The sequence below is a fragment of the Mytilus galloprovincialis genome, chromosome 6 (assembly GCF_965363235.1).
Source record: "Mytilus galloprovincialis chromosome 6, xbMytGall1.hap1.1, whole genome shotgun sequence".
Taxonomy (NCBI): domain Eukaryota; kingdom Metazoa; phylum Mollusca; class Bivalvia; order Mytilida; family Mytilidae; genus Mytilus; species Mytilus galloprovincialis.
In genome coordinates this window covers 89,382,080-89,657,445 of record NC_134843.1, presented here as the reverse complement: position 1 = coordinate 89,657,445, position 275,366 = coordinate 89,382,080, and the positions used below count along the sequence as shown (strand labels likewise).

General features: G+C 32.4%; 6 protein-coding genes and 2 long non-coding RNA genes across 38 annotated transcripts; 7 read left to right on the top strand and 1 right to left on the bottom strand.

Annotated features, from left to right (window-relative positions):
- The first annotated feature begins 30,211 nt into the window (after window positions 1-30,211).
- Window positions 30,212-54,494, top strand: LOC143080656 (uncharacterized). The gene is made up of 7 exons (XM_076256625.1): window positions 30,212-30,350; window positions 32,138-32,521; window positions 46,177-46,284; window positions 47,539-47,688; window positions 48,420-48,566; window positions 51,561-51,653; window positions 54,111-54,494. The coding sequence occupies exons 1-7, from the start codon at window positions 30,278-30,280 to the stop codon at window positions 54,236-54,238; spliced, it is 1,083 nt and encodes a 360-aa protein (XP_076112740.1). The 5' UTR covers window positions 30,212-30,277; the 3' UTR covers window positions 54,239-54,494.
- A 15,175-nt stretch (window positions 54,495-69,669) lies between these two features.
- LOC143080654 (perlucin-like protein) lies at window positions 69,670-134,584 on the top strand. 3 transcript variants are annotated; one of them, XM_076256624.1, is made up of 6 exons: window positions 106,265-106,401; window positions 109,232-109,287; window positions 130,522-130,607; window positions 130,998-131,091; window positions 133,089-133,296; window positions 134,487-134,584. In XM_076256624.1, exons 2-6 carry the CDS (start codon window positions 109,233-109,235, stop codon window positions 134,506-134,508), a joined length of 465 nt encoding a protein of 154 aa, XP_076112739.1. In that variant the 5' UTR covers window positions 106,265-106,401; window position 109,232; the 3' UTR covers window positions 134,509-134,584. The 3 variants fall into 3 exon arrangements, 1 of the variants encoding a protein (XP_076112739.1); XR_012979760.1 differs by lacking the exons at window positions 106,265-106,401; window positions 130,522-130,607; window positions 130,998-131,091; window positions 133,089-133,296; window positions 134,487-134,584 and adding exons at window positions 69,670-69,745; window positions 110,177-110,737; window positions 112,485-112,778; XR_012979759.1 differs by lacking the exons at window positions 130,522-130,607; window positions 130,998-131,091; window positions 133,089-133,296; window positions 134,487-134,584 and adding exons at window positions 110,177-110,737; window positions 112,485-112,778 and having other exon boundaries at window positions 106,299-106,401.
- A 16,113-nt stretch (window positions 134,585-150,697) lies between these two features.
- Window positions 150,698-153,866, top strand: LOC143080655 (uncharacterized). The gene is made up of 3 exons (XR_012979761.1): window positions 150,698-150,850; window positions 152,412-152,467; window positions 153,355-153,866. It is a non-coding gene; the product is annotated as an uncharacterized LOC143080655 (long non-coding RNA).
- Window positions 153,867-161,198: 7,332 nt separating this feature from the next.
- Window positions 161,199-164,616, bottom strand: LOC143081062 (uncharacterized). Its single transcript, XM_076257297.1, has 4 exons — window positions 164,489-164,616; window positions 163,648-163,796; window positions 161,858-161,960; window positions 161,199-161,311 (listed from the first exon to the last, which is right to left on the bottom strand). The coding sequence occupies exons 1-4, from the start codon at window positions 164,607-164,609 to the stop codon at window positions 161,199-161,201; spliced, it is 486 nt and encodes a 161-aa protein (XP_076113412.1). The 5' UTR covers window positions 164,610-164,616.
- A 5,748-nt stretch (window positions 164,617-170,364) lies between these two features.
- LOC143080653 (uncharacterized) lies at window positions 170,365-172,923 on the top strand. Its single transcript, XR_012979758.1, has 3 exons — window positions 170,365-170,436; window positions 172,347-172,402; window positions 172,760-172,923. It is a non-coding gene; the product is annotated as an uncharacterized LOC143080653 (long non-coding RNA).
- A 9,315-nt stretch (window positions 172,924-182,238) lies between these two features.
- On the top strand, window positions 182,239-196,644 carry LOC143080652 (uncharacterized). Of its 4 annotated transcripts, none has more exons than XR_012979756.1 (11): window positions 182,239-182,557; window positions 183,657-183,864; window positions 184,495-184,613; window positions 185,160-185,362; window positions 185,981-186,149; window positions 186,365-186,533; window positions 186,834-186,931; window positions 188,016-188,160; window positions 188,977-189,059; window positions 192,829-193,076; window positions 196,348-196,644. XR_012979756.1 is itself a non-coding variant. In XM_076256622.1 (11 exons), the coding sequence occupies exons 1-11, from the start codon at window positions 182,357-182,359 to the stop codon at window positions 196,470-196,472; spliced, it is 1,650 nt and encodes a 549-aa protein (XP_076112737.1). In that variant the 5' UTR covers window positions 182,242-182,356; the 3' UTR covers window positions 196,473-196,644. The 4 variants fall into 4 exon arrangements, 2 of the variants coding, with proteins under 2 accessions (XP_076112737.1, XP_076112736.1); XR_012979757.1 differs by having other exon boundaries at window positions 182,240-182,557; window positions 192,897-193,076; XM_076256622.1 differs by having other exon boundaries at window positions 182,242-182,557; window positions 192,947-193,076.
- Window positions 196,645-203,856: 7,212 nt separating this feature from the next.
- Window positions 203,857-210,721, top strand: LOC143080651 (heat shock 70 kDa protein 12B-like). Its single transcript, XM_076256620.1, has 5 exons — window positions 203,857-203,905; window positions 204,925-205,244; window positions 208,032-208,250; window positions 208,950-209,103; window positions 209,415-210,721. The coding sequence occupies exons 2-5, from the start codon at window positions 204,936-204,938 to the stop codon at window positions 210,464-210,466; spliced, it is 1,734 nt and encodes a 577-aa protein (XP_076112735.1). The 5' UTR covers window positions 203,857-203,905; window positions 204,925-204,935; the 3' UTR covers window positions 210,467-210,721.
- A 22,535-nt stretch (window positions 210,722-233,256) lies between these two features.
- Window positions 233,257-254,404, top strand: LOC143080650 (uncharacterized). Of its 26 annotated transcripts, none has more exons than XM_076256612.1 (12): window positions 233,257-233,396; window positions 234,194-234,283; window positions 236,404-236,515; window positions 238,118-238,263; window positions 242,706-243,203; window positions 244,353-244,466; window positions 247,490-247,543; window positions 248,166-248,240; window positions 249,725-249,933; window positions 250,859-250,955; window positions 251,447-251,584; window positions 253,827-253,931. In XM_076256612.1, exons 2-11 carry the CDS (start codon window positions 234,233-234,235, stop codon window positions 251,570-251,572), a joined length of 1,482 nt encoding a protein of 493 aa, XP_076112727.1. In that variant the 5' UTR covers window positions 233,257-233,396; window positions 234,194-234,232; the 3' UTR covers window positions 251,573-251,584; window positions 253,827-253,931. The 26 variants fall into 26 exon arrangements, 20 of the variants coding, with proteins under 20 accessions (XP_076112727.1, XP_076112714.1, XP_076112728.1 ...); XM_076256599.1 differs by lacking the exon at window positions 242,706-243,203 and adding an exon at window positions 240,581-242,023; XM_076256613.1 differs by lacking the exon at window positions 233,257-233,396 and adding an exon at window positions 233,742-233,993 and having other exon boundaries at window positions 242,706-242,843.
- The last annotated feature ends 20,962 nt before the right edge of the window (window positions 254,405-275,366 follow it).

Sequence of the window (275,366 nt, the reverse complement as noted above, 5' to 3'; positions counted from 1 at the left end):
CTTCCATAATACAATTAAATTTCCAATATATGACAGAAGCAGGTCATTAACAAAATTAGATAAAGCATACAGACAAATAAATAGTCTGGTGGTATCTCGTAACAAGAGATCTAATTGTATCTCGGACAATTGAATTACTTCATAGTAGTTCATTAAGATTTGTTTAAAGGACTTTTACTGTATAAAGGAAGCTTTTCAGGGAAAATGTTTACATTTTTCTAACTTCATTCACTTATAAATGGAAACGTTCAAATTACAGTCAATGGCTATGATATTAGACGCTGTTATTAGCAATGATGCAGATCTATACAAACATAGCTAAAAAGCATAAATAAAAGGAGGAATATAATGTATACGTATTACATATGAACAACCCACAGACAAGGATAAATAACATCTATCTATATACCAACAGCCTTCAACAATATACAGTTTTAATATTATTAGACAGCTTTCACTGTTGTTATATCATCAACAAAATGGACATAACCGGAGGTTCATGTTTTTTTTATATTGTCAATTTCATTTCGGATGACATTATTTTGATACAATGATTTGCTTTAGATGAGGAAATCTTTAGGAAATTCAAAATTTGAACATGAAACTTGCATTAACTTATGAGTTCTTGAAAATTATGACAGATAGATAGGAACTTTGAATGCCAAAAAGCATGCATTAGACAAGATCTGATAACAAATCCAAAGGTCAAATCATCATTCGACTCCTTTGTAGGAATTCTTGACCTCAATGAGAATTTAAACAAATAAATAGCATTATTGGCCTTTTATTTTCAAAACTTACTGTAATACGAGATAAGATAAACGACGAAAAAAGCAAAAATTATCAGTAGGACTAGATCAACATAGCTAAAATTGTCAGTCGACACCTTGTATGAGTTATTGCCTTTGAGGATAAAAACAGCATCTTCTGAGCAGCAAATCAAGATCTACAATTAGGTCAACAGAGCCAAAATTATCAAACAATACTGGAGTTATTGCCGTTTAAAACGATATTTACTTGTTTTGCGTTTTGGAAGGAAAAAAATAAGCAGTTAAATCAACCTTAGCCTGTATTTGGCAAAACTTTTAGGAATTTTGGTCCTCAAATTCTCTTTTGCTTCGTAGGTTATTTGGCCTTTTAACTGATGAGTCTTTTGTAGACGAAACGCGCGTCTGGCGTAAATACAAAATTTAATGCTGATATATATGATGAGTTTATCTGCAGACACTACCAAAATTTAGGTCTATAAAATCTGAGAAAATTGTGATAGGAGCTATTGCCCCTGAATGATGATCTGTACCCATTTTTAGCTCACCTGGCCCGAAAGGCCAAGTGAGCTTTTCTCATCACTTTGCGCCCGTCGTCGTCGTCGTCGTCCGACGTCGTCTGATAACTTTTACAAAAATCTTCTCCTCTGAAACTACAGGGTCAAGTTAAACTAAACTTGGCCACAATCATTATTGGGGTATCTAGTTTAAAAAATGTGTCCGGTGACCCGGCCAACCAACCAAGATAGCCGCCATGGCTAAAAATAGAACATAGAGGTAAAGTGCAGTTTTTGGCTTATAACTCAAACACCAAAGCATTTAGAGCAAAACTGACATGGGGGTAAAATTGTTTATCAGGTCAAGATCTATCTTCCCTGAAATTTTCAGATGAATCGGACAACCTGTTGGTTTGCTACCCCTGAATTGGTAATTTTAAGGAAATTTTGCTGTTTTTGGTTATCATCTTGAATATTATTATAGATAGAGATAAACTGTAAGTAAGCTGCAATAGTTTAGCAAAGTAAGATTTACAAATAAGTCGAAATGACCGAAATGGTCAGTTGACCCCTTTAGGAATTATTGCCCTTTATAGTAAATTTTTAACCATTTTTCATGAGTCTTAGTTATCTTTTACAAAAATCTTCTCCTCTGAAACTACTGGGCCAAATTAATCCAAACTTGGCCACAATCATCTTTGGGGTATCTAGTTTAAAAAAATGCGTCTGGTAACCCGCCCATTCAACCAAGATGACTGCCACGGCTAAAAATAGAACATAGGGGTGAAATGCAGTTTTTTGGCTTATAACTCAAAAACCAAAGCATTTAGAGCATATCTGACGGGGTTTAATTGTTTATCAGGTCAAGATCTATCTGCCCTGAAATTTTCAGATGGATTGGACAACCGGTTGTTGGGTTGCTGCCCCTGAATTGGTAATTTTAAGGAAATTTTGCCGTTTTTTTATTATCTTGAATATTTTTATAGATAAAGACAAACTGTAAACAGCAATAATGTACAGCAAAGTAAGACCCAAAATTAAGTCAACTGACCAAAATGGTCAATTGACCCCCTAAGGAGTTATTGTCCTTTATAGTCAATTTTTAACAATTTTCATAAAATTTGTAAATTTTTACTAACATTTTCCACTGAAACTACTGGGCCAAGTTCATCATAGATAGAGATAATTGTAAGCAGTAAGAATGTTCAGTAAAGTAAGATGTAAAAACACATCTACATCACCAAAACACAATTTTGTCATGAACCCACCTGCTTCCTTTGTTTAATATTCACATAGACCAAGGTGAGCAACACAGGCTCTTTAGAGCCTCTAGTTGTGTTTTTGCAAAACGAAAGTATATAAAGAAAAATCTTAAACATAAAAAACATTATCAAAAATACAAGATTAAAACAATTAGGTAAGTTATGAATTGTATTCTGGTGTACACTGTTGGAAAGTTGTAATTGTTGAAAACGCACATTAATTCAGGTGAGCCTCCAGTTGAGCTAGTGATTTACTCTTTTGTGGTTGTTTTTCTTTTCTGCCTAACATTTGTTACCTATGGGGAAACTCATGATGACCATTCTTCCAGGCATATCAATTACAATATATTCTGTTTTGAAAAAAAAATCAAAACATTCTCCAATGTCATTTCCAATCGATATTTGCTATTCTCACACGCAGCATGCCAAATTAAAAGCAGGTTTTGGCCAATGTTTGCAGTGAGTGAAATCGTTTAGACTATTATGTTCTTTATACTTCTCTTAAAATTTACCACTGTATTTAGAGTGCCTGTCCCGAACATGCATGGGCGCAGAATTGTCTGCTAGGCATTTACATAACATTATCAAAACTAAAGGCCACTAGAAATTGTATTTGCTAGTGCAGAAGTGAGACTAGTTTCTGTGTATAAATCAAGATATAATCTTATTACCATTGCAAAAACAAGATGTTACTCTGAATTGTGGTTCTAAATTAATAATTGTAACCTTACAGCTTTTACAATACGAAATATTTGAATTGAATTTTGTTACTAATTTCCATAAAGCAATTATATTTTCAATATATAATGCAATAGAGAAATCACTAATCTAGGATATTTTAAAATAAGATAAAGTATACAGTCCAATAAATGAATCTAAGTGTGTCTTGTTACAAGAGATATAATTGCAGATCATTAAGATTTTGCCAAAAGGCCTTTCACTGTAAGGACATTTTTCAACGAAACTGTATTATGATTTATTTATACCAGACACAAATAAATGCTATTATAAAGACATCATTTGTACTTTTCCTTTAATATAGGAATTCAAAAGCTTCTTTGATTTAATAAAACTCTTAGTTTCAATCCTTAAATTGTTTACAACATAAAGATCAAAGTCGAATGATAGGAATTTAGAACAAGATATGTGTATGTCCATGACACACGTAAACCTTAGTGCGTGAATATTAATAAAATTTGTAAGGGTTCCGCGGAACCCAGTGTCTCACCTACTATTGCTGTTAATCACAGGCTTAACAAAAATCAGGAAATTTTTTTAAAAAATATTCCTCTCGATACTACGGAAGCCGATAAGGGCCATTCAAAAAAAAAAATTATGTCGTTATAACGACATAGCATGTCGTAATTTCGACATAACATGTCGTTATTACGACATCGCTATGTCGTAATTTCGACATAACATGCCGTTATAACGACATCGCTATGTCGTAATTTCGACATATCATGTCGTAATAACGACATCACTATGTCGTTATAACGACATAGCTATGTACTAATAACGACATCGCTATATTTAAAAGAATATGTATTGTGATTGGCAAGTGACTTAATGACAAAGAAATTAACAATTATACGTCATCATAATGTCCCCGATAATTATAAAAGCCCCCGCATGGTCAGCTATAAAAGAGGGAAGAAAGCTACCAGAGGGAGAGTCCCCGAAATGCTGTGTGGCAGACCGTAGTTTTATTCAATTATTAGCTCCCTTGGTAAATATACATTTTGTTCCTCTCATTATAAGCTTTCGAATGAGGTATAAAGTTAATCTATAATTAGGGGCTAAAGGGTCGCCGCAGTCCATTCCATTATTCAAAATATCCATTTCATTATTCAAAATTGGCTATTTTTTTAACTTTTACGCGTATTTCGACATTTTAGTCCTGTAATATGCGTTGCGGAACATGTTGACTATATACATTTTGTTCCTCTTGTTATAAGCTTTCGAATGAGGTATAAAGTTTATCTATAATTAGGGACTAAAGGGTCGCAGCAGTCCATTCCATTATTCAAAATATCCATTTCATTATTCAAAATTGGCTACTTCTTTACTTTCACGCGTAATTCGACATTTAAGTCCTGTAATATGCGTTGCGGAACATGTTGACTATATACATTTTGTTCCTCTCGTTATAAGCTTTCGAATGAGGAATAAGGTTTATCTATAATTAGGGGATAAAAGGTCGCGGCAGTCCATTCCATTATTCAAAATATCCATTTCATTATTCAAAATTGGCTATTTCTTTATTTTCACGCGTATTTCGACATTTAAGTCCTCTAATATGCGTTGCGGAACATGTTGACAATATACCTTTTGTTCCTCTCGTTATAAGCTTTCGAATTAGGTATAAAGTTTATCTATAATTAGGGGCTAAAGGGTCGCAGCAGTCCATTCCATTATTCAAAATATCAATTTCATTATTCAAAATTGACTGTTTCTTATCTTTCACGCGTATTTCGACATTTAAGTCCTCTAATATGTGTTGCGGAACATGTTGACTACATACATTTTGTTCCTCTCGTTATAAGCTGTCGAATGAGGTATAACGTTTGTCTATAATAAGGGGCTAAAAAGTTGCAGCAGTCCATTCCATTATTCAAAATATCCATTTCATTATTCAAAATTGACTATTTCTTAATTTTCACGCGTATTTCGACATTTAAGTCCTCTAATATGCGTTGCGGAACATGTTGACCATAAACATTTCGTTCCACTCGTTATAAGCTTTCGAATGAGGTATGAAGTTTATCTATAATTAGAGGCTAAAGGGTCGCAGCAGTCCATTCCATTATTCAAAATATCCATTTCATTATTCAAAATTGGCTATTTCTTTACTTTCACGCGTAATTCGAAATTTAAGTCCTGTAATATGCATTGCGGAACATGTTGACTTTATACATTTTGTTCCTATCGTTATAAGCTTATGAATGAGGTATAAGGTTTTTCTATAATAAGGGGCTAAAAGGTCGCGGCAGTCCATTCCATTATTCAAAATATCCATTTCATTATTTAAAATTGGCTATTTCTTTATTTTCACGCGTATTTCGACATTTAAGTCCTCTAATATGCGTTGCGGAACATGTTGACTATATACCTTTTGTTCCTCTCGTTATAAGCTTTCGAATTAGGTATAAAGTTAATCTATAATTATCCAGGTGAACATCTACCACGAGATCACCTAGGACGTTCGCGCACTGCTACTGGAGATCAAATCTACAATCTGTCGCACTCAAGGTGAACATCTACCACGAGATCACCTAGGACGTTTGTCATCATCGCGGAAAATATGGGGCAATTGATAAGTGAACATTTCAATGGTCATTTTGTTTTATAACGGTTAACCATATCATGGTGTTGTCCGTAAACCTTAAAAGTTTCCAAGGACTCATATTAAATCTTCCATTTGAAAATCTTGTCCTGGTAAACATCAACTTATATCATAGCACTTTCAAGACCAATTTTGGTTATATTTTATATATTAGCATTCATCGATAAAAAAAAAACAACATTAAACACTGATTATTTTTTTAAAATGCTGGGATTATACTTTTTGCTGGTCTTAACCGTTCTTGACTGAATGGTTTTACACTAGTAATTTTTTGGGGCCCTTTATAGACCGGGCTGAAGTACGTCCATTATTCATATTTCATTATTCATTATTCAATAATGAATAATGAAATAGTTCATTATTCACTATTCAATATTGAAAAATGAATAATGAATAATGAAATGGTTTATGTTTCATTATTCAAATTGAAGCGGTGAATAGTGAAAAAAATATAAAAAAATTTGACCGTGATACTATAGCTATATTTTGATTCGCAATGACCATTAGAGGATTTACGGACGACCTAAATGCCACAATATGCATAAAAATGAGGAAATATAAAAAAGAAGATGTGATATTATTGTCAATGAGACAAACATCCTTAAAAGACCAAAATGACACAGACATTAACATTTATAGCTCACCGTACAGCCTACAACAATGAGCAAAGCCCATACCGCACAGTCAGCTATAAAAGGCCCCAATAAGACAATGTAAAACAATTTAAACAAGACAACTAACGGCCTTATTTATTTTAAAAAATGAACGAAAAACAAATATGTAACACATAGACAAACGACAACCACTAAATTACAGACTCCTGAATTGAGACAGACACATACATAAATAATTCGACGGGGTTAAACAGTTTTGAATAATGAAATGAATATTTTGAACAATGGAATGGACTGCTGCGAACCTTTAGCCCCTTCTTATAGATAAACCTTCTATCTCAATCGAAAGCTAATTACGAGAGGAACAAAATTTATATAGTCAACATGTTCCGCAACGCATATTAGAGGACTAAAATGTCGAAATACGCGTGAAAATTACGAAATAGCCAATTTTGAATAATGAAATGGATATTTTGAATAATAAAAAAATGAACTGCTGCGACCCTTTAGCCCCTAATAATAGATAAACCTTATACCTCATTTGAAAGCTAATTTCGAGAGGATCACAATGTATATAGTCAACATGTTCCGCAACGCATATTAGAGGACTTACATGTCGAAATACGCGTCAAAGTTAAGAAATAGCCAATTTTGAATAATGAAATGGATATTTTGAATAATGGAATGGAATGCTGCGACCCTTTAACCCGTAATTATAGATGAACCTTATACCTCATTCGAAAGCTTTTTACAAGAGGATCAAAATGTATATAGTAAACATGTTCCGTAACTCATATTAGAGTACTTAAATGTCGAAATACGCGTGAAAATTAAGAAAAAGCCAATTTTGAATAATGAAATGGATATATTGAATAATGGAATGGACTGCTGCGACCCTTTAGCCCCTGATTGTAGATGAACCTTATACCTCATTCGAAAGCTTATTACGAGAGATACAAAATGTATATAGTCAAAATGTTCCGCAACGCATATTAGAGGACTTAAATGTCGAAATACGCGTGAAAGTTAAGAAATAGCCAATTTTGAATAATGAAATGGATATTTCGAATAATGGAATGGACTGCTGCGACCTTTAAGCCCCTAACTATAGATAAACTTTATACCTCATTCGAAAGCTTATAACAAGAGGAACAAAATGAATATAGACAACATGTTCCGCAACGGATATTAGAGGACTTAAATGTCGAAATACGCGTGAAAATTAAGAAGTAGCCAATTTTGAATAATGAAATGGGTATTTTGAATAATGGAATGGACTGCTGCGATCCTTTAGCCCCTAATTATAGATAAACTTTATACCTCATTCGAAAGCTTATAACGAGAGAAATAAAATGTGTATAGTCAACATGTTCTGCAACGCATATTACAGGACTAAAATGTCGAAATACGTGTGAAAGTTAAGAAATAGCCAATTTTGAATAATGAAATGGATATTTTGAATAATGGAATGCACTGCGGCGACCCTTAAGCCCCTAATTATAGATAAACTTTATACCTCATTCGAAAGCTTATAATGAGCGTAACAACATGTATATAGTCAACATGTTCCGCAACGCATATTAGAGGACTTAAATGTCGAAATACGCCTGAAAATTAAGAAATAGCCATTTTTGAATAATGAAATGGATATTTTGAATAATGGAATGGACTGCTGCGACCCTTTAGCCCCTAATTATAGATTAACTTTATACCTAATTCGAAAGCTTATAAGGAGAGGAACAAAAGGTATATAGTCAACATGTTCCGCAACGCATATTAGAGGACTTAAATGTCGAAATACGCGTGAAAATAAAGAAATAGCCAATTTTAAATAATGAAATGGATATTTTGAATAATGGAATGGACTGCCGCGACCTTTTAGCCCCTTATTATAGATAAACCTTATACCTCATTCATAAGCTTATAACGATAGGAACAAAATGTATAAAGTCAACATGTTCCGCAATGCATATTACAGGACTTAAATTTCGAATTACGCGTGAAAGTAAAGAAATAGCCAATTTTGAATAATGAAATGGATATTTTGAATAATGGAATGGACTGCTGCGACCCTTTAGCCTCTAATTATAGATAAACTTCATACCTCATTCGAAAGCTTATAACGAGTGGAACGAAATGTTTATGGTCAACATGTTCCGCAACGCATATTAGAGGACTTAAATGTCGAAATACGCGTGAAAATTAAGAAATAGTCAATTTTGAATAATTAAATGGATATTTTGAATAATGGAATGGACTGCTGCAACTTTTTAGCCCCTAATTATAGACAAACTTTATACCTCATTCGACAGCTTATAACGAGAGGAACAAAATGTATATAGTCAACATGTTCCGCAACACATATTAGAGGACTTAAATGTCGAAATACGCGTGAAAGATAAGAAACAGTCAATTTTGAATAATGAAATGGATATTTTGAATAATGGAATGGACTGCTGCGACCCTTTAGCCCCTAATTATAGATAAACTTTATACCTAATTCGAAAGCTTATAACGAGAGGAACAAAAGGTATATTGTCAACATGTTCCGCAACGCATATTAGAGGACTTAAATGTCGAAATACGCGTGAAAATAAAGAAATAGCCAATTTTGAATAATGAAATGGATATTTTGAATAATTGAATGGACTGCTGCTACCTTTTAGCCCCTAATTATAGACAAACTGTATACCTCATTCGAAAGCTTATAACGAGAGGAACAAAATGTATATAGTCAACATGTTCCTCAACACATATTAGAGGACTTAAATGTCGAAATACGCGTGAAAGATAAGAAACAGTCAATTTTGAATAATGAAAGGGTTATTTTGAATAATGGAATGGACTGCTGCGACCCTTTAGCCCCTAATTATAGATAAACTTTATACCTCATTCGAAAGCTTATAACGAGAGAAATAAAATGTGTATAGTCAACATGTTCTGCAACGCATATTACAGGACTAAAATGTCGAAATACGTGTGAAAGTTAAGAAATAGCCAATTTTGAATAATGAAATGGATATTTTGAATAATGGAATGGACTAGTGCGACCCTTAAGCCCCTAACTATAGATAAACTTTATACCTCATTCGAAAGCTTATAATGAGCGTAACAACATGTATATAGTCAACATGTTCCGCAACGCATATTTAGAGGACTTAAATGTCGAAATACGCCTGAAAATTAAGAAATAGCCATTTTTGAATAATGAAATGGATATTTTGAATAATGGAATGGACTGCTGCGACCCTTTAGCCCCTAATTATAGATTAACTTTATACCTAATTCGAAAGCTTATAACGAGAGGAACAAAAGGTTTATAGTCAACATGTTCCGCAACGCATATTAGAGGACTTAAATGTCGAAATACGCGTGAAAATAAAGAAATAGCAAATTTTGAATAATGAAATGGATATTTTGAATAATGGAATGGACTGCCGTGACCTTTTAGCCCCTTATTATAGATAAACTTTATACCTCATTCGAAAGCTTATAACAAGAGAAACAAAATGTATATAGTCCAAATTTCATATTTAACGTATTCTATTGTTAAATAATTTACATGAAGGTCAATAAGTAAATATTTGTTAATTGCATAGCTTTTGCTATTTGAATTCATTGGTTAAAGATATTTATTTATATTGTAAAGTTTAATATTTGCATCGTCGCAAAATCTTTGGTTACCTTCTTTGGATACCTTCAGTGAGAAACTTATATATGTTATAGATACCAATTTAGATTAACATGGCTCATAGTGCTAGGCCTGTACAGTCAGACAACGTCGTTTAGATTAACAAGTTACCGGTCGTAGAATAGCTATGCAGTCACACATGTTGGAAGAATGAAATGTGGAATTATTAGAGAACTGAAATTGTACAACCAAGTCAAGCCAAGCTTTCCATCTCCCTTTAAATAAGCGCAAACTACATGGCTTCTTGGTATAAGGGTGTATTGAAGTATTGATAGCTCTTTTTCTACTTTCAAACGTTGGGCACGCGCGATGTTCCTACAACCCCTAGGATTTAAAACAGAATCTTCGAAATTTCATCCGCATAACAAAATAAATATGTTAGAAAACACGAACCAATATCAAAACAAATTCAATATATGTTTTGAATTATGTTTTTACAGCTCTTGATCATCTCCTAAGTAATATCTAGTATATTTGAGGATTAAAAAAAGAAAGCTATGTGAAAAAAACGGATGTCCCCACCCAACGTTACATTTATGAAAAACTGTTTTAACTCTTATGTATAGTGATCCTATTTAAGGAATAACAGTACTGTAGTTGAAGAGTTGCCACCGTCAATTGTAGAATTGACGGTCGCAAATGCAGTTTTACTGGCGACGCGTAGCGGAGACAGTAAAACGGAGATTTGCGACCGTCAAATCAAAATTGACGGTGGCAACTCTTCAACTACAGTACTGTTATTCCGATTCTAATGCATTACAAAAAGAAAAAATACGATAAAACTTGAAAAAATGTCTAAATATGTCAAATAAAAAAAAAATCCGCGAAACTTCATGAATGATTTTGGCACAAAGACGTCATGGCTAAACGTGACGTCATAGAAATGAAAACTTACAAACTGGACGTCATTACGTTACCTGTACGCTTCAAATTCGGATAAAATTACATTAAAACGGCGAATTCGAGGTATGTGTTGTTTTATTTTCGATTATATAGTAGTATTCGAACATTTCTTGATTCATCAATTCAAAATGGCGGGTCCCTCCTTAGTTACGCCAGGTCAACTGTGGATTTGACGGCAACTTTTAGCCAATGAAAAAAATTGTTACATCCAAATTGCATTAGAATTCTTATTCTCTGATCTTCTTGACTCTTGACAGGAACAACGACATGTGTCGGTTCTTTGTGGCGTTAAAACCGTTATTTTACCAAATTTCATTTGACTCAACTGCATATTATAGTAGAAAATGAATAAAAATAGTAAGACAATAATAATATCTAACAAAAGTACAAATATTTGCCTCATGTGAGTTCAAATATTGCTGATTCAATAAAATCTTCTCTACACAGTCGTTTTTCAAACGGTAGCCATTTGTCCAAGTTGATATTTCATTTTTCAAAGCAGTTAAGGCGTATTTTTTTCTAATTGATCAAAACAAAAGTTAGATATACGAAGAGTAAAAAATGCCAAGATTCTTTCCTTATTAACTACATATTTGGGTCTTAAAGGAATAAAATGCTTCCATACATTGCAAAACGGTAGCCAATTTTTCCAAATGTCTGAAAACGTCTAAAATCCTAAAGACGCTAATTTCCGACGTTAAATGTGCTAAAGTTTCAATTAAATGTTTATGATAATTAAAACAAATCGTGTTACGAAATTTGGAGAAAGATGTTAATGATTGCTGCCGAAAAAAAATAGTGCATGTTGCTTAAGACTCCGCCCGGGGAAATAGGTTCGACATAGGTTAAATTTTGCAATTTTTATTTATTGTATAGCTTTTAACGATTTATTTAAAAGAATTTGGAAATGGGGGAAAAATCCCATTTTAATAAATAAATTGAAATTTATGTTACGGAAGTACTCCGAAATAGATCATTTAAAGTCGTCACTTCAGTTAGGTGCAATCACCAATATCAAAACACTTAATACCAGTTCACGGAATGTTTTACTTCGCGATTTGTCCTGCTATTTCGTGATGAAAGTAATTCCTGTACTAGCGAAGCCGGAACTTTTCGTCAATATAAACTTGTGCATGAAATGGAGGTACTTAAAAGACGAATCCCAAACAGCAACGAAAACCGTTTCATCGAATTAAAAAAAAAACGGGATTATATTTTTATTTGCCGTTTTCGCGGACCACCCAGGAGTAGATTACTATATTTTAAAATGTATATATCTGAAGATGACTTGGGAAATAATTCTCAAGCCAAGGTTCAAGTAATTGAAGGGGTGTATTTCGACAACTTATGTGTCAGGGAAAATACAATTTTATTCAAATTTACCCAAGGGTAAAAATGTTCGATTTACTTGCAGATTGTCAGATATATTTGTATTGGGAATGAATTAAGATATAGAAATTTTACAATGACAGATGATATGCAACTTGAAAGTTAAACATCCTATGATAAAAAAAATATGCAAAAACGTACACATGTACTTCAATCCCACCTTTCCTTCCTACATTATTCTGCGACAGTACAGCATTTTTAGTTGAAACTACTTAAGGGCAAACATTATTAAATCGATTTCCACAACTCGAGGTAATTTTTGATCACAAAAAGAACAGAACAACCAAAAATATAAAACACTGAATAAAACTTGCAAAAATTAATCAAAACCCTCTACGACGCCGCATTTAATTAGTAGAAAAAGAGCAATCAATACTTCAATTCACCCTAATTACTAGAAGGCATGTATTTTGCGTATTTAAAGAAAGAGGGAATGTTGGGCTTGCAATGTCAGTCCTCATATATTTCCGCATATCAACTTTGTCTGCAGCTCTTCCACGGCCAAATGTTATAACAAACGGCAGTTTTCAACGGCCTTGACTGACTATACAGCCCTTGCACGGTCAATGTTCAACTTAAATGCGATCTATAAAATATATAAGTTTCTTACCAAAGAGGGTAACCAAAGATTTTGCGACCATGCAAATATTAAACTTTACAATATAAATAAATATCTTTAACCAATGAATTCAAATAGCAAAAGTTATGCAATTTTAAAACAAATATATAATTATTCAGCTTCATGTAAATTATTTAACAATGAAATACATTAAATATGAAATTTGGAGTTTAATCAAGGGAGGTAATAAGTAATTAATACCACTGTCTGCCACACAGCATTACGGGGACTCTCCCTCTTGTATATTTCCTACCTCTTTTATAGCTGAATATGCGGGGGCTTTTCTAAATATTGGGGGCATTATGATGACCTATAGTTGGTAATTTCTGTTTCATTTAGTCTCTTGGCAATCATAATACATATTCTTTTATATAAAGCGATGTCGTTATTACGACATATATGTCGAAATAACGACATAGCGATGTCGTTATAAATTTCGACATATATGTCGTAATAACGACATCACCATGTCGAAATTACGACATAGAGATGTCGTTATAACGACATGTTATGTCGTAATAACGACATGTTATGTCGTAATAACGACATGTTATGTCGTAATAACGACATGTTATGTCGAAATTACGACATAAATTATTTTTTTTGAATGGCCCTTATCGGCTTCCGTACGATACTACCTTTTGATTGTAAGAAGCTTCTGTCCAAGTTTGATGTAAACCCAGGATAGTTTATGAATCTAATAAATTATTTAAAAACTTTAACTGCAAACTGTCTTTAATGTTAACTGGAAGAAAAACTAAGTCGGAAAAAATGGATTTTCTTTTAACAAAACTTACTTTTGAATACTATCTTATGATCATAAACAAGCTTCTGTTTAAGTTTGGTAGAAATCCAGGATAGGTTAAGAAAATTATTAAAATTTCAAAAGCTTTAACCACAAAGTGAATATGAACTCTTCAATTCTGTATAAAAAACATTCAAGCAGCGTCTGCATAGAGGGTATATGCCTTCTAGTTGATATTCCAGAGATTGTTTTTCCTAGTTTGATTTCCTTGCAAGAGGGATGCTGCTCACATGGAAGCTATTAAACCAAGACTGGCAAGAGTCGAAGTGAAGTCCAATTCATCCCTTTTTTTTTAATTTGAAGTACGCCATCAAGAGCTCACTGACCGTTATGGAATAATTGTTCCAAAGACCACGAAGCATATGGTCAATTGTTGTAGCTATAATTCCGTTCCGTTTTCCACGAATGTGAACTACCGAATTTGACTTATTACTGGGTTTGACACATGTTGAGAAGGATCTGCATACCCCTCTGGAGCACCCGAGATCACACAAGCTTTTGATGGGGTACTTGTTGCTCAGTCTTTCGTTTTCTTTGTTGTGGTTTGTCTACGGTTTGTCTTTTGGCCTATTTTTGTTTTAGTCATGGCGTTTTCAGTTTATTATCGACTCAGGTTTGTAAATTACAACTCAAGCTTTGACAACTAAACGTTTAGATTTTATGAGCCATAGTGCAATAAAATATCCTAATGAATTTGTTAGATGTTAACGTTTAAAATATAATTTGTTTTTTTTTTAAATCAAGAACATTAAGAATGACTTAAAAAAATAATCACAGAAAAGTACTATTTTTTTTATATCATTTACATTACATTTTATTGTTTCATGTATCTATTGATATTGTTGTTTCTTGTATGGCCTGATGTAAATAAAATATACTTCATGTCGTCTTTCGGTTTATCTAGAATGGCAGTATTAGAAATAGAATCTCAACTCTGACCGGACGAGACTGCATATTCATACATCCTGCGTTACAAAAACCAATTTAGCTCTTGTTCTAATACCGTACGGTTGAAAATAGTTTTTAGGTTTTTATAACACATGACTTCAAGCGAACAAGAAAGTGACATAACTTCAGGAAGTCATGAAAATGGCGAGGATCGTTGGACGTGTTTTGGATAAACCGAAGAAATCTTTGTTTATGTTATTTGACAAAATTAAAATTATACAATAGGATTGTGGTTTATATATACAACTGAGGCCCCTCATGGGGGGTCCTAGTAATCACATAATCACCCTTTTTTTGCCAATATAATCACATAATCATTAAATATTTGCTTATCTTTAGTAATCAAATAATCATAAACTAAAAATACAGTCCTAGGTAATCAAATAATCATGAAATATTTGGCTTAATAATCAAATAATCATTAAAAAAACGGCCAAGTAATCACATAATCAAAAACCCCATGAAGGCCCTCACAACTGACAAATGGTAATATCTTATAAAATCACGTAAAGTCCTTCTTTAGCTCAGAAGGTTAGAGAGCTGACTTGAAACACAGTCGGTCATTGAGGAGGCGTTGTAATTTTCTAATAAAAATATGCTTCCCGGTTACAGTTGTATGAATAAAGTTATTTTTACAATAGTTTATGGAAAGGATTAAGCAACAGGCACAGCCTATAAAATATCAAATACTAACATCTTTTTCCTTCATATGGTGTCCATAAACATCCAACATTCACACAATATCATGTTTTGAAATAAACGGATACACCTACATGTAACATTGTCTGTTCTAGTGTAACCATTTATATTTGTTGTTGGAAAAACGTCCTCAATAAAGACGGAGTTTTATATTATGTAATGGAGTTACCGATTGTCATACAGAATAAATGTATTACTTAAGGAAATGTAACCATCACTATAAAAATCTCTCTTAGAGACTAAACAACATAAAACAGAATTATTCTGAAGGAAAACTGATCATATAAATACCGTAAAGTGCTAATGTTATCAATTTTAGATTATTTTGCGTGAAAGTTGATGCCCACGCTAAATGGGAACCATAATAAACAAGCTTTTTATCCATTTTCTTATTGATTCCTTCCATTCTTATGTACGGATAATATCCTTTCAATTATTCATTTTATTATTTAAGACTGGGAAATCTGCAGTATGTAGATATATTGACCCGTAATCTTATACGTTTGTCTTTTCCATATGTTTGAAAGAATGACAGGAAATGTCTGAAAAATTTAGTAACATTATCTGTTTAATATTGATAGGCCAATGCTATTATTTTTCCTTCATATTCAAGTGTGGACATAATGTTTACTAGATTTTATAATCAGTACAAGGACATCTTTCATAAATATTGATCAACAAGCAGACATCTTATATGTTCACGTATTGCACATCCAATATTTTTTGGTAATATTCTTTACAAAGCACAAAAATGTGGGTATTCACCTCAAAAGCTAACCAAACCTTCAAACAGACTATTCGGAAAGTATATAGTTACGATACTGTTGTCAAGTCATTAGAGATTGCACATTTTGGTATTAATATTGATTCACTCATAGGGTCGTAAATAAACAAATTTATTTCAAAACCAACTAGAACACACCCGTGATATCACGGGTCCGTGACTGATATATAACTATGCGTATGCCTTATTTTAGTATTGGTATTGTCATCTGATAAAGTCATGCCGATTATAACATGTATAAGGTGCACAGTTTTCTCTGCTTTCAAAATCTTTCTGTTTGAACCCGTCGACCTGGAACCTATCAATTATTGGTAATATTAATAATTTGGAAAACAAAAGGGCCTGGAATGGAGTATTTTTTACTCAACAGTATACAGCAAAATTCTAAATACACTGTTTGGTGGTGCGCCTGTCAGATGCGGAACGTACAGATAAGGTAATAGGTAACAGGTGAATATACTATTGGTATCGGTGTCGGACTCGATCCGGAACTTCTTAATTATTGGCAATATTAATTACGTGGAAAACAAACGTGCCTAGAGTGGTGTAATTTTTAATCAACACTATTGTACTATATTAGTTATATATAAAGTTGAATTCTTTGATTCATGGTTTTTACGTGATGACCGCTGACAAATTGGACCTCGTAATTTTAGTATTATAGATATATATAAAGTTGAATTCTTTGATTCATCGTTTTTACGTGATGACGGCTGACAAATTGGACCTCGTAATTTTAGTATTATAGATATATATAAAGTTGAATTCTTTGATTCATCGTTTTTACGTGATGACGGCTGACAAATTGGACCTCGTAATTTTAGTATTATAGATTGTTGGCACGATACGGGTTATGTTCTTCTCGTATATTTTATGATGATACGATACTAATCCCCCAACGGGAGGGGTTGTACTGTTCATATGATGAAGAAATAATATTTCAATCAATTTAAACGAGGCCTGGAGCTTGCATGTCAGTAACTGCTAGTAGTACTTTGTTAATTTATGTATCATTGTCATTTTGCTTAGTTTCTTTTGTTACTCGGACTTATCTTAAACTGGGTTTAAATGTGCGTAGTACTATGAGTTTCTTTATTCTACATTGCCTAAAGGTATAGGGGAGGGTTGAGATCTCTCAAAACATGTTTAACCCCGCCGCATGTTTGCGCCTGTCCCAAATCAGGAGCCTCTGGCATTGATTAAGTCATGTATGTTTTTTTTGTTTCAATTCATTTATATGTTTTTAACTTTTTACTGAACTAGTACACATTTTAATTTAGGTGCCAGCTGAGGACCACCTCTGGAATTTTCTCGTTGAAGACCCATTGGTTACCTTCGACTGATGTCTGCACTTAGGTCGGGTTGTGTTCTCTTTGACATGTTCCCCATTTCCATTATTAATTTCTTTTTTTTTTTATTATAGATAAGATTACACTGAGGATTATATTTCTACATGATAATTATTATCTATATCATACCAAACACAAAATGAAAGTGTTAACGTTCTATTTGACTCAATTATCCGGAGGGGTCCTGATCCCGAAATTCCTTGGCTTAAAAACATTAAAAAGCGATGTCCCGAATGTAAAGAAATTTAAATCCCGACATCCCGAAATTCGAAAAAAGAATTCCCAGATCCCAAAAGGATGAATCCCAAGATATCGGCCTTAAAAACACCCGATCTCGGAGTCCCGATAAAGGTCCCGGACCCCTCCAAACCCTTCCAATATACTTTCACACAGATAACCATTCAAATGCGTCTTGCATATATATATACATTCAAATCATTATTCATCAAAATCAACATTTATCTCAATAGATTTGCAAAATTCTAAAAAGAATTATATAACTAAAATGAAAATGTATATTCCAATGTCATAAGCATGATAAGGTTATTCAAAATTTTTTTTTAAATTAAACGATGCATGTTTGTGATCGGGTTCGGAATGATGTGACTATAAATTTGAAATATTTTTCGCATCTACACTGACTTTGAATTGTTAATAATATTATGACGAATTGAAAGTACGAAGCGTTGTTATTGCGTGATCTTTGTTTATATTCCCGATCATTGACTCATTTTGTAGGTTGAGCCAATCAATCCCTCTTCCTTTATTCAGGAACACTAGTAGATAACTTATCATTAACAATTAGAAGTTCAAAACCCATATAATTTGTTTTCTATAAATACATAAACAGTATTATTTTCATTGAATTTTAAGATATTATTTTGGCAAGATAATGTGTTCGCTTTTCTGTGTACACAGTCTAATACATTGTTTCAAAGGATGTTTTATTCAAAAACTTCCTGTCGTCGTTTCTGATACTAGTATTTGTTTTATATTTGAATAAAAAGTTTTTACGTTGCTCAAATTTAAATCGATACCATCATTTTTTTGTTTCTTTAGATAAAGTCAATTGGACATACTACTCAAGAGTTTATATTCACAGCTGTACTATGTAACTGTCAATGAAATCTACCCATTTACAACTTTTGATCGTTTATACTTTCAAAATCATGGGGCCATAATATTCCAGACATGATTTAATTAGTGATTGAATACCTTTATACTGAAATTAAAATGCCATTCTATAATATTCAAAATAATATAATTTGTGATGGATTTTCCAAATTTTCTATTCATCATGTATAATATGCGAATAACATAATTTTTTGACCTGTATTATTATGTTATTTGTTGTTTATTATAAAATACATTAAAATTTCAAGATCAATTAAGCTATACTTTACTTTAATTCAATGCTTGGCTTGCAATGCTCTTTAAATTTGTGTTTGGGTGAGCTTTCTACTTTTTTATTTCGAGTGTTGAGTCTGGTGTAAAAAGTAAAATCATTAAAGTACTGAACTCTGAGGAAAATTCAACACGGAAAGTCCTATAAATACCTTTTGGTGAAGTTGAAATCATCCCTTCGTAAATTTTACGGACGCCATCACGAGTTGGTTGAACGTTATGGAATAACCGTTTCAAAAATGATATTGGATATGTTCCTTACGTCGTAACTACAATCCCCTTCCCTTTCATGAATGTGACCTACCGAATTAGACTATTTACCGGATTTGTTATCACATAAGCAACACGACGGGTGCCGCATGTGGAGCAGGATCTGCTTATCCTTCCGGAGCACCTGAGATCACCCAATAGTTTTTTGGTGGGGTTCGTGTTGTTTTTTCTTTAGTTTTCTATGTTGTGTCGTGTGTGCTGTTGTTTGTTTGTCTTTTTCATTTTTAGCCATGGCGTTGTCAGTTTGTTTTAGATTTATGAGTTTGACTGTCCCTTTGGTATCTTTCGTCCCTCTTTTATCAAATGGCAAAATCAAAAGCTCAAACACATCAAACAAATGGATAACAACTTTCTGATGTGGTTTTATAGCAAGCGAGACTTATGACAGTTGCATACAATTCCATTATATTAACAACGATGTGTGAACAAACTAAACAGTCACAAAAGGTAAAAGTGCATCAAATTATAAACCTTCAGCCAGTTTCATAAAGCTGTCTTCAAATGTCTTAGGATTTTCTTACGCCATATCTTAGTAGTAAGTGGGTTTCATTTTTCCATATATCCATGTTAGTATTTGAAATTTTTTTGAACTTGTGACAGATCATGGATACTTTTGCCAAGATCATCAGAAGACAGCTACGAGGCGAGGTCTAAGATATGTTCCAACACAGTCATTAGAAAATCATACGACATGTCATATTTAATATCTTATGAGAGGTCTTATGACAGCTTGGTTAAATCAACCACTGGTTTCTTTGATGAGTGTTAAAGATGGATAATTCCGAAAAATTATGGTTTATGGTGGCTATATTTAAATCAGATGTTAAGATTGACTCAAATCCAGATTTTTATATACAGGTTCCTGTCCAGATTTTTGTGTACAAAAAATTCATTTCTGTAGAAATTGACAATCACTCTCTGAGAGTTATTCTAGTCTCTCATAACTCTTTAAAGAGTAGCTCTTGTTGTTAACGTGTGTTTTGAAAATCTGTATATCTTATATGTAACACGTGGTGAGACTTAGATAAAGTATTTGTCTTGTCTTGTCTTGTCTAGATGCCTCAAAAAATCATATACAATGATGAGAAATATTTACCAAAACACCACAAAATATAAAGGTCATACAACACCCAGCTCATTCATGATATTTAAGACGGTAAATGAATAACTTCATACGTAACAAATGTACACTAAAAAATCGTAGAATGACCTCAACACACCGTTAATCGTCGACATAAATATAAGCATGAAGTTAACAGTATATACTTATTTGCAAAGAACCAAATATTTTCTAATAAGTGCAATTATTTACGGATTATGCTTTAGCATAAAACAAACTTTTCGTTCACTTTGCTATACATTTTTCAGATTTATACAGTCCTCTTTCAATCATCGGAGTTTTAATTGAAAAAAAAACATGTATTTGGGGACGACGATTTTGTAATTGTACAACAACTGAACACTTTTAAAGATCAGGAAACAGAAAAGTATTCAATACTTTACCAAGTCTTCAATTTGAAGGTCTTTCGTATTTATATATTATTTATATATTTATTTCTTTACTCTCAGCAGAACTAGGTTGATTGCCGAACTTTGTGGGCCAGCAATAACAAATTGTGCATGTTATTTATTGTAGGATGAATAAAATGTCAGCTTACTTTCTAGTAAATTGCGCAAACGAAATACTTGTCAAAGTTCAAATTACAACTAATGAAGGTCCCCATTTTAAGTCATAGAAAAGCTGATGTAACTTAAAATCAAATATGGTATGTAAAATTATTAAACTGTGTACCCCGTATTTTTTTTATACATTCAGTTTACATTGTATCGCAGATAATTGACACCAATCTACATATGTAAATATATATATACATGTAAGTATAAATAAACAAATACAAAAAGATAATGCATGTACACAAATAAACCATACCCATTGAAATGAAGATCGTAAGTAAGTTTCTATTTATTTAAAGTCATTAAATTGTCTTTTGCTGACCTGTGTTTATGAAATATATCAGGTGACACAATAGTCTTGCAATTTCATATCGATTTCATAATTCCAGACAATTGTATATAATACTTTGAGTACATCAAACACTATATTGGATGGATTGTAAGGATATTCTTTGATTGATTGATGGATTGATTAGTGTTTGCTTTACACTGCATAGTCACCAAAAAGTCGCAGGGAGAGACATGACCAATATTCTTCTTAAAAAAGTCATTTTAAAATCAGACAAATGATCTTATAATATACTAAAACTTTGAACGGGTAACAAAAAAAAACCAAGTAAATTTGCAAAGTCAAAATCGCAAACAATACATGCTGTTTCTATAAAGCATCATGTGGTGGTGTAAGATAATATATTTGATCTTTTACTTTTACTTTTACTAATAAATCTTAAAATTATTTGAATTAGGTACTACATGTAATGAACAAGATAGCTTCATATTCTGTCAGCAGCTTAACCATTTCACAAATGATATCGGATATATTCCATACGTCGTAACTACAATCCCCTTCCCTTTCATGACAGTGTGACAGTGATGAGTAATGCGCAATCAGTTGTGGAATCTGTCAGTCACAAATTGCCTGTTTTTAAATATATTATTTTTTTTTAATAAGTGAAACATCTTATCATAATCGGCACCCATTTCTCCATTACTACTTAACAGAACGATTTTCAATATGATCATTGGGTTGACAACGATGACCTGTGAGGGACAAGCACTTTTGGGATCCGTTGACACTTCGTGTTTGCCGTTACTTCAAACTTTTCAATATGTTGATTTACCTTATTTTTTTCGTCTCACAATCTGCACCACGTTAAACAGAATAACTTCATTTGGCCGTCAGCTTAAGGTGGTGCGTTAATCTCTTTTTGAATCCACATGACAAATTCTCTTTATTTTTCGCTACTTTGAATTACGAGTAGGTGTATTCTTTACACAATAACGCCTTAAATTTCCATTACCGATGATGAAAGAAGCATATAAATATAATTTATATCAAGACATGAGATAAATGACTTATTCCATAATTATATATTGGTATTGGATTACAATAAAACATTGTATTGCGTAAGCAAGATTGATGGCGTCTTTTACTGTATTTAAAAAAAAATATCATGAAACCAATTTTGATGTCGCCACATATAATGCACATAGTGAACGTATGGAAGTAGTCATTATCATCGACACGATCAATCTAAATACCATTAAGTATGATCTTTGTAAAGACCAGACATTTTCATTTCCACTTAATACCATGATTGGCTATTTATAATATTACACATTGACATATATGCATCTGAAACAGAAAAGAACAGATACATAGTTGCTTTTACGTGAATTAGCTTTTCTCTGGGGTCTTAAATCCATTAGTATCGCTATGATCACGAATATTGTTTAAATTATAACTCTCCAGTCTTTAAAACTTGAAATAAAACTCTGATATAAAATTTTCAATACAGTGAATGTCATGTACTTGTTTCTGGATCAAAAGTTTACATTTTTTGGTTTATGTTATGTATTGATTATTTCCATTTGAAATTTGCTGATTATATTTCGAAGAAACATAGTGCAAATCATGTCATTCGAACCCATGAAGTTTTTATATTGGAAAACAAAATATCTTGAAATAGCAGGTTATTCATCAACAAGATCTTAGTACCTTCCGATGAAATTTTGTTTAAGCATTCCCCTGGTTCATAAATTTTCGGCCCATATACTGGTGACGTTTTACAAAGTCTGATTAGCAGCTGCTAGCTCTTGCATACCGAATTAGTTGGGAAATATTTATCCCATATGCAGGTGAAGTTGGTATATTGCTACTAAGGTGGGGCAAATTGATAATTTTAAAATTAAAATCGTCTCGTTTGTCATAGATTCTGGTACTGAGATGACTGTGTATGCCATATTCCAGGTATGTCTAAAAATGAGGCGGTGGAAGTCATGTTTGTTGTTTCCTTAATTTTCTAGTTCTAGGGGATATATTAATGGAACCCAACCAGAAAAGTTTGGATAATTAATTCAAAGAACACCATCAATATTTCTGAAAGTGAAATTAAATAATCTGGCTTCTTTGATCTTCTTTGTTTTAACAAGTGTCTGGAAGAACTCCGATTTATATGAAAATAAGAAGAGGTTGGCTAGGAGAGGCGCACAGTTCGTTCACATAAGAATTGCAAATAAAATCTCAGCTTAATTGCTAGTAAATCGCGCAAACGAAACACTTTTCAAAATACCAATGCCCATTTATGTTAAATTGTTAACTTGTGGACCCAATATTTTTTGAAAATAAGTAAAGTGACCTATCATAGTTTAAAATTCTATATGCATACTTTTTACATTATATCGCAGATAAATGATACCAATCTAAATATGTAAATATATATATATGTAAGTATGAATAAACAAATAAAATAAGATAAAGCATGTAAATAAATAAACCGTACCCTCTGAAATGAAGATCGTATTTTGTCTGCAGCTTGACAATGATGTGTTGTACAAGAAGTCTTGGAATCTACCAATCAAAAACTTCCTGATTTTCATTATATTTTGATAATTTTCGGCAAGTATTTCTTCATTACTACTGAACAGAATGACTTTTAATATGATCATGGGCTTGCAAGAGATGACCTTTAACGGACATGCACTCACCGGATGGATGACACCTACTTCGGGTTTTACATTACTTGAGTTGATGGAATATAATCTCTTCTTGGATCTAGAAATCAAATCAAATATATTTTATTGTCAAGTGAAGACGCCCAGTACAGGCAGAATAATGAAGTGAAATTTGGTACAAATGATTACAATGATTACAATGATTTGAATACAATTAAATCTATGATTACAATGATTACAATGATTTGAATACAATTAAATCTATGATTACAATGATTTGAATACAATTAAATCTATGATTACAATGATTACAATGATTTGAATACAATTAAATCTGTGATTACAATGATTATAATGATTTGAATACAATTAAATCTATTATTACAATGATTTGAATACAATTAAATCTATTATTACAATGATTTGAATACAATCAAATCTATGATTACAATGAAGAGAAAAAAAGACAGACATTAATGTTTATTTATAAAAATTAAATTTACATTGATAAATACAGTGATCCTAAAAATTATAGAAAACTATTCTGGTTTCCCCTTGTTGCTTTTATAAGCCTACAATAACAAGCACACTTATAAATATCTGAATTATGCCTCTGTCTTTTAAGAGTAAAATATAAGTTAGTTTCTAATAGTTGTTTTCGAACAACATTTAAATTATTGATTAAATTGCTCCCTTGATTAAACATGTTACTATCTGTATTGGACATTAGCCAAATAAATTGTGATTAAAAATCTAAATTGTGAAAAGTTTTGTAACTTTTAACTATGTTTGAAATAATGGAAACTCTCTCACTTTCTAAAGATGAACATTTTAGAAGAAAGTGGGGGTTCATTTTCTACTTCCTTTTTATAACGATTACAAATTATATTGCCTAAAGCCCCCTGTATCCACCTCTCTCTATTTCCAGAGTATGTTTACTTATTCTGAATTTTGTCATCTGAATTCTCAGATTCAAATTGCCTATAGACAGATAAGGTTCAAAACTTACATTTTTCTTAAAAAGTCTGTATGTTCTTACTTTATTTTCAAATGACATATTTTTTTTTCTGTCATCTTTTAAAGATGAACACCACAACTTATTCTTCTTAAATTTTATGATGAAATAAATCTTTTCAACTTTGATTTCATGTTAAAAACTTGTGATAAACCTATGTCTAAGTATTTTGCTAATAATTTGTCCTCTGTATTTGTTAAACATGATAAGTATGAAACCATGTTAACTATAACTTCAATAAACAAAGGATATCTCCCTAGCTCACCTATCACTGCCATATTTGTGCTTCTCTTTCATACTCCCAGAGAAAATTTACAGAGTTTTAAATAAACTGATTCAGTTTGCAGTTCTTTGCATAATTTTTCAAAATAACAATCTCCTTTTTCAATTAACTTTTTTGAATCTGAAGTGTTCCAAATTTCACTTCCACAAGATAAAATTGGTTTCACTGTGTGGTCAAATATATGTAGTAAAGTTTTATTTTTGGGTTTATGACCTTTAAATATGAATTTTAAAAAGGGCTTGAGTCCGATTTTATAACGATCATGTTTTGCCTCTGTAAATCTTCCAGAGGTACTGAAGTTTATCCATAAGGATTTATACTGTCTAACTTTATCAATAGGACAATTATGTAATGACACCTTCTCGAATTACGAGTGGGAGTATTCTTAACACGATACTGCCTTAAACTTTTATTACCGAATATGAAAGAAGTATATATAAACTGTATGAGGACATATAGAGAAATGACTTATTTCAGAATTATATATTGGTATTCAATTACAATAAAACATTGTATTGCGTAAGCAATGTTGAAGCTTCTTTAACTGTTATCTTCATTTCTTGCAAATCAAATATCATGAAATCAATTTTGATGTGAACGTGTAGAAATACGTCTTTATCACTGACATGATCAATACCATTAAGTATGATCTTTGTAAAGATCAGACATTTTCATTTTCCACTTAATACCATGATTGGCTATACACATTGACATGTATGCATCTGAAACGGAAAAGAACAAATACATAGTTGCTTTAACGTGCACTAGATTTTCCCTCGATTATTAAATCAATTAATATCAATATGATAAAAAAAATGTTTCATTTATAACTATCCTGTCTTTAAAAACTGAAATACAACTTTAATATACATTTTTCAATATAGCGATTCTCATGTACTTGCCTCTGGCTAAAACGTTTTCATTAATTTGTTAATGTTATGTATTGATTAACTCAGTTGATTATTTGTCGAAAAAACAGAGTTCATTCCATGTCATTCAAAAGCACGCCTTTTTTCAATCGAGGCGTGAAGTCTATAACGAGAAAATGATTATAATATTGGGAAAAAATAGCAGATTCTTGATCAACAGCTATATTGCAAAAACGAAAAATGAAAAACATATTAAAGTCAGAAACATATCGAACATACAGTATCAGATTGCTATTCAACTTTTTTTTATATATACATTTATCGAGAATATTCATTTTACATTTCCGGAAAAAAGATTGACTCACTGTTGATGGCCCGCGACCACAATTAATTCCTCTATCAGTTCTTTATAACGTTTTGTCGCATTAAAAAAATGCCTATTCTTTTTGTCTAATTTTTTGTATGTGTAATGTACAGTTCAGATCCAAACATATGTGCAATTTTCAGACAAATTGCATGTTTACATCATACAAATTTGGCCAATACACATCCTTACCCCTATAGGCAAGTCAAGAGATGTTCCGAAAAGTGTGAATATTACCTTTATGCACCTGGCCGAATCAATCTTTCCTTATCAAAATTAGTTAAAATAAAACAATCCAAAGATTTATTTCAGCTCTCTTCTCTTATTTCCACCCCAGAAAAACTAAGAAATGTATGAGAAAGGGAAAGAAAAAATAAAGAAAAAATACACTATAATTAAAGGGAACTATATTCGTGGACAGCGAAAAACGGGGTCATTAATTGTGATCTTGGGCCTGATGTCCTTTTTATTGGTTTATTCTGTTATTTGATAGCGGTTTCTATTTATTAACTGGTTATTATCAATGAAAGCCATTGCTAAGGTCATTCAGACATCAATCCAATACTACAATAAAAGCACAAAAGGCATTGAGACTCCTGTTGGTACGAATTCAAGGATATGTGCTAATTACGTAAATAAGACAGCAATCTTAAAATGGAAAACAAAATATTTAATGGTCAATATCCAGTCCGAAACAAGAAACTTATAATCATACAAAATGTAAATCTCCTAAAGTGAGAAATATGACAGTTGTTAGCCATTTGTTTGATGTGCGTGAGCTTTAAATTTTGCTATTTGATTAGGGAAAAGTAAAATCACAAAAATACAAAAGAGGGACAAAAGATACCAGAGGGACAGTCAAACTCATAATAGAAAAAAAACTGACAACGCCATGGCTAAAAATAAAAAAGGACAAACAGACAAACAATAGTACACATGACACAACATAGAAAACTAAAGAATAAACAACACGAACCCCACCAAAAACTAGGGGTGATTTCAGGTGCTCCAGAAGGGTAAGCAGATCCTTTACATGTGGGACCCGTCGTGTTGCTCATGTAATAACAAATCCGGTAAATAGTCTAATTCGGTAGGTCACATTCATGAAAGGGAAGGGGATTGTAATTAAACTGTCAATTGTTCTTGAACAATTGAGAGGTCTTTCCTTTTGTAATGTAAAATGCATGTTCCAACAGACGTAGAATGTATCGAAAAGGTCGGGTCAACCTTAAAAAGCTCGAAAACACACTAAAAATCCTTTATATAAGGTTAAAAACACTAATTTCGCTATCTGGGACATGACCTTGACCTTTGACCTTTTGACCTTTGTCAAGGTCATTAGTTCCCAATGCCATTACTGAAGACCCCAAGGGTCTAGGACCTTTGGTTAAATAGTAAAAGCTGATTTTGTCTTTTCAGAAACCTAAAACAGGGGTTATGCCCCTTAAAGAAAGGTCAAATCTCTTTGGTCAAAATGTAACAAAGTTGCGCCGTAATGACCCAAACATTTTCCACTATTTAAAACTTCTGTAAGTATAATGGTTTCTGAGATTATCCCATAACAAGGTGTTAGGTCAAAGGTCAAGGTCAACATACAAATTTGACCTTGAGGTATTTTTTAAAGATACATGAATTGATGATGATTGGTGAAGATCCTAGGTGTCTACGACTTACGGTTTCTGAGTTTTGGTGGCCAACCGACACCGGTTAATTTTCATAGGGGCATAACCCTACCAATGAGTCGTTGAATCTTTTCGATCCAAATGTAACGAAGAACCGGGGTCTGGTCCTGAACAAATTTCACCCTTCATTATTTTTCTACCTATTACGGTTACGGTGTTGGAACGATAACAAGGTTTTGGGGTTTCGGAGGGATTACTCCGAACCGACAAAATATTTCGACTCACAGGGTGAGTTCCGGATAGGTATTTATGACACCGATACAAAGTGTGAACATGAAAGCGACATGGTTTACGGTTACGGAGGGAAATTTTGTCAAAGTTTGGCGGAACAAGAAGAATAATAATCAGAAGAAATACAGTAAGGTCTTTCCCTTTAGTAAAAGGAAAGACCTTAATTACGACGTTAGGAACATATCCGATATCATTTGTGAAACGGTTATTCCATAACGTTCAACCAACTCGTGATGGCGTCCGTTAAATTTACGAAGGGATGATTTCAACTTCACCATTTGGAACTCTTGGTTTGATAGCTGCCTTTTGAGCAGCAACCCTCTATCAAGAAAATCATGATAGGAAATGTAAGCACGGGAATATTCAAAACTCTATACAAAACTGCAACAAAATTCAAAACGAAAAGTCCATAATCAAATGGCAAAATCAAAAACTCAAACACATCAAACAAACAGATAACAACTGTCATTTTCCTGATTTGGAACCTACATTTTATCATGTAGAAAATGGTGGATCAAGCTGTTTTATAGCTTGCTAAACCTCTCATTTGTATGACAGTCGAATAAAATTAGATCTTAATGTGTAAACAAAACAACCAGACATACCACATCTTCTTCTTTATATAATATATGAAATGTCAAAAATATCTTTTATAGTTTATAAGATTTCTCATATAATTTAAGATGATATATCTCGTAAAGAAAATTATATGACATATCTTATAAACTTTATAAATAAAGGCAACAGTTGTATACCGCTGTTCGACAGTCATAAATCGAATGAGAGAAAACAAATCCGGGTTAAAAACTAGAACCGAGCAAAACACATCAACTATAAAAGGAAAACAACGTAACAACAGAAACACTGAAGTACAATAAAAATAATCGACAATGTAACACACAGAAACGAACTATAAGATAACAACTGCCAATTTCCTGACTTTATACCCGACATTTAGAATGGTGGGTTGAACCTGGTTTCGGGGTATTTCATAAGTTTTATTAGATATCTCATAAACTACATAAGATATATCATAAATTATATAAGATATCTCATAAACTATATTAGATATCTTGAAGTTCGAATAAATAGCAAAACGGCTTGCCATATTTATCAGTCATAATGCAAAATAATATATTATTAATGTCAGATGCTATTAGGAAAATCAATTATTGAAATCTGAGAAATGAAAAATGAATAATGCATTTACGTACTTTAGAGTGGTAGGCAAATCTTAATCATTTATTTTTTCAAAAGAAGAAAATAAAGTATGAATCTTAAATGTACAAAATCCGACTCAAAGTTAATGATACAACAAAAGATGTTGAATGAAATTTTCGCGTCAAATCCATTGTAATTTGTTTCTTGTCGTTTTAATTCTGCGGATTTGACATGACTGATGATACTTTATTATAGGTTAGCTATTCCATAATTTTTCTCTGTTTAGTTTTCCCTGGATAAATAATATGTAATAGGTTTGATCAAAAAGATGCTAGAAGCTGTAATTTTATGTATTTTGGTCTGTAACTTTATTTCATACTCCTACACGCAATTATAAATGTTCCTAGTTCGATTTTTTACAGATTGATTGAATTCACTTTCTAGTTTTATTCATTAGAGGTTGTCATTCGTTTATTTACTGTGTCTTAAGTTGATTCAAGAAGTGTATGATAACATGATTTTTCACATCACAAAACGCCTTGTGGTGATTGCATAGGAATAATTTCATTAATTATTGGATGGATTTATCAAAACATATTTTAGATCATTGATATTATTGTGATAACATAGTTGATAAATTGGTATATGACTTCGGGATGGTGACAACGCGTCTTACCAAAATTGAACCAGGTTGAAATGACTAATTCCTTTTCCTTTGTAGTATTCGTAGTAATATTCATTGATGGAGTTTTAAATTTTGATAATAGAGGTAAGTTAGTATTAATGACATTTATTTATTGGATTAAGGCATGTTTGATATTATGCATTTTACAAGAAATTGTTTTCAGGAAGAAAGGAGATAATCAGCGTGACTCACTCGTTGTGCTGCTATGTAATAATCAGCGTGACTCACTCGGTGTGCTGCTATGTAATAATCAGCGTGACTCACTCGGTGTGCTGCTATGTAATAATCAGCGTGACTCACTCGGTGTGCTGCTATGTAATAATCAGCGCGACTCACTCGTTGTGCCGCTATGTAATAATCAGCGTGACTCATTCGATGTGCTGCTTTGTAATAATCAGTGTGACTCACTCGGTGTGCTTCTTTGTAATAATCAGCGTGACTCACTCGTTGTGCTGCTATATAATAATCAGCGTGACTCACTCGGTGTGCTGCTATGTAATAATCAGCGTGACTCATTCGGTGTGCTGCTATGTAATAATCAGCGTGACTCACTCGGAATGCTACGATGTAATAATCAGCGTGACTCACTCGGTGTGCTGCTATGTAATAATCAGCGTGACTCACTCGGTGTGCTGCTATGTAATAATCAGCGCGACTCACTCGTTGTGCTGCTATGTAATAATCAGCGTGACTCACTCGTTGTGCTGCTATGTAATGCACATCGAACAGTGCCATTTCTGATATCATTTTGTTTCTTCTGACACTTTTAGTACACAAATGTACGGTTCATGTCCCGGCCTCTACAATTTATCCAAACGGATGTGTTATTGTTCCTTTAATACACAAATGAACGGTTCATGTCCCGGCCTTTACAATTTATTCAAATGGATGTGTTATTGTTCCTTTAATACACAAATGAACGGTTCATGTCCCGGCTTCTACAATTTATCCAAACGGATGTGTTATTGTTCCTTTAATACACAAATGAACGGTTCATGTCCCGGCCTCTGCAATTTATTCAAACGGATGTGTTATTGTTCCTTTAATACACAAATGAACGGTTCATGTCCCGGCTTTTACAATTTATTCAAACGGATGTGTTATTGTTCCCTTAATACACAAATGAACGGTTCATGTCCCGGCTTTTACAATTTATTCAAACGGATGTGTTATTGTTCCTTTAATACACAAATGAACGGTTCATGTCCCGGCTTTTACAATTTATTCAAACGGATGTGTTATTGTTCCCTTAATACACAAATGAACGGTTCATGTCCCGGCTTTTACAATTTATTCAAACGGATGTGTTATTGTTCCTTTAATACACAAATGAACGGTTCATGTCCCGGCTTTTACAATTTATTCAAACGGATGTGTTATTGTTCCCTTAATACACAAATGAACGGTTCATGTCCCGGCTTTTACAATTTATTCAAACGGATGTGTTATTGTTCCTTTAATACAATAATGAACGGTTCATTCGGAGCCTCTACACTTTATTCAAAAGGATGTGTTATTGTTATTTATTCAACCTTACAATAACTGTATACGCAGGCCCCTATCCATTTATAAAACAAACACAAAGGGACAAGTTTGTCCATTTCTAGACCTCATGTGACGAAAAAGGCATGAAATCACAGATAGCTATCTGTAGAAACTCTTTGAAAACATATATATTGTGTATTAAAGACATTTATTGAAATACAAGGGATCAGCTAACTATTGCATTCAAGCGTGTATTTTGAATTATTAAATGTAGGTTGTTTTATCGAACATTGGCAAATTAAAAACATGACTTCATCAGACAAGAAAAAAATGTGTTGGTGTTAACAGTTTCCCCTACAAACAAGCAATTTTGATTCTGTTTTTAGGAATCTTGAAGTCATGTGATGACCAGGAATTTATAGACGAAGGGAAATTTGTAATTACATTCACATCGGCGACTTTTGATCATGCATCAACAATTTTCACACATCAATTTTCATCTTCCTGCAAGATGTTTATTACATATCCTGGACTGCGTTTGCGAGCAACAATCGTTTATAAACCAACCAAAAGAGGCTGTCAACATGGGTATCTAAGCGTCGGAAATGACAAATATCGTCCAGATAGAGCTTCATTAACTTCATATCAATTTTGTGATCACACAGAGAATGTCGAAATAGTGTCAAGGTCAAACGTGTTATGGGTCATGATCAAAAGACGTTTTGATCAAACAGTTGAAGGTCATATTGAAATACAATCGAGCAAACCAGGTAAGTAAATTCCAATGAAAATAAAAAAAAAGGCGGGAGAGCACCACCAGACGTGTCAATTATTCATTTAATAATTGGCATGTCTTTTTAAAGGCGAACAAGAATATTTATACTAGTTACCATGTTAAGGGACTTAGTAGTGTTCTTTTTCTATTAACATATATGTAATAAACATGTTGTTCAAAAACTTAAAACTTCATAAAGTGTCGATTAAACGTGCAACTCAGACATATTATATAATAAAAAAAAAATGAAAAGCGACAAATAAAATCATTGTAAATAAAAAAAAAGGTAAATACGTTTATTTATTAAATTTACGATAGCTATTTTCACTATCTTGGTTCGAAATCCACAATGAACTTTTTTTTTTTAATTTAAGTCACATTCTTTTAGTTCTGGTTTGCTGCCGTTTGCAATTTGAATACTGTTGAATTGTAAATTATTAACCCAAAACTAAACATTATACATACACTAATTTGAAATATTTTACAACTGTGAGGTATAGATCACAATACGGAAATTTTCAATATTGATCAATTATAAATATTCAGAGACGAAAAACGTTTTCAAAACTATGTGATATAATATTTTTCTTTTAGATTTTTTTAAGGCCCTTTGAGGGCAAGATTACAAACATGACTGTATCATATCGTCGCAATTTAATATTTGTTCCTTTCGATATTTGAGTCCATTAATGTTAAACTTGCAGTTTTGCGCTTTCTCCCTCAACAGTAGTTGAATTCAATAACTGCATAATGTGACAGCGCTTGAAAGCTTTCGATTAACCAGTCTAAATACATACCTATTTATTTGACATAAATCTACGATCATATGTTTATGTATTTTCATATTATAATCGAAAGCATTTTGATTAAAATGGAAGAATCGCCTCCACTTGCAAGTTATAATAATTACTTGGAGTCGTTTTATGCAAAATCCATTTTAAATGCGTATTTCACATTCCCGAAGGACATATTACTTTCAATTTATTTTGCATATACCAGTCGTTTCTGTGGGATTGTTTATATCTTTTATAATCAGAGTGCAGTCAGTACTTGTACCGTGGATGCTAGTTATAATAATTACTTGGAGTCGTTTTATGCAAAATCCATTTTAAATGCGTATTTCACATTCCCGAAGGACATATTTCTTTCAATTTATTTTGCATATACCAGTCGTTTCTCTGGGATTATTTATATCTTTTATAATCAAAGTGCAGTCAGTACTTTTACTGTGGATGCTAGTTATGATAATTACTTGTAGTCGTTTTATGCAAAATCAATTTTAAATGTGTATTTCGCATTCCCAAAGGACATATTACTTTCAATTTATTTTGCATATACCAGTCGTTTCTGTGGGATTGTTTATATCTTTTATAATCAGAGTGCAGTCAGTACTTTTACCGTGGATGCTAGAGGGTCTTGTATAGACAGGCATTAGAAGTAACAAAAAAATTGTATTTCAAGAAATATTTACAATTATATATACGTATACTATTTTAGAATCGTATTGATGACATTCTGATGCCTATAATTTACATCTATTCATGATTTACGGTTTTTTAAAACAGCAATAACTGTTCTTCATATTTACGGAATTCTGAATCGTTGGAAGTTTATGTCGACGCTGCCTTCATGTCCATTGAAAGTTGTTGTTAAGAATTCATGACGGTTCAAGTTAGTGTGTAATGGCAAAACACTTTCTATTCGTTTCGAATCAATGACAGTATGGACTTTTAACAACAAAAATGTCACCAATTTACATTAAAAATAGAACAAAATCGTCCTGTTTGTGGGAACTTTCAGCATGAAGATACCAACGAGATGGATTGATTGATTGATTGTTTGATGTTTGGTGTTTAACATCACTTTCAGTACTTATGACTCTATCTGAGCGGTCAGTTTTTATCAACAGGTAAATTGTCGATCCAAACTAATAAATATTGGCGCCAAATGGACTAAGATATTAGAAAAACAAAGGCTTTGTTTATATCTCGTGTGTACAGCATCCAACAAGTATTGCTACCACAGGAGGAATTCAATGTTTGCATTTTCTGTTATGAATCATTCAAGGTAGAAGTATAATTAACAACAATACTAAACACCGAGGATAGTTCAAAACAGAAAGTTCCTTAACAAATAGCAAAATCAAAAGCTCAAACAAATCAAACAAGTCAAACGACTGGATGACATCCGTCATATTCCTGACTTACTACGGACATATTCTTATGTAGATAAATAAAGACAACAGTAGTATACCGCTATTCAAAATTCATAAATCGATAGAGAAAAAAAAAATCCGGGTAACAAACTAAAACTGAGGGAAACGTATCAAATATAAGAGAACTACGACACAACACCGAAATGTTACACACACAGAAACGAATTATGTAACAATGGCCATTTTCCTGACTTTGTATAGGGCATTTTATGAAAACATGGTAGATCAAACCAAATACAACGAAAAATATCTTTAATAACTTGCAGATTTGTTGGTTTTTAATCGACAAAACTAATATGGCCGCTAATTTTGGGAAATTGTAAGTGCATGAATTTGTTGCCTTTAATGATGCTTCAACTCTCAAAGTAAAAATAGCCAAAAAGTATAAAAGTATGGGAAGATATAATCGAAATAATTATTTCTAAAAACAAACGTACATCAATAACCTTACTAATCGATGACTGACATATTTAGTGTCTGGCTGCACTACTATAACACATAATGTGTGTTATAGTAGTCTCAGCTGCCAGCAACAGAGATTTCGAAATATTTCAAAACAAGTCAACATCTACTTAATTTATTATAGCAGCGATCATCGTCCTTTGCTAGATCATTGAAATAGAGTATATATTTCGGTTATGGTCTTACACAAATTATTGCAAAGTTGACAATCACTATTATTAAGTTATTTTCGCCTTTTCATGTGATTTAGAGCTCGACATTAGGTATGGACTCTTATTAAGTGTTAAACGTATGTCTTTGATATATTATGTCGATGGGTTCTGTAGTAGAGAATTGATAAGAAGTAGTGGATTCGTAAACGATAATCAACGAGCGACTTTAGTCTATATCTATGCTCCAAATTAGATTATCGGTACTAACAAATTCACTGCGCTAAAAAATCAGATTAAAATTTTACGGAAAGTATCCGTTCAGGGCATCACTCATTCAGTTGACAAACGTTCGTTTGATATTTTACTATGTTACCGATCTGTCACTAAAATTATCGACTAATATCTAATCAAATTTTTTCTTGAAAACCGCCTCACTAACTTAAAATAATGAGTATAAGAAACTATGACAATATTGAAAAAACACAATTGAGAGACAATTGACGATCTGCAAAGTAGATAATGGAAAACTAAAGGCTGAGCCACATGAACATCACAAAAACATACTTATAATAACCAGACAATGAATGTACTTGTATTGTCTCTGTTATAATGTAGAAACTTTTTTTTAAACACAGGTCAAATAGCAGCAAATATTTATGTTTAACAGTCTCTACTGCTATACGATTAAAGTTATAATTTTCACAAATATTGTTTATGAAGTTGTAAAATTGAGAAAGAAAATGGGGAATGTGTCAAAGCGACAACAACCCGACCATATAGTAGACAACAGCCGAAGGCCACCAATGGGTCTTCAATGTAGCGAGCAACTCCGGCACCCGGAGGCTTCCTTTAGCTGGCCCCTTAAAAATGTGTCTTCAAATATTTTCTCATGAGGTTAACTATTTTCATAGTTTGACATTATATTTTGAATAGTGGGTCACAGTCATATATGTTACGTAGGTATATACTGCTTTATGCATATTTCAAAGTTGATGTGTATAATATGTAACTTTATAAGAATGCTATAAATGAAATTATGATATTAATTTTTGAGTTCGGTATTTTAGTTCTTTTCACTTTGTTGTCATGGGAAAATCAAAAAAATTATAAACAAAAACAGGACAGTAACGTCTATGAGCATCGAAAACTGCATGGACTCTTGAATAGAAAACATAAGACAAATATTCAAATTTCACAATGCAGAATGATCTATTTGTAAACCAGTAAAATTCTAAACAAAACATAAATTATATAACAAAATAATTAATTCTGTAACACTAAATTTATAAGAAATTGGGTAACTATTTAAGAAAGCAACCCAAGGAAGAGTATCAAATACAGGCAATAAATAGAGAAATTTTATAAAAACTTGATTTTTGTTTATGTTTGAACCATATTCAACATTAATTTAAGGAAGCTGGCTTGTGATGTTTTGGATGTTTTGTCAGATTTTCGGAATCCTCTGGTTTTATCTATTGGAATGCCTTGAAATATTTGCCCGGTGACCCCCATTTTTCTCTTTGTAACTCTTTTACTTGTATTAAAAGTCTTATGAAATTTTAAATATTTTTTAATAGTTTTTGAGAACTAAAACTTGTCAATGATAAAGCTATGAAAAGTCAAGAGAGAATATTTTCCCGCCAAAATTTCATTTGCTAATATCTCGAAAATATCTCGACCTATTAATTTATTTTGCTCTTTGGGTTCCTATTTTATCCCCTATCAATATAACCTAGTGTTTTGAAAAGTTAATTACTTTGAAACTGAGAAGCGAACTCCCTTATATAAAAACCATAGGCAAAATAATTACAAGATTAAAAAGTAGCTGTTATGAACTAAAAAATGAAAGAGGGTGTACTAGCTGAAGACAGAAAGTGTTAGCTATGTTAGAACGCGGTTGAAGGTGAAATACATTTCTTTTTGAATGTCTTCTTCTGAACGACACAAGATCTTAAAGTCTGTCTACTTTAATTTCTAAATTTTAAAATCTGTTCAAAGTTATCTGATAAGATGAAAAAAAAAATGAAAACAACACGTTTAATAGTTCTATGCGTCCGAAGCACTTTTCTGGATTTACCTTTATCAGGAACGCTCAAAGCCAAACATTTGAAATCCGAAGATGTGTAAGTACTGAAACCGTTGAAGAGATATATGTCAAAAATATCTAAAATAAATAGCCAAATTCATCTAAAGCCTAAGGGAGTTGAAACCTTAGTTTCTTAATAATTTCAAAAATTATAAATGGACAATTTTAGTAAAGTTTGTTAAATCATGACAGTACCGAAGTCCTTACTACTGAGCTGATGATACACTCGGGGACTGATAGTCCACCAGCAGAGGTATGCAATGTGCTTGGAAATTTATTTGTTACTTTAAACTTATCTCAATTTATACACTCCCTATTTGAAGAACAAAAGAAACTTCTGGAATATATCAATGTAGTTTGAAAAAGACAAAAACGACAAGGACTTGTCTTCCTTTTGCCTAGGTCTATAAATTTAATAAGAAAACGTATTTTCTCAAGGTCACAGTGGCTTAAAAAAAGATATATCAATGACATTATTTGAATTTGTATACATGCTTTTTTTTATAATATACAATTACTCTTATGCTTACCAACATATTTTCGCGGATACTTTATTTCGCGTATTTCCCTTTTTAGTCCACTACGCAGCTATTTAATTTCGCAATTTTCTAGATTACTTGGTGTGTTTTAATGAGGAAACACCCGAGTTTTACATTTTCGCGACGAAATATTTTCGCATTATTTTTCTACTCGCAAAATTCGCGAAAATAAATTGCTCGCAAAAATAAGTTGGTTTACAGTATCATACTTTACCTTTTTTTGGTAATATTTCATTCTATTGTGTTGCTCAGAGTTGTGGGAACCGTATTGGGTTAATAAATATCGTATCTTATCATGTTCTTACGATTCAAATCACTGATTGCACATTGTTGACATCTTCATCTTAGAATAATCATGCATTGTGTCGAAATATTGATTTTATATGAACAAGGCTTTGTCGTATGGCTATTCTTTACTGCAACGTCTACAACTGTTTCAAATGATTTTTTTTTTTATTTGGAGCCAACGACATGAAATTCCACGAACCTGTACTATTAATGCAGTCATTAATAATACTCTGCGGAAACGCATTGTTTACGTCATAAACTAGGCGATAAACGGTCAGTGACTCTATTTTACAAATGATTATACGGCAAATGCATTAGCTGTAGTATATATATGTCATCATACGGTCATCAAACTGTTTACTTATAAGACTTATTGATATATTGCAGTTGTTCAATTAATGTGTCTGGCATTATTAGAGATAAATAATAATTCGTTAATTCATAGTCTGAAGCTATACTTTAACCGTACCTTTATTTTTTCTATATTCATATTGTAGTCATTGTATATATTTCTGTATTCTTTATTCATTTACTTAAGGAAATCTTCCATGACATACGGAACCGATATTGAGCTTAGAACGTCATAAGGCCTTATCATCAGTTTATTTCTACTGGTTTTCAGTCACTGCGAGCATTCTATACTACTGTAGTATTGTTTGATTTTTTAGTATGTGTTGTTTTATCTGTTATACCATAATTTAGAGCTGATTTCTTTTGCTATACTGTTTTAGTATGTTCTTTTATAATTGTTTTTCATTATCTTCTTCTTCGTCTTCTTCTTTTTACAAATAAAACGTTCCGAATATATACAATTTAAAACTCTTGTTTTCTGAATAAATAGTTTTGTTTTAAGTATTTGGAATTCTTTTTTTTTGTCTTTGAGAATCCATGTTATACAATAAAGCACACTTGCACACTTGGGACAATTAAATGTTACATTATTTTTTTTCTAGATTCTTTATCCGAGGTAGACTTGGTAGTGCCTAGTGTGACGAGTTGCCCCTAATTTTCAATTTATTTCTTATCTGAAAATGATTTTCGTAACATTGATAAGATTGATTTTTTTCTTTTTCTTTAAACATACATGTAAACAAGTATATGATTTTCACCCACAACATAAAATTCATCGTCATTAATGTTGGTTTTAGATACATGATACTGTGCAATTTAGAAATCAACCCTTATCTATATGATTTAGATGTGTATAATTTATATATGTATGTAAACAATTTCAGTGTGTATATCAACAATATGACATCAACTTATTTACTTTTTAAGCTCAACCTGTCTCTGTTGTATGATTCTGAAGATATGTGTAATATAGAAATGAATTATCTCTATAATGAGTGAAAAACTAATAAATTGTCAAGGCTTAGGACAAAAAGAAAAGAGAGAAAGATTAAACCTATGGTGCAAAAACCAAAAGTGTAATATTTTATTCATACAAGAATCACAAGAATGATATAAACAATGAGATAAAAGGGGAACTTTACCATAGTTCCGGAAATTCACAATCAAGAGGCATAACAATTCTTATAAAAGAAAATTATTAATGAAACTAGAGATAATGACGGAAGAATAATACTCATTAATATAGAACTTGGTGGATATATCTTTACACTACTGAACGTATATGCTCCAAACATTCGTCGAAATAGAAACTCATTTTTCAAAAAAGTAAACAATATAATTAATAACAACCGCTTAGGAATATTAATAATGGGGGGTGATATGACACAGTTTAACTTCATTTGATAGAAAAAGTATTAGCCCTAATAATCAAAATAAACATGTTAACAGTTTAAAGGAACTAATAAAAAAAATATAAACTTATTGATATTTGGAGAGAACTAAATCAAAACAGCAGTCAATTTACATGGAGAAGATAAAAAAATAGAAGTGTTGCAAGCAGAATTGATTTTTTTCTAATAGGCCTAGATATAAGACCTCACCTTATATCAGCAGACATAAGACCTGCACTAATATCACATACAGATCATCAAGCAATCTCTTTACAAATAAGACTTAAAGCTCAAAATAAAGGCAAAAAGTAAAATCACAAAATTACTGAACTTAGAGGAACATCAATTCGGAAAGTCCATAATCACATGGCAAAATCAAATAACAAAACGCATAAAAAAAGAATGGACAAGAACTGTCATATTTCTGACTTGGTACAGGCATTTTCAAATGTAGAAAATGGTGGATTAAACCTGGTTTTATAGCGCTAACTCTCTCACTTTGATGACAGTCTTATCAAATTCAGTTATATTTACATTGATGCGTTAACTAAACAGACACAATAAATAAAATAGTGGATTCTTTAAGATAAATAACAGTATACTGAATGACACAAAATACAAAGAAATAATAATTGAAGTAATTGACACTCATAAAGAAAACATACTCACCAAAAATAATGATCCTCGAGTTACTTGGGACATTTTTAAAACTGAAGTAAGGGAGTTCAACCATTGCATACTGCCAACAAAAGGCTTCTGAAAGTAAAAATGAAATTAAACATTTAGAAAATAAGTTAAAATTCTTATATGAAAAATCAAGTAATTCTCAACAGTTTAAAATAGAAATAAATAATGTAGAAAACAATTTACAAAATTGATATATAAAAAAACTAGAGGTGCACAAACCAGATCCCGAGTCAGATGGGTAGAAGAAAGGGGAAAACACACAAAATATTTTTTGGGTCATGAAAAATCAAGACAAACCAAGAAAACTATTTCCGCCCTTAGGTAATATCGTTACAGACGCATCAGATATTCTTATTCTTGGGAAAAACTACTACCAAAATTAGTATAAAAGAACTAAACCGGACCCTTCAGAAATAAAAAAAATATATAAGTCAAACAAAGATAGATCACTCACTATCCAATAATGATAGTGACCTATTGGGCGGCAACCTAACATTAGAATAATGTACAAATGCTATATTTAATATGAAACTGAATAAATCCCCTGGACTAGATGGTCTTAGTGTAGAATTTTATCGTACATATTGGTCATACCTAAAAGAATCTGCAGTGAAAGTATTTAATACATGTTATGAAAAAGAAGAAATGACAACTCTCCAAAAAATAGGTGTTATCTCCTAACTATATTAAAAAAATGATTCATTATCATTAGATAACTACAGGCCAATCACCTTATTAAATGTAGACACTAAGATTATGGCCTATGCCTTAGTGCAAAGATTAAAGGTGGTATTGTCCAAAATTATTCATAGTGATCATAATGGATATACAAAAAAATCGGTACATAGGTTTTAACATTCGCCAGATTCAAGATATAATAGACTACTCAGAAAAAATTAATATAGATGGGGTTTTATTGTTCATAGACTTTTCTAAAGCCTTTGATTCTTTAGAATGGCCCTTCATGTATGAATCTCCACTAAAATTTGGAATACCACATTCCTTCTTAAAATGGGTTAAAACGTTATTTAATGATACTAAAGGATGCCTGTCTAATAACGGCTGGATCTCAGAAACCTATAGTCTTCACCGTGGTATAAAACAAGGATGTCCGTTAAGTTGTCTTATTTTTGTATTAGCAGTTGAAATCCTGGCCTGTAGAGACAAGATTCAAACATTAAAGGGTTTCAAATTAAACTTGATGAAAAAACGCATAGTTTAAAAAATTTCCCAATTGGCTGATGACACAACACTCTTTCTCAGTTCAAAAAATAAAATACACCAAGCATTGAACCTAATAGAAATATTTGGATCACTTTCTGGTTTAAAACTGAATAAATCTTAAACAGAAGGTATATGGTTAGGTAGACTTAAACATTGTAAAGAAAAAATTGAAAATATACACAGGAGCAAAGAACCAAATAAAAGTTTAGGTGTCTACTTTGGATTAAATAAAAGTGAATGTGACAAATTAAATATGGAAAAAAAAACAATGAAAGTCAAAAAAATTAATACTTGATTGGGAAAAAAGAAATTTAACAATGATAGTTCGAATAACAGTTGTTAAATTGCTTATTTTACCTAATCTTACTTTTTTAGCTTCGTTTATTTCAATACCCCAAATGTACATAAAAAATTTAAAAAAACTTATATACAACTACTTTATATGGAATAATAAACAAGAAAAGGTAAAACGTTCAACACTTACCAAATAAAATTGAGAATGGAAATGGGGAATGTGCCAAAGAGACAACAACCCGACCAGAGAGCAGACAACAGCAGAAGGTCACCAACAGGTCTTCAATGCAACGAGAAATTCTCGCACCCGGAGGCGTCCCTCAGCTGGCCCCTAAACAAAAAAATACTGGTTCAGTGATAATGAACACCATACTAAACTCCAAATTGTACACAAGAAACTAAAAGTTAAAATAATACAAGACTAACAAAGGCCAGAGGCTCCTGACTTGGGACAGGCACAAAAATGCGGCGGGGTTAAACATGTTTGAGAGATCTCAACCCTCCCCCTGTACCTCTAGCCAATGCAGAAAAGTAAACGCATAACAAAGATTACACAAATGGAGGTCTGAAAATGACAGACATTGATTACTGCTTAAATGCATTACAAATTTCATGGGTTAAACGATTAACGGCAAAGGAATTTGCTAATTGGAAAGTCATTCCAACATATAATTTCAATAAATTTGGTAAAAACAACCTTATATTTTATATGATGCCAGACAACATATAATCATTACCTAATTTAAGGTGGTACCTAACACTACAGGGAGATAACTCTGTAAAATCAGCTAAACGTTTTAATTACTTTGCTTTGTGAAGGCAATATTAAGCTTCTCAATGATCAAAATTACTATTTGTCAAACTGCTATATAACCAGTATAATTTTTCTGATAAAGCGATTGGTTCAAAAGATTGGAAACTTTCATATTTTTGCCAAAGGGTCAAAGTAAATACTTTGTCAAAATTTCATGAAAATTAAACGAGCCAAATTAATTTTTGTAAAGGTGTTGGGCACCACCTTAAGTAATGTAATACCCTCATTTTACTTGAACATTTAAAGAGCTGTTACAAAGAAAATAATACACCAACAAGTAATACAAACAATCATAAATTTTAGAAATATTAGGCAGCAAATGTTGTGGGGTAATAAAAAATATAAAATTTAAAGGAAAATGTTTAGTTTACCTAAATTAGATAAAAGATGGTATAATTTTCATTAATGATATAATTGATCAAAAAGGGCACATATCACAAAAAGTTATATTGGAGAAACTAACCTCAAAAACTAATTGGATCGCTGAACTTTTAGAATTGAAAAATTGCATTTCGAAAGAATGGGTTTGTACATTAAAATCTGACAAATCTTTGAAAACTTTTGTAAAAACAAAATTAAACTTGTCCTTGACTGTTAACAAAATAACAGAATTAATTGAAAATATGTCATCCAAAGATATATATATATATATAACCATTTAGATAACAAAAATGATGAGAGACCAATAGGATTCTCCAAATGGAAAACCATCTTCAATCTAGGATCAATCACTCCAATAAATAATGTGCTACAATTTACTTTTAGCTATTTAATTAATAACAAATATCAAATGTTAAGATGGAAATTACTCCATTACATCCTTCCATGTAAACAATTATTACTACAATGGCACATACAAGAAACAAGTATGTGTGACTTGTGTGACTTGACTGAAGATTACGAACACTTTTTTCTCAAATGTCAATTCTTTCATGAATTTTGGAAGAAAATATATGTACTTGTAAGCAAATTTAAAATTGGGTCACATATTTTTAATTTTAAAACTTCCGTACTGGGCTATAAAATACATGATCCTATGCTTAATGATATAAATCTCTTCCTAACTGTGTTAATATATTCAATTCAACAAATAATCATATATCAAATTATAAACAAAAAGGCTTAGACGCTTATGCAGTTTTCAGAAATGAATTTTTAAACACATACGAAATTAACAATTACAAATGTATATTAATGCTAAAAACAGCAAATTTTTAAAAAATGTAAAAAGATACATATGATCATGAATAGCTGGATATAATATATTTTCATGTATGGAATTGTTTTAGCCAAAGTTGACAATATATCTGAACACGTGGTAATAAACCAAAACAGCATGCTTCGTGAAAATGTACAGAATTTTGTCTCCAAACACATTATGCACACTTGATCAAATGAATTTTCAATTACAATGTCGAGACTTATACCACATATAATTTTTAACTTAAGTTTAAGTTGTTCGTGAGAATCAATACAACGTATAAATTAATCCGGACAATTGATCAACCAGCTTTAACGGTTCTCCTTTAATAAGGTTAAGGTCATTGATCATAAAGGTTTAATTTTTAGAAACAGAACCGGACAATACTGTATACTTTCCGTAATCATGAAACAATATATTTTGCAAAATGTATGTAATAACCATGAACTGTAAAACTAACAAACTATCTATAAATATGAATTCACTGAATGAATTCTCTGGTTATCAAGTGACTAATACACAGGGATATTCGGCCAACTGCTGTAGCTCGAATAATTTGCCAGAACAGCAACGAAATGTGCAATAAAGATATTATCTAAAAAAAAAATTTAAAAAAAATGATTTGCTCTGGTTTACCGACTTTTTTTTTGCTCTCATAATGGTTCTCCTATGTGTATATTGACAATATACAGTTTTATAATGCGTTGTGTACTTTTTTTAACCTGTGATGTAGATTGATAAAAGGGGGAAGTTGTATTTCCGAGAGAGTAAAGTCTAGTATTTATCAGTTACATTTGTGATTGTGCCAAGTCATAATATTTAGCCGGTTTGTTTTTCATATTGTGTGTTTAATATTTTTTAAATCATTGATTTGACTTTATATGAGCCAGTCCATGCGAAAAGGTACAAAAACGAAAAATTTACGAAATTCTAAAAAGTGTGCATAATTATTGGTAGTAGACTTGTGATTTATAAAACACATTTACTTTCCCTCATATCATCAAGCTGTGAGCTACACGCACCTGCGAGTGTTGAGACCCCCCCCTAGTTTTATCAAGATTTTTAGTGAATTATTTCATATATTTCAATCATTTTCAAAGTACAGTTTAAATGGCTTGATTTGCCAATTGATAACGTTAAACCTGGTAGCAGTGGGGGTAAGGCTCTCGCTTACGATGCGGATATCAATGCAATGAAACCGGGCAACGGTTCGAATCCCGTGCAACTAAGGTTGATTTATATAATATTAAATAACTTAACTTAAAATAACTTACCTTAACTTAACTTGGATATCAATGCAATGAAACCGGGCAACGGTTCGAATCCCGTGCAACTAAGGTTGATTTATATAATATTAAATAACTTAACTTAAAATAACTTAACTTAACTTAACTTAAATTTCAATTTCTAAAACACAAGATGTCATAGTTTTTGCATTTTCCCTCATGTTTTAATGTTGTCTTTCTTTCTTTAAACCTGTAGAACTGACGGAAATTATTGACTTTTGTCTCTGTAGTGTCATAATTTTTTGTAGTTTCTGGTCGGTATAGCATTAGTCCGGGGAACAAATGATTTTACACTTGCTCAAATATAAAAAATTCAGATATTTCTACGTCTTTTTCGGTTTTAGTTGACAAATTCGGGATAGAATTGACAATCTTATGAATGTTTACATTAATGTAATTTTTTTTCGGATAAAATCGTTTTTCAAAAATACTATAACAAACTTTGATAACATGTCCTTTAAAGTTTACCAAAAGGACTTTTTGTACCTTTTCGCATGGACTGGCTCATATGTAAATGATAAAGCACGTTGTTGTTTCCAATGTTTTTGGTTCACAGTTATTAACTTTCACATTAAGTTTTTTTTTCAAATTGAGCTTATTCAACCATGTTACATTTCTATTTATGAATAATTTTTTGAAGAAAAAAAACATTTTTTTCAGCTTTTTGCCATTCTTCTCAGTTTGAGTGTTCTCCGATACAATGTATACCTATGACGTCATTGTGTGACAATGTCAAAGACTGTGATAATGGTAAAGATGAATACTGTGGTAAGTGGTCAAAGTTCAGTCAATGTTATAACAAATCATTTTATTTGTTGACTTCAAATGTCCAGTTTACTTGGCCGTAGAAATTAAAAAAAAAAAAAAAATTATATTCTACTAAAAATAATAATTTCAATAAAAATCTAGTATTATTCTAATAAGAACGGCAGATGTATTGGAGAAAAATGCGAAAGGAAATCACATCTAAATTTCTAAAAGGATTACGTCCCTTAATTAAGATTAACTAAAAGATTTGGGAAACTTAAACATAACAAACTTATGTTAATAAATAATGATCAGAAGTTTTAATTTAATTAAGAATAAGTAGACGCGCGTCTGACTAAACATTTATACGACTGATAGCTTTGATAAGTGATGAGTTTTTAAAAAGCACTTGTTTAACCATTAATTTGTATTTATTTCACAACACTGCATTTTCGTATTTTGTTTTAATCGAATAATGCAAAAACAAATACAACAACAGCAAACGATTTAGGTATGTATTTTCTTATGAGTGAAATCAACAAGGGAATGCACAATGTTGTAACTCTTCATATTCTAATCTGGAATAAATTAAAGTTAGGTTGATAATTGGTAAAATCAATACAGTTTTCAAATGTCAATTTAAACATTTCTAAATGAAGTGAAATGTGTGATTCGTGTTAAATTTGCTTAATGGGATCAAGAAATTCCTCTATGGAGAAATTACAACATCCCACGCTTAAAATGGAGAATTCAAAAGCAACCTATTTTTATGAAATTATTCGTGAATGAATGTTTGTCAAAGAAAGTTTTAGACATTTTTGATTATTTTCGAAACATTTAGCTACATTTATATTGACAAACTGTTTTTCAATAACCTTCGAATACTTTTTAATTTAGTTTAAAAGCTAAGCTCTTAATGGTAGGAAGATTTTAATTAGACTGAAAAGAGTAAAATTTGACACTTTGTCCGTATGTACAAATGCGTTAAAATAAACGTAAGGTTGGAATCATACCGCAAATCCTTATAATCATAAGCATAAAATGTTATTAAACGGTAATTTGTTCAATAAAGAATATTCGTATTTATACTGCATTTTAAATTATTGTCAATAGGTCAAAGTATGTATGTTGTCAAAATGTTTACGAAAAATAAACAAGTCACAACGAGTTTTTGTCAAAGTGTTTGATACCACTTTAAGCATCTTATGAAGTGTTGATTACTTTTTGTTCTCATGCATAACTGTTATAACAAAGATATTTGAAATCTTATTTCAGATTCTGATGACTCAGACAGGTGTTTTCTATGTGAAGACGGGAAATGTATATCCCCAACGTTACCACGATATCACTATAATTGGGGGAAACCGTTTTGGTATATCTGTGATGGGTTTAAACACTGTAAAGACGGTAGTGATGAACAGGAAGGCAAGTATAGTTTTAAATGTATTTAGGGTCAGCGGAAGGCACAAACAATGTTCCAAAAACGTTTTTATGTATATAATACATTTAGCGTTTTATATAAAAATTGAAGCGAAGTAGTTTTGTTGCAAATGAGACAAATATTATTGGAAACCAATGGACAAGTGATTAAATTTTGCTGTGCGGCCTTCATAAAAGCGTCTCTTGGGTAACTGTTAATTAAAATAGGTAATTATTTCAAATTAAGAAATATTTCTCCCTCATGCAAAGCTCTTCTTCCTTCTCGTTTTTGGTTCTACTTTTTTATATATTCCTTTTGGTTTAAAGCTCTTCATCTTTTTAAAAAGCTGCAAATATTTAGCCTCGAACCTCATTGGAGTGACATTGATTTTTGAAATGCGGATCTGATGCAGTATAATTGGTATCGTTCGAGATTGATTAGATTGATAAATAAAATAAACCTTACTCTAAACAAAATTGATTTATATTGAAGTTTTTTGTATTTGTTGTAACAAATCATAATATGTTCATTGTTTAATTGTCATCGGCCTATCAAACAATGTGCAAAAATGAGTTGGTTTAAAAACAAAAATACAAAAGACCCATGCTATTAAGCTCGTATCGGTTAAGTTCGATGTCCTACATTTACGGCAATACATACACTTAAAACGACTAAAATGACTAAAACATTTGATTTCATTGCAATCATGTTATATCAAATCATTGGTTTGATTTAGATCGATGTGAAGAACCATGGAGTTTGGGTTCTGATCTCCATTCGTGTATGACAGATTTTCCAGGAAAGTCATTTCTTACTTGGGATAAACATAAATGTGCTAAGAAAGAAAACTGTTTTCCAGCTGATGATTGTCTTCATAATTCAGGTATTTTTTGTTATGTTATGAGCGTTTTGATAAGATTGCAATTTTATATTAAATGGTTTATTAAAAGACCAATTTGAAATTTTGACCAAAGTATTCTTAGTAACATCAGTTCACAAACATTATCAAATTATTTTTTCAACTCATGCATATCATTTCGGAAATTAATATTACGAACTCAAATGAACAATGTTAATCAACTTTTTCACGACTAAAATCTATCCGAATGATAACAGAGCGACTAATTTATTACATAGCAGTAAACCACGTCATCTTGTGGATATCACTACGATTTGATAGCGTAAGAAGTATTTGTGCCCTTTTTAGGAAACTTGTATTTGAAATAACTTTCATCAATATACTTGAGAGCTCTGGACGGCGGATATATTCAAATTGTTGAAACCCCAATCCCGTCCCCAATGTGATCTACCGAATTAAACATTCCATCAGGTTTGTACTTAATGCCTAGGTCACACATTCACGGATTTGACGCCGGATTAGCTACGGATACGATCCGGCATCATTCGTGGCAATCCAATCTATATTAGTCCTTAGATATCCGTATTGTTGCCGTAGTCATACGTAGCAGTACCTGTATATCCCTGACAATCTTTAAACATGTTCAAAATTTGATAACGGATCAAACGACCGTAGTAACTACTTACTAAACTGTATGAGACCATACTGGTCCGTTTTAGTCCTTATAAAAACCGTATTAATCCGTACATATTCTCAGGCTAGAATGATTTCTACGGCTAGTTTCGGAGAACTACGTACTGGTACGGTTACACCACGTATTAGTAAGGATACAATACGATATTTTACGAATGTGTCATGTAACGGCACGATTTCATTACGTTGCAATACGGATAGCTAGGTTGCAGCCAGGGTTCTGAAAGTCTATTACGGTTTACTACGTTACAACACGACAAAATACGGAATACTGTGGATTCTTTTATTTTAGTTGGTACCAATGTTCGTGGATTGCTGAAAACTTGCATTTTCTTGGATATTTGATTTCATGGTTCTGCCAAAAGTCTGGATACAACTTTATAGTAATTTGTTTTTTTTATTTAATACTTAAATTCGTAATTCACCTGTACCCACAAAACCCACGAAGACCACGCATATGGGTATCCGACCAATAATAATGAATCATCAGTATAACGATGACAAACTGACATAAGGCTTCTGTATAAATATTCCATACTTATAGGGCCCTACTTATTTTGTGTCTTGACGTTGAGGTATATATAATGATTATCCATCATCAATAATCAACAACTGCTGCTTGCAATAAATTGGCTGGAATTAAATATTGATATGGCACATAATGACAGGGCAGGGTCGGTATTCTTGATTACTGACCTGGAGGTGACAGGAGGCAGAGAAAATGGCGGACTAGGGACTGACTTCCCTATCCATGGCCAGTTTGGGTCCCTCAATACTAAATTGTGTGCGGAAAATTAAACTACATTTAAGAACTTTGAAAGAAAAGTCTTAAATATGTTTCAAGAACTGCTACATGTCGTTCAAGGATTACGAATAACACCTCATAGTACATACAGACAGATACATAATTTATTTAACAACAACGAAAAATAATCTACGATTAACTGCCATATAGAAATGACGAATAACAAGTAAATTACAGAAATGTGACGGTTCGTAATATTCCGTTTCAGACTGTTCTCAATCGTAATAACCCTTACTTATACCGTAGCAAACCGTTGTTTATCCGCAGTACATACGTCATGGTACGTGTTGCGTACTAAACTGTGTCATTTCCGTATTATACCGCATCTTACCGTAAGAACCCGTATCACTCATGTCGCCAAAATGAACCCAATCAGTAATTATCCGTAGTAATAACGTCAAAACTCGTAGTCATACCGTTTTCCATCCGTATCGGATTCGTTTCAGACTACGGAAACATCATTTCCGGGATCATCCGTGAGATTAAATCCGTAGTGAAATCCGGCAGTGTATTCCGTAAATGTGTGACGTAGGCATAAACGAAAAATTCGACGGGTGCAACCTTTGAAACAGGATATGCTCCCTAAGCACATGTGTTATTATTTTCGTCGTTTGTTGTTTTTTCTATGCCATTGCTAGTTTGTTTTATGACTCATGAGTTCGGATATCCCTATATATGGGATGTATGATTCAAACCACGTCAATACCGAAGACAGTTAATGTGTTTTATATAAACCACGTCAATACCGAAGACATTTAATGTGTTTTATATAAACCACGTCAATACCGAAGACATTTGCTCGAAGGTCTTCAACTATGTTTGACGGTGGTCTATAAAGGTATCGGTGTACAATGAAACGATATAATCAATAACCTTTGATATTCATAAAATAAAGTATTTACGGACATACCGCCAAGGTAAATTAAAATTATACTTGACTAAATCAAACGATTGCCTATATCAAACAACGGTACCAATATCAACCAAAAGAAATATATACAATACACCTATATACAATACACCTGTCTATAAAGAAAACTGTGACTGAATAAAAGTGTGAAGTAGTGAGCAGTTGTCACTGTAATGTCAAGAGTCATAGTTAAGGAGTCAAAACAATAGAGAGGGGTTAAAACAAAAAAGTAAAATCACAAAAATTATGAACTCCGAGGAAAATTCAAAACGGAAATTCCGTAATCAAATGGCAAAATCAAATGATAAAACACATCATACGAATGGACAACAACTGTCATATTCCTGACTTGGAACATGCATTTTCGAATGTAGAAAATGGTGGATTGAACCTGGTTTTAAAGCGCTAAACCTCTCACTTGTATGACTCACTTAAACTCGTTTACAAAAAAAAAAAAACAACAAAACAACGTATTTTGCTATAAATATATATAGATATGGATCTTATAATTTATCATTTATTGTATTCATTTAATTGTAAACCCAACAACTGATAAATGGTAATTATTAGACAAAATTCAATCTGTATTTCGACAATTGATCTTTTTCAGTTTTACACAGGATTGATAGCACGTCCATTGCCATTGTTGTTTGTGCCTTCTTTGTTGTTTTCGTTTTTGCTATATGCTTCATTGTAAAATCAGGCAAGTAAATAACATAAGTAAACATCCATTGATTATGATATACTTATCGAAAAATAAATAAATAAATAAACAGCCTGCACAACAAAAAAAGACTATAAACATCATGAAACAGGGTGCAGCAATCATTGTTGAACATATTGTGTCAAAATCACCTGATACCCAATGCCCCAGTGTTTGTGTTACCATTAAAAGTTTATCATCAAATGTTTCAAATCTGAAACGAATTTAGCATACGGAACAGTAACTGTCTATAACAGTATGTTAATATTAATATCAGCCAACATGTTTAACGATACTATCGATCGAACCTACATTTAAATTTCACAAAATGGTAACTTTGTACAGTTCTTTATGTATATATATAAAAACGAAGATATGGTATGATTGCCAATGGAAAAATTCTTCACAAGAGACCAAACTGAATTAACAATTATAGGTCAACGTACGGCTTCCAACAATGAGCAAAGCCCATAACGCATAGTCAGCTATAAAAGGCCCCGAAATGACAATGTAAAACAATAAACACTAACGGCCTAATTTATGTATTTAGCTACATATAAAGAGGGTTAATAATTGAATCCATAGTACACGCGGAACACGTATTTTTGAGGTGGCAATTCTTGTCTGAAAAAATATGTCATTGATATGTTCATTTTTCGGTAAAAGCTGCCTGTCGGGAGAATTAGTTTAAAATGTAAGATAGTTCTTATCCTATAAAAAAAGAATATGTGGTATGATTGCCAATGAGACAACTATCCACAAAAGACCAAATAAAGGCAACAGTAGTATACCGCTGTTCAAAACTCATAAATCCAGGGACAAAAAACAAAATCGGGGTAACAAAACTAAAACCGAGGGAAACGCATTAAATATTAGAGGAGAACAACGACATAACACCGAAACGTAACACACACAGAAACGGACCAAGCATCAGACAAAACACCACGAGAATAACAAATATAACATGAAAACCAAATACATGAATTTGGGATAGACAAGTACCGTGCCACGTCTGATCTCAATATCTCAAAAATAAGAGAAAACACAAACGACTCAACGTTAAAATGCAACACACACAGAAACGAACAATAATATAACAATGGCCATCTTCCTGACTTGGTACAGGACACTTTTAAAGGGGAATAAAAGTGGTGGGTTGAACCTGGTTTTGTGGCATGCCAAACCTCGCACTTTAATGGCAAAGTTAAATATAACATTGAAATGACAACATAATATTACAGGACTACAATACAAATAAATAGGAGAACATATTAGACAAAGAAAAACATGATTAATAGATAACAAAAAGCATCAGGTTTAGAACAATTCATGCTATTGCAAACAGTAAATTTTATCAAATGAATATGAAAGAGATATACATAAAGAAACTGAAGTATTAACTAATTACAGAAAACTAAACCCGAATACATAACGCCCAGATATAAAAGATGACAAAATGACACAGACATTAACAATTATAGGTCACCGTACGGCCTTCAACAATGAGCAAAGCCCATACCGCATAGTCAGCTATAAAAGGCCCCGATAAGACAATGCAATATAATTCAAACGAGAAAACTAACGGCCTTATCTATGTAAAGAAAATGATCGAAAAATAAATATGTAACACATACACAAACGACAACCACTGAATTACAGTCTCCTGACTTGGGACAGGCACATACATACATAATGTGGCGGGGTTAAACATGTTAGCGGGATCCCAACCCTCCCCTTAACCTGGGACAGTGGTATAACAGTACAACATAAGAACGAACTATAAAACTCAGTTGAAAAAAGGCTTAACTCATCAGATGGATAAAAGTACAAGTGGACGTGGATTCCCCTTAATATATTTAACACATATGTTTTGGAGCTTATTGCTTTCAATACTCACAAACTTTTAAATTGACTAGGCCTTAAAATGTTTTAAATCCGGGGAATCGTTTGTAGACAAAAAACGTCTTGCGTATACAATTCAGTTATAACACTGATCTATTAGATGAATTTTACTGCATTTTTTGTTACCTCATTTCAAACCTCTCATAAATTCCAACCAAACATGATTGCAATTATTAAGATTTAAATGGTAGTCAACATAGCATTGAGGGACTGCTAGTAAAATGATATAGTCTTCTTATTGAATTCCTCCTGAAAGTAAATTCAGCCATTAAATATGTTTCCTTTATAAACACCGCGTCTGTAATGTATTTCCCACTCTGACCTTTGAAAATCAAATGATTTCTTTTGAGATTAGGTAGATGAAAAGTTTATATTAATTATGATTGCCTCTGATTTTTACGCGTGGGACGTTAAATTGTAGGTTTTCAAAGGAAATGATAATTATACTGATAAATCACTGCTTGATGTTATCTGTTAAATTATCCCAGCTAGTTTGCTCATTATTCGAACTCTTAAACAAAATCTGAATTAATAGTTGTGTCTACTTTTATATAGGTAAAAAAAGGAAACGACGAAAACAACCGTCTGTTCGAATTTCTTCCGGATGTCAGATATACAGAGATAATGCATCAGATAATATTACAAATCAACTACAAACTACGGAAGACGAACAGCAGACTTGAAGAAGAAGGCAGGACGATTTCAATGCCTTAAAGTTGTATTTGCTTCGATATAACGTTTTATCTTTCATTTCAAGAAATATCCATATCAGCTTGTATAACGCAGATCGGGCAACTTTACATTTGTGAGACAAATTATATACGTCATATAAAACAAATAATTGTTTAACACAGATTTTATTGTAATCAAAACATGTAAACCTACATACTAAAAGAAAATAAAGGACTATTTCGTGTTCGTTGAAAAAAACAGTGAAAATAGCGAGTATTATATTCTTTTACTCCCCCCCCCCCCGATCAAACGTCAATTATGTGAACCATCTATTGACATGTTGTAGTGAGGCTTTTCTCATGTATTTGTGAATATCTTTTAATAATTATCATTAATTTTATTCCAAATTATCACCAATTTTACTCGAAAACAATCGACAAATTCATAATCTTTAACGGAAAATTTTGGTATTTAAGGAATTGTAAAACACTTGTTATAAAGACCAGTAAATAGTTGTAACACATGCCCGTACTCGATGGTGTTTTTAATAATAATAAATATTTCAATATTTACTTGATATTCTAAATTTGATTGAAAATTAGTTGGAAAAACAGGATAATGAAAAATATTGACGATTATGGACGCCTTAATCCAGCTTTTCTCTAATCACGAAATTAGGAAACATTCGAGCATGAAAATCAATAATTTAATATACATATTTAACTTTAGTTTACTCACAGACATTATATTGATAAGTCTTTAAATATTCTTTCTTATCAAATATCCATCTTCCAAAGTCTATTTTTGAAGACAAAACAGTGACATTAAGAATAAACCATACGAGTGGACGACACGCTTAAATTGTATCGCCAGCTGTATTGATCGTAACAAAATAACATGTTTAAAGTCTTTCAGATTAGTTCAAACTAAATGTTTAAAGAAATAAATTCTCAAATAGTAGTTTATACAAACATGCTGTAATTGAAAATAAATGTATGTTATGAAAAAAAACATTCTTCACTGTTCATTGAAAATAAAACCAAGGACATAAACTTTTTACAATAATTTCAAATGCTCACTAAAGATTCTTTTTTTTTTAGTATAATGGGTCTGTAGATAAAATTATAGTTTATCTTTTTAACTTAAAATTGCTTAAAAAATCATAATCAAATATCAGTTATATATATATATATGTGTGTATATGAATGAATGTGACTATCGTATATGTATGAATGTATGCATATGTAAGTGTGTATGCATATATGTAGGTAAGTAAGTTATGTAGGTATGTAAGTGAAATATAAAATTAGTATGGAAAGAAAAAAGGGCGTAAATGTATTGTAGAAAAAAAGAAATAATTTTAAGATAATGTAATACATGTTTTTTAAAGTCAACAAAGATTGTACAATGGTACGGAAGCCGATAAGGGCCATACAAAAAAAAATTGTCGTAATTACGACATAACATGTCGTTATATATATAAAAGAATATGTACTATGATTGCCAAGAGACCAAATGACACAGAAATTAACAACTATATGTCCCCAATAATTAGAAAAGCCCCCGCATAGTCAGCTTTAAAAGGGGGACGAAAGATACCAGAGGGAGAGTCCCGAAATGCTGTGTGGCAGACAGTATTATCAATTAATTATTAGCTCCCTTGGTAAAACTCCAAAAGAGTAGAGACATTAAGGCCTAGTTTTTCCCTTCCCTTTCATGAATGTGACCTACCGATTTAGACTATTTACCGGATTTGTTATCACATAAAAAACACGACGGGTGCCACATGTGGAGCAGGATCTTCTTACCCTTCCGGAGCACCTGAGATCACCTCTAGTTTTTTGGTGGGGTTCGTGTTGTTAATTCTTTAGTTTCTATGTTTTGTCGTGTGTGCTGTTGTTTGTTTGTCTTTTTCATTTTTAGCCATGGCGTTGTCAGTTTGTTTTAGATTTATGAGTTTGACTGTCCCTTTGTATCTTTCGTCCCTCCTTTGGCCCAAGAAAATAAAATGTTTGATAACCATTTCAAATTGGCACACACTGTTTAGAAATGCATCGGGTCAAGAAATCTAAATGAAAAACATAAAGATTTTTATCTGATGACGTCACAATTACGTCATAATATGAACTGTTTTCACAAAAATGATGAAAAAATACAGAATTTATGCAGTTTTCTATCTTTATTTCTGTTATTGGCATAGTCTCACTAAATATAAAGTTGTTTCTTTGGTGCGCACATACTTTTTCAATCTAAAATAGACTTAAAATTTGATGAAAAAACAAGGAAAATCACGAACTTTAACATAATATGCAAATTAAGTCATGATTTGTTGCCATGGTAACTTATGTATCACATTTGTTTTATTTTTCTTAGTACCTTATACCGTAACCGTAGTTTTCAGTTATTTAAGAATATGGATGATAACTTCGCCTCCCCCCTTTTCCAATTTCCTGGATCCGCCCCTGCTGTTTCAAGTGGCACATCTTTTGCATTCAAAATTGAATCTGCATATTTACACGTGCTTGGTGTCTCTAGTTCCCACCTGCTATAACCAAGGTACCACATGGTAAATGCAATATGCGGACAACAACCAACCACCCGGGCGCCAACTTTACAGATGCAATACCAACCAGTGACTTCATCTCAACTAAATTTAATCCATAGACTGTACACTCTTGAGGACGAATGTCTGGATGTTAGTTTTACTCGTAATAGATTAGGACGGTCACGGCAAGTCTGGAGCATGTAATTGTCATCAGATACATGGCTTTCTGTATATCTTCGGGCTTGCTTCAGTTGATATACTCCCATTGTAATATCTCTGATTTGTTGGAGAGTAAGTTTAGGAAAATCTAAAACGTTTTCCGTGCCATTTACTTCAGAATAAATAACCTTTTTGCGAATTAAATTATTGTCCTCGACATACTTCTGTACCTGGTTACCAAGCTGTGCTTTATGCATAGTTTGGCCAATCTCTTCATTGCAATAATCATTTATCAGTTAGCCGTCCAAAATTGATATATTATTTTCTACAACTTATTGGAAGAATAGTACGTTGAATTATGTGAGGACTGACATTCAGTCCTATCAAGGCAAGCCAAGTTTTCTACCTCCTTATAAATAAGTGCAAATTACATGCCTTCTTAAAATAAGGGTGAATTGAAGTATTTATTGCTCAATATTTCTACTTTCAAACGTTGGGCACGATGTTCCCTTAAAAAATGCGGCGTCGAACAGGGTTTTTGACTTCGATTAATTTTTGCAAGTTTTATTTGGTTTTTATATAAACAAACAAACAAACAAACAAACAAACAAACAAATATATATGTTGGTTGATTCTGGTTCTGTTCGATTTGTGATGTCATTTTATCATAATTATCTCAAGCTGTATATGTGCTATGAAAGATCTAGATACACAATTACCGATGTATACCCTTTTAAGGAAAATTTACTTTTAATATAATTCGGGAGTTCATCAGATAACGCCTGCCCCACAACACATAATAGTTAAAGACACGTTACTAACCTGCATGATCTGTTACAGCGCAAATACAATTTGTTCGGCTTACCCATAGGAACTAGACGATCTGTTTATACTCAATTTCAATAGTATTAAGATATGGGAAAAAAGTCATATAAAAAAAAATTAAACTCTTCGTCATCGATATATATACACACGAATACATGATGATGCATCGAATTTTTGATGTAGAAATAGAATGACGAAATCATTATCATAATCTGCAAATCTTAGGACAATATTGCATCTAATTACTCATATTTGTAAAAATTAAATAATTATAAAAATGAAACGAATAATGAGACCAATTTCTTTCAGTCTTTGCATGTGCTCTCCACGTGGCGATGAAATATGGTTAAAAAATGACGATCGATAACTTTGAATGAATTCTTTCTAAGATTACTTCTAATAAACATTGGACGCTTGGACGCATAACCATACTAACACTGTCTACTTTAATATTTCAATTTTACAGCTTACGAAATTTAAACAGCTTGCTTGCTGCGATGAAATTCTAAAAAGGATTAAATTACGTCACAGAATATAACGTCACTCGTGTTAGGTAAATCTAAAACATTAAACACAATCCGTCAGTGGCCCCAGCGATAACTAAATTAAGTCTATTTACTTAAATTCCATTATGATGAGTTTTAGTAACAAATAGAAAACGTACTATCATTATAGTTCATAGTAATGTTGTGTATTTTAATGTGTTAAACACAATTTCTTAAAATTTCCCAAATGATAGAAGATCAGTTTTATCATTAATTTACAGAATAAAAAACAATGCTGTTTGTAAACAACGCTCCTTTGTTTTTTATTGACAAATAATATATATCATATGAACACACTTTCTGTATTTGTATAAATTAATTTTGACACGGTGTTGTGCAGCTTTGATCAATTGTTTTCAAATACAACTTATTATGCCTTTCAAATATTTACAATTTGTAGATCCATCGTAAAGCCAGATTAAAACAACACTAAGTTCAATCGACAAGATAAATCAGCAAACATAATTTATGTGTATTGTATGTACAGCTTATCAAGTGGGTTTATTTAAGGAATAACTGTAATATTTTTTCTGTCTATGAAGAAATAATATAAAAAATTTGGTGCACACTGAATAACGCGCGTAGCGGGTTATTCAAGTGTGCACCACATTTTTTTTTTATGTTATTTCGAATAGAAAGAAAACATATTACAGTCATTTCTTATAATTTAATTCTAAATTCCACTTTAAACCGTAGAAAACCATGAAAAAACGTTCATGACGTCACGGTCACATGACTAAATTATGTCTATGGGCTCATAACAAAATAACATCAGCCAATCAGAAGACGCGTTACATCCAAAATTAAATTATACAGTCTTGTCAACAAAATATGTTATATTTAATATGTATATCAATACATTCATATCTGTATAATGCACTTCTTATCAACTGATTCTTTATCTTAATAAATGGTCTATTATCCAGCTTAACAGAACCAGTAAGACCTGACATATACTCAATTATATTAAAAGGTTGAGGCAATATTGCACGTCTTGTTTCAGAAGCTACCGAGTCTTATTTTATGAATTATTTTTGGGCATCAGCAGTACTTAATATAGTATATATTTATCATAGTGGTAAAGTAATCCTCAATGTTAAATCGTAAATATTTGAACTAACCGATGTTAACAAAACCTTAAAAATACTTTAATTCATGTGTTACCACATGTGTACATTTCGAAAAATTGATTTCTCGTCAGTGGTGCTCGAAGGCTAATATTACTGGTAACACATGTATACTTACAACGACTGACTCAATAACACAACTAATGGATGTTTCGTCTTCGAAGGTGACACCATTCATGCTTTAGTAGAAACTAACTATCATAGATATGTTCATTTTCGTAGATGTTAGTGTTTATAATATGTTAAAACATAGATTGTACGTAGACGTACAATGTAGTTTGCACAACTTTTCAGATATTTCAGTTGATGAAGCTCTTAAAGGTACAGAACTACATATGTGAAGCCAGGCCAGTTAGAACATATATGAAAGTAATACATTTTTTAAAATAGCTCCTACGCATAGCTGTATTTTTGTCAATAGGTCAAATACTTGGATAGGTTTGTTATGAACTGAAACTTGTGAAGCCCTTGTAGAAAGTTTGTTATCTATGATAAAAACAATATGCGAAATAAAGACAGGAGGTCATATTTGCCCTGTTGTTCAGATTGGAAGTTCTGGGTGTTTTTATGAACAAACTTTCTAGAACCAGTGCATTCTAAAATGTAATTAAAAGTCTGTTGAATTTTTAAGCACAAGTCAGGATAAGGTATAGTTTTGACATGATGTGATAGTCATTTAATATGAAATTAAGACAAACCCTATAGTATGATGTCCATTATCACTGAACTGGTATAGATATTCGTTTAGGGGCCTGCTGAAGGACGCCTCCGGTTGCGGGAGTTTGTCGCAGCATTGACGACCTATTGGTGACCTTCTTCTGTTGTCTGTTCTATAGCCGGGGTTTTTTTTTTACACGTTCCCCATTTCCATTCTCACTTTTATTTATGAGTGCTTTAAATTGTAGAAATTAACATAGAAGTACTGAAGCTCTGAATTAGTAATTGATTCCTAATAAACTTCGTATTTATTGAATTTTTCCACAGAGTCATCTCCTCTTGTTTAGGGTATTCAAATTTTTGTTTGTTCTATTGTCCCATTGAATAAATACAATGGCTATTGTTCTCTGTATAGTTCAACTGGTTTAGTCTGGCTATTCTTAAATTTTGAATTTTATAGGTAAAATAGTAAAATTTTATGTTGGAATTCAAAGACATTTTTTTTGAAACAATGGGATTATGTAGGATTTTTTTGTAAAAACACTAAACTAATGAACTAATTTAAATCCAGGTAAATCTTCTGGAAAATAAAGAAAACGAATAGTTTATATTGAATAACTATAATTTATTCAATAATTTCATAGCAGATTTTGTGTCAGTTATATAAATATATATTATCAGACTAATATGGATAATATATATTCAGATTTGTGTAATATAATCATTGTCGAAATGAACGCTAAAATTCCAGTTTTCGACACTAGTAGAAGGACAAGTAAACGTTTTAAAGTGGGAAAACCTTATTGGAATGACCATCTTGGGACACTGTGGAATTCAATGCGTAATTAAGAAAAAGGATTTCTTAAATTCAGAGGTAACTTGTCCGTTAAACGTAAACTCCGTGAAGAATTTCATACTGCCCAAAATATATTTGACAGCACTTTAAAGCGATGTGAACGAAAATGACATTCGTTTTGTGTTGAAGATGAAAACATGACAACGTTGAACCCTCGTAAATCCCAGAGAATGCCGATGGAGCTATGTGGCGAAGATGGAACAATTCTCACGGATGATAAAACTATATTGAATAAATGGAAAACGGAATTTCAGAACATATACAATACGGATAATGACGCTTCAAATTTCGACGATGAGTTTTATAGACAAGTGTCAACACACAAATCGTCATTAGAGGACAAAATGCTTGACCCGCTTTATAATGAAAATCAAGAAACAAATACGACTATAACCATAGAAGAAATTAGACGGCTTGTGTACAAAACAAAAAAACGGCAAAAGTTGTGGTATAGATAGTATTCCATACGAATTACTGAAGTATGAACCTATAGTGGCCGTGATTCATTCATTATTCCAACTGATTTTTGAAACCGGTATCATTCCGTCTGTTTGAAGGCAGCTAATACTTTGTCCAATTCTAAATAACAAATCTTCAAATCCACGTGTACCTCTCAATTACCGAGGAATTAATTTACTTTCTTGTATATCAAAACTGTACAGTGCATTCATAAACAGTCGATTATCATCATAAATAGAGTCCAACGATATTTTAGCAGACGAACAAATTGGTTTTCGCTCTGATCGATCGTGTGAGTATTATGTTTTTACTCTTAATGCTGTATCGAGAAACCTTAAGACTTCATTTGCAACTTTTATTGATCTTAAGAAAGCGTTCGATTTTGTTGACCGAGAGTTGCTGTTATATAGGTCATGTTTTTCTCTGGCTGTTTACACTAAATCCTTTGGATGTTGGATGTGTACGGATTGACAGTTTAGTCTTAGTTGCATGATTTTTTTATTAGTTGTTACTGGCTTTGAACTAGCTGTCAGATAACTGCGAGTACTCTCAGATCTGTTCATTGTGTCTTTTTGTGTCGGGATGTATAAGTACCGGGCCACGTCCACTTGTATTTTTGTCCATTTTTCAACTGATTTTTATAGTTCGTTCTTATGTTGTACTGTTATACCACTGTCCCAGGTAAGGGGAGGGTTGGGATCCCGCTAGCACGTTTAACCCCGCCACATTATTTATGTATGTGCCTGTTCCAAGTCAGGAGCCTGTAATTCAGTGGTTGTCGTTTGTTTATGTGTTACATATTTGTTTTTCGTTCATTTTGTTTTTTACATAAATGAGGCCGTTAATTTTCTCTTATGAATTGTTTTACATTGTCTTATCGGGGCCTTTTATAGCTGACGATGCGGTATGGGCTTTGCTCATTGTTGAAAGCCGTATGGTGACCTATAGTTATTAATGTCTGTGTAATTTTGGTCTTTTGTGGATAGTTGTCTCATTGGCAATCATACCACATCTTCTTTTTTATATTTTGTTAAATAACATTGATGAAAAAAATTTACAACTCGATCAAAAACATGTACCCTAGTACTTCTTCATGTGTTCGTGTGAACAACAGACTTTCACAGTGGCTTGTATTCAGTTCTGGGGTTAAACAAGGAGATAATTTATCCCCGACATTATTTTTCATTTTTATCAACGATCTGGTAGAGGAAGTAAACAGTCTCGGACTTGGTGTTAATATTGGCGACTCTACGCTTTCGTTACTTTTATATGTGGACGACATAGTCTTATTGGCATCATCGGAAACTGACATGCAATGTATGCTGGATAAAAATCCATGAGTGGTGCAAGCGAAGGCGTGTTTTGATAAATACAGAGAAATCAAAAGTTATGAATTTTCGTTCGTCTCGATCTAAAAGAAGTGAATTTCTGTTCAAAATTGGTGACAATCTACTTCAAATAACTGACACATACAAATACATCGGTATAACTTTTCACGACCTAAAGGACTTTAAGGATAATGCAAATAGACTATCGGAAGCTGCTGATAGACCTTTAGGAGGCGTTATCTCCAAGATCCATCATCTAAAAGACTTCGGAATTAAAACTTTTGAGAAACGTTTTATATTGTGTGTAGTACCAGTGCTTGACTACAGCTCTTCAATCTGGGGATACAAAGACTTCGCTTGCTTGAATCACATCCAGAACAAAGCAATTCGATATTTTCTTGGCGTTCATAAATTTGAACCGACATTGGCAGTAAACGGTGAAGTTGGTTGGGTGAACGCAAAGAAACGACGATGGTGCAATATGATAAGGTATTGGAACAAACCTATATCAATGGACGACACTCGTATATGTATATGTAAACGAGTCTTCAATTGGGACTACGAAAAATGCACGAACAATTGGTCATTTGAAGTGAAAAACAATATTCCAGTTGTAGGACTAGAGAGAAATTTTATTACAAAAACATGCGATTTATTGATGTGTAAAACATTGCTCAAAGATAAATGCTCCGCAGATTGGCAGAAAGGTTAAACAAACTTTCCGAAACTATAAACATACAGGCTCATAAAATCTGAATACTGCTATTAACAATACATTGAACTTAATCTTAACTGTACTGAAATATCCATTAAACCGCAGCTCAGGTGTGTCATTCTGCCACTCAGGTTAGAAACTGATTGTGTTATAGGTGAAGACGAATGTGACCGTTTGGGTAAAATGTGTAGCGATAACTGTGTGGAAAACGAATTTCATTCATTATCAACTGTAACTTTTATAACAATCTGACACTAGACAATTTATGTATACTATCAAATGAAAAACAGTTTAAATATTTACTATGCCTAGATTGACAAAAGTCATAAAATACATTTAATGCATTTTTGAAATCATTGTACAGGAACATTTTTTAGCAAACAAATCGTGCATATTGCAGATTAGCAATGCAAATAAAGACTTATTAATGATTGATATTTCAATTTTCAATTTCAGTGTGTAATATATGCATAATAAAACGACCATGAATTAATAACATTTGATCTGAAATGTAATACACATAGTTAATTTTCCGGCATTTGATGGCTTTATATCCTCAGATGAAAACAGTCTGTAATTATTTATCTCATTTAAGCCAGTAGTTGTTGCTGAATATGAGCCACATCATGAAGCAAACAAACAGAATTTATATGTGACAAGTTATTATTTCAAGAGGGCGTGTATATCGACTGAAACTAAAAGCTTTGCCCTGTTATTCGAAGCAAAAAAAGCTACATGTAAAAAACTAAATGCAACCTCATTTCTTTACCGAAAATGTGAACGGAAAATAAGTTGATATAAAAAAGAAGACGTGGTATTATTGCCAATGAGACAACTCTCCACAAGAGACCAAAATGACACAGAAATTAACAACTTTAGGTCACCGTACGGCCTTCAATAATGAGCAAAGCCCAAACCGCATAGTCAACAATAAAAGGCCCCGAAAAGATTATGTAAAACAATTCAAACGAGAGCACTAACGGCCTTATTTATGTAATGTTCTCTTTCGTCTGCACCAAGCAGGTCATTTCATAGGTCGCCATATCTTGCATACATAATCATAACATATGGTTTTGGAAGGCGCCGAATTATATTTATGAATTATAGACTTTTGACAAGGTCAACACAATATATATGCGTCTATTCAGATTATATTGACCAAGGACAAAGATATTTTCCCGCCACCTCTTATCTTGTATTTGTTTTTTGAATAACAGGGAGTTTTGGCAAAACTGAGTTCAGAGACCCCTCTTAATCAAACAGCTCATAGAACCAACAAACGCAGCTCCATCATTTTTAAAAATTCTGGTTCCGCCACTGGTCATTGAATGAGAAATCAAAAAGAGAAAAAAAATTAGGTCCGTGTGTTTGTTTATCTACTGATATCTTAATGCAAAACTTCTCTATTCATTTTATCGGATGACCGTTAGGGCATTCATGTGTATTGCTGTCGCCTAAATTTCCATTACGTAACCTTCGTTTTGAGATTGTAACCGATCTATAAACATGATAATGATAAATACGCGGATATAATAAATATTATCGAGTGCAAAATTACATTCCTTATCATTTGTTCTTAATTCATTTCAAATGGATACTCCTAAAAATATATTTTTTTAACATAAATTAATTATATGAAAATGTCTTTAAACTCGTTAGAAACATAAATAAAGTAAACAAATCTTTAATATTTATACACACGTACAAAAAAGTGTGTTACCGCATGCGGAAGAATATCTTAAAAACGTTTGCAATCTCTCATGCAGAGTTATCTGTCTTTGCTCCCCCTCTCTTCGTGGGACATTGAATTTTTGCTGGAAAATATGAATGACCACTAAAATTCAATCTTTCAGAAAAATCGAATTATTAAAGAAGAGTGTCCACCATGCACTTGCACAGCACTATAATTAATATAGTGTAATAGAATGATATACAAATGGATAAAAATTATATATACATGTAACTGTAATTTACAAATATTAAAATAATGTATAACAAAAAAAAACCAGAGTTTTGTATCACTTCTACGATGAGGTTGAATTTACCATCAACGCACAGAAAAAATATATATCTTTACTTTAACGTCACTTTCAGGTAAAGAGATGTGATTTGGTTTTCTGAGACAAGTGCTTGTGACCGTCTACAAGAACTTGCGGTCATCCGTTGTTCAGTACTTCAGTACTTTAATTAATATCTCTAACATTAAGATGTTCTCAAAAATTAATAAAAGCTAAACATAACAAGGGTTTTATATTTTTTACAAATGTCTTATTAACCTTATTTTATCTTGATTCATTTTGAGAACTCAAATCGTATCAATGACATACTGCACATTTAAAGATTTTTGAAAACTGGGAGTTAGCTGGCAATTGTTTCATGGTGCTTTAAACGGATGCACAAGAGGGTTCCGAAATTCCAACAATACAAAACATGACAAGTGAACTTTCTTAATTTATAATCAGTAGCAGGAAAATTACAGAAGAATTTAAGCCTTCCCTTTCGTGTTAAAGTCTGTCACAGTTTTCTTTTCGTTTTTTGGGTGATTTTTTTGACTAAATATGTTATGTCGATTTCAAGGCGAACAAGATTGCATCAATTCAAGATTGTTTCCGCACTTTGAGGATAATTTTGATTGAATCATATGAACTTCATGCCTCGCTAGCTATTAATAATAATAAAAAAAAAAACGTCTCGCTTTAACAGTAGCCGAGAAAAGGGGGACCGATATATCTAAAAATGGCAATATTTAATGGAAACTGTCAAAACATATTTTAGAAGGATAACATTTAGATCCAAAAGAATATATTTGTATGAAATTTTATATTTTTTAAAATAAGATTTCTCAAAACAATGATGTGCAGCAAATCCCTTTTATGAACATTTGGCTAAATTGTGTATTTAGCTATATTTATCGAACTATTCGCTTTCATAACTAAACGCATCGAAGCTTACCGTTTATACCGTATATCCCGCAATGATATTCATTGAATTTATGACTCTCCGTTCGGAAAATAGGTTGATGTTTCTAATTTATACGACGATATTCGTTGAAATATTGAACAAAAAGATAAATTAATATTAACAACTGTGGAATGGTGTATTTATTGATTATAAATGTACTTTGTCGGTAAACGTGAAATTTATTTGTACGAGCTTTAGAAACAGGACGAAAAGCGAGGCTTACCGAATTTTCTTCTGTTTCGCAGCGAGAACTAATACATTTTATATTACTGACAATGTACATATATTGTTTACAATTTACACCTGGTATTTGAGCATAAGTTGTTAAAATCTTAACCATTGTCTTTGATTTTTACAATTATTGAAACACGGACTCGAAGAAAACCCCCAAATGAACTATTACCCAGAAAGAAATATCCATATTACCGATTGATCAACATGGAAACGGGTAGCAGGAAAATTTATTTGTACATGTAAAAACAAAGCAAAAAAAAAGTTGTTTACCTGTTATTTGTATACAATAACTGGCTAATCGCAGGATAAAAGCGAATTACTTAACTGTAACCATTTTTATAAAACTGGTGAAAAATTAAATGGGGTAGAAAAATAAAGATAAGATGACTATGCGGTATGGTTTTTTTTTTTTGTTAAAGGCCATAAGAAGATCTATTGTTATTTATTTCTTTGTCATTTGGTCTATCGTGGAGAATTGTCTCATTGGCATTCATACCACATCTTTTTTATAGATGGTCAGTTTTTTCTGAAATTCAAATGGAAAATTATGTTATGATGACCATTTTAGCAACGAAATTATTTATTTATTCTTATAGACAACAAAATAAACGATATGCATATCACTTATACAAAAAAGTAATAGAAAAAAACAATTACAATTTACTAGAATATGTATTTTTTTGTATCGTTCTTGGTGACACTGTTTGAAAAGTTACCGGACCAAACACGGATAAATGAAAGTTGCGGGATTTAATTTAGAGTATGGCCAGTGAAGGTGAAACAAGGCTGATAACCCTTTCATTCAGAAAAAAAAATATGTGTATGCGTCATTTTTGTGGATTACAGGATAATGCAGTTTTTAATATGAAAAAAAATAGGTTTTTTTGGAGAAATTGCAGCTTTTTGTTACACCCTTCTACCACAGTTTTTTTTAGAAAGGTCAAACTTTTAATTTTCTTCATTTTCAAAATGCATATCATTGATGCGTTTTGTTTTAATCTGTGTCAAAAAAGCGTTTGCCAGAACGTAATAGGTGCTTGCACATAACGTAATAGGTGTTTGAACATAACGTAATAGATGTTTGGACATAATGTAATAGGCATTTGCAAATAACTTACATGGTGTTTGCACATAATGTAAGCGGTATTTGCACATAACGTAATAGTGTTTGCACATAATGATGTAGTTTTTATACATAACTTAACATGTATTTGCACATTGGAAAGCAAGCGTTACCGTCGATCGAATCTGAAAGCAAGCGTTCCGAATATACACCGTGTAAGGTAAACGATGTTTGCACACAGGGTGAACGATGTTTGCACATAAGGTAAACGAGGTTTGCACAAAACATATCCGTTGTTTGCACATAATGTAAAAGGCATTTGCACACGACGTAATGCATGCTCACAGAGAGTATCAATTGTTCGGCAAAACGCATATGAATAATACCATGATGTATTGTGTTTTTCACTGGAGATACATATGTATAACACAACATAACGCCAAAAGACTATAATATCATGAGATTTACATAGAACAAAGGTGTATCAAAACAAAACCTTTAGAACATTTGACATAACAATACCACTTGAGACAGGACACAATTAGAAAAAAGAAGAATAGACACAGCATAGATAAAATACGAGAGAATGTAAAGGTGGTTGATCATAAAGTTTCGAAGTATTCACAGAATATAAAATAGTTACAGCATAATGTAATGCATATTTTACACAACAAAGTTTAGCAATGACATATCATACAATTGTTTGACCAAACAAATTACTAATTTAACATAACAAAGAGATACCGTGTCAGAAAATAAAGGCATCTGCACATAACGTAAAGAAGAAATGATAGGACGTAAAGGCAAATCGACAAAACTCATGAAATATTTAGACTATAAGACAGTTCCGGCGTTCCATAAAAAAACTGCTAAATATCTATTGCAAGCTTTCAGTATTAACAGAAAAAACTTTTTATATGAAAATTTTCGATAAAATTTATTTATTTTTGTTCGTCGTACCATTTAAATTTATGTTTAAAGTGACTTATAGACCCAAAGGGCCATATGCTCTAATTATTGTTTTTATATCTCACTGTATTATATAATATTTTGTGAAAAAGACATGTCACTATAATAAATAGTTTACTTACTTACTTACTATATTCAAAAGCACATTATGAACTGATAGGCATAATGGTATTCACAACCAATTCATTTATCAAGGTGCAAACATTAATATGTACACGTTAATAATATCAATTGAAATATAAATGTTAAATCTTGATAATTATTCTTTGAATCACAGCACTAAATTTAGCTATAATCTATGAGTTTAATTGTCACTCTGGTATCTTTTGCCCCTCTTCCAGTTTTTATTCGTCAAACACACAAAAATCAAATTTCAATAAGAACAATTTTGCAAAATTAAACTCTCTTGAATAGAATTGACATCACATTTAAACATGCAAAATTTAAGGTCTGGGAACCATTATCGTCTTTTGATTTTCGTTGTCTTCAAATATGGTCCCTAGTATAAACAGTCTTTAACAAATTTTGTTAATACACCTTAGAAATTTATTTCTGTATATCTTATGCATAAAGTAGGAAATAAAAAAACATGTAAAATTTCGGGCATGATTTTGTAGGTAAAGTACTAGTGGTTATTTGGTCCAGTTTGAAAAAGGTTAAAAGTTTGTATGTCTTAAGCTGTCAAACTGAATTAAAGAGGTCCGTAACATAAAATTGTCCATATTTTGAGTAAGAGTCGATAGACTTTTCTATAATTTTGATATAATTTGCACCAAAATTAGTACAAATCAATACACTGGCGGAAACAGAGGAAGACTGTTTATCTGTACACGACATGGTCAGGAAAAATAAAAATAAATAACAAGTCATGGGATGCACAATGAACATAAAATTGTTTCCGACTATATTCAAACCGGGAATGTTAGGAAATCCTTTACATGTTTTGAAAATGATAAAGACAAACGTCTTTTCCTGTGCAATGCTTGCATTTTTCATAGGTGATGTTAACTATATAAAATCAACACTTCTCTGTTGGTTTTCATCATTTAATTGAAGCTTTTGAAGCCAATTTAAGGTAACAGTATAGGAATAATTTTATTAGATAACTTAATTTATTGAATTCTTAAAAAAAAATGAAGAAAAAAAAAACATATCAATATATTTTTGACACGAGAGATATGTTAAGTAAAAGCATTTTGAATTTATTTAAAGTGTAACAGAAATAAATGTATAATTGCTTAAAATAATCATTTGAAACATTCATCATTCATAAAAAATGAAAGCAATGCTTTGTTTTGTCATGAGTTGAATTCAATAAAAAAAAAATATTTACAAACAACATATATGAGTTTCTTTTCATCATTTTACTTTCTTTATATCGGATTTCAAAATAGATCAAAAAACATATTTTATTGGGTGATAATGTATACATAAGACAGTCCGTGAAATTAGAGTCTAACAGATCAAAAAAATATATTCTTGCTTACAAAATTGATGAAATAAAAATATATTCTTGCTTACAAAATTGATGAAAAAAAATAAAAAAATATTTATTGGAAAAACATTGTATCGCCTTCTAAGTATACCGAATATCTTCCTTCAATTCAATTTTTTTTTATAATAAGAATAAAATTGAAAAACGTATCATTTCGGGAGTGTGAAGATACAAGTCAACTAATGTAAGATATGAAAATCGACCGATTTTTTAAAAGATATTTCCATATATAGAAAATTATATAATTTTTTGAGATATTTAACGGCAATATAGTATTACAAGTATTTTTTTCCTTAGATTATTGATCTTTAATCTTCATCGCAAAACTTAATAATAACAGTCCAACAGGACTTTTGTGCAAATTGTATGTGTCTGTGGCTTAATTTCACACATTTTCATAGATACCTCAGGAAAAATGTGATAAATTTTCTAATTCTCAACCCAAACAGTTCGTTATTTTTAATTTTTCTATTTGATGGTTCCTGGAACCCCAGAGATTCCATTCACATGTATCGCAAATAAACGTTTTAAAGAAAGAAAAAAAAGGGGGGAGAGAAACGTTCTATGTCAGTGATATTGCGTATCGGCTAAAAGCTCTTTTTGAATGTATGGCAAGTGAAAATGAAAAAAAACAAAATCACAAACAAGTCTTACGCACACCATATAATATAAGAACTATTTAGAAATCAGGTTGTATGTATGTTCTTTCTAATACAACTTTAAATTGTTTTATTTCAATGTTTTTAAGGATGCAGTTCACGTTTTTCGCAGGTTTCTTTGTTTTGGCAGTTTTTGTTACACATGGTAAGTTTTTTCATCATCTTTTTATTACTGTGTTGGTTTTTTTTTGTGTGTATTTTTAATGCTTCTTTTCGTTTTTACAGCTTTATTCAATTAGGAAACAATATCTAATAACATTAACGCTATTAACTTTTAAATTACTGCACAAGATACGCTTTTCGGCAATAGATGGATCTTCGGTGGTGCTCGAGGCAAAAAATTCAATAAAATCTGAATTACAGAAAAATAAAAATAAAACGTCGGGTTTGATTTTTTATATGTTAAAAATCAAATTTATAATACAACGAATGAGAAAGAATACGAAACGACAGACTAACTACAAACAAGCTAAGACAAGAAAATATGTAGAGCTGTTGCGTTCCTGTCTTACGCAAATAAACGTAAGTTTTTATATGTTATGTGAGGAAAATAATATGATGTAAATAATACTTACTTCTTCAATTTTTAGTTTGTTCAATTTCCGCAGATTGGACACTTTATGATGGAAAGTATTACATGTTCGTTAAAAACGCGACAAACTGGAACACTGCTCAGGTAAATAATTTTTGACATAGTACGAAATTTAAGGTACTTTGTGGAAATATAACATAACTTTTTATATATCCTTGTGCAAACCACTTTGGTATTCTTTATTCTTTAATTGTTTTTTTTTTTAATTTATAACAGATGAGTACATTCTATTGCGAGTATTTTTTGGAATAATTATAAAAAAAACTATGAAACGTCGCACGATACTGGTGTTATTTTAGTGATATCGCGGACAAGACACATTGAAGTCATTAATTAATAAACATTAAAAGTGATCTTCTAAAGTGTTATATATCATTTTAAAGCTTTTAAATTCTACTTTCAGAACATTTCAATTTTGTATATGTAACAGACTTTTTCATTAAGTGAAAATCAATTAAACTTTTTATTTGAAACAAGACTGTCTGTCACATGGTGGAAGATTGGCTGAAGTTAATTGCCAGAATGTTGGAGCCTGATTAAAAAGGCAAGCCAGGCAGAGAGGTGGAGGTAAATACAGTTTGTTGTGAACAAGCAATTAGTATATATACGATGGACATTATAGTAATTCAGATAATTATATATAAAGCACATCTATACTATCAAACGAGAAGAACTCATTTTGTGTATCGCTTCTCTTCATTACACAATAAATTAATCAACACGCATCTGTGTCCTAGGTACAGTGCATAGTCGCATTTATCATCCATTCATATGATTATTCAGATTGAGTTATTTTGAAAGAAAAACGAGAAAAAAGGCATCCGGATATTGTCCCGTCATTGGACGAAATTTTAAGTCAGATTAGACTTCCGGTTTGCGTTTTTCTGTATACTTTGAACATACACATACTACGAATAAAGAGTATTTTCAGAATTTTATCTGCTATCATTTTCAAGTTCACTACCCCCGACGGTCACAGAGTTTATTAAATAGAGGAGTCTGTATACTATATCAATGAACACCATGGATCTCTTAGTAAACTTAGAATTGAAAGTAAATACACTTTATTTATATAGTAAGGCCACACCAATTTAATTTCTTGTTCTACGGATTTTTGGACTCCAAAATTTGGGGCGAGCGAGCGATTTGAAAATTTTAATAAAAAAAATATTTAATTTGCAAATTTTTGAGGCGAAGCTTGAAAAGTAAAGGCGAGCGATTATAATATTTTTTTGTAAACATAAAATAGTAGGTTTTGACAATATTAAAACTTGATTTATCACTTGTACTTTGACATTTCTTTAATTTTTGAAGTATTTTTTCCCTGTTCATCATGTTCACCAAGAAATAATTAAATCAGGTCTATGTATGTGTGACTGACAATGAGACATTAATTCTCAATCCAAGTCATAATCAGTTTGGGGGCAACCCCTTAAAGTTATAAATATCCCTTTTACATGTTTTATGAGGGATCGATATAAGTTATAATATATTTGTTTGTACAAAAGGGCTCATATTTTCTCAAAGAACTATATATCTATCTGGTATTAAACGGTCAAAACATGTCCAAGAATTTTGTAATATTCCTGGACTTTAACCATGTTAAATTAACACATTTACTTTAACAGTTTAATATTATTCAAAATAAGTCATGTAAGTGGTGGACCTCTCTTTTAGAAAAAGTTGTTTAAAATATGATGTAACTCTCCTCTTTTTGAGTACAACATTCTAAGTTTTCAAAGGTTTTGTATAGAAGAACTATACAAATCCTTGGTATTTCTAGTTTCTTTTCTACATCAGTAAAATGACCCCTTGTCTGAGGGAGGGTTGTTCTCAACCTGATAATAACAAACACAGGTCAAAGTACAGCCTTTTACACAGGGCTTTGATACAGACCAAACAGCAAGCTATAAAGGACCCTAAAATTATTAGCGTACACAATTCGAAGAGGAAAACCAACGATCTAATTTATATATCCAAACGGGAAAATACCAATGAACAGCATCAACAAACGATTACTGCTGAACGACAGGCCCCTGAATCAATCAGGACAGGTGCATAAACATGCAGCGGCTATGGATAGTTTTGTTTCACCAGCATACAATATAATTGCAGTTGAAGGTTAGGCAAATCCTTCAGAAGTTCTTTGTACTTTATTCTAACAACGAACATTTTTTGATAGGGAATATAAGGAAGGGGGAAAGAAACCAATCTTTTGTTCTTTACAGGTATTTTACGCTGTTATAAATTTAAATCGGAGCACTCCCACTTTGAATGAATAGGTTTCATGCTGAAACAAATATTCTCACCACAGATATTTACACAGTGTGGTGGGGTGCTTTGATGTTTAAAATCGTTATATACAGGTTAATAGACTGTGATTTTAAAAACAAATGTTGATATCTTTTTATAATATTTACAAAAAAAAAACGGTGCGGGAAATGGACATGATTACATTTCCGGATGCGGGAAGCGGGAATATAAAAAAAAATAAAAAAATTCTGATTTGAAAAAAATAGGTGCGGGCGGGTCCGTCGAACAAGGAATCAAATTGGTGTGGCCTAATAAATGTTTATAATATACAGTTAAGCACTTAAATTATTCATGTGAACTTTTGATACCTTTTCTGAAATTCTCCAGTCATTGAATATTTTACAAAATTCATTGATTACAAAAAATAAGAAGATCTGGTATGATTGCCATGTTGAGACAACTCTCCATAAGAGACCAAAATGACACAGTGAGAGATTAACAACTATAGGTCACCGTACGGCCTTCAAAAACGAGCAAAGCCCATACCGCATACTCAGCTTTAAAAGGCCCCGAAATGACAATGTAAAACAATTCAAACGAGAAAATTGGCGGCCTTATTTTTGTACAAAAAATGAACGAAAAACAAATATGTAACACATAAACAAACGATAACCACTGAATTACAGGCTCCTTACTTAAATGTTCATAACATACTAAATGTATGTTCATATTGAAATTGATAGAAAACCAAAAATTGGGAACTTTGGAAGTAAAGGTGGAGGAATGAAAAAAAATTTCCTGTCCCCAATAACCTATGACTTATGATACTTTTGCTGAAATTCTCCAGTCATTCAGTATTTCACAAAACAACACTTTACATACTTTAAACTACGCTCTGAATGCCCACGATTTCGAGGGTGTGTTCTAGTATATATATATAAATCAATGGCTATAGTTTAAACACACAAGGTTTATACGTTTGAGATACATCGTCAGGCGCGGATCCAGGAGGGAGGAGGGTCCGGGGGTTGCAACCCCCTTTTTTGACGATCAATGCATTTGAATGGGGACATGTAGTTAACCCCACCCCTATGTCCTGCGTTAGGCACACCCCCTTTTTAAAATGGCTGGATCCGCCCCTGCATCGTCAAAATTTTTTTGTCAACATAAAAATAGATTCTTCTGTTGTTTTCTCCTCTGTTGAGGCATTTGATAGAAAAATTTATATTTGTGGGTCCGACATCCGTCAACTTTTCACTTTTGAACTTCAACTTGAGAACCACTTAAAAGGATCAATATATTTAACTGTTATTTTTCTTTATTGCTGAAGCATATGATAAATAGATCATAACTTGATATTCTCAGCCCAAGAGCGTTTCTCGTACCAGATGTATTATCAGGCCTCGAGTCTTCGGTTCATGGTATTGAACATTGGGCATATTATACACCATATGAATATAATTTGATAATATTGCAACATTTTGGAATTATAAAAATGTTGCCTCCATCTTTGGAAAATGAATAAATCGTCATCTGTGAGCTGATTCTCAAATTATGTTCCCTTCCTTTATTCTATTCAATTAAATTTGTTGGCCGAATAAAATTCCTGCACCATTGGAACTAATTTTGAGCAGTAAAACATCGCCGTTTTTTTGCTAGATATCATCTACTTTGCTAAGTTATAGCAAATAAAAAAAAAATCTATAAATAACATGTTTTTTCTAGCAAAATAATTTGAAATATCCCTTACGTATACCAATCAGGTTGGTGGTTGGGAGCAACAGATCTGGATCAAGAAGGAACGTGGAAATGGACATCAGGAAATCAGATCGGGTATTCTGACTGGGCATATGGGCAACCAGACAATGGAAACGGTTCTAGCCAAGGCTGCCTCCAGCTATGGGACGATAAATCATATCGCTGGGATGATCTTTGGTGCACATGTCAACGAAATTACATTTGTCAGAGAAAGTCAGTTACGCTTTGTAAAGCACTAATCAATGTGAGAGAGATAAGTGCGAGAGAAAGAAGTGATAATGTTACGAGAACTTTCAGACTCAGGTATTATTTTAGTTTAAACAGTATTTATTAATGAAAAATTATAACAACGAAGTAGTACAATGTTACATGACATTCAAATATTGGATTCGGAAACAAGTTTGGAAAACTTTTATAAATCCGTTACGGCGTTTATGTTTTTGTTTACAGATACTTACTTCATGTTATAAATTTAAAGCAAAACTAATGTACATTTGTTCTAATATCATAAATCTTTAAAAAAAAAAAAGAAATAAATCAGTATATTAACAAACACAAACTAATGTTTTTTTCGAGTACAAATAACTGACTCGAAAGTACGTCGGCAGTGTAAACGTCTCCTGCTTTGCATGCATTACCCATACGAATCTACACTCGGTCAAAATTTCACAATCGGTGAAAGCTTAAACACATTGGCAGTGAGTTGTAACACATTGGCAGTGAGTTGTAACACGTTGGCAGTGAGCTAAAACACATTGGCAGTGAGCTAAAACACATTGGCAGTGAGCTAAAACACATTGGCAGTGAGCTTAAACACATTGGCAGTGAGTTGTAACACATTGGCAGTGTGTTGTAACACATATTGGCAGTGAATTGTAACACGTTGGCAGTGAGCTAAACACATTGGCAGTGAGCTTAAACACATTGGCAGTGAGTTGTAACACATTGGCAGTGTGTTGTAACACATTACCAGTGAATTGTAACACGTTGGCAGTGAGCTAAAACACATTGGCAGTGAATTGTAACACATTGGCAGTGAGCTAAAACACATTGGCAGTGAGCTAAAACACATTGGCAGTGAATTGTAACACATTGGCAGTGAGCTGTAACACATTGGCAGTGAGCTAAAACACATTGGCAGTGAGTTGTAACACATTGGCAGTGAGTTGAAACACATGGTCAATATATAACACAGACGTTTCTAGTGTGAGTAGTATCCTTAATATCTATTTAATTCACTGGAATATGTGAGATGCAAGCACTTTTTATTGTAAAGAAAGCACAAGAAGTAGTGAATGAATGAATCGGTTAATGATTTTTTGGATTAACAGTTTCGCTGTAAATAATGTATAACTATTAATTTTATTATATTGAATATTTTTCAGACCTTGCAATAGTGATGAATAGACGTCTTCACAGTAGTTCTTGGTCTGAAGAAAAAGGAAACTGATTTGATATTTAATAAACAGACTAGATACAAATAATTATATGTTTAGCTTCTTTCGTGGCATTAAGCTTTCTATGCGACTTATTTCATCTTGAAAACCAGTTTCAAGGATGGTCACTCCTCTGTCTAAAAATATGAAGCTTTTTAATTGGCTATTTAAAATTGTTAGTTTATATATTATGGAACTTAGAAAGCAGAAAAAATGAAAGGTCCATGTTTTTTTAATATAGAAATAGAAACTTTGGCGGAAAGCGATTCCCTTAAGATATTTCACACATTTAGTATCTGGACCGTTTATCTTTCAACTCTCTCTCAAAAACTAACAAGGATTTTATGAATAAGATTTTCAAAAATGCCTTTTAAACTATATGTAACAAAATTATGAAAAGAAAAGTAGGATTAGTGTGGAATATTTTCAATGGCCCTACATGGATAAAACTAGAGGATTCCAAATACAATGACAAAAAGGCAGAAACAGGAGAAGCTCAACTTGACATCCTTAATGGATCATCATAATTTGGTTCATATTGTCTATGTTACCTTTTTGATCAATTCTTAATTACAGTGCAAATTACTTTTTATGCCCCATTTATGGGCATTATGTTTTCTGGTCTGTGCTTCCGTTCGTCCGTCCGTTCGTCCGTCCCGCTACAGGTTAAAGTTTTTGGTCGTGGCAGTTTTTGATGATTTGAAGTCAAATCAATTTGAAACATAATAAACCTGTTCCCTATGATATGATATTTCTAATTTTAATGCCAAATTAGAGATTTTATTTCATTTTCACGGTCCACTGAACATAGAAAATGATAGTGCGGATCGGGCATCCGTGTACTTGAACATATTCTTGTTTGTGTATCTTTTCAAAACTATGAACTTTTCTCTCAGTTGGACTGATGATTTTAGACAAACATATAAAATCGAAAACTGTGAATATTAAAAACCAAAACAAAATGCAAATTACAAAATGTTTACCAACCTATCACACATCAATTTAAAACTCCACGTGAAACCTGGAAATAAACTCGTCAAAGATTCATGGATTAAATTTTGTATTGACGCGTTTCGTCTACATAAGACTCATCAGTGACGTTCGAATCCACAAAAGTTGAAAAGGCAAAATAAAGTACGAAGTTGAAGAGCGATTTAGAACCTAAATTCCTAAACGTTTTGCCAAACACAGCTAAGGTAATCTATGCCTGAGGTAGAAAAGCCTTTGTATTTCAAAAACTCAAAAGTTTTTGTAAACAGTTAATTTTTAGGGCGATATCTTTTTGCGCCAAAAAGTAACTCATTTGCGCCAATACTTCTTTTGTGCCATCTAATTTTCAAAACTATAGGTATCAATTGCACCAATAAAATAATCATCTAATTGCGCCAATTTTAAATATATATGACCATATCAATGATGATTCATGTCAGCACATAAGTGCTATCTACTGGGCTAGTGATAGGAGAGATCCGTTTGCGCAACAACATTTTTTCTCCAATGCTACGTTTGCGCCACTTGTTTTAAAATTACATGGTATCATTTGCGCTAAAAATAAAACATACGATTGCGCCAATTAGATGAAAACTGACTTTCCTACTCCTTTATTCGGACTTGGAACCGGCAGTTTACACGGCAAATGTTTCTTTTTCTGAAAGATATCTTCTTACTGCTGCTGCATGGGTACTAGTGATATCCTCGGGGAATTAAAAACGCCACCAGCAGTGGCATCGACCCAGTGGTTGTAAATAAATCATCATAGATACCAGGATTATATTTGGATTTACGCTAGACGCGTGTTTCGTCTACAAAAGACTCTTTCAGTGATGCTCGAATCCAAAAAAAGTTTAAAAGGCCAAATAAAGTACAAAGATGAAGAGCATTGAGGACCCAGATTCCTACACGGAATAACAAATCTTTCTTCGCTTCTCACACTCGCCAGGTGCAAATCTGCACACAAGACAAGATTAAAAGAAAGCCGAACTTTAAATTTGTTATATCTTGAAATTTTGATTTTAACCCGATATTTTGACTTTCTTAACGGGAAATTTCGAGAGATGAAAAATAAAAACTTTGAGTTTATAAAAGCAAAATATCAAGATTTTCAAAAGTAACAAACTTGACTTGTTTATTCTTAAATTTAAAATTAAACAGAAAAAGCGTGGATTTTTTCAAGACAAGTCTATCTTTCAGTTGTCTCATTGGTAATCATACATCTTCATTTTTATATTAATGTTCACAGATAATGAGAATGATTTCTAATGATTCTCATGGACTTTCTATAAAAGTATAGAGATGTGTTAGTATTGCCAATGATACAAATTTCTACCACAGTTCTAATTATTACTTGTTATTTCGTTGCGATATTTTTTATTCAACCAGAACAATTCGGGAATTGAGTGAAAATTTCATGGAAGTCTGATAATATAGGCCAAAAAGAATACTTTCAAGAAAAATGTATTTTTAGACTTCGTGACATATTTTGATCCAGTTGTGACATTACTATACTCTGTAATTTTACAAATTTAATTAAATATATATTGTTTTGGTTTCAAAAAAAATATATGTGTTAAAGGAACTAATTAAGGATACCTTAATTGACGGCATAAGTTAACAAGAGAAAATAAATACATAACAAAACATTCAATTAATTGACCGGTGGTCAACTTTGGCATGCCTTGACTTGTCAGCAAGATATTAAAAAGGCTGGGTATATAAACTTTAACAAATGTTGATTGTTCAATAATATTATACCAGAAAAGACACACAAGTTGACAGAATGAAGACAATCGGTAGTGATATAGATTTGGTTGAGAGAGATCCAAATGAAATCAATGCAAATTTAGGGGTATGTACAATTTTCTTTCTATCTCATTATTTAAAACAATTATTCAATTATGTTCAAATCAAAATAACTGACTGAAAGTGTCGGGTAGAAAAATAATTTCAATTTATCGCAAAACGATACCAAGTTTTCAAAACTTGCTTCCCCAACTTTTCGAACCTTTAGTTAATTTTTTTAAATGATTTATCATACATGTACTTCAAAAGCAAACGTCTACACTTCTGGTCCGAGACCACAATTATTTCGTAGTGCATTTCTTTTAGAATATAAATTAAAATAGAAAAATCCCACCTGCGCTTTCTCAAAGAGACTTTTACAGTGTGTTGTACTACTTTTGGGACAAATTATATCAAAATTATAGAAAACTTCATCGTCTTTAACTCAAAATATGGACAATTTTATGTTAAGTGCGTCTTGAAATCTTTTGACAGCTTCCGAAGTGCTAATTTTAAACCGTTTTCAGTTGGACCAAATCACTACTTTCCTTTAAAATTCTGGACCCAAATGTTTTTACAGTGTAATTTCATCCCCTTACTTGCAATTTGAGGCATTAAAGATGGAGAAATAAATTTGGAAGGGGTATAAAAATTATTGGCAAGTAACCCACTGTCAACACTAGGGACTATATTTGTGAACAACGAAAATCAAGGAACGACAATGGTGGTCTCGGACCAGACATACTCTGACCAGTAGGTTGAGAAGGCGATGTTCTGTCATCTAGCAAACACCCAGAGCAGAACACACCAAAATTCAAACTCATGAACACAAAAATGAACTCAATACGTGTTCGCAGAAAAGCACAAAATTGTCGTTTATCAAAAGATAACCATGTAGGTTATTCATATAAATGCAATCAGATTTCAGATTAAATATTTATTCACGATAATACGAAATTTTGAAAAGAGGTCAGACACTTTTTAGGCAAGTTGTATGATGTCAGATCATCAAAGTCACCAGTCGTATTCTTTTGTATGTCAAACGTGCGTTTTGCCTGTCTCTAAAAGACTCATCAGAGACTCTCAGATAATAGTGCTCTCGACTAATAAAATTTTAAGCTTTGCTGTTTATGAAACACAGTGTAGATGTTATTCTGTACGCTATCCAGAAGTCGCGATTTTCGAAGCGATGATTTCCAACTGGCTAACAGGACGGTTTTGCCTACGGTAACTTTTCTCATCATTTGTTTACTCCTATATCTACAAAGTGCTTTGAACATCTTCAAGGTATATATAGCATCATAAATATGAGTAACTAACAAAAACATGCATTAGAATATAAAATATACGAGTGCATCACATCAACTTGGTAGAAAAAAGTGAAATCGATGGACAATTTTGCTCTCGTAGTACAAAGCAAATAATCTTTTATAGCAAATATTTGCATCAGTTTACAGTTAAATATATACTGTTTCAATATTCTTTTCGTATTTAAGTAGAATATTCGTATTTCCCATAAAAAAATATGTTTTCCTTGAGGATCCCAAAATCAATTACTGTACGATCAGTCAAGAACTGACTGTATTCTAGAAGCGATTTCAGATTTTTTGACTGTATGACCAGTCGTGATTTTGAAGAACAAACAACAACAATTTGAAGGTATATACGTGTATATGTGATATAATGAATTATCCAGGGAACTTTAACGTGTAATTACTTTCATCAGACAATACAAATATATTTCTGATGAATTTTGTAGACGGCAAAATAATTGTATTTTTGTTCCTTCAGTCTTATTTTAAATCAAATTCCTAAAAAGTAATCTGACATGATTCGCTTGTGGACTTTGTAATACTGTATCGTTACAGTTATCTGTTTAGCTATTATATTTTTAAAGATTATTTACACCGTCCGCCGTTGACCAATTGATGATAACATAAATCAAGCTTGTCTTTTAAAATAACACAAAATGGATAAAGACAGCTTTGTGTAGGGGGATAATTCATATGATATAATTTTGGTAAGTTCACAGAAATAGAAGGTCCATAATGCATTAATCGAGTAAAAATGGATCAATTTCAGAAAACTTTAATGATTGGTTTTGGAGGTGTTTGAAATACCTGATGGGTGCCCCAATATAATGTATAAATGTTCAAGTCCGTATCTTATATAAAGTAACCCCATAAAATATTTTTACTAAAATTCGAAATAGACGGTGCACAATACAGTCATTATCATTTATGATAAGGAATCCGAATAAGATTAATTAATAGTTATATCAGTGACGGATTCAAAAAAAGGAGATCCGGCAGTTTAAAACCCTTTTTTAACTATCAATGCATTTTTATGGGAACATATATTTGGAATCCCTTTTCTTCTGGATTGGACCCCCTCTCCATTTAAAAATGGCCGGAACCTCCAATGTATATTAAGTGGTTTATGAGGAGATGCGCTTACAAAACCGGCGAAACATATTGTATCGGTCCAACGGACGAACGGAAAGACGAACTTCTTTATCACTATAACCCCCGCTTGACAAAGTGGTATACAATTGAGTGTCAAAGAGACAGCTCTACATCTTAAACAAAGTGAAGGAACTGTGATCAATTATAGGCTACAGTACGGCCTCGAATGTGTGTAAATACATGCATTTTTATATAACAACTAAATCTGTGTGTTTGTACAATTTTAAGTATAACGGAGGACATTTCTGAAACTTATATACTAGTATACATCAAACCTTCCTCTTATTTTAGCAACATTTAAGGTTCATCATAAGGAATTTAAAAATATGGCCGTGTTTACCCCTCAAAATTTACTATGAGTACAGAGAAACTGGTACATCTAGGAACGTTTTAAGGCATGGCAGGAACTAGATATATAAAATTTATATGAAGTACCTGAAAATGTTTGCAGGTGAATAGGTTTGTCTGTACTCAGAGTAACATTTGTGGTGTAAATACGGCCATATTAGCCAAAAGGTTATGATGAACCTTAAACATCCTTATACTTAATGTAGTAAGTCGAGTACACCCTATCAAGCTAAAACATGTTTCATAAGGATGTGAATGTATTGAAATATATTTGTGTTATTTAAAAAAAATGCCACCTTCTAATGTGTCGTAAATAACTTTGAAATCACCGCTAGAATACAGTGACATAAAGACTGATCATACAGTTTTAAAATAAACAAGCGAGTGAGAAATTCAAACAAGTGTAATTTTCTTATTTCTGGCTTCAAAGATCTGGTTGAAACTTTTACCTACACTTGAAATATACTTCATTTAGTTAATTAAGTCTGGTTTTGACGTTAATTTGTAGACTAAGAAGGTAAAAAGATTGATTTTAGGTTCGCCGACTGTTTTTTCTTAGTGATGCACTTGAAAATCTCTTGATTAAGGCAAAGATACGAATATTGAATGTGCGTAATTTAATTCTAAACCATTTGAGAATATCGATGTCGGCTGAATTAATCATTAAGCAATGTACAGATGATCAACTTACCGTTTAATTCAGTATACCAATCAAATTTAAAATGTGATCCAAAAAGTTCTCGCTTCGAAAATCGCGACTTCCGGATAGCGTACAGAATAGTATCTACACTGTGTGAAAAGATACGAACGAATTGAAGTCATGTTTTAAAAAGGGAATTAATATACTTTTATTGAGGCCTACTTTTTTTTTACTACAGACTGCTAAAAACAACGAATGTATTAAGCTATAATCTGGCCCGAAGAACATAAATAAGCGTATAATAATTTATGATTGAAACGGACTCAAACTTTAAGAAACAACAAAAACATCAAAATAAGTTGAAGTTTACTGGCAATTGTTAATGTGAATATAAATAAAATTACTAAACAGAATAAGCAATATCGAAAGAAACCAGAAAGAGGAGTACACATTTAATATTATATATATCTACCTCAATATTTAACTAATGCGCTTATCAGAATTAAGATTACTGTATTTGTGGTTGGTAAGAATATAGATTTCCAATATTCCGAATAAAATTCAAACAGATATTTAGATTATCTTTTGAATTGAACTGTAAAAAGCAAAATTTTATGAAGATAATGCATCACTTAAATCATATTATGATGAGTTTTTAGAAACAAATAGGAAACGTACTATCATCATAGTTCAGTGTAATGTTATGTCATTTAATGTGTTAAACACAATTTCTTAAAATTTCCCAAATTATAGAAAGTCAGTTTCATCATTAATTTACAGAATAAGAAAGAATGTTGTTTGTGAATAATGCTCCTTTGTTTTTATAGACAAATTATATATATCATATGAACACACTTTCTGTATTTGTATAAATTAATTTTGACATGCTGTTGTGAAGCTTTGATCAAATGTTTTCAAATACAACTTATTATGCCTTTCAAATATTTACAATTTGTAGATCCATCGTAAAGCCAGATTAAAACAACACTAAGTTCCATCGATAAGATAAATCAACAAAAATAATTTATGTGTATTGTATGTACAGCTTATCAAGTGGGTTTATACAGTCTTGTTAACAAAATGTGTTATATTCAATATGCATATCAATACATTCATATCTGTATAATGCACTTCTTATCAACTAATAATTCTTTATCTTAATAAATGGTCTATTATTCAATTTAACCGGACCAGTAAGACCTGACTTATATACTCAATTATATTAAGAGGTTGAGGCAATATTGCACTTCTTGTTTAAGGAGCTACCGAGTCTTATTTTATGAATTATTTTGGGGCATCAGCAGTATTCATATAATTATCATTAGTGGAAAAGTAATCCTCAATGTTAAATCGTAAATATTTGAACTAACCGATGTTAACAAAACCTAAAAAGATACTTTAATTCATTTGTTGTCACATGTGTACTTTCGGAAAATTGATTCCTCGTCAGTGGTGTTCGAGGGCTAATATTACTGGTAACACATGTATACTTACAACAACTGACTCAATAACACATGTACAACTAATGGATGTTTCGTCTTCGAGTCTTCAAGTATTCACCACTTTAGTATGTGTTAATTTTCTTAGATGTTAGTGTTTATAAAATGTTAAAAAATAGATTGCACTTAGACGTAGTTTGCACAATTTTTCAAAATTTTCAGTTGATGAAGCTCTTATAGGTACCGAACCACATGTTTGAGCCCGGCCAGTTACAACATATATGAAAGTCCAGGTACTTTCAGACGTTCCCCAAGGCACAGTTCTTGGACCGCTACTGTTTCTGACCTACATAAATGACATGCAAGAAACATTAACATCATCTGAAACAAAACTATTTGCAGACGATAGCCTACTTTTTAGAACAGTTAACAACCAGGCAAACAGCGACCTTTTACAAAAAGACTTAACATCATTGAAAGAATGGGAGAACAAATGGCAAATGAGTTTTAACGCCAAAAAAATGCATAGTTATAAGAATAACTCAGAAGAACAAAGAAGTGAGAGATACATCATATAAACTCCACGGACATACACTAGACAATGTTGATGCAAGCAAATACTAAGGCGTAATAATCAGCAACAACCTATCTTGGGATAGACACATTGACAATATTGTAGGCAAAGGAAATAAAACATTGGGATTTACCCGAAGAAACCTAAAAGACTGCACAAAACCAGTAAAAGCAGCAGCAAATAAAGCCATGGTAAGACCTTCAGTGGAATATGCCTGCACAGTTTGGGATCCATCGAGCCAAAAAAAAAAAAAGATCAAATCATTGGAACTACAGATGGGTGCGGTCCTAACCTTGACAAAAGTTAACTTAGAGTTAACTTGTTGACTGCTTTCTAAGTTAACTTGAGAATTTTTAAGCAGTCAAGCAAGTTAACTTCGTCGTTGGTGGACCAGACCTACGGTCTGCTTTTTTAGGACTGCTGCAGACCTATCGACAAGTCTGCTCCAGACCAGACCTGTGGACAAGTCTGCTTTTGACCAGTCCTGAGGACAGGTCTGCCCCAGACCAGACCTGTGGACAAGTCTGCTTTTGACCAGTCCTAAGGACAGGTCTGCCTCAGACCAGACCTGTGGACAGGTCTGCTCCTGACCAGACCTGAGGACAGGTCTGCTTTTGACCAGACCTGTGGACAAGTCTGATATTGACCAGACCTGAGGACAGGTCTGCTTATGACAGATTATCGTTATAAGAGTTTTCATATCAGACTTGAGCTTTCATTAAAATATGTAAACAACATTCGCATTGTTTTTCCACAGATATCATTTATTATTTACTCGCTAGACTCTACTAGATATTATACAAATGCTATCTTTTATTTGATATACATGTATTTTTATATAAATAAAAAATGGCTATACGATCACACAGAGTTTTTTTTTATTAGAAGGCGGATAGAAAGGTTATCCAACGCATCGGAACAATATTCTTATATCACGGGATATCGACAACATTGTCTACGTTACTTCGTTCCCCGTTGTTTACCTGTCCCTTCCTAAATTTTACTTTATGCATAAATTTATACTTGCATGGATATTTCATTGATATTCAACTTGTTTGCATTGGATTTACTATTCTATTTCCCGCAGAATATTCTAACAGAAATTGTACAGTGTCCGTAAGCATACGATGTGGTAAAACTATCAACAATCTCGTCAAATTCGTCAGATTTATCGAGAGATTTGTCATTGCCGATATTTATATGGGACGTCCTAAAATTATACTCAATGCGCACTTTAATGAAATAGTTGCCACTTGACGTTTAACTATAAACAAAATCAATCAACCGACATAATAGATTCCAAGAAGAGAACCTCGTATACTTTTTTTTTATTAAATCATTGTAAATAGTACAAATGAATTCAGACATGTCAGTGTTGGTACTTTGATGATGTGGCATAATAGTTTTGTTTTACACATACACCATCATGAACTCCTATATATGATGTGACTGTTATTATAAATAAAGAGATGAAATTCTGACATTCTCAATTTATTCAGAATATTTTTTGCATTAATGGTTTTCCAATATTATTGATTACGTGTACATTTACGGTCCTACTAAAATGTGAACAGGAGCGCCAGGAGAAGACATTAAAGCGCTCGGTACAATGGTATTCGGGTATATAGATTTGCAAATAAAAGTGCACATATGATCAGTTTTGGTCAAATAGTTTTGTTTTCCAAGTCAGCATGAGGTATTAAAACTACTGAAATTTTGTTACGTATCAATATTTTGAATAAAAGGAGGACACGCTGGTATCCTAAATTTATGGGAACAAAAATTTGTTGTTATTAAATTGCAATATTGCTGTCCATTGTCATGATTATATTATACAATGATTCCTGACATAAAAAATATGGCTGATTAATACTATGCGGGTATGTCATGGTGTATATAGATTTACAAATTAAAGTGCACATATGGTCAGTTTTGGTAATGCGGTCAAATAATTTTGTTGTACAAGTCAGCTGGAGGTATCAAAACTACTGAAATTTTGTTACGTATCAATATTTTGAATAAAATGAGGACATGCTGGTATCCTAAATTTATGCGAACCAAAATTTTTTGTTATTATATTGCAATTTTGCTGTCCATTGTCAGGATTGTATTATACATTGAATCCTGACATAAAAAATATTGCTGATTTACTATGCGGGTATATAGATTTACAAATTAAAGTGCACAAATGGTCAGTTTTGGTGGATGCGGTCAAATAATTTTGTTGTACAAGTCAACTGGAGGCATCAAAACTACTGAAATTTTGTTACGTATCAGTATTTTAAGTAAAAAGAGGACATGCTGGCACCCTTAATTTAGGTGAACAAAAATTTGTTGTTATTATATTGCAATATTGCTGTCCATTGTCATGATTGTATTATACATTGAATCCTGACATTAAAAATAAGGCTGATTTACTATGCTGGTATATAGATTTACAATTTAAAGTTCCCATATGGTCAGTTTTGGTGGATGCGGTCAAATAATTTTGTTGTACAAGTCAGCTGGAGGTATCAAAACTACTGAAATTTTGTTACGTATCAAAATTTTGAATAAAATGAGGACATGCTGGTATCCTAAATTTATGCGAACCAAAATTGTTTGTTATTATATTGCAATTTTGCTGTCCATTGTCAGGATTGTATTATACATTGAATCCTGACATAAAAAATATTGCTGATTTACTATGCGGGTATATAGATTTACAAATTAAAGTGCACAAATGGTCAGTTTTGGTAATGCGGTCAAATAATTTTGTTGTACAAGTCAGCTGGAGGTATCAAAACTACTGAAATTTTGTTACGTATCAAAATTTTGAATAAAATGAGGACATGCTGGTATCCTAAATTTATGCGAACCAAAATTTTTTGTTATTATATTGCAATTTTGCTGTCCATTGTCAGGATTGTATTATACATTGAATCCTAGCATAAAAAATATTGCTGATTTACTATGCGGGTATATAGATTTACAAATTAAAGTGCACAAATGGTCAGTTTTGGTAATGCGGTCAAATAATTTTGTTGTACAAGTCAGCTGGAGGTATCAAAACTACTGAAATTTTGTTACGTATCAAAATTTTGAATAAAATGAGGACATGCTGGTATCCTAAATTTATGCGAACCAAATTTTTTGTTATTATATTGCAATTTTGCTGTCCATTGTCAGGATTGTATTATACATTGAATCCTGACATAAAAAATATTGCTGATTTACTATGCGGGTATATAGATTTACAAATTAAAGTGCACAAATGGTCAGTTTTGGTAATGCGGTCAAATAATTTTGTTGTACAAGTCAGCTGGAGGTATCAAAACTACTGAAATTTTGTTACGTATCAAAATTTTGAATAAAATGAGGACATGCTGGTATCCTAAATTTATGCGAACCAAAATTTTTTGTTATTATATTGCAATTTTGCTGTCCATTGTCAGGATTGTATTATACATTGAATCCTAGCATAAAAAATATTGCTGATTTACTATGCGGGTATATAGATTTACAAATTAAAGTGCACAAATGGTCAGTTTTGGTGGAGGCGGTCAAATAATTTTGTTGTACAAGTCAACTGGAGGTATCAAAACTACTAAAATTTTGTTATGATCAATATTTTGAATAAAATCAGGACATGCTGGTATCCTAAATTTATGCGAACAAAAATTTGTTGTTATTATATTGCAATATTGCTGTCCATTGTCATGATTGTATTATACATTGAATCCTGACATAAAAAAATATGGCTGATTTACTATGCGGGTATATAGATTTACAAATTAAAGTGCATATATGGTAAGTTTTGGTGGATGCGGTCCAATAATTTTGTTGTACAAGTCAACTGGAGGCATTAAAACTTCTGAAATTTTGTTACGTATCAGTATTTTAAGTAAAAAGAGGACATGCTGGCACCCTTAATTTAGGTGAACAAAAATTTGTTGTTATTATATTGCAATATTGCTGTCCATTGTCATGATTGTATTATACATTGAATCCTGACATTGAAAATAAGGCTGATTTACTATGCTGGTATATAGATTTACAATTTAAAGTTCACATATGGTCAGTTTTGGTAATGTGGTCAAATAATTTTGTTGTACAAGTCAGCTGGAGGTATCAAAATTACTGAAATTTTGTTACGTATCAATATTTTGAATAAAATGAGGACATGCTGGCATCCTAAATTTATGCGAACCAAAATTTTTTGTTATTATATTGCAATTTTGCTGTCCATTGTCATGATTGTATTATACATTGAATCCTGACATAAAAAATATGGCTGATTAACTATGCGGGTATATAGATTTACAAATTAAAGTGCACATATGGTCAGTTTTGGTGGATGCGGTCAAATAATTTTGTTGTACAAGTCAACTGGAGGTATCAAAACTACTGAAATTTTGTTACGTTTCAATATTTTGAATAAAATGAGGACATGCTGGTATCCTAAATTTATGCGAACAAAAATTTGTTGTTATTATATTGCAATATTGCTGTCCATTGTCATGATTGATTTATACATTGAATCCTGACAAAAAAAATATGGCTGATTTACTATGCGGGTATATAGATTTACAAATTAAAGTGCATATATGGTCAGTTTTGGTGGATGCGGTCAAATAATTTTGTTGTACAAGTCAACTGGAGGCATCAAAACTACTAAAATTTTGTTACGTATCAGTATTTTAAGTAAAAAGAGGACATGCTGGTACCCTTAATTTAGGCGAACAAAAATTTGTTGTAATAATATATTGCAATATTGCTGTCCATTGTCATGATTGTATTATACATTGAATCCTGACATTAAAAATAAGGCTGATTTACTATGCTGGTATATAGATTTACAATTTAAAGTTCACATATGGTCAGTTTTGGTAATGCGGTCAAATAATTTTGTTGTACAAGTCAGCTGGAGGTATCAAAACTACTGAAATTTTGTTACGTATCAAAATTTTGAATAAAATGAGGACATGCTGGTATCCTAAATTTATGCGAACCAAAATTTTTTGTTATTACATTGCAATTTTGCTGTCCATTGTCAGGATTGTATTATACATTGAATCCTGACATAAAAAATATTGCTGATTTACTATGCGGGTATATAGATTTACAAATTAAAGTGCATATATGGTCAGTTTTGGTGGATGCGGTCAAATAATTTTGTTGTACAAGTCAACTGGAGGCATCAAAACTACTGAAATTTTGTTACGTATCAGTATTTTGAGTAAAAAGAAGACATGCTGGCACCCTTAATTTAGGCGAACAAAAATTTGTAGTCATTATTTAAATGAATTAAACTATTGCTGATTGTGGCTGCATAGTTCAAGGATGTATAACTAACAAGGACGTATACACCTAACATCAAATATACTTCTTTTCAAAAATATACATAATATGATTGAATTTGATCTCGGAATATATATATATATTCAGTGCCTGTTATCATTGTAACCGAGATCGTTTTTATAATAGATAGATTGTCAGATCACAGATACATTTGTGTTACGTTCTGTGCGTACTTATTTTCAATTATTTGTGTTTAATCCTGTTCATAAAACGGAAGTATTAATTTTCAAATTACTTTATTTTCGATGTTTCTACTACGAAACAAAGATATTAAAAATATTTTTTTTTAAATCAACGAAGAGCGGTCCTGGTTACAAGTTAACTTAGTGTTGACCAGACCAGTCAAAAGTTAACTTGGGAACAGGTCTGGTTTTGATCGGATTTGTTCAAGCAGAAGTTAACTTTGTGGCAGGACCGGTTTCCAAGTTAACTTAGGTTAACTTTATGACAGGACTGGTTCCGAAGTTAACTTATGTTAACTTATGACAGGACTGGTTCGAAGTTAACTTATATCAATAGCGGACCTGTTTCCAAGTTAACTTTTTGGCAGACATAAAAACAGTCCTAGGTCCAAGTCCGCTTTTCAAGTTAACAAGATTTTGGTCCTAGGACTGGTCAGAGCAGTCCTACATTCGGTCACAGGTTAACTTTGACCAGTCCAAATGACTGGTTATCAAGTTAACTTGCTGTACAGGTTAGGAGTGCACCCATCTGTAGTTCAAAAAAGAGCAGCAAGATTCGTTCATAATAACTACTCAGACCGAACACCTGGCTGTGTAACACACATGGTAAAACAATTACAATGGAAAAGCATGGAAGAACGTAGAAAAACCAACAGACTATGTATGTTATTTAAAATCCAGCATTGACTTATTGATATAGATAGACAACAATATATAATACCCAATGACAGCCGGACCAGAGGTATAGGCCGCTTTTACCAAGAAAGAACAAAATCTGAAACCTATGGACAGTCATTCTTCCCAAAGACTATCAGGAATTGGAATCAACTACCAGCTAAAACAACATCAGCCGACTCGATAGAGGGTTTCAGAGCTGCTCTGAAAGCAGGCTCTGGAAGGAAGTGAACAGCATAGAGTGTACATAATTTTAATTGTAAATTGGCGAATGTTTTAAATGTATATAACTTTGAGAGGACTTGCTGCCTTGCCTGGCAATGCGCTAAGTTGTCGCGGGACCAAAACCATTCAGCATGAATACGGTTCCTTATTTGTGAGAAGAAGAAAAATACATTTTTAAAAATAGCTACTACGCATAGCTGTATTTTTGTCAATAGGTCCAATACTTGGGTAGGTTTGTTATGAACTGAAACTTGTGAAGCCCTTGTAGAAAGTTTGTTATCTATGATAAAAACAATAAAGACAGGAGGGCATATTTGCCCTGTTGTTCAGATTGGAAGTTCTGGGTGTTTTTATGAACAAACTTTCTAGAACCAGTGCATTCTAAAATGCAATTAAAAGTCTGTTGAATTTTTAAGCACAAGTCAGGATAAGGTATAATTTTGACATGATGTGACTGTCATTTTATATGAAATTAAGACAAAACTTATAGTATGACGTCCATTATCACTGAACTGGCATAGATATTTGTTTAGGGGCTAGCTGAAAGACGCCTCCGGTTGCGGGAGTTTGTCGCAGCATTAAATACCTATTGTTGACCTTCTGCTGTTGTCTGTTCTATGGTCGGGTTGTTGTTTCTTTGACACGTCCCCCATTTCCGTTCTAAATTTTATTTATGAGTGTTTGAAATTGTAGAAATTAAAATAGAAGTACTGGAGCTCTGAATTAGTAATTGATTCCTAATAAACTTCGTATTTATTGAATTTTTCCACAGAGTCATCTCCTCTTGTTCAGGGTATTTAAACTTTTGTTTGTTCTATTGTCCAATTGAATAAATACAATAGCTATTGTTCTCTGTATAGTTCAATTGGTTTAGTCTGGCTAAACTTAAATTTTGTATTTTATAGGTAAAATAGTAAAATTTTATGTTGGAGTTCCAAGACATTTTTTTGAAACAATGGGATTATCTAGGATTATTTTGTAAAAACACTTAACTAATGAACTAATTAAAATCCAGGTAAATCTTTTGGAAAATAAAGAAAACGAATAGTTTATATTGAATATCTATAATTTATTCAATAATTTCATAGCACATTTTGTGTCAATTATATGAATATATGTTATCAGACTAATATGGATAATATATATTCAGATTTGTGTAATACAATCATTGACGAAATGAACGCTAAAATTCCAGTTTTCGACAATAGTAGAAGGACAAGTAAACGTTTTAAAGTGGGAAAACCTTATTGGAATGACCATCTTGGCTCACTGTGTCATTCAATGCGTAATTAAGAAAAAGGATTTCTTAAACTCAGAGGTAACTTGTTCGTTAAACGTAAACTCCGTGAAGAATTTCATACTGCCCAAAATATATTTGACCGCACTTTAATGCGATGTGAACGACAATGACATTCGTTTTGTGTTGAAGTTGAAAACATGAAAACATTGAACCCTGATGAATTTTGGGAAAAAAATTAAAAAACTCGGACCTCGTAAACCCCAGAGAATCCCGATGGAGCTATATGGAGAAGATGCAACAATTCTCACGGATGATAAAACTATATTGAATAAATGGAAAACGGAATTTCAGAACATATACAATGCGGATAATCATGTACAAGAATTACGGACATTTCAAGGCGAGATAACTCGTATGAATTTTCTATTCTTGTTCTCATCGTCTGGTGACCAGAAGATAAGAAAAGATAACTCCCCTAAACGAACACTCCACCAATAGATGTCGCTTTGCCGTTGCGTAATTAATGATATTAGCATGTATACGATAATGCAAGATACAACATATTTTAGAAGGAACCCCCACTATGACTATAAACAGATGAATGTCGAGAAACTGCCGACAGAAAAGAAATAATTTTTTAAAAAATCAAGTTTTGCTACAGAGACCTTTACGATGGACATACGAGAGCCATACATACACATATATATGACTCTGGACATACTAATAATAAGAAAGGGAAATAAGGCTAATGAAAAGTTTACAAATGACCTTAAAAACTCTAGGTCAGCGAAATAAAGCTTAATGATTCTTGATTTTAGAAGAAATTTCCGAAGCAGAGATCAATAATAAATTATCTTTTGATTTTATAAAATTGAACAAGGAGGTTATATGATACAGACCATTCTCAGGCTAAAATTCTATTTGAAAAGTAACGGTGTAAAACCAAAGTTGTGGAATAGAAAAACGCTGTAAAGTCTGATTTTGTCATTGAATGTGAAAATTATTTGATTAAATGTGTATTTATTGTTATTTCTGTATACTTTATTTAAGACAAATGTATCAACAAGTTTTGATTCGTTTATTCTACATTTGCCCAAGGATTTAGTATACAAATCCTTGATTTGCCAGAGGTACAATGTAAAGAGGGGAGGGTTGAATTCTCACAAAACATGTTTATCTCCGCCGCATTTTTACGCCTATCCCAAGTCAGGAGCTCCTGGTCTGTCTTTGTTAGTCTTGTGTGGTTTTTTTTTAATTTTAGTTAATTTATGTGTTTAATTTTTTGAGTTTAGTATGACGTCCATTTTCATTAATTTATTCACAAATATTCAAAACTCAACTAGCTGTCTGTAAGCAATCACACGAAAATAATTCCAAACAGAAACAAAATATCTAAAAGCGCAAAACATTTGTCAATGAGAAATGTCATGACACATGAAAGTTAGGTGCTCGTTTAGTTAGCCCCTTTTTTATTGTTTGTTTAATTAATTTTTGAAAATATTCGTTCATATTTCAACGTTTCTCAATTTATTTTCACTTAATAAAATTCGTTTTTTATGTATAACCCTCTGTATATTCTTATGTGTATAGAAATAAGAATTCTCTTATACAAAAGAATAGAGGACAACAAATATAAATAAGTATGGTTAACTCGCCAGAATAAGGGTTTTACAAAAAAGAAAAAAAAAGAAATATAAAAAGAATATTTTCAAATAAAGCGTAACCAAAATAAAATGAAAAAAGGGGTGACACTCAACAAGAGCCTGTGTGTGAAATACTTCATTTGCAATATAATACTTCCATGATAAGATAAAGTAGTAACATATGGTATTGATTTGTGATACAGCACTGAAAAGGATTTGTCGTGGCCCCATGGAACGCTTATATACTATGTAAATATTGACACATTCGTGTTTATATGGCAGTTTAGATCATGGAAGTATTACATAATACTTTCATATTAGATCGATAATTATGTAGCTTTTCTTAAAAAGGATTTTCAATGTATTTTATCATTTTTATAATCAGACGACATTTTATGAATTTACTATACAATTAAATCAATGAACGAATGAGAACATAAAGATAGCATATCCTACATGTACCAATGATTTTGACGCTATACTATCTTACTGTTTACATTCAAAATACTTGCATTTACCTCATTGAGCTCTTTCATATAATAACAACAACAATACCCCTAAAAAAATAACAGGCTACCTTTTCATTATACACAACGAATATATTTTTTTTATGTTTTGAATAACAGTAAAATTTCACGTTGCCATCTATTATACTCTATTTCAATTTACTTTTTCAGATTATGTAACCATTTTTTTTCAACAAAACAATCGTGTATTCAATTAATTGATTACAAAGCAATGCTAATATTACTCGAAACTATACAAGTTAAATTAGATAGAACCTCTTTTTAGAAAAAAAAACTCATCCCTTTTCTGTACTTTTCTCAAAAATGTCGACAGAACCACACAACTTAATTTTGATGTTACTTTAAAGACCTCTTTGGTATGACAGAAATTAATGTATTGCTTAAAACCTAAATAGATATATTTATTATTTAATAAGGGATGTAAAAAAAAAAAGAAAATTCACATCATAAAAAGGAGAATTCAACTACATAACACCAACCAAAATTTGTCTTTGAATACGGTCAATCTTAGTTGTCACTTTTAAAAGCATAGGTACAACAGTAAACATTATTTTAAAATGATGATTTTTATACCATTTGAAAGGAAAACTTTTTGTTAATATTGTATAATTCATTAATTTAAATTACAATAAAACTTAAATTAAATATGATTTTTTTTATTAGACATGTATACTTCGTATTTGCTATATTCAACCAGAAGATGCCCCAACGTTCAACACGATGAGGACACCAGTAAATTTCAAGATAAAGTGAATTTTATTACACCATTTTAAAGCTTTAAAATTGGTGCAATCTATATAATTTGTTAATTTTATATGATATCTATAGTATAGGCAAAGTATTCGTTTATCTAGCTAGTGGTCATAATTCCCCATAGACAATAACGTTAAAAAAAATAATGATAACTGCTCTCTGTGGGATAGTTGATAAGGCCATGCAGCTGAGCTGTCCGCAATTCTTGTGTATGGTCGCTTCAAATTTTGACGATGCGTTTTATAGACAAGTGTCAACACACAAATCGTCATTAGAGGACAAAATGCTTGATCCGCTTTATAATGAAAATCAAGAAATAAATACGACTATAACCATAGAAGAAATTAGACGGCTTGTGTACAAAAAAACGGCAAAAGTTGTGGTATAGATAATATTCCATACGAAGTACTGAAGTATGAACCTATAGTGGCCATGATTCATTCATTGTTCCAAATAATTTTTGAAACCGGTATCATTCCGTCTGTTTGAAGACAGTTAATACTTTGTCCAATTCTAAGTGAAAAATCTTCAAATCCACGTGTACCTCTCAATAACTGAGGAATTAGTTTACTTTCTTGTATATCAAAACTGTACAGTGCATTGATAAAAAGTCGATTAGCATCATTTATCATATGTTTAGTAGTAAATACAGTAGTTTTGCATATGTGATAAATAACCTGCTGTTGAATCCATATCGCGCAAATTTGATGCGCACCCTTTATCTCATACCCTTTATCACACCCCTACCCTTTATCGCATACTCTTTATTACATAAAGTTATTTTTTTTTGGTTAAGAAAATTTTCTCTCAAAATAGGTCCTATAGAACGGTCATTCGGGTGTGACTCAATTTATTGATTGACGTCATTGTTTGATATGTGACGTCACGAACGTCAAGTTTTCATATTTTTTGGCACACAAAATGGAACTATAAAAAATACAAAACACACAAAAAAATACAATAATAAACAAAATATTTTTAAAACAACAGCATGCAAATTGTAAGGTAACCCACGTGCTTCAGATAAGTGATTGAGCTGTTCTTTTAAGGCCTTTGAAACAAGACAAAAGCAGAACTCAAGGTAACCCAGTGCTATGGATCAGAAAAAAGTTCATATTATATAATACTCTTCTGTTGAAATATATGATAAAGCGTATAACACATGGCAAAATCCGTATCACATGCCGTATCACCCTCGACCAATATCATCCCTCGGGCCTAAAGGACCTTAGGCTGATATTTGTGTCTCGGGATGATGCGACATATGATATGGATTTTGCCATGTATTATTCTCTATATATAGAGTTCAACGATATTTTAGCAGACGAACAAAATGGTTTTCGCTCCGGGATCCGATCGATCGTGTGAGTATCATGTGTTCACTCTTAATGCTGTATCGAGAAACCTTAAGACTTCATTTGCAACTTTTATTGATCTAAAGAAAGCATTTGATTTTTGTTGACCGAGATTTGCTGTTATATAGGCTTTTGTTAAATAACATTGATATGAAAATTTACAACTCGATTAAAAACATTTACCCTAGTACTTCTGCTTGTGTTCGTGTGAACAACAGACTTTCACAGTGGTTTGTATGCAGTTCTGGGGTTAAATATAGGGCTAATTTATCCCCGACGTTATTTTTAATTTTTATCAACGATCTGGTAGAGGAAGTAAACAGTCTCGGACTTGGTGTTAATATTGGCGACTCTACATTTTCGTTACTTTTATATGCGGACGACACAGTCTTATTGGCATCATCCGAAACTGACATGCAATAAAATTGAGAATGGAAATGGGGAATGTGACAAAGAGACAACAACCCGACCATAGAAAAAAACAACAGCAGAAGGTCACCAACGGGTCTTCAATATAGCGAGAAATTCCCGCACCCGGAGGCGTCCTTCAGCTGGCCTCTAAACAAATATATACTAGTGCAGTGATAATGAACGCCATACTAATTTCCAAGTTGTACACAAGAAACTAAAATTAAAATAATACAAGACTAACAAAGGCCAGAGGCTCCTGACTTGGGACAGGCGCAAAAATGCGGCGGGGTTAAACATGTTTGTGAGATCTCAACCCTCCCCCTATACCTCTAGCCAATGTAGAAAAGTAAACGCATAACAATACGCACATTAAAATTCAGTCCAAGAGAAGTCCGAGTCTAATGTCAGAAGATGTAACCAAAGAAAATAAACAAAATGACAATAATACATAAATAACAACAGACTACTAGCAGTTAACTGACATGCCAGCTCCAAACTTCAATCAAACTGACTGAAAGATTATGATTTCATCATATGACCATCAGGCACAATCCTTCCCGTTAGGGGTTTAGTATCATACCATCATAACATATATGAGAAGAACATAACCCGTGTCATGACAACAACTGGTTTTTGAATAAATGTGTTTAGTTCCGATGCAAAGACCCTATAAGTGAATCAATATTAACGCCAAAATATGCAATCTTTAATGACCTGACAACAGTATCGTACCTATATCCCTTCTTAATAAGTCTATTCAAATGTTTTGTTAGTTTTTGAGGTGAATACTGACACCTTTGTGCTTTATAAAGAATATTTCCATAAAAAATTGGATGTGAAATACCTGAACGTATAAGAAATCTGCATGTTGAGCTATATTTACGAATGATGTCCTTATACCGATGATAAAATTTAGTAAATGTTTTGACTAGTTTGTGATATCGAAAACCCTGGTGTAATAATTTTTCAGTAATACATAAATTTCTCTCGTTAAAATCTAAAACATTGTTACATACACGAGCGAATCGTGCAAGTTGAGATATATAAACACCGTAAGATGGGAACGTGACAAGGGAACGTCACCATCAAAAAATGGATAATTAACGATAAGAAATGAAAAATCATCTTTTTTATAATAAATTTTAGTATTCAGCTTTCCGTTAGTGATATAGATATCAAGATCGAGGAAAGGACAGTGGTCATTGTTAGTATTAGCTTTATTTAAAGTAAGTTCAGCAGGATAAATTTCTTTAATATACATACTGAAGTCGTCATTATTGAGAGCCAAAATATCATCCAAATATCTAAAAGTATTATTAAATTTGTTTATCAGATGTTGTTTCGATGGGTCTTTGCTTATTTTTGTCATAAATTGTAACTCATAGCAATACAAAACCAGGTCCGCAATAAGTGGTGCACAGTTAGTCCCCATTGGAATTCCGATAATCTGACGATATACGGAATTACCAAAGCGAACAAAAAAGTTATCTAGTAAAAATTCAAGGGCATATATAGTATCAAAGCATGTCCAATTGACATAGTTTTTTTGTTTATTGCTACTAAAAAATGACCTAAAAGAGTTTGAACATATATATTCACATTCTGACTTTTTAAATGCTCATTTAATTAGGTGTGTGAATTTTTTCTTAATGAGAATGTGAGGCAATGTGGTATACAGGGTAGAAAAATCAAAACTTTGAACAGATTCAAAATGACCAATATAAGCATGCAATTTATCAAGTACTTCCACTGAGTTCTTGACACTCCAAAAGTAATTAATTCCACTATTTTTGAAGGCCTTATTTGAACAATTTATTATCAGATTTTTAATTGTACCAAGTGTGCTGGTAAAAAGAATAGACAATTTAGTAGTGGAACAATGGCTTGAAGACGAAATAAATCTATATTTGTAAGGTGTTTTGTGTAGCTTCGGAAGCCAGTACATAGTTGGGACTTTCATTGTATTTGGCTCTGCTTGTAAAGCGGTAGCTTAAAGTTTATGTTTGTTACAGATGTCATTTTCTGAAAATGGAATCAGTTGGAATGTTGGTGAATTGGTGATTTCTTTTTTCAGAACCTCAATGTAAAATTTACGTCAAACAATAATAATGTTATTAGCAGCTTTATCGGCCGGGACAAAAACAAATTTCATGGCTAGTTCTTTTAGTTTATGTTTGATACGAGAAATAGGTTTTTTGTGGTTATTGTTAATAGTAAAATGTTCTTTAAAATGTTGAATACGTATATCAACTATCTTCATTACTGAATTAAAAAAAGAGTCCAAAGATTTTTTGTCAGCTTTTTCCTGTTTTATCCATTTCATACAGTAAGCATGAAGTGAGTCGTGGATAATATTACGACACTCATTCCAATTAATAATTGACGGGGGACGATATTTAGGTCCTTTACTGAGGAATGATTTTAACTCTCGGTCTTGAACGATGTTAAGATCTCCTGTTATAACATGGGAAATGGGTCCATAAATATATTCGGAGGTACTACAATTACATGAAGTAGGTGTATTTTCACTGATATTAACATCTTTACACAGTTGACTATAATTAAACACATATTTCCGGGTAGATTTCTTGTAAATATAACAAATAAGAGGTAGCTCAGTATTGTCAAAATATCCAGGAATTTGTTCTTTAACAGAATGGTCGTTAAATATACCGGCAATATTTATAAAATCAAAACCTTTATTGACATACTTTATTTTAATAAAATGTTTTTTATGATCTTCAGGGCGATCAATTTTGGGAAATAGTTTAGAATAACAATATGCCATAATAATTTGAACAATTTCATACTGAGGACTGCTATATGAAATTGTGTTGCAATCCTCCAAAATTTTATTTAACTTATTAACCGGTAATGAACAGAGGTTTGTTAACAGATAATGTCTTCCGTTGTTTTTTGAAATAGAAATTAGGTCCGAAATATTGGTATGATTAGTCCGAAATTTTCTTTGATTGCGATTTGTTCTACGGCCGTGAGAACGGTTTTTACGAACAGTTTTAGAAACTATATCCAAAATGTTAAAGGAATCGGTTCTAGATATATTACCAATTCCCATGATATTATCATTAAGACCGAGAGGGTAGACTGTAATTTTTTAATCCAATTTAATTCAATTATTTTCCGTGATCGTACAATGAATGAGATTCACCAGGCTGCTTATTTACTACTTCTAAAGGTTGAACTGCTAAATATTTAAAAGAATGGTTGTGCTTCTTAAGGTGTTGGTAAATGATACTTTTGAATTTATTGGGTCTTTTAAAACGATACAGATGTTCTTGAGTGCGTTTAGATAAATATCGTCCAGTTTTTCCTACGTACTGAATACCACATCCCGGTTTGTTTCATGTGAGTAAATAAATAATACTGTTTGTTTTTCAAGTTATATCAGTTTCAAAATTCAAAGAAAATGTGCGACCATTAAACGTGGACCTTACCGTATTTTTGGTGGAAAGACGGGGACATGTAAGTCATTTTTTGGGATGACACTTATCGATAGAAGGGTAACCACGATTTTTATTGTTAAACATGTTAGCGATGGTAGTATTTTTAGATAACCGATTTTGAAGATTGAGACGTGTAGATACCCTTTGAACAAGTTTAGTATTTAGTATTTTTCCATTCCTAAGCTTCATAATTGTTTTTGGTAGTGAATTATATTATAAAGGAGCAAAGACTGGCGTCCAGAATATGAACCAGCATACAATAATTTGAGTTATGTAAAATTGATAAATCTGTTCGGCTAAAATTGTCAAACGCTATCAATATTAATTACCCGAAAAAGATAGGGTATATCAGGGTAGGACTGATGGCTGACTAAATAGTAGAATGGGGCTGAATATTGAAAACTACTTTTAGATAAATATTCCTAAAGTAATGAACAAGAGCAGTTCTCGCTCGGACACACACTCCATAATCTAGTATATTATAAGAGCATAAACCTGAAGCACGGGGAGGCCCTCTACTGCCTCCACACGGCACTAAAGACAAACCCTGTAAAAAATAAAATTGAGAATGGAAATGGGGATTATGCCAAAGAGACAACAACCCGACCATAGAAAAAAACAACAGCAGAAGGTCACCAACAGGTCTTCAATTTAGCGAGAATTAAATTCCCGCACCCGGAGGCGTCCTTCAGCTAGTCTGAATGTATGCTCTGAATGTATGCTAGTCTGAATGTATGCTGAATGTATGCTGAATGTATGCTGGATAAAGTCCATGAGTGGTGCAAGCGATGGCGTGTTTTGATAAATACAGAGAAATCAAGTTATGCATTTTCGTTCGTCTCCATCTAAAAGAAGTGAATTCCAGTTTAAAATCGGTGACAATCTACTTCAAATAACTGACACATACAAATATCTCGGTATAACTTTTCACGACCTAAAGGACTTTAAAGATAATGCAAATAGACTATCGGAAGCTGCAGGTAGAGTTTTTGGAGGAGTTATCTCCAAGATTCGTCATCTAAAAGACTTCGGAATTTAAACTTTTGAGAAACGTTTTATCTTGTGTGTAGTACCAGTGCTTGACTACAGCTCTTCGATCTGGGGATACAAAGACTTCGCTTGCTTGAATCAAATCCAGAACAAAGCAATTCGATATTTTCTTGGCGTCAATAAATTTGCACCGACATTGGCAATAAACAGTGAAGTTGGTTGAGTGAACGCAAAGGAACGACGATGGTGCAATATGATAAGGTATTGGAACAAACCTATATCAATGGACGACACTCATATATGTAAACGAGTATTCAATTGGGACTACGAAAAATGCACGAACAATTGGTCATCTGAAGTGAAAAACATTATTCCAGTTGTAAGACACAATTCTATTACAAAAAACGTGCGATTTATTGATGTGTAAAACATTGCTCAAAGATAAATGCTCCGCAGATTGGCAGAAAGGTGTAACAAACTTTCCGAAACTACGAACATACAGGATCATAAAATCTGAATACTGCTGTTAACGATACATTTAACAAAGCTCTGTTCATTACCGATTAATAAGTTAAATATAATTTTAGAGGATTGCTACACAATTTCATATAGCAGTCCTAAGTATGAAATCGTTCAAATTATAATGGCATATTGTTATTCTAAACTGTTTCCTAAAATTGATCGTCCTGAAGATCATAAAAAACATTTTATTAAAATAAAGTATGTCAATAAAGGTTTTGATTTTGTTAATATTGCTGGTATTTTTAACGACCATTCTGATAAAGAACAAATTCCTGGATATTTTGATAATACTGAGCTCCCTCTTATTTGTTATATTTACAAGAAATCTACCCGGTAATTTGTGTTTAATTATAGCCAATTGTGTAAAGATGTTAATATCAGTGAAAATACACCTATTTCATGTAATTGCAGTAATTCCAAATACATTTAAGGACCCATTTCCCATGTTATAACAGGAGATCTTAACATCGTTCAAGACCGAGAGTTGAAATCATTCCTCAGTAAAGGACCTACATATCGTCCCCCTTCAACTATTTATTGGAATGAGTGTCGTGATATCATCCACGACTCACTCCGTACTTACTGTTTGAAATGGATAAAACGGGAAAAAGCTGACAAAAAAACTTTGGATTCTTTTTTTAAATTCAGTAATAAACATTGTTGATATACGTATTCAACATTTTAAAGAACATTTTACTCTTAACAATAAACACAACAAACCTATTTCTCGTATCAAACATAAACTAAAAGAACTAGCCAAGAAATTTGTTTTTGTCCCGGGCGATAAAGCTGCTAATACTATTATTATTGTTAGACGCAAATTTTACATTGAGGTTCTACAAAAAGAAATCACCAATTCACCAACATTCTAACTGACTCCATTTTCAGAAAACCACATCTGTAACAAACATAAACTTTTAGCTACTGCTTTACAAGCAGAACCAAAAACAATGAAAGTCCCAACTATAACTATGTATTAGCTTCCGAAACTACACAAAACACCTTACAAATATAGATTTATTTCGTCTCAAGTCAAGCCATTGTTCCACTACGTAATTATCTATTCTTCTTACCAGTACACTTGGTACAATGAAAAACCTGATAATAAATTGTTCAAATAAGGCCTTCGAAAATAGTGGAATTAATTACTTTTGCAGTGTCAAAAACTCGTTGGAAGTACTTGATAAATTGCATGCTTATATTGGTGATTTTGAATCTGTTCAAAGTTTCGATTTTTGTACCCTATATACCACATTGCCTCACATTCTCATTAAGAAAAAATTCACACACCTAATTAAATGGGCATTGAAAAGTCAGAATGTGAATATATATGTTCAAACTCTTTTAGGTCATTTTTTAGTAGCAATAAACAAAAAATCTATGTCAATTGGACATGCTTTGATACTATATCTGCCCTTGAATTTTTACTAGATAACATTTTTGTTCGCTTTGGAGATTCCGTATATCGTCAGGTTATCGGAATTCCAATGGGGACTAACTGTGCACCACTTATTGCGGACCTGTTTTTGTATTGCTATGTGTTACAATTTATGACAAAAATCAGCAAAGACCCATCGAAACAACATCTGATACACAAATTTAATAATACTTTTAGATATTTGGATGATATTTTAGCTCTCAATAATGACGACTTCAATATGTATACTAAAGAAATTTATCCTGTTGAACTTACTTTAAATAAAGCTTATACTAACAATGACCACTGCCCTTTCCTCGATCTTGATATATATATATATCATTAAAGGAAAGCTTAATACTAAAATTTATGATAAAAGAGATGATTTCTCATTTCCTATTGCTAATTATCCATTTGTAGATGGTGACGTTCCCTTGTCACCATCTTACGGTGTTTATGTATCTCAACTTGTACGATTCGCTCGTGTATGTAACAATGTTTTAGATTTTAACGAGAGAAATTTATGTATTACTGAAAAATAATTACACCAGGGTTTTCGATATCACAAACTAGTTAAAACATTTACTAAATTTTTTTATCGGATAAGGACATCATTCGTAAATATAGCTCAACATGCAGACTTCTTATACGTTCAGGTATTTCACATCCAATATTTTATGAAAATATTCTTTATAAAGCACAAAAATGTCAGTATTCACCTCAGAAGCTAACAAAACCTTTATATAAACTTATTAAAAAGAGATATAGTTACGATACTGTTGTCAGGTCATGAAAGATTGCATATTTTGGCTTTAATATTGATTCACTTATAGGGTCTTTGCATCGGAACTAAACACATTTATTATTAATAAACCAGTTGTTGGCATGACACGGGTTATGTTCTTCTCATTTTTGTTATGATGGTATGATACTAAACCCCTCATGGGGAGGACTGTGCCTGATATTGATATGATGAAGACATAATCAATCAGTTTAATTGAAGTCCGGAGCTGGCATGTCAGTTAACTGCTAGTAGTCTGATGTTATTTATGTATTATTGTCATTTTGTTTATTTTCTTTGGTTACATCTTCTGACATCAGACTCGTACTTCTCTTGAACTGAATTTTAATGTGCGTATCGTTATGCGTTTACTTTTCTACATTGGCTAGAGGTATAGGGGGAGGGTTGAGATCTTACAAACATGTTTAACCCTGCCGCATTTTTGCGCCTGTCCCAAGTCAGGAGCCTCTGGCCTTTGTTAGTCTTGTGTTATTTTAACTTTTAGTTTCTTGTGTACAATTTGGAGTTTAGTATGGTGTTCATTATCACTGAACCAGTATATATTTGTTAATGGGCCAGCTGAAGGACGCCTCCGGGAGCGAGAATTTCTCGTTACATTGAAGACCTGTTGGTGATCTTCTGCTGTCGTCTGCTCTATGGTCGGGTTGTTGTCTTTTTGGCACATTCCCCATTTCCATTCTCAAATTTATTGAACTTAATCTTAACCGTACTGAAAGATCCATAAAACCGCAGCTCAGGTGTGGCATTCTGCCACTCAGGTTAGAAACTGGTAGGTGAAGACGAATGTGACCGTTTGTGTAAAATGTGTAGCGATAACTGTGTGGAAAACGAATTTCATTTCATTATCAACTGTAACTTTTATAACAATCTTCGACTGCAACATTTCTCACAAATAGACAATTTATGTATATTATCAAATAAACAACAGTTTAAATAATTATATAATATTTTGTGAAAAACACATGTCACTATAATAAATAATTTACTTACTTACTTACTATATTCAAAAGCACATTATGAACTTCATCAAACACACAAAAATACAAATTTCAATAGGAACACTTTTGCGAAATTAAACTCTCTTGAATAAAATTGACATCACATCTAAAATTGCAAAATTTAAGGTCTGGGGTCCATTATCGTCTTTTGATTTTCGTTGTCTTCAAATAGAGTCCCTAGTATAAACAGTCTTTAACAAATTTTGTTAATGCACCTTAGAAATTTATTTCTGTATATCTAATGCATAAAGTAGGAAATAAAATTACATGTAAAATTTCAGGCATGATTTTGTAGGTAAAGTATTAGTGGTTATTTGGTCCAGTTTGAAAAAGATTAAAAGTTTGTATTTTTAAGCTGTCAAACTGAATTACAGAGGTCCGTAACATAAAATTGTCCATATTTTGAGTAAGAGTCGATAGATTTTTCTATAATATTGATATAATTTGCACCAAAATTAGTACAAATCAATACACTGACGGAAACAGAAGAAGACTGTTTATCTGTAAAGGACATGATCAGGAAGAATGACAAACAAAACAAGTCCTGGGATGCACAACAAACATAAAATTGTTTCCGATTATATTCAAACCGGGAATGTTAGGAAATCCTTTATATGTTTTGAAAATGTTTTCGACAAACGCCCTTGACTGTGCAATGATTGCATTTCATTAGTGATGTTCATTTTATAAAAGCAGCAGATCTCTGTTGATTTTTCATCTTTTAATTGAAGCTTTTGAGGTCGATTTAAGGTAAGAGTATAGGAAAAATTTAATTAAATAACTTAATTTTAGTGTTGTCACCGGTTAACCGGTTAATCGGTCGAACGACCGAATACCGAATACCAAAACCGCTAACCGGTTAACCGGACTTTTTTCAATTTTGATAGATTCGATATAAATCTGTATTGAAATCATAGAAAATGTCGTCGTGGTAATTAATTTGACAGATCAATTGTCCAGTATATTGATTGCTATTGTTAATCCTAAAAACATAAAATTGATTAGAGTTCGGGGCAGGATCTTAAAGAAACATAATTAGTATACGTGTTTTTTTAACAGTAACTTTAAATCAGTAATGAGATTAAATTTTACTAATTACTTCATTATTTCGTTTTTGATCTAATATTGTGTAAACCTACATCTAAATGTGCAACCTCTGTAGTGCAAGGGTTAGTCTTACTTTAAATTAAAAAAAATGTGAAATGCAAACCAATATGCATGTACTCAATTTATGTTCGTGTTAGTACTAATAACACGCTTAAAGAAAAAAGCAAACCCAGTAAAGAAACAGGTCGTCCGATGACCTATAGTTAAAATTGAGAATGGAAATGGGGAATGTGCCAAAGAGACAACAACCCGACCATAGAAAAAAAAACAACAGCAGAAGGTCACCAACAGGTCTTCAATGTAGCGAGAAATTCCCGCACCCGGAGGCGTCCTTCAACTGGCCCCTAAACAAATATATACTAGTTCAGTGATAATGAACGCCATACTTATTTCCAAATTGTACACAAGAAACTAAAATTAAAATAATCCAAGACTAACAAAGGCCAGAGGCTCCTGACTTGGGACAGGCGCAAAAATGCGGCGGGGTTAAACATGTTTGTGAGATCTCAACCCTCCCCCTATACCTATAGCCAATGTAGAAAAGTAAACGCATAACAATACGCACATTAAAATTCAGTTCAAAAGAAGTCCGAGTCTGATGTCAGAAGATGTAACCAAAGAAAATAAACAAAATGACAATAATACATAAATAACTACAGACTACTAGCAGTAAACTGACATGCAGTAGTCAACAATGTATATGTCGTGTACATTTTATTATTTTGTACAGGTTATTACTTGTACAAAAACTTTGCATGAGTAATTACTTGTATGATGCCATCATACAAGTTATTACCTGTACAAATATAATTGTACCAGTAATTACTTGTACAATTTTTGTTGGAAAAAGATAATAACTTGTACAACACAATATCTTCAACTTGTATGTTCTTCTTCTTTTGCTTTAAACAAAATGTTTCATTGAGGAACACCTTTCTTTGAGTTTATAAGTCTGGGATTATGTTCTCAATTGTGGAGTATTATTTTTCTTTAACTGCTTTCTCGTATTTATTCATTTGTTTGTTTATTTTTGTCGAGCCTTGACTTCGTTTTTAGTCGGAAAAACGAGACATGTCAATCCTACATTACGACGGCGGCGTTGTCATTGGAAAACAACTGATTTTTATAGTTCGTTCTTATGTTGTACTGTTATACCACTGTCCCAGGTTAGGGGGAGGGTTGGGATCCCGCTAACATGTTTAACCCCGCCACATTATGTATGTATGTGCCTGTCCCAAGTCAAGAGCCTGTAATTCAGTGGTTGTCGTTTGTTTATGTGTTACATATTTGTTATTCGTTCATTTTCTTATATAAATAAGGCCGTTAGTTTTCTTTACATTGTCATATAGGGCCTTTTATAGCTGACTATGTGGTATGGGCTCTGCTCATTGTTGAAGGCCGTACGGTGACCTATAGTTGTGTCATTTTGGTCTCTTGTGAACAGTTGTCTCATTGGCAATCATACTACATCTTCTTTTTTTATAAGGCATCGCTTTATTGGTGGTTTGAATGGCATTCTTCATACATAACAAATGAAAGCAACGCTTTGTAAATGTCATGAGTTTGATATAATACAAAAATAATATTTACAAACAACCTAACTCGGTTTGTTTTGATCATTTTACTTTGTCTATATTAGATTTCAAAATATATATTCCGAAAACCATCTTTTATTACGTGACAAGGTATACATAAGACAGTCCGTGAAATTAAAGTTTAACTGAATAAAAAAAAAACATATTCTTACTTACAAAATAAAAAAAAATACAAACAAATTTATTTATTCATCGGAAAAACATTGTATCGCCTTCTAAGTTTACCGAATATCTTGCTCTATTCAAATTTCTTTTTTTAATAAGAATAAAATTGAAAAACGTATCATTTCGGGAGTGTGAAGATACAAGGTAACTTATGTAAGATATGAAAAACGGCCGATTTTTTTAAAGATATTTCCATATATAGAAAATTATATATTTTTTTGAGATATTTTACGGCAATATAGTATTACAAGCATTTTTTCTTTAGATTATTGATCTATAATCTTCATCGCAAAACTTAATAATAACAGTCCAACAGGACTTTTGTGCAAATTGCATGTGTCTGTGGCTTAATTTCACATATTTGACCTTAGGAAAAAATGTGATAAATTTTGTAATTCTCAACCCAAACAGTTCGTTATTTTTAATTTTTCTATTTGATGGTTTCTGGAACACCAGAGATTCCATTCACATGTATCGCAAATAAACGTTTTAAAGAAAGAAAAAAAGGGGGGAGAGAAACGTTCTATGTCAGTGATATTGCATATCGGCTAAAAGCTCTTTTTGAATGTATGGCAAGTGAAAATGAAAAAAAAAAAACAAAATAACAAACAAGTCCTACGCACATCATATAATATAAGAACTATTTAGAAATCAGGTTGTATGTATGTTCTTTCTAATACAATTTTAAATTGTTTTATTTCAATGTTTTTAAGGATGCAGATGACGTTTTTCGCAGGTTTCTTTGTTTTGGCAGTTTTTGTTACACATGGTAAGTTTTTCGTCATCTTTTTATTACTGTGTTGTTTTTTTTTGTGTATTTTTAATGCTTCTTCTCGTTTTTACAGCTTTATTCAATTAGGACACAATATCTAATAGCATTAACACTATTAACTTTACTGCACAAAATACGCTTTTAGGCAATAGATGAATCTTCGGTGGTGATCGAGGCAAAATATTTGAAAATTCAATAAAATCTGAATTACAGAAAAATAAAAATAAAACGTCGGGTTTGATTTTTTAGTAAATATAAATTAGAATTAAATAAGAGGGGATAATTCAGATGTTAAAAATCAAATTAATAATACAACGCATGAGAAAGAATACGAAACGACAGACTCACTACAAACAAGATAAGACAAGAAAATATGTTAAGTTGTTGCGTTCCTGTCTATTTGACTAATAAAACCACATCTCCCATTGTCATATAATTTTTATAAGAAAATTAATCGATCACAAACACAAAAATACAAGAACAAAATTAGAGTTCATTCATGTGACGTAGAAACCTATGCATCAGTTTGTGATCCAGTAGCGACACAAGCATAACTCTTATTATTTTTAGTAAAAAAGGTTGTTGAAAACCAACACATTGTAGACATATTTTAAATCGACTTACATTCAATATACAATTGCTTTTTTTATGCTTTCCCTTTTAGGACCATGAGCCAAGGCTCCGTGTTGAAGGCCGTACATTGATCTATAATGGTTTACTTTTATAAATTGGAATGAGAGTTGTCTCATTGGCACTTATACCACATCTTCCTATATCTATATGATATAAATATTTTACTTTTAACTTAATTTTCATCATCCATTCCAAACACTAAATCTACAATTTTTAATGATGTTTGAAAATGACATACCTTTGTATATTTCAGTAAATGGGTGTGGCTTCATTGTATGTGAGAACAAGTCCGCGTACATCAAATGTCCATATCCGTTGACAATATCCGTACGATCAGCAATATATGGGCGGTCCACTGATTCATCTGTATGCCCTGGAAAAGTCAAAACAACTCATTGCCGATCTTCAAGATCAAACAGTAAGGTCAAAGCGCAATGCAATGGCAAAAGAATTTGTTTATTGAAACCAACCAATCGTCAATATGGAGACCCTTGCCGTGGAACATATAAGTACCTAGAAGTGGAATACAAGTGCATTTATGGTTTGCGTAACATTTTCGTTGTCGCACGCCGTTAGTGTGTTGAACATATATAATCAATGCGTTTTGTTTTGGCAAACTGCTTTTTTTTTTCAATGTGTACCCAACATTTCAAGAAAAATTATTTAACATTAGATACTTGTTTTTAAATCTAATATCTATAATATGTATGGAGACAGGCTTGCTACAAACATGTTTTAATATCTTATTTAATGTTGTATTTTTCTTTGTTTTGTCTTTATATCAAATTGTTAACCTCAATCAAACATTATTTGGGTAAAAACACGACAAAAACCCTAGATGAATTACATGCGTCCAAAGCGATTTTCTCGACTTATATTCATCAGGAACGCTGTTGCCCTCGAGCAGCATTAATAAACATTATATATTGAAATTCTAACTTGATAATTTGCTGCGGTACAATTAGTACCATTTATGTTATTTGTAGAAGGTAGGTTTATGCTGACACAATTGTCTATCCGACTATTGATGTGTTTAGTCTTCAAACAAATTGTTTAACTTATCCTCGCTCGTAATCCCCTTTATTAGGCTTAATTGGTGTCACTGTAGACCGATTAATTCTCAGTTGATTGATTACAGCATCGAAAAACCGACTACTAAACGTGGTATCTTTGATGAAATTTTAATTATTTGTCTGTGCATGGATGATTTTGGCAAAGTTAAAGTTTGCCATTGCTAGAAAAACAGTCGGCTCTCATTGACAAGGAAATGTCAGACAAATAACAGTGTATACCACAGGAACAGTTCGTAGCCTGGAAACTACTTAAATATCTTAAAACATCGTTATACCAATTTCATTTTCCCAGAAAAAAAACTATTGCTGGTGACACAGCGTATTCCTAATAATTTAATAATTTAAAAGAAAAAGAGTACTTTGTGGCAAATAAACCAAGATTTTGATAGAAAATCCACAGCCTTTAATACAGATATTTTTGTTATAAAATTTGAAACACCGATTACTCACTTGCTTTTCTATGATGTGCTAGTGTTTATTTTTTACAAAAAGTTCTAACCAACCTGTAAATTCCAAAATACCTCGTGTTGAGTCACTAAAGTTGAGCGCACCCTAAAAGGTGTACTTGAATTGGTCCATATTTTTATTTGTTTTAACCAATAACTACATTAAAATTGCTTTAAGGAAATCAACACTAGCACTGCATGCAATTATCCTATATCTATCAGTCATCAAATTGCCAAATATGATAGTACAAGGAGAAAGGCTGTGGATTTTCTATAAAATTTCCATATGTTTAGCATTGAATCAATAGAAGGGTACATAATCCTTTAATTCGTACCTGGTTTACCTTTAGAAATCAGAATAAAATTGAGAATGGAAATGGGGAATGTGTCAAAGAGACAACAACCCGACCATAGAGAAGGCAACAGCAGAAGGTCACCAACAGGTCTTCAATGCAACGAGAAATTCTCGCACCCCGAGGCGTCCTTCAGTTGGCCCCTAAACAAATATATATTGGTTCAGTGATAATGAACACCATACTAAACTCCAAATTGTACACAAGAAACTAAAAGTTAAAATAATACAAGACTAACAAAGGCCAGAGGCTCCTGACTTGGGACAGGCGCAAAAATGCGGCGGGGTTAAACATGTTTGTAAGATCTCAACCCTCCCCCTATACCTCTAGCCAATGCAGAAAAGTAAACGCATAACAATACGCACATTAAAATTCAGTTCAAGAGAAGTCCGAGTCTGATGTCAGAAGATGTAACCAAAGAAAATAAACAAAATGACAATAATACATAAATAACATCAGACTACTAGCAGTTAACTGACATGCCAGCTCCGGACTTCAATTAAACTGATTGAAACATTATGTCTTCATTATATGAATATCAGGCACAATCCTCCCCGTGAGGGGTTTAATATCATACCATCATAACATATATGAGAAGAACATAACCCAAGCATTCATATAACATAAATGTAAGTAAAAATATAGCCCCATCTTTTGCAACATAACATTAGAAACATAGAGCCATACAGCATTTTTGTGCCATTCACATGGCCTTGGTTTCTAACACTCTTTATGTAGATTGATCACTGCACTAAGACGGAGCTTCAAATGGTCAAGCTATGAAAATGTATTTTCAATGTTAACTTTTACCGCGAATGACCAGTCCGTGCTATTATACAAAGAACTTTAAACTCTTAACTTTGTTAAGATGACTTATTGTTATGCTAAAATAATTTAAATATTGTTGTAAACATAAACACATGATCCCAATAAACAACAAACCCATGTGCTATTGATAGTTAATAAATACATTTATTTTCTTATTCGTGGCATCAAACGCAAATAAAGTATTTATGAATAAAAACTCAAACACATATCTATGGGAAACAGCTCGCCTAGACGAGTGCAGCAAAGTTTCGAAAAAAAACAAAGGATGGGCAAAACATAGACTCATTGATTAAATATCAAACACCAAGATTTTTTGTAACTGACTACCTTTCTTCTAAACTTCTTCTTTCTTTAACATAGCCATCTTTAGCACGATCACTTTTCCATCTACCGTATTTATTGAAAATAGTATCTTCAATTTTTGATGCGGCAGCTGCCGTAGCTCCGCCAGATCTCAAACTATGAAGACCAAATTTTGTGTTGTCTAAACCTAACTTATGAAGAGCGGAGAATAAAATGTCTCTAGCGGAGGAATACGATATTTTTCCTGACTTACGAAGTATACAAGAGGCTCTCAAGAGCCTGAATCGCTCACCTTAATTTTTTTGGTTAAATCTCTCATCAATGATTATTTTGGCTTTTCAATTTATTTAAATGTTCTTTGAATCGTCCTATTTTCTTCAAAAGCAAAAAAAAAAATCATTTTCTCCTATGTTCTATTTTAGCCATAGGAGCTATGTTTCTGACATACAAGGGAATGAAATATAAAATTTATACTAGATACTCTGAAACTCATTTAGCCTAAGTTTGGCTGAAATTGATACAGCAGTTTCAAAGGAGAAGATTTTTTAAAGTAAGTCAACATGATGAACAAATTGTGAAAAAAGTCTTTAAAGGGCAATAACTCCTTAAGGGATCAATTGACAATTTTGGTCAAATTGACTTATTTGTAGATCTTACTTTGCTTAACATTTTTGCTATTAACAGTTTATCTGTATCTATAATAATATTCAAGATAATAACCAAAAACTGCAAAATTTCTTTAAAATCATCAATTCAGGGGCATAATACCTGAAAAACCAGTTACCCAATTCGGCTGAAAATTTCAGGACAGGTAGACATTGACCTAATAAATACTTTAACTTCTTGTCTTATTTGCTCTAAATGCTGGAGTTTTTGAGATATAAGCCAAAAACTGCATTTTACCCTGTGTTCTATTTTTAGCCATGACGGCCATGTTTTTTGACGAAATAAAAAATAAAGCACAAACTTTATTTTATACACCCTACTGATCATTCAGTTGAAGTTTGGTTGAATTTGGTTTAGTAGTTTTAGAGGAGAAGATTTTTTAAAGTTAGCAAATATGATGAACAAATTATGAAAAATTGTCATTAAAGGACAATAACCCCTTAAGGGGTCAATTGACAATTTTATTCATATTAACTTATTTGTAGATCTTACTTTGCTGATCATTTTTGCTGTTTACAGTTTATCTTTATCTATAATATTATTCAAGATAATGACCAAAAACTGCAAAATTTCCTTAAAATTACCAAGTAAGTGGCAGCAACCCAACAATGGTTTGTTTGATTCATCTGAAAATTTCAGGGCTGATAGATCTTGACCTAATGAACATTTTTACCTCGTCAGATTTGCTCTAAATGCTTTCGTTTTTGAGATATAAGCCAAAAACTGCATTTGACCCCTATGTTCTATTTTAAGTAACGGCGGCCATGTTTTTGACGGATCAAAAATCGAAGCACACACTTTGTGCAGGATAATCTAAGGAACAATCATGCTAAGTTTCATCCAAATCCATTTAGTAGTTTCAGAGGAGAAGATTTTTTAAAGTTAGCAAATGTGATGAACAAATTGTGAAAAATTGTCATTAAAGGACAATAACTCCTTAAGGGGTCAATTGACAATTTTGGTGATATTAACTTATTTGTAGATCTTACTTTGCTGATCATTTTTGCTGTTTACAGTTTATCTTTATCTATAATAATATTCAAGATAATGACCAAAAACTAAAAAATTTCCTTAAAATTACCAATTATGTGGCAGCAACCCAACAATGGTTTGTTTGATTCATCTGAAAATTTCAGGGCTGATAGATCTTGACCTAATGAACATTTTTACCCCGTCAGATTTGCTCTAAATGCTTCCGTTTTTTTGAGATATAAGCCAAAAACTGCATTTGACCCCTATGTTCTATTTTTAGTAACGGCGGCCATGTTTTTTGACGGATCAAAAATCGAAGCACACACTTTGTGCAGGATAATCTAAGGAACAATCATTTTAAGTTTCATTCAAATCTATTCAGTAGTTTCAGAGGAGAAGATGTTTGAAAAATTGTTAACGACGACAGACGACGACGACGACGACGGACGCCAAGTGATGAGAAAAGCTCACATGGCTTTTTAGGCCAGGTGAGCTAATAACTGTTGATACTTTTACAATAGCTTAAACCTCGGAATATATACATATGGAAAAAAGTATTGCAACACCAAATTGAAATTGAAATTACAAAAACACTTCTTATTTTTTTTGTGATATAATTTTGGTAAAATAGAACTAATTTAACATTATTTAAGTATCACCTGAGTTTAATCAATAAATATCGACTCGATAAGTTTTTATCTGCACATGCAGCTACTGTACCCGTAAACAGCAAAACAGATGTTTTCATCCTCATTGTTTTCAACACTTTAAATAACCAAGTTTTTAAAGTTATGTGATTGACACCTTGTAATGGGTTTTCGACAACTTTAAACTGCAGCAAGATGGCAGATTATCAGCATGAGAAAAGCAGAGATGTCGCTGAAACGTCTGCACGTATTTTTGGTCATCACCATTCCACTATAAGTCGTTTTGAAAATAAAAATAAGGCACTAAACGATGTTAAAGACCTTCCGAGATAAAGAAGACCCTCTATACCATTTGCTAGGGGAAATCAAGCATAATGAAGGTTGGTCAGAAGGAAACCCATTGCATACAATACAATCCTAAAAAAAGAGTGGTGGGCATACAGGAGCCTTTTAACAAGAACTGTTCGAGATCGACTCATCGCTACTGGTTATCGTGCGATAAGACCATTTCGGAGACCTTTGCTTACGAACAGACACACAGTTTTCCGTATCCAATGTAGTGCAGAGCTCGCTAAAGTTGAAAATTATCATCGTGGAGGAAGATCAATTGTTCCAATGGAATTCGGTTTATCTTCCATGGACGGATCGTAGGCCGGATTTGAACCATATCGAGCATATATGGGACACTATTGGGCGAAATGTGCGCGAAAGGACACCCAAGTTCAAACACATCATGAAATAAACAATGCCCTTCATCAGAAATGGTTGCTGCTACCTTAGCAACAAATTAGTCGATTTTTGGCAGGAATCAGAAGACGTTTAGATGGGTTATCCGTTTGAATGGAGGCTGCGCACAAAGTACTAATTCTTTGGTGTGTAACGATCAACCATGATGTGAACAGTCATCTGAAGATTAATTTTGAAATGTCTGACATTGTAAAGTTCGACTACAGTAAAAGTTGTAAAATGCATTTTTTTGTACAAAAAACACTTCATTTTGTTATTAAAATTGTGGTTATATAAATCATTTTTTTTTCAAACATTTTTGTTCGTTTCAATGCCAATGTTATCATAAACTATGTTTCAATAATATTATACAAATATTTTATCATATTTCATCCGAAAAAAGAGGCTGATTTTTCAAATTTTAAAAAATCAAGGTGTTGCAATACTTTTTTCCATGTGTATATATTCGTACTACTGGAAGAAATATTTGCCAAACTTAAATACCGGTGTAGCATATTGACTGGACGAGTGATGTTATAAGTCTTAGAAATGAGAACATCGTTAACCTCTCTGTATACATCTATTTTACTCTTTTCAAGAAAAAGTTTCACATATGAATCATAAAAAAATTATGTTATTTCTTTTCAAAGTTGACAATTATGAAAAACGTTAAAAAACCCGAAAAACACATTAAGCACATACATGCTATTCTCAAATCTTTTACAGAGGACTTTTCATTGCCATATAACAATACAATAAGTTTCAAAATTTTCGGAGTAATTGGCTCTTTTTTGTTTACAGTGTAACCTATTAATCTTAAAGCACCTTCTTTGACAGATAAAACTAAATCTGATTTACATGGATCAGGTAACCCGGCCAGCCGGTAAGTTCAACTAATAGCGTAAAACATGTCATTAATCTTGCTATGTGACTTAGCAGATTCGGTTAAATCTATTAAATACAATGAAACATGAGTGTCAGAACCCGGTAAATAGCAAATTCCATTAAATACACACCATTTAGTCCAAGCTTCAAAAGCACATTTGTAGTTTTTTGTTGTATTCTCTGATCTAGAAGAAAGGCAAAACTTTGGCACTTTGTTGACAACTGTGAAAGGTTACTGTTGAAAGAATTCTGTGGTAATACTTCCCATCTACCAGTATGAAAAATAGCTGAAAAACGTATAGATCGTAATACATATTAAAATGAGAATACTGATGTATGATGATAATCAATAAGCCCTGTCTACTATAAGTTATATAGGACTATGCTTTCCTGAATCATGCCAACAAGTGGCTATGTCAGCTTAGTTAAAAACACATAAAATAAATAACAATCTTCAAGCCATGTCAACTATACTTCTGTAGGACCATGCTTTTCTCTGACCATGGCAACAACCAATCATGTCAGAATATACAATGAACACACAAATAATTGTAATCAATATAAAAGCCTTGTCAACTATAATGCTAAAGGACCATGTTCTTCTGAGACCATAACAATATTCAAGCCATGTCAAATATACTTCTGTAGGACCATGCTTTTCGCTTACCATGACAGCAACCAATCATGTCAGAATATACAATGGGTACACAAGTATCAACGAAATGATCATTATAACAAAAATCTATGTTATACAGTATAGCATCAAGCTTTCTTTCTAATTGCCAACACTGACGAATTAAACCGTTCCGAACCGAAATTAATTTTTCATTCGAACCTTGCATAAAAATTCCTTCTGTTTTTTGAAATTATAAAACATCAACGACATAATCCTGATATATCATATCTTTCTTAAAAATGTATAGCTAAAACACTGCAAACGTCCATTTAGGGACAATCAATGTACCACCTGCCTTGCAAGCTTTAAGCTATAACATGTTTGATAACTCTTAGAACCACATAAATTGGAGGAACAAGCCAATTGTTCTCTTGAGACCAGTCTTGTGTAAACGCGTCAATAGCTTCAGCAGTTGCATTCCAAAACAAGGAATTGTAACGAGGTAACTTAGCATTTAAATGACTAGCAAAGCGATCGATCGTATGTGGACCCCACATTTCATCTATAAAATTGAAAAAATCGAAGGAGACACCCCAATCTTCAACCATTTTACTAACATAATCAGCCAAAGTGTTTTCAGAACGTGGAATCCATTGTACATGGATTGATATGAGAACAAATAGAAAATATAGAATTTGCCAAATTTTGTAACTCAAATTTCATGCTTCCAGATCTAACAATTCTTACACAATTTTGTTTGTCTGTGAACCATTTCAATGTTCTCCCTTTGAAAACATTTTTAAAAGAAATCAGGGACTGCTCAATTGCCTTCATTTCTCTCCAAGTAGAGCTCAGTTGCATTTCTGAACGATTCCACATTTGATGAAAAATCTTACTATTTACTTCAACTGTATAAGCACCACAAACAACATTTCTTACATCTGAATACACCATTACCGTAGATTTGCTATAAAAATTTAGCCTGTTTACATTAACTCTCTTAATGTTATCAAGCCAAAACAGTAATTCGTCCTTAACTTGGACTGGTATTTCCATATTCAATACCGTATCCCAAGATAACCTGCTTTCCATACACATGTAACTATATCTAGTTTTAAGTCTAGAAATATTGCCAATTACAGGAGACATAGATATAATTTTTCCCACTACCTGGGCTAATCGTCTGGCTGACAATGTGTTTAAATTAGTCAAAGCATCTGACAAGGAACGTATCAAATCATTAATACGCCTATCAGATATAGTAACACAAAATTCAATTGAATTCCAAATGATTCCGAGCCATTCTAGCTCCTAAACAGGAGTAAAAATAGATTTTTTCTCGTTTATCAAAAACCCGGTTGACAAAAGTCTTTTTCTAACAAAAATGGCATCTTTATTACATTCTTCAAAAGTAGGAGCCATGCCAAAACCATCGTCTAGATATAAAACTATCTTTATATAATTTCTTCTCCGGTATTTCACCATTTCACGTAGACATTTTGAAAAAATGAAAGGAGCTGTTGATAAGCCAAAAGGTAAGACTGTGAAGCAGAAGACTGTTGTTTCCACGAAAACCCTAAAAAGGTGTGCTGTTTGGGACAAATATCAAAATGATGATACCCCGATTTTAAATCAAACTTATAAAGTGAGTAATCATTCGCAAAATATTGTATTGCAACTTTCCAGTCTTCAAACTTGAACTTGTCTTTCCTGACACTTTGATTCAAAATACTAAGATCTAATATTAACCTAGGCTTTGAAGATGAATTTAGCGCTACACTCAAAGGATTCACGACGAAGGGCTTAAAAGGGACCAACTAAGCATACCAAGTATCTACTAATTCAGAAATAGCTTCATCAACAAATTTCTCATTCACAAATGCAGATTTGTTGTTCTTACTGTGCATCTGTTTAAGCGTTTCTAAAAAAGGTATAATGTAACCGCCTTTCATAGTGTTTATGACGAAATCACTAGAGCCAATATTTTTTCAAAATTCGATATGTTTATTCAAACTCCCCTTTACACCGTGAAAAGTGCTGTTATGTTCTGCATTTTCCAAAAACTTTACTTGTTAAAGAAAAACAGAATAGTCATTAACATTGTTTTCATTACCCCATTTAGAAAAATGTGATTTACAATTTAAATTCTTATCATTAAATACCGGTTTAAGATCGTTGGGCGCCTTGTCCTTGAGCGCTGTGTTGAAATGTCTGGACCCTGTTAAGTGGGCAGTTCTTACGCCAATGTCCAAACTGTTTACACTGGTGACACATGTCATACTGGGCCGGCTCACGCCGACCGTAGCCTGCAAGAAAGGGCTGTGGAGTTTGAGAATAACGACTGTAAGACTTAGAATAAGCAGGATTAGGCACAGTTTCAGCTGGTCTAGCATATTGGTTGCTCTGTTGCTAATGTTGTAAGGAGAAGGGCGGGGTTTGGTTCTCTCTTTAATTTACTTAACTGCACGACTTTTAGCTTGTCTAATCTTCTTTTCATTGTCAGAGTTATCAGCGATGGTATTTGACTCATATTCGCACACTGCAGTCCAGCCCCCTGCAGAGCTGTCGGCGATCCTTATCGACTTATTCCTAGCTTTAACTTTAGTAATAAGCTCAGACACAATACTGTTAGTGGGAGAATCTAAAGAGGATTATCAAAGTTAATATCAGTCAAATACCATCGCTGATAACTCTGACGATGAAAAGAAGATTAGACAAGCTGAAAGTCGTGCAGTTAAGTCTCATGTGTCACCTGCCGCATTTTGCCCCTGTCCCAAGTCAAGAGCCCCTGGCCTTGTTAGTCTCATATGTTTTTGGACTGTTGTTATTAAAATTTTCCTTCGATTTATAATAGTTTAATTGAATAGAATAAAGTCTTTCTGAATTTAACATGCAAATATACATTCCATGACGACACAAGTCAGATATTCATTAAATTTGTCCTTGTCACTCTACGTTTGCTTTGTTGTTTAATAACTTTTAGATAATTTATTGAATTTTTTCAATTATGTATTTGGTCAATTGAAACAATTTGAAATATGAATGTATTTATTAACTATGGATATCACATGGTTTTGTTGTTATATTGGGAACATGTGTTTATGTTTACAATAATATTTAAATTATTTTAGCATAACAATAAGTCACCTTAACAAAGTTAAGAGTTTAAAGTTCTTTGTATGATAGCACGGACTGGTCATTCGCGGTAAAAGTTAACATTGAAAATACATTTTCATAGCTTGACCATTCGAAGCTCCGTCTTAGTGCAGTGAAGTTGGATTAATTGTTTATAAGTTATGTCGGATATTGATACGGACCACGCCGCAACTTATGCCCAACCTAGAGGTGAGTCACAGCCCCCTGCACCACATTCTGATATAGCAGACGCTTTTCATTTGTTCCGTGATTACCTAGATTACAAACTCGTAGATTTATAAGCAGATCTGGCTTCCGAGCAGGACAATATGAGAAATTAGACGGCTTGTGTACAAAAAAAAAAAGGCAAAAGTTGTGGTATAGATAGTATTCCATACGAAGTACTGAAGTATGAACCTATAGTGGCCGTGATTCATTCATTGTTCCAACTGATTTTTGAAACAGGTATCATTCCGTCTGTTTGAAGACAGTTAATACTTTGTCCAATTCTAAGTGACAAATCTTCAAATCCACGTGTACCTCTCAATAACCGAGGAATTAGTTTACTTTCTTGTATATCAAAACTGTACAGTGCATTCATAAACAGTCGATTACCATCATTTATCATATGTTAAGTAGTAAATACAGTAGTTTTGCATATGTGATGAAAAGACTGCTGTTGAATTCATATCGCGCAAATTTGATGCGCACCCTTTATCGCATACCCTTTATTACATAAAGTCATTTTTTGGGGGGTTTTTTTTGGTTAAGAAAATTTTTCCTCAAAATAGGTCCAATAGAACGGTCATTCGGGCGTGACGCAATTGATTGAATGACGTCATTGTTTGGTATGTGACGTCACGAACGTCAAGTTTTCATATTTTTTGGCACACAAAATGGAACTTTAAAAAATACAAAACACACAAAAAAATACAATAATAAACAAAATATTTTTTAAACAACAGCATGCAAATTGTAAGGTTACCCAGGTGCTTCGGAAAAGCGATTGAGCAGTTCTTTTAAGGCCTTTGAAAAAAGACAAAAGTAGAACTCAAGGTAACCCAGTGCTATGGATCAGAAAACAGTTCATATTATATAATACTCTTCTGTTGAAATATATGATAAAGCGTATAAAATATGGCAAAATCCGTATCACATATGCCAGATCTGCATATAATATGGATTTTGCCATGTATTATTCTCTATATATAGAGTTCAACGATATTTTAGCAGACGAACAAAATGGTTTTCGCTCCGATCGATCGTGTGAGTATCATGTGTTAACTCTTAATGCTGTATCGAGAAACCTTAAGACTTCATTTGCAACTTTTATTGATCTAAAGAAAGCGTTCGATTTTGTTGACCGAGATTTCTGTTATATAGGCTTTTGTTAAATAACATTGATAGGAAAATTTACAACTCGATTAAAAACATTTACCCTAGTACTTCTGCCTGTGTTCATGTGAACAACAGACTTTCACAGTGGTTTGTATGCAGTTCTTGGGTTAAACATAGGGATAATTTATCCCCGACGTTATTTTTTATTTTTATCAACGATCTGGTAGAGAAAGTAAACAGTCTCAGACTTGGTGTTAATATTGGCGACTCTACGCTTTCGTTACTTTTATATGCGGACGACATAGTCTTATTGGCATCATCCGAAACTGACATGCAATGTATGCTGGATAAAGTCCATGAGTGGTGCAAGCGATGGCGTGTTTTGATAAATACAGAGAAATCAAGTTATGCATTTTCGTTCGTCTCGATCTAAAAGAAGTGAATTCCACTTTAAAATCGGTGACAATCTACTTCAAATAACTGACACATACAAATACCTCGGTATAACTTTTCACGACCTAAAGGACTTTAAAGATAATGCAAATAGACTATCGTAAGCTGCAGGTAGAGTTTTTGGAGGAGTTATCTCCAAGATTCATCATCTAAAAGACTTCGGAATTTAAATATTTGAGAAACGTTTTATCTTGTGTGTAGTACCAGTGCTTGACTACAGCTCTTCGATCTGGGGATACAAAGACTTCGCTTGCTTGAATCAAATACAGAACAAAGCAATTCGATATTTTCTTGGCGTCAATAAATTTGCACCGACATTGGCAATAAACGGTGAAGTTGGTTGAGTGAACGCAAAGGAACGACGATGGTGAAATATGATAAGGTATTGGAACAAACCTATATCAATGGACGACACTCATATATGTAAACGAGTCTTCAATTGAAACTACGAAAAATGCACGAACAATTGGTCATCTGAAGTGAAAAACATTATTCCAGTTGTAAGACTAGAGAGCAATTTTATTACAAAAAACGTGCGATTTATTGATGTGTAAAACATTGCTCAAAGATAAATGCTCCGCAGATTGGCAGAGAGGTTTAACAATTTTCCGAAACTACGAACATACAGGCTCATAAAATCTGAATACTGCTGTTAACAATACATTTAACAAAGCTCTGTTCATTACCGATTAATAAGTTAAATATAGTTTTAGAGGATTGCAATACAATTTCATATAGCAGTCCCAAGTATGAAATCGTTCAAAATATAATGGCATATTGTTATTCTAAACTGTTTCCTAAAATTGATCGTCCTGAAGATCATAAAAAACATTTTATTAAAATAAAGTATGTCAATAAAGGTTTTGATTTTGTTAATATTGCTGGTATTTTTAACGACCATTCTGATAAAGAACAAATTCCTGGATATTTTGATAATACTGAGCTCCCTCTTATTTGTTATATTTACAAGAAATCTACCCGGTAATTTGTGTTTAATTATAGCCAATTGTGTAAAGATGTTAATATCAGTGAAAATACACCTATTTCATGTAATTGCAGTAATTCCGAATACATTTATGGACCCATTTCCCATGTTATAACAGGAGATCTTAACATCGTTCAAGACCGAGAGTTGAAATCATTCCTCAGTAAAGGACCTAAATATCGTCCCCCTTCAACTATTTATTGGAATGAGTGTCGTGATATCATCCACGACTCACTCCGTGCTTACTGTTTGAAATGGATAAAACGGGAAAAAGCTGACAAAAAATCTTTGGACTCTTTTTTTAATTCAGTAATAAACATTGTTGATATACGTATTCAACATTTTAAAGAACATTTTACTCTTAACAATAAATACAACTAGATTTGCCATTGCGAGCAATAGCGGATGGCACCCTTCCCCCATTGCCAGGTGAGTGGCAGCCATTTTGAAAATTCCAAAGTCAAAGAGTGCATCTACACATGCAAATTATCATTTTTGAAAAGTTTCATTAAGATGGGAGCATTTTGAAATTTTTGACATTTTTGCTGTTTCCATGGTTACGGCGGCCATTTTGAAAATTCCAACTTCAAAAGTCAACTCTGCTTATGCCAGTGACCATTCCTGTAAACTTTCCTCCAGTTTGCAGCATTTTTATTTTTTTTTTGAAAATTTTGACCTTTTTGCATTGTTTCCATGGTAACAACAGATATTTTGGAAATTCTAACTCCAAATGCCACATCTTCCGATGTTGCTCATCGTTACTGTGAAGTTTCATGAAGTTTTGAGCATTTTGATATTTTTGAAATTTTTGGTGTAGTTTCCATGGCAACATAGTAGTTCCAATAAGTGCCAAAATCACCCAACACCTGTATATAGTGGGCACCTCCATTGTGTTAAAATATAATGATTCTGAGTTAAGGCATATCCAAACAGTTCACCAAAAACAAAAACTGGTTTTTTTCACGTTTGTTCCGTTTTCATGGTAACGGCAGCCATCTTGAACCATTCCATGCTTCCTGCAACTCTGCACATGGGGGTCCTTAATATAGTAAAGTTCTATCAACTTTGGTACTTTAACTTTGGAGAAATCGCCTGGACAAAATTTGTTGCAAGAAAAATAATAATAACTAGATTTGCCATTGCAAGCAATAGCGGATGGCACCCTTCCCGTATTGCCAGGCGAGTGGCAGCCAATTTAGAAAATTGTTGTACAGTGATCGCACATATATGCATGGCAATACATGTTTCTGAAAATTTTCAGTACATTCAGAGCATTTCAAAAATTTTCACATTTCTACTGTTTCCATGGCAACGGCAGCCATTTTGAAAATTTCAAAGTCAAAAGTCTCATCTTTACTTGCCAGTTAACAATAATATCAAGTTTCATCAATTTTGGAGCATTTTGAAATTTTTGAAATATTTGATCATGTATCCATGGTAACATAGTAGTTCCAATGATTGTCAAAATCATTCAAAACCGGTATAAAGTGGACAACTACATTGTATAAAAATTTGAGGATTTTATATTCAAGCATACCAAAATTATTCACCAAACCCTGAAGGTTTTAGAGCATTTTGACCTTTTTGCATTGTTTCCATGGTAACAGCAGACATTTTGGAAATTCCAACGTCAAATTCTACATCTACCAATGTTGCTCATCGTTACCATGAAGTTTCAAAAAATTTGGAGCATTTTCATATTTTGGAAATTTTTGGTGCAGTTTCCATGGCAACATAGTAGTTCCAATGATTGCCAAAATCATCCAAAACCTATATATGGCTGGCACCTGCATTGTATTAAAATATAAGGATTCTGAGTTTAAGCATCTCCAAATTATTCACCAAAACCAAAAAGTGGATTTTTTTACAGTTGTTCCGTTTCCATGGTAACGGCGGACATTTTGAAAGTGCCAACCCCAAAAAGCAAATCTTCACATGGTGGTCAACATTATGGTATAGTTCCAACGTCTTTGGTCCATTTATATTAGAGTTCCAGAGTGGACAAAAAAGTGTGGAAGAAAAATAATAATAAAAATAAAGAAAACAAAAAGAAACGTAGAATAACAATATGTCACCCAAACTCCGTTTAGGGTGCCATAATAAGAAAAAAAAGAAACGTAGAATAACAATACGTCACCCCAACTCCGTTGAGGGTGCCATAATAAACCTATTTCTCGTATCAAACATAAACTAAAAGAACTAGCCAAGAAATTTGTTTTTGTCCCGGCCGATAAAGCTGCTAATACTATTATTATTGTTTGACGTAAATTTTACATTGAGGTTCTACAAAAAGAAATCACCAATTCACCACCATTCCAACTGACTCCATTTTCAGAAAACGACATCTGTAACAAACATAAACTTTTAGCTACTGCTTTACAAGCAGAACCAAAAACAATGAAAGTCCCAACTATGTATTAGCTTCCGAAACTACACAAAACACCTTACAAATATAGATTGATTTCGTCTCAAGTCAAGCCATTGTTCCACTACTAAATTATCTATTCTTCTTACCAGTACACTTGGTACAATGAAAAACCTGATAATAAATTGTTGAAATAAGGCCTTCGAAAATAGTGGAATTAATTACTTTTGCAGTGTCAAAAACTCGTTGGAAGTACTTGATAAATTGCATGCTTATACTGGTGATTTTGAATCTGTTCAAAGTTTCGATTTTTCTACCCTATATACCACATTGCCTCACATTCTCATTAAGAAAAAATTCACACACCTAATTAAATGGGCATCTAAAAAGTCAGAATGTGAATATATATGTTCAAACTCTTTTAGGTCATTTTTTAGTAGCAATAAACAAAAAATGTATGTCAATTGGACATGCTTTAATACTATATCTGCCCTTGAATTTTTACTAAATAACATTTTTGTTCGCTTTGGAGATTCCGTATATCGTCAGGTTATCGGAATTCCAATGGGGACTAACTGTGCACCACTTATTGCGGACCTGTTTTTGTATTGCTATGTGTTACAATTTATGACAAAATTCAGTAAAGACCCATCGAAACAACATCTGATACACAAATTTAATAATACTTTTAGATATTTGGATGATATTTTAGCTCTCAATAATGACGACTTCAGTATGTATACTAAAGAAATTTCTCCTGTTGAACTTACTTTAAATAAAGCTAATACTAACAATGACCACTGTCCTTTCCTCGATCTTGATATATATATCATTAACGGAAAGCTTAATACTAAAATTTATGATAAAAGAGATGATTTCTCATTTCCTATCGTTAATTATCCATTTTTAGATGGTGACGTTCCCTTGTCACCATCTTACGGTGTTTATATATCTCAACTTGTACGATTCGCTCGTGTATGTAACAATGTTTTAGATTTTAACGAGAGAAATTTATGTATTACTGAAAAATAATTACACCAGGGTTTTCGATATCACAAACTAGTTAAAACATTTACTAAATTTTATCATCGGATAAGGACATCATTCGTAAATATAGCTCAACATGCAGACTTCTTATACGTTCAGGTATTTCACATCCAATATTTTAAAGAAATATTCTATATAAAGCACAAAAATGTCAGTATTCACCTCAGAAGCTAACAAAACCTTTAAATAGACTTATTAAAAAGGGATATAGTTACGATACTGTTGTCAGGTCATTAAAGATTGCATATTTTGGCGTTAATATTGATTCACTTATAGGGTCTTTGCATCGGAACTAAACACATTTATTATTAATAAACCAGTTGTTGGCATGACACGGGTTATGTTCTTCTCATTTTTTGTTATGATGGTATGATACTAAACCCCTCATGGGGAGGATTGTGCCTGATATTCATATAATGAAGACATAATTTTTCAATCAGTTTAATTGAAGTTCGGAGCTGGCATGTCAGTTAACTGCTAGTAGTCTGATGTTATTTATGTATTATTGTCATTTTGTTTATTTTCGTTGGTTACATCTTCTGACATCAGACTCGGACTTCTCTTGAACTGAATTTTAATGTGCGTATTGTTTTGCGTTTACTTTTCTGCATTGGCTAGAGGTATAGGGGGAGGATTGAGATCTTACAAACATGTTTAACCCCGCCGCATTTTTGCGCCTGTCCCAAGTCAGGAGCCTCTGGCCTTTGTTAGTCTTGTATTATTTTAACTTTTAGTTTCTTGTGTACAATTTGGAGTTTAGTATGGTGTTCATTATCACTGAACCAGTATATATTTGTTTAGGGGCCAGCTGAAGGACGCCTCCGGGAGCGAGAATTTCTCGTTGCATTGAAGACCTGTTGGTGACCTTCTGCTGTCGTCTGCTCTATGGTCGGATTGTTGTCTCTTTGGCACATTCCCCATTTCCATTCTCAATTTTATTGAACTTAATCTTAACCGTACTGAAAGATCCATAACACCGCAGCTCAGGTGTGGCATTCTGCCACTCAGGTTAGAAACTGGTAGGTGAAGACGAATGTGACCGTTTGTGTAAAATGTGTAGCGATAACTGTGTGGAAAACGAATTTCATTTCATTATCAACTGTAACTTTTATAACAATCTGCGACTGCAACATTTCTCACAAATTGACAATTTATGTATACTATCAAATGAACAACAGTTTAAATAATTATATAATATTTTGTCACTATAATAAATAATTTACTTACTTACTTACTATATTCAAAAGCACATTATGAACTTCGTCAAACACACAAAAATACAAATTTCAATAGGAACAATTTTGCAAAATTAAACTCTCTTGAATAAAATTGACATCACATCTAAACATGCAAAATTTAAGGTCTGGGGACCATTATCGTCTTTTGATTTCCGTTGTCTTCAAAGAGAGTCCCTAGTATAAACAGTCTTTAACAAATTTTGTTAATGCACCTTAGAAATTTATTTCTGTATATTTTATGCATAAAGTAGGAAATAAAATTACATGTAAAATTTCAGGCATGATTTTGTAGGTAAAGAATTAGTGGTTATTTGGTCCAGTTTGAAAAAGATTAAAAGTTTGTATTTTTTAAGCTGTCAAACTGAATTACAGAGGTCCGTAACATAAAATTGTCCATATTTTGAGTAAGAGTCGATAGATTTTTCTATAATATTGATATAATTTGCACCAAAATTAGTACAAATCAATACACTGACGGAAACAGAAGAAGACTGTTTATCTGTAAAGGACATGATCAGGAAGAATGACAAACAAAAACAAGTCCTGGGATGAACAACAAACATAAAATTGTTTCCGACTATATTCAAACCGGGAATGTTAAGAAATCCTTTACATGTTTTGAAAATGATAAAGACAAACGTCTTTTCCTGTGCAATGCTTGCATTTTTCATTGGTGATGTTAACTATATAAAATCAACACTTCTCTGTTGGTTTTCATCATTTAATTGAAGTTTTGAAGCCAATTTAAGGTAACAGTATAGGAATAATTTTATTAGATAACTTAATTTATTGTATTCTTAAAAAAAAATGAAGAAAAAAAAACATATCAATATATTTTTGACACGAGAGATATGTTAAGTAAAAGCATTTTTAATTTACTTAAAGTGTAACAGAAATAAATGTATAATTGCTTAAAATAATCATTTGAAACATTCATCATTCATAACAAATGAAAACAATGCTTTGTAAATGTCATGAGTTGAATTCAATAAAAAAAAAAATATTTACAAACAACATATTTGAGTTTCTTTTCATCATTTTACTTTCTTTATATCGGATTTCAAAATAGATCAAAAAACATATTTTATAGGGTGATAATGTATACATAAGACAGTCCGTGAAATTAGAGTCTAACAGATCAAAAAAATATATTCTTGCTTACAAAATTGATGAAAAAAAAATATATTCTTGCTAACAAAATTGATGAAAAAAAAATATATTCTTGCTTACAAAATTGATGAAAAAAAATAAAAAAATATTTATTGGAAAAACATTGTATTGCCTTCTAAGTATACCGAATATCTTCCTTCTATTCAATTTTTTTTTATAATAAGAATAAAATTGAAAAACGTATCATTTCGGGAGTGTGAAGATACAAGTCAACTAATGTAAGATATGAAAATCGACCGATTTTTTTAAAGATATTTCCATATATAGAAAATTAAATAATTTTATTTAATGAATGGCTGTTATTTATTTTGAATTTATTGAACCATAAAATTAATTTTTGACTCTTCACATTTAACATAATCCGCTTCGCGGATTATTCAATGTGAAGAGTCAAAAATTAATTTTATGGTTCAATAAATTAAAAATAAATAACAGCCATTCATTAAATAACATTAACGCTATTAACTTTTAAATTACTGCACAAGATACGCTTTTCGGCAATAGATGGATCTTCGGTGGTGCTCGAGGCAAAAAATTCAATAAAATCTGAATTACAGAAAAATAAAAATAAAACGTCGGGTTTGATTTTTTATATGTTAAAAATCAAATTTATAATACAACGAATGAGAAAGAATACGAAACGACAGACTAACTACAAACAAGCTAAGACAAGAAAATATGTCGAGCTGTTGCGTTCCTGTCTATTTGACTAATAAAACCACATCTCCCATTTCCATATAATTTTTATAGAAAAATTAATCTATCACAAACACAAAAATACAAAAACAAAATTAGAGTTCACTCATGTGACATAGGAAGCTATGCATGAGTTTGTGATCAAAATGCAACACAAGCATAACTCTAATTATTTTTAGTAAAAAAGGTTGCTGAAAGCCAATACTGTAACACAACACATGGTTATTTGGAATAGTAGTTTATAAAAGTCTGTCTGGACCAGTGTCCAGAACGGACGGTCTCCCATATACAGTAAAATAAAATTTATCTTTAAATCATTCCTACGTGTTAATTTATAATTGTCGAATATGATTATTCTGGAATATTATTTCCACTGTAACAAATAGTACAGTATTTGATCCTAACGAAGTGAAGGGTATTGACTATTTTTATAACAGGAACAGATTATAACAAAGTTTCCAAAGAGACTTATGTTAGGCGGAACAACTATACCTTGACAGTGTATATTGAATAAGGTGTTACTTTTCATTTGATGGGTAATGATATTTTGTACATTTTTACAATGTCTTGTTTCAGGAATGAATTAAAATGACATGTTTGAACTTTCCAGAGGAAAATAATATGATGTAAATAATACTTACTTCTTCAATTTTTAGTTTGTTCAATTTCCGCAGATTGGACACTTTATGATGGAAAGTATTACATGTTCGTTAAAAACGCGACAAACTGGAACACTGCTCAGGTAAATAATTTTAGACATAGTACGATATTTAAGGTACTTTGTGGAAATATAACATAACTTTTTATATATCCTTGTGCAAACCACTTTGGTATTCTCTATTCTTTAATTGTTTTTTTTTTTAATTTATAACAGATGAGTACATTCTATTGCGAGTATTTTTTGGAATAATTATAAATAAAAACTATGAAACGTCGCACGATACTGGTGTTATTTTAGTGAAATCGCGGACAAGACACATTGAAGTCATTAATTAATAAACATTAAAAGTGATCTTCTAAAGTGTTATATATCATTTTAAAGCTTTTAAATTCTACTTTCAGAACATTTCAATTTTGTATATGTAACAGACTTTTTCATTAAGTGAAAATCAATTAAACTTTTTATTTGAAGCAAGACTGTCTGTCACGTGGTGGAAGATTGGCTGAAGTTAATTGTGAGAATGTTGGAGCCTGGTTAAAAAGGCAAGCCAGGCAGAGAGGTGGAGGTAAATACAGTTTGTTGTGAACAAGCAATTAGTATATATACGATGGACATAATAGTAACTCAGATAATTATATATAATGTATATCTATACTATTAAACGAGAAGACCTCATTTTGTTCGCGCTTCTCTGCTTTCCACAATAAATTAATCAACACGCCTCTGTGTCCTATAGGTACAGTGCATAGTCGCATTGATCATCAATTCATATGATTATTCAGATTGAGTTATTTGGGGAGAAAAACGAAAAAAAATGGCATCCGGATATTGTTCCGTCATTGGACGAAATTTTAAGTCAGATTAGACTTCCGGTTTGCGTTTTTCTGTATACTTTGAACATACACATACTACGAATAAAGCGTATTTTCAGAATTTTATCTGCTATCATTTTCAAGTTCACTACCCACGGCGGTCACAGAGTTTATTAAATAGAGGGGTCTGTATACTATATCAATGACCACCATGGATCGATTAGTAAACTTAGAATTGAAAGTAAATACACTTTATTTATATAGCAATGAATGTTCATAATATACAGATAAGCGCTTAAATTATTCATGTGAACTTTTGATACCTTCTCTGAAATTCTCCAAGCATTAAATCTTTTACAAAATTCATTGATTACAAAAAATAAGAAGATGTAGCATGATTGCCATGTTGAGATAACTCTCCACAAGAGACCAAAATGACACAGAGATTAACAACGTACGACCTTCAAAAACGAGCAAAGCCCATACCGCATACTCAGCTTTAAAAGGTCCCGAAATGACAATGTAAAACAATTCAAACGAAAAAATTAGCGGCCTTATTTATGTACAAAAAATGAACGAAAAACAAATATGTAACACATAAACAAACGACAACCACTGACTTACAGGCTCCTTACTTAAATGTTCATAATATACTAAATATATGTTCATATTGAAATTGATAGAAAACCAAAAAATGGGAACTTTGGAAATAAAGGTGGAGGGATAAAAAAAAATGTTCCTGTCCCCAATAACCTATGACTTATGACACGTTTGCTGAAATTCTCCAGTCATTCATTGTTTACAAAATTCTTCTAACAACACTTTACATACTTTAAACTACGCTCTGAATGCCCGCGATTTCGCGGGTGTGTTCTAGTATATATATAAACCAATGGCTATAGTTTAAACACACAAGGTTTATACGTTTGAGATACATCGTCAGGCGCGGATCCAGGGGGGGGGTCCGGAGGTTGCAACCCCCTTTTTTGACGATCAATGCATTTGAATGGGGACATGTAGTTGACCCCACCCCTATGTCCTGGGTTAGACACACCCCCTTTTTAAAATGGCTGGATCCGCCCCTGCATCGTGGCATGCATATGGATGTCAAAAATTATTGTCAATATAATAATAGACTCTACTGTTGTTTTCTCCTCTGTTGAGGCATTTGATAGAAAGATTTACATTTGTGGCTCCGACATCCGTCAACTTTTCACTTTTGAACTTCAACTTGAGAACCACTTAAAAGGATCAATATATTAAACTGTTATTGTTCTTTATTGCTGAAGCATATGATAAATATATCATAACTTGATATTCTCAGCCCAAGAGCGTTTCTCGTACCAGATGTATTATCAGGCCTCGAGTCTTCGGCTCATGGTATCGAACATTGGGCATATTATACACCATATGAAAGATACCATGTAATATAATTTGATAATATTATTTTCCAAAGATGGAGGCAACATTTTTATAATTCCAAAATGTTGCCTCCATCTTTGGAAAATGAATAAATCGTCATCTGTGAGCTGATTCCAAAATTATGTTCCCTTCCTTTATTCTATTCAATTAATTTTGTTGGCCGAATTCCTGCACCATTGGAACTAATTTTGAGCAGTAAATGCATCGCCTTCTTTTTGCTAGATATCATCTACTTTGCTAAATTATAGCAAATAAAAAAAAAACATCTATAAATAACATGTTTTTTCAAGCAAAATAATTTGAAATATCCCTTACGTATACCAATCAGGTTGGTGGTTGGGAGCAACAGATCTTGGTCAAGAAGGAACGTGGACATGGACATTAGGAAATCAGATCGGGTATTCTGACTGGGCATATGGGCAACCAGACAATGGAAACGGTTCTAGCCAAGACTGCCTCCAGCTATGGGACGACAAATCATATCGCTGGGATGATCTTTGGTGCACATATCAACGAAATTACATTTGTCAGAGAAAGTAAGTAACGCTTTGTAAAGCATTAATCAATGTGAGAGAGATAAGTGCGAGAGAAAGAAGTGATAATGTAACGAGAACTTTCAGACTCAGGTATTGTTTTAGTTTAAGCAGTATTTATTAATAAAAAATTATAACAACGAAGTAGTACAATGTTACATGACATTCAAATATTGGATTCGGAAACAAGTTTTGAAAACTTTTTAACGTTACGGCGTTTATGTTTTTGTTTACAGATACTTACTTCATGTTATAAATTTAAAGCAAAAATAATGTACATTTGTTCTTATATCATAAATCTTTAAAAAAAAAAAAGAAAAAAATCAATGTATAAACAAACACAAACTAATGTTTTTTTCGAGTACAAATAACTGACTCGAAAGTACGTCGACAGGGTAAACGTCTCCTGCTTTGCATGCATTACGCGTACGAATCTACACTCGGTCAAAATGTCACAATCGGTAAAAGTACAGGTTAGACGACTATTTTAGTACCTAAATATTTATGGCTGCAAAAACATATTACCAGTGAGTTATAACACCTTGCCAGTGAGCTAAAACACATTGCAAGTGAGCTAAAACACATTGCCAGTGAGTTGTAACACATTGCCAGTGATCTAAAACACATGGCAAGTGAGCTAAAACACATTGCCAGTGAGTTGTAACACATTGCCAGTGAGCTAAAACACATTGTCAGTGAGTTGTAACACATTACCAGTGAGTTGTAACACATTGACAGTGAGTTGTAACACATTGGCAGTGGGTTATAACACATTGGCAGTGAGCTAAAACACATTGTCAGTGAGTTGTAACACATTGACAGTGAGCTTAAACACATTGACAGCGAGTTGTAACACATTGGCAGTGAGTTGTAACACGTTGGCAGTGAGCTAAAACACATTGGCAGTGAGCTAAAACACATTGGCAGTGAGCTAAAACACATTGGCAGTGAGTTGTAACACATTGGCAGTGAGTTGAAACACATGGTCAATATATAACACAGAGTTTTCTATTGTGAGTAGTATCCTTAATATCTATTTAATTTACTGGAATATGTGAGATGCAAGCACTTTTTATTGTAAAAAAAAGCACAAGAAGTAGTGAATGAATGAATCGGTTAATGATTTTTTGGATTAACGGTTTCGCTGCAAATAATGTATAACTATTAATTTTATTATATTGAATATTTTTCAGACCTTGCAATAGTGATGAATAGACGTCTTCACAGTAGTTCTTGGTCTGAAGAAAAGGAAACTGATTTGATATTTAATAAACAGACTAGATACAAATAATTATATGTTTAGCTTCTTTCGTTGCATTAAGCTTTTTATGCGACTTATTTCATCTTGAAACCCAGTTTCAAGGATGGTCACTCCTCTGTCTAAAAATATGAAGCTTTTTAATTGGCTATTTTAAATTGTTAGTTTATATATTATGGAACTTAGAAAACAGAAAAAATGAAAGGTACATGTTTTTTTTAATATAGAAATAGAAACTTTGGCGGAAAGCGATTCCCTCAAGATATTTCACACATTTAGCATCTGGACCGTTTATCTTTCAACTCTCTCAAAAACTTACAAAGATTTTATGAATAAGATTTTCAAAAATGCCTTTTAAACTATATGTAATAAAATTATGAAAAGAAAATTAGGATTAGTGTGGAATATTTTCAATGGCACTATACATGGATAAAACTAGAGGATTCCAAATACAATGACAAAAAGGATAAAACTAGAGGATTCCAAATACAATGACAAAAAGGCAGAAACAGGAGAAGCTCAACTTGACATCCAAAATGGATCATCATAATATGGTTCATACTGTTTATGTTACCTTTTTGATAAATTAATTACAGTGCAAATTACTTTTTATGCCCCATTTATGGGCATTATGTTTTCTGGTCTGTGCTTCCTCTCGTCCTCCGTTCGTCCGTCCCGCTTCAGGTTAAAGTTTTTGGTCGTGGCAGTTTTTGATGATTTGAAGTCAAATCAATTTGAAACATAGTAAACCTGTTCCCTATGATATGATATTTCTAATTTTAATGCCAAATTAGAGATTTTATTTCATTTTCACGGTCCACTGAACATAGAAAATGATAGTGCGGATCGGGCATCCGTGTACTTGGGATACATTCTTGTTTGTTTATTTTTTCAAAACTATGAACTTTTCTCTCGGTTGGACTGATGATTTTAGACAAACATATAAAATCAAAAACTGTCTGTTTACCAACCTATCACACATCAATTTAAAACTCCATGTGAAATCTTGAAATAAACTCATCAAAGATTCATGGATTAAATTTTGTATTGACGCGTTTCGTCTTCAAAAGACTCATCAGTGACGCTCGAATCCACAAAAGTTGAAAAGGCCAAATAAAGTTCGAAGTTGAAGAGCATTTAGAACCAAAAGTCCTAAAAGTTTTGCCAAACACAGCTAAGGTAATCTATGCCTGAAAAGCCTTTGTACTTCAAAAACTCAAAAGTTTTGTAAACATTCAATTTAATTGCGCCAATACTTCTTTTGTGCCACCTTATTTTCAAAACTATAAGTATCAATTGCCCCAATAAAATAATCATCTAATTGCGCCAATTTTAAATAAATATGACCATATCAATGATGATTCATGCCAGCACATAAGTGCTATCTACTGGGCTAGTGATGGGAGAGATCCGTTTGCGCCACAACTTTTTTTCTCCAATGCTACGTTTGCGCCACATGTTTTAAAATTACATGGTATCATTTGCGCCAAAAATAAAACATACGATTGCGCCAATTAGATGAAAACTGACTTCCCTACTCCTTTATTCGGACTTGGAACCGGTAGTTTACACGGCAAATGTTTCTTTTTCTGAAAGATATCTTCTTACTGCTGCTGCATGGGTACTAGTGATACCCTCGGGGATTAAAAACTCCACCAGCAGTGGCATCGACCCAGCGGTTGTAAATAAATCATCATAGATACCAGGATTATACTTTGTATATACGCCAGACGCGTGTTTCGTCTACAAAAGACTCTATCAGTGATGCTCGAATCTAAAAAAAAGTTTCAAAGGCCAAATAAAGTACGAAGATAAAGAGCATTGAGGACCCAGATTCCTACACGGAATAACAAATCTTTCTTCGCTTCTCACACTCGCCAGGTGCAAATCTGCACACAAGACAAGATTAAAAGAAAGCCGAACTTTAAATTTGTTATATCTTGAAATTTTGATTTTAACCCGATATTTTGACTTTCTTAACGGGAAATTTCGAGAGATGAAAAATAAAAACTTTGAGTTTATAAAAGCAAAATATCAAGATTTTCAAAAGTAACAAACTTAAAATTAAACAGAAAAAACGTGGATTTTTTCACAACAAGTCTATCTTTATAAGAAGTTAACCCGTACGGTGACCTATAGTTGTTAATGTCTGTATCATTTTGGTCTCTTGTGGACAGTTGTCTCATTGGTAATCATACATCTTCTTTTTATATTAACGTTCACAGATAATGGAAAAGATTTCTAATGATTCTCATGGACTTTCTATAAAAATATAGAGATGTGTTAGCATTGCCAATGATACAAATTTCTACCACAGTTCTAATTATTACTTGTTATTTCGTTGCGATATTTTTTATTTAACCAGAAAAATTCGGGAATTGAGTGAAAATTTCATGGAAGTCTGACAATATAGGCCAAAAAGAATACTTTCAAGAAAAATGTATTTTTTAGACTTCGTGACATATTTTGATTCAGTTGTGACATTATTATACTCTGTAATTTTACAAATTTAATTAAATATATATTGTTTTGGTTTCTAAAAAAACATGTGTGTTAAAGGAACTAATTAAGGATACCTTAATTGACGGCATAAGTTAACAAGAGAAAATAAATACATAACAAAACATTCAATTAATTGACCGGTGGTCAACTTTGGCATGCCTTGACTTGTCAGCAAGATATTAAAAAGGCTGGGTATATAAACTTTAACAAATGCACATTTAGGGGTATGTACAATTTTCTTTCTATCTCATTATTTAAAACAATTATTCAATTATGTTCAAATCAAAATAACTGACTGAAAATGTCGGGTAGAAAAATAATTTCAATTTATCGCAAAACGATACCAAGTTTTCAAAACTTGCTTCCCCAACTTTTCGAACCTTTAGTTAATTTTTTTAAATGATTTATCATACATGTACTTCAAAAGCAAACGTCTACACTTCTGGTCCGAGATCACAATTATTTCGTAGTTCATTTCTTTTAGAATATAAATGAAAATAGAAAAATCCCATCTGCGCTTTCTCAAAGAGACTTTTACAGTGTGTTGTACTACTTTTGGGACAAATTATATCAAAATTATAGAAAACTTCATCGTCTCTAACTCAAAATATGGACAATTTTATGTTTAGGGCGTCTTAAAATCTTTTGACAGCTTCCGAAGTGCTAATTTTAAACCGTTTTCAGCTGGACCAATTCCCTACTTTCCTTTAAAATTCTGGACCCAAATTTTTTTACAGTGTAATTTCATCCCCCTACTTGCAATTTGAGGCATTAAACATGGAGAAATAAATTTGAAGGGGGTATAAAAATTAATGGCAAGTAACCCACTGTCAACGTTAACACTAGGGACTATATTTGTGAACAACGAAAATCAAGGGACGACAATGGTGATCTCGGACCTAATAGGGTAGAAAGAGTTGACAAATCTTTAAAAAAACTTGGAATGATCAAAGTGTAATGAATTATAACACTGCTTACAAAGTTTCAAAGCTTCCGAAGTGCTAATTTTAAACCGTTTTCAGCTGGACCAAATCACTACTTTCCTTTAAAATTCTGGACCCAAATTTTTTCACAGTGTAATTTCATCCCCCTACTTGCAATTTGAGGCATAGAACATGGAGAAATAAATTTGGAAGGGGTATAAAAATTATTGGCAAGTAACCCACTGTCAACACTAGGGACTATATTTGTGAACAACGAAAATCAAGGAACGACAATGGTGGTCTCGGACCAGACATACTCTGACCAGTAGGTTGAGAAGGCGATGTTCTGTCATCTAGCAAACACCCAGAGCAGAACACACCAAAATTCAAACTCATGAACACAAAAATGAACTCAATACGTGTTCGCAGAAAAGCACAAATTTGTCGTTTATCAAAAGATAACAATGTAGGTTATTCATATTAATGCAATCAGATTTCGGATTAAATATTTATTCACGATAATACGAAATTTTGAAAAGAGGTCAGACACTGTTTAGGCAAGTTGCATGATGTCAGACCATCAAAGTCACCAGGCGTATTCTTTTATATGTCAAACGTGCGTTTCGCCTGTCTCTAAAAGACTCATCAGAGACTCTCGGATAATAGTGATCTCGACTAATGAAATTTTAAGCTTTGCTGTTTATGAAACACAGTGTAGATGTTATTCTGTACGCTATCCGGAAGTCGCGATTTTCGAAGCGATGATTTCCAACTGGCTAACAGGACGGTTTTGCCTACGGTAACTTTTCTCATCATTTGTTTACTCCTATAATGCATTTTTATGGGAACATATATTTGGAATCCCCTTTTCTCCTGGATTGGACCCCTCTCCATTTAAAAATGGCCGGAACCTCCAATGTATATTAAGTGGTTTATGAGGAGATGCGCTTACAAAACCGGCGAAACATATTGTATCGGTCCAACGGACGAACGGAAAGACGGACTTCTTTATCACTATAACCCCCGCTTGACAAAGTGGTGTACAATTGAGTGTCAAAAAATAGGGCCGTGTTTACCCCTCAAAATTTACTATGAGTACAGAGAAACTGGTACATCTAGGAAAGTTTTAAGGCATGGCAGGAACTAGATAGATAAAATTTATATGAAGTACCTGAAAATTTTTGCAGGTGAATAGGTTTGTCTGTACTCAGAGTAACATTTGTGGTGTAAATACGGCCATATTAGCCAAAAGGTTATGATGAACCTTAAACATCCTTATACTTAATGTAGTAAGTCGAGTACACCCTATCAAGCTAAAACATGTTTCATAAGTTTTCAGGATGTGAATGTATTGAAATATATTTGTGTTATTTAGAAAAATGCCACCTTCTAATGTATCGTAAATAACTTTGAAATCACCGCTAGAATACAGTGACATAAAGACTGATCATACAGTTTAAAAAAAAACAAGCGAGACTGATCGTATGTACAGTGAGAAATTCAAACAAGTGTAATTTTCTTATTTCTGGCTTCAAAGATCTGATCGAAACTTTTACCACCACTTGAAATATACTTCATTAAGTTAATTAAGTCTGGTTTTTACGTTAATTTGTAGACTAAGAGGGTAAAAAGATTGATTTTAGGTTCGCCGACTGTTTTTTCTTAGTGATGCACTTGAAAATCTCTTGATTAAGGCAAAGATACGAATATTGAATGTGCGGAATTTAATTCTAAACCATTTGAGAATATCGATGTCGGCTGAATTAATCATTAAGCAATGTACAGCTGATCAACTTACCGTTTAATTCAGTATATCCATCAAATTTAAAATGTGATCCAAAAAGTTCTCGCTTCGAAAAATCGCGACTTCCGGATAGCGTACAGTATAGTATCTACACTGTGTGAAAAGATACGAACGAATTGAAGTCATGTTTTAAAAAGGGAATTAATATACTTTTATTGAGGCCTACTTCTTTTTACTGCAGACTGCTAAAAACAACGAATGTATTAAATGATCTACAGTACTAAGCTATAAACTGGCCCGAAGAACATAAATAAGCGTATAATAATTTATGATTGAAACGGACCTAAACTTTAAGAAACAACAAAAAACATCAAAATAAGTTGAAGTTTACTGGCAATTGTTAATGTGAATATAAATAAAATTACTAAACAGAATAAGCAATATCGAAAGAAACCAGAAAGAGGAGTACACATTTAAAATTATATATATCTACCTCAATTTTAAACTAATGCGCTTATCAGAATTAAGATTACTGTATTTGTGGTTGGTAAGAATATAGATTTCCAATATTCCGAATAAAATTCAAACAGATATTTAGATTATCTTTTGAATTGAACTGTAAAAAGCAAAATTTTATGAAGATAATGCATCACTTAAATCATATTATGATGAATTTTTAGAAACAAATAGGAAACGTACTATCATCATAGTTCAGTGTAATGTTATGTCATTTAATGTGTTCAACACAATTTCTTAAAATTTCCCAAATTATAGAAAGTCAGTTTCATCATTAATTTACAGAATAAAAAAGAATGTTGTTTGTGAACAATGCTCCTTTGTTTTTATAGACACATTATATATATCATATGAACACACTTTCTGTATTTGTAGAAACTAATTTTGGCATGGTGTTGTGCAGCTTTGATCAATTGTTTTCAAATACAACTTATTATGCCTTTCGATTTTTTATAATTTGTAGATCCATCGTAAAGCCAGATTAAAACATCACTAAGTTCAATCGATAAGATAAATCAACAAAAATAATCTATGTGTATTGTATGTACAGCTTATCAAGTGGGTGTATACAGTCTTGTTAACAAAATGTGTTATATTTAATATGTATATCAATACATTCATATCTGTATAATGCACTTCTTATCAACTAATAATTCTTTATCTTAATAAATGGTCTATTATTCAATTTAACCGGACCAGTAAGACCTGACTTATATACTCAATTATATTAAGAGGTTGAGGCAATATTGCACTTCTTGTTTCAGGAGCTACCGAGTCTTATTTTATGAATTATTTTGGGGCATCAGCAGTATTTATATAATTATCATTAGTGGAAAAATAATCCTCAATGTTAAATCGTAAATATTTGAACTAACCGATGTTAACAAAACCTAAAAAAGATACTTTAATTCATTTGTTGCCACATGTGTGCTTTCGGAAAATTGATTCTTCGTCAGTGGTGCTCGAGGGCTAATATTACTGATAACACATGTATACTTACAACAACTGACTCAATAACACATGTACAACTAATGGATGTTTCGTCTTCGAAGGTGACACCATTCAAGTATTTACCACTTTAGTATGTGTTAATTTTCTTAGATGTTAGTGTTTATAAAATGTTAAAACATAGATTGCACTTAGACGTAGTTTGCACAATTTTTCAAAATTTTCAGTTGATGAAGCTCTTATAGGTACCGAACCACATGTTTGAGCCCAGCCAGTTAGAACATATATATTAAAGTCCCGGTACTTTCAGGCGTTCCCCAAGGCACAGTTCTTGGACCGCTACTGTTTCTGACCTACATAAATGACATGCCAGAAACATCAACATCATCTGAAACAAAACTATTTGCAGACGATAGCCTACTTTTTAGAACAGTTAACAACCAGGCAAACAGCGACCTTTTACAAAAGACTAAACATCATTTAAAGAATGGGAGAACAAATGGCAAATGAGTTTTAACGCCAAAAAAATGCATAGTTATAAGAATAATACACTAGACAATGTTGATGCAAGCAAATACTTAGGCGTAATAATCTGCAACAACCTATCTTGGGATAGACACATTGACAATATTGTAGGCAAAGGAAATAAAACATTGGGATTTACCTGAAGAAACCTAAAAGACTGCACAAAACCAGTAAAAGCAGCAGCATATACAGCCATGGTAAGACCTTCAGTGGAATATGCCTGCACAGTTTGGGATCCATCGAGCCAAAAAAAGATCAAATCATTGGAACAAGTTCAAAAAAGAGCAGCAAGATTCGTTCATAATAACTACTCAGACCGAACACCTGGCTGTGTAACACACATGGTTAAACAATTGCAATGGGAAAGCCTGGAAGAACGTAGAAAAACCAACAGACTATGAATGCTATTTAAAATCCACCATGGGCTTATTGATATAGATAGACAACAATATCTAATACCCAATGACAGCCGGACCAGAGGTATAGGCCGCTTTTACCAAGAAAGAACAAAATCTGAAATTTATGGACAATCATTCTTCCCAAAGACCGTCAGGGATTGGAATCAACTACCAGCTAAAACAACATCAGCCGACTCGATAGAGGGTTTCAGAGCTGCTCTGAAAGCAGGCTCTGGAAGGAAGTGAACAGCATAGAGTATACATAATTTTAATTGTAAATTGGCGAATGTTTTAATTGTATATAACTTTGAGAGGACTTGCTGCCTTGCCCGGCAATGCGCTAAGTTGTCGCGGGACCAAAAACATTCAGCATGAATACGGTTCCTTACTTGTGAGAAGAAGAAGAATAAATTTTTAAAAATTGCTACTACGCATAGCTGTATTTTTGTCAATAAGTCAAATACTTGGGTAGGTTTGGTATGAACTGAAGCTTGTGGAGCCCTTCTAGAAAGTTTGTTATCTAGGATAAAAACAATATACGAAATAAAGACAGGAGGGCATATTTGCCCTGTTGTTCAGCGGTTTTTTATGAACAAACTTCCTAGAACCAGTGCATTCTAAAATGCAATTAAAAGTCTGTTGAATTTTTAAGCACAAGTCAGGATAAGGTATAATTTTGACATGATGTGACTGTCATGTTATATGAAATTAAGACACAACCTATAGTATGACGTCCATTATCACTGAACTGGCATAGATATTTGTTAAGGGGCTAGCTGAAAGACGCCTCCGGTTGCGGGAGTTTGTCGCAGCATTGAAGACCTATTGTTGACTTTCTGCTGTTGTCTGTTCTATGGTCGGGTTGTTGTTTCTTTGACACGTCCCCCATTACCGTTCTCAATTTTATTTATGAGTTTTGGAATTGTAGAAATTAACATAGAAGTATTGGAGCTCTGAATTAGTAATTGATTCCTAATAAACTTCGTATTTATTGAATTTTTCCACAGAGTCATCTCCTCTTGTTCAGGGTATTTAAACTTTTGTTTGTTCTATTGTCCCATTGAATAAATACAATAGCTATTGTTCTCTGTAATGTCAATTGGTTTAGTCTGGCTATTCTTAAATTTTGAATTTTATAGGTAAAATAGTAAAATTTTACGTTAGATTTCCAAGACATTTTTTTGAAACAATGGGATTATGTAGGATTATTTTGTAAAAACACTTAACTAATGAACTAATTAAAATCCAGGTAAATCATCTGGAAAATAAAGAAAACGAATAGTTTATATTGAATAACTATAATTTATTCAATAATTTCATAGCACATTTTGTGTCAATTATATGAATATATGTTATCAGACTAATATGGATAATATATATTCAGATTTGTGTAATATAATCATTGTCGAAATGAACGCTAAAATTCCAGTTTTCGACAATAGTAAAAGGACAAGTAAACGTTTTAAAGTGGGAAAACCTTATTGGAATGACCATCTTGGCTCACTGTGTCATTCAATGCGTAATTAAGAAAAATGATTTCTTAAACTCAGAGGTAACTTGTTCGTTAAACGTAAACTCTGTGAAGAATTTCATACTGCCAAAAATATATTTGACCGCACTTTAAAGCGATGTGAACGACAATGACATTCGTTTTGTGTTGAAGTTGAAAACATGAAAACATTGAACCCTAATGAATTTTGGGAAAAAAATTTAAAAAACTCGGACCTCGTAAACCCCAGAGAATCCCGATGGAGCTATATGGCGAAGATGCAACAATTCTCACGGATGATAAAACTATATTGAATAAATGGAAAACGGAATTTCAGAACATATACAATGCGGATAATCATGTACAAGAATTACGGACATTTCAAGGCGAGATAACTCGTATGAATTTTCTATTCTTGTTCTCATCGTCTGGTGACCAGAAGATAAGAAAAAAAGATAACTCCCCTAAACGAACACTCCACCAATAGATGTCGCTTTGCCGTTGCGTAATTAATGATATTAGCATGTATACGATAATACATGATACAACATACTTTAGAAGGAATCCCCGCTATGACTATAAACAGATGAATGTCGAGAAACTGCCGACAGAAAAGAAATATTTTTTTAAAAAATCAAGTTTTGCTACAGAGACCTTTACGATGGACATACGAGAGCCATACATACACATATATATGACTCTGGACATACTAATAATAAGAAACGGAAATAAGGCTAATGAAAAGTTTACAAATGACCTTAAAAACTCTAGGTCAGCGAAATAAAGCTTAATGATTCTTGATTTTAGAAGAAATTTCCGAAGCAGAGATCAATAATAAATTATCTTTTGATTTTATAAAATTGAACAAGGAGGTTATATGATACAGACCATTCTCAGGCTAAAATTCGATTTGAAAAGTAACGGTGTAAAACCAAAGTTGTGGAATAGAAAAACGCTGTAAAGTCTGATTTTGTCATTGAATGTGAAAATTATTTGATTAAATATGTATTTATTGTTATTTTTGTATACTTTTTTTAAGACAAATGTATCAACAAGTTTTGATTCGTTTATTCTACATTTGCCCAAGGATTTAGTATACAAATCCTTGATTTGCCAGAGGTACAATGTATAGAGGGGAGGGTTGAATTCTCACAAAACATGTTTATCTACGCCGCATTTTTACGCCTATCCCAAGTCAGGAGCTCCTGGTCTGTCTTTGTTAGTCTTGTGTGTTTTTTTTAAATTTTAGTTCATTTATGTGTTTAATTTTTTGAGTTTAGTATGACGTCCATTTTCATTAATTTATTCACAAATATTCGAAACTCAACTAGCTGTCTGTAAGCAATCACACGAAAATAATTCCAAACAGAAACAAAATATCTAAAAGCACAAAATATTTGTCAATGAGAAATGTCATGACACATGAAAGTTAGGTGCTCGTTTAGTTAACCCCTTTTTTATTGTTTGTTTAATTAATTTTTGAAAATATTCGTTCATTTTTCAACGTTTCTCAATTTATTTTCACTTAATAAAATTCGTTTTTTATGTATAACCCTCTGTATATTCTTATGTGTATAGAAATAAAAATACTCTTATACAAAAGAATAGAGGACAACAAATATAAATAAGTATGGTTAACTCGCCAGAATAAGGGTTTTACAAAAAAGAAAAAAAAAGAAATATAAAAAGAATATTTTCAAATAAAGCGTAACCAAAATAAAATGAAAAAAGGGGTGACACTCAACAAGAGCCTGTGTGTGAAATACTTCATTTTCAATATAATACTTCCATGATAAGATAAAGTAGTAACATATGGTATTGATTTGTGATACAGCACTGAAAAGGATTTCTCGTGGCCCCATGGAACGCTTATATACTATGTAAATATTGACACATTCATGTTTATATGGCAGTTTAGATCATGGAAGTATTACATAATACTTTCATATTAGATCGATAATTATGTAGCTTTTCTTAAAAAGGATTTTCAATGTATTTTATCATTTTTATAATCAGACATTTTATGAATTTACTAAACAATTAAACAATGAACGAATGAGAACATAAAGATAGCATATCCTACATGTACCAATGATTTTGACGCTATACTATCTTACTGTTTACATTCAAAATACTTGCATTTACCTCATTGAGCTCTTTCATATAATAACAACAACAATACCCCTAAAAAATTAACAGGCTACCTTTTCATTATACACAACGAATATATTTTTTTTATGTTTTGAATAACAGTAAAATTTCACGTTGCCATCTATTATACTCTATTTCAATTTACTTTTTCAGATTATGTAACCATTTTTTTTCAACAAAACAATCGTGTATTCAATTAATTGATTACAGAGCAATGCTAATATTACTCGAAACTATACAAGTTAAATTAGATAGAGCCTCTTTTTTGAAAAAAAAACCTCATCCCTTTTCTGTACTTTTCTCAAAAATGTCGACAGAACCACACAACTTAATTTTGATGTTACTTTAAAGACCTCTTTGGTATGACAGAAATTAATGTATTGCTTAAAACCTAAATAGATATATTTATTATTTAATAATGGATGCCAAAAAAAGAGAAAATTCACATCATAAAAAGGAGAATTCAACTACACAACACCAACCAAAATTTGTCTTTGAATACGGTCAATCTTAGTTGTCTGAATTTATGTTGTAATGCATAACAAAAATTATGAAGTTCCACTTTTAAAAGCATAGGGACAACAGTAAACATTATTTTAAAATGATGATTTTTATACCATTTGGAAGGAAAACTTTTCGTCAATACTGTATAATTCATTAATTTAAATTACAATAAAACTTTAATTAAATATGATTTTTTTTTATTAGACATGTATACTTCGTATTTGCTATATTCAACAAGAAGATGCCCCAACGTTCAACACGATGAGGACACCAGTAAATTTCAAGATAAAGTGAATTTTATTACACCATTTTAAAGCTTTAAAATTGGTGCAATCTATATAGTTTATTAATTTTATATGATATCTATAGTATAGGCAAAGTATTCGTTTATCTAGCTAGTGGTCAAAATTCCCCATAGACAATAACGTTAAAAAATTAATGATAACTGCTCCCTGTGGGATAGTTGATAAGACCATCCAGCTGAGCTGTCCGCAATTCTTGTGTATGGTCGCTTCAAATTTTGACGATGAGTTTTATAGACAAGTGTCAACACACAAATAGTCATTAGAGGACAAAATGCTTGACCCGCTTTATAATGAAAATCAAGAAATAAATACGACTATAACCATAGAAGAAATTAGACGGCTTGTGTACAAAAAAAAACGGCAAGAGTTGTGGTATAGATAGTATTCCATACGAAGTACTGAAGTATGAACCTATAGTGGCCATGATTCATTCATTGTTCCAAATAATTTTTGAAACCGGTATCATTCCGTCTGTTTGAAGACAGTTAATACTTTGTCCAATTCTAAGTGACAAATCTTCAAATCCACGTGTACCTCTCGATAACCGAGGAATTAGTTTACTTTCTTGTATATCAAAACTGTACAGTGCATTGATAATCAGTCGATTAGCATCATTTATCATATGTTTAGTAGTAAATACAGTAGTTTTGCATATGTGATAAATAACCTGCTGTTGAATCCATATCGCGCAAATTTGATGCGCACCCTTTATCGCATACCCTTTATCACACCCCTACCCTTTATCGCATACCCTTCATTACATAAAGTCATTTTTTTTTTTGGTTAAGAAAATTTCCCCTCAAAATAGGTCCAATAGAACGGTCATTCGGGTGTAACGCAAATTATTGAATGACGTCATTGTTTGATATGTGACGTCACGAACGTCAAGTTTTCATATATTTTGGCACACAAAATGGAACTATAAAAAATACAAAACACACAAAAAAATACAATAATATAGGGTTATTGCATGAATATTGGGGAATATTGTTCCGAGTAGAATTTTATATTGCACGAGCTTGCGAGTGCAATATATGTTCTACGAGGGACAATATTCCCAAATATTCATGCAATAACCCTTTTATTGTATAGCAATATAATATTTGAGAGTAAAAAGTGGTTTAAACTAAGATTTTGTCGTTGATGACGTCATGAATTTTGAAGATTTATTGCACTAGTGCAATATTAGAATTTATTGCACGCTAACTTTTGGTTACGTTCTGTGGGAAATATTATATTGCTATGCAATAATAAACAAAATATTTTTAAAACAACAGCTTGCAAATTGTAAGGTAACCCAGGTGCTTCAGATAAGTGATTGAGTTGTTCTTTTAAGGCCTTTGAAACAAGACAAAAGTAGAACTCAAGGTAACCCAGTGCTATGGATCAGAAAACAGTTGATATTATATAATACTCTTCTGTTGAAATATATGATAAAGCTTATAACACATGGCAAAATCCGTATCACATGCCGTATCACCCTCGACCAATATCATCCCTCGGGCCTAAAGGACCTTAGGCTTATATTGGTGTCTCGGGATGATACGACATATGATATGGATTTTGCCATGTATTATTCTCTCTATATAGTTCAACGATATTTTAGCAGACGAACAAAATGGTTTTCGCTCCGGGATCCGATCGATCGTGTTAGTATCATGTGTTCACTCTTAATGCTGTATCGAGAAACCTTAAGACTTCATTTGCAACTTTTATTGATCTTAAGAAAGCGTTTGATTTTTGTTGACCGAGATTTGCTGTTATATAGGCTTTTGTTAAATAACATTGATAGGAAAATTTACAACTCGATTAAAAACATTTACCCTAGTACTTCTGTTTGTGTTCGTGTAAACAACAGACTTTCACAGTGGTTTGTATGCAGTTCTGGGGTTAAATATAGGGATAATTTATCCCCGACGTTATTTTTCATTTTTATTAACGATCTGGTAGAGGAAGTAAACAGTTTCGGACTTGGTGTTAATATTGGCGACTCTACGTTTTCGTTACTTTTATATGCGGACGACACAGTCTTATTGGCATCATCCGAAACTGACATGCAGTGTATGCTGGATAAAGTCCATGAGTGGTGCAAGCGATGGCGTGTTTTGATAAATACAGAGAAATCAAAAGCATTTTCGTTCGTCTCGATGTAAAAGAAGTGAATTCCAGTTCAAAATCGGGGACAATCTACTTCAAATAACTGACACATACAAATACCTCGGTGTAACTTTTCACGACCTAAAGGACTTTAAAGATAATGCAAATAGACTATCGGAAGCTGCAGGTAGAGCTTTATGAGGAGTTATCTCCAAGATTCATCATCTAAAAGACTTCGGAATTTAAACTTTTGAGAAACGTTTTATCTTGTGTGTAGTACCAGTGCTTGACTACAGCTCTTCGATCTGGGGATACAAAGACTTCGCTTGCTTGAATCAAATACAGAACAAAGCAATTCGATATTTTCTTGGCGTCCATAAATTTGCACCGACATTGGCAATAAACAGTGAAGTTGGTTGGGTGAACGCAAAGGAACGACGATGGTGCAATATGATAAGGTATTGGAACAAACCTACATCAATGGACGACACTCGCATATGTAAACGAGTATTCAATTGGGACTACAAAAAATGCACGAACAATTGGTCATCTGAAGTGAAAAACATTATTCCAATTGTAGGACTAGAGAGCAATTTTAATACAAAAAACGTGCGATTTATTGATGTGTAAAACATTGCTCAAAGATAAATGCTCCGAAGATTGGCAGAAAGGTTTAACAAACTTTCCGAAACTACGAACATACAGGCTCATAAAATCTTAATACTGCTGTTAACAATACATTGAACTTAATCTTAACCGTACTGAAAGATCCATAATACCACAGCTCAGGTGTGGCATTCTGCCACTGGTTAGAAACTGGTTGTTTTGTAGGTGAAGACGAATGTGACTGTTTGTGTAAAATGTGTAGCGATAACTGTGTGGAAAACGAATTTCATTTCATTATCAACTGTAACTTTTATAACAATCTGCGACTGCAACATTTCTCACAAATAGACAATTTATGTATACTATCAAATGAAGAACAGTTTAAATATTTATTATGTCAACATCAGAGAAAAACTTCTAAATATCTATTGCAAGCTTTCAGTAAGAGAAAACACTTTTTCTATCAAAATTTTTGATAAAATATATTTATTTGTGTTCGTCGTACCATTGCCATTTATGTTTAAAGTGACTTATAGACCCAGCGGGTCAGGTGTTCTAATTATTGTTTTTATATCTCACTGTATTATATAATATTTTGTGAAAAACACATGTCACTATAATAAATAATTTACTTACTTACTTACTATATTCAAAAGCACATTATGAACTGATAGGCATAATGGTATTAACAACCAATTCAATTATCAAGGTGCAAACATTAGTATTTACAAGTTAATAATATCAATTGAAATATAAATGTTAAATCTAGATAATGATTCTTTGAATCACAGCACTAAACTAAGCTATAATCTATGAGTTTGATTGTCACTCTGGTATCTTTTGCCCCTCTTTCATGTTTTATTCGTCAAACACACAAAAATACAAATTTCAATAGGAACAATTTTGCAAAATTAAACTCTCTTGAATAAAATTGACATCACATTTAAACATGCAAAATTTAAGGTCTGGGGACCATTATCGTCTTTTGATTTTCGTTGTCTTCAAATAGAGTCCCTAGTATAAACAGTCTTTAACACATTTTGTTAAAACACCTTAGAAATTTATTTCTGTATATCTTATGCATAAAGTAGGAAATAAAATTACATGTAAAATTTCAGGCATGATTTTGTAGGTAAGTACTAGTGGTTATTTGGTCCAGTTTGAAAAAGGTTAAAAGTTTGTATTTTTTAAGCTGTGAAACTGAATTACAGAGGTCCGTAACATAAAATTGTCCATATTTTGAGTAAGAGTCGATAGATTTTTCTATAATTTTTCTATAATTTGCACCAAAATTAGTACAAATCAATCAACTGACGGAAACAGAGGAAGACTGTTTATCTGTAAAGGACATGATCAGGAAGAATGACAAACAAAAACAAGTCCTGGGATGAACAACAAACATAAAATTGTTTCCGATTATATTCAAACCGGGAATGTTAGGAAATCCTTTATATGTTTTGAAAATGATTGCAACAAACGCCCTTGACTGTGCAATGCTTGCAGTTCATTGGTAGTGTTCATTTTATAAAATCAGCAGCTAGATCTCTGTTGGTTTTCATCATTTAATTGAAGCTTTTGAGGTCGATTTAAGGTAAGAGTATAGGAAAAATTTAATTAAATAACTTAATTTATTGTGTACTTAAAAATAAATTTAAAAAAAAATATATCAATATATTTTTGACACGAGAGATAGTTAAAGTAAAAGTATTTTGAATTTAATTAAAAAAGTGTAACAGAATTAAGAAATAAATGTATTAAAGTAGTCAACAATGTATACATTGGAAAACAACTGATATTTATAGTTCGTTCTTATGTTGTACTGTTATACATGTACCACTGTCCCAGGTTAGGGGGAGGGTTGGGATCCCGCTAACATGTTTAACCCCGTCACATTATGAATGTATGTGCCTGTCCCAAGTCAAGAGCCTGTAATTCAGTGGTTGTCGTTTGTTTATGTGTTACATATTTGTTGTTCGTTCATTTTTCCTGGATAAATAAGGCCGTTAGTTTTCTTTACATTGTCATATAGGGCCTTTTATATCTGACTATGCGGTATGGGCTCTGCTCATTGTTGAAGGCCGTACGGTGACCTATAGTTGTGTCATTTTGGTCTCTTGCGAACAGTTGTCTCATTGGCAATCATACCACATCTTCTTTTTTATAAGGTATTGATTTATTGGTGGTTTGAATGGCATTCTTCATACATAACAAATGAAAGCAATGCTTTGTAAATGTCACGAGTTTGATATAATACAAAAATAATATTTACAAACAACCTAACTGAGTTTGTTTGGATCGTTTTACTTTGTTTATATTAGATTTCAAAATATATATTCCGAAAACCATCTTTTATTACGTGACAAGGTATACATAAGACAGTCCGTGAAATTATAGTTTAACTGAATAAAAAAAACAACATATTCTTACTTACAAAATAAAAAAAAAAAAATACAAACAAAATAATTTATTAATTGGAAAAACATTGTATCGCCTTCTTAGTATACCGAATATCTTTCTTCTATTCAAATTTCTTTTTTTAATAAGAATAAAATTGAAAAACGTATCATTTCGGGAGTGTGAAGATACAAGTCAACTTATGTAAGATATGAAAATCGACCGATTTTTTTAAAGATATTTCCATATATAGAAAATTATATATTTTTTTGTTAGATATTTTACGGCAATATAGTATTACAAGCATTTTTTCCTTAGATTATTGATCTATAATCTTCATCGCAAAACTTAATAATAACAGTCCAACGGGACTTTTATGCAAATTGCATGTGTCTGTGGCTTAATTTCACACATTTGACCTTAGGAAAAAATTTGATAAATTTTGTAATTCTCAACCCAAACAGTTCGTTATTTTTAATTTTTCTATTTGATGGTTTCTGGAACACCAGAGATTCCATTCACATGTATCGCAAATAAACGTTTTAAAGAAAGAAAAAAAGGGGGAGAGAAACGTTCTATGTCAGTGATATTGCGTATCGGCTAAAAGCTCTTTTTGAATGTATGGCAAGTGAAAATGAAAAAAAAAATCACAAACAAGTCATACGCACATCATATAATATAAGAACTATTTAGAAATCAGGTTGTATGTATGTTCTTTCTAATACAACTTTAAATTGTTTTATTTCAATGTTTTTAAGGATGCAGATGACGTTTTTCGCAGGTTTCTTTGTTTTGGCAGTTTTTGTTACACATGGTAAGTTTTTCATCATCTTTTTATTACTGTGTTGGTTTTTTTTTTTTTGTGTATTTTTAATGCTTCTTCTCGCTTTTACAGCTTTATTCAATTAGGACACAATATCTAATAGCATTAACACTATTAACTTTACTGCACAAGATACGCTTTTAGGCAATAGATGAATCTTCAGTGGTGCTCGAGGCAAAATATTTGAAAATTCAATAAAATCTGAATTACAGAAAAATAAAAATAAAACATAGGGTTTGATTTTTTAGTCAATATAAATTAGAATTAAATAAGAGGGGAAAATTCAGATGTTAAAAATCAAATTTATAATACAACGAATGAGAAAGAATACGAAACGACAGACTCACTACAAACAAGATAAGACAAGAAAATATGTTAAGTTGTTGCGTTCCTGTCTATTTGACTAATAAAACCACATCTCCCATTGCCATATAATATTTATAAGAAAATTAATCGATCACAAACACAAAAATACAAGAACAAAATTAGAGTTCATTCATGTGACATAGAAACCTATGCATCAGTTTGTGATCCAGTAGCGACACAAGCATAACTCTTATTATTTTTAGTAAAAAAGGTTGTTGAAAACCAATACATTGTAAACATATTTTAAATCGACTTACATTCAATATACAATTGTTTTTTTTTTATTCTTTCCCTTTTAAGACCATGAGCCAAGGCTCCGTTTTGAAGGCCGGACATTGATCTATAATGGTTTACTTTTATAAATTGAAATGAGAGTTGTCTCATTGGCACTCATACCTATATCTATATGATATAAATATTTTACTTTCAACTTAATTTTCATCATCCATTCCAAACACTAAATCTACAATTTTTAATGATGTTTGAAAATGACATACCTTTGTATATTTCAGTAAATGGGTGTGGCTTCATTGTATGTGAGAACAAGTCCGCGTACATCAAATGTCCATATCCGTTGACAATATCCGTACGATCAGCAATATATGGGCGGTCCACTGATTCATCTGTATGCCCTGGAAAAGTCAAAACAACTCATTGCCGATCTTCAAGATCAAACAGTAAGGTCAAAGCGCAATGCAATGGCAAAAGAATTTGTTTATTGAAGCCAACCAATCGTCAATATGGAGACCCTTGCCGTGGAACATATAAGTACCTAGAAGTGGAATACAAGTGCATTTATGGTTTGCGTAACACCTTTATTGTCGCACGCCGTTAGTGTGTTGAACATATATAATCCATGCGTTTAGTTTTGGCAAACTGCTTTTTTTTTCAATGTGTATCCAACATTTCAAGAAAAAATATTTAACATTTGATACTTGTTTTTAAATCTAACTTTTGATTATCTATAATATGTATGGAGACAGGCTTGCTACAAACATGTTTTAATATCTTATTTAATGTTGTATTTTTCTTTGTTTTGTCTTTATATCAAATTGTTAACCTCAATCAAACATTATTTGGGGAAAAACACGACAAAAACCCTAGATGAATTCCATGCGTCCGAAGCGATTGTCTCGACTTATATTCACCAGGAACGCTGTTGCCCTCGAGCAGCATTAATAAACATTATTTATTGAAATTCTAACTTGATCATTTGCTGCGGTACAATTAGTACCATTTATGTTATTTGCGGAAGGTAGGTTTATGCTGACACAATTGTCTATCCGACTATTGATGTGTTTAGTCTTCAAACAAATTGTTTAACTTATCCTCGCGCGTAATCCCCTTTATTAATTAAAGGCCGATTAATTTTCAGTTGATTGATTACAGCATCAAAAACCCGAGTACTAAACGTGGTATCTTTGATGAAATTTTAATTATTTGTCTGTGCATGGATGATTTTGGCAAAGTTAAAGCTTGCCATTGCTAGAAAAACAGTCAGCTCCTTTTGACAAGGAAATGTCAGACAAATAACAGTGTATACCACAGGAACAGTTCGTGGCCTGGAAACTACTGAAATATCTTAAAACAATCGTTATAATAATTCCATTTACCCAGAAAAAAAAACTATAACTGATGACTCAGCATATTCCTAATAATTTTACCAAAAGATGACAAAATGACAACAAATGTCTCCATTACGGCAACTTGGGCAATATCCTTCATGACAAAATAGTTCAATCGAAAATGCCTCCCTTTTTTACAGATATGTGTGTTCCAATCATTTCTTATCCTTAATGTACCAAATCAATTGCAACTAAAATTCTCAATCACAAAACGTTTTGCAGGATCCCAAAACTGGCGACTTCAAGTCTAAACCACCTGATTGCACCTGTGCTAGTTCCCCTTTCATATATAATCTAGCTGGCCAAGTTATTACCGGTTAATCACATTACATAAACTGCTTGATAAAAGAATTAGGTATTGACAATTCACTTGGAAATGCAACATATAACCTCACGACATTTACTAAAGAGGAAATCCTAGATAATAGATATGTTCTATGTTCCTTTGGATCTTCCATCACTGTATTTGATATCAAAACTATATAAGTGCATTTACAGACATCGGTAAACTGCTGGATCTTTCAGGTCCTTCACAAAACTTCTTTCTAAATTATTAACATCAAATTTATCAGCTACTAGTATTTTACACCTACATGTATATTTGAAAGCGCTCCATACATCATGAAACGGTTACTTATCATTGTAATTTGTAAAATTGGAGACTAAAGTCTTGTTCCATAAAACTTTGAATGTAGATTATTGATAAAATGGTAAAATATCGTTGAATAATCTGGTTATTAATTATATTCTTAAAATCTAAAATGTTAAGATATACGGATATCATTGAGGGAGTATATTCAGGAAAGAATTCCCAAATGAATTTAATGCAAATCTATTTACTTAGTAATACTTCAATTAAATTAAGGGGCCTCGTCGGCCAAGTAGTCTAAGTAGTTACTACTGTAATCAGTTGCCAGTCAACACGGATGATGTTAGTTCAAACCCCGCTGGTGCGGGTGCACTCGACTCCAATCTCAATTGACTAGGATTGTTATTTCCTATCGAAGGTCGGTGGTTTTCTCCGTGCACTTTGGCTTCCTCCACCAATAAAAACTGACAGCCACGAAATAGCCTAGGCCATAAAAAAGAATAAGTTTGTTTGCCCAAACCCTACCTACCCCGAAAAAAGCTGCCTACTCAAATTCTTTTTTTTTACCCAGATAGTTATGAAGTCTAATTAACATCCGCTACTTCAATTTCTTTAGGAGAAAAAAAAAAAGAAAATGCCTACCTACCTACCCACTGTCTTAACCTTGGGTAGGGTTTGGGCAAACCAAAATATTTTTAATTGTGGCCCTAAATGCGATACTTGAAATTGGCGTTAAAACACCAAAAATCAAATCAAATCTATTATGGTTCCACTAAAGTCAAAATATAAGACACTACAGAAATATACAAACTTTGCCTGTATTTTTCAATCTATAATGAATAAAGTACTACACTATGGGAACATATGTTCATGTAAACATTCTTAACATATACACACTGTGAAAATTGTAAATAAACTTGAAATTTTTATGTTGTGGCCAAACCGGTTTTGGGGGTGAACACCTGGAGGCCTGTGAGATGACTTAATTTGTTTAAAATTGGTATGGACGAATACTGTTACATGTAATGCAGTACAAACTATTGTTTATTTGTCAAATAAATATGTTTCAATGACATTTTTGTCCAATTTCTGTATTGTACCTTCGATATTCGTTCACTTAGATACACGAAATTAACTGAAACTCGTAAATCAATACATTTTCTTAAAAATCAACACTAGCTTGTACTGCATTATATGTTACAGTTTTCATTCATACCATTTTTAAACAAATTAAGTCATCTCGCAAGCTTCTAGATTTTTTGAAAATGAAGTGTTCACCCCCATAACCGGTTTGGCAACAAGATAAAAATTTGAAGTTTTATACTAATTTTCACAGTGTGTATATGTTAATATAAAAAGAAGATGTGGTATGATTGCCAATGAGACAACTATCCACAAAAGACCAAAATGACACAGACATTAACAACTATAGGTCACCGTACGGCCTTCAACAATGAGCAAAGCCAATACCGCATAGTCAGGTATAAAAGGCCCCGATAAGACAATGTGAAACAATTCAAACGAGAAAACTAACGGCCTTATTTATGTAAAGAAAATTAACGAAAAACAAATATGTAACACATAAACAAACGACAACCACTGAATTACAGGCTCCTGACTTGGGACAGGCACATACATAAATAATGTGGCGGGGTTAAACATGTTAGCGGGATCCCAACCCTCCCCCTAACCTGGGACAGTGGTATAACAGTACAACAGAAGAACGAACTATAAAAATCAGTTGAAAAAGGTTAACTCATCAGATGGACAAAAATACAAGTTAAAGTATGCTTAAATGAACATATTTTCCCATAGTTTTTTACTTTATTCATTATAGGTTGAAAAATACAGACAAAGTTTAGCTGTTATTGAAGTGTCCTATATTTTTACTTTAGTGGAACCTTAAGGTTTATGACCCCTTCAGTAGCCCTTTTTGTACGAATTTTTCAAACATCAATTGTATCAAAACTACAGATATAATGAATAATAGAGACAAGCCATTTTGTACATATACTAGGGGGAAAACTTATAATTTACTGTTTCATGCATTTAAAAGAAAAAGAGTAGTTTGTGGCAAATAAACCAAGATTTTTATAGAAAATTCACAGCCTTTAATACAGATATTTTTGATACAAAATTTGAAACACCGATTTCTCACTTGCTTTTCTATGATGTGCTAGTGTTAATTTTTTACAAAAAAGTTCTAACCAACCTGTAAATTCTAAAATACCTTGTGTTGAGTCACTAAAGTTGAGCGCACCCTAAAAGGTGTACTTGAATTGGTCCATATTTTTATTTGTTTTAACCAATAACTACATTAAAATTGCTTTAAGGAAATCAACACTAGCAGTTGCATGCAATTATCCTATATCTATCAGTCATCAAATTGCCAAATATGATAGTACAAGGAGAAAGGCTGTGGATTTTCTATAAAATTTCCATATGTTTAGCATTGAATCAACAGAAGGGTACATAATCCTTTAATTCGTACCTGGTTTACCTTTAGAAATCAGAATAAAATTGAGAATGGAAATGGGGAATGTGTCAAAGAGACAACAACCCGACCATAGAGCAGACAACAGCAGAAGGTCACCAACAGGTCTTCAATGCAACGAGAAATTCTCGCACCCAGAGGCGTCCTTCAGCTGGCCCCTAAACAAATTGTACACAAGAAACTAAAAGTTAAAATAATACAAGACTAACAAAGGCCAGAGGCTCCTGACTTGGGACAGGCGCAAAAATGCGGCGGGGTTAAACTCCAAATTGTACACAAGAAACTAAAAGTTAAAATAATACAAGACTAACAAAGGCCAGAGGCTCCTGACTTGGGACAGGCGCAAAAATGCGGCGGGGTTAAACATGTTTGTGAGATATCAACCCTCCCCCTACATCTCTAGCCAATGCAGAAAAGTAAACGCATAACAATACGCACATTAAAATTCAGTTCAAGAGAAGTCCGAGTCTGATGTCAGAAGATGTAACCAAAGAAAATAAACAAAATGACAATAATACATAAATAACATCAGACTACTAGCAGTTAACTGACATGCCAGCTCCGGACTTCAATTAAACTGATTGAAAAATTATGTCTTCATTATATGAATATCAAGCACAATCCTCCCCTTGAGGGGTTTAGTATCATACCATCATAAGATATATGAGAAGAACATAACCCAAGCATTCATATAACATAAATGTAAGTAAAAATATAGCCCCATCTTTTACAACATAACATTAGAAACTTAGAGCCATGCTGCATTTTTGTGCCATTGGTTTCTAACACTCTTTATGTACATTGACATGAAATTCCTATACTGAACCCATAACATTTCAACCATGTAGTAACACAATTAGATGCATTCGACATTCATTGTTTTCATTTTTTTTTGTAGTTTTTACACACTGATCAAAAAATTGATTACAAACATTTATCACCGGAAGAGCCCATAACTTTAGCACGCTCTATCCTAAATGGGCGATCCCCTATTTTTAGTTTAAAAAAAAGACAATATAACTAATCATTAAGTAAATTTACAAATGTAAATCAATGTATGCACGTAAGCTTTGTAAGTCTACAGTACTTTTAATAGAAACAAAAATATTATATTTCAAATTGTTTCAACTGACCAATACATGATTTAATAAATTATCTAAAAGTTATTAAACAACAAAGCAAACGTAAAGCGACAAGGACAAATTTAATGAATATCTGACTTGTGTCGTCATGGAATGTATATTTGCATGTTAAATTCAGAAAGACTTTATTCTATTCAATTAAACTATTATAAATCTAAGGAAAATTTTTATAATAACTTGGAGGTATGGGGGAGTTCTGAAAAAAACATGTGTCAACCGCTGCATTTTGCCCCTGTCCCAAGTCAAGAGCCCCTGGCCTTTGTTAGTCTCAAATGTTTTTGGATTTTAGTTAATTTATATGTTTTGGAGTTTTGTCTGACGTCCATTTTTCACTAAACTAATACGCATCTTTATTAAGGGGACAGCTAAAGCATACCTCCGGATGTGGGATTTTTTTGCTGCATTAAATACCAATTGTTGGCCTACGGCTGTTATCTGCTCTTATGTCAGGTTGCTATTTCTTTGTTATCTGCTCTTATATCGGGATGATGGCCTACGGCTGTTATCTGCTCTTATGTCGGGTTGCTATTTCTTTGTTATCTGCTCTTAGGTAGGATTGTTGGCCTACGGCTGTTATCTGCTCTTAGGTCGGGTTGCTATTTCTTTGTTATCTGCTCTTATGTCGGGTTGCTATTTCTTTGTTATCTGCTCTTATGTCGGGTTGCTATTTCTTTGTTATCTGCTCTTATGTCAGGTTGGTGGCCTACGGCTGTTATCTGCTCTTATTTCGGGTTGCTATTTCTTTGTTATCTGCTCTTATGTCGGGTTGCTATTTCTTTGTTATCTGCTCTTATGTCAGGTTGGTGGCCTACGGCTGTTATCTGCTCTTATTTCGGGTTGCTGTTTCTTTGTTATCTGCTCTTATGTCGGGATGGTGGCCTACGGCTGTTGTCTGCTCATAGGTCGGGTGGCCTACGGCTGTTATCTGCTCATAGGTCGGGTGGCCTACGACTGTTATCTGCTCTTAGGTCGGGTTGCTATTTCTTTGACATTTTCCCAATTCCATTATCATGTTTGTTGAAATTAAATTAAAACAGCAAATCTTCTATTACCGATTGGTTAAATTAATCAAACAAGTGTCCTGTTTGAATATTTTTATATTTGGTGATACTAAAAGTCAAACGAATTCAATATGTATTTTGCTTCACAGTCAAATATTGATAAATCGAGTGCTCAATTATCAAAAACTTTCATAAAATAATAAGTAACTAGAACACACCCGCGAAATCGCGTGCATTTAGAGAAGAGGCGCGAAAGATACAAGATGGACAGTCAAAAATAGAAAAATAGACTAATGAACGCGAACCCCACCAAAAACTGGGGGAGGGGGGGATCTCATGTGCTTTGGAAAGGTACATCCTTCATTCCTCGTCGTCGTCGTTGTTGTCGTCGGCGGCGGCGTCCACAAATATTCACTCTGTTAAAGCTTTTTGAAATTTTAATAACTTTCTTAAACTATCCTTGATTTGTAAAAAAAAATTCTGTTTTCCGTGTTTTACTTATAAATGGACTTAGTTTTATGCCAGTAAACATAACATTCATTCAGTGGTTAAATTTAATAAAATTTTAATAATTTTCTTAAACTATCTTGAATTTGTACCAAACTTGGAAAGAAGCTTGTTTATAATCATAAGATAGTATCCAGAAGTAAATTTAGTAAAAAAAAAAAAGACTTTCTTCTTCGTATTTTACTGACAATTTTTTTGCCAGGAAACTTTACTTTCACTCTGTGGTTAAAGTTTTTAAAACTTATTAGATTTCTTTAACTATTCTTGTACCAAACTTGAACAGAATCTTGTTTATAATCAAAAGCTAGCATCTTGCACAAAGTCATTTTTTTCTCTGACTGTTTATGACGGCTCTAAAAACATTATATATAGGATGTGTACTGATTTATGATTTAGTCTTAAATGCATGATTTTTTTTATTAGTAGTTAGTGGCTTTTATCTGGCTGTCAGTAACTGCGAGTACTCTCAGATCAGAACTTAGTGTCTTTTGGTTTTTGGGATATACAAGTACCCGGCCACGTCCACCTGTTTTTGTTAGATGTATTTCTATTTATATCCATCTGATGAGTTAAGCCTTTTTCAACTATTTTTATAGTTCGTTATGTTACACCGCTGTCCCAGGTTAGGGATAGGATTTGGGATCCCGCTAACATGTTAACCCTGAAATTCTGTATGCATGTACCTGTCCCAAGTCAGGAGCCTGTAATTGAGTGGTTGTCGTTTGTTTTAATTACTGTGAATTTAGAATTTATTGCAATTTTGTCATTTCAATCTAAAATTCGATTTTAAATTTTGCGATATTGAGAAAAATACCGTGTAATTCATATAAAATTATTATTGCAATTATAACTCTGTTGCATTTTTCGCAATATTAAAAACATCACAATAATTTCTGAATTAACGCAACATGATATTGCAATTTACTTCCTTAATCAAAGAATCCCTGGAAAATCAGTATCTTATAAATTGTAATGAACATTAAGTATAACTGCTCCCCCTACCTTGTCATCAGGTTTTGTCTAGTCGGTGTGTATGGTTGTACAAATATTGGTGTTGGTCTGTTTGGAGTGCTGGAAGACTCTGATGAAAACAAACTAGTATGATAGTCAGCTGTAAAACAAAGACAATATAAACATGCAGAAAATATAAATACATGTACATGTACACATAGACAACAGATACATGAATTTAACTTTCACATGAAAATGTAGTTAGGAAATAGATGCAATGAAACTATAAATGTCTACTTCTAGTTTTCATGTCTCATATGATATGTACATGTATATATGATGATGGTGCTTTCTGCAAAAGACAAACAATATTCGTCTACTTCTGTATGCAAAGGTAAGCAATGCTCTTTAACTAACTATGCCTTCAACTAGTTCTGTGTGGTTTACAGACTCAACTGCATGGTAAAATTGTTGTGCAGTTTGCTCTAGACAATTTTTCACCATTTAAATTTGTTCTGAGCATTTACAAAAAAAATGTATCATATGAGCCGGTACGGCGAAATTGAGAAAAGCAAGATAGTTGAGGTGAACAATGATAATCGATTTATTGCTATTGTACCAATGACAACGATGTTAATTTCATTGACCACAGCAATGAGAAGTTTATACTGTAATACATGTTATTTCTTAATGATAATTAAATTACCCGAACTACTTGTGGTACCATTAGTAAGCCTTGACGAAGACCTTGCATGGATCATTGGACTAGCACTCATGTGGGTGTGAGACCTGCCTCCTAGCAGTGAAGTCTGAAATTTTAAATAGTCAGATTTTAAAGCTTATACTTGCATGACATAGCTATTGAGTAAATAATCATCATATGATAAATACAACTGTCATAACATTTATACTATTAAACGAGAAGACCTCTTTTTGTGTGTCGCTTCTCTTCCTTCCCAGATAAATTAATCATCGTGCCTCTGTGTTCTATAGGTAACATGCATGGTTGCATTTGTCATCCATTCTTATGATTATTCAGATTGAGTTATTTTTGGAGAAAAACGACAAAAAAGGTGTCCGGATATTGATTCCGTCATCAGACTGACTTTTAGTCAAATATAAGACTTCTGGTTTGAAATAGCACAAGTACAACCAATCGTATGATATATAACAAAAATGAAAAATAAATAAGCCAATCAGAGCGTTTTCCATGTCATGGTGTTTAGATCGCAAAAACCACAACTATTATAAGAATAAGAATATTTTTATTTCCAATTAAAGGGCCCTATAAAGAGCTTTCATGACATTACATACAAGTACGTAAGATTAGACATAAATTAGAGTCAAATAATATAAGAAAACAACATTGTTTAATACTATTAAAAATGCTATAAGAGGCCAGGACAGAACCAGATAATACAATTTACATCTTTAAAATATACCATTTAAAATCATATACCACTCAAAATATGTATATTTGTGGCTAATTTGCATTTATTATTTTATACCTCTTTAGAGAGGGCAATTATTTTTCGCGTTTATATACATGTAAACTACGATTATACTACTTTAATATATAGACACTCTCTGTATTCTGTCTACTTTTTTCTTTGAAATGTTTATTATTTAAAGGTCATACCAGTTGCATATATATTAAAATAAGTAAAACATGTGGAAACAAGAATATGTTCATAGTACACGGATGAAAGTGAAAGTAGTGATTTGGCAAAAAATGAAAGTAGGGTAAAGATTAGTGGGAGGCTGGGTCTGTTTCGGGACGTCGGGATCGGGTGTTTTTAAGCTCGGGATTTGGGGATTGATCCTTACGGAATCCGGGAAATTCAATATATTTTTCGATTTCGGGATTTTGGGATATGAATTTCTTTAAATTCTGCATTTCGAGATTTCGGGATCAGAACCCCTCCGACCACCCTCAAATTAGCCTTAGTCGGTCTCAGTCATTTATACAAGATTCATATCCAACCATTGGCATGTTAATAAGGCTCTCAAAAGAAAAAGTACTGATGGATTGTTCTAGAAGCATATTTTATTAGACTAAAAATGGTCTATATATAAGCAGTTACATTTATTTCATGTTTGAAGCGATGCAAATTTTTAATTTAATTTGACATTTAACAAACGATGCATTGTAGCAAAGGAGAAGAATAATTGTAGTCTGGGGCCAGAAACACAAAAAATAATTGAATTTAACAAAAAGGAAACAAATATCGGACTTTGGAAAAAGGGAGAGGCTTTTGATACCTTTTATGAAATTCTCCGTACATAATATCTTTTACAAAATATCATCCTACAACAGTTCACAAGCTGTATATGCCCGCGATTTCGCGGGTGTGTTCTAGTAATAAATAATAGTAAAGGAGTAGGTCCGGATTTTTTAGCTTAAATATAACTGTATGGCTACCAATAAACCTAAACTATATCATAAGACCATGTTTTATATTTGAAACTCAATTCACATCTGATTTTGTTACTCACCACTGAACTAGATGAACCCGGCCCTCTAGCACTGACTGGTTTCCTGGTGGAACCCACTGTATCTAGAGCAAAGCTGGGTGGTGGTAGAAATGGAGGTGTGACTGGTTTCAATGTGTCGTTTGACATGTTAGAGCTGGGAGGATTTATATAATGAATTGAAATAAAGAAAACATTTTACTATAGGTGCCTAATACCGATAGAGTTTAATATAACAAATTGAGTGTGTTAATTATGATAAATCAGTTCAATTAGGACAGATTCTTGGGTAAGGGTTAAGTTTAGACCAGATAAACTGTTTTAGAGAAAAAGTATTCATCTTTGTTATATTATTCTGAAGCTGTGTACTTGAAAGAACAGATATAGCACATAGTTTACTTAAAAACAGTGCTAGGAGCAATATTGAACTTGTTGTGATATTGTTTGCTCTAAGTTGAAGGCCTCACTCTGATGTTAAAATGAGAAACAATCTTTTGCTTTTTGGTATTTTTTATGTGAGTGTGTAGAGATTTTGTGTCTTATCTATATAAACCATTGTATTTAATCTTATTTTGACTTTTGGAATACAATCTGTACTGATAGTTCAAATCTTTGTACTAAAACGTTTGAAAACATGCTGTCACAATAATGTTTTTATTTTAGTTAGTTTAAACATATTTATTTATAGTGGATTGGGAAACAAGTTTTGCAACTTATAATAATTCCTTTCTACTTTGTGGAACTTTTCAATATCATTATTCAAATGATAAATACATGCTTCTGGTGAACAATCTTTATAGAACAGATTATACATACAGTAATGTCTCCCCTTCCAAATTTAATTAAACTATATTAGATTTATTTACCAGAGTATACACAGTAGCACTTTGTTTATTTTCCAGTGCCATCCCTGTATATGTATTTCCATAGTTATTTACTGGTGGAATGGATGGGGAGGACTGACTATGTTCCATGAAGTAGTTCATCTTTTTCACAGGCTGCAAAGTAATTAAAAATAATATTCACATTTCTTAATAGAAATTAAGTATCCCTAAGCCTGATAATTTGGCATATGGAATGTACTCATAATACCTATTCTTCATATCTATTTTAATGACACTTGCAATAGAAAATCAATAATTTCAAGTTTTCCAAATATCTATGTCTTGTAGTTCTTGCAATGAATAAAAACACTTCAACACAAAAATCAAGCAATTGGTTGTCTTCCATAAACAATTTTATTTTCATGATTGTTTTATCTTTAAGAAATTTAATAGTAGAAGATATATAGAAAAAACATTCCAAATCTCATAAATATTTTTGATATGATTCATTTTTGTCTCAATCTGTCAAGTTTTCATTTTTTTTTATGTTTATTCAGTAATTGTGTACAAGTTACATAAGAAAGCTTACAAGAATTACACAAAAGGTCTGTAAGAATATTACACATACCACTGTAAGACTATTTGTACTTTCTTGACGCACGTTGATACCTCTGATGACATCGACACAACACGATTAGACAATCTTAATGTTCCTAAATCTGTTGGAAGGCCATGTCATATAATACATACACAATTATACATATTACTGTAAGTTTTTTATTGGAATAATACAACTCGGGGAGTTTTGCAATAATAAGAACTGACATTTTGATTTCTAATTTACATGTATCTGTATGCATTGCATTCCTGAAATCGTTTCAACTAATCCCAAGTTTTGGTTGGTCATGTAAAATTGCAATAATAAATAATCAGTAAATTCTGAATTCACAGTAGTATGTGATATGTATTTATATAAAGACATAATAATGAATTGTTTTTTTTACAATCAATCCATGGCATTTAATGATCCAGTACTGAAGTACATTTTTTTATTAAGAAATGACTGTAATATGTTTTCTGTCTTTGAAGAAATAATATCAAAGATGTGGAGCGGGTTATTTTGAAGTGTACACCACATTATTTATGTTATTTCGAATAGACAGAAAAATATTACAGTCATTTCTTATAATTTAATTCTAAATTCCATTTTAAACAGTTTTAAACAGGAGTAAACCATGAAAAACCGTTTATGACGTCACGGTCACATGACAAAATTATGTCTTTGGGCTGATAAACAAAACAACGTCAGCCAATCGGAAGATGTGTTAAATCCAAAGTTAAATTATTTACCAATATTTTCTGCACATTATATATATGGCTATAGTTGTTAATTTCTGGGTCATTTTGGTCTCTTGTTGAGAGTTGTCTCATTGGCAATCATACCACATCTTCTTTTTTTTTAAAGTCAACATACCTAAAGCCTCGTTCACACGGACTTTTAATTCGAATTGAATCCGAATCGAATGCGAATCGAATTCGCTAATTACGTGTGAACTCAGCATCAATATACCAGTAACTTATGTGGGGAAAATTAAACTTTAATGATGATATTAGCATTTTAGACAGGGGCTGGAATCATGATACATTATTAAGCATTTATCTGCTTCTAAATATTTTCTTTGCAAAATTTCATTAAAACATACTTATGAATTTTATTCAAAATCAAAAACTACAGAGAATAAGGTTGAAACTTATTAATCTTAATTTCAGAGAGGCTGGCATTTTTTTTTTAAGTGTGTGTAATATTATAACATTTAACAAAACAAATGTTCCTATTAAAATGTGTTACATATTTGTTTTTCGTTCATTTTTTTTTTTTTTTTTTTGTACATAAATTAGGTTTTTTGTTTTTAAGTTTGAACTGTTTTACATATGTCATTTCGGAACCTTTTATAGCTGACTATACGGTATGGGCCGAACGGTGAGCTATAGTTGTTAATTTCTGGGTCATTTGGTCTCTTGTGGAGCGGTGTCTTATTGGCAATCATACCACATCTTCTTTTTTATATTAACATTATAAATCCATCATTAGTGTCTGGGATAAATATAGCATCCTCTGTTTTAAAATTCCCCCTATGTAAGCTATCTAACTTGTCATTACATAAATGAATTTACCCAGACCAATGGAAACGAGAAAATGTTAATTTTATTTTCAAAAGTTATAAATAAAACGAATAGAAAAACCATAGGCTTGTTTTTCTTTTTAGTGTAGTATCAAAATACATGGAACGATGTGTTACTGTATATATGTATATGTCGTGTACAAGTTGCGAGTTTGTACAGGTTATAACATGTACAAAAATATTGTACATGTTATAACTTGTATAATGCAAAAATACGAGTTATAACATGTACAAAAGTACCTCATACATGTTATAACCTGTACAGAATATTGCTTAAAAATGGTTTTAACTTGTACAAAATCGAAAAATCAGGATATTTTTCTAATATCGCAACAGATGATATTGACCTCAATAACATTTTCATAACTTTTGTATTATTCCTTCATGTTAGTGTGTTTTGTCCTTTTTTGATACAATTAATGTCCAGGGGTCGGTAACGAAGCATTCCTAAGACCTGTCATAAAATATATCTTAGGACATGTCTTATGATCCTCTTATGACTATCTATGGACATATCGTTATTTGATGAATTATAATTGTGAGTGTCCACTTTGAAGGCAATAGTAAAATACTTTCTTTCTAGTTGACACTAAAAGACATAAGAGGATAGCCAGGATAGATGTGTCTACAACTAAAATTGGGAATTGAAATGGGGTATGACTTTATTGTGTCTAAAAGACAACAACCCGCCATTGGAGCAGACAACATCCAAAGGCCACAAATACATGCTTTCAAAGTAGAGGATATATATTTAAAACATCAAAATGACTTTCGCCTCATGCAAAGATTTTATAGTTTATAAACAAAATTGAGTTATAAATTTACATAAGTCATGCAGAAGGCCAAAAATGTTGAAGAGTAGATCCAAAGATATTGATAATGAAGCGTGGTCCAATGAAAACTATTTCAGCTCTCTCTTACTTTTACAGAGTAAGCATAATAAGACATTGTTTTAGTCTTTACTTTATAAAAACGAGAGGGAGGAGTAATTCAAAAAGTTATTAGGAATCGTTCTTAAATTTTTTGGAGGAATTTAGTTACTTGTATCTTATGTAATTGTCATTGAGGAATGCAAGCTTTTAGTAAATAGTTTCACACTTATTTAAGCCATGATGGACTGCATAACACATACAATTACATGAAACCACATTTTGCCAACATAAGTCATGAAACATATATTTCTGAAACTTTATGATCATTGTCCTCTACAGAAAAAGGCACGTTTTGGCCTATTTATTGTTGTTCCTTATGCATTGGTAAATTTAAATGTATATTTTACTTCATTAAGATTAATTTTAAATTTTGTACAAGTTAAAATCAGTTTTAAGCAATATTTTGTACAGGTTATAACATGTATGAGATATTTTTTTACAGGTTATAACTTGTATTTTTGCATTATACAAGTTATAACATGTACAATATTTTTGTACATGTTATAACCTGTACAAAATCGCAACTTGTACACGACATATACAACCATTTACAAAACCATAACAGTCTAACAAAAAAATCAGTCTGGGTTTACACTGTGGACTCCACTGATATCATAACCAATTGATAAATATCATAACAGTCTAACAAAAAATCAGTCTGGGTTTACACGGGGGACTCTACTGATATCATAACCAATTGATAAATATCATAACAGTCTAACAAAAAATCAGTCTGGGTTTACACGGGGGACTCTAGTGATATCATAACCAATTGATAAATATCATAACACTCTAACAAAAAATCAGTCTGGGTTTACACGGGGGACTCTACTGATATCATAACCAATTGATAAATATCATAACAGTCTAACAAAAAATCAGTCTGGGTTTACACGGGGGACTCTAGTGATATCATAACCAATTGATAAATATCATAACAGTCTAACATTTTTTATATTTTCTGCAGGGTTTGTTACTCGTACTGTGTGGATTCAGTAGAATGTGTCCCTGTGCCTGTAGTGTATGCCCTTATATTTTTACAGTTAGGGTTTTTTTGCTTGTGAGAGTGCTGTCTACTTATTCTAGTCTTTTGTGGATAGTTGTCTCATTGGCAATCATACCACATCTTCTTTTTTATAACAAAAAATCAGTCTGGGTTTACACGGGGGACTCTACTGATATCATAACCAAAAATTGATAAATATCATAACAGTCTAACAAAAAATCAGTCTGGGTTTACACGGGGGACTCTACTGATATCATAACCAATTGATAAATATCATAACAGTCTAACAAAAATCAGTCTGGGTTTACACGGGGGACTCTACTGATATCATAGCCAATTGATAAATATTTGAAATATATAAATTTGGGAAAGCTTAAGACAGGGGTAAGGAGATACGGGTGGTATTTTGTGATATAATTAAAGCCTTAGACCGTGTTTGGTACAATTGTTTTTATTCAAACTTGGAGAAGCAGGTGTTTCTTATCAAAATAGTTTGAAAATTATCCCACTGGAAGAGTCCAAAGAGTGCTATTTAACGGTTCAAACTCTGAATGGCTACCAGATAGTTAAAGATAGCAAAGCTAAAATCAAACTCTGTGCAGATGACATTTCTTAAAATGTTATTGTTATTCCATAACAATCAGGTTCTACTTTGAATATTGACCTGTACAAAATGCACAAATGGTCCAAGCAATGGCTTGTGAATTTCAACGAACTAAAGAGTGAAACTATGATAATTTAAAAAAAAAACCAACATAATGATACCTCCTACCCATACCCCCCCCCCCCCCCCCAAATCACTATACATAAATACTGAAGAGTTAAAAATGTTGAAAAGCATAAACATCTTGGTATCTAGCTTTTCTTGAAATAATGGAAGCTGGAATTATCATTTTGAATATTATATCTCTACAAAATCACACAAAAACATAAACAAAATGAGGTAAGTGCAAAATATTTATGACAGGTCTTTTCTCGAAAGAATTTATGTATCATTTATTCGACCTGTGTTAGAATATACAGACGTTGTGTGGAATTTTAAAAAAATCAGTTTAATCAATAAAATTGAGAACGTTCAACTCGATGCAGCTCGAATTGTTAGAGAGGAGACGTGAAACTAACTAGCATCAATAAATTGTATATTCAAACTTAATTGTAAAAAAAATGTCAGAAAGAAGATGCAATCAAAAAGATTAATACTTTTTCACAAAATTGTATATAACAAAACACCATCTTAAGAAACACAATGCCCGATTCAGTTGGAAGTGGACTTGATTAATAAAGAGCTACCATTTGATTGTAATTGGGGTGGGGGCTAGGATGAAAAGTTTGTGCATTTTTTTAGTTGTAATCCCTGTCCTGCATTTTTATTTAGATCATATAAGAAATTAATCTGTATACCTGGAGACAGATTAATAAAAGCAAAGTTTTTTTTTCTTTCTTCTGAATACTATCTATTTCATGTGATACAATTATTGTATAATATGTTTTGATTTATTTGAATAAAATATGTTACATAAAATGTCCTCAAACTTCCCTTTGATCCATTTTGATAACATTTTGAACTTCGTCAGTAGCTAAATTTTATAACGAGTTTTGTTCTAAATTTAAACCATACAAACACAGAAGATGACTGGATAGGAAATCTTCAGGAAGATTGACAAAGTATCAAAAAAAAAATGTAGCAATTCTAAAAATTAGGTTGTATCCGACCTATTTATGCCGGAAATATAAGGAAACCCTATATCTGAAAAAAACATCCGTTTCCTGAGGAAAGATTACTTTTAATTGGTAATGTTTACTGAATAAAAGTGACATATCTACGTTGATTGTTCTCATTTCCTTGAAGCTTGTGGAGTCGATTTAAGGTAAAAATATAGAAATATCACTGTGTTTAATACTTAACTTTTTCATAACATTTGTCACAATAGACATGAAAAATATTTTAGAAAATGATTTAGGTTAAACATCTTGTGCAAATTGACTGTAAGTCTGAAAGAAAATAAATAAAAAGTGAAAATAATCTTTAATCTATTTAGTGGGAAAGCAATGTATCGACTATATTTTTATGTTTTTCATGGTCATAAACTCGTCAACTGTTTCGGTTCTTTTACATCCTTGGCTTTCAAATTTTCGGCTTTGAGCGTTCCTGATGGAGGTTAATCTAGAAAAACGCCTCGGACAGCATGCAATACTTATAACGTGTTGTTTTCTCTTTTTACAGTTTTGGATCGGTAGTTCAACTAGTGGACTATTAGTCCCGGAGTGTAACACCAACAATGAAGTTAGTAATTCGGTTCTGACATGATTTATAACAAACCTATTCATATTTTCCGTTTAAAATTTTTGAAATTATGAGGAAACTAATTCCCTTAGGCACAGACGACCTTAGAAGTATTTGTAATTTTTAAGTCCTTTATAGTCATACAGCTTTTCAACTGTTTCGGTTTTCATACATCCGTGGTTTTAAAGTATTCGGGTTTGTGCGTTCCTGATGAAGATTAATTCAGAAAACTCCTTAGAAAGCACTTTTTTTTCTTTACGGCATTTGAGTGATACCTCTCAACGTTGACTATCAGTCCCAGAGAGTATCATCAGCTCAGTAGTCAGTACGTCGGTACTGACATTATTTAAGATAAACCTTTATTAAATTTTCTCTTCATAAATTTTTGATTTTTTTTATTTTGCATTGGTGAAATGAATTAAACTCTTCTATCTTTATTCACCAAAATCTTAGTAAAAAAAAACATATAGCAAATAGTGATGTTTCTAGATTGAAGGAACAAAACACCTAGAGTGGGGCGCTCATATTCGCCGTGGACCCAATTTCGCCGTTTTATGATTTTGAGGTGTAAAAACTTCAAAGGATTGCTGAAATGGCAGAAATATGCCGATAAATGATATTTTTATAACAAATATGATTATTTTTGAAAATGAGACCAAATTTCGGCATTTACCGCAAAGGACCGAAAACCGGACTACGATTTTCAGCCAATTTCCTGAATGAAAAAAAAAGATTTCAAAGAAGTATTTCTTAGTAATTCTTTGACTGATTGACCTAAATTTCAGTTTATTTACACCTTTCAAATGTCTGCTATTTATCTATAATGACATTTATTTGATAAATATTGTTTAAATCTGCAGTTATTTGGTTTTAAATAGATGTGTAAAAACGGCGAAAATGTGTCCCCGTTGACAAAAACTCAGGAAATTTCAAACACCCTTTAATCCAACTTTTCAGATGATTTTTCTCAAAACAAACACGTTTTCAAGCTAAGAATATTTTGCATTTGAAGTTATCTTCATATAGAAATATCAGTACACTTCGAAAACATGAAGACCTGAACATAAACTGAAGAAAACATGGAAAGATATGGCGAAAATGAGCACCCCACTCTAGCTTCAGTCAAATGTGAAAATCGAAGGATAAACTGCTTTTGTGGCAAATGTTTTAATAAGTTGAGATATATATCCATTTGAAGATACGTTTGCATGAATATAGGGCTTAAACACCCCCCAGAATTAATGACGTATTATAAACTCGGTCGATTACCTCAAAAACATTAAGTCTAAAGGACTTTGAATTTTGTGAATCAACGGTCCAGTTTACACATCAATAACTTTCAATCTGAATAATCCTTAACCCAAACATGTAGTTGTGGTTCTGTAAAGCACATAGAAGAACTATTATCAATAACTGTATGTACAATTATAGTACACATCTTCAGTTTAATTCGACTTGTTATTAATAGTTTGTTTCATTGGGGTTATTTTTCAGGATGCAGCTTGTGACTTTTGCTACTTGTGTTGTTTTTGCAGTACTGGTTAAACATGGTAAGGTTTATTTTTTTTTATTCATTCATGTTTTTTTGTACATTAGTTTTCCGGTTCTATTAAAAATAAAATACTAAAAATAAGAGAACAACTTCAGAGGTGACAAAACAATTATGACAAAAATGAATAAATGAGAGTCAAACGAGAATCAACATAATAAAACAAAACGTTTCGCATTGGTGCGTCCCTGTCTCTTTGGCAAAATGCAGCACACATCTCTTATTCTGTTATCAATGCAAAAATATTAAGAGATCACTACACTGGAGTAATCTAATTGGCCGCCAGAGGAGGATTAGAGTTTCAGATCCAGGAATTTCTAAGATATTTGAATATGACTGTTACCTTTTTATATTTTAGTCTCTGGGTGTGACCTAATTGTATGTGAAGCTAGGTCTTGATACATCAAATGTCCATATGCGTCGAGAATATTGGTGACGTCAGCAATATATGGGCGGTCCACTGATGCATCTATTTGCCCTGGAGCAATCAGAACAACTCATTGCCGATCAGCAAGTTCAGATCGGATGGTCAAAAGGCAATGCAATGGCAAAAGAATTTGTAGAGTAGCAGCAAACCATCATCTCTATGGGGATCCTTGCTATGGAACAACCAAGTACTTAGAAGTGGAATACAAATGCATTTAGAATTTGAAAGGAAACACAAAAAACATTCATATTATGTTTTGAAAATTTATAATCCTTGCATTTGGTTTTGTTCAAATGCTTTTTTCAATGAGTACAAAACATTTCAAGTTAAGAAATAAAGAATTTATATCTTGATTCTTGTTTGTAAAGTTACATTTTCCGCTTACCAATTCGTTTTCAATTGTTCCTCGTATTTCCCTCAAGAAACACCGTTTCATAACAGTAACATTAGATTTCAAATGTGCATATACATGTACATAAAACATTAACGGCACCAATGTAACTCTTCACTAGACGAACATGTTGGCAGTTAATGTCACTTTTGTTATGCTAGAGACCATAATATTTGAAAATTAAAAAGTATATATTAAGGTGGAAGAGAGGATTCAAATCCTTGAATAATTAATTTTAAGATCATTTGATTTTATTTATTCACCAGAATTGTCTCCCGTCCGTTAGAATTTTAATGACGTCTCATCAACTCCGACCCGTCTTATTTCAATTTATGGACGAAAAATTGATGGGATTTTTTCTTGTTGGATTTGAATTATAAACAATATTTGTAGTTGCGGTGCTGAAGCATGGCGGTACTAAAATAGAGAAATTTGTAATTGATAGGATATCTTTGCATTCGCATTTATCTTTTATGTTTTGATGGAAAAATAATTTGTTTGGGAAACTTTTTACTAAAACTTTCATGTGTCATTAGATCTTTCCAATTTTCGTGGAAAGACCTTTTGTTTTTCTTCTGATTATTTTTCTTCTTCTTCTGCCTTCTGAGATGCTTTTTTGTCTTACAACATATCGAATGGATTTTTTGGCCAATGATGTTGTACAGTAATGGGGGTTTCAAAACTCACCCTGTGTGACCAAACACTTATTCTTATAGGAGTTATCTCCCCGCGTCCCCTTTTTTCTTGTTATCGCTATATCTCTAAAACCAAAAAAGATTTTAGCAAACTGTTTTCACCAAATTGTTCGTCTACTTTTGGGAATGATTTGGTTTATTTTGACTTGAGGGATCGGAGGACATCTTATGGGAGTTATTTCCCTTTGAAAATTTAAGATAGGCTATTTGTTGGATAATTTCATACGTTATAAGTCGTAGAGGCCTACACTCTTTTGATATGGAAGACCTTGGTCCATTTGAAGGAAATTGAGGTCAAGGTCAAAGGTCAAGCTCATGTTCTAAATTTTGAATTTTGCTTGTTATCATTATTCCACAGAAACTGTGACAGTAAATCATATGATGTGTTTGCCAAATTACTATTTACAAAAAGGCGCAACTTCAACCTATTTCAGTCGAAGTGTTTTGGTTAACCCTTATAGGAGTTTTCTCCCCTTATGTATTTGAAATCAGTTGAAAACAATTAAGTCTTCTGCATATACCTATTAAACTTATTTTTTATATCAATTTGAAGAACCAAATTACTTCAACAAGGAGTGACATTTTCTAACATCGTTTTTTAAATTTCATTCTTATTATCGAGGTGGAAAGACCTTCAATTGTTCTCTGAAGAATTGGTTTTTAATCTTTTCTTTGTTGTTCTTTTTTGTATTTGTTTCGTTCGTGTGTATGCACATGATTATTATCACCCATGCAAACCTAATAAAGCATAACAAACGTGTCCTTATCACCCATTCAAACCTAATAGAGCATAACAAACGTGTCATTTGCTGCTTTATCTTGATTTGGTTATATTGACATCAATTCTGAGCGATTAATTTTTCATCTGATTGAATTCAGTAAAGTACAACCGACAACGAAACTAGGTAACTTTGATAATTTAACTATTTTTCCTGTGCAATCAGCAATTTTGATAAAATTCAAGTTTATTGCACAATTCAGAACTCCGAGGAAAACTCATAACGGAAAGTTGCTAATCAAGTGGCAAAACCAGAAGCTCAAACACATCAAATGAATGGAGAACAACTGTCATATTCCTGACTTAGTACAAACATTTTCTTGTGTAGACAATGGTTGATCTACCCTGGTTTTAAAGCTAGCTATAAACCTCTCACTTGTATGACATTGATGGTTTATATCATAGAAACAATGTGTCACCCTTGTATTGAGAATAGTTCATCCCCAGCTGACAAAGGCCGTTAAAATTTAACAAATCATTCGAAAAAATATATTTCATACAAACGAAGAATACCTAATTTCCGTGGCACGTAGTGTAACGGGAATTAATTGTCTTCTTACGTGGTAGTTCGAAGGCGTATGATTTTTTTGGGCGTGAAAAATCATTGTGTTAAATGATAGGTGTATATATGGTCATTTATAGACCTGCCTTACTTGAGTGAATTTCAAATTTGTTCTGAGTGCCACGATGGATCCGGACATCGAGAATAGTGTTAAGCGGGTTGTCGGGGAAGAAATTCGAAAACCACAGAATGATTTATTGTCACAAATTGAAGGGATGTTTTCAATAAAACTACAGGAATTCGAGCTGTGTTAGGTAATTTAGTTAGGCTTCGAACTAGAGAATTGTATAACTGATCACTGTTAAAGGCAAGTTGGAAGTCACTTGTCGCTCTGACAGCTCCGGCTGTCGAGCAGCTCAGATACTGGTTCATTTCAGTAACGCAGTTAAATGAGCAATGTTAAAGGATCTGCATGAGTCAGATGCATGTGATTTAGTCGCGTTCATTGATGCCGCAGAAGTAGGTTTTGGGCTATATTGTGCCCGCAGTTGATGGCATATGTGCCGAGTCGGTCTGTGACTCGTTAGAAATCTAACTGACTGTGGTCTAGAATTACCAGGTAACAATTTGAATACTGTAGTAGGAAGTTGGACAGTATTGGAAAGTGATGAAAGTTCAACATGGCGTGAGCTTGAAGCAGTAAGCAGCACAGTGAAAAGTTCGTTAAGATGTTCAGAAAACCATTGTTTAAAATTGAATACAGATAATAAGAATGTAACTAGTATGGTTAAAAATGGTAGCAAAAAATCGGAACTGCAAAATATTGCTTGTGAGCTCAATTATTTATGTTCAGAGAACAATATAAAAATTAAACCCCATTGGATTCCAAGAGAACAAAATAAAATTGCTGATGGTTTGAGTAGATATTCAGATTGCGACGACTGGGGTATTAACACATCAAATGTTTGATAAGTTATGGGGTGGACATACACTAGACAGATTTGCTACAGATTACAACGCTAAATGTTCGAGATTCAATTATAAGTGTTGGTGTAAGAATACAGAAGTAATTGATGCGTTCTTACAAAACTGGTTTGGTGAAAACTATTGGTTAGTACCATTACCAAATGTTGTTTGTAAAGTTATAAGAAAATTGTGTAGTGCTGAGGAAAGTAGTACATTGTTGTATCCATTATGGTAGTCTTCACCTTATTAGTTGATGTTACATGATATTTTTGGAAATTTGAAACATTTCATAACAGACAAGCATCATGTAATGAGCATTAGTCCTGTTGTTCCAAGAAGGGGAACTAATGGTGTATTTGGGAAATATATGAAATTTTCCTTGATTGCATTTAAGATCAGATTTGATTGATTTTATTTTGTATTTTTGTACAGGGTTAACGCTTGGACGTTTTGTAACAGAAGCCGTTGAGGATAGTGGTATCGGAGAGGATCATTCTTTTCACGATTTGGTGGATAGTTTTTCGTCGAGACTGCTTGATGCCAGAAGTGACAGTACTGTTAGAAAATATAACTATGCTTTTAAAAAATGGAAAACATTTTCGAAAGAACATAATTTGACTTATTTGCCAGCATCGCCTATTCATGTTTCCTTATATTTAGTTCATTTACTTGATTCAGGTGCTACACACAGTACAATCAAAAGTGTGTTTTATTCAATTAAATGGCTCATGACATGTCAAGTCAGTTTGATCCTACAGAGAATGTTTTTTTGTTAAATATAGTTGAGTCGGCTAAACGTCCTGCTAAAGCTCCAGTTGTAAAGAAAGATCCTGTCTCCAATGATAATTTGATAAGTTTATGTTCTATGTTTCAAGGGACGAATGATTTAACAGTAGTTAGTATGGTGGCCGGTTAATGTCATTTGGTGTTTTCGCTTGTTCGCCCTTCATATTCTATAGGGCGAAAACGCGAAATCGCGATGTCGAAAACTATTTCATGGTAAAGATTAAAAAGAGCAAAACTGACCAATATAGAGTTGGAGATGAAGTTTTAGTTTCTAAAGGTCAATCGATGGCTTGTCCATTTGACATGTTATTAACATATATGTTGGTATGGCGCATTTAGATACTTTTTCAGACAAGTATTTGTTTTGTCCATTGTAAAAATCTAAGAAAATGGCTGGTTTAATCCAGGTAAATAAACCGATCAGCTACAGCGCAGCTAGAGAATGCACACTGAAGTGTTTGATATTAGTTGCTCTAGAGTTAAATCTTGGTTTGGTGGGGCCACCTCTGCGGCTAATTCTGAGGTTAACGAAACTGACAACACCATGGCTAAAAATGAAAAGGCCAAACAAACAACAGCACACACGACACAACATAGAAAACTAAAGAATAAACAACACGAACCCCACCAAAAAACTAGGGTGATCCCAACATGTACGTTAAGAAACGTTTTTTAAAATATTTTGTATATGAGTATGTTCAAATTAGCATTAAATTAAAAAACTTTTTGTTATATGGGTCATTTTCAAAACATGTCGAATTTTTAGTATACCCATGCTAAAATTTTTATTTCTAATGGAAATTTCAGTTGTAATGGTTTAAATGAAAGCTTGTCGGATTTGTGATTCAGAACATTAATAATAAACACACCTTACATCTATTTTGATAAAATTAAACTGCATTTAAGTCCGATTTTGGGGTATTTGTGTGCGTACAGTGTCAGCAAAAGACACATTTCAAATGATTGTTTTCCGATTTTCTGAGCGCCTTGATATCTGCAAAAGGGACTTTTTAAAAACGTGAAATATTACAATAACGAAAAATCGTAGCTTCTTTATCATTGTATATTTATAGATTATCGGTGATCATCTCAACCAGATTGATTTTCTCGCTCGAGCCGGGACGGCGAAAACGAGAAAGGCAATCGAGTTGAGATGAACAATGATAATCTTTTTATCGCTATTTTACCTATGACGACGTTGACAATTTCATGTCAATTTCATGTTTTTGACGTATTGAATTTTAAACCTGATGCTTTTTGTTATCTATTAATCATGTTTTTCTGTGTCTAATATGTTCTCCTATTTATTTGTATTGTAGTCCTGTAATATTATGTTGTCATTTCAATGTTATATTTAACTTTGCCATTAAAGTGCGAGGTTTGGCATGCCTTAAAACCAGGTTCAACCCACCCCTTTTATTCCCCTTTAAAAGTGTCCTGTACCAAGTCAGGAAGATGGTCATTGTTATATATTGTTCGTTTCTCTTTGTGTTGCATTTTAACGTTGAGTCGTTTGTGTTTTCTCTTATTTTTGAGATATTGAGATAAGACGTGGCACGGTACTTGTCTATCCCAAATTCATGTATTTGGTTTTCATGTTACATTTGTTATTCTCGTGGTGTTTTGTCTGATGATTGGTCTGTTTCTGTGTGTGTTGCGTTTCGATGTTGTGTCGTTGTTCTCCTCTTATATTTAATGCGTTTCGCTCGGTTTTGGTTTGTTACCCCGATTTTGTTTTTTGTCCATGGATTTATGAGTTTTGAACAGCGGTATACTACTGTTGCCTTTATTCATGTCAATTTCGTTAGCAACGCCAGGGGCATGCTTAGTTTCTAGCGATAATTTTCCATCTCAAGCGAGTAGCATGATATGCAAATTATCACAAAAAAAAAGATCAATCGAAAAATGCACAAAATTGCAATAAAACATTATCTACAAACTAAATTCAATCAACGTACATGTCCATCCTGTTACCGCTACTTAAATCAGCCGTTAAATTATTCTCCCTGTGAATATTAAATTAGTCAGTGTTGATTTCAAAAGTGCAAAGTAATCTTTACATTTAAAACGCCTCGTTTCTTGAAAGACAGTGTAGAGAAAAGAAATTTCAAGACATTTAGTGAAAAAAATAGAGTGTATTTTTTTCATGTCTATGCTGTAACCACCGATTTTGATTAATTACACCAACAGTATGCTTGTAAAAAGTGCAATAACGTGTTTGAAACCAAATTCAAAATAGAAAACCATAATCACTTCACCAAAGGGAGTAGTTACTTCACAACAGCAATCAAAAACGAAGAAATTTGTCTATCCTGTTATGTCTATCCTGTCACTATTGTTGCTATGGTTACAGTAACAGGATAGACAATTGTAGACAAAAACGTCATTAATATATTTATCTTAACATATAGGTGCAAAACGAATGAAATAGTTCGTAGTTTGAACTCATCTTAAGGTCATACGTCCTAATCTTCCCAATTAAGCATTTGCAGGTGCAATACTGATATCGGTAACAGGGTAGACAAAAAAGGTAACAGGATAGACTTTTATATAGTGATATATCAGAAACGTACGTTCCTGTTACCAATGAAATAAAGTAAACTAACTTATGAGGGATTAACTTGATGTTGGGTTTATTTGAAAGGGGGAAGAAATGCCGAACAGTATAAATTGCTATCTTAGACTTGCATTACTGGTGTTAACAACCTTTGAAAACCAATTTTTAGAGGCATTTTTTCAGTACAACCATTAATTGGCAAATAATCTATTATTTTACAGAATGAATATATATAGAAGTTTATTCTCTTGAAAACCATATAATTTGCTACGTAAAACAAGCTTAACATTTTATCTAAACCTTTTTTTAATAACCAAAAATTTCTTTTGAAAATGATAACAGGATAGACAAAATATTGTACCACCGATCAAAAAATGTTTCAAGGTATTCTTGTAGGACATCATTGAGGTTGCATCTTTTAATATGTTGTTCTTAAAGTACTGTTTGTTTTGATTTGCTTATGTAGAGGGTTGTTTGAATAAGTAACTTTTAATAAATGTTTTAATTTCAAAATTCGACATCTTTTTAAATGACCCATATATAGGCGATATAGCTATACAACGTTATCGGATTTGTTTATTCAGACTCATTTCTGTCTTCAAATTATTTTCATTTAGCCGCAGTCTTTTGACTGATAGCAGATGTTTTGCATTTAAATGTTTTTTAATGTTTTTTAACATTCTTATATCAGGTGCAGTCCAACACTTTGGGTTTCGCCTGGCATTGACAAAAGGACACAGGTATAAGTAGAAGATATGAGAAGTCATTATAATTGCCACAATTTTTAAATTTTTAATGTGTATTGATGTGACATATTTGTACATATTTGTTTAATAAAATCGGCAGGTCAGAAAATATACAAGAAGCAAGCTAGTCGACAACCATACGTTTGTGTTTTAGTTGTCTATTGGTAGAAGTGATGCTATGTTAGGAACATAAGGTTTGGAGAAGATGAATGAAACCTTGAAATGGGGGGTCCCAATATAAACATTGCATTTTGATATTTTTTCTTCTGTCTTCAAATTTCTTAAGTTTTACAAACCAAGAAAAGTTAGTATAACAAAAAGAAAATAAGAGGAAGTATTTCACATGCATCAACCTGAGCGCTCACAAACTTTTAACTCCGTCTTATTGGTTATGTTCCTGTACAAGACAAATCGCCTGTATCCAATGGATAAATACGTTGTTTGTAATCCGTCATTTTTATTTTATTTTTCAAGTTAATTTCGGTTGTTGATTTTCTCTTTTTGAATAGTTTGACGTTTGTTTCATCCCGTAGCTTTGTATAGCTAACTTAACGCTATGTGTTTACTCACTATTTTGACGACCTGTAGTATTTCACAGCCCTTTCTCTTGGTCTTTGTTGGTCTTTGTTGGATAGCTGTAGTTATAATCATATCATATCTCTTGATTTCATATTTATAATAAAATGTCTTGGCAGTATAATACGGTTTTAATTCTGTTCCAAGCATTGGTCATACACTTTTTGCTCTAATCCTAAACGTGCTGAAAAATCTATTCAAACACTTGAAGATGATATGGTATATGTAATCAATGAAAATAAAATTAAGAAAACAGAAATGCATAAGAAAAAAGTCTGTTGTTTTTACAGTATTCAAAGCATGAAACTTGCATCATGGGCGATATATAACCTTTACCGTAACAGAGATCGGATATCTAACTAGTTATTTTTAGATAGACATAATAATAAAAGCGAATGCAACTAGTAAAATTAATAAATTGAATTTGATGACTTAAACACACATACGTGCTTAGAGCAATTATGGTGGGTTTTTTTCCATGGCACCTAGAAGTATTATAACACAAAACTATCGAGATATACAAACTCGTAGATTATGCAATGACAAGAATACCTTATTCTTTAAATTCTAATCGTAGCCGTAATAGATGAAAAAGAACCTTTTAGTTGGTTTTATTTTGTCTTATTGATGTATACAAATGAATGTAGCAATAGATGTTTTTGATGGGGATTGTGTTGCTTAGTCTTTAATAGTTTTTTATATTGTGTCTTATGTACTATTATTTGTCTTTTTTAGCCAGTGCGTTATCAGTTTATTTTCGATCTATGAGTTTGAATGTCCTTCTGGTATCTTTCGCCGCTCTTTTAAAATATGTGACTAGCTTGTCTCTTTGACACATTCCCCATTTCCATTGTCTGTATCCGGTTGTTCGTCTACTCTGTAATATGGAGTATTGTTTAAAAACTACCTGTCGGAGGTATTAATTAATGAGTAATGTCAACAAAAAAGGAGTTCTCACTAAGTTGCAAGTGTTATCTTTTAAGTCGGGGCATTTTTTCACCCCTTTTCTTCATTTATCTATTAATTGGAGTAATTCCTTTTTCTTTGTATGTTGATTCGTCATATAAAACCTTATATATAATGCACATGCTGAAATTATTACAATTATTTATATGTTTGATGAAAAGAATAATGGTATATATGTACTAAATAAGTACATTAATAAAATATTGGTTTGTATTGTATTCATGAATATGATAAATACAGTTACGTCTCTTAAAATTGAAATTAATATGACAATATGATAACCCATACAAATTCAAAGGGGCCACAGGTTGCCCGCCTGACCTTTTGTGGGAAAAATTTGGTTGATTGTATAGGGAATCACTGAAATATGACTGAAGCGGGTCTCCTCTTAGGCAGTGAATCGGCCCCCTCCAATGAAAATTTCTGTATCCGCCAGTTAAACCGAACACAAAATGTTATATGTTTAAATTGTAACTTTTAATAGATGGATTTTTAACATCGGATGTAACTATTTTATTTAAATAACAAGTTAATTGAACTTCCTGGTCTAATCAACTTTTACGTAATGGCGTCTCGTTTTGTAAGAAGTTTAGTAAGATCAACATGGAAGATAGCAGACGGAACAACTTGTCATCGACAACTCAGCATATCGACGAGACTACAAACAATTATTGGAAGTCCACATCCAGATCTCGACATAAGAAAACAGTCACTTCCAGAATATCTGTTTTCAAAGGTTGATGAACACTCGCATAGGACAGCGCTAGTAAGTATGTCACTTGTAGAAAATAACAAACAAAAATACGTTAACAGCATACGTTTTTATCCGACGGTGAGATTGGGACGATATGTTTTACTTATTCAGTTCAAATGTGTAATAAAAAGTATACCTTCGTGTGCTACTTTGAGAGATAAATGAGGTCAAATTTTGGACATTGGTTTCTTGGACATTTCCATACTTTGATAAGATAGATTAGTCATTACATCCCTTCTTACTCATCGTATGTTCAATATTTGGAACAGTGGGAGATGTTGTGTTCGTGTGAAAATACAGATACAAATACCTTCAACCATAAAACTGAGGATGCAGAAGATGTCACGAAAGACACTAGTATAACTTATGTGTGGTTTATTCAATTTTTAATATAATTGAAAGTAAACAAGATGTAAAATTACTGCTTTACTGCTCGGATCATTTTATTTTGTCTAGATGTTAATTTTGCAAATGAATATAGCTGTATGCTGCTGTTTATATTATACATGAATAATCTATTTATGCATCACTAGATATAATAAAATGTTTTTATTTTGTACTTAGTAGACAACAATGCATACAATAAAAGCGGTTTAATACATTTAAATAGGATATAAATGTGTAGTGTGGCGACGTTTAAAGTCTGTTGTTGATGCACAAGTGAATTAACCTCTTTCGAGTTCATCATTAGTGCATTTAGGGGCATCTGCACGTCCTTTCCTTGTTGAGCGAACGGTTGAATATCCTATATATCATTGATCTATCACAACTCATCACTAATAAAAAGCAATGGATTTGATATAAGTTAGTATCCAAAAACATTTGAGCGTAAACGAAGAATTATGACTCTTATTTCTAAAACAAAATTACCCCAAGAATAAAAGTATTTCAAAGGGAACATTTTAGCGAGAAGCATTAGACTGGTTGTTACTCATTTTTCTAAAATTTGGCATCAAGTGAAATAATTTAAAAGGAAATTATATCAGGGTATAACCAATTTTAATAGAAAAAAAAACTAAATGTGTTTGTTACTTTTAATTATCAATTAATAAAAACATTAAAGAATAGTTACATTCAAAATCAATAATTGAATATATATTTCGAATTATAGGTAGATTTTGAGAGTGGAAGATCTTATACATATAGCCAACTTAAAGAGTATGCTGTTCGGATAGCCAGTGCTCTAAGAAAGCTTGGTTACAAAAAAGGAGATATTATTGCAATACATGCTACAAACAGTCCAGAATATGCTATATTACTGCTTGCTCTGCCTGCAGCTGGAATCACAATGACAACATCGAATTCCTCTTTCACAGCTGGTATGTTTCGGTAGAAATATCAATAAACGTTTGGCAATCAAACAAAGGAATAACTGCTGAGGTCGATACATTTTGATCAGATGTTCTCTGTGTATGGTATATAAGAAGTTTGAGTTTTTAAAGATACTCTTATATGGATTTTAAAAAAGAAAACTGACAACTAGATAATTCCTACATATTTTTAATGTGTAAATCATTCGTTTCTGTGTTAGGACAGTTAGATAAGTCCTCATGCATATTGTCCTGTTGGCACACTCTGTCGCACACAGTATAGAGTTCATGAATTCAAGCATTTTCAGTTCGTGTTTGTATGATGTAATATTGTCTTCTTGTCAGTTATATTATAATTGTTAGGGTTCAATATATGTAAGTAAGTTTCGTTCTCACTCCGTTTGAATTCAAAATGGTTTGAATCCCTTGTGTTTTCAATTTACCTACCATGTATTTGTTCTACATGCATCTGTATTCATCATATTGTATAATTAGATGACAAGAAAGTTTTGATAAAAAGGAGGGAGGGGGTTACACAATTACTTGTCGGTTATATGGTGGTTTTTTTTGCTAGCTTTACTTTAGTCAATAATTCAACATTATGTTTTGATAATTAATTTCTTTACCAATTATTTGAAGAGGAGCTTGCCAAAAAGTTAGACTTAACAGAAGCCTCATGCGTCGTGACGACACCAACACTTTTACCTATAGTGATGGAGGCATTTAGAATCAATGTTAAAATACAGACCAACATCAAGGTATCGTAACGTTCAAATCATTGATTTTTGTTTGCAATATTTCCATTTTGATCAAATTCTAAACACGAGTTATAAATTTTTTATACATTCCGCATGAATATAATTAAATATATATATGATATTTATATATCAAACGAAAAGGCAAAATTTCTGGAACATCTTTCCTTCTTACGTACCTGTTACCTAAATATGCTTCATTGAGATCATATCTGTAATTGTCATATTATATAATCTCTGTTGAAATTGGCATTGTATTGATATGTTGCGACAGATGACATTCATCTCCCAGAGACAATTAATATTTAAATATGTATAAAAAACACCTACTAGATAGAAATCAACCGATACAAAAATAATAAATAGATATCTGAAGTTTTATAAGTTTTGTGTAAATGATTTTGATCAGTCTATGATTTTAATAACTACAAGTTAGAAAGTCAAGAGTCTAAATAAATATTGAAATCCATATGTTAAATAGAGAGAAGGTGACTACACTACATTATAATTAATGAAGAAAAAAAATAGCATTTCTTTTTCTTCATGTAGGATATCATCACTCTGGGTCACGTGTCCGGTTACAAATCTATAAATACATTAATGGAAGATGATGGCACTGCTTTCCCTGAAGATCTACAAGTTGATTGTGAAAACGATATCGTTGTCTTGCCGTTTTCCAGTGGAACCACAGGATTCCCAAAGGCAGTTATGTTGAATCATCGGTGTCTGGTTGCAAACCTTCAACAACTAAGGTTTATTTTTCTCCTTCTGTTGACGTATTTAAAAGCGATTTTTTTCATTCATTGATTCGAGGATTTTTAATTTTAACCGTCTATATATATATTCAATGTAAAATATTCTATACTTGAAATAAGGCACTCGTTTATTAATATATTTTTGAGTTATGTGATAGGTACGTGCGCCAATGTTTAACTCTGTTCACAGGTCCTCTAGTAACAAAAACTCACCACAGACACCAGGGCAACATTATGTACTTACGCCAGACGCGCGCTTCGTCCACAAAAACTCATCAGTGACGCTGGAATCCAAAAAAAGGGTTATAGTAGTAGACTTCTGATATGTTTCTGCTCTCATATTTCAAATTTTCAAATATGACTTAGGTTAGGTATTTGTACCTTTGGTATCTTTCGCCTGTCTTTTAATTGACAATTACACCGACATTATACGTCTTGTCCTGTTATAAAATTTTCAAAATCTGACAAATTGTGGGTAAACATATTTTTGTATATTAACAACATAAGAAATGTTGAGCAATTTGTTTGATTTCAATTATGTTTAAAAAATATATGTTCCAAGAATGCAGTACAATGATTTGAAAGTCCATTTAACGACACTTATTATTATTGCAGTTGTGCACTGCAAACGACTCCTGATGATAGCTTTCTTGCAGTTTTACCAATGTTCCATGTATATGGCATAACTGTCTTAACATACTACGCTTTTGCTGGTGGTAATAAACTGGTGACACTTCCTAGGTTTGATCCAGGTTTATTTCTTCAAGCAATTCAAAATGAAAAGGTAAAGGCATTATTTCATTCTTTTAACATGTTTACAGACATTTCAAAATATTTTTAAATTGCTGAAAAATTAAAAGACATTGAACGTGTTCAATTATATCAGTTTCAGAATCGCATGTTTGTTTAAAACATTTTGGTCACTTACATGGCTAAATAAAATTGATAACTAACAATGAAAACCAATTATGTACATTTCACTTTTTCGTATTTGTTTAGATATCACTCCTTCATTTGGTACCACCAATGGCAGTTTTCATGGTTAAACATCCAATGGTGAATGATTTCAACTTATCCAGAGTTCAAAGAGCCATATGTGGCGCTGCACCCCTTGGCGAAACTGTTCATGAAGAATTTGTGTCAAAGTTAAATATAAATTTATTTCAAGGTATTCAAATGTAATAACTTGTAGTGTAATTGGTTTTGATTTTTTATTATTTTATTATTTGCGAATGTTTGTCAATATTACAAAGAAAATATGAAAACACACTTATAATTTATCAAAACAGTACATTTTCTTTATGTTGAACTGTTTTAGAATTTTTTTTTAAAAGATTGATAACCCTGTAAACTACAATGTTTCAATGATGAATTAAGAAGCTGTCTACCGGAATTACAATTTATATTGTAAAATTATTAACCATAGTGAAATGAGATTTTGACGATGATGTTGATGATGGTGTTTCAGGTTATGGCATGACTGAATTTGGACCAGCTGCCCTTTGTGATGAAATTCCATCAAACATCGGCACAGTAGGAAAACCAGTACCCAATACTTTGTGCAAGGTAACATATTCGATTTGAATTTTATAAACCCTATTTGTAATTCAGTTAAACATGATTGATGTTAGATATGTTTGAATATTGGCATTTTAAATCTTCATTGCTTATATAGCTCTCTTACATGGTAAAAATATAAAACATGGTCAAAGGTTTTGATACAATAGTGCAAACTTATGTCAACTACTGTAAACCAACTTATTTTTGAGATTTTCACGTCTTAAACGGGCTAAACACGAAATAAAATATTCGCGAAAATACATTGGTTTAAAGTATACTGTTGAAAGTCCAACAGTAATATACAGATGTTGACATTCTTGTCCTTTATTCTTCGGGGTACTAGGAATCGTCTCGTTTGGTTTTTATACTTTATATTCACTTTCTCTTGCTAATTTACTGACATTTCATTTATTTGCCATTTGCAAACCTTTTATTTCGGTTAGTCTTCTTGTATATAAGTAAGAGATATTAATTTTACATTTAGTTCGCGTGTATGCAATAATGGTCAAATATTCATGAGACGTATTGGGAAGAAACATAGGACATGTTTTAACAAGCCGGAAAATAGGGTTAGCAGTGATTTTACTCTTCAAAGTGATATTATAAGAAAGTGTGTAAGGTTATAAACACCATTATATGGATGGTATACTTTATCATTTTAAACTACAAATTAACAACAGTGAGAACTTAAGAGGGCTATGTCATATATTCCTCCAATTTTGAGAACGTGAAAATGTCTCCTTGTCCTCTGTTTTGCTGGAGAAAGTACAATAAAACATGGTTTTTTCTTTCACGAAATTGTTACGGCCAAACGTAAACGGAGGTTAACTCTATGGAAATTCAAACCTAATTTTACAGTTTTTCAACATTCAATACAGACTGTGGATATATCACAGTTAGTCATATCTGCATAAGAAAAAGAAACAGAGAAATTTATACCGATTACTTTCACAGATATACAAATGAGTCTAATTATTAGGCTATGAAGTATAAAGTCTTCACTCAATGCAACTGTTTTATACACTAAATACAACAGAATATATTCCGAGAAAAAAATCAAACATTAAACTAATGACTTTGATTTTCTAAGATAGTTCACCCAGGAACTACCAACTTAATCACAAATGTTGGCGAATCAGGTGAGATATGCCATAAGGGACCACAGTTAATGAAAGGATATTTACACAACCAAGAGGCTACAAATGAGATTGTCAAAGAAGGTTGGATACACACAGGTGAGTATTGTAATAGCCTTTCAAGACGTCATAATTTGGCAACAGTAGTATCATAGTATAGCACCGTTCAACAGTCTTAAATCGATTAAAGAGAAAACAAATCCGGGTTTCAAACTAAAACCGAGAGAAACGCATCAACCATACGTAGGAAACAACGGAACAACAGAAACACTGAAGTGCAACAAAATCAAACGCCAATTAAACATACATAGAAACGAACTATTTAATATCAACTGCCATATTCCTAACTTGGTAACAAATATTAAAAGAAAAGAAAAAAAAAATAGAAAAAAAAAATCACAGGCTACAAGTTCCTGTTATTTTCACTTAGTCTTTTGCACGTAGCGGTTTTGATAATCTATGAAAATATTTATTGAATTAGCAAATGAAGATTTATATAATTAGACTCATTCAAGCTTGATAATTTATGTTGTATATGTTTGGAGTCCTCTTTTAATTCAACTGCTAGAGTATGCAATATCAATTTAGCATGTAAGATGTCTCTTTAACAATAAAGATGATACCAGGTCAAACCAATGCAAAGTTCATCAAATCTTAACTTAATAAAGTCAAATATAGCACTGGTACACCAAATAATTATGAGTTTGAGAATATCTTGTAATCTTAACATCTTTGTTTTACTGAATCGACTCTTAGCCTAAAAGTAACAGTCTTATGCGAGTGGTTTTTCTGTGTCAACGTCGGCCGTATTAACTATTGATATAGATCATACAAGCGAACAATCATTTATGTATCCATGCATTGCTTGCTTCTATTTATTCATAATGACATACGTTTTCTGTCTCTTATGTTTAGGGGATATCGGTTATATAAGAAAAGATGGTAACGTGGTTATAACAGATAGAGTAAAAGACCTGATCAAATATAAGGCTTTTCAGGTACAAAGATGTAAAGGGAAAAGTTTTATTAACTTGTTTGTATTTGATACATGGACTTCACAACATTACGAACAACCAAGGTACATTGCCGGCTAATATGTGTGTTCTACAAATGAACTGTCTATTAGATAGACAAAAAGTAAAAGAGGTTTTCAGTAATAATGTGAAACTGTTTCTTCGCGTAGTGGTAATGCCATATGTGAATTCTGAAAAAAACCCTCTAGATAGTTTTTAATTACGATCTTTCTCATAAATCAATTCTGTCAAAACGTTTGATCTTTTTCAACCCTGTACCACCAATCCCTATGTGAAATTATAGAAATATTCTATAAGAAAATAATTCACAATGTTCATGAATGATTTTCTATACAAAGCATATGCTATCAATTTATTATTTTGGTATACCAGACGGCATACCTTGTTAATAGTGAACAAAAAGGTAAAACTTGCAACACAAAAAATACAAGTGACTAGGATATTGAAATTCTTATTGACAACATATTTATTGAATTCGGAGGTAGACTGTATCAACAAGTTGTCGGCATTCCTGTGAAAACGAATTGTTTGCCTCTTCTTGTCGACTTTTTCTTATTTTTATATGAGTCAAAGTTCATTCAGACACTTGTCAAAACAGAGGATCAAAGATGCGAGATCATTTAATTTCACATTCAGATATATTAATGATGTTCTATCGACACAATTATTTTTAAATCTACCTGTATGTCGTCAAACGCGCAATTCTACGCCAGGGTTAATGTTAATCTAACCGCCCCTGGTGCCGGTAAATTATAACTATGACAATATCAATAATAATCATGTCAACACAGAAGCGCTTATTACCAAAGCCTTGTTGGTTAATATTTCGCATCAACTTCGCGAATGCTACATTATTATCTTTTGATGTTAGGCTTTGGCGTTTTTTTTGTCATGTTAATTACGTGTTATAGTGTTCTTTTGTTTGCCTTTGTAAACTATTCATCTTTACTGTTTAGTTCATAGTTGGAAATATCCTTTTAGTGTAGTTCATTACCTATGCATTTCACTAATGTGTTGTTGTGCTGTGGTCATTTTGTAACCATTCATTTTTTATTAATTTGTGCTTCGTCTTTATGCCACTTTTTTTACAAGAGTAAATCCTCGGTCAAAACTTACCGGATAGCACGAACAGACGACTAACAGAGGAAAATAAAAGTTGTCCGTTGACAAAATTGTTATCCGTAGGGAGTCCGTTGATATATTGACCAAATAAAACGGACGCATAACGAATGCATAACGAACTCGCAATGGATATGCAACGTACGAGAAAAGGAAACGTGCCGGACAGGACGGATGCCGAACGTACATCCAACGGACTATTACGGCATAAAACGGACCCATAACGGAAGCGTACTGGATAAAACGGATGAACAAGATATACGGAAAAATTAAAAGCGACAATAATAAGTCATGTAAATCGTATGAATATTTAAAATGTTTCTGTGTAACTGGTTTTGGTTTGTTCTTTAAAATGTCACCAAAGGGCACTGTCTGGCCTGAATACGAGCTTGATTGTGAAGACGTGCCCTTACTCTAAGATCAATTATGAATAATAAGAATTCATGAACTTTAAGAAATCTAATTGGCATTTCTGACGCGAAATTTTCAATTGGCAGGTCCAAGACCACAGTCATTTCGTAGTGCATTTTCTTTAGACAATAAATGAAAAATTAAAAAAAATCCCACCTGCGCTTTCTAAAAAATATTTTCACAGTATGTTGTAGTACTTTTGGGACAAACAAATTAAAATTATAGAAAACTTCATCAGCTCTAACTCAAAATATGGACAATTTTATGTTAAGGGGTCTTGAAATCTTTTGACAGCTTCAGAAATGCTATTTTGTAACGTTTTTTAGCTGGACCAAATCACTACTTGACTTTCAAATTCATGACCCAAATTTATTTACAGTGTAATTTCATCCCCCTACTTGCTATTTAAGGTATAAAACATGAAAAAATAAATTTGGAAGGGGTTTACAAAAATTGACAAGTAACAAACTGTCCACACTAGGGACTATATTTGTCCCGGACAACGAATATCAAAGGACAATAACTGTGTATTCGGACCAATCCGTTCATCATCCGTTTTATCCGTTATACATCCGGTAGAAGTCCGTTTCACATTCGTTCAACATTCGTTTTATCCGCTAGAAGTCCGTCGGTGAATTTATCTGCCAGACCTCCAACCGATGTATAACGGAAACGAAAAGGACGAACTCTGTACAAAACGGACGCATACCGAACGTTCAAAGGACTTTTTATCCGTTGGATGTCCGTTCAAAGTTTTGAACATGCTCAAAATATTCCACCGGACAGAACGGACGTCGACGGATAAAACAAACGCTAAACGGACATGCAACAGATATGGACGGACGTCTAACGGATAAGAACGGACGTCTAACGGACATGAACGGATTGAAAAAAGTTATTCGTTAGGCATCCATTCGAGCTATCCGTTAATGTGTGACCGAGGTTCTAAGGATCTAATAAAATATATAAGCTTTTACAAGTAAAAGGAATAGTCCTGAAACAATTCCTTAAAATTATGATTCGTTGTTCACCAACAGATGAACCCTTATGCGATTTTTGAATTGTCCGTTTATGAATTTATTAATTATTAAGAAAGAAACTAAGGTATCAAACAATCAGACAAAGTTGATATTGGATCAATTTGCCTATCACTTTAAGGTCTTTTTTGGTTATATAGCTAGCTAACTCTTTTATTCCTTGTACATCCTAGGTTTTCAAATATTTGGCTTTGAACGTTCTATATAAAGGTAAATCCAAAAAAACGTTTTGGACGCGCATAACATTTATAAAGGATGTTTTGCATTTGATTTTCATTTTTTCTCACCTACTTTATGATGAAACCTGCACATATGAATACCATCAGTCAATGCATAGCATTAATTACTATTTAAAGTTTGGCGTTTTGGGGAACAACGAAAGCCTTATTCCGTGGCCGACAATAAAGTCTATTTACAAGTTTCGTCAACATATATAAGTCTTAATTATCATGGGTTGATGTTTTGGTGTTAAAAGTCCAGAGGCAAATATTGCATGCACTTTATGACAAGGACATGTTGACGATATATGTATATCATACTCTATTTGTACTAAATCTGACACGTTCAGTAAGATTTTATAGTGCTTAATTATGCTGCAACAATTCATACGGTAACAGTTATTCCGACCATTAAATCTTTGGTTTCCTCTTCAATGTCGCATGCGCAGCGGAAAAATAGCAAATGACCTCTGGCGACCACAGTTCAATGACAGCATCGTATTCGACAAGTATTGTTAGTATAATTGTCCAGAAAAATGACTTTATGGCATGTTTTGGAAACTGTTACGCATCTAATTTTAACCTGTTGAAATTCATCAAGATTAGGAAATAGTCATTTAGAAGATTATGCATAACATACTTTATTTTTTCTTTCACTAGGACATATCTTCTTCGGCAAAAGGTGCTGTTGTTTGATACTATTATACAACTTTGCTGTTCTGTTTTAAGCAATAATTATTTGGGAAGCTTATTATTCGGATTTTTATAATTTTTTTGTACATTTAGGATTTGATCAAATGTATCTGAATATCAAATAATATAAGTTACATAGTGTGCTAGTGACCTAATACGATATATATGGGGTCAGAAAATTCCATATGGAATTTACTGACCCAATATATACCGTATTACGTCACTAGCACACTATGTAACGAATTTATCTTACAGACTATCTTAACGTGTGAAGCAACAGCGAGATTTTATAGAGAATATATTTCTTTAATAAGTAGTAATAGTTCATTGATATTAGATTGCTCCTGCTGAACTGGAAGACGTTTTATTAAAGCATCCCGAAGTTCAGGATGCAGCTGTAATAGGTATTCCTGATGAAAGATCTGGAGAGGTACCGAGAGCATATGTAGTGCGAAAACCAAATTGTCATGTTGAAGAAGACCAAATACGGAGGTTCATGAAAGGTATAATATCAATATTTTAACATAGTGTTTCTTTTTATCAAGACTTCTTTGTTAGATCTTACTGTAAAGAAGATAGTTGTGGTATGATAACCAACAAGTCAATTATCCACCAACGGACTTGGCTGTTAACAACAACATGCCATCGTAAAAACAGCTTCCAAGCGAATACCGAGGCTCATAAACTCGTAGTACTTCGCGAAATGTAGTTGAATCTTCAAGGTGTAATACCACCAAATCATAGCGCGACATATCCGGTTTCATACGAAAAACTAGGACAAAAAAATATAATATTCCCTTGGATTTGACAGTAGTACGAAATGAACCCTGCATGATTTCTTTGAAGAACAAATAGTTTTGTCAAAGTCAAAAACATATATCTTTAATTGATGTTTCAAAGAAACAAAATACAACTTTTGAGTTCGATTCATTTCCTTCAAAACTCAACTTTTAGTGAACAGCATTCGGGCGTTTAGGGGCATTGCCACTTACGTAATAATATTGAGCGAGTGGTTGGAAAAATATGATGCTATATAAAACGAATTATTCGGCAAATTAAATTCTTTTCATTGACAATCAGCCCGGCTGTCATTAGAATAAGTTCATACGTAACAAACATTAATTCTAGTTTATCCTGCACAAAATGATCACTTAGGCGATTGATGAACGTTGAAAGTGCATAGAAACAGGCGATCCCATCTATCTGGTAAATGAATAATTAACGATTTTTTCGGTGAAGGACATTTCTCGGAGATGGTTTTTATTTTTTATTTTGTTTCTATGGAATATTTTGGAAACTTGATATAACATGGGTTTAAAACTTGTACGAAAGAAAAAAGAGCTGAACATCAATTCTGAATAATTTACTTCAAACTTGTAATGTTTATTACTTGTAAGTAATATGCAGTGAAGTTTTATCTGAAACTTATTCAAAACAAAGATAAATTTTGCACAAGTTTTTGAGAAATGTAAATTTAGTAAGATTTAATAGGGGGAAACCAATGGTGGTATCACTCCTTGCGAGTAAACAAAAGTAATACTTGTTAAAAACTCTGTACTGAAAAGGACCTACTATGAAAATATGAATCCATCAGAAAGAAATAAATCCACTTGAAATGCCAGATTTAATCTAGGACGGGAAAATGTCATGAAACTTATAATGGCAGATAGCATACACCCACAAGATTTTGACAGACTGTATTTCGAGTGGGGTTTCTTTTTGTGGAAGGGAGCAGTTTACTTCAGCGAGTGACAAAACTATAAATGTCTCCTCTAATAGCCAATGTCTAATTTAAAATGATGACAAGTGTTAAACCTTTCCCTATCATTGATTGTAGTATAACAGCACGACATAGGAACGACACTAAGAACAACTAACATATTTCATTTTCGTACAATTAATTCTGATTTAAGAATTTTAATGAACATGCTCAACTAAATAAAACTCTTGTTCTTAATATATACGTTCATACCCATAATCAGTTATTTTTTGCACATATATATGTAGGACTCAAAAGTGCGATGGGGACGCTAAAGTACGATGGTCACGCTAAAGTGCGATGGTATACGCTAAAGTGCGATGCTTACACATGCAAGAGTGCGATGGTCCGCGAATGTATAGACGAAATAAACGTACTATGGATTATGACGGGAACAGTCGTTTATACACTCAAAAAAAATGAACATGCCGAAAGATAAATGTAGAATATTTGATTAACAATTTTAAACCAAATGTCCATGACTTACTTAATCTAAACCTAACAATGCTTTTTTATAAATTGTTATTTGGATGGAGAGTTGTCTGATTGGCACTCACACCACATCTTCCTATATCTATTTGTCGGCTAAGGCAAATGTTGTTTTTTTTTCGGATGCTGGAAGAAGGACTTGTGTCCTGCAGTCGACCATTTTACTATAAAGATGCAAAATTATAAGCATAGGTATCCTTTGTTTTGTTTCTATTAGAACCTAACGGATACATTGCAATCATTGTTTATATTGTAGTTTACTTTGCGGTCCCCGTTAAAATATCGTCAATTTATTGAAAATAAAAGTCGGTAAAATAAAGGTACATGTTTTCATGCGAAATCATAAATTGTCCGCTAAAACATTATTTTGTACCTTGTAGGAAAATACAACCTGTATTTGTACTCGCTGCTGAAAAGGAGAAAGCTAGGAGATTATTGCATTTCTCCCTCATTTTAACTAAGATTTAAACAAATAAATGTTACACAATGAACGAATTTTGTATTTGTAATTTTCGTTGACGACTTTAAAGGGAGATGTTCACTTAAGGGATAGACTACATGTAAACAATAAGCTACACTAATTATCAAAATATGTGATACGCCCGAATTTAAAAAAAAATCATACACAGGATATATAATTTGTTATCACACCTAAGTTACCATTTTAACAATAATCACGTGGTCGGTCTTTTCAATTCAGAAACAATGACTTAAGCCTGCCGATACATTTGAGAGACATGTATTGTCGAAATGCGCATATGGTGCAGAAAAAATGGAACCGTTATTGTTATTACTACCACTGGGTCGATGCCTTTGCTGGTGGACTGTTAGTCCCCGAGGGTATCACTAGCCCAGTAGCCAGTCCTCCGGTACTGGCATGAAAATACAGATTTTTTGTTTCATTAAAATTTGCTGTTACAAAATGTTAGAAATTATTATAAATTAAGGAATGTATCTCCCTCATGCAAAGCTCTGATTCCTTTCACGGATTTGGCTATACTTTTTGGAACTTTTGGATTATAGCTCTTCATCTTTTATATAAGCTTTGGATTTCACATATTTTAGCCACGAGCATCACTGAAGAGACATTTATTGTCGAAATGCGCATCTGGTGCAGAAAAAATGGTACCGTTATTGTTATTACAGCCTATCACATATGTTATAAAACCTTAGCATACTAGCTTTTGCAAAAAGAATATTTATTAACATCCGTGTTTTTAAAAGTTTTAAGCCCTTTTGGTGCATCGCACTTTAGCATGATAGACCATCATACTTTAGCAAACAAACAACGATCGCACTTTAGCGTGAGACACCAATTAATTTCTGTTTCCTATGTAACTTTCATGTTAAAAGCAGTGTCATCTTGAAGAGATTATTTCATGATTTGGAAAACCTTGGGTTCTGTTTAAAAAGATGCAGTTTATTCGGAAATCTGTTTTCACATAATGCATGCACGTTTAGATGAACTATAGATGAAATTGCATAGCTTCATTTGAAAAAAAAAACTTAATGTGGTTCCTTTGTAGATCATGTTGCCGACTTTAAGTTGTTTAGGGGAGGAATTCGATTTACAGAAGCTATTCCAAAAACACCGAGTGGAAAAATACTTAGACGTACTCTAAGACAAGATTTTTTAAAAAGTTCTTATTGAAAATGATGTTTAGAATACAATTTGTAGTATGTTACTAGATTATCTAACGGGACTGCAATTATAGTAATTTGCTATATCAGTCTCAATTATATCACTATAAAACTGTATATTGTATATTAATTATTTAGTTATTCTACAAGGAAACAGAGTGCAATAAAAAAAAGATCTATTTGGTTTATATTCTTATTGATTTCAAATGCCAACTTATGTATAAGTTCTGATTTGGTTCCCTTTCCTATTAGGTAATTTTATTTTAGCTGATTTTTTACTATGTTTACTGATTTGTTTTTGAAGTAAAAAATATGTGCGAACCCTTTCAGAGCTCCTGGCTTTATGGGAGCACGTATTGATAAAACGTATTTTTAATTGAAAAGAGTATAAAAAGTAAAATTACAAAAATCTGAACTCCGAGGAAAATTCAAAACGGAAAGTCTCTAATCAAATGGCAAAATCAAAAGCTCAAACACATCAAACAAACGGATAACAACTGGGATATTCTTTACCTGTGTCCGGCATATTCTTATGTAGAAATTGTGGCAAAAACCTGATTTAGCTAGTTAAACTTTTCACTTGAAGGACAGTCGCATAAAAGTCCATTATATATTGACAACGATGTGTGAACAAAATAACTAGACACAATAGTGGAAAATGTCAAAAATAGGGGTACAGAAGTCAATAATGTGGTATAATTTTAATCACTAAAAAACAAATATGAAACAAAGAACATAAAAAAGGCATTTAAACATAGCACATTATCAAAAATGAAAGACAAGAATACAAAAATGTACCATAGCGCAATAACACACTGGCGGGATGTATAACTACATAGCCAAGCCATATATAACAAAGAAACACAAAAAGGTGTACATACAAAGCAGATTAACAGATATCAAAAACAAGTTTACAAAAATCATCATAGAAAAATAACATTGGAAAGATGGCGAAGTACAGAGCCAAGTCAAATGGATATCACCAAAAACAGACTCAACATGAAAAGTAATATCCATGAAGACATTTTAAAAAAGAATATAAATACAAATTAATTAGATGGTAAATAACGTCAGTATCCAGAATCTATACTTCAAGACCATCATGTATTATTTGTGATGTTGATACTGAATATTTATCAACAAGGTCTTGGGACCTTCCGATAAACTTCTTCGATATACTTCTGGTTCATCAACCTTCTGCTCAGACACCGGTGACGTTTCACAAAGACTGAGTAGGAGCATCAGGCTCTTCAATGCCGAATAAGTTGGGAAATGTTTAACCCATATGAAGGTGAAGCTGGTATATTGCTACTATGGTGTGGGCAATTGATAATTTCAAAATTAAATCGTCTCGTTTGTCATAGATTCTGGAACTGAGATGACCGTGTATATTCGAGATATTAGTTTAAGAATAAGGCATAAGAAGCTGTGTCTGTTGTTTCCTTCATTTCTTGTTCTGGGGATATATTAATGGAACACATCAGAAAAGTTTGAAAGAATGGAAAGAACAACATATATTTGAATAAGAAGTTAAATGACCTGGTTTCTTTTTTACAAGTGTCTGAAGGAACTCCGATTCATATGAAAATAAGAATAGGTCGGCAAGGAGAGGCATACCGCTCGTGCCGATAGGAATGCCGATAATTTGTTAAAAAATTGAACCTCCAAATTCAACAAATATTTTGTCAATAAGAAACTTAAGCATACTGACTACTTGTTTCTCTGTGTACCTGTACACATGATAAAAAACAGAGTATCAACCATTCTTATCTAGATTTGAAATGTCTTCTGATTGTTACAATGCACATAGATCAGTTTCTAACCTCTTAAAATTTCAAATTATCAAAATTCAATATATTTGCTAGCTTTAATGTTCTAGCAGGAAGAAGAATATGTGCTGATCTCAATTTTTGATAAATTTTTCAATTGTTTTATTTACTAGAATATCTGTATTATATGATACCCTCATTACAATAATTCAATACACCACATGTAGTTGACCTACTGCTTATAGACATCTTAGATAAATAACTATTGTTTACAATAGATGGTCGAGAGTCTATTATTGAGACATTTAAATGAGGGTCCATCTCAAAAGCGTAGAACTAATTATTTATTTACTCGGTTCAATAATAATTTTTTAACATTGCTACACAGACGCGGATCCAGCCATTTTAAAAAATACCCGGAACACCATGAAACGTTCACATAATTGAAAAGAAATTGGAAGGTAAAAGGGTGTTCTAACACCGGAACACGCCCCTGGATCTGCCACACCTCACTCGACGATAATTTTTTGCAGTTCAAAGAACAGAGTCAAAATACATTTATGAATAAGAACGTCTGTATTTATATTTATATATATTTTTTTAGAAATAGCGATATATTATCAAATATAAATAACTCATATACTAGGATATTCTGTTTATTTTAATATGTATCAGAATCATATTCTTGGTCAATACCAAAAGCCTATCAACATTTTGGAAATTTCCTACTGACGAATCAGTCATATATGAAACCGGTCTAAAAGAAATCGCCTTTTGATGGTAATTTTGTGGCTAAGAACTTAATATTAGTCGTGTTATTCGATTTTGTCTATGTTGTTTGGTATTTCTCCATTCACTATGTCATATACAATTGACGGTATATGTGTAGTACCGTTGTTGGGGCAAATATATTCTCCATTGGATTGACCGTCGTATAACGAGTGGTTGTCCTTGCAAGTCTGATGGCCAGGACTGCAAAAGGCAGTGATGGCAGTAGACGGTACAGCTCATGTAATTTATCGCCCACAAAATGAGCCAAAGGAACAGTTTAATTCCGTACACAGACATTAACTCTATTCACACCCAGTAGAAAAATAACGAGATGACGTATGATTGTCAATGAGACAACTATCCACCAAAGTTCAAATAAAGTAAATGTAAGTAATTCTAGGCAACCGTAGGGCCTTCAACAATGAAAGAAAAACCCATACCGTATAGCCGTCTATAAAAAGCCTCAACCTGAAACAATTCAAGTGGGGAAACTAACGGTCTAATTTATAACTAAACAATAAACGAAAAACAAACATGACAGACATGAACCAACGACAACCACTGCACTACAGGCTCCTGACTTAGAACAAGCACATAAAGAATGTGGTGGAGTTATACATGTTTGTGAGTGCTCAACCCTTCCTTAACATTGGACAGGGGTACCAACACAACATAAGAACAAACTATAAAAATAAGTTGACAACACATCAGATCGATACCGAACAGGTTTTAATTGACAACCGAATTTAAACCACATTCGACTTGTATGCTGTGGTTTCCACAATGATGCACAACAATTCAACTCGATGCCAGAAACAGGACACGGACTTCAACTTGATTTCATAGAGAACATTTTTATATTAGCGGATAATAGTTATCAAAGGTACTAGACTTATAATTTGGATAATATATATGTTTTTGTTATCCAATGCGAGTTAATGTCGCAGTTTTAAATGTTAAAAAATTAATGTGTTAAACTTTGCGCAGGTTTGGTAGAAAGAGTGCATAATTTAACTGACTTCTAGCTGAAAATAATGAAATCTTTACTTTATCATGTTTCATTTGACTTCACATAATGCATTATTTTAACGATTGAAAAAATCAAATTGTCTTTCGAGACGACCCCTTTTAAATGTTTATCGTCTCTCGACTTTGTTGTTTGTAAAAAGTATTCCTTAATTTAAGAATTCTAATAGTATCATAGAAAAGGACTGAATCGCGTAACTTTAATCTTGACCATTGATCCATGAAAGGAGGTCGAGGTCAGATGAACTCTATCTGACGGACAGGTAGACTTTGCAAGGAACCAATATAACAAATATGATTATCCTGTTAGTTATAATAAGTGAAAAATTCACATGACTAACACAAACTGTATTTTTTTCAAGCATCGCTGAACCATGAGGTTATTGACAATGAACAAATTAATTACAGACAGAAACTTGGTGATACAAGGTATCTGCATACAAGTTGTGAAACAAACAGGTCTAACTTCATAAATGTATTCAGCTTTATACAAATAGTTTACGTGGACGTCGACGCCGCCGGATAGTAATCCCTTTGTCTCGCATACTGCAACTTTTGTCACGGGCAAGACAATAAAAAAACATATAATTTTTACAAAAACATTTACAAAACTTAAGTATATAATTTAGAATTAAATAAAAATAACACGGATACAAAAATGTAGTAAACTAACGGGGCGCTGAGAAGTAAACTTTTTTCCAGTTATATATAGAAAAAGTTCAGATGTACGCCATTTTTTAGATAGCAAGTAATTATCATCCATTTATCTTGACAAAGTTAAGGTCGTATTGCTCATCATTTTTTTTGAAGATTTTATGTGATTTCTGTAATTTGTCGGTGCAAGCACAATTGTTTTATAATTTGTCCTTGTATTGACTTTCGACTTTTGTTTTTGATAGCCCTTCCCCGTTTTCTTTAGTGATCTATTGAGATGCTAGAGTTTTTTGCTTTTCTCCTATAAAAATTACAAAAAATGAAAACTCGTAAGTCATCGACATTTCAGTATAACATTATTACGAGCATCTTTTATCGAAGTTTTTTTTCATGAAAAAAAACAACCCTATCTGTATATCTTCCAAATTACGATAACACCTTCTAAATACTATATAAAGTAAAAATCATTTGAGAGTTGTCGTTAAAAATTGTATTTAATATGCACAACTTCAATTCATTTCACGTTATATACAGGAACAATTTACAAATATGTATACACATCATGTTCCGCCAAATATTGAGGCTATTCAGGAATAAGTTTTATGTGTCTTGCCACTAATTGTGTATACAACCCTGTGGAACTCAATTTTAAAAAAAATCCAACCCAGTCGGGCCCGAGTACAAGAAAACTAGGCTTGAAACAACTCTGACCGTCTATAAAAATGACAACCCAATACAGTCACACGGACAATATTGGTGTATTATCTGGTCGATATATTGAAGATCACATAAGGACACAACTTAAACCGTCAGAATTCCGTCCGTTCTACTTCCACAGTGAATAACACATAAGGCATAGATAGATAAATTGTGAATCAATTCAAACGACAAAACTAGAGACCTAAATACGCTTTTCTTATTTATTATCATTTAAAATCAACAAATCAATGACCATTAAAGGCTCCTAATTTGGGACAGTCACAAAAAGAATGTACAGGATTCAACGTTTTTTTACGCGTATACCCTCCCACTACCCCAAACCCAGAGCTAGGACAGAGTTGTATAACAGCGGAAGATATACAGAACCATCAAAACAGAGAAAGATCACAAACTGCTACAAGAAGACCTAGCTAGCCTAGAAGATTGGGCAAATAAATGGGTTATGCCATTTAACACTAAAAAGATGCTACATACTAAGCATTAAAAACAAAAGCCACATACTCCAACACGTGCAGAGTAACCCATACCTAGGAGTGGTGCAGATATCAGAAGACCGGAAGTGGAGCACGCACGTTACAAACGTTGAAAAAAGGCAAAATCAAGCGTAGGCTTCCTCAGAAGGAATTTACGATACTGTCAACAGGAATGTAGGAAAACCCCTTACATTTCCTCAGTAAGATCAACAATGGAATATGCAGCAACAGTGTGAGACCTCTACAGTATAGCAGACTCATACAAGCTGGAACGAATACAACGACAAGCAGCATGCTTTATAACAGGCGATTACAGAATTTGAGAAGATGCCTGCATAACAAACATGCTTACAAAATTAGAGCTACATGAACTACAACTGAGACGCAGAAGCCAAAACCTTATTTTTTTGTACAAGGTTGTTGTTGTTGTTGGGGGGGGGGGGGGGGGGCTGGTCCCTGCTATTGATCCAGACAACTTCCTTAAATCAACAAGAGCAAGACGAACAATCACAGCTAAAAAGTTTGACAATAATCAGTCAATATACATAGTTGAAAAACAAGCGAGGAACAATACTATATGTTTTGACATTCCTATCAGTAAAACACCGCAACATTCAAATTCATTCTTTGTATCCACAATAATAAACTGAAACCACCTAGAAGACACTATTGTTCGCGCAACAAGTGTAGGGAGCTTGAAATATGCTCTCGCGGAACGTCAGTAAAACGACGGCGCCTTCACTCCAGTTGTATAAAAGAATTGGTAACTACGACGTACCCATAGAGATACAGATACAGATACACACTGTAAAAAAAAAGTTGGAAATGGATTGACTCGTCTGGTTGACATCATGAACAAACTTGACTGAAAAAGACACACAAAAAACACAAAACACCCTTTCAATGACGATTTTGATACAAATATGGTTGGAAATAATTGATATAACAATTATACCCTATTTATGAGGTCAATACAGTATATATCGAACTAAAAAAGTATGTCGACTTCGTCCTCAGTCAATATACTTCATTCATGTCAATATATCCTTGTATCGACCTCATACAAAGGCAATAATTGTATAATGTATATATCCATTTCTTCTTATACAATATACAATGAAACATTTTTATTTGAAACTATTAGAATTTTTTTTCTGTCCATTATACACCATACAACTAAAAATATAACTTTTCCCACATCTTTAACTGCAGCTTGAGGGTTCTGACTTTTTGGCAGAATATATATATTTTCTTTATTTTATTCCATGGCAATGGCAGATACTTTTGAGTTTGAAGAGAATGTTTACCAGTCTTAAAAGAAGCAAGCATTTTAAGTTATACACATTATTTTGGTAGGTTATTTTCTCCATCTGATGAGTTAAGCCTTTTTCAACTGATTTTTATAGTTTGCTCTTATGTTGTACTGTTATACCACTGTCCTAGGTTAGGGGAGGGTTGGGATCCCGCTTACATGTTTAACCCCGCCACATTATTTAAGTATGTGCCTGTCCCAAGTCAGGAGCCTGTAATTCAGTGGTTGTCGTTTGTTTATATGTTACATATTTCTTTTTCGTTCATTTTTTTTTTTATATAAATAAGGCCGTTAGTTTTCTCGTTTGAATTGCTTTACATTAAATTATCTTATCGGGACCTTTTATAGCTTACTATGCGGTATGGGCTTTGCTCATTGTTGAAGGCCGTACGGTGACCTATAGTTGTTAATGTATGTGTCATTTCGTTCTCTTGTGGACAGTTGTCTCATTGGCAATCATACCACATCTTCTTTTTTATATAATACAATATTATTTTTGTAACTTACATAGTCCCTCTCCCTTTTGAAAGTGAAAAGGGCTTGTCTATTGCTCAGGAGTCCCTTCTCCTGCGAATTTTGTTTTAATTTTGACCAGTCAGACGTGTTTCTACCACCTGTAAATTTATATTTGATCAGTCAGTCGTCACATATGAATGATAAAGTAAATCAACTATGATAACAGGTATTTAACTTCCTGGTTAACTGTAAACAAGTTAAGGTAGGTTTACCGAAGTCTGATTGTTTTTCTCATCCATTGCCTCAGTTGACATTTACATATTCAACTAACTAGTATAACAAACGCTAATTATTGGCAGTCAACATGTAATAACGTACAAGATAAGTTGGATATGACAGTATTGACACTTGGTACTTTCAGTTTACGTATAAAATGTGTAGACACCCCTTACACATGTTACAGTATTACTTGGATGCCTTTGTATAAACTTCCCTTTATATTTGTGTCATTGGCAACGACCGTGTTCTGTAAGGTTCGATTGGTAGATATGGAATCAAAATTTCAAACCTTTTTGATTAAAAGCAACATTATATCGTTTTATAGAATGATGCATTTGGTTAGCCATTCATAACTGCATAAAAAAATGCATGAATTGAATATTTAAATTATTTGTTTATTTCAGGGCATATCTAAGCTTACTTCATTTATTACCTATAAAACACAACAAAGAATCGTCATGTATTTAAACGACTAGAAACACTGTACACATCATCTAAATATTATTTTTTTAAAACATAAAAAATATATAATAGAGGTCAACGTACGGTCTAAATTCTTGAATAAAACAGTGCTCTAAATCACAATGTTGTAGACAAGTTCAGATGGGTTTTAATATAGACTAAATAATTCCTTAAAATAAAATGTTATTATTTTTTTAAAATATAACTACTCCAACTGACTTTGACATTCATATGACAATACAGAGACTGATGTTGGACATTCATATGACAATACAGAGACTGATGTTGGACATTCATATGACAATTCAGAGACTGATGTTGAACTAGTTTTTGAAGACTCTGCCCCCCCCCTCCTCCCCCCCCCCCCCCCCCCCCCATCTTTTACTTCAAGGAAGACGAATGTTTAATGAAAACATACAGTTCAGAAAATCAGTTTAACTATAACATACCAGTTCAATAGAAAGCAAACGCGCAAGCACGAGTAAGATAATGCAACAGCTTTCTTTTATCATTTATGATTTTATCTTTTTTCATTTCTAGTTATATTCAATATGGCTTCAGACAAGACTATGTTAGTCGCAGCAATAGATTTTGGCACCACTTATTCTGGCTACGCATTTTCACTACGACACACGTACGAGAAAGACCCTCTGAAAATCCATGCAAACCAGGCTTGGAATGCCGGTGGTCGGCAGCTTTTGTCATTGAAAACACCGACATGTCTTCTGCTAGACAACAATAAAAAGTTTGTATCGTTTGGATACGAGGCAGAAAATGAATACGCTAACCTGGCAATGGACGGAGATCAGGACAAATATTACTATTTCTACAGATTTAAAATGAAACTTCATAATAATAAGGTAAAATTGATGAACTTATTCTGGCGGTTGATTAATAATTGGTTGAACCGAAGCAGTGTATGTAAAGTGCGGATCCTAAAATATCATTTTTACTGTATATGCCATAAATGTCTAACGTAGAATATGTTTTGTCATTCAGTTTCTTCATATTTAACTAAATTCCACTATGATGATTTCGTAATGCTAGTCATGTTTACTGTCGAATAATGATACTATTCTTTCATTTTAACTGTGGAGCGAATCATTAGTATTGTATATGCGGTGCATTTTCACTGTATAATTATTATTTTTTTTTTATCTATTACAGCTCATTTCTTTAAGCATGTAGAGCAAGACTTTAGTTGATTTGCTTGCTTTTTTTATTGGATAATCATTATGATAACACCCAATTTAATTCAAATATTAAAAATACAGGTTAAACTATGCCTATTCATATTGTTTAAAAATGTCAATCTTATTTACAAAGTTTGTATAAACAATTATACAAACAAAGCAAGCAAGCCAACCAAAGTTTTGCTTTACATGCAGTAGGAAATTAGCTGTAAAGCCTTAATTTAGCCGACTTGCTCAAATAATAGATAAAGTAAGAGAAAGATTTGATAAAATTTAACTTAATGATAAAAGTTTGGTTTTAAAACACTCTACTAAATTCAATAGAAATAACATTTATTTCAAATGTATTCCATTTAGTTTCTTATAAAGCGTATAGAGATCTTTATCCTTATTTTTTTATCCATTTCCATGACACTTCACCACTAATTACGTACATCTTGATATAGATTGCACCTTTGTTTTCCCGTTTAAAAGGTTTTACACTGGAGCCCTTTATAACTTGCTGTTCGGTGTGAGCCAAGACTCCATGTTGAAGACCGTATTTTAACGTATAATGGTCTACTTTTATAAATTGTGACTCGGATGGAGAGTTGTCTCATTGTCACATACGACATCTATATGGCTCAAAAACGAAACGAGACGGGATAAAAAGGGATGAAAAAATCTACGCTACTTTTTTAATATATTTATAATGGGCTTTATATGAGTCAAAATAGAGTAAAATAGTGGGTCGCATTTGGGTATAAGCGTCACGCCGGATTGCCGATTTTTTGCAAGCGTGACAGGTGAAAGTCAAATGATTGTGTAGAGAAAAACGGGAAATGAAGTCTAGCGGGACACGGATAATTACAAAAAATTAGAACTGCATAGTATAAGCGGGATACGGGAATCTGACAAAACAATAAGCGGAATACGGGAATCTGCCCAAACAGTAAGCGGGATCCGGGATCAGAACCCCCCAAGGAGACCCCAGAAAAAGATATTTTTGTATATTCATCTTATTGTTACAGTCATGCCTTCAATAACAAAAGTATCCGATGCATTCATTTTTTCATATTTTTGGTCCCTTTTTCAATTTTGTGGGGTCCAAATTTATAGACAAAAGTCCTTTAATATAGATATTTGGAATTCGTTGACATGCTGAATCTGACCATGTATCAAGTTTGGGGATTTTTTGCCTAGTTGCTGAAATAGCCCACATAGAGTTCCAAAGGGTCTAAAATCAACAAAAATGAATTGTAGCATGCATTTCGTGTACAATAACCCAAATGTGCATGGTTTTACCTCTGTGGTAGTATCCATTCGCGGATCTAGAATTTTTCATAAGTAGGGGCCCACTGACTGCTTAAGAGGGCCCGCTGCTGTCACGCTCCAGTGATTCACTATATAAGTTAAAATCAAGGAGAAACGTAATCTGAAGAATACAATATGACATTTTGAGAATCGCTTTTGTTACAAGTTTGAAAAGCTATATATTTGATGAAGAATGAATGAGGAGTTTGTATTTCAATTGGAAAATACATGTATCATAAATCCTAAAGTCATCAACTAAGTTTTTTTTCATTTGTTGCAAATGCATTTATCACATAATTCTACAATAAAAATTCCTCGCATCTTTGAAAATTCTACATTAATAATGACTGCACTAACAGTGATAATTCGTCGCATCTATAGTTAAAATGGATCGCTTTCAATAATCGATATGCTATATTATGATGCTTTTATATATAACACTTATTTGAAGTTTAATGCTATGTTTGTATATTATAAAGACATATCACAATGAAAATATGTTAAAACTTAACTTAAAATCCTTTAACTTGATATTTTCAAAACGTAAACAAATACAGTTTTCCCATGATCCTTTATTCTACAATAGACATACCCGCATATAACAGTAAAAATGAACTAGCTGGATTCGCACTTTATATACACTGCGAAGGTCATTTATACAAATAAGATGAAACTCCATAATAAGAAGGTAAAATTGATGAACTTATTCTTACGAATGATTAATTAATGGTTGAACCTAAGGTCATTTAAAGAAATAAGATGAAACAACATAAAAATAAGGTAAAATTGATGAACATATTTTGGCGGTTGATAAATTAATGGTTGAAGTTAAGGTTATTTATACAAATAAAGGAATAACTTAGTTTCCCCAGGTTGAATATATTTTTTTTGTAAAAAAAATGTAGTTGTATGCTTGTAGGTTTTCTATTAATGTGGATTATTTTAATAAAAATCCAGCATATATATATTTTCAAATGGGACGCACCCAGCAAACTCTTCATTCAATATGAAAAAATATGAAATCCAGATAAAAATACAGCTAATTTTGTGTCAATATCAATCCTAATTCTCATGCAACCCCTCCTCTAAAAACACTGAATCCTGAATGGGGAACTGAAAAACAAATATTTAATTGATTGAAAAGTTGATAACTCTTTTTAGCATATTACCAGCGACATGGCTGTGGAAGATATAACTGGAAGAACATTACCAGCAATTGATGTATTCTCTCTGTCTATCAGAGCATTAAAGGACCACTTACTTGAGGAACTAGAGAAGCAAGGAACAGGATTGAAGGTTGATGAAATAAAATGGGTCCTTACAGTACCTGCAATTTGGTCGGATTCAGCAAAGCAATTCATGCGTGCCAGTGCTGAAAAGGTATATTGTTAAAAAAAAATGGCGTGATGTTCTAGTCATTTGTAATCATAGAAATTGTGCGGTAAATTTATCTTAATCAGTTATGTTGTCTGTAAATAAGCAGGATTTGGATTTTATTCATTAAACATCTGCCTCTGTTATACCCGAAAGTCAGTTTCCCCTAATGATAAAACTATTAGAGATTGGGTGCAATTGGTGTTAAAAACTTTATGCCCCATTTATGGACATTATGTTTTCTGGTCTGTGCGTTCGTTCGTCCGTCTGTCCCGCTTCAGGTTAAAGTTTTTGATCGAGGTAGTTTTTGATCAAGTTGAAGTCGAATCAACTTGAAACTTAATACACATGATCCTTATTATATGATCTTTTTAATCTTAATGCCAAATTAGAGATTTTACCCCATTTTCACGGTCCACTGAACATAGAAATGATAGTGCGGATGGGCCATCCGTGTACTGTGGACACATTCGTGTTTAAACATATATCTTACGGACGCTTGAACCTTATGGGTAATATTTTAGGTAGGTTTTACTCTTTGAAGTACAGAATATGTCACTGATCAGCTACTTTTAAATTTAATTTGTTGTTTACATATAACATGTTTAAAATGTTTACGGAAAATGTCGAAACGAAAAACTATTTTATGTCGTTTATAATGAACGATTCACAGTTGTTAATAGCTATTACGCATTATATTTATAGGCAGAAATTCCAGGAGAACGACTGTTGATAGCATTAGAACCAGAGGCCGCATCTATATATTGTCAACATCTTCCTATAGAGAAACTTCAAGGGGCAAGAACTGGATTTTCAATGACCAAAAAAGGAACAAAATTCATGATAATTGATTTAGGCGGTATGTTTAACTTATGAAATTTGTATCAAAAGTAACTCTACAAAGATTGGATAAGTATCACCGTTCCATTAAAAAATAGAAGTAGCTGTTTTTAATACAATCTTTATCTGATTAATGTAACGATATGCTAAAACTTGCATTACATACCGTCTTTGTCTAGTAGGTTAAGCAAATATTGTATCTCTTTTTGTACACTAACATAGTTTAATGTTGTTTTTTTTCCAGAGAACAACTGTGATTTCAATCTTTTCTTGTACATTTTTTCGATGTTTTCCCAATTATTACAAATCAACGACATTGTTTTCTTGTAGGTGGAACTGCTGACATAACTGTCCATGAAAAACTTGATGGAACAAGACTGAAGGAATTATGTAAAGCCTCAGGAGATGCCTGTGGAGGGACATCAGTTGACAATGCATTCTCCCAAACATTTGTGAAAATTCTTGGTGGTCCAGTAATGAGAATACTACAGAAAGAGTACACATCGTCTTATATGGATCTATTTAGAGAGTTTGAGACATTGAAACGAACTATTAAAAATAGCACATCGGGGAAAGTGAATTTTACAGTTCCATACGTTGTTTTGGATCAAATATGTAAAGAAAATTTGGACGAAGATTTTCCAAAAACAGTAAAGGCATCAACACTTGCAGACAAGTTATCTATTCTCGGCGATAAGATACGTTTCGATGCTGAATTTATGAAATCCCTTTACAAACCAACAATCGATAACATCATAACGCATGTCAAGGATGTCCTTCGAAAGAAAGAATCAGGCGATGTTGACATTTTTCTGCTTGTTGGCGGATTTTCCGAATCACCAATGATACAAGAAGCAATCCGAAAAGCATTTCCGAATACACGAGTAATCGTACCAGAAGATTCGGGTATTTCCGTTCTGAAAGGAGCTGTTTTGTTTGGTCACAGACCAGATTTCATCTCGTCTCGTATTGCAAGATATACATACGGTGTTAAGATTGCGGAAGAATTCGATCCAGCGAAACACGATGAAAGAAAAATGATCAGAATGGGAAATGTTGCACATTGTAATGACATTTTTAGTAGTTTCATGAAAGCTGACACGTCTGTACTAGCAGGTCAAAAGATTATTAAGGGCTATGCCACTTCCACACCCTTTCAAACACAAATGGGATTGCGTGTGTACTGTACATCACTCGAAGATCCAAAATATGTTGATGATGATGGGTGTACTCTTCTTGGCGAATTGGACGTAACTGTACCTAACCCATCCCCTTCAGAACACCAATTGGCCGTGGAGTTTCACTTTGGAAATACTGAACTAAGTGTTACTGCAGTGGAAATTCCGTCCTTAACACCATGCAAGGCAAAATTCAAATTATAATTTCAACATGTATCTTGGATACTTCCTATTGTAACGGTTTATCATGCATGAGTACTAATGTGATCATAAATTAACATAGGTGTATTTATGTCTTCTTATAATTGTTTTGTTAAAAATACACGAAAACGATACAAAACTCATTTCTCATTTCTCGCTAGAAAATATGATAGTTCAGCAAAAATCCTGCCTTCAGGTAAATTATTAAGTACTTGGTATTACTATACTTCATTTCTCTAAATAAAGGCAACAGTAGTATACCGTTGTTCGAAAGCCATAAATCGATTAAGTAAAATAAATCCGGGTTGAAAACTTAAACTGAGGGAAACACGTCAAATATAAGAGGAAAACAACGAAACCACAGAAACACTAAAGTGCAACAAAAAACCAAACGACAATGCAACATACATAGAAACGAACTACAAGATAAAACCGGGTTCAGCCTACCATTTTTTGTCTTAAAATGCCCTGTCCAAGTAAGGAAAATGGCAATTGTTATATTATAGTTCGTTTCTGTGTGTGTTACATTTTAATGCTGTGTTTCTGTTGTGTCGTATTTCTCCTCTTATATTTGATGCATTTCCCTCAGTTTTAGTTTGCTTTTTATCTCAATTGATTTATGAATTTCAAACAGCGGTATACTACTGTTGCCTTTATTTATAAGATAGCAATTGCCATTTTCCTGACTTGTCTGTTTTGTAGCTAGCGAAACCTTCAGCTTTTATGGCAATGTTAATAAAAATGCCATTAAATAACACTAAAATGACAATATTACATGACTAAAATACAAATAAAAGGAAGAACATTCTGGACAGAGAAATACACAAATTAACATTACAATAGAAAATAACGACATAAAGGTACCAGGCTCATAATTTAATACACCAGACGCGTGTTTCGTCTTCATAAGACTCATCAGTGACGCTCAGGTCCAAAGGTAAAGAAAGCCAAACAAAAATGTAGAGCATTGATGACCACAAATTCCAAAAAGTTGTCAAATAAGGCCAAGGTTATCAGCCTGGGATAAGAAAATCCTTAGTATTTACAATAATTCATACTTTTGCAAACAGTTTAAAAATGACCATATAATTGATATACATTCATATAGTGACAACAAAGAACCTAGAAAAGAGACGATGAACGAATCAAAACAACAAAAAGAATACAAAGCACATATGTACGCTAAAGGACTGTTTACTATTTTGTTTAGAAAAAGATGTGCATGTGAATTAATGAACGAAAATTCAAATTCAAATTCAATAACTTTTAAACAAGACTAGAAACTCTTTGATGAAATAATGTAGTATAATTTGATCACTCCCAAAATTATACACAAACAATGTCGTAAGGCAAACGTAATATCTCAATACTGAAAACTCATATACGTGCACAAGCCTTTTAAATAAATTAATTTTTATGCTATCATTTTCAATAATTTAGCAAGTGTTTTTTGCTAGGTAGGGACTGTAGAACTTAAAACAAAAAAACAAAGCTTATGAATAAATTTTCTTGAATTCATTTAAAACAGTCATAGATTGGGTAAGATAATTTTTTTCAGTTCATGCATTTTTATTTGAAGTCTACAGATATTTTTTTATCATGCATAGATTAACTTATTACTCAGTATGAGATAATCTCTGACAATAATGTTACCAAAATAGAAAAGATAAATAATAAACTTCATTTATCCTGATATGTATATACATGATATATTAAAGGTATAACATGAGGATTAAAAATAGGCTAGAATGTTAATATTTTTTCACCAAGTTACGTCAATCATTTACTATATACAATAGACATAAAGAAAATAACGTACAAAAGAGTGGTGAAAGATACTAGTAACAGAGGGATAGTTAAACTAATAAACTGACAACATTCATAGATTAACATAAATGTTTTTTCCAATTCAAGCAATTTTTCATTAAATCTACTGTTGGTTCTTTTTATCATGCATATATTACTTAATTACTGAGTTTAACATAATTTCTGACAACAATGTTATCAAAATAGAAAAGATAATAAATAAACTTTAACTTCATTTATTCTGATATGTATATACATGATTTATTAAAGGTAAACCATGAGAATTTAAAATAGGCAAGGAATGTTTTAAAATATTTTTTCATCAAGTTACTTCAATCATTTACTATACAATAGACAAAAACAAAATAAGGTATAAAAGAGTGGTGAAAGATACCAGAGGTACAGTTAAACTCATAGATCGAATATAAACTGACAACGACATGGCTAAAAAAGAAAAAGAAAAAACAGACAGACAGACAAATAATAGTTAACACTACTAAATTTAGAAATTATAAAAATTAAGGAATGTAACTCCCTCATGCAAAGCTCTGATTCCTTTCACGGATTTGGCTAAACTTTTTGGACCTTTTAGATTATAGCTCTTCATCTTTTAGCTAAGCTTTGGATTTCGAATATTTTGGCCACGAGCATCACTGAAGAGACATGTATTGTTGAAATGCGCATCTGTTGCAGAAAAATTGGAACCGTTAATGTTATAACAAGACACAACAAAGAAAACTAAAGACTAAACATCACTGTAAAGATTGTTTCTACAAAATTCTGTCATTAGTCTTTGCAGTAAAATAGACAGAGTAATATCAAAAACTAAAATTAGTGTACCAGATCCACATAACATACATTGAATAACTGATTTAAAATCTATTCAAGTTAAATGAGATAAATCAAGTTGAAAATGTGTTTCTTTATATTACAGGTATATTGTGTATTACATCTGTTGCAATGAAAGTCTGAGACAAATTAAACAACTATATTTTACATATGAAATTAATCCTGTAGTTTCACCCCTCTGACGTCATACAATGATATGATGTGATTGTCAAAACGAAGTAAGAACCTAAAGAAAAACATTTGTTCCCAGCTATTTCTTCTAAATTTACATTAAAAGTCAATGAAACAAGAGGCTCTCAAGAGCCTGAATCGCTCACCTTAATTCTTTTGGTTAAATCTCTCATCAATGATTATTTTGGCTTTTCAATTTATTTAAATGTTTTTTGGATCGTCCTATTTTCTTCAAAAGCCAAAAAAAATAATCATTTTCTCCTATGTTCTATTTTAGCCATAGGAGCTATGTTTCTTGACATACAAGGAAATAAAATATAAAATTTATACTAGATACTCTGAAACTCATTTAGCCTGATTTTGGCTGAAATTGATACAGCAGTTTCAAAGGAGAAGATTTTTTTAAAGTAAGTCAACATGATGAACAAATTGTGAAAAAAGTCTTTAAAGGGCAATAACTCCTTAAGGGGTCAATTGACAATTTTGGTCAAATTGACTTAATTGAAGATCTTACTTTGCTGAACATTATTGCTGTTTACAGTTTATTTCTATCTATAATTATATTCAAGATAATAAACAAAAACAGCAAAATTTCCTTAAAATTATCAAATCAGGGGCATCAACCCAACAACAGGTTGTCTGATTCATCTGAAAATTTCAGGGCAGATAGATCTTGACCTGATAAACAATATTACCCACGTCAGATTTGCTCTAAATGCTTTGGTTTTTGAGTTATAAGCCAAAAACTGCATTTGACCCCTATGTTCTATTTTTAGCAATGGCGACCATGTTTGTTGATAGATCATAACTTCGGATACAATTTACAAACTAGATACCCTAAGAAACATGCAGTTAAAGTTTGGAAGTATTTGGCCCAGTAGTTTCAGAGGAGAAGATTTTTGTAAAAGATTACAAAGATTTACGAAAAATGGTTAAAAATTGACTATAAAGGGCAATAACTCCTAAAGGGGTCAACTGACCATTTCCGTCATGTTGACTTATTTGTAAATCTTACTTTGCTGAACATTATTGCTGTTTACAGTTTATCTCTATCTATAATAATATTCAAGATAATAACCAAAAACAGCAAAATTTCTTTAAAATTACCAATTCAGGGGCAGTAACCCAACAACAGGTTGTCTGATTCATCTGAAAATTTCAGGGCAGATAGATCTTGAACTGATAAACAATATTATTCCATGTCAGATTTGCTCTAAATGCTTTGGTTTTTGAGTTATAAGCCAAAAACTGCATTTGACCCCTATGTTCTATTTTTAGCAATGGCGACCATGTTTGTTGATAGATCACAACTTCGGATACAATTTACAAACTAGATACCCTAAGAAACATTCAGTTAAAGTTTGGAAGTATTTGGCCCAGTAGTTTCAGAGGAGAAGATTTTTGTAAAAGATTACTAAGATTTACGAAAAATGGTTAAAAATTGACTATAAAGGGCAATAACTCCTAAAGGGGTCAACTGACCATTTCCGTCATGTTGACTTATTTGTAAATCTTACTTTGCTGAACATTATTCCTGTTTACAGTTTATCTCTATCTATAATAATATTCAAGATAATAACCAAAAACAGCAAAATTTCTTTAAAATTACCAATTCAGGGGCAGTAACCCAACAACAGGTTGTCTGATTCATCTGAAAATTTCAGGGCAGATAGATCTTGAACTGATAAACAATATTATTCCTGTCAGATTTGCTCTAAATGCTTTGGTTTTTGAGTTATAAGCCAAAAACTGCATTTGACCCCTATGTTCTATTTTTAGCAATGGCGACCATGTTTGTTGATAGATCACAACTTCGGATACAATTTACAAACTAGATACCCTAAGAAACATTCAGTTAAAGTTTGGAAGTATTTGGCCCAGTAGTTTCAGAGGAGAAGATTTTTGTAAAAGATTACTAAGATTTACGAAAAATGGTTAAAAATTGACTATAAAGGGCAATAACTCCTAAAGGGGTCAACTGACCATTTCCGTCATGTTGACTTATTTGTAAATCTTACTTTGCTGAACATTATTCCTGTTTACAGTTTATCTCTATCTATAATAATATTCAAGATAATAACCAAAAACAGCAAAATTTCCTTAAAATTACCAATTCAGGGGCAGCAACCCAACAACAGGTTGTCTGATTCATCTGAAAATTTCAGGGCAGATAGATCTTGACCTGATAAACAATATTACCCCTGTCAGATTTGCTCTAAATGCTTTGGTTTTTGAGTTATAAGCCAAAAACTGCATTTGACCCCTATGTTCTATTTTTAGCAATGGCGACCATGTTTGTTGATAGATCAAAACTTCGGATACAATTTATAAATTAGATACCCTAAGGAACATTCAGTTAAAGTTTGAAAGTATTTGGCCCAGTAGTTTCAGAGGAGAAGATTCTTGAAATAGTTTACGACGACAGACGACGACGACAGACGACGACGACAGACGACGGACGACGACGGACGCCAAGTGATGGCATAAGCTCACTTGTCCCTTCGGGACAGGTGAGCTAAAAAACGTTGACTTATCCAAGATTTCAACAATCGAAAAGTATTTCACTGATGATTGTCAGTCACTGACAAATCACTAATGCTTATAAGATTAGTTTGACAGACTAAGGGAAGTGAAAGAAGCTATTGATGTTAGTGTCAAAAATTCAGACTCAAAGTTCAAGATTACTTTTGCTATCCTTAGGTTAATGGATAATGTGCTTATAATATAAAGAGTTCCCTTTGCTTGGTAGGAGTGCATCTTTTATAGATTGAAGATATAGGGAAGGGGAATAATCTATGGATTTTGGTCAAATTACAATAGGTCTAAGACATTAAAGTTCAAGGTTACCATTACTAAAAAAGAACATTTTCATTTTTCACATTTGTGGCATCACTTGTTTTTTTTCATGTTATGTTTATCCAGGGATTAACTCAATACTTTAAAAAGTATATGAATTAAAAAATTATAACTGATAGGTTTGTATAGATGTTCAGGATGTACATTAATTATCTTTTACCAGATAACAGAATATACCTACGGACACTTAAAGCTGTACATATTTATATCATCAAAAACTTATCTTATATGATCACAGTTTAACAAAAATAAATATCTAAACTTATTTCTTTACTCAATATATATATATAGATTAAAACTGACGAGGAAAGGTAACACCCAGCCAGCGAAAGCTCTTTTTACGAGAGCCCAGGTGGTCGTGTGGTCTAGCGGGACGGCTGCAGTGCACGATATCACAGTAGCATGGGTTCGAATCCCGGCGAGGGAAGAACCAAAAATTTGCGAAAGCAAATTTACAGATCTAACATTGTTGGGTTGATGTTTAGACGAGTTGTATATATAAATATATATATATATATATGAAACAAATGTATTTCTATCTAATGTTGCTTATGCAGTAAACAATCTTTAAATGCCTTGTTAACAGTGTTAAACACACCAATAGATATAAAACAAGTCTAACTAAACCAATAACAATATGAGTCAAGCAATTTCAAAGTAAACACTGTTTTACATTTGAATGAACATATCATCTATTGAAATGTCATACTGCTTTATCTTCTTATAAACTACTGTCTTTAAATATGTAGCATATTAAATATAAGATATACCAAAACACATAATTAACAGAGTCTGATAATGATTCATAAACTGACTGGCTCCTCCACCAACCTTCTTCAGGGGAAAAAAGATGGATTAATAGTAACACTTTATTTATATAGATCTGGTATCAGTAGGATTGAAGTTATTCAATAGAAAATATGAAAAAAGACAACCCTGTCCCCCTTCTGTAAACGAATCACTAAAACATGACTGGAGCGACCGCCTCTTTGGTAGTCACCCCCTTCCCCCCTCTCCCCCACTTTTTCTTAAAATTTCTGGATCTGCAACTACTGATGGACGCACAACATTGCTAATTGATTCAAAGTCACCTTCAGGGTTGGTAAGCTAAAAAGTAATTTTACAAAACAACAAATGATTGCTATTGAATTGAACAGTACAACATGAAAAGATCTGATTGTCAGTAGTCCCTGAGATCTTGAGAGTTAAATTCCTGACTATGAGTTATTTCTTAACATAATCACAAAATCAATTTAATAAGAAAGAAGGCTTCATTCTTCATAATTTTCAGAACTTAAATAATTTTGATTTTCCTATGGAGAAGGGACTGCATATGACTTCTGTCATCCTGTTTTCAGATTCAGTGAAAAAGAGAAGAAGAATATATGGTATATTTCCTTTATTTTTTATAAAAGAGAAATGAAAAATGAAGATGTTTTTTATCAATAATATATGTACTATAAGTATTAAAGAAGCACATATTTTTTTTCTTTTGTGTGTTCTGTTAAAATTCTTAAATATGCTGAATGTTACAGTATCAAAATAACTTTTATAGAAGCAGATAAGCTTTATATTTAAAAATATATGTTTCAGAAAGGAGCAAAAGTCGGCATAAAAAGGCAACTTTTATAGGGACACATGCACTGCTCTACTCTACTATGACTATCTCATATGTCCTACAGCTATACTGCAAAAAAAAGACTTTTTTTTTGTATTTAATATCAAAGGTACCAGGATTATAATTTAGTACGCCAGACGCGCATTTCGCCTACATAAGACTCATCAGTGACACTCATATCAAAAACGTTATAAAGTCAAACAAGTACAAAGATAAAGAGCATTGAGGATCCAAAATTCCAAAAAGTTGTACCAAATACCGCTAAGGTAATCTATGCCTGGGATAAGAAAAATTAATCCTTAGTTTTTCGAAAAATTAAAAATTTTGTAAACAGAAAATTTATAAACGCAATCCATATTCACATCTGCAACATCTAAACCATTAAATTCAAGAAATGAGTATACATGTATGGCAAGATCAACTAAAGATGGAACAAATGAGAAATATGGTTAACATACAATATGATCATATCTAGCAAAGTCGTATGTAAAACAACAAACAATTTTATGTTATACCTCATATAAAAATTGAAAGACTTGAACAATATATCAATACATGAGCGACGTCCGATAGAAATAGACCTTTTACAAGCACATGTATACATGTAAATGTAGAAGACTTTTATTGTTTTTGGAACATTGTTACTTAAAAGAATTTTATGTCCCTTTAGTGTTTGAGAAAACAAAAACCTAACAATTTCCAAAATTGTATCAATATGTAGTGTATAAGAGTCCAAAAATAGCCCCAAACCATATCAAACAGCCTATCACAACAGTTATCTGTATTAAAAACTTTGTTCTTTCTGATGATGTCACAGATCTATTTAGGTCTCCTCTGATATAGAATTTATTAACCTGAAATATTAGAAAACATTGTTACTCCTTAAGATCAGGGTACAAAATAATTAAAAAATATACCATAGACTTCACAGATATCTTAGTTGGTTAACTGGAAGTATCTTCGCATTAGTCAGAATATATATTTTTTTTCAATAAATGTCAATAAATCAAGTTTATATCATAGAGTGTTTTCTAACACTATAAGAATATACCTGCTAAGGTTTGGAATTAAAACTGTTTGATCATGGTATAAGTCAAGGGACATATGTTGTATATTAAAACCTAATTCTTCACACAATTATATTAAAAAGTAACACATGATGCATGTCAAGTTCTATTATGTTTCAAATGGCAAACTTTTCCAGAGATAGCAACATTATCTTATTTAGACACTATCATTGTCTTTGTTTGAAGTAAAATAATCCAGCTTTTCCACAACTCAAATAATTAATCTGATTGAAACTAACCCTTGGCAAGTGAAGGTGCTCAGAAAGCAGTTGGAGATATAACTGAATAAAGCTAAATTAAACTACTGACATTATGCAAGTTGGCTTTTCCACTGTAATAAAAGTAGTATCTGACAAAAAGTTTTTTCTATGTTTCAATTTTTTCATAGGAAAGTTTTCTTTTTGACAGGAATTAAATACCATCATGACTTATAGATTATCCATAGTTTTAACAATAACTTTCAATCTGAAGCAAGAAGCAAAAGATGAAAAATTATCACAAAAAAAGATCAAAGGAAAAATACACCCGATGTTTTGATAGTGCTAACATATAATACATGTTCTTAAATTCTAGCTTACCTGATATGAAAAGTACAATGCAATTAGACCTACTGGAAAGAAACAAAAGACTGAAACTAATATAGAACCAAATTTATAGTCCTTTGGTTGTCGTCTAACAAAGGCAACTGTTGGAGCTAGTCCAGAACCCTGTATAATAAAAAAAAATAGTTTGAATATGGTATGCACTATTTTTTTAAAGTAAAAATACAAAAACAAAATGTCTTTGTGTCAATTTATGACTTACTTATATCAAGCACTAAGTTCTGTAGCATATATATTGTCAATCATATGTGTTGTAGAAATTTTATTATTCTCTAGTCTTATTTTTTTCTCCATTGAAGTGTACATAGTTCATTTTGGTTCAAAATGGCTAAATTCAGAGGGGGAATAAAAATGACACATGATAAGACTTTTTCAATCTCCACATTGACACAGCAAATATTCCAGAACTCTCAGATGGTCGAACAACATAAATACTTACTGCCCTCTAATAAATACGGCAGATTTCAAATGAATGTTTGTGGTGAGACTTGAAGGCATGAAACCACTTAGTAATATTGGTTTTTTACTTTTTTATTATCTAGAAAAGAGACCAGTGCAAAGCAAGTGCTTTTGAAGAAACTTTTAAATTTTGCAGTTTATTTCCTTGTTCCAGTAAGTGGTAATCCTGTTGGTGACTTCATCGTGCAGGATTTTTTTATTGTATATTTTTATTTTTATAACATTTAGGCTAGATAGGCAAAAGGAAGATCTGTGTGTACATAAAACTGATTTGACCAATCCATATTGTGTGCTTGTATCAAATCAGGCTATTTAGACCATGGTGATGTCTTTGTTTGTGTGTCTGTTAAGTTTTGTGTGTCTGTAAAGTTTTGTGTGTCTGTTTCATCTTGTGTGTCTGTAAAGTTTTGTGTGTCTGTAAAGTTTCTTGTGTCTTTTTTGTCTTGTGTGTCTGTAAAGTTTTGTGTGTCTGTTTCGTCTTGTGTGTCTGTAAAGTTTTGTGTGTCTGTAAAGTTTTGTGTGTCTGTTTCGTCTTGTGTGTCTGTAAAGTTTTGTGTGTCTGTAAAGTTTCTTGTGTCTTTTTTGTCTTGTGTGTCTGTAAAGTTTTGTGTGTCTGTTTCATCTTGTGTGTCTGTAAAGTTTTGTGTGTCTGTAAAGTTTTGTGTGTCTGTAAAGTTTTGTGTGTCTGTTTCGTCTTGTGTGTCTGTAAAGTTTTGTGTGTCTGTAAAGTTTCGTGTGTCTGTTTTGTCTTGTGTGTCTGTAAAGTTTTGTGTGTCTGTTTCGTCTTGTGTGTCTGTAAAGTTTTGTGTGTCTGTAAAGTTTCGTGTGTCTGTTTTGTCTTGTGTGTCTGTAAAGTTTTGTGTGTCTGTTTCGTCTTGTGTGTCTGTAAAGTTTTGTGTGTCTGTTTCATCTTGTGTGTCTGTAAAGTTTTGTGTGTCTGTTTCGTCTTGTGTGTCTGTAAAGTTTTGTGTGTCTGTTTTGTCTTGTGTGTCTGTAAAGTTTTGTGTGTCTGTTTCGTCTACTGTGTCTGTTAAGTTTTGTGTGTCTGTAAAGTTTCTTGTGTCTGTTTTGTCTTGTGTGTCTGTAAAGTTGTGTGTGTCTGTTTCGTCTTGTGTGTCTGTAAAGTTTCGTGTGTCTGTTTTGTCTTGTGTGTCTGTAAAGTTTTGTGTGTCTGTTTCGTCTTGTGTGTCTGTAAAGTTTTGTGTGTCTGTTTTGTCTTGTGTGTCTGTAAAGTTTTGTGTGTCTGTTTCGTCTTGTGTGTCTGTAAAGTTTTGTGTGTCTGTAAAGTTTCTTGTGTCTTTTTTGTCTTGTGTGTCTGTAAAGTTGTGTGTGTCTGTTTCGTCTTGTGTGTCTGTAAAGTTTTGTGTGTCTGTTTCGTCTTGTGTGTCTGTAAAGTTTTGTGTGTCTGTAAAGTTTCGTGTGTCTGTTTTGTCTTGTGTGTCTGTAAAGTTTTGTGTGTCTGTTTCGTCTTGTGTGTCTGTAAAGTTTTGTGTGTCTGTTTCATCTTATATGTCTAAAGTTTTGTGTGTCTATTTTGTCTCGTGTGTCTGTTTCCTCTTGTGTATATAAAAAAAGATGTGGTATGATTGCCAATGAGACAACTGTCCACAAGAGACCAACATGATACAGAATTAACAACTATAGGTCACTGTATGGCCTTCAACAATGAGCAAAGCCCATACCGCATAGTCAGCTATAAAGGCCCCAAAAAGACAATGTAAAACAATTCGAACGAGAAAACAAACAGCCTTATTTATATAAAAAAAAATAAACAATGAATTGTGTGTCTGTTTTGTCTTGAGTGTCTGTTTCGTCTTGTGTATCTGTTTTGTCTTGTGTGTTTTTGGTTTTGTGTGTCTGTTTTGTCTTGTGTTAATGTGTGTTGGTAAGTTTGATACTACATAGTGTTTTAGCATATTTTTTATTTCTATTTTAATGTTTAATCCTAGTTTTTGCACCTTAGGATTCAATGGAGTAGATTCCTGCTGATCATTCATTGCTCCATAACCTTGATTTCTCATTTTGATTGAAGTTTTATCATCAGATCTTTAAAGGGAACATTATATATAGTCTTCACATTATACATCTACATGGTTTCTGAAAAATAAATAAATTCATTAAATAAATCAAAATATTAAATCCAGACTGAGACCCCGTTCACACTAGCATTTTTTTTAATCGATCTAATTTGAATCGATCTAAATAAAACCAGTTAGCATTCTCATTACCTTTAATCATAACGATCTCTATTGGTCTAAACCGATCCACTGCGTTCACACTACAATCAAAAACGCAATTGATCTAACCTTTTTACCTGTAAAACTTTAAACATTGTGTATAAATAGAACTGATTTATTAAATTCATCTATTGATACTCTGACACACACACTTGAAAAAATTTGAAAAAGTTATTGTTTCTCCTGAATCAGAAGTTAACATTTTGGTACAGGTGTTATTGCCGTTATTTTAATTTTGAAAAAAATATCTGTAGTAACGAAGTTACAACACGACGAAATATTGCAGTTCCTGAAAAGAAAAAAAAATCATCATAAGAAAAGAAGACAAAGATTTCGCAAACCTATGCGATGGGGAAGACAAAATGTTTTCAGTTTGTTTTAAATGTCTGTAAACAGAGAAATATGAGTTAAACTACGAACCTCTGAGATAGTTTTGGTGCTGTACATGCGCATACGTTATTTTCGATTCAATCGTACTAGTTTAAACCGATCTCTGCGTTTACATTTAAAGTAAGATTGGTTTACTTTAGATCGATTCAAACTAAACTACCTCTTTTGGTGTTTTAATTTAGCCGATTGAAGATCGATTCAAAGCTTTCACATTGGCCCTTAAATCGATCTAAAGTGAACCGGTCTAGTTTAAATCGATAAAAATGTCCTAGTGTGAACGGGGTCTTACACCACATCTTCCTATATCTATTAATAAGTAAGTTTGTTTCCTGCACAATCCTATACCGGTATTTTCATTATAATACAGGTTTTTCAAAGCATGACCCTTTTGATCTCATGTGTGTTTATGAATAATCTTTGCCTTTGATGATTATGACAATATTTATTATCCATTTCGACAACATAATTTACAAAACAACTAAGAAGCCTCAGCTCATATTTAGAATGTAATTTGACATTTCATTTTAAAACCATAGAAAAAACTTATTATCATTATTCTATAAAAATGCACTTAATTACTACCTGTAATGTATGATTACAAATTATTTATAATAAAACCTTTGAAAAGAGTGTCAATGTGTCGGGTACGAAGTAACAAACATACCCCTTGTGCAATCATGAGGGGTGCGAATGTGAAAGGAGCCAACATGATTTTGGGTGCTTGAACTTTTGGTTCTTATCATAGGTAGGAGAGCTCCTTTAACATTGAATAAAACAAGTGCAGACCATAACATTATACCTTTGAGGATTCATAAAGAGCGTTGCAGACTCAGAATTCAAAGAGGATATAAAACCCTTACAGTGACAATTAAGTACAGGGACCCCTTAAGGCATACGATACAGTTTTGATCCCATATTTAAATTTTGATAAGAATTTGCATGTACCAGGCTATTTTTTACCTGATTAAATCAAATATGCAATAAAAGATATTTTCTATTAATACGGATTTGTGGACATATTTTTCCTTTCTATAGACATGATAGAAATCAAACTTTTTTGCTTTAAAAGATAAACATGATCTGTGTTTTTTTTTTTTTTAAATTATTTGTAATTTATGTGTTATATAAATATTGCATGAATTTGTACATTTTATTTTTACAAATACATGTAACTCAAATTAATCAAATGATCCATCTTTGATTTTCGCTAGCCAAGGGTTACAATCCACTCCCATTCTCTTCAATATTAGCTCAATCCGCCAAGGGTGAAGAGAACGGGAGTGGATAGTAACCCTTGGCTAGCGAAGATGGAATGTAGGAAAAACCCGTAATTTTTTGCTGTATATTAATCATATTAAAATTACACTATTTATGTTTTCATGAAAATTGGTACACATAATCTTCTTAAGTAATCAAACCAAATGTCATTTTAAAAAAGAGGGATCCATGAACTCTTTTTTAAGTTAAATCTGTTTGAATGATAAAAATCAGCTGAAAACTGCATCTTATCCCGATAAGTCACCGTTTGATGTCGCGAAAATAACAATTTACGCTAGCAACGTCATTACCTCCCCGTAACTGTATTGTATGCCCTTAAATAAAAGAAAGGACATCCATCTACATCTACATCGTTCAAATGCTATTTTTAAAAAGGTCTTAGACCCATTAAGCAAGTTTTGATTATTTCATTCAATTTGGTGCATATTTACATGTGAAATTAAAATTTAGTGTCTGTTGGCATGTTGCTCGACTAGTCTATTAAATTTATATAAGATGTGAGGCTGTTCTTGAGTGCCTCTGTACCTTCTATCTTTAACAGTCTTATTGGTAAGCTATTCCAGTCCTGTAACTGTTTATCGTAACTACGTGCAAAGCTAGAGTTATTTTATTTATTTTATATTATAATGACAGTGTAGACTAAGAGACTTAAAGAGAAACTGAGTAAGAGTGTAACAGAACCTAGAGTATTTTTTGTGTATTTTCGCAGCTAATGACAGTGTTTGACAGAAGATATTTATTGGCAAAATAACTTGCATTTCAATTTGTTGTATTGTATGACTCTTTTCTTATCGTTTAATCCTGAATCTAGCCTGGGGTCCTGGCTAATCTTGTCGACGCGCAGTTAGAATGGGCCGGGATGTCAGGCTAGCGTGTATCTTGTTTCCTGATAAGTGTAAACTTTCTAATTCTTACTTAACCCATATAAATAAACTGGTTTACTATGCTTTCCCATTTTCGCTTAGATTTTAAAACACAAAAGGAACAGTCAAAAACTGCTAAAACACGTTAAACGAATCCGTAAACGATTCACTCTATACCATATTCTGTTTACCCTATCTGAAAATTAAAATAATACTTGCCCTCCTCCATTTGTAAATAATCCAGATTTATATATTTGCATAGAGGTGTTATCAATAATCAGCAAAACTTTCATGTTTTGCAATTTTAAAAACAAGAAAAGCCATGCTAGTCAGTAGTTATAATATTAGTTATAATATTACTGTATAAGTGATTCATTTATTGCCATACAAAAAGGTATCAATTTGTTATCAAAAATAGAAGCAATTAAAGTTTCATTCCAAATCTCAAACTACAAAACATATTCAGAAAATGTTACTGCGTCTTGAACATTTGAGATAATGGACGATAATGACACTATTCCAGTAATTGCTCTTTATAAAACAAGAGAAAAGGTTTAAATAATTATTTATTCATTGATTCTATGTAAATCGATGTATAGTCGTCTCATATCTTCTGTGCTAATGTCCCTCTGATATAATTAGACGACATATAATCAAGGAGATCGTATAAACCTCCTTGGTCTTGTACAGCCCTTTATAGCTTGTTGTTCGGTGTGAGCCAAGGCTCCGTGTTGAAGGCCGTATATTGACCTATAATGGTTTACTTTTATTAATTGTTATTTGGATGGATAGTTGTCTCATTGGCACTCACATCACATCTTCCTATATCTAATAAAATATAACTATAATGTGGGAGAGACTGAGACAGCTAAGGGGAAATTTATGATTTGATATTAGCAGTGTCGGACTGTTCTAAATTGTTCTAAGTTACATGTTCATGTGTCCAGGACATTAAATATTCATGATTCCAGTGGCGTAGCTAGGTCATTTTTACGTGTACGCCCGAACCTCGGTGCGGGGCCTGAAGGCCCAAGCGGGTCCAGGCCAAAGAACCTGTTGGTAGTGGATTAGCGGAGGCGAAGCCTCCTGAAGTTTAAGAGTTATCGAGAATGACATAGCATTCCTCTCATTGAAAACTGATCAATAACAACATTCTTTAGATTCAAAATGGTTTATTTTTTATGTTTAATCTATTCATTGTGTTTATTTATAATCTAATAACTCATTGGCTAACTTGGAGTAAACGTCCAAACCAGTTACTTTAAAAAATGATTAAAGGGAACCGTGGGGTAAAGCACTCAATCCACAAAGCACATTTTTATGTGCAAATATCGTAAATGAACATGAAATAATTAATTTTCTCAGTTGTTCAGGTGCAATACTGGCCCAGTTAGACCCCTTTTTGGTCCCAAAATATAGCAGTTTTACAAAATAGTTAAAATATAATTTTTTTAGCTGTTTAATGGAAAGTGGAATACTTCTCTCTCGGACTTCTCTTGAACTGAATTTTAATGTGCGTATTGTTATGCGTTTACTTTTCTGCATTGGCTAGAGGTATAGGGGGAGGGTTGAGATCTCACAAACATGTTTAACCCCGCCGCATTTTTGCGCCTGTCCCAAGTCAGGAGCCTCTGGCCTTTGTTAGTCTTGTATTATTTTAACTTTTAGTTTTTTGTGTACAATTTGGAGTTTAGTATGGTGTTCATTATCACTGAACCAGTATATATTTGTTTAGGGGCCAGCTGAAGGACGCCTCCGGGTGCGAGAATTTCTCGTTGCATTGAAGACCTGTTGGTGACCTTCTGCTGTTGTCTGCTCTATGGTCGGGTTGTTGTCTCTTTGGCACATTCCCCATTTCCATTCTCAATTTTATTCTGTTCAATAATTTTGGCTGTTTTTGACAATACAATGCACATATATCGGATATTAGCATAATTAAGTCATGGCGCTAAATAACCGAAATCTTCGAAATCTTAACATTTTGTTTATTTTGTAGACGGTTTCCGTCTGAAATGGAAGTGACCGCATTTGTGTTCATTCTTTATAATATTTGATAGATTTTTCATATTTAAACCTGAGTTTAAGCGTCTTCAATGGCTAAATCAGTTCAAATCTTTCACATAAACTAATTTAATCGACTGAAGTAGACACTTAAGTGTTTAAAAAGTGTCCAAAATCTTTCATCAAATGAACCTGCATTTTGAGGCCAAAATCGATCCTTACCCTACTCCTTTGTGAAGAGTTCTTAATGGAACCCTGGGTCTCGCCTGGAATTTCTCCCCGCGAAAAGTATTTTCATTTATCAGTCCATTACAGGATTTAAACGAATACAATATTTTCTTTAGATATTTTTTCTTGGTCTGGAATATTTATTTCTGCACAAGTTTCATGACAAAATATGGAGGTTTATAAATTTATCATGTAAATTAAATCATCATAGATACAAGGATTGAATTTCGCCCTTGCGCTAGACGCGCGTTTCGTCTACAAAACACACATCGATGTCGCCCGAAACAAACGTTTAAAAAATTAAACTTAAATCAAAAACTGTAAATGCAAAAAAATCCCCTTTATCCATGAAATATGGATTTCGTCATTATGACCATGAACAGTTTTTGTCCAGCTAGCGTAAAATTTTACGAAGGTTTGACAAAGTTATTGATATCTTAAAACTTTAACCACATACTGAACATATATGTACATACATAGTTGTAATATTGGCACTGCCGACGAGGTTTAGGATCGAAATGTCTCGCTTTCGCGACATATTTCAATGGCTCGACAAAAAATGTAAACCACATATCGAATCTTAGCACATAATGAATTGCTTGAAAAAGGAAAGTGAGTAAAGATTTCACGAGACAGAAAATGAAAAAATGTATAATATGATACTAAATTTCGTCACTCTTATTTGCAATTACAAGCCATTGAAGAAAGGTTGATGTACTGTGAACCAATTCTTTTTATTTCATTTAGATGAAAATATATTTTTTTTTACCAAATTCAAGTGTACGCCCAGGCGTTTTGACGTAAACGTAGCTACGCGCATGGATTCCGTGTAAAAAAAACACGTTTTGTCGGAGACAAATTTTATCCTGGGGTCCTGGCTAATCTTGTCAGAAGAAGTCGCGCAGCTAGATATCGGGCCGGCATTATGGACATCAGGCTAAACATGCTAAACTGGCAAGCTAAATCAGGATTCCAGGCTAGTATGAATTAAGCCTGCAATCCTAAAAATATTTCTATATAACCGTTTAAAGTACTTCAAGTGGGACGGAAACCAACCAAATGCCTCTGGATTCATTAACTGGATTTTTATATTAGTTTGCTTACCTCTACTTTTTCATTATTTTGCTACTTTAATATAGTATTGAAAAATTTACAAAATCCATGTTCTTTTTTTCATTGTCGTTTAAAGGAAGACGGTTAAATGTATGAAAAATCTAGAGAGAATCCTTTCCCGCCAACTTGTCGATGGCTTATATCTCGAAAACAAGCCCACAGACCCATATTTTTTTCTGCTATTTTAGTTCCTTCGGTTTATAGGCTATAAATTTGAAAGTCTTTAAAAAAGCTTGTTATTTTGAAAAGATTAGCGGACATCCTTAAGATGGTCTAAAGTTCTAAACAAACCACAAACACATATTTTAAAATTTCTAAAACATTTTTTCCAGGTATGAGGAATCTTAGTATTTATGATACATCTACAACGAGAAAAAAACAATGTACTTGATAATCTTCAATACCAGATGATCAAGCCTTTGCATACTAAAGATGCTATTTTGATGATATGAGTTTACAATATAACCATTATATAGTAGATAGTTATGATGTATGCCACTGTGAATCAAGCCTTACGTCAATCACGTCGGTTATATCTTATATAATACTGTAGAAAATGAATCGCTCTGTGCAAAGAAGTCTCACATATTTGGCATACATTTTAATATACTGTGGCTGTGTATAATTGAAGATGTGTGTTTTTTACATAATCTATTCGTTCCGGTTTTGTTTTAATTTTTGTAGAACGGTTCAGTAAAATGCAAATAAAGCACCAGTAACTTTACATTCTCGTTACGTATTTGTGCAGAATTTGTGTATTTGTATACAGCCCGGCCGGGAATTAGATTGAAATTGTTTCAACACCGATGTTGCTACGGTGTCAAATGTTACCTTTAAAATTCAAGTTGGGGAGGTGGGGATTTCGGAAGACCACTTTTTAGCTCACCTGGCATCACTTGACGTCCGTCGTCGTCCGTAAACTTTTACAAAAATCTGCTCCTCTGAAACTGCTTAGCAAAATAAAACCAGAATTGGCCTAAATCATCATAAGGGTATCTTGTTTAAAGATATATCCGATGACCCCGCTCATCAACCAAGATGGCCGCCATGGCTAACAATATAACATGGGGTGAAATTCAGTTTTTGGCTTATATCCCTATAACTAAAGCATTTAGGGCAAATATGACATGGGGTTAAATGTGCACTAGTTCAAGATCTATCTTCCTAGTAATTTCAGACGCATCAGACAACCGGTTGTCGGGTTACTGCCCCTAAATGGGTAATTTTTAGGAAACTTTGAAGTTTTAGGTTATTATCTTGAATACTATATATAATTGATAGAGATAAACTGTAAACAGCAAATTAAGTTAGGTTTATATGTCGCGCGACATAAAAACAACGAGGAACGAGTGCGGAGAACTAATTTTAATTAGATCGCGCGACACATAAACAACGAGGAGCAAGTGCGGAGAACTAATTTTAATTAGATCGCGCGACACATAAACAACGAGGAGCAAGTGCGGAGAACTAATTTTAATTAGATCGCGCGACACATAAACAACGATGAGCAAGTGCGGAGAACTAATTTCAATTAGATTGAAGCCATTTACTCTTTTTGAAAAAAACTTTAAAGGAGCTGTATCCACCTTTGACCTTTGCACTAGAACGTTTGAACCGAAAGGTAATTATCAGTTTACGGGAAAACTTTGTTAATATCATGTCAAGGGCGAAGCACTATCACTCCTTGGTTTATGAAAGAATATAAAACGTCTTTTTTTTTCCATTTTATTAGCTGTAAAGGACGATGTATGATAAGTGCAGTATTTGGCCCCTTTGTATGCCAAAAAAATTGAACAACAATATCTGGGGCCAAAATGACCATTAAAACTTATCAAAGTCTTGAATTTTGTTGAAATAAACTTGTTTTTAAAGGTTATGCAGAAAATCAATTATAAATGATGCTATGAATAAACTATAAAAGGAATAAAAAAAACTGAAACAGATTATCAATATAATAAAGTTCAACAAAATAAACCATAAAAAATCATTAAAAAAGAGATTTTTTGACGAAAAACAGACAATGCAAGTTTTATATTAGAAATTGGTTGCTAGGCAACCAATAAATCACGGGAACAAATAAAAGTTGGTATTTTTTAAAGTACCTGCTCAAGGGCTATTGATAGTATAAATATGAACTGGTTCTGAGAGGGGACACAAAAATTACCCTTATCCTTTTAGATTGGTTTCAAAAAGATGCGTCACGTTTTTTTAAAAATGTTTCAATTGCTGCCATCAGAAAAAAGTTATACTAATAGATGACGACCATTCCGCTGCAAGCGAAAAATATCAGATGATGCAATAAATGAATCATTCTGTAAAGGCCCTATTGTAAAAGTGTATATTATTTCTTAAGCTGACTTTATAGATAGTCCAAGTTAACTCACCAGTCAGTCGGCCGTCTATTAAAACGATAGTAAAATGCTAGTGAAAATCTGCTTCACTTCCATTCAACTATACAAATGACCTTGGCTGGAAAGATTTAAAAAGTTTGTTTGAAATTCAAACGCGAATATGGATTCTTTGGAGGTTTGCTATGCTTATACGAGAAAGCGAGTGACGATAGATCTGAATTTTATCAGATTGTGTTTCAAATGTTACTGTACAATGAATGCTAATGTACACCTGCTTACAAAATGAAATAACTCTTTAACAAACAGTCCTTCAGATTTCTATGACGATTGAACTCCATTTAGAATCATATTCAAAACAGTGTAGCTGTGGCCATTGATTGACGACCTTAAATTATCCCATTGTCTGTGAACGTTTGTCTGTAATGACCACTGCTTCCTACTTACTTATTATAGAATTTAAACTGTGGGGTCACCAGAGGTTCTTAACGCCTTTAATATTAAAATAATTCGAAAAATGAATCAGAAATAACTTTATGTTTTGATTTATATTATTGATACAAATCAAAACGTCGTGTTATTCCTGATTAGATTTTCTAATTACTTTATTTAGGTGTTGAGAACCTTTTGTGACCCCACATTTTAAGTGTCTTTAACAAGTACATAGTGAGCAGTGGTCGTTACAGACAAACGTTCACCTAATCTGCCCCAGTCAATGGGATAATTTAAGGTCGTCAATCATGGGCCACAGCTACACTGTTTTGAATATGATTCTATTAGAAAATAATGTTTTCTTCTATATTTAAAAAATAGTTTTTAGGCAACTAGAGAATGTTTGTTAATAAATTTCCTGACAAAATGTGTCGGAACAAAAATTAACAACAAATGGTGTTTTGTTTTGTCCTTGAAGGAATCAAATGGAACAATTTGCGGTAAGAGGGACACATTTACAATGTCAGTATCAGTCATGGAAATTTCAATCAAGCAAAAGCAGATGAATCTTATCATTAATTTCTTTACAATTCTTTACTAATGAAGAATTGCAGCGACCAGAACATATATACATATATTAATTAAGAAATATCATATAAACTAAAGGATAAAGAAATCAAGGTTAAAAACGGACTCTCGAAGTATCTCTTAACAAAACGTTAAAAGTCGATATAGATTTAACGATAAGGAGATGTGGTATGATTGCCAATAAAAAATCATAAAATAAATATAATCAAAAACTTATGACTTTCAAGGGTGTGTCAAGAATAAGATTAATTATTTAAAATTTCTTTTTAGTTTTGATTATAAATGTAAATAATGTTGTTTATGCATTTGTAATACAAGATTCAAAAAAGTAATACGGTTAGTCAGACAGAATTTATTACTTGGAATTATGGGTATTTGAAGTATGCTATTCAATTAATTTATACTACTTTATATTATTTTCGAATTGAAGGATTTGGAATGAAGATCAATTCATAGATACACTTTCATTTGTGTTTTAGCTTTCAATATCACTTGTTTTGTTTTTAAATCTTTATCTTATTACGAATTATTTGATAATTGGTTTAAATGTAAAGACCTAAACAGTTTTTAAGAACTCCAAAACACATGCACAAATCGAAAATAATATGCAGTGAGGCGATTTTTCGGGGCTCCATTTTGAAGGCCCTCAATTTGACTGATGAAGAACAGCAATACAAGCGTTGTATGTGTTTTTGCTCTGCATGTACTGACTTTATGTCAAAAATGGAAATCCATATCTTTGTATTTCTATTATAAATGTTAAAAAGTATTTTTAAAATTTGTTTTACGCCAGTGCGATTAAGATAAATGATTGAAAACCAAGATATCTTGGAATAATAGATGAATGTGATGGAACCAGATGATATGAATTTGCAGTCTGTAATATATATATAATCATTAAACTAAATATATCATAAGGTGGAATTTAATATCTTGGAAAATATATATATAAAAATATGACTGGAACACATTATTACAGCACCATCAGAGCTTTCAATCTTATCTTAATATTTACCTTTCTGTTCGTGTTTATTATGTAATTTGTCATAATCGAATGAATAATATTTTTTTTTTTTGCATTTAACCTTGTACATGTAGCTATAAGAAATAAACCTATGTAAAAAAAATGTCAAGTTTGCGTTTAACGCAAACATAGGAAGAAAAAAAAATGTGTGGCGCTAATACGCTTCCGTATAAACTCATTCGAAGTTTTACAATAACATTTTATAAAAAAATATAAATATTAAGTCATGTAACCATCTCGATCATTATTTCCGTAAACTTTTAGGTCCGAGCTTACTGAATGGTTTTATTTCATGTTCCACTTTGCTCTAGTTTCTATACGTAATGAAACAAGATCAATCAATGTGAGCTTCGAGTCTTGTAAAATTAGTACGAAACTAGTTAATTCATATAAAATTTATCACTTAATTAACAAAAAACTCCGACTGCTGTGCACATATATATACTTTGCAATCAATTAACGTGTGCAAATGATAGAAAACATTAGCATTACGTCTTTGGTTGCTATCGATGTATACTAGTAACTAAGCACATCTACATCAAAGAGAGATACCTGAACACGTTCAGTATCACTCTCCATTTTTAGGCAGATGCTGACGATTGTCGAGGAATCTTAAATGGATCAGTCCATCTTCAGGGGTGTGCATTCACAACAATAAATGTTTTAAGTTTTTATTAATTATGCGCTAATTGCAATTGTCTTAGTCATCCCTCTTTTTTCTTATTGTAATATGATAACACGTGACTCATATTAAATAATTTATGACAAAAGCAATTTTAATATCAATTAATATTTTTAATTAGTATTGATAGATTGGAAAGGTAGGCATGATCTTTGTACCGGATATTACCCTCTTTCAAATGGATGGGGCCATGTATTGATGTACATGGTAACCGAGTACATTTTCCTTGTGGCATCGAACTTACTCTCGGCTTTGGATCTTTCTATAATTTTGTTACTCTGAACAGTCGTAGTTTTAGCATTTCGATTTTCACCCCTAAAAGTAAGTTTGCATTGTATTGCTATATTGCTTTGTTATTGTTGCTTATTCTTATCATCAGTGATACCATCTGAAGTTCTGTTTTATAGAACTTGGATTCTTGCTGTGTTCATTATTTTGTAGCATGTTATTTTTTGTGTGTACGCGACTGACATGTATGTGCTGACAAATTAAATTAGCGGATTATCATAGCTATGCTAACAGGAATTTTATGATATGTCTTCAAATATATCTATTGGAATCATCAGCAGTAAATAAGTCTTCTGCTTTGCTATTCGTTAACCGTTACCTGCCCACGTGCATCAGTACGTGTTTTCATGATAAAAGATGATGTTTTAGAATGTATATACTCAGGCATTCTTATGTGTGTATCGCGCACACCTTATAAAGAACACAAGTTCCTTGGAGTATGAAGTGCTAGATTCGACTAAAAGCCTAGCTGGAGTGGCAGTTTTCTCCTCTCTTTTTCTGTGGATTTTAACTATTATTTCCTGCTTTTAGGATCTTTTCAAGGAAATATTACTTCTCTTTCTTGTATAGTCAGAAAGCATAAGGGGCAAGATGTTATTCCCAGGAAACTCCAGATGGAACAAATACTTGGTACGTTACATTTCCTGACTTCCGGATACTTTTTGGATTCGTATAGGAACAGTCTTCGAATTTAGTGGGAAAAAGGATTAGTTCAGTATTGAAACATTGCTTTTGCTTGATAAAAATTGAATAAATGTGCTTGCTTGATTTGTTTTCGACAGCTAGTTTGTTTATTTTTCTTTCTAATGTGTATTCTTTATTGTTGGCAGGCAGGACCCTCAGATCGTTCATCAAGTTCAACAAACGAAATGACTGTCAGGAGGAGCAGGTATTCATCGGTGCCACCAGGATACTTCGCTGTAAGTCATTTTTTATTATTATGCTTTTTCTTGAGTATGTATGCTTAATTGTTTGCTATTTAAACATTTTGATATACAATAAATCAAAGCAACACCTCTGGTGTTAATTTAAAATCACGGTTAAAAATGAGGCTCTGTATACATAATGTTCATTCCAAAAATGTAAATCCGGTCTATAGACTTTTTTTAATTGGTTAGTTTCATAAAATATCGGTTCCTTCGAAATTTGTTTTGATTCCATCTAAGTTTAAACCGAATAATTCAAACCCCCTTCCGTGATCGATTTCTCCTACTTGAAGAGCCAGTAAAGCAGCAGAAATTATATAACGGCTATTATTTGAGTTAATCTTATTTGAACAAATCTTTACCAAGTAAACACAAGATTTTACCGGAATGCTTACTTTCATTTAAGCATTAGTTACCATCTTAATGGTGTAACATTATCACTTTTGCGTAAGTCTTCCTTTCGTCCCTGTGTATTTTTGGTCCGCTCAACATACATTATACATTAAAATTCGTACCAGCATATTTTTGTCTATTTTTTTTAGTGCAGGGTAACTGAAGTGAATGTGCATTTTTTTCATGATTGTATTATAATGTGTACATTAATTTTCTTTTTTTTTTTATAAGCTAATTGATGCTAGAGAACATTATATCTTTACTGGTTTTGACATGTAATATTAGCCGGTGAACTTTTAGAAAACAAAAAGTTTTTTTTTTCATTCTAAATGTAATTATAAATGCATTTGTATTTAAAATTGTATTGACACCAAAATGAAATTAAATGTTATTGAATCACCCGGGTGATTGAATAAACTGTATTTATCTTTGCTGTATAATGGAACTAGATGAAAGATTCCCTCCATAATCTTTGAAAGCTATTTTAGTTTACATTAACAATAATATTTTGATACATTATATCGTGCTTACACCCTCATCGGTGTATCTGATGTAGATAATAAGCGAAACAAATCCAGAAGTTTATAGAGATTTATAATTTGCTGATGTAAAGGAGATCCAGTATAGTTTTTACATTCGCTGAATTGTATTAGAAATTTTTGTTTTCGGTTTTCTTCAATTTTAACTTTAGCATAAAAATATCAATGATTTAAATTTTAGTATTTTATAACTATACAGTTTATCTATATAATTGTCAATATTATTTTTTAATCATCAGAAAATATAACATATAGAACTTTTTTCAATTATCTTTATTGCTACTTTTGTAGAAGAATGTTATCTTTATATGATGTCTGCACGTCATCATATACAAGTTTATGCAATTCTGCTATCAAACCACACACTTCATCATATTTTCTTTATCACAATAATGACATATATACAGAAGATTACACAATCAATTATCAAAATCAATAAATTAAGCCTTTATTATTGGAAACATATGATAACTATTATCAAGATGAAACAAATAATAAATAGATAATATCAATAGCTTTATTGTACAGTTTTGTTTTTATCTCAATCACATGCCGCTCGCGCGAGAAGTATCCGATTACCAATTACTATAAGTAGAAACAACCACGGCCTTGCCAAATATTCAAGGTGAAATAGCTTCTATGTAATTACTGGCATCAGCAGTACGTAAACAGGCTATCAATTATTAGTACAGACAAGTGAATGTACAACATACACATTTTACAGTTTTGTTAAACTGATTAAATCTACAGCTAGGCGTGGTTGTTTAATATTAAGATTATAGAAAGTTGAATATAATTTATACACGAGCCTATCAGCCCTTGCCGACAACTATATTTGCTATCCAATCTTTAACTTTTTAAAAAAGTTTGACTTTGATATCTTCAAACCTTCTTTTCATACGGTGATATGGCAGATTTTAAAGGGATAAGATATGTTAGGACAATTTATGAGTGAAAAATTCGACCGAACTCAAACTGTTAATATTTTTTTCTGGATTTCAATGGTCATTCTTTTTAATTAAAACAGTGTTATTAAGCTACACACTGAATTTTAATTATTTATATCCTTTTATATTTTAAAAGCACCTTAAAATTATTTCAGTGTATGTAAACAAGTCAATTGATCAACAGGTTAATTTTCAAAGTATAAAAATAGCTTTTTTGTTTTTCAACTTTGAACAGAGCACAAAAGGACATTCAGCACTCAAGAGATGGTCATATGCCCCACAATCAAGATCTGCCCTATACGAGGATACCTATATCCCCGAGGTCATCAGACCAAGATCATATTATGGTAAGTTTAACAGTGTATTGCAACATCATCCGGCTTTGCCAAGGCATTGACAATTTGTAACGTTTATATAAAAAAGTACATGTGGCATGATTGCCAATGAGACAACTCTCAACAACTTACAGACCAAATGACACAGAAATTAACAACTATTGGTCACTGTACGACCTTCGACAATGAGCAAAGCCCATACAACATAGTCAGCTATAAAAGGCCCCGAATTATTCTACTAAAGACAAAGTGAAATAATTAGTCTACTTTGTTTCCTAAAATGTCAACCGTAGGTATCAATATCAATTAACGTGAAACTGACATGATGCCCCCTTTTACCCCATCAAAAATTTTTAAAAAATATGAAAATCTTAAAATAAAAGTTTTTTTTTGTCAATTGATATATTCGAACAACTGCAAACTGTAATCTTTTTGTTATTATTATCATTATTATTTAGATTTAAAATTTTTATTTGTTATCCTGCAGTTATTGACACCAAGAATAGACTTTTAAGAAACATAGTTAAATGGACTTCTCCGATCGACAATAAAACCACATACCTAGAGGGAGGGGGTTGGGTGTTTTAATAGTTTGCTAGCTAATCCGGATGCTTGTATTTCATACCCACAGACGTCCGATGCCGCATGCACCTGGAGAGTAACACTCATTCCGTGTACATTTCTCCAAAGGCTGTCCAATGTCCCGCTCTTTACTCCGGTCGATCAATTTTGCAGAACTCCCTTTTTGTTTGTTTGTTTGTTTTTTTTTTATTATTTATTATCGTTCTGTTTTAAAATGTATAAAAGTATGGTCATGTGTGGTTTACCGCACCCTACAATAAAACACATGCTAGAAAGGAGCAACTGCATGTTTGTGTGGGGTAAATATAAATATTGAACTCCGACGAAACGGTCGAAATATAATAACACTAATTCCGATGCCTTGTGTAGGTCGACAATTCGGAATGGGCTTTGCGCATTGTTGAAGGCCGTACGGTGATCATTATCTGTTGATTTCTGTGTCATTTGGTCTCTTGTGGAGAGTTATCTCATTAACAATCATACCACATCTTTTTTATATACATAAACTCTCTGCACGTTGGACAACCCTTGCACGAACTCTTTCAGAGGTCCACAGATTGTATGTTGGCAGAAAACATGTATGCCCCTGTCTAGCATGCTATGCTTTACTTGCTGCCATCGAAATGTCTTTCCCCCATCTGGTTGACTCCCACTCAAACTATTAATTTGTTCTTGTTCTTAATAATGATAAAATAGTTGTCACTTGAGGTTAAGCGAACAACAATAAATCATTCATTAATTTAATTTTTACTCATATTAAACTTGATTTATGATTTATGTAAATTCGCATTAGAATAGGAAACTTTAGGTGTTTTCATTATCGTAGCTTAAATTAGCAATCATTTTAATATAAAATTCTTATCAACTTAAACATAAGAATTGCGCATTAAGTATCGCACATTGTACTCCTATGTTTTACTCGAGTTAATTATTAAATACTTGAAGTAGAGTTTAAACGAAGAATTTATATTACAATTTTAAGATTGAATTTTTGAATAAAATGGTCAACAAAACATTTTCTTTTCTTATCAGACACATCTAGAGAGGAGAACGATATTAGACGAGGTGTCAACGATGAGCTGGTTTACACATCAAATTTAATGGATGACACCTACGATGTAGCAGCCAAATCACGCAGTAGAGACCAAATGCTGTTGAGGGACGCCGCAAGGGCACTTGTAAGTTTGCACTTTTCTCAATTTATTTTTTAATTAATGAAATATGATATATGATTATTGTTAAAATTTTATAGAAAACTACCATACATTTTGAAACTTTATAATTTAACCAGACCAATGTGGATTTTAAAATTTTATGTTTTCGGGTTTGTGCGACCGACGGTACGGTACGCTCGTACGTACATTATCACGTCTAATTTTTGGTTTCAGGTACAGGTCACTATTATAAAGTTGTGGTCACATCCACTTGAAACATGAAATATGTTCATTTTGATTTATATCTTTTATATTTTTCAATATACATATTAGGATTTTGAATCAGATTTTTCCGTTCAAAGAACATTAAATTGAGATTTAGCGCCGGCGAGTGGTGTCGTATTGACAAATTATATTATGTTTTTAAATGACCCAGTTACAATTCACATTTGACTGGTTAAACTATTTTAGTATAATTTCGATATTTTTCAAATGCATAATTGTCGGTTCTGGTTACCCTTGGACCAATGTCGTCAAGACCATAGTTCAAAATTTAAAAAAAAATACGATTCACACCATAATTGTGTAGTTCAAACAATTCTTATATATTTTTGTATAGAAGAAACAAACAATAACCCCGGTATGTCATTATTGAAACGAAATTCTTTTTTATTGTTTGATTAAAATTGAAGCCTAATTATTTTCATCTTTACCTGAAGATTCGAATAGGCATTGTAGTACTTCTACTCGATGCAAGTCTAAAATAATTTTCAACAAAAAATCCCACATTATCAATATAATTTTACAACCTTCGAAAAAAAATCAAACTCTTGCAGGAAATAAGCGTGGGGTTCACTAAAAACTATTTAAATTTTGTTTAGAAATGTAGTTTATATCAAGAAAGATATATGAAAGATACTAATACAAATTATAAAGTGTGTTGTCATGGAAACACTTAAATGAAAACCGTGTTCACAAGATGTTCTGGGGTTATTGTTTAATAATATTTGGCAAAACTGCAATTCATGATTATTTGTTTTTTACTTAAAATTGGCAGAATACATCGATCTATCGGATCTGTGTGTATAGTCAACATTTACAACCTGCTGAGTATGTAATATCAATGGCAATCTGCCACCAACATGAATTGATACATCAGATTAATTTACAAAAATGTGTCTGTTTTACATATCTCATATCAGACTTTTCTATCATAGGTTGAAAACTATTTAAATATTACACAAAATAAAAAGAGACTCTTACACATAGTTCTGACACAAAGTGTTTATAAAAGATACAAATGTATATTATCCTATAGTTTTTATTTTTATTTTTCAATTATATCTAACGGACAATATGGCAGGCCGTTTTATTGTTTCATGGACCCAGTTCAATCAAATCCCTGATTATGTTTGTTGTTTTTCCTCCGTAGTAAATAAAATTAGTTTAAAATTAAGAGTTGGCCTATGATTTGTTTTGTTTATTTAGAAAAAAAACCAAAATTGTAACATTACAACAAATCTGTTTTAAAAGTTGATCGGATGTTTGAATAAAATCATATTTCTAGAAAAAAATCTTTAAAAGAATGAGGTTATTGTCTCCGACTTTGTAAAAAAAAAAGTCAAGTATTTGATTGCTGTTGACATACATGTTGAAACCCCTTACCTCCTTTAAAGTGGCAAAAATCAAACCAATATATATCAGCGAAATACTTTTCAACCCTGTACTATATATATTCTTGCTTTTTTTATTAACTATTGATTGTTTGGAAACTTCTATCAACCTGTACTCAAGATGGTTCTTTTGGTGGAATTCCATTTTTAAAATATGACATCTCTTTCTTACGCAAAATTTCAGTTCCACTTTGGTATGAAAATTCTATACTATTTGCCCTCTGCAATCTTAAAAAAAACACTTTATGAAGGCATTGTCTATGAAAAGTGTATATATGTAACAATCATTTTCATCATATGTCAACAACTTTTAAAAGCTTAGACGTACAAAGCCAAAGTCGGGGCCTGCTCTCTTTGACATTGACATTATACTATCTTGAAGCACCGGTGTCTAATCTTTAGTTTTAGACTACAAAATGCTTCAAAATAGTACAATATCAATGTCATTAGGTACGGATAGGAACTTAGTTTACTTATATTCCCATACTAGATATGCTGACTTTGTTAAGACAATTGTTACTAGTTCGCAAAAATAATATTACTTAGAGTTAACACATCTCAAACATCACAGTATACTATTTAGACTGCATTTTCTAACTCATAGGCCAACCACAAAACACTAAACATGAATATTAAATTTATATGGAATCAATCACATATTCATGCAGCCTTCAACGATGCCTGCTATCAAAGATAAGAAGACTACTTCTCTCACTCCAGCTAGGCGTTTTTCACCCCGCTCGACGTCTTCGATAACACCATCTTTTACAAAGAAACCAACTGCTTATCCACGACTTGCCCCGCCGATATATAGAGGAACAACTAACGTTCAACCGTTGGGCATATTAACAAAGCTTGATTGGACGTCCCCATTAAGAAAGTATCAAATTCCCGAGCTATATAACGGAGACGATGAGTCGGAAATTTCATCATACACGACACCAACTCAGAGCGAAAGATCCTCCCCTGAAAGAGACGACGGGACTGGGTCACGCAGATATAAAACACGAAGATTACCACATAGAAAAGTTGGTAACTACTATAAGCAATTAGTACAAAGGCGAGCGGTACGCCCTGGAACAAACCCAAGATATTATCCCTATTTAGATGTTGAATCTATTGCATCAAATGATGACCTCGTATCTAACGGTGAGTATCGTGATGACGACGACGACGACTACCAAGACTACCAAAGTGTCACTGATGGCGGGGATGGTGATTATTATTATGTAAATAGAGAAAGATCACCTTCTCCAATCGAATATATTCCCTTTGGTCCACGCAGTAGAATGAATTTTGATAGTGATGATTATAAATGTCAAGTTCCAAGTATGACCGATTATGCTGTATCACATTATCATCCGTCCAAAAAGGAACCAGATTTTGATCCGGACAAATCCCGAATAAAAGACGACCTTGTATTTCACGACGTGGTCGCACATACAGCCCACAAGGCTCGCGAAGCATTAAAACACGTAGATTTAGATCAGTATGATAATGCTAGTTTGGTAATAAGCGTGGAAGGTGAATATAAAGATCCCATTAAAGGAGAAAATATGGGATTTCACTACATAGCACGTCCACTTACACTAAAGGGTCCAATGCTTGCCGGTCCGGCCACATATGCATCAACTGCATCTGACTCTGCATTCAGTAGGTATATGGATGACTCGAGAGCATTCAGAGCAGAAGTAAGAAATAGACTTGAGACTGGTTATAAAACCTTAAGCGAGATTACATCAAAATATAAGGGTCATTCATATCCAATCATTACATCGTCTCATAGAAATTTTTCACGTGCTTTATCGCCGGTACGAGGTTCGTCATATATTCCTAGATCTTCATCACCTGTGCGATATTCATCTGAGTCTTTACCAATCAGTAATCTCCGAAAACGCCTAGAGGACATTGAAAACAGATTTAAAGCAAGCGGGTATGGAAAACGCCTAGACACGGACATAACTGATTCATTAGTGGTATTCCCTGTATCACAAAAAGAAGGCATGAAGGCTCTCAATGACCACTTACCTGGTCACGCTAACACCGTAGAACTGTATCAAGGAAGTGCAAAAGGCACGGAACTGTCAACTTTGGAAAAAATCAACATCAAGGTAACTGGGAATGACCAGACCATTGCCTTGTTTATACCATTTATATTTGCATTTCTAACTAGAAATAGTATAAAGCACGATGTGTATAATATTCAGGTTTTGAGTGTTTTTACTCCACCTTTTTTCATAGAGCACGCATAACCTCGAATGAGTTACCAAATCTCCCAGATAGTTTTAAAGTATAACCTCGTATGAGTTCCAAATTACCTAGAGAGTTCCCTAGAACGTTGGCGGACCTTATTTTAATTCCCTTTATCTGTTAACACACATATATATATGTTAGTACCAAAATATTCCCATCAATAGTAATGAGTTCATCTTTCGAATTTGAATTCATTGTGTTCTTTTTGGCGAAAAATTTCTAAAATGTATCAAAAAATATTTGTTAAAATTAGAATATGGAGTAGTCGATCTGAATGTATGTCTAACTAGTTTTGTTTCGTGCTGCTTATTCTAATTCGAACAGAAGGTTGCTTGAATAAGCAAAATCAATAAACGCCCATGAGAATGAACATATTTCGGTTTATTTTCACTGAAAGAACGGTTGACTGGGTCCGTGTTTCAAAACCTGCCATAAATGTGTACAAAAATTCATTGATTTTACGGTAAGGTATATTTTTTCAGTATCTGAATGCTACCATGGTTACTAGTATTTTTTATATTTTCCCTCCTTTGGTAACAGGTTGACACAGAGACATATGTATCACCTAGATCTTCAGTGACTTCAAACCGGGTACGTGCAACATCGGTTGTCGCCAGACCCGCGCCACTGACAAGCCGAGCTGTATCCTGCCCTCCTACTTCCCGACGTTCCAACCAGGTAGTTGTAATTCTAAATAGGCCTGCTTTTCAAGGACGCTCCCGTGTCTTCTATGCCAAGTCACGAGCCCCGGCTGTAAGGGAGCAGTCAATGCCACCGATTAATTTCGCCCGAAACATAGTTATTTCCCCTATGGAAGAACTAAGAGGACGAGTTGCTGCCAGAAGAGTCATCAATACAGTCACTGGTTCATTTTTGCTTCCAAAGTACCAACCTTACCAGTCAATGTACCAGCCTTATATATCAAGTTATCGACCTACGAACATGCGTCGGTACCTTGCTACTTTAAAAGATGTTATACCAAGCAGATACCCAAGCGAGGGCTTGTCATCATCTTTAAAACGCAAAAAATATAGAAAGGTGATAAAAAAAATATTTTCACCTGCATTCGATTGTTTTTTGGAATTATTGTTATATTTGTCAACGTAAATACATCAATATTTAAAGGGTGGACTTGACTTGTAAGTTTGTTATGGAGCAAGTCAAACCAGCCTTTTCCAGAACTGCAGACCCATTCAGCCGTGGCTTTCTGGCTTTTTTGTGTTGAGCAATTCCTTGTTGTCATGTGAATTCAATTTTAAAAAGTAATAATTTCTGTCTTTTGTCAAATGCTTTAAACGTATTGCTACAGTTGATTCTCATGGGAAAGACATGCGCGCGTGTTTTGCATTGCTTATTCAAGCCAACTAACTCACCCTGTTAGATTCTTCATTTTCAGATAAGCATGCGTGTTGTCACTGCTGAAAAAAGCAAAGCATGATGGGATTACTGCTGAACATGACATTGCTGTTATATTTTGGTATGGCATGATAATTTTGTTGCATGTAATTTTTATTCTTCTATCTGTCTCTTTCACTTATTTGAATTACAAACATTTGAATCAAAGAAAAGGGAATAAATCTGAAGTTTTAAAAGTGATCACTTGTCATTGATATTCAATTATAACCTCATATATCGAAAATATAGTATTACTCAAGTATTATTTGTTTATCTTTTAATGTTTAATGGAGTAAAACAATAATTATGTATTATAATTTGATAATTATTTACAAAGATGTTTTTTTCTACAGGATAAGATAAATGTTTCAAGGATGTTCGCTACTCGAATCTTGTAACTGTGCTGGTTTTACGTTATCAAAGCATTTTAATAAGTTTTAAGTGATCCCTATATAATTTAAATCAAAATGAATATAACATACAGATCAGTTATTTTTTAAATAATATTGTATAATTTAACATTTCAATATCAGGATATACGTTACATATAATATATCAATAGACATTACTTGCAAAGTGTTATTTTTGAAAATGCGTTTGCATATAATAAAAAAAACACGACCTTTAATGTCATCGCTTAGTGTTTATGTTTTACGCGTAGAACTTTAAATGAAGAATGTAAAATTAGAGTAAGAAAAATATGTAGCGAACATCTTAAACAGTAAAGAGACAGAAACACTTTCCTTCCTTGGTTATCTACCCTTACCCTCACAATTATATCATTATAAACAGGCTGCACTTGTCGGAAATAAAGTCGAGATTTCAACCCCACACCGAAGAAGGCCAAAGTCCAACTACGCTGCTAATAAAATGAGGGAGCTGAAAAGAGAGGAACGTGAATATGAGGTAAATTAGTGTCCCGTTTTTAAACAACGAAAAAGACAATAATTTCAGATATAAATGATTCTACCTAAAAACCCAGTTAAATTTCCATTTCATTTTCATGGAATTTTCATTAACTCATGTTTGAACAGAAGTTGTCTTTACACGCAAGGCAGTTCAATGCATGTCAATTATCCCTATCTTCCCTATCGTCAAGATATAGCCTTATGAGGTGCGAGATATTTAAGATTCCCAGGTTTGAGGGTGTAAAAATTACCTCAAGTAAAGATGAAGGCCACTTTTTTTTTAAATTTCCAAATCATTTGGACAAGTTTCCATCTCTTCTTCCCTTTACTAGTATATACGACTGTCTAGTATTTTATTCCAATCCTTAATTCCAATATTAGCATCATATTTTATATAGAAGATAGTTCTAGAAAAGAGTGACTATATTAGACTTTCCGAGTTTTTCTTCTCTATACTGCATGTAGAACTTTTACTGCTACACTGTGTCTCATGTTTCTAATCTAAATTGTTCACTGTTTAGCAGAATTTGTGCGTCATTGATTTTTAATGGTACAAGAAAAATGCTTTTCTACGATAGGAGTTAAAGAAAAACATGCTGGTCAGATTGAATGCGTATAAAAAATATGATATCATCACATTTTATTTAACAAACCTTAGTCTTTGAAAACAAAAATCTGAATTTTACGAATATCCAGAAAGTACTCATATCATGCAACCTGAGTTTCAATTATTTTTTAAATAAAAAAATGCATTTATTAAGGGTTTTAAAATCCATTATGAACAGTATGTCAATATTCTTGTAATAAGTTTTGGATATTTTGATCCCCAGTGAATGAAGGTAATATCTTTCAGACTTTATTGATCGTTTCCAAGCGACTAGATCATGGCTGATTTGTTACGTGTATCGAAATATGACATATGTAAATTTTATACTTTCTGAAATATAACAAATAAAGTATTCTGAATATAGAGGTACAAATGTTTATAGTGGAGGTGAATATCGCAAAATTTCAATAATAAGACATTGAATAATATTTTCTCGTCACCCCATCCAATATCAAACAACACATTTGGTTATACGATGCCAACTTTTGCATTTACTGGGAATTTTTCAGACTGCACACAAAATTAAAAAAAAGCCTTCTCAGTAAACGATTAAAAATCTATAACCGAAAATTACAGTGCAGCAACATATCTGCTTTTCAAAAGTTGTAGGAAGGATTTTGATAAAAACATAGAAATTTGATTTTTGGAAGATCTACGTAAACGATCTATTTGTACTTTTATTTGTTGGATATTTAATTTTCTATAACTTCCAGAGTATACACGTTTGTTATATATCGTTTTGCGGTATTCATATACAGTTTCACTTGCTCTAGATGCAAAGGTTACTTTTATAATAATATAACTGATATGGAATTATCTTTTGTGGTATTTTAATTCAGTATTCCACACAGATATTAAACAAAGCGTAGAACATTTTAGCGAAAATTTTAAACATTTTTTTTTTGCCATTTGTAGAATCGTTTAAATGTTTTTAATCTTTTGATTTTGCCATTTTGTTAAGGGACTTTCCGTTTTGAATTTTCCTTGGGGTTCGGTATTTTTGTTATTTTACTTTTTAATCGATTCCGATTTATTTTTGATAGTCCGTAATTACAGGGTATAATTTTACTTAAATTGGTTTGGTTTAACATGGACATAAATGATGTTCAAACAAATAAAAAGAAGATTCAAGGACGAATCCCTTCATCGAATCGACATCGACACAGATTATAAATACTAAGAAATGCAATACGATTAGGAGAAGGAACTGTTCTTAATTTAATTATATGGGCAATATTTTGTAGAAAATTAGTAAAGATTCCATTATGTACAATCAATTAAATATACATTCCCGACTAGAACGGTTTTGTAATTATTGGTTTTTTAAAATACATAATTGGTTTTAATGTACTTAGATTTCTTGTATTTAGATTAATAAAACAATCTTATATTGTCTAGTTTTGACATTGCAATTGGTCATTCTACTTTTTTATATTGTAAATTGATAAAGAACGCTAATATGGTCTTTCTAAAATCGGTTAAAAATGTCACCAAGTTGTCTTATTTTCCCGCGAAAATGTTCCTACCAATTCGCTTAAATGTCCTCTGCCGATTTGACAATCATTTACTTAACAAGCAATCTTCTCAATACAAAGTTTTTTATTTCAAATATCATGCATTAAATTCAGCAAATTAATTGAGAAATGACCACTGTGTCTAAGAATATTTTATTTGAAACACATCGCATTCACAGTATTTTACTCATTTTAATTAAATGGGCCCCATTTGTAATTTCAAAATTTTCTAATATACCAGATAAATACACTCCCGATAGTCGAGAACACAAGGTAGCGATTTGAAATGTAAATAAGCAAAACTTCTCTTTTTCGTTGTTATTTAAAATCAGTAAATAATAATCTGAAAAACCATATTTTTATTCCAAATTTCAGAAAAAGTTAACGAATCAATTCAAATAAATTTATTATTTTGTAAACATCCATGACAAAAGTTTGAAATTTATGACTGTTTTTACTGATTTCAAAAATAGATAAGGAACTCCAAACTTAAAACGTTTAAATATCTTCTAGATCAAACAAAATAACAATCATCAGCCAATTTGGTATTTTTTTTTATGGTTCGATGTTTTATTTTGCAATTCTGAAATGTAGACAGTTCCAAAAATTAAGGTTCTAACTCCCTAAGATAAATATGACCTTAGTTGCAAGTGGCTATTATATGTATGTCTAGGGCGACAAATCTCCCAACGTTTCTGCGTATATTTTTCATGATATGTACATTTGGATACTCATGATAAGGGTAAAACCAGAAAATTTTAAAGAGAAACAGAATTGTGTTTCATTCGCTAGTAATACATCTATGTGTTTATAAACTACTTGAAAAGAGACCAGTGTAGCATGAAAAGGTAATAGCATTGCCCTTTAGTGTACATATTAACTGGAGGAGGAATTTTTCAGGTAGAAGCTATTCCAACACAAATCACAACAGGATTAAAAGCTACTACAGTGTCAGTGAGTATTCAATCAGTGTCATTGCAGTTGAAACGATTCAAGTCAGAATATTACAAATTTATTGGATTATTTATTAATGAAGATATCTTTTATTTATCTATTTATTTTTTTTTTTTGTAGCTTAAATTTTCCCTATTTTTATGTTACAGATGATTTCTGTCACATATCACGCCCCGCCGATTTTTATATAACATTTAAAATTAATATAATTTATTTCTAAACAAGTAATGATTAGTTTTAAAGCTTAAATAGAAAGTGATTATTTTGACGATAATTTGTAATTTTCTGACAAATAATCTGTTTTTATTTTTTTTCTATGTTTTTTTTTTATCATCATTATCATCTAAGTGTAATCATTATAAAAACGAAAGCACTTGTTTCTGACTATCAGCATGGCTTTATGCGTTTAACGGCTTTTGGCAATGCAATATGTTGCCAAACCCATGAGATGCGCTTGTTTACAATGCAATTGTCTTTCCACATGACCCCGTTAAATGACACGGGGGCAAAAACATATTATCATATATCTTGTCGTGTTTGCTTGCCGCATGTGATTTGTTTATTGAAGAAGAATTGATGCACAACAAGTGGCAGTCAATACCTTTAACTCCAAATGTTTCAGCCACTCTACGGTGGAAAGTCGCACTGGGATGAAGAGGGCCACGTTACAAAACCAAAAAACCTCATGTCATGGAAGGTTTGTAGAATTTTTATTTTAAACATTTTCTTTATCTCCTTGCAGAGTAGTTGCTTTGAAGCTTCTTTTTTTTTATAAAGGTACCCTAGTTATTAAATGATGCTGTTTTGAACAGCGGTATACTACTGTTGCCTTGATCTAAATTTGAGACGATTACATTTAAAAAAAAATAGATGTAACATATTGTTTTTTTTTTTTTTTTTTTAACTTTTATTAAACATAACCAGGTACCTTTATGAAAATTAATAAACTGCCTTGTAGTTAAGGGTTATTTAGTGACATATTACTTAGAACTACCTTATAAAGATTATAAAAAAATATGTTGCAAATAGTTTGAACCTGTCGAATTTAACATGTCTCATTAAAAACCCTTATCAGTTCAAACGGCAGCTTGTTAGATGCTTAGATGCTTAGCTTTTATATCCTTTTATGCTCATTGTGTATGTTTTCCTTTTTAAATTATCAAAATTTAAGGATAATGTTTTGTTAAGTCGAGTTTTTCTATTTATCAACATCTTTTTATGATTATAAATTTCTATATAAAAACTCGGTTAAGGAATCTACGATCGAGACAACTACCCCTTCTATCGCCGATACTAAGCCAGTTTAATATTTTTAACGTCATGAAATAACAGATGTTTGTTGTTTTTGAGAAAAATTTGACGTTTTTTATGATCTGTGAACACATAAACAAATGTATTATTTTAATCTACTAAACAGGAAGACATATACAATTTAACATTAATCTCCTTTCTGTATCTCTTCAACCTATGCAGGATTGTCCTTCTTCACGTAATAAGCATGCCATTTAAACATTAGATCGTAAAAGGGGTAGCAATCCTCGAAAAAAAAAATCATTGGAATTGAATAACAGAATATACACAGATGAACGTACATAAGTAGATTTGATAGAAATAACAATAACATATACATACACGAAAGCAATACTCAATTTACAGAAAGCTAGTTCAAGGTACTTCAGCTGCTGTTACACTTTTTACAAGGGTTTTTTTATTTCGGATTTTCGGCCATCAAAATGTTTCTGTGTGACAATGTGAAAATCTATCTTGATTCACCTTGAGTCGCTATGTATATAAACAAGTCCTTAAATCCCATATTAATCTTACCTAATTAAAGTCCTTAGAAAAATAATAGTCAATAATTAATTAACAGATTTTATACCGAGTGGTGGTGTGTGCATGACCCAAATTTCTTATAGTAATAAATTTTATTTACTTATTCTTTCTTCCAAAATATTTTGCTTTGTGAAAGAAAAACAAACAATTATTGATTGTTTTATTTTTTTAAATTTCTTGAGGACTACTTTTTAAAAGATATTTGTGTTTCAGTAAATATACTAAATTACGTTAAATAATTTTCTTTATACGAAAATCTCAATATAAAATTGAATTTAAGTAATTCCATGCACAGCTTTTAAAACACAAGGCATGATAGTATGATCCAGCTTTGTTCAATGTTTCCAGTATCGCATTGAATCCCGTGTTCCTCCTGGTGATTACTTTTTCCCCATAAAGACGATAGGTCATGTACGAGACAAGCTTCTTCACGTTAAGGAACAGATGGACCGCCATAAACAACTAATGGATAGATATCTACCTAACGATGACACAGATACTGACGTAAAAACAAAAATAATGAATATGTATGTAGATATGGAACAACATAATCCTTAGTAAGTGTTATGCATCAAAGTGAACTGATGCAGTCTCAGGTTTGGAGTGAAATGTAGCTAGAGCGAATGCTTGTGTGGTTTCTCTGATTTTGCTGCTTAGATAGCTGAATGTTTTGCTTTGAAGCTTGTAGACAAAGCTATTCCTCATTATGTTATTCATCAAATAAAGGGTCGTTTTATTTCTGGTTTTAGGACAACAATGAACGTTGCAAGAAGCGTGTCCGATTCAGGTACACAGAGTGAACCCATTAAACACAATACCAATGGTGAATGCCCTCCTTTAAATTTATACCGATGTGTTTTCAATCTGAAGTGGTAAAACACTATATTTTTTTTAACAATTCCTCCATTATACAAAGTAATCCTTCTCAATTTACTGTTTTATCCTCTTTTTTCATCTCTTTTTTACAGTACGTTGATTCCTAATTTCTTTTTTTTCTTCATAGATTCAAAATACTTAAACATTAAATTGAAATGATACTTCTCTTAAATATCTATTATTTGTCCTTTGCATATTATTGTCATCTGAAATGGTAAAATAAGATACAATTTTAGCAATATTGTAATTGCTAGTTAAATTCTGAGTTGTAGCGTAGATCTGAATGTTTAGACTAGAATCTAAAGGGTAAAATGATGCATTTAATTAATTGTTAGAGTAGCCATTGTTTTAAACATAATGCTTAATATGTAAAGTGTTAATGAGTCAAATTATTTGGATATTTAAACACCTTCAATTAATAAGACGATATATAAAGAAGGATTTTTCTTCTGTATAAAAGATATTATAGTTAAACTGAATATGTCTTAAGAACTCTATTTTTTAATATTTTATAACCATCAGTCATGTGTCATCTACTTCAAAGTCATCAGATTGGAACTAAACTGCTTTATTGCATGGCATTAAGACATTTTTCTTGATGTGTAGTCTTTTCAGAGGAAGGGAAGGTTTATTAACAACCAAATCATGTGAAAATTCTCCACCCAGTAGCATTCTTCGATCTCCAACGCCACGTAGGGCTGCCGTAAGTTATGTCTCTGTTTGTCGTAAAGGGCGTCTTATCACATTTTCCAAATACGAATGATTGCATGTAATATATTCAAAAAGTACTTTATTATTAAAAATTGTGACCAAGACGCCCTTTCTATATGTTTGTATACTGTATTAGTACAAGTAGACACTGTGACGCAACACAGATCAACATTTATGCGCTAGGTTAATGGTATAAGCTGTCAGATACAAGTGCTTTCGTTGATATATTGAAATCAACACATTTGATGTCATTTTCATTATCAAAATCACTAATTACATTTTTCATTCCACTAACATATTTTAAATGTTGTTCTTAATACCATACTTTGCTTTTCATTGTTGCTTGAATTATAGAATTAAGTTAAGTGTTAATTGAAGCTGAAATTTCCATGAACAATATTTTGATTAATCGTTTTAAAAGTTTTTGCACATAATTCATACCTTAAGAATGTAATAAGCCTTATTTGGTTCTTTTCAATGCAGTCAGTGCAGCCTACTGCAACGCTAAAACCTTCAGATGGTTATCAGCCAATGTCCGATGTCCGTCGACGAGTAAGAAGGGTCATTTGTAAGAATAGAGGAAATCCACGCTTTTTCAAGACTGACTGAACATTGTTGTTGGTACGGGTGCTACAGTAATATAGAGGAATCTTGCACCTGTAGACTATAGAACTCCATATACCCATATATTCAGATAGTTTAATACCTAACAATTATATTCTATACTCTATAGTTTCTGCATTGAGTTGGAACCCTCTTATTTCTGGAGTGAAGAACAGTTGTATTTTCCCGATTAGACCAATGCAATCGAAACTGTTATTCCTAACATTCACGGCCGATATTGTTTGTCTCATGCACTCATCGTTATCTTTCCAACGTGAAAATTAAGATTTTGTATTTCCTGTACCTGAAGTGACCTTTAATTTCACCTTAATAAGCACTTCTTATCCTCAATCTTATATCTTCTTAGTAACATTTTAAGTTATATGATCCCATATTCTGGTAAAATACTTAAGTGTTCTGTGAACACTGCATGTATCTCTCATATCTTTTGACTACTAATACATTCAAGTAAAATGACAATTTATCAAGGATGAACATTGTAAATGATAAGAAGACACCAATCTATACATGCACTAAATTAAGACCAAATCGATGGAACATAGCTTTGTTGTTGCTTTTTATCTAAAAGTCACCGTGCAACTTCAACATTAAGCAATATTGCACGTCTCAATTTTAGTTACAGAGTGTTCATCCTAGCAACAGATTGACGCACATTTTGGCTACACCTATACATTTAGGTCAAATTATAATGAGTTTTGATAGAAATCATTTATTAAAGGAGAAGATTGCAAAGCCTTTTCTGCCATTGCAGTCATAATAATCGTCAAAATTGAAGAATCTCAGAAGAGATAAAAGGATAATGGTAACACCAACAGTAACCCAAAGCGATGAAAGAGCACTTTGCAATTTGCTTTCATTTCATATAGATAACAAGGATGATAAAATATGGTTTTGACAATATATATGATTAAATTGTGTTTTTTGTTCTGTTTGCATACAGTTTATGGTCATTTTAAAAAAGAAATTATTCACAAAAAAAAGATATAAAAAAGACAATTTTGAATTATGAACCCTTAATTTGATTGATATGGTGCAGGCATATACATCATTTATATTTCAATCACTTTTTCAATGCATATTTGCATGATGTAGTGTTTCTCACGTACTTGATTAGATAGTGGCAAAATATTACTTTTACACCTTCACTTATGGAACTCGAAAGATGATTTTCAAAAATTGTTTAAAATTTTAACCTAGGTTTACAGTTGCGACAACGTCTAATGCATTTCTTAATATATTATGAATTAATATTGAATATTTTTCAAAATGATTTAAAACTAGATTTAAAATTTGCATATTGGAATGTCTCGTAAATGGTTAGAAGAGAGGGGCGAAAGATACCAGAGGGACATTCAAACTCATAGTTCGAAAATAAACTAACACCGTCATGGCTTAAAAAGATATAGACAAACAAACAATAATAGTACACAAGACACAACATAAAAAAGCTAAAGATTAAGCAACACGGACCCCACCATGAAATGTAACAGATGTTTAACCATAATTGTACAAATGCACAAATCGATGTACCTTCAATTAAAATCATACCATAGAGGTTTAAAACCTCATTTTCGGTCCAAATATTATTTTGAATTATGAAAATATGAATTAACATCCTTTATGCTGCAAGAAAAATAAGCAGGGTTTTCCAGACCTTTTTCATTAGGAATGACAAATTTCACTGATCAGATTACCCATTAAGATTATCATATTACCCGTTAAGATTATCAGATTACCCATTAGGATTAAGGACATTATTAGAATGTGATTGTTGTGTCTTCACTAGATCATTGCTGTGTTCACTCATTGTAACGTCTCATTGTGTAATCACATGTGGATATATAAATCCTCTTTTCCATGTAAACTGCATGCAAATAGATATAATATCATATTCTTAAGTGACATTTTGTATTTACTCTATATAGCTTCTAATGAATGTACATATTTAGGATAAATTATAACTGTTTATGCATACATCATTAATCTATGATTTGTTTCTTTTAAATATGATATAGGAGTAACAAATCCACTGAAAGTATATATCTATTTTCTTACTGCAATAATGTAGTCTTTAACTGTATATCAATTCATTAATAGTTCAAATTCAAATTTTTAACAAGTATATTTAAAATTTTCAGTATTCATCATATGCATGGTTTTTTTTTTTCACTGTAAGACATCAAAATAAATTTAACATATTGATTTTCAATGTCTTAATAATATCCTCCTGTTTTATCAGAGTGTGAGATACTGAGATGGGAACGTTCAAAGGACATTTTCGATAATATCTGGAAGGAGGAGCCAATCACTTAGAACATTTCATTGAAAACTGCCATATACACATCTTTAAGCAGCGATTTCTGACTTTAAAAACTTTTGGATGTAACTTATTTGTGCTTTTATCTGTATTGCCCTGTCTCTCGTTTACAAATGTGTGCTTACGTTGATACACAAAACACTGATGTTCAGAAAATGTTCTTTTTGTACAAGAACACATTTCGATATGAAGACGGGACAATTATCCAGCGATGTGAACCGTAGCAATAAAAAAAAATCGAAAATACGACTGCATAATTGAGATTAATTGTAAATTAGAAAAGAATATATTATAACTTATATTGTACAAAACAGATATATTATATATTTATTTATAAGATTTCACTTCTGATATCAATTTGATATATTTTAATAAACAAATGTTATACGTATATGTTTTAAAACTTCTGTGATACTGTAGTGTTACTGTCACTTGCGGTTTGTTGGTCTGATGACAACTATTGTACGAAAGTATTGCTATATTAAATCGTCTTTTGCGTATTTATTTGTTGTCATGTCTTCAAAAAAAGAATTTTTCAACACACTCATTTTAACATAATTGGTGCAGAAAAATGTGATTCTCCTATGACATTTACAATAATGTTTTGCAGTTGTCATGATTGATTTGTTGATTGGTTGCAGTACAGAAAGCATAACCCAATCGGATTGTGTTGATACATTTTGTGGTGTAAGGAAAATATGTTTACTATAAGGCACCCATATTATAATGCATATATTAGTATCATAAGGAAATGGAATGTATCTTAAACATTATGTCGTGTTACAAATCAGATGTTTATACATATGGTGTCTCTTTTTATAGTCCTCTAAAAGGTGTGAACAGTAAAATCACAAAAAAACTGAACTCTGAGACAAATTCAAAACGGAAAGGCCCTAATCAAATGGCAAAATCAGAAGCTCAAATTCATCAAACGAATGGATAAAAACTGTCACATTCCTGACTTGATACAGGCATTTTCTTATATAGAAAACGCTGGATTAAACCTGGTTTTATAGCTTGATGAACCTCTCACTTGCACGACAGTCGCACCAAATTCCATTATATTGACAATGATGCGTGAATAAAACAAAATGACATAATATGTAAGAATGTAACAATTGCGTCGATAGAATAGGCATCTCCTTCCATGCCCGTTGCATCAATCTCAGATGTTTTTTTTTAAACTAATCATTGTCTCATTTAAGTTGAGAATTTATTACTAGTAGTTTGTTTACAAAAACAGTAAACAATTTGAATGGCAGAAATATTTATTATCTGGCTTGTGATGATGGTTAGAAAGAGTATCAATTATGCATTTAAAAGAGGGACCAAAGATACCAGAGGGAAAGTCAAACTCATAAATCGAAAATAAACTGACAACGCCATGGCTAAAAATGAAAAAGACAAACAGACCAATAATAGTACACATGCCAAATTATAGAAAAGAATAAGCAACACGAACATCAGGTTTATAGACTCAATTACTAGTTTTAGCAGTGATCAGTTGTATACTGATTAAGTTGGACATACATGGTCTTAATCGAAATGTCTCTTGTAAAATAACTCTTAGATCATACGACTCGAATCCATCAGCATTAGGTAACAGTTGCAGGTTATCAAGTTTTAAAACATTTCCAAATGTTTGCTATAATAAATTTACCTTTCTCCGAATCGTGGTTTTGGGTTTACCGAACTGCAGTATTGCATATCTCGTGATCTTCTTAGTGTATACCATAAAAACATCCGATTCTTGTAACGTGACACTTCAATCGATTCAGATATGTAGATCAAAACAGGAGATTTCTATAACATATAATTAATTGATTGATCTGATTCAAGCTTTTAGTTGATAAATGAAATAATTCATCAGGTGATACGGATTAAGAGTCGTACATATCTTAAAGGGGAATAATTCATCATGTGACACAGTTTAAGAGTCGTACAATTCTTAAAGGGTGTTGCCTATTATAAAAGTAAAAATCATGACTTTTTTTTAAGACAACAACAAATCAATTAAAAAAATAGGATTGCAGTTGTGTTATTCTTGTATAATTATATGTGATTATTTCAAATTATATATCTTTTGGCGTTTTCTCGGTCTTTTCCTTGCCGAAATAATAGTACAGTAACTGAGATTTACCACATTTACTACATTTTGACTGACTTGGTGATTATTGGGATGAAAAAAAATATATACGTCTAATACCCATTTAAGGTTGCAAAGATTTTATCACTCCCAATCAGACAACTTTAAACTGATGTAATTCATTTCATCCTTCTTTATATTTTATAAATGAGATACCAAAAGAAAGAAAAACGATTAATCTTTCAAATTGTGATAATGTCATTATGACATAATTATTACATAATTAATTATTATGTAATTAGTTGCTATATTGTGATGTCCACACTTGAATGAATTTAGCTTCTTTGTTCTTCATAGCATCCCAAAATATTTTATAGATTCTTGTACAACACAGCTTGACCTCCAAAACTGTGTCTAGTAATAAGAAGCTAAATTCATTCAAGTATAAACATCATAATATGGCAACTAATTACATAACAATTAATGATGTAATAATTATGTCATAATGAAATTATCACAATTTGAAAGATTAATCCTTCTTCTTTCTTTTGGTACCTCATTTATAAAATTTAAAGAAAGATGAATGGAATTACATCAATTTAAAAATGTCTGATTGGGGATGAAAAATCTTTGTATTGTGCTACCTTAAAAAAAACTTTAATATTCGTATTAAACGTTATTAAACTGTCATTCAATTGTTGAAAAGGGAACTTTTTAGGTTGATTGATCAGGTTGTTAAGTACGTTTTGTGTTTGATCAGCTTGATGAAAACATTCACTTTGAAAATATCCTAAGAATAACGAAAAAAGACGAAGCAGAATTTTGTGAATTTAGCTGAACAATTTCTTCCAACATTGTCATATTATGTCCCGTCTCGTATAATAGTTGTCTGATGTACAGTGTATGGCCCTGTTGTTGTTGTTGATGTAGTTCATAAGGGTTTCTCAGTTTTGATACAAATTAGACCGTTGATTTTCCTGTTCGAATTGTTTTACACTAGTTCGTTTGGTGCCCTTTAGAGCTTATTGTTCGATGTGACCGAAGGCTTCGTGTTAAATCCTAACTTTGACCTATAATTGCTTACGTTTTCCACATTGAATATAACTGAGCATGTAACGACATTAAACTAGATTTTGGGATTTTAACCCTATTTTTTCATTTCAAAGAATGGTATGAAAAAAGATAGACCCCTACATACAAAAATGTAGAATATAATAGATTAATACAGAAAAGGCCTCAACGGCTATCATGACAGTATCATCAATAAAAACATGCAAGCGATTAAAAAGGGCTGGTGGTGTAACAAAATAACATCAGAACAAACATTTTTAGCAAATGATGAATCATTACACACATATCTGCCGGAGGGACTCATATGTCCGTGTTTTACTTTATGACAGCTTTTCTTCATTGCTTTATCTTTTTTCAAATAAAAGATCAAAGATTAAACAGTGTCATAAATTTTCATTAATGGGTCTCAAATGTAACGGTCTGCATGGTGTAACATCATATATGGAATGACACAAAACACGAACAAGTTTCATCAAAATACTGACTACAATCCACACATTTTAGACAAGACGTTGTTCTTGTACACACAGATGTCGAGTAGTCGATTTTTCTAGCATATGAAATGCAAACATGAAAAACAACTAACAACAAGAGGATTTAGCATGTCCTAGTACAATGCAAAAACAGTATCGATAGGAGTGAGGATCATCAGATAAATAAAACAATAAATACAGAACTCCAGGGTAAATTGAAAAAGGGGTGGGGTCCTTAAAACATTACAATATCAAACGTTAGACTGTCTCTGCCAACTAAACAAGTGGAGAACAACTCTCATAGTCATGACTTTGCCTGCATTTTGTGGTGAATATGGTATTTTAACCTTGCATGCACTAAGTCGGAAATGTGACAGTTGTTTTTTACTTGCTAGACTTTTATGCAATATTTACTAAATGCTTCAGATTTTCTGAACTAAAGAAAGATAATCATAGCTTTGAAGGCAAACCATTTTGGAATTTTTGCGATCTTCAATGCTCTTCGTACAATTTTTAGCTCTTTAGAAGAAACGCTACTGGCTATAAAAAAAGAAGGGTATCATTGGTTAGTTGTTTTTATGAACCATCTGTAAATGAAATGTGTTTTCGAAACGTAAAAAGATATTCTCAAGGTTACATTTAAACATTCATTCGTGATTTCTAGCTTTTCAAACGTAATAACACATTAGTTTCTATGAAAAAATGTCCATTTGAGTCTTTCTTCAATTAAATATTACCATAAAAAATTCAAACCTTTAAAAGAAATATAGAGACCAATGGGTCTTAAGGTAACCAAAGCTTTATAAGACAGAGGCAGAAAATACCAAGGAGTATTGTCTATAAAGAATATTGGAAGTTACATCAATTGGTTTGGAAAGTATGTGTAAACTTTTGTTTTTTTATAAATATCTTTTAAAACTGCTGTCGAAGGTTCTTCATGAATGAACCTCTTACTCTGGAGATGTATTTAACGCTTCAAAATGTGTGTGGTTGAAATCAGTAAGCCGACTTCTTAATGAAATTAAACAACGAGGAATGAGCGCAAGTTTGTATAAGCACAATTTTTTAGAAATTTTAGATCATCAATACTCAACTTCGTACTTGCTTGGCTAACTACTAGTATTTTGATCTGAGCGTCACTGAGTGTCTTATGTAGACGAAAAGCCTGTCTTAGCATTTTAAAATGTACTATTATATTGTTTATTTGTGTTTGTCTCCGTCCTGAATTTTGTTGCATTTATTTGTACTGTAGTCCTGTCATGTAATGTTGTTATTTTAGTGTTATATTTAACATTGCCATAAAAGCACGAGATTTGGCTAACCCCAATACCAGGTTAAACTCGCAACTTTTTCTTAAAATGTTCTGTACCAAGTCAGGAAAATGGCAGTTGTTATCTTATTGTTCGTTTCTCTGTGTGTTACATTGTCGAGTGGTTTTTTGTTGTACTTCAGAGTTTCTTTTGTTTCGTTGTTTTTCTCTGATAGTTTATGTGTTTCCTTCAGTTTAAGTTTGTAACCTGGTTTGTTTTCTCTCTTTCGATTAATGACCTTCGAACCGCGAACTGTTGCCTTTATTTATACAATTTTACTAACAAATAAATACAAGAACAATATTTTTTGTTCTATGATTGTAGTATGAATTTAAAGAAGTAAGTGTAAATTTATGAACGATTTGTTTTAATGTGGTAGGAGTGGCTTAAAGCATATTAGGACAGTGACTGTATATTACAAATCACCAAGACTGTGTTTTAGAACGACTGCAGTATAGATTTCAATAAAAAGGCAATCCTCCAACTAAATTCCCTTCCCACTAGTTATATAAGAGAAAGAACATTGATTTGATTAGTCTAAGGCACGGCGAAACATTGACAAAATATCAGAGTACTTTTGTTTTACTTTAATGCACAGAAAATAAGCATACAAAAATATATATATAATATAAGCATTAAAAAGAGAAAAACAAAGGGTAATACCATATTTACATCACTTAATATTTTCATTAATCTGTAATGTGTTAACCGTTTACGTCATTTGGCAAGACCTTTTTTACCATTATTCGTAATGAAAGTAACCTCATTACCACCCTCATGTACTTGACGTCATTCTCAAAACCGAACAACTCTCACAAAGCTATGTATACGCGTAATGATATTTTTTTGCTAATTTTATTTCATTTCTTATTTTAAACAATGAAATGGAAATATTATATTATACACCTAGAAATAAATAGTTAATTCTAGGTTTAATGAAATCAATAGCAATCTCATGTTATATCGGCCTTCTTTGATGCTATCGATATCAGCCCGGTTGCAGACTTCATCAATTTTTATGACGTCATTTAATTGATTCAAATCGCGGTTCCAACGGTTTTATTTGGCCCTCATATGGCCCAGCTTTTTAACCAGATTTAATCCACAATTTTCTACATAAGAAAATGCTTGTACCAAGTCAAGAATATGGCAGTTTTTATTCATTCGTTTTGATGTGTTTTAGTATTAGAATAGATTACCTTAGCCGTATTTGACACAACTTTTTGGAATTTTTGGTCCTCAATACTCTTCAACTTTGTACTTGTTTGGCTTTATAACTATTTAAATCTGAGCGTCACTGATGAGTCTTATGTAGACGAAACGCGCTTCTGGCGTATTAAATTATAATCCTGGTACCTTTGATAACTATTAGTTCTATATTTTGCCGTTTGACTGGGGACTTTCTATTTTGAATTTTCCTCCGAGTTCAATATTTTTGTGATTTTACTTTTTTGTTTATGTATGGCGTCATGTCGTATAAAAACGTTTACTTTGTGTATATGTCGTGTACATTTTATTATTTTGTACAGGTTATTACTTGTACAAAATTTTCATACAAGTAATTACTCGTATGATGCCATCATACAGGTTATTACTTGTATAAATATAATTGTACAAGTAATAACCTGTACAAATTTTGTGGAGAAAAAGATAATAACTTGTACAACTCACTATCTTTCGTATTTTTTTAAATTTATATTGTGTTTGTTTTTCTGTTCTTATTTTCAAGTGTTTATCAGTATATTTTTGAAATGTTAGAAGTTTACAGATGAACGAAGGACGCAAAGTAATAATATAAGCTAACTTGACACCTTGTGCAAATTTAGCTAAACAGCTAGATGCCACGTAAATACGGACTTCTGGTACAAAGTGACATGGTCGTTAAAAGCAAAAATAAATTGGTACCCTCCATTCATTGATGTTTAAACATACATCATGACGAAACATTGCATACATAATATCATACATTGGAAATATAAGTCAAGCTTAATGGATTAAAAAACCTATTTGTTTGCACAAGACAAGGAAGCATGGAATCTTGAATTACACAATAAGTTCATTTTTTTGCATTTACATTTGCCTGTTTTACAGCCACCCCGACAGCTGCAGTGAACATGACCTTGACCACCACTTAAAGAAAGCAATTGTACTGCTTTTCTGACGTTAACCTCTGTGTTCTCTGGTATGTCCAATATTGTCAATTCCTTTCTCTGAATCTTTTCAATTTGATTTCGACTCATGAAACCGATCGTGTGTCCAAGAAATCATCATACTCTTTATGTCAGCGTTTGCTCTTTCGACAGACCCCTGACTTTGAGGGTGACGTGGTCTACCATGCACTAATTTAAGCTCTGGCCAAAGGAGTTTAAGTTCTGTAATTACATTAGCCGTAAATTCCCTTCCATTATCACTTTGCAGTATATGTGGAGCTCCCAAAAGCAGAAAAATGTCAGTGAGTTGGTAAGCCACTTCAGCTGCTCTTTTTGTCTTTAAAGGGCGCAGTACACTGAATTTGGTTAAGTGGTCCTGGTAGTGCATGATCCACTTGTATTCTCCATCTGGACATGACTGATAGTCAACAAGGTCTACTTGACAACGGGAATTAAAGTCTGTAGAAGTGATAGGAAGAACAACTAATTTTGTGGTTTCAGTACGACTTTTCTTCAAAATACACTGTTCACACATCTGAATGAAAATTCTGATAATTTCTCTGCTGATATTGGCAAATTGTTTTTTTAACTCCTTATATGTCTTGTGGATGCCCCCATGGCCAACTCCAGAATGTGCAGTTCTAATCAACGGATAAAGTTCATCTACTGTACAATAGTAAAACATTTAGTCACCTTTGCGAATGAGTTTTTCAATGCCTGCTACACTCAAAACATCATATTGCCTTAAGAAATATCTTTGAAGAGCAGTCTTTTTGGAACTTAATTTTGCTTCCTTTACATTCCCAATAATCTTTCTGTATCTTTCACGTGTAAATATTGAATTATTAGAAGATTTATTGTCATCACACAATTTAATTATATCATCATGAAATTTCTTTTCTATAATGTTTTCCATCTTAACACTTTAGTTTTGACTACTTAAATGAACAGTTTTGTTCATATATTTGATATATTAAATGTACTCACATATTGAGAGTTTATACCTTTAGACAAAATAATGAATTATATGTTAAAAGGGAAACAATTTGTTGTGGACTTCAAATAAACCAAGGTAAAATAATGATTTGTACAAGTTATTATCTTTTTCTCCACAAATTTGGAAAGGTTATTACTTGTACAATTATATTTATACAAGTAATAACCTGTATGATGGCATCATACAAGTAATTACTTGTATGAAAATTTTGTACAAGTAATAACCTGTACAAAATAATAACATGTACACGACATATATAATAAACTTAGGCGGCAGTAGTTTATCCATGTTCAAATCAAATAACTTCATATATCTTAGGCGTTTTTCTGGATTAACCTTTACCAGGAACTCTTAAAGCCTAATATTTGAAGTCAAGGATGAATAGTTGAACAGTTATATAACTAAGAAAGACGTAATAAATAGCCAACATTCATCTGAGACCAACTTTGATTGAAGGAGTTGAAACCTTAGTTTCTTTACAATTTGTTAATACATTAGGTAGTGAATACGAAAAACAAAAAAACTATAAAAGGTGCGTCGGCTGGGTATCAAAGGTATATAATAATCTTTATCATAGTTCCATTAATCTCAATATGCTTTTTTCGTCTGGAGCCTGGAGCACCTATAAGCAACCCAAGTCTTTAGTTCCTGAATGTTGAGCTTTCTGTATATTGTTGTTCGTCTCTTCGTCCTTTTTCGTTTTTTCGTCCTGGCTTTCTTAATTTGTAAGGTCGAATATCATAAGGGTATCTTTTGTCTACCTTTTTCAAAAGTGTCAATGCGTATCGAATGTATTTAAGATAAATTAACATGGAAAAAGCCCCCCCCCCCCCCCCCCCCCAAAAAAAAAAAAAATCTTGGGGAGTAACAGTAAAAACATTCCCTATATTAAATAAGGACTAAACAAATTATTTTTGTCTCCACAAGCACGTGTTTGAGTTAAAAGCAATCCATATGCAAAGAGACAAGAGCAAATTAAACCTGCAAATATCTTGTACCTCATTAAATACGAAACATTGATCAAAGATTTTCCGATAGTGCCTTTTATCAGAAAAATACAATGAATATGAATCATGGACATAATAAAACTTTTTACAATATAGACGTAGAGTTAATATCTATTCATTTCAATGCTGAAAATATAATCCTGAATGTGACGAAAATATTTTTCGATACGTCAGTGATATTCAATGAACATCTGCAAAAAACACATTAACTTAGAATTGTATAAAAAAAAATTAAACAAAGATGACGTAATATTATCAGTCGAACATAAACAATCTAACCTACTTGTTAAACAAAAAAGGCTCATTAACAACAAACAAAATAAAAATGAAGAAGAAACAACAAACATTTGTTTGCAAACAATAATAAAATAAAATCAGATATCAAACAATGTCTTTTCTTTCCTAATATAGATTTAAACTTTATTTCCATACATTGTTCTCTTAATGCACTTAACTTCAATACTACCTACTTGACAATTTTAATGTATGTAAGTGCCTCCTAAACATGTATAATGTGATTGTAAAAAGTAACATTGCTAAACAGTCTGAACGTGCACGTAAGTCTTAATTTCTGGGTAATAATTACAAAAATGAATGTAACGCAAGAGATGCGGATCTAGGAGTGTGTTCCGGGGGTTGGAACTCCCTTTTAGGGACCATCAATATATCTGAATGAGGACATATAGTTGGAACCCCTCCCTTTAAAAATAGCTGAATCCGCCCCTGTATAATAAGACTATAAATATAGAAATCTAACTGTTACTGTAATTAAAGATTCTTTACTTGATGCAATTTTGATTTTTCTGTACACCCAAATAATTTCTTTAATTCTCAATAAAAAATTACATAATACAGTATAACTTTGAAGAAAATTAGTAAAACCAAAAATAGAGTTTACGCATTTAACATGTATTTGCTGGCTGTTTACTTTTATATACTGTACTTAGCTGAAGTAAGGTGACTTAAAACAAGAACAGTTTTACACTTTGTCGGATATTGAAACTTTGTCTTGTATCATTCTTTCATCGTTGACATCAGAAGTCATGTTTTTTTTCATCGCTGACATCAGTAGTCTCGGTTTTTTCTTCCATTTTTTGAACCCATTTGTTCACCAACACACGAATCAATTTGCACTTGTCGTGATTCTGTGTTATGTGTCATTTCGGAACCAGATGATGTGCTCATAAAGCTCCACGTTAAGCTTACTAGACGTCTCAAGGCCGATCCTCCTCGGGATTTTTCGACCAAATGCACAAATCGCTTGTGCGTCTCATGTTTGAATAAAAGATAAACTCAGGGGTCAAGGACTTGGTTCCAGCTTGCAAGGATTAAGTCATTCAAGTCTGCTTTATTGTTACGTTTAACAGTACGGCCTTGGTTTATGATTAGTCTTATCTGAAATTGAAATATTGTAATATATATCTTGTTCAGTGCTATGCAAAATATAAGTAGTAAATTTCCCTTACAAAATCCGAGGAATACATAAATTTTAAATGTAATGCACTCGCCAAGATTATAATATATATATATATATATATATATATATATATATATATATATATATATGTAATAAATCTACTCAAAAGTTGTCGATTTCATATAATATTTTACAAATATTTTACTTGATAATGAATATGTTTTTTTTTCGCTTAAAAAGTGAAAACAAAATATTTTCAACCTTTTATTTTTATTACACCTCTGAAATCTTCACGCTGTAAAATCAATTTATCATTGAAAAAAATGCAAACGATAGTGACATTTAAGTGGCAATTACACCATTTCGAAGGGGGAAATCGAGGTTAAATTTCAAGTTTAAGTTGAAATTTCGTTTTCATATTGTTTAATTGAGATGATCCAGATGAAGGTGACATGTATGTAAAAATAATTACATGCATGTATATGATTTCTGAAAATCAGATTTCATTCTTACATGTGGTCAGTTTTCAGAAATGTGTCACAATATTTATAATGAAATATTTTGTATCTGAATTGAAAATAAAACTTGTAGATAAATGTGAGTAAACCCGTACCATAAACGGTGCCCAGCAAATGGAAAATACAAGAAATATCGCTACTAAGAAAATAGTTATAAAAATATATTTTCGAGATCTTGATTTTTTGCTCGTTATACTTCCGCGTCTATCAGTACTTCTTCTCCCGGAGATAATTCCTACAATTACACGGCAATACAGTATAGCCGTCACAAAAATGATAAAAAGTCCTTGTACTGAATAAAAATATCCATATATCTGGTCTTCAACTTTGTTACCAAAGAAATCAAAAAGGCACCATGAAGTCGGAAAGTGTACGACGTTTTCTCCAAGGCCAAACACAGGCAATACAGCTATAACAACGGAAAAACTTCATATTACAAATATAGAAAAATTGACTATAGTATATCTGTCAATGGTATTATATTTGAATGGATGAATAATGGCCAAAGCCATGGCACCAACTAAGAGAACTGTTGCTAGTCCGTAAAATATCATCATGAACGACATGTAATGGCATAACGATACACTCGCCCCTAAACTAATTTTTCCAGCAAAGACGAAAAACTACAGGGGTTGTTGTGTTAATACCAAATAGATCCGTAAAAGCTAAGGCTTTGACAAATCTGTAAAACACTCCCCATCTGTGTCGTTTTTAGCTCGAAATGATACACATATTGCAAGGTTGTTGCCAATTACTCCAATTGAAATGATACTACGGACATGGGTGGAATCCGCAAGCCTTTGCCGAGAGTCGATGTTGTACCATTTTCTGTTGTGTTATAAGAATGCGTAACATTTGAAGGATCCAATGTAAACGGGGCTACTGTTTTACCCATGTTCTTTTAACAAATGTAATTGCGTTAACTGTTTTTTCTTATTCCAGGCATAGATTACCTTAGTCGTTTTTGGCACAACTTTTTGGAATTTTGGATCCTCAATGCTCTTCAACTTTGTACTTGTTTGGCTTTATAAATATTTTGATATGAGCGTCACTGATGAGTCTTATGTAGACGAAACGCGCGTCTGGCGTACAAAATTATAATCCTGGTACCTTTGATAACTATTTACACCACTGGGTCGATGCCACTGCTGGTGGACGTTTCGTCCCCGAGGGTATCACCAGCTCAGTAGTCAACACTTCGGTGTTGACATGAATATCAATAATGTGGTCATTTTTATAAATTTTCTGTTTCACAAACTTTAAATTTTTGAAAAAACTAAGGATTTTCTTATTCCAGGCATAGATTACCTTAGCCGTTTTTGGCACAACTTTTTGGAATTTTGGATCCTCAATGCTCTTCAACTTTGTACTTGTTTGGCTTTATAAATATTTTGATATGAGCGTCACTGATGAGTCTTATGTAGACGAAACGCGCGTCTGGCGTACAAAATTATAATCCTGGTACCTTTGATAACTATTTTACTTATATTGTTAAAGAATAGTTTTCGTGCTACTATTGTAATATTACAACAAATTATAGAAGCATCTTTAAGTTATCAAAAGGAAACTGCACCTCACTTGTTTAAGATATCTTGTATTGTTACTGACCTGGTTCACTTCCTCAGTATTAACTTGTTTACATGACGTATAATCTAAGAACAGATTTCTTATTTCTAGACAAATAACTTAACAAAATCCCAAACACAAAGTAAACATGAAATTAATTTACGGCTTGCAAAACGATTTGCTTATTTTGAAATAATATACATTACCAAGGTAACAAGCTACATTAGTAATTCTTATAAAATAATCGTTGCTTATTTTCCTAAATGCACAATGAGCATGTTTGTCAGAAATAACTACAGTATACTCACTGGTTAATGCTTTACCTCGATTAATGTGATCTACTTTATCACATATAAGTTCACATGGAATTTACTATTTATGCAACTTTTATAACTATTTAAAAAGCTACCTTTTAAAAACTGTAATGGGCAATTTCCAAAAAGACAGAATGAAAGTTTATTCGTAGACCATGAATGAATGTAGTGAAATCAACTCTTGTCTTAACAATTGGCGCATGTCACATAGGACTGTGGACGACTTTACTAAATAGTTTTCCTTATTAGCCAAAAGTTATTGGCTTAAGGAGTCTATGCATGAAGTAATCACATACCGTGCCAAATGCAAACCATATATACTAGTGAGTAAATTGGATGAAACTAAAAATGTAAAACAGACGTTGAGTTTATTCTTTACTTTTTTAGTATTATTATCAGAGAATTTGCACTAATGTTCTGAAGTTTTGACATTATTTTCCTGCAGAATTCGATCAAATTTTATTTTGATATGTAACTATTTAAGTTTGTATGGTTTTTGTAACAGACATGACAAAATCGAATATGCAATATATTTGCAGAACCACATCAGTTATGGTATTTTTTTTAATGTTTCTCTTAAGAGTTGATCTTCATGGTAAATGATTTTTTTCATTTTCGTCCATCAAAAAAAAACCATCAGAATGTTAAATTTTTCAGTGGCATTAGAACCTGGTAGCCCGTACAATCAATTACGGAAAGTTATTATAAAAAAAATCGTCCGTCAGATAACACAAGTGTCCACACCATTGCAATAACAATATAACAACATATATAGTTAAATGAGTACATACGGAAGTAAATCCTTGTATGGCACATTTTGAGAAGTTATGACAAATACATTTTAAAGAGAAACACCCTTGTTAGATCACTTACAGGTACATAAGAACGTCGTTATAAATTGATACATTAATCAGGTCGTTTGTTTTTCCGTTTGAATTATTTTATATTTGTCATTTCGTAGCATGATTTGAAAGCTGACTCTGTGGTATTGGTTTTGCTCTTTGTTGAAAGTCGTATAGTTGTTAACTTATACGTCATTTTGTTTCTTCCGGAGGTTTGTCTAATAGACTTTTTTTCAGGAACAGCTCAGCTAGATTTTCAAAAGTTACTGTTGGTTTCAATTTTCCTTAATATAAAGCTTGAAATATAATATTTGATTTTGAACCAGCCATAATTAAATGGCGCCCAGCAGATGGCAAAAACTAGAATTATTGCAACTAAAAACACAGTCATAGAAATGTCTTTTCTTGATCTTAATTTTTTGTTCGATATACTTCTACGTCTTGAAACACTTTTTAGTTTTTTTTTAAATTTCCAAATCATTTGGACAAGTTTCCATCTCCTCTCCCCTTTACCAGTATGTAATACTGTCTAGTGTTTTATTCCAATCCTTAATTCCAATATTAGAATCAGAGTTTATATAGAAGATAGTTCTAGAAAAGAGTGATTATATTAGATTTTTCGAGTTTTTCTTCTCTATACTGCATGTAGAACTTTTACTGCTACACTGTGTCTCAGGTTTTAATCTAAATTGTTCACTATTAAGCAAACTTTGTGCGTCTTTGATTTTCAATGGTACAAGAATAATACTTTTCTACGATAGGAGTTATAGAAAAACATGCTGAATCAGATTAAATGCGTATAAAAATTATGATATCATCACATTTTATTTAACAAACCTCAGTCTTTGAAAACAAAAATCTGAATTTTACGAATTTCCAGAAAGTACTCACATCATGCAAGCTGACTTTCAATTATTTTTTAAATACAAAATGCATTCATTAAGGGTTTAAAAACCCATAATGAACAGTATGTCAAAATTCTTGTAATAAGTATTGCATATTTTGATCCCAGTAAATAAAGGTAATATCTTTAGACTACATTGATCTTTTCCAAGCGACTAGATCATGGCTTATTTGTTACGTGTATCGAAATATGACATATGTAACTTTTATACCTTCTGCAATATAACAAATAAAGTATTCTAAAGATGAATGTACAAAGGTTTAATATGCATATGATATCGCAAAATTTCAATAATAAGACATTGAATAATATTTTCTCGTCACCCCGTCCAATATCAAACAACATATTTGGTTACACGATGTCAACTTTTGCATTTACTGGGAATATTTTAGACTGCACAAGCATTCTCGGTAAACGATTATAAATCAATAAACGAATTTACAGTTCAGCTACATATCTGATTTTCAAAAGTTGTAGAAAGGATTTCGATAAAAATATAGAAATTTGATTTTTGAACGATCTACGTAAACGATCTATTCGAGCTTTTATTTGTTGGATATTTAATTTTCTATAACTTCGAGAATAAACACGTTTGTTATATTTCGTTTTGTGATAATCATATACAATTTCACTACTCTAGATGCAAAGATTACCTTTATAATAATATAACTAATGTGGAATTTTTTTGAGGGGTATTTTAATACTGTATTTTATTAAACAGATATTCAACAGGGCATAGAACATTTTAGCAAAAATTTCAAACATATTTTTTGGCCAAGTGTAGAATCGTTTGATGTGTTTGATCTTATGATTTTGCCATTTTGTTAAGGGACTTTCCGTTTTGAATTTTCCTTGGAGCTCGGTATTTTTGTTATTTTACTTTTTAATCGAATCCGATTTATTTTTGATAGTCCGTAATTAGAGGGTATACCTTTACTGAGGTCGAATCGGTTTAATAGAGGTTTCCCGATTTGATACAGTACCAACCGTAGTACGAACTGGGAGCCGTCATTGAAGTTTTGAAATTAATTAATATATGCCCTTTATGTCGATGTATGTTTCATGAATTATTATTAAGCGTATTTAGATGATTTTTAGATACAGCTTGGTATAACATTCATATAGATATGTTACCTATTCATATCAAACAATATTGAGTGTACTCGATTATGCTTTCAACAAACCGTTGCAAGTAACCGTTGCAACAAACAGTTGTATATTTAGATTGATTTATTTCCACTGAAATTGCATCAGCAAAAAGAAGCTAAACAAAATGTACATTCATACTTTATCTTATGTTTGCCTGTTAGACTGATATAATAGTTTAAAATAAAATAATTAGCATTTTTCAGGGGTAGGCTTTTAGAAAAAAAATAATAAAAAAGAGCTATTTTGAAATACAAAATTGACCTTATTCTGTTCTGTTCAGGTAGTTTACTCCATTATATATCGGAGCACTTCCACGTGGGGATATATGGTTTAAAAATATTTACACAGATATTTACAGTGTGGTGGGGTGCTCAAGTTTAAAAAAATATATAATGTTAACAGTTAATTAAAAAAAAACGTTTTCGTTACTTTTGACGCTCACTTTTTACATGGCGTTTCAAATCTTTAAGTATAAATATATGAACAAACACACGACGTAGGAAGTCGGTAGCAAGATGTATGGATGAGATACGAGACTTAAGAAACAAATCTACAACCCACGAGGGGCATCATTCCACAACAATACGCACAATATCATTGGAAAAAATAAAAACAAGAACCTAAAATATTTCTTTCATGTTATGGACAGGATCAGAGCATCGTCTGTCTCATATAACTATTACAACATATCTCTTAATAATCAAATATCATTTATGTATTTTGTTTCCTTTTGGATCTCATATCTACACACTGAAAATATCATTTCCTAGGCACTTAAAAGTTGGTAAATGCTTATTTTTGAACAGCCAGCCATATGTTTTATCATTAGGTAATTATTTACAATTAGTACAAAAACTGTTGACTATATACAATAATATTTATCTCTGGTCGCTATATAAAGGACCACTTACTGTATAATGGGTCTCCATCTTCAACATATTTTAATCTATGTGATAAGCACGATAGCATATAAAATCGGAGATCAACTTACTTGTTTGTAATAAATAATCAGAAGGACTTCTTTGCATTTTATGATAGAATTTAGTATTGTAGGTTTATTTTAGTTGTTCGAATTCATTATCTATAATCCAATTCTTATATTTTTCTGAAATTCGTCAAAATTCACACGTATGAGAAATTTTACTAGCGTTAAAGGTACGAATAAGGGATCAAATAATCAGTCCTCCCAAGACCGAAGCCTTTGTTAGTCTTGTATTTTTTTTAAATTTTAGTTCATTTATATGTTTTAGAGTATATATCGTATGACGTCCATTTTCACTAAACTAGTACACATTTTTTTTCGGGGGCCAGCTGATGTCCACCTCCGAATGCGGGATTGTCTCACTGCATTGAAGACCCTTTGGTGCCCTTCGGATGATATCTGCTCTTTGGTCGGGTTGTTGTCTCTTTGACGTATTCCCAATTTCCATTTTAATTTTTTGTAATAAAATATTCATTGGACACAAATGTCAGTTCAATTATATTTTAATAAGTCGTTAGTATAGTCATATGAAAATTATTCTAGTCAATTACATTCATTGATTCAAGGAATGATTTTTTTTCATTGGCAACCGAATAGTGAATACTGATTAATCTTTTTTTTTTAATTTTACTTTCTAGAATGCATTTCTAGAAAAAAAAATATGACGGAAAATTCCAATTTATCACTCGATATGAAATCTCAGCTCCCTTCTTCTATCATAAAAAAACCTTCTGCTGCAATGATCGAAATAGATTAATTGAATAATAAAACTAATTTCAAAATCATTTAAGGTTCATCATAACAAATGGACAAATATGGCCGTATTTTTACCTCAAAAACTACTCTGTGTACAGACTTACCTGTGCTGTTTGGAATGTTTTAATGCCTAGCATCCACTAGATATATAAAAGTTAAATGCATTTTGTGTTTAAGAAAGATAAAATCTTTCTTGGTTTTCGACGGGCATTTTTTTTCTTTCTGCAGAAGGTGTAAAAATAAACAAACACCTGAATTACTTTGATACTGTCCACTCACTGACTCAGATAAACTCCTTAACTTACCTATAGTTGTGAAGATACCTGTTGTCCATGTCAATTAAGGACAATCAAAACAATACAAACAGGTTTTTTACCTGAGGGAGCATCTCATAGTTGTACCACAACTTAGTTAATGTTCACAACTTTTGCATGAAGGAAAGAAATGCCCATAAAAATTCAAAAGAAATTTTATCTTTCTGAAACAAAAAATGCAATTAACTTTATTATATCTAGTGGATGCCAGGCATTAAAACTTTTCAAACTTCACAGGTAAGTCTGTACTCAGAGTAATTTTTGGCATGTAAATACAGCCATATTTGTCCGTTTGTTATGATGAACCTTAAGAACTAATTATAATATGAAAACTACGAAAATTTTACACGTTAACTATGTGGACAAGTTCATTTATATACATATTATCTATTTGATATTATTTCCAACTTTGTACTTAGTTTATATCTATTTTACCCTATACTATAATGATCTTACTATATTGAACATATTTTGTATTATATGGCTCAATGAATCCAAAATACTCTATTTGGGCTCTTTGATATTTACTCACCACTGGCTATTGGACAAACTACCTTACTTAATAGTTGTTTTATCTGGTTCTATCTAGTTTAACAGTTCACCTATTGACTATATATATTGTACTTTTTAACTATATTGTTAATGCAGAATAAGAAACACTAGAAACAACACCAAGAGCCGTAGCCAGCATTATAAGGTATTTACATTTAAGGGTTTTTCAAATTAGTTGATGGTTAAATGTTTTTGACTTAAATATTTTATTTAGTTTCATTTACTTTGCTAATTGTATTTCAAACTTTATATTTTCTTATTTACTTTCAATGTCGTATAGTATTTTATATAGTAGTATGGTCAACTTACTTTAGTGAACAGTTTTTATTAGCATTGATTACCAAATTGTTTACATTCAGAGTTTTAACTGTATTTTGCATTATTATTTATTTGCAATTGTGTAATTAAACATAATATACATTATTTGCTATAAAATGATATATTCATATGCATTTATATGTAAAGTTGTATTTATTTGTCATTATCTGTATATTTCAGATCTGTCGTTGCCTTCTATTCTATATTATATTAAAATATATGAACGTTCTGCATTCAATTTATCTGAGCCTTATTCCACCTGGTCACAAATGGCGTCGTCGACAAACCAGAAGGCAATGACTGCTGGCATTCCATCAGACGGCTGAGAGGGGTATCCACGGAGGAAGCCGAACTTTTACGAAGTTGATGTGTGTGTCATCTGACTATCTACGGAGATGAACGGACTTTGACGGAGTTTCTACCAGACCGGAAATCCACGGGAAGAGCCGACCAGTGACGGAGATTATATTTGTTATCCGAATATATACGGACTTAACCGAACATTGTCGGAGGTTACGATTGAAGACGAACATTGACGGAGATGTATAACAGTGCCGAAACCGTTTACAAATGAAGTAACTGTTTTCTGTATTTGGAATATATGTGATATTGTGATACATAGTGACATATGATGAAATATGTTAATTATTTTTTCAATTTGGATTATGTGTTTCATTCATTTTGGATTATGTGTATTATTCATGCTGGATGATAGTTATGCATTGATTCACTTTTTGTGAATATAGAGTGGAGTTATATATTGTGTATTTTTGCAATTTTTTGTATATATTTTTGTGGTAATTTTTAATAGTTTTGAAAGTTCATAACGGCAAATAATCCTACTTGTAAGTCTTTACAAAAGCAAGTGACTGAATTGCAGAATAGAATTAAAGAATTATCTTGGAACCTAGTGTTGAAAATGAAGTGAAAAGGGCACCGGCGAATGAAAAGAATGTTGTATATGTGCAGAAAGATAGAAAGGTTCCGAAGTTTTCTGGGTATAATTTTCCCGTTGAAGATTGGATTGAAGATGTTAATACAGTGTTACATGCACGTGAAATGTCCCGTCAAGAACGAGTGGATTTTATATATTTACAACTTGACGGTTCTGCTAAAGATGAAGTGACATACCGTTCTCATCTAGTTCGACAAAGTCCAGATCAAATTTTAGAAATTTTACAAGATGCCTTTGGTGTAAAGGATAACATTACTAAACTACAGAAGAATTTTTTGGATCGTGTGCAAAAGCCAAATGAATCACTCAGGGAATATTCGTATGTGTTAATGGATTCATTGAGTAAAATTACCAATAAAGATTCTACTTGGATGCCTAATAAAGAGAAAACATTGTGCGACCAATTTTCACAAAATGTACAAGACAGTTTCTTAAGAAAACATCTGAAACAAATAGTTCGTGCACAATCTCAAATACCATTTTTGGATTTACGTGAAGAAACTATTATGTGGTCTGAAGAGGAAGAATATAAAGATAAAAGATACAACACAAAGATGAAAAGTGAAACAACCGATACTGTACCAGAAGAACCTACAGCTGATGTTTGCGCTAGTAAAGATAAAACTGACAGTAGTGAACAATCCGATAAATTCAATCAGTTATTGGGTATTGTACACAAACAAAGTGAACAGATTGAAACATTAACAAAGATCGTTAATACAAAGCAACAGTCAACAAATTATAACAGTAAATACAATAGGTTTGACCCACAACGACGTACTTTGTTATGTTTTGGATGTAATGAGCCAGGGCACAAGATTGCAGACTGTCCAGTTGTGAATTCCAAGAAGTCGGGAAACGGGTAGTGTCTACTGTGAAGAGTCCCGTTGTAGATGATAGCCATATGGACTCAATTCAAGCTGATCGTTTAGGAGGTAAATGTCCAACCGTTAGTGCTTACGTTGCTGGATTCAAAGTTAACTGTCTAGTAGATACTGGGTCAACTGTTACAACAGTTACAGAGTCGTTTTATAACCGTTTTCTAAGGAGGTGTACTGATCTACAAACTGATATTACGTTCAATCTGAAAGGTGCAAATGGAACTTGTATACCGTATATAGGATATGTTGAAGTAGATATTGACATTATGGGCCAACGTTTGCCAAACAGAGGTGTTTTGATTGTGAAGGATCCTATTGACAGTTATACCCGTATGAGAAAAGAAAATGTCCCTGGACTTTTGGGAATGAACGTTATTAGCTTATGTAAAACACTTTTGCAGGAAGATTACGGGAACCAGTATTCAGAACAAGTTACCGAAATAGCCGAAAATTTTAAACTTAGAGAACTTTTTAAAGCTTGTGACAAAAATGAACATTGTAATACTATTGGATTTATTAAACTTTGTTGTAATTCACCAGTTCGGATTCCTGCAAATTATGTGATTATTTTAAATGGAACTCGGCCGAATTTACCAAGATTGTATAATGCTGTGGTTGAACCTTTACACACTAGTGGACACTTGCCTTCTACTTTTATTGTTGTACATACGTTTGTTACTGTTCGAAATGGACGATTAACTTTTAGAGTTGCTAATGTTGGAGATGATGATATATGGCTTGCTCTAAGAACTAGAGTTGGTATTTTATTGAAAGGTGATGTAGAAAATCATGATAAAGGACATGTTGAATTTATACGAACTGGACATACAGAGAAAATTTATATTCATGATATTGCTTATTGTGCAGAAACTGATGTGAATTTGTCAAAGATAGAAGATT

Excerpts from the sequence above, each read along its gene's own strand:
- LOC143080651 (XM_076256620.1), top strand. The coding sequence starts at position 204,936 with ATGGCTTCAGACAAGACTATGTTAGTCGCAGCAATAGATTTTGGCACC. Across the intron at positions 205,245-208,031 it reads TGAAACTTCATAATAATAAG|CATATTACCAGCGACATGGC; the intron begins GTAAAATTGATG and ends AACTCTTTTTAG. Across the intron at positions 208,251-208,949 it reads TGCGTGCCAGTGCTGAAAAG|GCAGAAATTCCAGGAGAACG; the intron begins GTATATTGTTAA and ends TTATATTTATAG.
- LOC143080654 (XM_076256624.1), top strand. The coding sequence starts at position 109,233 with ATGCAGATGACGTTTTTCGCAGGTTTCTTTGTTTTGGCAGTTTTTGTT. Across the intron at positions 131,092-133,088 it reads AGCCAGGCAGAGAGGTGGAG|GTTGGTGGTTGGGAGCAACA; the intron begins GTAAATACAGTT and ends TATACCAATCAG. Across the intron at positions 133,297-134,486 it reads AATTACATTTGTCAGAGAAA|ACCTTGCAATAGTGATGAAT; the intron begins GTAAGTAACGCT and ends AATATTTTTCAG.
- LOC143080656 (XM_076256625.1), top strand. The coding sequence starts at position 30,278 with ATGACTAATTCCTTTTCCTTTGTAGTATTCGTAGTAATATTCATTGAT. Across the intron at positions 47,689-48,419 it reads CGGTAGTGATGAACAGGAAG|ATCGATGTGAAGAACCATGG; the intron begins GCAAGTATAGTT and ends GGTTTGATTTAG. Across the intron at positions 48,567-51,560 it reads TGATTGTCTTCATAATTCAG|TTTTACACAGGATTGATAGC; the intron begins GTATTTTTTGTT and ends GATCTTTTTCAG.
- LOC143081062 (XM_076257297.1), bottom strand. The coding sequence starts at position 164,609 with ATGAACTACTTCATGGAACATAGTCAGTCCTCCCCATCCATTCCACCA. Across the intron at positions 163,797-164,488 it reads TGCTACTGTGTATACTCTGG|ATATAAATCCTCCCAGCTCT; the intron begins TAAATAAATCTA and ends TTTCAATTCATT. Across the intron at positions 161,961-163,647 it reads CGGGTTCATCTAGTTCAGTG|ACTTCACTGCTAGGAGGCAG; the intron begins GTGAGTAACAAA and ends TTAAAATTTCAG.
- LOC143080650 (XM_076256598.1), top strand. The coding sequence starts at position 233,955 with ATGTTATTCCCAGGAAACTCCAGATGGAACAAATACTTG. Across the intron at positions 234,284-236,403 it reads TGCCACCAGGATACTTCGCT|AGCACAAAAGGACATTCAGC; the intron begins GTAAGTCATTTT and ends AACTTTGAACAG. Across the intron at positions 248,241-249,724 it reads AAAACCTCATGTCATGGAAG|TATCGCATTGAATCCCGTGT; the intron begins GTTTGTAGAATT and ends CAATGTTTCCAG.
- LOC143080652 (XM_076256621.1), top strand. The coding sequence starts at position 182,357 with ATGGCGTCTCGTTTTGTAAGAAGTTTAGTAAGATCAACATGGAAGATA. Across the intron at positions 183,865-184,494 it reads GAATTCCTCTTTCACAGCTG|AGGAGCTTGCCAAAAAGTTA; the intron begins GTATGTTTCGGT and ends AATTATTTGAAG. Across the intron at positions 193,077-196,347 it reads AATACGGAGGTTCATGAAAG|ATCATGTTGCCGACTTTAAG; the intron begins GTATAATATCAA and ends GTTCCTTTGTAG.